General features: G+C 39.0%; 12 protein-coding genes and 1 long non-coding RNA gene across 20 annotated transcripts; 8 read left to right on the forward strand and 5 right to left on the reverse strand.

Annotated features, from left to right (window-relative positions):
• Positions 1-10,300: 10,300 nt before the first annotated feature.
• picalma (phosphatidylinositol binding clathrin assembly protein a) lies at positions 10,301-42,659 on the reverse strand. 5 transcript variants are annotated; one of them, XM_023276500.3, is made up of 21 exons: positions 42,501-42,659; positions 42,093-42,326; positions 27,698-27,840; positions 26,053-26,128; positions 25,868-25,970; positions 24,258-24,351; positions 24,067-24,178; positions 23,664-23,770; positions 23,515-23,556; positions 21,865-21,950; positions 20,183-20,306; positions 19,274-19,407; positions 18,989-19,074; positions 18,583-18,693; positions 17,572-17,670; positions 17,158-17,188; positions 16,974-17,073; positions 15,203-15,262; positions 14,581-14,682; positions 12,406-12,509; positions 10,301-11,673 (listed from the first exon to the last, which is right to left on the reverse strand). In XM_023276500.3, the coding sequence occupies exons 2-20, from the start codon at positions 42,220-42,222 to the stop codon at positions 12,417-12,419; spliced, it is 1,833 nt and encodes a 610-aa protein (XP_023132268.2). In that variant the 5' UTR covers positions 42,223-42,326; positions 42,501-42,659; the 3' UTR covers positions 10,301-11,673; positions 12,406-12,416. The 5 variants fall into 5 exon arrangements, with proteins under 5 accessions (XP_023132268.2, XP_023132271.2, XP_023132265.2 ...); XM_023276503.3 differs by having other exon boundaries at positions 17,572-17,691; XM_023276497.3 differs by having other exon boundaries at positions 17,572-17,700.
• An 11,187-nt stretch (positions 42,660-53,846) lies between these two features.
• Positions 53,847-65,584, forward strand: zpld1a (zona pellucida-like domain containing 1a). The gene is made up of 12 exons (XM_023276513.3): positions 53,847-53,958; positions 54,065-54,191; positions 54,751-54,864; positions 55,324-55,544; positions 55,918-56,099; positions 57,669-57,741; positions 57,960-58,057; positions 61,477-61,557; positions 61,665-61,836; positions 63,554-63,656; positions 63,998-64,027; positions 64,504-65,584. Exons 3-12 carry the CDS (start codon positions 54,759-54,761, stop codon positions 64,677-64,679), a joined length of 1,242 nt encoding a protein of 413 aa, XP_023132281.2. The 5' UTR covers positions 53,847-53,958; positions 54,065-54,191; positions 54,751-54,758; the 3' UTR covers positions 64,680-65,584.
• Positions 65,585-66,545: 961 nt separating this feature from the next.
• On the forward strand, positions 66,546-81,590 carry gusb (glucuronidase, beta). Its single transcript, XM_023276504.3, has 12 exons — positions 66,546-66,917; positions 68,130-68,315; positions 68,474-68,655; positions 71,147-71,289; positions 71,471-71,658; positions 72,259-72,411; positions 72,618-72,796; positions 75,674-75,820; positions 76,729-76,813; positions 77,783-77,959; positions 78,273-78,408; positions 78,891-81,590. Exons 1-12 carry the CDS (start codon positions 66,561-66,563, stop codon positions 79,040-79,042), a joined length of 2,085 nt encoding a protein of 694 aa, XP_023132272.2. The 5' UTR covers positions 66,546-66,560; the 3' UTR covers positions 79,043-81,590.
• A 3,072-nt stretch (positions 81,591-84,662) lies between these two features.
• On the reverse strand, positions 84,663-97,267 carry vkorc1l1 (vitamin K epoxide reductase complex, subunit 1-like 1). Its single transcript, XM_023276506.3, has 3 exons — positions 97,002-97,267; positions 91,657-91,766; positions 84,663-89,342 (listed from the first exon to the last, which is right to left on the reverse strand). Exons 1-3 carry the CDS (start codon positions 97,223-97,225, stop codon positions 89,116-89,118), a joined length of 561 nt encoding a protein of 186 aa, XP_023132274.1. The 5' UTR covers positions 97,226-97,267; the 3' UTR covers positions 84,663-89,115.
• A 4,157-nt stretch (positions 97,268-101,424) lies between these two features.
• LOC129350529 (uncharacterized) lies at positions 101,425-103,549 on the reverse strand. Its single transcript, XR_008603967.1, has 2 exons — positions 102,889-103,549; positions 101,425-102,163 (listed from the first exon to the last, which is right to left on the reverse strand). It is a non-coding gene; the product is annotated as an uncharacterized LOC129350529 (long non-coding RNA).
• Positions 103,550-106,518: 2,969 nt separating this feature from the next.
• znhit3 (zinc finger, HIT-type containing 3) lies at positions 106,519-108,720 on the forward strand. Its single transcript, XM_023276511.3, has 5 exons — positions 106,519-106,706; positions 107,380-107,411; positions 107,531-107,596; positions 108,134-108,211; positions 108,292-108,720. Exons 1-5 carry the CDS (start codon positions 106,639-106,641, stop codon positions 108,492-108,494), a joined length of 447 nt encoding a protein of 148 aa, XP_023132279.1. The 5' UTR covers positions 106,519-106,638; the 3' UTR covers positions 108,495-108,720.
• On the reverse strand, positions 108,704-122,352 carry LOC111572721 (unconventional myosin-XIX). Its single transcript, XM_023276507.3, has 24 exons — positions 122,087-122,352; positions 119,922-120,069; positions 118,856-119,004; positions 118,014-118,127; positions 116,857-116,989; positions 116,703-116,772; positions 116,482-116,584; positions 116,297-116,393; positions 116,102-116,178; positions 115,879-115,969; positions 115,496-115,661; positions 115,195-115,268; positions 114,987-115,108; positions 114,659-114,772; positions 113,740-113,916; positions 113,515-113,652; positions 113,314-113,421; positions 113,147-113,217; positions 112,975-113,048; positions 111,481-111,620; positions 111,188-111,317; positions 110,761-110,846; positions 110,356-110,679; positions 108,704-110,263 (listed from the first exon to the last, which is right to left on the reverse strand). Exons 1-24 carry the CDS (start codon positions 122,144-122,146, stop codon positions 110,150-110,152), a joined length of 2,880 nt encoding a protein of 959 aa, XP_023132275.2. The 5' UTR covers positions 122,147-122,352; the 3' UTR covers positions 108,704-110,149.
• A 404-nt stretch (positions 122,353-122,756) lies between these two features.
• Positions 122,757-126,933, forward strand: LOC111572715 (phosphatidylinositol-glycan biosynthesis class W protein-like). Of its 2 annotated transcripts, none has more exons than XM_023276494.3 (2): positions 122,757-122,848; positions 125,232-126,933. In XM_023276494.3, exon 2 carries the CDS (start codon positions 125,235-125,237, stop codon positions 126,732-126,734), a length of 1,500 nt encoding a protein of 499 aa, XP_023132262.2. In that variant the 5' UTR covers positions 122,757-122,848; positions 125,232-125,234; the 3' UTR covers positions 126,735-126,933. The 2 variants fall into 2 exon arrangements, with proteins under 2 accessions (XP_023132262.2, XP_023132261.2); XM_023276493.3 differs by having other exon boundaries at positions 122,839-122,934.
• A 5,369-nt stretch (positions 126,934-132,302) lies between these two features.
• LOC111572714 (phosphatidylinositol-glycan biosynthesis class W protein-like) lies at positions 132,303-135,814 on the forward strand. Of its 2 annotated transcripts, none has more exons than XM_023276491.3 (2): positions 132,303-132,433; positions 134,131-135,814. In XM_023276491.3, exons 1-2 carry the CDS (start codon positions 132,338-132,340, stop codon positions 135,631-135,633), a joined length of 1,599 nt encoding a protein of 532 aa, XP_023132259.2. In that variant the 5' UTR covers positions 132,303-132,337; the 3' UTR covers positions 135,634-135,814. The 2 variants fall into 2 exon arrangements, with proteins under 2 accessions (XP_023132259.2, XP_035806976.2); XM_035951083.2 differs by having other exon boundaries at positions 132,382-132,520.
• Positions 135,815-136,482: 668 nt separating this feature from the next.
• Positions 136,483-146,489, forward strand: ggnbp2 (gametogenetin binding protein 2). Its single transcript, XM_023276489.3, has 14 exons — positions 136,483-136,611; positions 137,470-137,596; positions 137,891-137,971; positions 139,311-139,564; positions 139,729-139,827; positions 142,342-142,455; positions 142,555-142,764; positions 142,908-143,082; positions 143,169-143,357; positions 143,487-143,619; positions 143,767-143,892; positions 144,384-144,532; positions 144,628-144,840; positions 145,722-146,489. Exons 2-14 carry the CDS (start codon positions 137,504-137,506, stop codon positions 145,923-145,925), a joined length of 2,040 nt encoding a protein of 679 aa, XP_023132257.1. The 5' UTR covers positions 136,483-136,611; positions 137,470-137,503; the 3' UTR covers positions 145,926-146,489.
• Positions 146,490-146,774: 285 nt separating this feature from the next.
• On the forward strand, positions 146,775-171,125 carry dhrs11a (dehydrogenase/reductase 11a). Its single transcript, XM_023276505.3, has 7 exons — positions 146,775-147,128; positions 165,033-165,242; positions 166,203-166,297; positions 167,632-167,761; positions 169,831-169,923; positions 170,020-170,085; positions 170,182-171,125. The coding sequence occupies exons 1-7, from the start codon at positions 146,997-146,999 to the stop codon at positions 170,221-170,223; spliced, it is 768 nt and encodes a 255-aa protein (XP_023132273.1). The 5' UTR covers positions 146,775-146,996; the 3' UTR covers positions 170,224-171,125.
• Positions 171,126-171,196: 71 nt separating this feature from the next.
• On the reverse strand, positions 171,197-182,215 carry si:ch211-283g2.1 (sodium- and chloride-dependent GABA transporter ine). Its single transcript, XM_023276467.3, has 13 exons — positions 182,026-182,215; positions 181,443-181,577; positions 181,135-181,342; positions 178,849-178,981; positions 178,605-178,739; positions 177,446-177,549; positions 177,213-177,337; positions 174,279-174,391; positions 174,026-174,166; positions 173,832-173,931; positions 173,527-173,627; positions 173,204-173,371; positions 171,197-172,048 (listed from the first exon to the last, which is right to left on the reverse strand). The coding sequence occupies exons 1-13, from the start codon at positions 182,198-182,200 to the stop codon at positions 171,896-171,898; spliced, it is 1,791 nt and encodes a 596-aa protein (XP_023132235.3). The 5' UTR covers positions 182,201-182,215; the 3' UTR covers positions 171,197-171,895.
• Positions 182,216-196,682: 14,467 nt separating this feature from the next.
• LOC111572708 (flotillin-2a) lies at positions 196,683-220,614 on the forward strand. 2 transcript variants are annotated; one of them, XM_023276481.3, is made up of 11 exons: positions 196,683-196,884; positions 200,138-200,219; positions 203,188-203,278; positions 207,832-207,955; positions 209,143-209,261; positions 209,399-209,512; positions 209,642-209,761; positions 210,174-210,388; positions 211,157-211,340; positions 212,275-212,424; positions 217,199-220,614. In XM_023276481.3, the coding sequence occupies exons 1-11, from the start codon at positions 196,836-196,838 to the stop codon at positions 217,247-217,249; spliced, it is 1,299 nt and encodes a 432-aa protein (XP_023132249.1). In that variant the 5' UTR covers positions 196,683-196,835; the 3' UTR covers positions 217,250-220,614. The 2 variants fall into 2 exon arrangements, with proteins under 2 accessions (XP_023132249.1, XP_023132247.1); XM_023276479.3 differs by lacking the exon at positions 203,188-203,278 and adding an exon at positions 203,799-203,889 and having other exon boundaries at positions 196,684-196,884.
• Positions 220,615-221,675: the final 1,061 nt, after the last annotated feature.

Consider the following 221,675-nt stretch of genomic DNA (forward strand, 5'->3'; position numbering starts at 1 on the left):
CAGAAGTATAACGAGAAGAATAACTTAACTTTTGCATGACACGTAGTGCATCAGTGCATCCTGTACATCTCTGCCCTCCTCCTCTACACCTTGTGCCACTGCAGGCTCATGTGCTGCTGCTTCAGGTAAATCCCATGAAGTCTCATCAGAGAGTCATCTGAAACACATACACAGCATACATATTTTAATACCTAATAGCGATAAACTACAGCCATTACTGGGTCGTTCACAGGACTGATACACGATAGCTAGCGAACTAGCATTAGCTTACCCTCATATGTCGTCTAGTTCATATCCTCTTGTCTTCAGCTTGATACTGCTGTATCGCCTCCCAAACTCTCCTGTGTGTCTCCTGAGTGTTTCGACTCGCCGCTCTCAGCTTTCTCTTCTCTTCTTCTTTTACTTTGAATCTGACAGAAAGCCACAGACCGAGCAGCAGGTGTACCTTCGCCTCCGTTATGTTGCGTTTGTGTCGCACACAAATGACGTTAAGGGACTTTCGGCTTGCCCTGCTATGACGACTCCACCCGCGACGAGGCTATACGGAAAAACAACTAAACCGAGACGAGCCGAGTCAAATACAATAGTGGTGAGCCGTACCGCGCCGAGTAGATGCTTGTGGAATCGCGGCTATAGATATGAATGAGTAGATAGGACACGCCCCTTTGAGCTGCGTGCTACAACGAGGCTAAGCTAGTGGGGGAAAAGCTTCAGTGCATTCCGTTGATGTAGACGGCGTGAAAACGGAAACAAGTATGCTGGCTCACTGTGCTGCATACAATTACACACTGCGTCGTGCGATTGAGACAAGGAAATTTGGAATGACTTTTCATAGGTAAGAATAGTTTTTGGCTCTTTTTTCATTATGAAATCTTGTTGAGAGCTTCCAGTCTATGAGAGCTAACTAGTTAACCACTAGCAAAACGCTAAGGCGAGCTAGCAGCTTGACAACCAAATACCAGACGATTAATAGTAGCTGTAGTATAGTTGTAAAAGCAGTAGTAGTAATACTAAAAGTACAAGCAGCAGTAGTAGTATAAACAGCTGTTAGAGTCATAGAAGTAGTATCAGCATTTGTAATAGTATTACAAGTTGTAGTAGCAGTGCCAGTATCAGCAGCAGTAGTTAATAGTCACATTGCTATTACTACCACCAATACTACCAATAGTAGTTATAAAGGCTAACTCATGTATATCCAGATTACCATCTATGTTCTTCCTCCAAACCCATTTTATGATTGGGATTACAGGCAGTTCTTTAGGACTGCTCTCAAATAATTGAAATGTTACTAAACAAGGTTATACTTATCAAATTAAATAGCTCTGCTCTCCAATATATTGGCGAATTTGGTTCTTTGTACTTAATTTATTAGCATGATTTCTTTTTAATATGTTGTGTACAGACTTAATTACTTGTCTGTCTACTTTTCTTACTCCATGTAGGTTTCCCAGAGACTATGGGTTGAGGAGGAATTGGAAGTTTGTCGGCTTAGACCTGGTGTCATTCCATCAGTGTTAAACTTCCCGGCTCATCCTGGAAGAGTACGTGCCAGAAAGACCACGACCAAGCAGCCTTGAGATCTTAGACAGCATCTCCCTCAGGTGGGTGTCGACGGTGTTCACGGTCAGGTCTGTGGTAATCCTGTCAAAAAATAAAACAGAAAAAAATCTAGATTATAAATCAACATGTAACCAAAGCACTCTGTGTATAACGCCATAGTATATGATGTAGTTCAGAAAATGTCAAAGTATAGTATGCTTTACTCAAGAACAACATAGTATGGCCTGTAGTTCATAGTACAGCATGTTGGCAAGAAAAAACAAAACAAAACATAGATTATTATGTGGTTCAAAAAGCGCAAAATGATAGGATGTTGCCTAAAATTGTCATTTATGATATGTGGTTCAAAAAATGTCATAGTGCAGTATATTGTCAAAATAGTATGTAATTCAAGAAAACATCAGAGTATAATATGTCATCTAAAAAATGCCATAGAATAATAATTTCATTGCACAAGTAAAAGTATTGTAACTTTTAAAACTGTTCGAATTCTTATATGTTGCTAAAAAAAAACAAAAAAAACTAAAACAAAAAAAAGTTACAGTAATATATCAATTAAAAAAGCCTATAGTATAGCGTGTCGACCAACAAATATCATAGTATAGCATGTCGCTCTAAAAACGTCACAGTATAGCCTTTAGTCCACAGCTGTCAGTAGGTGAGGAGCAACACAAAAACAGTCCAAATGCTGGTTTCCAGAGGGTTAGACGAGTATTTATTTGAAAGACTAAGTTTACAACAACACAACATGTGAGGGGGTTAAAAACAAATGGGTGTTAGTGAAATAAAAATAAATAAACAGAACTAAAAGTGAACTTCATGTTGACATTGATGGACATTCCAACCAGGAACAAAGTAAAAGATAATCAATATGAAAAAAAACTCTTCCTGTTCACCTCTTAAAATCCAAAAACACACCGCAGTAGCACCCTAAACTAAAACTACCAATGGGTTCCCTGTTTTCCTTTCTGAACAATTCAAAGGTCCCTCTCTATCTCCCCACACATCCACCAACCACTGGAACACATCTCCAAAGTTCTGCCGGGCCAGCTCAGCTTCCCCTCAGAAGAAGTGCTGCCACCTGCCAGATGAAGGAGCCTTTTGAGAGGCAGCTGGCATCGTGATTGGACTGTACTTTGGTCTGTTCCAATCCAGCTTCAGCTCCAGAGACGGCAGGCGGGACGAGTCAACGGAGGCCTGGTGGACGAAGGCATGCAGCTGAGTACAATCTAGAAAACAACAGAGGAGGAGTGCAGCAGCCCAGAGCCAGAACAAGCAGAGTAGCATCGTATGTCTCTTAGAAAACATCATAGTAGAGCCTTTGGTATGAAAAAACACCATCATATACATCGTATATTGTACAAATAACAAGTCAAAGGAAAGAGACATACATTGTAGAATTGTAGTAATTGTGGGCTGACTGATTATCAGTATTTTATTTTTTACTGATTTACGGTAATAAATACATTTAAAAATGGTGCTACTTTGGCTCTGAACCTTTATCTACCTGTGGTCGCTCTGTCTTCTGGAGTGATTTGATTGGTTATACGTAACGAATAAAACTCCTTTAACTTAACATCTGTAAACAAAACAAAAACGTATCAACAAAGTTTTCTGTTAGAGTTTGTGTTCTTCTAAGTTTAACTCAAGATTTTAAATACTTTCATTTACTGCAAATGAATATCTACTCCAAATGTCTCACTAATAATCATTATCAGCCTTAAAAACCCACAAAATACCCCTCTATACTCAACCACACTTAGTACAGTCCGGTTCCCCCTTCTATAAATCTGCTTGGAATCTTCCACTTCCTGTTTGTCAAAGATGCCTTCTACCTGGACAGGTTTTGTTGGAGCTCATGCAACAAACATTTTGGGTAACTGCACTTTAATATGGATGGATGACACTGAATTAGAGTCTGTTTTAATGAGACTGAGTTAAGATGTGTAGCTCTGTCATTAAATATTAAATTATTTCTCTGAATTCACAGAGAAAAGTCTGAAATATTTGCTAGGTTAGCGTCCCACATGTTCTTTGGCTCAGCTAAAGCTAACTCTCTCCAACTTCTGGATCTCTTGAGTTGCTTGTTGTTAAAATATCTTGCTGTAGGTGCTGAAGCTCAGAAAGTCTGAGATGTTTGTTCAAAATAAGCTCATTCTCAAGTCTTATCTGAACTGTCCTCTTTTGTTTGAACTTTCCCTAAACTTAGGAGTTAATGACAGAGCAGCACATCCAGACTCAGTCTCATTTATGTAGAGATTAAACTTCAGTGTCATTCATTGATGTTAAAGTGCAGTTTTTCAAATGTTTGTTGCACATGCTCCCGACCAAACCAGTCCAGGTGGAAGATGATGTGAAGAGAAAGCTCCAGAGGATGAATATCACACATTTACGTTGGAAATAAATGTCCTTTAATTAGACATTGTCATGCAAAAGTTGGATTTCCCTTTAATGATGTTCAAATCTTTGTTGAGTGCTTTGTTGATGTTGGTTTCTAAATGTTTTTTGACACTCGGCCCCAAAGATTAAAACCTTCTACGGCTCAAAAGCTGCAACAATTCACATATTATCAACTATCTTTCTGACTAAACTAAGATAAAAAGTGAAAAACTGCCTGATTCCTGCATCTTGAATGTAAATCTTTTTGGTTTTTATGACAGTAAACTGAATATATTTGGGTTTGACATTTTATAAACCAAAACAAGAAATGAATTACTGCAGAAAACAATCAACAGCTTAATGGACAAAGAAAATGTGTTTTCTAACATATATGGCTGAATTACTCTAACATTACAAGATACGTACAATTTAAATTCTGTTTTATTTATATAACGCCAATTACAGGTCAAATTGTCTCAGGACGCTTTATTTTTATATTTTTTTGTCATACTTAAAATATGACAAAGTAAGAAATTTAAAGCTCTTGACTAACCCAATTTATTATTTGGTTTTTAAGAGATTAATCGACAATTAAAATAACTTTCTCCACTAAAACTAATAAACATGAGGTCAAATAGAAGGAACAGTTTTAAATACTGCAGTCCCACGACGACAAGAATAAAGTTTCTCAACAAAAAGTAAATCTGCTGGTGGATTCCATTAAAGTCCTAATAAATGATAATAAAGTGTGATACCAAAGGTTTGTGGTGATAAAAATGTCCAAGTAAAGATATGAAGTTGAACATGTGGATGGAGGTTTATAAAAGTTGACCTCCCTTCATTTCTCTAGATTTTATGGATGGTGGTTAAAGACCTGCTCTTCTAGTCGTCGTCCTTCTAGTTGCTGTAAAAAGTCAGTCCATCCTGGCTGACTTCAACACCTCTTCATGACAACTTGTTCTGCCTCAGATCTCGTGGAAACGCCAGAAACTCGGGAAAACCCGTGGAGACTCGAAGAACTCGTGGAGACTCGAAGAACTCGTCAGGCGGGGGAAGGTGTGGTGGGTGGTGGTGGGAGGTGGGGGAGTAGAGGGGGGAGGCCGCCACCCACCTCCCCGCCTACTCTCCGCCCTGACTCCACCCAGACTCCGCCTTGGTTCCACCCATGTGGTCACTTCAGAAACTACGATGTCAAAGGGACGACGAATTTATTTCTTTTTATCTGATCTGTAGCTCAGTGAGTTAAGGATTTGCCTATGGAGCTGCAGGTCGCCGGTTCAAGACCAGACACTTCTTAAATTTTCTCAAAATCCTGACAAAGACAAACAAAGAAAAAGGCCGGTGGTGGGTCTTGAACCTGCAACCTTCCGCTTGGTAGCCCTCTTCTTATCCCCCTGAGCTATTCGCTCAGATACTAATTCTTCTTTTTTTTGCGCATTTATCATCTATTTTTTGTCGTTTTCGAGGTTTTTTTTTAACTTGAGTTTCGACTCGACAGTTTTTCTCAGGAGGTTGGACTTCAGCCTTTGTGCTGGAGGGTTGAACCCTCAGTTCCAAGACTTTCCAAAGCCTCCACACCTCCCAAGTCCTCAGGACCTGAGCTTTCAGACAGTCTGAGGGCTTAAATTTTCTAAGTCCCACAGTAGTTCTCTGTTAGTTTGAACCTTCAGACAGTCCAAGGACTGAAATCTTCGAAGTTCCTGAGTACTTCTCTGTTAGTTTGAACCTTCAGACAGTCTGAGGACTGAAGTTTTAAAAGTTTCTCAGTACTTCTCTGTTAGTTTGAACCTTATGGTTAACAGAAGCCTTAAAACTTGTGACCATGAGTCTTGATTTCACATTTAGACCATCCATCTGAGTTCTTGTCAGACCTTCACCTGTGGGTTTTTTAGAAATCCTCAACAAACTTTGATTGTCTTCACTGAACAGTAAAGTTTGTAGAGATCAGAAGATAACATTAGTGTGATAAATGCCTTCAACTACTAGTAGACTTTATCTGGAAAGCAGTTTTCTGAAATGAGTTCTTAGTAAATCTATCCACAATCAAACCAAGAACATAGAAAGAAAGAGGAAATGTTTGAAGAAACAACTTGATTTTTTCATTTCAGACTAGAAAATGTTTAAAGACCTTTATCTGTTTTTGCTCTTTTTGATCGTTTTATTCTCCTGTTTAATTTGAACTTCTAAAGTCTAACTGGTGTCTTTTCAAATGTTTTCTTTAGTTTGATTCTTCTTAAACATTTAGTTTTGCTCTTTTCTTACCTTTTATTCTTTTCTAATGTTTGATTTGATTTCCAAATGTTTTGTCTTTTTAATGTTTGTTTTTTCAAATGTTTTATCTGCTTGTTCTTTTTTTTCTTTCCCAATATTTAATGTTTCGATTAAATCTTAAGGTTTTTCTTTTTAAATGTTTTACCACCTTTTAATGTTTAATTTTCTTTTTAAATGCTTCATTGTATTTTCTGTTTAATTTCTATTTGAAGTTTTATTGTCTTTAAGATGTAATTTTCTAATTAAACATTTAATTTTTTAATTAAATGTTTTGTCTTTTTAAAGGTTTAATAATCTAATTAAATGTTTTGCATTTTTTAAAATGTTTAATATTCTTCTTGTCTAATTGTATTTTTTAAATGTTTAATTATTGAAAATATTTTATCTGTAATTTTTAATATTTGTATTTTAGCTATTTTGTTTAATTTCATAATGACATATATTGTATCTTGTTGAATGATCTAATTCAATATTTTGTCTGTTTAATATCATTTAATTGTATTTAATGTTTAACTGTATTAAACAGACAAAATATTGATTTAGGTAATTCAACAAGATACAATACATGTAACTATGAAATTAAACAAAATTTCTAAAATACAAATATTAAAAATTACAGATAAAATATTTTCAATAATTAAACATTTAAAAAATACAATTAAACAATAATATTAAACATTTTTAAAAATGCAAAACATTAGATTATTAAACCTTTAAAAAGACAAAATATTTAATTAAAAAATTAAATGTTTAATTAGAAAATTACATCTTACATTTCTTAAATCTTTTTAATAATAAAACTTTTTAAAAGTTTTATTGTATTACATTTTTTCCCTTTGATTTAATTGCTTTTTTAAATGCAATTTATTTCTTTAATCTTCTTTTTCTGTCAAGATTTTAACCCCAACCTTAAAAATGAAATAAACCCTTAAATCACAATGAAAATACTTTTGTTGTCACAATCATGAGTTAGTCAATTATTCAGTTTATAAATTCAACTTTATTTGTTTAGCACCTTTTATAAAGATGACAAAATTAAACAAGGAGAAAAAAAAACTATGCTAAAACTATGATTAAAACTCAAAAACATTTAAAAAAAAAAAAAAAAAAAAAAAAAAGATTTAACATGGTAATAAAATATGTTGTGTCCAGGGGATGGAGGGAGTTTATTGAAGTATTCTTGGGCTCACATGGTAAATCATTTAAAATATAAACTTGATATTCAGTCTAAGGAAACTGCAGACTGACAGAAGAACCAACAATATCTCCTGTTTTCTCCTTTAATGAGTCGACTCTTCTTGTGCTTTCAGACCAAAGAACTACAGACTCTTCACAACCTGCTCAAACTCTTGGTACAGGACCTCACCACACGGGTCAAGAAGGTTTCCGTCTCATTTCTACTCTGAAGATCACCTTCTCCTGCTCAAACTGCTGACAAATGTTTCTGCTGCTCTAAAGTCTGGTCTCCAGAACTTCCTAAAAACTCTCAAAGTCTCTTCTGCTGCAGGTTGCTTTGTAGAACTGTTCCAGAAAACCTCACTAAACCACATGGAGGGGCCTCAAGATAGTCGTCCAAATGAAACCGTACAAAAACCCAACTAGCACAACCCAAATGCTAAAGTCTCCTGCAGCCTACCAGAGAACCTCTGAGAACAGAGAATCAGGACAGGAACTCTTACCTTCTGGACAACCAACATTGGTTCACCAACAAGAACACAGAATGTGTCTGACCAAAAACCTCTGAAGACTCACTACAGCCAAGATAAAGACACAACTCAGCTGCACCAAATCCACTAATCACTGCACACATTAGCACCATGTGCTAACTGTGGCTAAAGAACCACATTTACCAAGACAACTATCCAGTACAAAGCCCTAAAACACACCAAGAAACACATTAAAGCCTGTTTTACTGCTGGAAGCTACAAGCCAATGCCTAAAGAACAAATTAAAGCAATGGAGCCAAACCCAGTTCACTGGTGAAGAGAAACAGAGGAAATGTTTGTCTGCAGCTAAATAAAGCAGGAAGACACTGAGCTGCTCAGGTGTTCCTGATAACACCAAGCTGCTCCTGATAACACCAAGCTGCTCAGGTGTTCCTGATAACACCAAGCAGCCACCTGGACAGCCAATAGGAACACAGCTTACTGGGAGTCCAGAGGGCTGGCTTAGTGAAGGAAATTTAGTTTAAAGTTGAAGCAGAAAGTTAACAAAGAAAGTTGAAAACCACCTTCTGATACCTGAAATCTCTGAGTTTTCACACAAAGAACACCTGAACATGTCAAACTGGTTCCATAGTAGAACCATCATTGTAAAAATGTCATAGTATGGTGTGTTGCTCAAAAAACATTAGGACCCGGCTGTCAGGGACAAACATGTAAGAAACATGAGAACAGAGAGAATCCAACCAGTAGGTCACAGTTTATCATCCCCCAGTCATCTCCTGAAGTCCATATGGTGAGAGACATCAGTATCTGGTTGTTAATTTACCAGAGGATGCTTATAATCATGCTGATGTGGTCCTAGACTCTACAGTATTTTAGTGACTCAATAAATGCCTAAGTTGTTTTTTTAAAAATGCTTTTTAGTTTTTAATAAACATTTAATAGCCTATATGTAATCAATAAATGGCCTTTGCCTATCTTAAGAAAAATTCACTCAGAACTCTGATATGTTAACAGTACTAAATAAATCAATAAATACATGCATACACACAAAAGTAAGTTAATACATTAACTGTGTTAAGATAAGATTTAGATTTTTAAAAAAAGTTGTTTATGTTTTTGCAGAATCCAGTATTGCTCACTGGTTGGTCATTACATTTTGTTAGTTTGATTTCACTGTTTAAAATGATGCCACCTCTTTTCAGACAGAACCTGTGATAATAAAACAATACAAAATTTTTAGTTCCGTGTTAATAAAGCACTTAAAGCTTTAAGTATGGCTAAATGCTTTTTTCAAAATTAAATATAACACTCCTTAGGTGGTAGTGGCCCCAAGTTCAGTGAAGTTGGAAAGATATTCACAGATTCACACTTCCAGCATCAATAACTCGTTAGATATAGGTTGTCAAAACATAAACGGTGCCTCTTTCCCATTGTTGCAAGGCAGACAATGTGCTACAAGCCCAGTTTTATCAAAAGCAGCTGTCTTTCAAGCTACAGGAATAACATTGGTGTCTATGGAGTGAACAGGGTCCGTCTGCAATTTGCAAAACCACTGCAACAGTAAAGAGAGACAAATATTCAATAACTTCACTCTTATACATTGTAGTGTCACTAAAATCACTGCAGCCTTCAACTGGCTCCTGTTGACAAAGTGTTTTAACAGAAATGTAAATGCTGTAATTTGATTCTTTTAATGAACCATGTAACTTGAATGGATGTGATGCTGGTGTGACCACAGTGCACACGTCTGATGTTGCTCACAGTGGTCCAAGGGACGCTCAGGGAGTTTGTGTGTTTGCTCAGACTCAGGAAAAATTACAGGGAACATTGATAGTAACCCTTTACTTTCCTTACTGTGGTGGATTTTATACTGTCTGTGATATGAAAATGTGAAAATAAAAGTAGAAGCCACCAGGAAAGCCCCATCTAAACTATGTTTGTATAAAAACAAACTGCATTCATAATTACCTTTTCCCAGATTATCTTTGTTTGTGACATCACAAATATGTGATTTCCTTATTCCTTTACTGTCACTTCTTTTCAACCAATCATATATTAGATGAGGTGAGACTCATCAACATGGTAACCCAAAAATGGGGGAGAAGCTTCAAACACATTTTGAAAGGGGGTATTTTAACCCAAACTGGGATATTTTCCAAAACTGAATCAAGTAATTTTGGAAAACCCAACCAAACAGTGAGTGAAGTAAGTTTAAGAACAATGGTCCCTCTCAAGGCAGGGACCTCAGTCTCTTGGGTCAATTGTAAATTTCTCTACCTTTCTTTTTTTGTCTTCTCTGCACCTCACCTCTGCTTCTTTCCCACGGCTTTCATTTTTAACTGATCTGACATTAGCAATACATACTTTACACAATCTGTCCTAGAAATACTGTTGCTTATCTGTAAATAAACATGGAGACAACGAAATTTGGAAGCTTGCACTTTATTGGAAAAATTAAACAAACAAAAATATAATCTGCAGGGACAATGCACCAAAAATGCTCAGTTAATGGATTCAGGGCCACTTTAATGTTCAGGTGATCTTTCAAACCTGTACCCACCCATTCCTGTGACTGGCAGAATCGGTTTGTATGTACACAAAGCGCCGATCAACAGCGCTCCATTCTCCTGCACAACTAGGCCTTTCTGCCCCTACAACCCTCTGTTACAGGTCTGACCCAACCATACCCCCAATGCCTCCCCCTCCCCTCCATTGTCCTAAACACAAAGTGCTTGCCTATGGATATATGATCTGAGCATGAACGGGCCCCAGGGTGGAGAAGGGCAGCCAGGAGCTTTGTTATATGTAAGAATAAATGGCATGCCAAAAGCATCAAAAGCATAAATGCAATTCCTTTCTAATGCAATGTTGCCTTGATCACAAAATGTAGTGCATTTATGAATGTGAAAAATGTTACCCTCACCAAATTCATAGAAACCAACCCCCTTTATCTGATGGTGCTATTGAATTATTAAGCTCATACACATCCTCAGTGTGACCTCTGGAGCCACAGATAACTGTACAAGGCATCATGCGAGTACAGAGAATAAAACACGAATTCTCTTTATATTAACTTCTTTCTTAAAAATTATCTCAATCACCCAAAATCTAATTCTACAATCAATCATACTTATGTATAAACCTGAAGACCTTCCACAATGGAGAGGTCAGTGAGTTACTTATATTTCCTTTTGTTTTTTAATGTAATCCTCTTTGTAAGGAATCATAAATAAATACAAACAATACATAAGGAATGTCTACTGCAAACAATACATAAAAAGAAGAAAAAATAAGTGGTATAAACAGCAGTTTGCAACTGGTTTTCCAATCTGAGGCCGTCTCAAGAAGGTAATCATGATTGTTAATCAAAAGAAGTGACTCTCAGCCTCACCTGGAGAGAAAAAAAGAACAAAAAAAAGAGACATTCAAACAGTGTGCATGTGTGACAACAAACCTGCTTTGCTTTTTTTCCCCAGGTACTTAAAGCAGTAATGTTAGACAGCTCTGCCTTTTGGGTGTTTCTCTTTGTCCAGGATACAGTAACGGCTGATCTTTGTCCACATGTTTTTAAATGGCAGCACACACTCTTCTTCTCCTTCTGTGACTTGGACATGACTAGATGGGCACAATGTCCACTGTGGTGCCTCTCTGGGATGGCCAGAGCTGCTCCCAGTCAATGTGATATTATTCAACCAGTCTTATTTGGGCCATTCATTCTCGGAGAGAAATGAGTTCATTAGAAGCAAACAGCCCATTTGCTTGGCTAGCTGACTCCCTCAGGTTACATAAACTGCATCTGGAAATATAAAATAAACAGTGTCAGCTTTTATTTCTTTGCAAACATGGAAAACAGCAGTAGATCCAGTAAAGGAAGACTAATATCCAGACTGCTCATGACTGTCAAACCTATGCATGTAAATACTGCAGCTAAAATGCTCAAACAAGGCAAAACAAAGGTACTGAGTGAAGCTTGCATTGCACATAGGAGCTGAAGTCCTATTCATAAGAGACTAGCGTCACTGGTATTTGTATTTCATTCATTTTGTGAGTGTGTGAGCTTAAGTAATGAGTCTGATCACATCATCACCTCATTTTTTTTGTTTGTTTTCAGTCAAACATTCTGATTTTGTCCGTTTATAGAGTATCCATGTTGTTATAGTTACCTAACTTGCATTGCTAATGGACATAATGGTCAAAATTCATGCCTTTGTGAAACTGCAAGTGCAACTGTCAAGCTCTCACAATTCAGCATGACAGCCGTCTTGAGAAAATAGAATTTCAGTCTCCAGCAGAGCAAAAAACATAAATAAATCAATCATTATTTAACAAGAGACAAGACACTTGTGCAGAAGGTGCAAAGCTGCAGTTTAGAGCGTGGTGGCATCTCACAGGAACTGCTGTGACCGGCACCAAAAATCATCCACTTAACCACCAGTTCCACTGAAACAAGCCAGAATTAAACATGCAGTCTGTTGACACACTTGGAGCCTGAAGTTGCAATTTAGCACACAGAGAAGACGAGCTGTACCTAAAGATGCTCTATAAGAAATTCTGCAGAAAGAGCTGTGCAAAGGGGTCCTTCCCTGGAGCTCTGAGGGGGCTGAGACTGGAGGGGCTAGACGCTGTGGGGGACTGAGTTACAGTGGAGGACAGGAGAGAGGATGGAAACAGAAAAGAGGAGAAATACAGAGGAATAAAAGACTAAGCCCAGAGGGAAAACGAGGCTCCAGGTTGTGATCAGAAAATTAAACTTCTATTATCATTATCTGCATCGCTATTTTTCAGTAATGCACAAAATGATAATATGTCAGAACAGCATGACAGGATTGCATTACCTCATGATAGACAAGGACTGAGAGGTGAAGGAAGATAAAGCAAGACAGCAACGCTCACGCTTCATCTCATCCAAAAATGTTTCTGCACTCTTAAGTTAAATTTGCAGAAAATTTGCTAAATCAAACAAGAATCAATAAGCATTTCCAAAAACATTCTGGCTTGTTTGCGTTTTATTTAAACCAATGATAGTCATCTTGAATTAAGCAAAGTATATGGCTTTGGTTTTCTCTCTCATATTTTGCAAGCAGGAAGGTAAGAATTGTGATTAAATGACTAATTCACGCCAAAAAACGAGTCTTCGTGCATGATCTAAATCCTGAACAAATTTGAAGTTTTCAGTGTGGTAGGTTGCTACTATGGAGGTTGTTGTTGTGTCCTGTAATGAAGGATATTTTGAAAATGGTAACTTGCTGCAGCAAACGGAGAAGAGAAAGTCACATGAAACGCACAGCTAATGGCCGGCTTATCCCTGCAGTCTATTCAGTAAGTCAGACTAGTCCATGGAGACAGACAGCTGGGCTGATGGAAATATATTTTTCAAACCGTGTCAAGTATTAATTCAGCTTTAATTTGAGGATATGTACATCCAAATCAGGTGAATGGAGGAATTACAACCCATTTTAAATGTGTCCTCCACTTTTTTAAGGGACCAAAAGCAACTGGACAAACTACCGTCATCATAAATCAAATTGTCACTTTTAGTATTTGGTTGAAAATCCTTTGCAGTCAATGACAGCCTGAAGTCTGGAACCCATAGACATCACCAGACGCTGGGTTTGGTCCCTGCTGATACTCTGCCAGGCCTCTACTGCTGCTGTCTTCAGTTCCTTCTTGTTTTTGGGGCATTTTCCCATTCCACTTCTTTTCCTTAAAAAACTGTTTGGTTGCTTTTACAGTTTGCTTCGGTTCATTGTCCATCTGCATCATGAAGCGCCGTCCAATGAGTTCTGAAGCATTTGGATGAATATGAGCAGATAATATTGCCCAAAATACTTCAGAATTCATCCTGCTTCTTTTGTCAGCAGTCACATCATCAATAAATACAAGAGAACCAGTGCCATTGGCAGCCATACATGCCCATACATTACACTACCACCACCATGCTTCACTGATGAGGTGGTATGCTTTGGATCTTGAGCAGTTCCTTCCTTTTTCCAGACTCTTCCCTTCCCATCATTCTTGTACAAGATGGTCTTTGCCTCATCTGTCCATAGGATGTTGTTCCAGAACTGCACAGGTTCTTTTAGATGTTTTTTGGCAAACTCTAATCTGGTCTTCCTGTTTTTGAGGCTCACCAATGGTTTACACCTTGTGTTAAACCCTCTGTATTCACTCTGGTGAAGTCTTCTCTAAAATGTTGACTTTTACCTCCTGCAGAGTGTTCTTGATCTGGCCAGTTGTTGTGAAGGGGTTTTTCTTGAGGATTCTTGTGTCATCCACCACACTGGCGTTGCTGAGCTCACCAGATCATTCTTTTTTAAAAATGTACCAAACAGTTGATTTAGCCACACCTAATGTTTTAGCTATCTCTCTGACGGGTTTGTTTTCATTTTTCAGCCTAATCGTGGCTTGCTTTACGATAGTGACAGTTCTTTGGACTTCATACTGAAAGCTGACCTCACCAGACTTTTTATCTGCTCCTTGTAAATGAAATAATGACGGAATAACACACACCTGGCTGTGGAACAGCTGAACAGACAACTGTCCAACTAAAAAGGTGGAGGGCACAGACAAAATGTGTTGTAATTCCTACACCGTTCACCAGATTCACATTAAAGGGAAGAAATTTCAATCAAGTTCTGACAGGTTGCATCACAATGTTTCGATGCAGAAAGAATGGGACAGTGTAGAAGTGGACATCCATTACCTGTGCACCCGGATTGGGCCCAAAGGGGTTAGGTGGCCTCATCACAGGCTGGGTATACATCATAGTGGGCTGTGTCATCATCATGGAGCCCATGTGGGGAGGCTCAAGGGAATGAAAAGAGACAACAGACAATGAATGGATGAATTCTACAGCCTAATCCCCCTTCAAACATAACATTCCGGGTAAGCTGGTTTCTGAATCAGTTTAGTGCTGCCACTTGCTACAGCTTGCTATAAATCAAAAAGAAAATAATGAAAAAACCCTGCAGCAGTGATGTAAGCCAGACTGTACAGTGATGGGCGACTATGAAAACTCATCATCTAAATATGGCCCAGCTCAGACGTCTTTGAAGGGCTTGTATTGTTTTCAGTGGATGCAGGAAAAAAAACTGGGAAAACTTGTGGCTGACGCTAACATATTTACTGGGATTCAAAAGGCACGCCTTTTCTCGATGCTAATTTATTCCTTCTAGCAGTACAGATTGAAGTGCTAACACTCACTTTTAATCAGATAAGAAAATATATACTGTGCACACTGATGGATACATACGGACACGTCACTGCTCACTGTGTGTGTGACGGACAGTGAAATACTGCTAAACATACACTTCTAGCTGACTTACCATTGCATATGCCATCATGCCCGTTGGTGTGGTTGCAGGAAAAGCCATGACAGATGGTGCCTGGGGTGACACACACAAAAAAAGATTGCTTCTCTAGAATCAGGGCACAGCAATACCCACAAGAACAATCTGAGATAGCCTTAGGTGATCACATTTAAGGATAATTTGTTTATATTTAATTACAGCAACTACAATGAGCTTTAAAAGCTAAAAAAAAAAAGGAATGTCATATTGAAGTCTCCAAAGAAAAACTCCATTCAATATCAATTTTGGGAGGATGGAGGCCGGCTCAGACAGTCATCATTTGATTAGTATCATTCCAAAAAGTACCAGACATATTTAAAATTCCGTATATAATATGGAAGTGGAAAAACTGCATCGTTGCCATGAGAGAATGTGTTAAATGTGACCTCGAGAATGTGGTGAAATATTAACAAGAGACTGCATGAAAACCAGACTTCAGGGGCATCTGATGTTATCAGAGCAGGATCCCTTTTTTTAAAATACGGAAATGGCAGGCCAAGGTAAGGGAAAGCAAAAAGGCAAGTGTGTTTAGTCCTGGAGGTAGACTGCCGTTACTGGCAGGTGGGGAGCTCGATGAGGAAAGCGATTAGAAAGACGAAAGTAGGGACTCTGTCTGAGCCCTTCTCGCTCCTCCAACAGCCCCTGCAGTGATAACAAACCCAGATTTGTCCAATGCACAGCCCTCTTGGGCAGGATATGTTTCATTAACTATTCAGTCATTGGCGAGGAAGGCACAAGTGAGTCAGACACGATGCTGGTGCCAAAATTGCCGCTTTCAATTCAGACTGTGCTTCTTTCATTGCACCGAGAACTCTGCTTCAGAACTCCTGCTCTCTGACAATGTTTGGCTTGTTTCAGGAGACAACTCACTCAGCGTTTCTCAGGTCGTCTATAATGCCATGATTACGCTCATTTTTTGAATCATGTTAAGGATTATCCTTTAATGAGTGACTGATGCTGTATGCATCTGCTCGTTAGTGTATCGGCTTCATTCAAGTGGCCAATTCTTTCTTTCTGGCTTCATCAAAGAACACTCATCAGCTTTTGATCATTATCGGGCGTCTTCAAAAACCCATGTGTGCATGCAGCATAATCCCAAGCAGTGAAACTACAGCCGGAGGTTAGACTGGTGGATGATTGTCAGAGGCTCTTTTGAAAAGTCAGACTACAAATTTAATAGAACTCCAAGGAACACAGTGAAACGGAAAGAACACAAGGTCGAGAGAAAAACAGGCTAATCCAATGACAGCTGATATAATGAACTAATCCAAACGAGACCTGCAATAATAAATCCATGAGCCAGTTAATCTTTATAATATATCCGGAGCCCAGAAACTGCTATTCGGGCCAGCCCTAGCAATCAGGTTGTATTCTTGGAAAGAGCTGAGAAAGAGGGAAATGAGTCAAAGCTCCAAAGACATTTGAACTGTTCTCTCAAGAGTTGTTCAATGTGATATCACAACCAAAAACAAGAGGCTGTCACTGTTACAACTCCAGTGAAGGACCAGTGTGTAGTATTTATCAGGATCCGATGAGTGTATCAGATGGACAGCGCATGTTAGATGTTTTTAAGATAAATCCGGAGAGGCCAGACTGAGATGGTTTGGACATGTGCAGAGGAGGGATAGTGAATATATTGGTTTTGAAGTGCCAGGCAGGAGGCCTAGATGAAGACCAAAGAGGAGGTTTATGGATGTAATGAAAGAAGATTGGTTGGGGGATAAAAGCAGACAGGTGCCAGTCCTACCATGGTTGCAGGGTTCCAGGTGGTAGAAGGAGCTGTTTTGGGTTGCCAGTTAGTTCCACCTGTCAGCTTCTTCTCACCAGGCTGACTCCAGTGAAGATCACTACAGAGATGAAATAAAATGTTAGCCACCTTTAGTACGCACTCATTCAGGGACATGAAGCTAAATATTACTTGAGGCCCTTACTTCTTTGCTGTGCCGTTCCCAATTCCCAGATCTAAACATGACAGAAGCAAAAAAGTGAATGTTATGATAAACACCTAAATTATTATGACGGATTATGTGAAAACAGATGCGATTATCCCTTGACTCTTCACGTATGTGTTATTTCTGGCCAATTTGCCTTTCATTACATGTCACAGTGAGGAAGAAAACAGGAACTGTAGGGACAGATAGAAAGGGAATGGCATGCAGTTCTGTCGAGCTGGGGATTCAACTGCTGAAAGATTAGCATTAAAATTGTGGCTTATAAAACAATTCAAATAATATTTCCTTATGCAGATAACTTTTTTCCTACTGTAAATCTTATAATCTGCAATCTTGTAGATTACTGAAAGGGGTGAAATTAAAACAAAGAAACATACAAACAAGAAAACTTACTGCCAACAAGATTGGCAAGTGAGGAGTCCAGGTCAGTGGACACCAGTTTGTGGGGCTGTTGGCCATTTGGAGTCATGCTCTGATTTGGTGAGGATGCCACTGTAGGTTTGAGGATGCCACCTAAAACATCTTAATCAAAAGGGGGCAGAAAAAAGGGAAAGGAAGGGAATGAAAGGGAGAGAGAGGCAGGTGAAAGGTTGAAGGGCCCAGAGTAGGTGAAGACACAATATAACAGACAACAACACGGCAACACACGACAAAACACAAAATGCACACACAGGGACAGAGAGAGGATGTCAAGTGTGAATGAAGCAAAAAGCAGGGATAAAATCTGATCAAGCCAAGTCTGTGTGAGAGCAGTGTGTGTCAGGTCAACTCACCCGGACATGCATATGCCATGCAAAAAGTCAAGGCCCCAGGGAGAGTGGGTGATCCCAGGACAAGGCAAAGAAGAAAATAAAAAAAGTGTTGTGAACTTGTGAGCATCATAGAATCCAATGAGGGTGTACGAACAAATTGCAAATGAGACTGCGTGAGGAAAATACAGCATATAGAAATGTTATTCTTGAGAGAACAAGTAAAATAGTCATTAACTGCAATCATACTTGAGTGCTACCTTTAGAGAGGCTGTTTTTGTAAAATGAAGACTAACCTCTCATTAATCTCAGTTTGTGTAATTTCCCAAACATTCATCTCAGTGGCACACATTGTTAAATGTGTGGAGGTTAAGGATGAAAACAATGTTTATATAAAGCGAGAGGTAAATATCTCTAAAACCTAAAAGTCAACTTAATCTATATACATATATGTTAGTGAGTGTGTGTACACGCACAGACTCTGATGGTGCATGAATGGGCACATTAACTGTCCATATGAGCCACACACTCAAACAAACTTGATGCAATGAATGTGAATGTGCAACCTGTCTCTCAAGGCTTCCACCGACAGCGTACGAGAAATCTGCAGGGTGGCAATTGGAAGACAAGATGCCAGCGTGAGTCCAATGCTTACCTGAAGAATCCAGGTTGTTGGCATTAGCGTTGCTGCCAAATACAGAGTCAAAGTCAACGTTAAGGCCTCGAGGGTTGTGTGGCTGCTGGGGGGTTGGGGAGGCTGTAAACCCTGAGGAGGCAAAAACACAACTCAGTACAAATACAGGTAGCAGTAAGGAGGTAGAGGAATCCACCAAAACACTCGATGGCTTAGTCTTTTCTCCTTCACAGCCAGGGACACATTTACAAACCACTAGGTTCAAAATTGTTGATGTTCCATTGCCTTCTATGTAGCACACACTGGCAGAGTTTTGGCAAAGGCTGATTTATCAGGACACACTTCTGCTTCCCAGAGTCCATTGCCATGCATGCTTCAGAGAGCGTGTACCACATGTGGCAGCAGTCAGGATGACCAGTACTCTCACCTCCCCATGAGTTGGTGATAGAGAGAGGCAGTGGCTGCTGGAAAGCTGGCTGCAGGTCCAGCAGGTCAGTGGCTGCTTTGGAGGTGCTGAAACCAGCAGGAGAAAAAGGGCATAGAGAATAACACAGTCACTCACTGACAAAACACTGTGTTCTTTTCTGTGTTTCAAGGTTGCTATGGGAGGAAAATTACATCTGCAATATTTTGGATTCCTGTGCACAGAAAGACAAAATATTATGTTCTTAAAACTTTGAGATGAGTGACATTGTAAATCCTGTGGCCTCACCTGTTGTTGAAGCTGGGGGTGGAGAAGAGATCGATGGCCGGGGCAGAGCTCATGGTCCCGCCCACAGTGGCGATAGGGGAAGACTCTGTAGACACTGCAGCAGGATTCTTCTGGAGCTCTTTCAGACGCTGCTCCTACAATAAATAAAAGGCTAATATTAGCAACATGTAATCTAACCTCGATCCAGCTAGTCTGTATGACGCTACTCCAAATTCTTTCATGAGGTTTTCGTTGAAGAAATTTCCTTCAATTTGGCAGCTCACAAGAGAGATACAAAGGATGTAGGAAGGGAGAGCAGAAAAGTCAAACTCCTTTGGCATTATCAATGAAAAAGGATCCCAATGAAATAAAAGGCAACTTCAAGGCTGTCAGTTAATATAACTGGTCACTTAAACCTCACAACAAATGTACTTTTTTTTTAGGGTAAAAGAGTAAAAATAGCATTATTTGTTCCCATTTCTACTTTTTGTAACAGCTACAGAGGTCAAATTGTTTTGTTTTTAGATACTTCATTCTGTTTTAATCATTTCGTTTTGTTTTCCCCAACCAGGAGAGCGCCATAGGCAGCCACTGAAATACATTTGTGTTCAGTGGAATGTACAATTTCATTAATAAAAGCTAGCTCTCTCATGAAATATTTGAAAATGCACAAACACCCAGAGGTGAATAATTCAACACAAAGAGTCAGCACTACTACCAGCACAGGGAAACTCCCCTGTACTGGTAGTCTGTTGATGGAGCTTTTTTTCCCTGAAAAAAGCTCCATCAACAGAGTTCCCCAAAGCCAATTCTCCCCACTGTTCCAAGTGCAGCACAAGAAATGTGCTTTAAGAGCTACATAGTGTGTGCTGGATGTTGCTGCTCTGGCCTGAAGCCAAAAGAAATGAAGTCGATTGGGGAAAAACGTACTTTTAGCGCTTTTAGGCGAGCCTGCTCTTCCTCCAGGGCTGCCTGTTTTTCCCTCTCGTCCGCTTTGGTGAAAGATATGCCGGTGTTGGCCAGGGAGGAGACAGCATTGGAGAGGGTGCTAGCCCTAAATCAAAAGGCAGACACAGAAAACGGTAACTAAGAATCATTTCAAGGCGATCAAAAATAGACACACTTTTAGAACTTGGCTGTGGTATATTTGTTGCTTTAACCTCACTGTAGTGACTTGTTTGGGATTATGACATATAAAAGAACAGTTACACTCTGTGGAATAAATTTTTTACCATCTTTTAATGCTGAAAAAACAAAACAATCAACAAATCAATCCAAAGCCTTTTTGACACGAGACATGGAACATTGCTGGCTTCATCAATCCATTAAACTGACAGCATTGTCTGATTGGACAATACATCAAATGATGTGTAATGTATATTAATGCAATTACAGACTAAAGCTCCACTAAAATCTGTCCAAATAAGTAACAGTGCAGTATATTTCTGATTTCTTAAACGGCGAAACTGAAAGCTCAGGACTGTACCTGAGGATGACTATGATGTAACCTGTATGAGATTAACAAAATTACAGTGTGACCAGCTGTTAGATCCTCGTTGGGATATTATAAAATTAAAGCTAATTTATGAAGTTAATGCTCTTTCTCCATGTGTAAATGTGTGCAGCTCAAATAAGCAGAAACAGCTGGAAACTAAACTAGGACTCAGTGTGTGGTAACTCACATGTCTGGTGGAAAGACTAGTATACCTACACAGCATGACTTGTCATCAGATCCTGGCCTGGACTGATTCACCCTCTCTGGGATAATTTATAATGACTGGATGTTAATGAAGCTACCTGAGCTGTTCCATTAGCGCAAATGCACACAACTTTTGCTGTTTTGTGATGCATTTACACTACCACCTAAAAGTTTGGGGTCACTTAGGAATGTGCTCATTTTTGAAAGAAAAGCATTTGTTCAATGAAGATAAAATGAAATGAATCACAAATACAGTCTAGACATTGTTAATGTGGTAAATGACTATTCTAGCTGAAAATTGATGATTCTGAATGGAATATCTCCATAGGGGTACAGAGGAACATTTCCAGCAACCATCACTCCTGTGTTCTAATGCTACATTGTGTTAGCTAATGGTGTTGAAAGGTTAATTGATGATTAGAAAACCCTTGTGCAATTATGTTAGCACATGAATAAAAACGTGAGTTTTCATGGAAAACATGAAATTGCCTTGGTGACCCCAAACTTTTGTATGGTAGTGTATATCCTTCTGCTGTCTGGTGTTGCAGGTATTTAAAAAAAATCTAAGGAAATAGTTCTAAACAGCTAAAAAGGAACAAACTTTGGAAGGAGTGGAGCCTAACAAATGTAAAATTGTAGAGCAAAGTGATGGAGAAAGGTTGAGATTTTAACGCACCGTGTATTAAATGCTTTCTGTGAAGTCTGTGGACAAACATTGGTGCTAAAATGTGGAAAAATGATGGTTTAGTGCAGTCTTGTGCCGTGTCGGATAAGATACGGCACCTAACTTTAGCAGCAGGGTTTTTATGGAAACTTGACCAGGGTGCACTTCTGACATGAAGCGGACACATTAGCCCCAGCTCTAAGGGTGATGGCAGGGAGCCAGATCAGGTAAACAGAGGAGTAGACCCACCTGCTGGCTGCTGTTGAGTCTTTAACTTTCTTTCCCTCTAAAGAGGCCAAATGCTGCTCCAGGGCATCTAGCAGGCTGCTGGGGGCCTAGCATGAATGTCATTGACACGCATTAACACAAGCTTTTATGAGGGGAAAAAAAGCACTGAAGCATGCCAAGTTATTGCCAAGAGTCCACAAAACAGAACTATTCTCAAACACAGAGATAGAGAGAGAAGATTCAGATACTTACACAAACTGTAAACTGAAAACGGAGAGACACAAGGAAGGGAAAAATACAAAAAATAAAGGTGCAGTCGAAATATTAGCAAAAAGATTTTGGAAGAAAGCAGTTTAATTCTGGTTTATCTGCTACAGTTAAAAAAAAAATCAACTCTGTACATAATAAAAATCCGAGCCTCCGAATAAATAGAATTTTGTACATAATGCACCACTTCAGCTGGATACACAAACCCTTGATTCACACCTTTATTTGCTGTATAACGTGCAAGGTCAGGAGTGAGTTAGCTGAAAGGTGTCAGTGCAATAGTGGGCGCATGCAATTTCTGCCTAGCGTGCGCAGCATATGGTGTTAAAACGTCTTAGGCCTAAAACTGCAGGGGATAGCAACCCGTGAAAAGACAGTAATAGCCAAATTTTATGAGTTCATATTAAGCAGGTCACATCATACAATGGCTCACTATAGAGTACCAGCCAAAACTTTGGACACGCCTTCTCATTCAGTGGTGTTTGTTTGTTTTATTATTTTCTACATTGTACATTACTACTGAAGACATCATAACTATGAAAGAACACATATAGAATTAAGCAAATCAGTGTTAAACAAATCAGAATACATATAGTATTTTAGATTCTTCAAATGAGAATCTTTGCTTGGATGACCAGTGTTATTGTGCTGCTACATAAACTGGAATATGTAAATATAACCGCACAATTCACCACCGCTATCGTTGATTGCTTCCAGTATGTAGAAGCTATCAAGAGACAACCTTTAAGAACCTAACGTGGACGTATGTGAGGCAACAAGAAAAATGAGCTGTTAAATTTCTTGTACTTTTAAACAGTCACCAAAGTCTTCGATTTGCATGTCGATCATTTTGCTTTCTCTCTCAAGGTCTTGACATCTTAATCTCCTGACTTTTTTGGACTTTTGCTAGCACCCAATATGGTACGAGCCAACAGAATTTTGTTTGTGGGGCCCAAAGCTTGAAGAATTTGGAAAACACAGCATCAATATTTATCTCCTCCTGGAAATACAATACAAATAAAATTCAATTCACCTCCAATGTTGGAGTTCTCATAATTTTGTATGCATTAAACATACTCTGGTAAGGACTATGGCATTTCACTTTGGGGAAGTCAGCAGATACGTTTACTGGTCACTTAAATAAGAATCTGGGTATCTCTAGAAGCAGGTACGACTCTACATTGATGATTGATTGATGATTCTGTAATAATGTAAGGTCTGAAAGCACACTTGTGATTTGTCTAAATGCATGTTACAGTATACTTATATTGAGCCCCAAAATTTGGCCATTCTCCATTTTTTAGTAAAGGAAAGCCAGCAGAGAGGTGCAGGATGTGAAGTTAATACATGTTATTCAAAGTAACCGTAAAGGTGCCAACTTATGATGATTGAATGTAACCTTACCTGAGACAGATCTGGGATGTCCCCTCGATCAATTCCAACTTGCTGCAGGAAAAGAAAAAATTTAGATGGGAAACGGCAGCAAAAAGGTATATATATAATCCTACACCACTTTACAATGCCTGAATGGCTAAACTGGAGTCCCAACTTACTTCTGCGACTTTGAGGAACTCCGAGATTCTTGTCATTCGTGTAAGGAATTTCTTGTAGATGTCCAGTCCTTCTTTACACTGGACCTTCTTCATGTCAAAGTATTTCTCTGTTAAGAGAATAAAAACAGTATCACAATACCAATGTCTTGACAAACAGTATCTTTATTTCACTTGAATCTGCTTCGTCTGGTACTTTGAAATATTTAAGACTCAGGACAAACATAAGCAAAAGCATATTACATGCAGGCTGGCAGGTTTGTTTTATATTTGCACTGTTAGTTTGCAATACCATCCTGTAATTCCATATAAAATGATATGATGATCTTTGAAGTCCTTTCTGTTTCACACTATACTGAACTGAAAATATAAAGGCTATGTTAAAACAGACGCTTGTTATTATTACCCAAGAGGTTAATAATGCCCTCATTGTAGGCTGCAAACAGTCGGATTGCATCTTTGAACAGAAGCATGAAGGCTGCGTTGATCACACCATTTGTGAGTTCATTGGCGTTGACCTGGAAGACAGGTGGAGGTGTTGATGAGAACATTTCTTTATTCAGATGCCAAACAGTACAGATAGAACTGAGCACTTACATTGAAATCAAGTAACACATCCATCTGATTTTGGATGATAGGGATGGTTTTGAGTAGTTTCTCTGTGTTAATGGTTCTCATCACTCCATCAGATCTGTGGAAGGGAAAGAAAGGGTAGGAGAGAATCTCATTTAATACACTACTGAGCTGGGATAACAACGATCTAAATTCAATGCAGAGTCAATTCAATTATATTTATAAGTGCCAATTCACAACATGCGTCATCTCAAAGCACTTCACACAGTAAAGACTTCAGGAATTATAAACAGAGAAACTCAATAAATCTAAAGTTTCCTTTGGATTCTATTTCAGCAAGCACTTTGCAACCGTAGGAAGGAATAAAAAAAATGACAAGACACATTTTGAATTTAAAATGCTCATATACATTTGTTGGTTTTTTTTTGTTGTTGTTGTTTTTTTTTTTAACCATATCTGGCCTACTATTAGGAAGTGTGGGGTAAAACATATAATACTACATTACATCCAATAAAGATATTACAAAAAAAAACCCAATAAGGGTAGTATGTAATGAGGAATATTTTAGGTTTTGGATTGGTTTTGTTTATTGTACTGTATATTTATTTTCTCTTTTGCTTTTACAATACTGCGGCATGTCTGCAATAAATCATATAAATAAAAATAAAACTAATAAAAAAAGAAAATATTGTGGTTCCTTTAATTCAAATGAAGAAACCTGGGGTTATTATGGTTTTCCTCTATTAGAGATAAAAATAAACTATTCTAAATTGCAGAATGCCACTGCCTTTCCAGTTTTCATGAAGTCTACATCAAGATGCACATTTGTGAATTACACCATTGAGCTACTCTTTTATACATGATTGCCTTCTTATTCTAAAGAGCCAACAGTGTCGAGTGATGTACGCAGTGAGGCCGCAGTCCTATCAACAACATTATCCACCTGTGTGGAACTAATGTTAGGGGAGCTGCTCTGCTTTATGTTGGCAGATGAAACATATGTAAATAATAACAGAAATATTTCCTTAAATCTAGTGTGCAAATGAGCTGAATGTGAAGATCCCTCACAGACAGCCACCCAACACCAGCTGATGGTCTACAGTAATGAGGTCAGCACCTAAATAATCTGCTGTAATGGAACATCTTAGTAAATGCTCCATAGTACATTGTTGTAAATGCATGTTTTTAAAAAGCGGTCAGATAAAAGAGAGTGTTGGGGAAAAACAGATGATCAATTTCTATGCCATATGTCAAAATAAGGTCGAGGGTGTGATTAAATTAGTGAGTTGGTTTTAACATTTAGAGAGAAACCAACTGACTAACAACAAACTGAATCTAGTGTAGAGGTAGTCATTCCTATATGGATCTGAAATAACCCATTACAAAAAAATTCACTCTTATTGCTGAAGTGTTTATCCAACTTTTAACTAAACTGTAAGAATGTATTTTGCAAGAAATAAACTACTGAAGGGATGTTCTTGAATACCATTCAGTCCTGTATGTACCCTCCAATGGATGTCAAACAAGGCCAAGTTTCTGGAACAGGTAATTCAAACTTTATGGCCTAGGTATATAATCAACACTAACATTCTAGTCAATTAGAGTGAAAGCTAAGAAGTGAAAGTAATCCTTACCCTCGTTTCACTTTCGTGAAGTCAAACGCAACTTGTCTGTAGGACACAGCTTTCTCATTCAGGTAGCGGCTATACCTTCTGATGAATGTTGACATATCGTAGCCTATGATACAAAGATAAGGAGTCAATAAATGCCTTGTCACAGATGAATATGGTTGAGAATTTTGTAAGTAGTGAAAATATACCTTGTAGGCCACTTTTGTCCAAAAAGTTGCTGAGGTTGAATAGTGTGTTCCTTGAAGCCAAATACTGTATAAATCTCTGCAAGAAAGACAACATTTCAGGAAGAGTGTATGCTTGCACAAGCACTGTGTACCACAAGCGATTGCTTTGAAGCAGCTAACTATTGTATTGTGTAACAGCGTGACTTGTGTGAATGTAGCATTTAGAGCACTATGTGCTATCTCATAAAGGTGCAGGGAACATTAAACACAATCTGGCTGAACTAGTAACACCAAACAGGTGTACTTTTTATATTTTTATTGAACACGCAGAGTAATCACTACAGGGCAGGCTGGAAAAAGTTAACTCTTCAATTTAGTAAGTGGTGGAATGTGCTTTAGCAGCAACAACTACCATCACATTTCCTGTAGTTGCTGATGAGACTTACACAACAATGAGGAGGAACCTTTGACCAATCCTCTATACAAAAGAACAAAATATCAATATTTCTGAGATGTCTCAATTGAACAGCCCTGTTCAGTCATATCCTCTCAGTTCTGTTAAGGTCAGGACCTTGATGTTCCGAAATTTGGATTTTCCATTCAAAAATATGAATCATCTTCATTTTAAACATTCTGTAGTTGTTTAATTGTGTGCTTTGGGTTACTGTCTTGTTGCATTATCCAGCCTCCCTTAAGCTTCAAGTTCCTGTATAATCTCAATTCAATTTTTAAATCATTTTTCCTCAGTGACTGTGAGGCGTCATGTTCTTAGTAGCAGCCCCCTGATGTCCCCTCAACTATATTTCATAGTAGAGACGAGGTATTGGTGAGCCACGGGTTTTTCATCAAAACACATTGGGCATTTTTTCCGCCCAAAAAATGACATTACACAAAACGTTAACCTGCAGTGTCTAAGGAAGGTCCAGATAGTCTTCTGAATGCTTGAGACTGCCGCAATGTTTGTGATTCTTTTAATTTTTTTAAAACAGTGGTTTCTTTCATGGCTTTTCACCTGAAGACCAGTCTCATTTAGAGTTGTCTTATAGTGTGCACATGAACAGTGATTTTAGCAAGTCAGAGATTTCTGCAAGTGTTTTGCTGTGGCTCTTCGTTTTCAGCTCTTTCAGGTTTGCACATTGTGTTCTAAGTGTACTGCAAGGTGCCCACTCTTGGGAAAGTAGCAACAGTAATGAATTTGCTCCATTTCTAGACAATTTGTCTCACTGTGGATTGGGAAGTCTTTAGAAATGCTTGTGAAGTCTTAAAAATTGTTGTGATTGAGACATGGCTCGCACTGACCAATCATTGCTAAGAAAAGCAGACTTTATAATTGCATTTATTCTGAACTGGAAGCATCTCTGCAACCTACACTTCCAGTTTTATCGACATAATCAGAACAGCTGACTTTAAGCAGCTGTAGGAGAAGATATTCGTACAAACATTCACATACTGAAAATAATGATCCAGTGTGTTCAGTAAAAACACTGTTCAACCGTTTGTGTATTACTAGTTCAGTCAGATTGAATTTGTCTGCAATTGTGATCGAAACCATGTAAATTTCACAAACTTTTTCTAACAGGTTGTTGTACAAGAACTCTTCAAATCATTATCGACATTCCCAACAAATTCAGCAAAGGCAGGGAACTGTCCATATGTAAGTGCTGACCTCGTTACCGTAGACCATCAGATGATGTGTGGTGGTGAGGGACTTGAAGACGACCACCCAGCTGGTGTTGGTGGTCCTTTCAAACAGTGTGTCGGCCAGCTGAGGGATGTTCACATTCATCTCATTTGTGCACTGAATCAAGTCTGAGGGATGAGAAAGAGAGAGAGGCAAGCATGAGGAGAGGGGGGTAGATGAGCCAGTATTGTATGGAGGCAATTAATGCTCATCACCTCAGGGGAAGCACTCCAGTTTGCCGTTGAGTGAAAGCACAGATTTTCCCCATATGGCTTCCTTATTTTCATTCATCTGTTCCTTTTCACAACAACTTACTGACTGCAATCGATAAACTACCAGAGGGCAGTGAAATGCTGGTGAGTCAGAGTTCAGGTAAACAGGCACTTTCAGGACAGACAAACTGTTCTAGAATAGTAAGACATGGCATCTTCATTACTTTAACCCCTGATGAGGTGCTTGCTACAGATTTAACAGATCAAAAAATTTTAAAGGACACAAAGTCCGAATGAATAAAAAAAATTAACAGAGAGTGAAAACAAAAGTTAACATGAGAAAGTAAGATTACTACATATTCACACTGTTACTGACAAATTACATTTACTACCTATGACTTTTAAAGATCGAGCATGCCTCTGATTTGTGAACTGGCAGGGCATACAGTCAGGAGCATAAATAATTGGACAATGACACAATTTTCATTCATTCATTCATTTTTCATTCAGCTCTGTACACCACCATACGGATTTGAAATGATCAAGATGTGCTTTAATTTGAGGGCATTTACAACCAAATCAGGTGGATGGTGGAGGACTTAAAACACATTTTATATGTGCCCTACACTAAAAATAAATACAATGTTCAGCTTCAAATAGGGTACCAACATGTATCAATAATAATTGTATGGTCCTTTAAGTCAATTACAGTATGGCAAATAACTACCGTAACTTTAACAAAACTCCTTTCTAACTGCCTCACTCCACAGAGCCACATCACTGTAAGCCACTAAAACACCTTGTTGAAGTTAATAGCTAACAGTAACTACAGTATTGTGCAGGAGGCAGTGGTGAGGCCAACTGTGGTATGTTTACCTGGGTGATGTATGAATTCACCTCAGTTCCACCACCTCACCTAGCTGAGAGCCACACAAAATACTTTTTTACATACGCAACTGACCACCCATGTGACAACAAAAGGCCTTTCAGGTGGAACTGATCACACTGTTCACACTAACCACCAACTTTTTCACTGGTGCTCTTTAAGTGTGTGTTGTCTAAGGCCAGCCCTCAGGTCTTGCTAATAAAACTGACACGTTGCAATTCTCTGAAATATATCTGACTAAAGCCACTCACAAATGAACAATTCATCATTTCCAGATAAAATTGAGGTAAAAAATGCAATGGGAACAGTCTCACATACAGACAGACAGCCTTATACTGATGTATAAGATCCATCTAAAATGAATTTCTAGTTTCTTTTTTTTCCTGTAAGCATGTGACTTTCAGCTGCAAGTGTTGAGTCTCACATGTTCTGTCCACCAGAGCCTGTACAGCCTGTATGTAAGTATTCAACTAAAAGTTTTTATACTGTTGTGTGAGGCCTGCCTGAAAGGTCCTTTCCTTTAGAGCTGCTCTCGTGTAGGTCGTTTTTTATATCTTTGTTACAACAAATATTTGTTGTCCTTTTGTTTCCTGTACTTGCTAGTGTGGTTGTTTTTTGGGTGGTTTTATGTGTTGGGTAAGCAGGTTTTAAATACTGTAGCTGACAACACACAACCTGTATATTTGTAGAAGGCTCAGAGCTTCAGGATTTCATAAAAGAAACAGAAATATGGTGCTGTGGTGATGAAGGACATTTAAAAATCAGTATCCAAATCTTTATCAATGCTTAACGGAAAAAAATATCCTGAAATACAAAATGATTAGTTAGGCATCATTTATTTTGGCACATCTATTGTTTGAAGTGTGCATGAAGAGCTCGACATAACACTAAAGCTCGGTTTGTTCTGCTGAACAAGGAAAACCTCCACTTGCTTCAGTGACTGTGGTCACAAACGTGGGGCTTGTTTCTTTTATCCTGTCCCACCGCTTACATTTGTCTCTGTTGCTAAATGTTGCTGACTGGGTTGAAGTAAAAAATGACTTGGACACAAGTGGTCATTGTCACAGGATGACATTAATTCCAAACCCACTGATGTAAATGTGTACTGTCACTGAAACAGAGTTGGAATTGTTAAAAGTCTAAGTAAAACACTTTCTGTTTGAGGGCACATTTTCTAAAAAGCATAATTCTGGCAACATGAGCAAAACTTTTGTCAAATACTACATTTGAATTATCTGTGAACAAAATTCCTGAAATGCATTCTGCCAGACAAAACAGTAACATATTCTTTCTGCTCTTCCACATGTTGTGAAATGTCACTTAATGCACCGTAACAGGGAGCTTTAGAACCCACACTCAGTCTGTTGACAGGTGTGGCCTGCACTTATTTTAAAAGGCCAGCCTGCTTCTTTAGTTGTAAATGCTGTTTTCTAGTCCACCTTTTCACAATAAACCTGGATAACAAATTACAAAGATGTCTGAGTGGTGAAGAAGCATTACTTTGGGGCACATCTACACTATAGTGTTGAGTAAAGGAAATTTAACAGTATGCTGTACTGACTATTCAGTCACAAATGTGTTCAGTTAAGGTCACAAAATAACGTTTACAGCTGCGCTTGTTAATACTGGTGAATTTTCTGTCATGTGAGGGTAGAATTCTTTCAGAACTTAAGCTGTGTATTTTGGTATTCACGTCTTTGTTTTATAAATGGTCTACTCCTAAATGATGATTTAATAACAGTCTACTCTTTTTTAAATACCATATATAGATATGTGTGTTAGAGATCCATGAATGTCTTGACTTTACTCTAAGCACAAGCTTTAAATTTTTCAAGCAAAGGAGAGATTAAAAACAAAGCATCTGTTATCAAGATGATTTACTAGACAAGAGGCAAAGAAGAAAAGGAAAAGAGGAAAATGTAAACCATGACAACATGAAACACAGATGATGGCAGCACCTTATGGCAAGAGAGTGATGGTATTGTACAAATTGTAAAGGCCTCTGAGATGAATTTGTGATTAGTGATATTGGGCTATATAACTTAAACTAATTTGACTTGAGATAGGATGATTTTTGGCCAATGTGTAAAGTCCAGAAAACACTCATATCTTAAACAGACGTGTGCATGTGATATAAGTGCAGAAAACGTTATCTATGAGCTGGAAAAGCATGTTTGTCCGAGAGCATTTCTGCTTAGCCTACACAAATGCAGTAGTGATATATTGATGGGGGACTGTTGCTCAACTAACAGAGCAATTTGTCACTGATCACAAGGTTGGTGGTTCAATCCTCCACATGCTGAAGGACAAGACACTGAACCTGGAGTTCTTCCAGTGGCAGACAAGCACCTTGAATGGCAGCTCTGTCAGCACCTGTGTGTGAATGTGTGAATGAGGAACACATTGTGAAGTGCTTTGAGTACCACTAAGGTAGATGCTTGATTCTCCCCACAGACTCACAAGTGCTTTACCTTTGTCAGGTTGTTGTCTGAGACTGAAGGAATCATCCTCCCCTTTGCTTATATGAGTACTGGTATTGCATCTACTGACTGATTAACCAAATACTGTTGAACACTGACAGCTTTTGTTTATCCAATATGTTGGACCGCTGTAGGTCTGCGCAGCTGGCCAGAGGGCAATAGAAAAGGTAGCCTCTGTCATAGCAAAGTGAACAAGAAAAGCGCTCGGAGGGCGCAGTACTCCGCCAAGGGTGCTCCTTCCTTGTATCATTTCCGACAGATAAGTCCCAATAAGTTCGCAGCGGTTGATTTGTAGTAGGATCATAATCATGTGATCGTCAGCAGGCAGCTGACGTAATGTTCACTTGTAGTCATAGTTACAGTGACGCCAAACATGCCATAATGTAGTTCTCCACTGTCTCTAAATCAAACCTGAGTATTTCTTCCACTACTGTCACAAGAGACAGGCCAGAGACTGGGTGTTAAAACTGACTGATCAAAGGAGTGGAGTTATCAGCCACTGTCCCAAATCCAGGCTATCAAAAGTCAACCTATTGAGAAAGCAAATGTTGAGTAACTCCAAGTACATGGGGAGGATTGAGCAAGTGCTCGTTACAGTCCTGTACCACATTTGTGCACATGAAGCAGAAATGCTGCCTTGCAACTATGTTTTTCCGCTTGCCCATACTGTTCTGTGAGCTTGTATCACGTGCACTTGTCTGGTTTTCATGTGGATGGATTTTGAGACTAAACACCATAAACAGAACAATATATGTGGTAGAGCTCAAAATCTAGTTGTAAGATGCAAGGTTTCTCACAATATGTGATGGTTTGTGTCTGTGGAGGATTTCCAAAAAAGGGTAGCATGAAAAGATGGAAGGTTAAACGATTGTGACATGGAGCTGACAGCCTTACACTGACACAGTCATATATTGAGAACATGAGAAAGGAAATGATCAGTAGGCTCTTTTGCAAAGAGGAAATGGGACGTAGTCGCTACTGTGAAATGGATTTACAGTAATCACAAAATAAATGAACAAATCCTGGAAAAACACATTTCTGTTTCAGTTACACTTTAATTCTCCATGCTGTAAGGACTTTGGTTTAGATTGTAGAGTAGGAGATTTTTAATTAATTCAGCTATGGCAACAGATTTTTTATAAAGTGGCATGATGAAGAAAGACACTGCAGGCTAACATGAATCAAAAGCAAAATGAAATGTGATAAAGATATTTTTTTCCAAACTCCAAGTACAGTATCTCACAAAAGTGAGTACACCCCTCATATTTCTGCAAATATTTAATTATATCTTTTCATGGGACAACACTGAAGAAATGACACTTTGATACAATGTAAAGTAGTCTGTGTACAGCTTGTATTATAGTGTAAATTCACTGTCCCCTCAAAATAACAACACACAACCATTAAAGTCTAAACTGCTGGCAACAAAAGTGAGTACACAAAGTAACTGAAGTGAAAATGTCCAAATTGGGCCCAGTTAGCCATTTTCCCTCCCTGGTGTCATGCAACTCGTTAGTGTTACAAGGTCTCGGGTGTAAATGGGGAGCAGGAGTGTTAAATTTGGTGTCATCGCTCTCACACTCTCTCATACTGGTCACTAGAAGTTCAACCTTGTTGGCACCTCATGGCAAATGCTATATCATTTTATAGTTAATCGATTAATCAGGACTATTACTAATGACCACATAATGTAAGGGAAAATGAAAACAACAGCACGTTCAAAAATCAAAAAGAAGGTCTTGTGAATTGCATTTTATTGAGCAAAGTCAATTGTCACTGGAGTCTATCCCAGCTGACTTACGGTGAATACAGGGGACACCCTGGACAGGTCACCAGTCTATCGCAGGGCTACATATAGAGACAATCAATCACACTCACATTCACACCTACAGACAGTTTAGAAATACCAATTAACCTCAGCATGTTTTTGGACTGTAGGAAGAAGCTGGAGAACCCAGAGAAAACCCACGCATTCACATTCAAAATGCAAACTCCATGCAGAAAGATCCCAGGCCCAGACTGGGATGCAAACTGGGGATCTTCTAGCTGTGTGGCGACAGTGCTAAAACCGAGCCACTGTGCAGCCCAATTCTCACATTCCAGTGGCCAAAAGTGGCCACTGGAATGTGAGATGCTTTTGCATGCTTGTAATTAACAGTATAATTACCAGGAAATGCATCACAAGTATCTGAGCCAATCTCACATTTGATCAGTTCAGATCCCCTGTGCTCTGTGTGCTCTGGGAAAGGCTAGGTTATGTAATAATTTCCTGTTGGCCGTTTACCCTTAGCGATCCAAAGCTTTCTGTAGAGAACTAGAGGAACACTTCCTGCTTCAGGAAATGTCTATCCCCTCACAATCCAGTTACTTTGTACATGATGTGAGCTAAGGCACACATGGAAAAGCTGAAAATATACCCACATCACTGAGAGCTAGCGGGAGCACGGATTAAGGTGTGTATGACTTGCTAGTACTTGCAGGGAATTTTTGATGGAGCATTATGTGTCAAGGCAAATTCTGATGAATCAAAAAGTTTGACACAGATTTGCTAAACTGGTATCTTCAAAGAATCAGGCAATAGATATGTGCCTGTTGGCCAAGTCTTCGTCACTGCATGCTGTGAGCTCTGGTGGACTGCAAGAGCAACTGCATCATGGTAGGCTGTTTGAGATGTGTATAGGATCTCATGTAGCCTTTCTGAGTCACAGTGCTGTCACTTTATCCCACTGGAGTCACACACTTCTGAGTAGCATTACATTCAGCATGGGGGGAGGTGCAAAGGTACTGATGTAGCTCCGACTGCCTTCACTGCTGTTGTGAAGCTAAGACATCATAGCACTAGTGAGATCAAAAAAATTAAACATACTTATTGGAAAGCACTTCTTTCTCTACTTCACTAGCTAATGACTTGATGGCATGATGTTCAGTCAGTCACCATATGCAATCTTTTGCACCAAACTACTTATACAAAAAAGCTCAGTTCAGGTTTCAAACTTTGCCTTCTGTTTAAATAATTAGTATACTTAATCTTAATTAAGTATTTTACTTAATCATTAACCTCCCTATGATGTGGTAATAGAAACAGGGTGCATGCCAAACATATTAGTGCAACTCAAAAAATTAGAACATTTAGAAAAAGTTTAATATTTTCCATCAATTATTTAAGGAAGTAAAACAATTAATATATTTTCAACTCACTACACACAAAGTGAAAATTTCAAGCCTTTCTTTGTTTTAAATTGAGTGAGTATGGCTTATAGCTCAAGCAAATCAGGAATCTGAAATTATTTGAACATAAAACCCAGAAAAAAACAACCATAAGTGTATCAGCAGACCAGCAGACCACATCGTTTGCCTCTGCACCCTGTTCCAGGAAGTAGTGCAAAATTCTTGCAGCAGGTGTATAACCTACAACCTCTCATTACTAACTCCTTTCACACATGCAACCTTTGATTAAATTCCAGGACAAAAACTGCTGTGTCTGTTTACTGTGATGTTTCTCTATCAAACTCGAAAAAAAAAATCATCTAATGATCCAAATGAGCAAAGGACCTTTGGCAGGGTCTAGTGTACAGGAAGACATTACTGCTTGTGTGTGAACTAAATACAGCATTGAAAAGGAAGTGGTGTACTTCACTTGTATCCGAGTATAATGTGCATATTCAGCAGTATACTCTGAAACGTCTGTGACTGAATTAAAGCAAAAATACAAACAAATTACCTACTTGCCTGAATTTTTACTTTTATCTAGTTACCTCATACATATAAATGAACCATTCCATTAAGTTACACTGTTTAATTTAAAATCCAGCTTTTAAACTGGGGTATGTGAGGAGGGAGAGACTATTTCTTTAATAGAAAGTCATTCCAGAGAAAATTGTGTTCTGTGGATAGTCTAGAGGAACGCAGACACGTTTCTGGAAAAAGATGTTACTGCTGAATTTTGTAAATGTCTTTTTTTTTTTTTTTTTTTTTTTTTAAAACTAAAACAAATAACCTCATCGTCTGAAATTAATAACTATATAAATAGCCAGATACCAGGGAGAAGCCAGATCATTATCATTTTTGTTTAACCATATTTTTCTACTTTATGTGCCTTTTCATCATTTGGATGAGACAGTTTAAATGAAACTGAAGGAACTAAATGCTCCAGTACATGAGGCTCTGTAAAGTGCCAAAATAATAATTGTGGGGCATTGCGTCAGAGGCTTTATTGACTGTTATTATTTGTATTTAATTCATTGTTTGGGAAACATTGGTATTCCTGTTGTGCATAAAGACTTTGCATCTTTGCACTGACCAAAATAAAGCAGGCACCGTGTGACGGCGCCACCCACTATACTGTACTGTACTATACTATACTATACTATACTATACTATACTATACTACACTACACTATACCATACCATACCATTATGCTGGCTGTCTGTATGATCTGCCTGTTTCTTTAGGCCACTAAAATTCCCCTGTGAAATTCCACCTGACACGAGAGAAAAAATTACAAGGTTCTCCATACAAAATTTTTTTTATCTTTGCTGGGAATAAAAACGTATCAACAGCTCTGAGGGATTCATGTTGAGCATAACTATTACCATCTCAGTTATTTCTCTATAGAAACTGTAAATATTCTGTGTAGCTGCCCAGTTGTTTGCCGTGCAAAAAAAAAAAAAAAAAACACATTTAGGTTGATCACAATGCCTTGTCAGAAGATGCAAATAATTAATGATGTTACCACTGTTGTGCCACCTGCATAAATAGTACCCAAAGGCCCTCACTCCGGAGATAGTGTTAAAAAAGCAACACTGTAAATTTGTTAAGTACGTCATAGCACTGTTCTATTGAAGTTCGTATTAGAATGTAACTGAAGGAGACAGAATGAGACAGAGCAAAGCCCTAGCATGACACAATTTGGATGTCAGGAAGTGGAGCTCGGCTCTGGTGTGCTCTAGCCTGATGATATCCACTCACCTGACCAGGAGGAGAACAAATAATCAATCCTGTGAATAGAGCAGACCAGCTGCCTAATAAGACAGGAAGAAGAAAATGTATAGAATTTTTCTATTGATTGCTTATTGACTTTTTAGTTGGAAACAAAATGGCTCAGATGAAGGCAGTGCAAAGACAAATAACTCAATAAAAGAAAATTTTCTGTCAAAGTCCACAGCATGTGACATCAATACCAATCAACACACGGGTATCTAGAGCTTCTAAATGATGCAGCACAGATAAACGGACATCATAGGGCCCATTCATGTTGACAAACCCTGTGAGAATTTTACACTGATTCACGGTGTCTGTGCTAGTGTCAAAGGTCCACAGCCACTGCTGACTTCATATATTCATTACCTCACAAGAAAGCTCTGAGCAGTCCAGCAGGAGAGGGTAATGAACTTTACATAACAGCAATTACCTTGTACAAAAAAAAATAAAAAATCACTGCCTACTGCTTAAGAGTAACTCTCAGTGGAGGAAATGCCATACATTACAGAGCAGGGGAGCTACAAAGGCCACATATCTAGTAGTCTGTGGTTTCCTACACACTGCTGGGGTCAACATTGTAGTAAACACACTGGTGCAAATTTTGCCGAAAGTCATGCAAATGAAGAAACTGAACCTACACACAGAGGTTGGTTTGCTCACCGATTTGTTCCCTATTTGTTAACCGCAGGAGTCTCTCTCTTATGCGACTGAGTGTATCTAACATGTCAGAGTCACAGAATTTGAACTACAGTTCAGCAAACACAGTTGAGACAGTACATATGTCCATATCTTACCTCAATCCAGCAAGTCATATCAGAGCAATATCTAGCTGGTCAGACAGTCCAAACACAAGTGCCCCCTTCAACTCTCTTTAAATACCTCAAACCTAAGCGTGATTCCTGGTAGTCAGAGGGTTTCCAGATCACTTCCACAAGAGGCTTCAGTTTAGCAAATCAACAGAGTATACACATGACCTGGTTGTAAGGAATCAAGAAGGTCACTGGGACTGTGGACTGCCTATTAGAGAGTGACCGATTATCAGCCTGACTGATTAATGAGGGCAATATGTGGCATTTTTCTGATTACTGGTATCGTCATTTTTATTGACCGATTATTGCTTTGGCTCTGATGCAGCTGGCTCTCTCTCTGTAGTCACTCAGTGATCTCAAGCCAAGTCCCATCCAAAGTGCTATCTGATTGGCTGTTACACGACATGATTAACAGCCAGTCACTGAAAGCCACTCATTACAAAGCAGGACTGATGAGTGCATTTGCAGAGTGCAGCAGTTCTAATGAATTAGCAGAGCAGAGTGTGGAAGGTGAGATGACAGATACTGCTGAAGTTGTAATAAAATACAATCTTCCACAAGCATGCCCAGTTTCTCTGTTACACAGAAAACATCACAATTATTAACAATTTGCTATCAGTGCAGCCGGGATGTATTTCACATACGGTGCTAGGCTAATGTTTCAACAGAGAGGTTTTGACCTGTGGCTAACTATCTGGAGTACTGCAAAATTTTTCTACTGTCACATGAACTTCTACAATCTGCGCCAACTCACAGACACATTCCTCTAGAAGAGACACAACCTACAAAATTAAAAAGAAGCTCAGCCATACCAAACAAATCAGAACATTAGATGCTTTCACAGTAGCGCTTTCACTGTGCTAACAGCTAGCAGCTAAGTTAGGAGGCAGCCACAGATTACCCTGAAATGGTGTCTGAAAAACAATGAGAAGTAATGCTGTAAGATATGGACCTTAGTGGGCAATTAAAAAGTTGGAACACAAAGAGATTAACAAAGCAGACAAGAATAGCAGACATCACTGTAGGAGACAACCTGATCAATCTCAATTAATCATCTTAAAGTAAAGAGGATTTTTGTTGTACATATTCAGTTATAGTAATCATTACTAATGAAGTAACCTAGTTATGAACGACAGGTTCCCTGCCACCAAATCCTGCCAATATATAGCACTCTTTGTATTCCGGTTCCAGCCATTCTTAATTTTCAATAATCAATAGACATCAGGCCCCCCCCCAAAAAAAACATATCTGTCTATCCCTGTTGCATACTCCATCAGCTTAAGGCTGTGGTTATAAGAAAACCCAAATTCTCCAACATCAGACATGGCACCCCTTGCTCAATCCAGGCATAGAGTAGGAGGTAAATGAAAATGGATTCCACACCATGCTATCTGGAATATGCACTGCTGTTTGTTGCTAAGCCAGTTAATTTAACAGAGCCAGCAGAATGATGTAACACATGCAATCCATTCACCAGTTTCTTATAAGTGAAAATCCAACAGGACATTTGTTATTGATCAGCCTATCATTCAAACTACAAATACCTGACATGTGAATATGTCAGTAAAATAATGATATCTGTGGGGTAATGATGACACTGAGAGCCAGCAAGCCGACTGATATTTTCTTTTCAAATTAAACAACAATAACCAATTTGCACACTAAGTGCACTGTACCATCACAATTTGAAAATCAAAGTTCTGCCAGGTTCTAGTGCTTGGTGTGTCTTTCATTTACAAAACTGTGCTAACTAGGCCGAAATCTGAGATAGGCCAACTCATGATAAAAAACAACTCAGTAGAAAATACTGTTTTTGAAAGATAAGCAAAGCATTGTGTTATTAACATAGATAGACTAACTATTAGAGGAAACGTCACTCAGTGCAGTTTATGGCAATTCACATATGGTTCTGTTCTGCTGATTGTGTGTTATCAGCCATAGGTTCGCTTGGCTGTTGCCATTTTGGTACTGACTCCTCTTAACTCTCGACTAAATAAAAATTAACATCAAGGTGAAGCGTGAGCAGAGATGAGGCGAGTCAGGAGTTTGGAGAACTGTTGTAATACACAGGTCCATCTCACATAATTAGAATATGGTGGAAAATGTTAATAATTTTCATCAGACAATGCTAAAAGTGAAAATTGTATACATTCTAGACTCATTGCATATAAACTGAAATATTTCAAGCTTTTATTTGTTTTAACATTTAATGATAACAGCCTACAGCTCAGGAAACTTCCCCAAAATCAACCTCAAAATAATAGAGTATTTCACAGTGAGCCACAGAGATGTCAGTCAAGGACCCCTAGACATTCCCACACAGTTCTAAGAAGAGTTCCATTTAACTCATAACACCGACAAAGAGCTTTAAAATCCTCAGTCTGGTTCAGTACACACAACCACAATCATGGAGAAGACTGCTGACTTGACGGTTGTCCAGAAGACAATCGACACCATTCACAAAGAGGGTAAGATTTAAAAGTACATTGTTGAAAGGACTGGCTGTTCACAGACTGCTGTATCAACACATATTTTTTCCTTTTTTTTAATTTAACCTTTATTTATACAGGTAATCTCATTGAGAAATTAGGTTTCATTTCTCTATGAGAGACCTGTCCTCAAATAACATAACGGAAAGTTAACTGGAAGGAGTAAGTGTGGTGACAGCAGACTTGAGAGGATGGTCAAGAAAAGCAGATTCAAGAATGTGGGGGAGATTCACAAGCAGTGGACTGAGGCTGGAGCCAGAACATCCAGAGTCACCAAGCACAGATGTGTCCGGGAAACAGGCTTCAAGTGTCAAACTTCTATTGTCCAGCCACTCCTGAACACCCAAGTCAGAAGGGTCTTACCTGGGCCAAGTAGAGAAAGAACTGGGGCGTTGCTAAGTGGTTCAAAGTTCTGTTTTTTGATGATAGTAAATTTTTTTTTTTGGAAATCAAGGTTGCAGAGTCTGGAGGAATAATGGAGTGGAACAGGATCAAAGTTTCTTGAAGTCCAGTGTGTAATATTCACAGTCAGTGATGATTCGGGTGCCATGTCATCTGCTGTGTTGGTCCACCTGAATAATCAAGTCCAAAATCAACACAGCCATCTACCAGCAGATTTTGCAGCACTACATTCTTCCATCTGTTGAAGAGCTTTTTGGAGATGCAGATTTTGTTTCCCAACAGGACCTGGCATCTCTCCACACTGTCAAGACCAGTCAGAAATGGTTCACGGACCATGGCATTACAGTGCTAGATTGGCCAACCAACTCACCAGACCTGAACACCATAAAAAATCTGTGGCGTGTTGTCAAGAGGAGAATGGGACGAACCAGACCCAACAATGAAGAAGAGCTGAAGGAAGCTATCATAGCAACCTGGACATCCACTACACCTCAGCAGTTTCACAGGCTGATGGCCTTCATACCACACCACATTGTTGCAGTAATTCAAGCAAAAGGAACTCCGACCAAGCATCGACAGAGCAGACATGGACATACTTGAGTTAGGATATTTCTGCATTAGAAATCCTTTTTTTAACTGATCTTTGCTGATTTTTTTGAACTATTCTAATATTTGAACGAGCTGTTAGAATCACAGTTAAAACAAATAAAGGCTTGAAATATTTCAGTTAGTGTAACCAGTCTAGAACATATTTAATTTTCACTTTGAGCAATGTCTAACGAAAAATATTGAACTTTTTCCCCACCATATTCTAAATATATGAGATGCAAATGTAATATTATAAGATAGAATGTAATATCCTTTATTTTAGGTTATATAACACAGCAGTGAGCTTACTGATATCTTACTTTTATGAAAACGCATGCACAATATTTGAACAATAAAGAATTATCGAATGCAGAGACGATTATTCAACTATATGTTAACGAGTATCCATCCATCCATTATCTATACACCGCTTAATCCTCATTAGGGTTGCAGGGGGCTGGAGTCTATCCCAGCTGACTTAGGGTGAAGGCAGGGGACACCCTAGACAGGTCAATCATACTCACATTCACACCTACGGAAAATCTCGAATCATTAATTAACCTCAGCATGTTTTTGGACTGTGGGAGGAGGCCAGAGTACCTGGAGAAAAGCCACGCATGCACAGGGAGAACATGCAAATTCCATGCAGAAAGATCTCGGGAAGGCCGGGATGCAAACAGAGTACTAACGTGCTTTGGAGACAGCTTCATTAGACCAGCAGAGCAACAGTATTATTATTTTATTTTTTTTTTTTTTTGGCATTTTCAAGTTTCAGTTGTGGAGGCTGCTGCTTGGTTTGTTTTCACTGTGTTTATTTATGTGTGTGTGAAAGAGAGAGCACAAGAGAGAAATAACAAAAAATTGAACATCAATAAGTGACGGACAGTGTTAATATTATGGTGGACCACTACAAATAAATCAATGCATGCTATAAACAGCCTGTGACTACTATTTCACTAGCAGATACCGAACAGTGTGCCAGTCCTCTCTCCCTGCCGCCACTGCTCACTGATTTCTGAACATCTTCTACCTCCATACCCCATGGTGGACTACTATGTTGCTGCACCTGCACATACCGAGCAGAAAAAATGTCCAGGTCCACAAACCAGTACAGTTTCCTGCTTGGGTTAAGCCGTTTAATTTAATGTCCAAATAAAGGCTGTGGCTGCCTAGAATTTGTGGTTAACCATTTCAAAGAAAAATGCTAAAGCCTCAACATTACCCCCGATTAGCATTAACAGGGATACAAGGTGCTAACACGGAGCTAATGTCATAGCAAACTGCTTATCAGGGATGAAAACGGTCCACAGACTGAGATAAAATGGACGACTTCTATAGCAAAGACTCTTCAGTAGTAGATTACCAGAGTATTTACCAAATTAAAGTAACGTTGATGTTGGCGTTACATGTAGTGTATGTGCAGGCCTCATAGCCGCAGACACAGCATCCAAATTCTGACGTAAACTTAAATACAGAGGAAACGAAATAGTGAGAGCTCCACCACTAACCAACAGAGAGGAGAAAGCTACTTACAGTCTAAATGTTTCTTTTTTGGCCCCATTACTTCATGCGTGGTTGCTTTGCACACCGTTTTGGAAATCGCCGAGCCGGTGACACTGTGTTGAGCAGCAGTTATCCTGTCAGTAATGCTCTGTCCAGACATCCTGTACCGGATTCAATAAACTTCACCGTTACAGAAATGTTTCCAAATCCAGCAGATTGTGGGACTTTTGAAGACGCCGTCGGTCCTCCAAAGGTCGGTGCCACCTGACAGCACAGAGACAAGACGGAGGAAAAATGAGAACACGGCACGTTACGTTTGGTTTGTAGACTAGCTAGCTGGTTAGCAGGACGTTTAGCCACCCATACGGTTATTAGTTACAGACGCGGAGTGAAGCAGCAACAAGAAACGTTCAGGTTTAAATGCGGTATGATACTAACCTACTGTTTTAATCAGTCCTCACGTCCACCGTCTCTTCTCTTCCCCTGTAGTCTCTCACATACCGCTGCTGAGCGGACCGAATAAAAATGGAACATACTTCCGGATATATTTTTCAGAATAAAAGCAATATTCAGTAAAACAAGTTGGGCGGTGAAATACCACCAGAATTTCCCATCTCCGGCGTCATTTCCATACATTCTTGTTGGGCTGCCACAGATTACCCCGGGCATGCCTTCCTACTAAATATTTACCACCCATCATTTAAACTGTAGCTTTAGCCACAGACGTGGGCCTGGAGTTGGAGCCTTTACTTTGGAGCCTGGACATGTCAGCTTGTTTTATGTGTGTGCAGCTTGACGAGGATCTCATTCTAGTTGTCTTTGGTTCCCACGATGAATTCCGTCCAGTTTTGAACAGCACCTCCCCCTCCTCGGTGTAAATCATCGTTTAAATGGACAGATGGTTTTAAAGCAAAGTGGCACGTCTATTTCCTGACCTCTCTAACTCTAATTTTTGTACACGAGGCACCAAGTGCTACAAATGACAGTCTCCTGCTGGACTGTTTGTTTGGGCTCACTTCTGTCCTGGCTTACCTTACATGGCTTTTATGTGCCGTTCGCAACCTCTCTCTTACTCTGCAGAAATAGCTTCAGTGCACTTTATGCCGAGTAAGTTTGATGGTTGAATCAGTTACAGTAGACATTACAATCTGAAAGAATTATTAAAAATTAAAAATACTTTACTTTAGTTGTCACACACCTATTATTTAAGACCAAAGGTGCGATTTTGAATTAATATTCCAGTATGGTTATTAGCTTCCATTGTCAGGATTTCCACAACCACTTGGGATTGAATTAACTATTTTAAGAACTTGTTCATCTCATATACAGCAGTACTAAAGCAACCTGAATTATCTTTTAGATCAGGGAATGAAGCACTTCTCACATTCTGATGAACCCTTGAACAAAATGAAATGAATCAGTAGAGTCTGTTATTCATCCCCCACAGGAAGCAGCTACATGAATTGCTCACTATGTGAGGCTCTCTGTACTGACCACTTCGCAAAGGGATCCTGTGACAGAGGCAGCCTTGATCTGGAAGCTGCATTTGACGTGTTTTGCATATCACTTAGAGAACTATTATGGGTTCTGTGGAAAATATGAAGTGAAACACCTGTTCATTTATAAAGCACACACAAGCCTATTTTTTAAGTCTCAAAAGTTGAAATGGAGAAGAGATAAAATAGTCTATTTTTTTGCTGTCCTTTATTATCTGAGGACCTACAGAGGATGTTTCCTTCATGACTTAACTGCAGGGCTAAAACCAGGGCCAGTGTAAAAGCTACTAGAGTACAATGACACTTTCAGTCATTTTTAATATCACTTTTAATATTAGCTAAACTTTCACGCTCTTTTCCCACACTGACTTCTTAGTAATACAAATAGTACAGAGAACTCCATTCAAAATGCAGCTGCATAGGTGTTTCTCAGCTCGAGGAAAGAAAATTTTCAAACCACAAAAAGGGAGCTGAATTCTCACTCCATATATATATATATATATATATATATATATATATATATATATATATATATATATATATATATATATATATATATATATATATATATATATATATATATATATATATATATATATATATATATATATATATATATATATACATATATACACATAATATAAGAAAAGCATTTTTTTTCAGTAAAGATAACATTAAATTAATCAGACATACAGTCTAGACATTGTTAATGTGGTAAATGACCCTTCTAGGTGGAAACGGCCGATTTTTAATAGAATATATATACATAGGGGTACAGAGGAACATTTCCAGCAACCATCACTCCTGTGTTCTAATTTTCTAAATTTGTCCATTTTGATTCTGAGGAATACAGTAGTGTTACAACATTAGTCTTAAAAAAAAAAAGAATAAAAATATTACCAATACTTTGGTGGCTCCTATTTAGTCGAGATCTAGCTATGACACCTCTAACAGCAACAGAACATAACTACATTTGCAACTTTGAGGACATCTAGTGGTCAACATGCAATGCTGGCTCTGCATATGCAGTAAAAGAGACACCTTGAAACCATCCATCCATCCATCCATCCATTATCTATACACCGATTAAACCCCTGTAGGGTAGTGGGGGGCTGGAGTCTATCCCAGCTGACTTAGGGTGAAGACAGGGGACACCCTGGACAGGTCACCAGTCTATCACAGGGCTACATATAGAGACAAACAACCACACTCACATTCACACCTACGTACAATTTAGAATCACCACCCAGAGAAAACCCATGCATGCACAGGGAGAACATGCAAACTCCATGCAGAAAGATCCCAGGCCCAGGCAAGCAAACCGGAGATCTTCTAGCTGTGAGGTGACTGCTTAGCAACCAAACACTATTGTTCATTGTTTTGCCTATGATCAATTTTTTTTTTTTTTAATTTCCTGTCAGCTGAGTTCATTTTGATGGACAAACATTCTTTGGTGGATATGCTCGTGCAGCTGTACATGCTTTTTGTATGATATTAATTGCAGTCCTGGAGTCCGTAATTAATTGCCATTTTCCACTGTACAGAACTAACTTTAAGCTGAAGTATCGTTAACCCTGTATTTAAGTGGGGTATTGTGTGTTTATAAATATAACTACAGTACTAGCACACTATTTATTATGCCTCATATATCTCAGTGTGATTGCAGAAAGAAATGTTTGTCATTTGATGTTTACAAAATTCTTTTTAAAGAACTGATTTTCCAGTTGAAAATATCTCCCCTGCACCCATTCTTGCATTCTATGATGTAAACCATAGTGAATTCAGGCATAAGCAGCTGTAGGGTGGGTGGCTTGCTGATGGACAGAAACCAGTGGCATTCTGCTCTAGAGCACTGACTGATACTGAACATTTCTGTAAACAGACAGAGGAAGAGTGCCTAGCCGGGCCAGGGAGAGATTCTCCACTCACCTATGTGACATTACAACTTCACAGTTCAAAAGGAGCACAACCTGCTTGCCTCTGCAATTAACAACAAATACCCTAATACACTTCCCCTGAGATGCCAGCCTCTGTTCATGCACACTATCTGGACAGTCACTGTAAGTAAGAGGAACGTGGACTATGAGCTGCAGGTAGTCATCAGACTGGTGACCCAGGGATGGCTGAAGTATATGAATAGCATAGGTACACACCAACGCATCCCATGAAAGGGATAATAGACTGCCAGCCTTAAAGAGCCCCCAGATTGTGTGGGGATCTCATCATCATTCCATACGGCATTAGAGGCGACATACTCTGACACCAGGGCATCACCAAGTGTTGTGAAAGGGCATGCATGAGTGTGTGGTGGCCCTTCTAACCTTCTAACATCTGTAAGCTCCGGTATGGAACCCGTATCAAGGCATTGTTACCATTACTACATTACTAGTAACACCTGCATTTATTGGTCTTAACCCTTGTGTTGTCCTGCCAGTCAAATTGGCCCATTTTAAAGTTTGAAAATGTGGAAAATATATATATTTTTATGTCCACATTTTCAACATTTTTGGGAAATTTTTGAACATTTTTTGGTGGAAAAAAAGAAATGTGAAAAAAATGTTTCTTTAAGAACATTCACCAAAAAAATCTACCAAAATCCAGCGAATTTCTCAGGATTTTGGTTGATTTTTTGTGAATGTTCTTAAAGAAAATATTGGAAGTTATACTGATATATGTCATCACTTTAGATATTTTTAGGATTTTTTTGAAGATTTTTTTGCTCGTTTTTTCAAAAATATTTAGAAGAATTTTCTTGCCAAATCTGGGGGATTATTAAAAATAAAACTTTTAGGGAATTATTGGAATTTTCTTCCTGAAGGTTCTGCAAATTTTCAGAAATTTGGGGGATTCTTTGCTGAATTTTTGGATTTTTTTCAGACAAGGAAACATTTTTTTGGTGCCGGTAAATGAAGACAACAGGAGGGTTAAACATGTTGTTTGGTATGTTCTACACTGGAAAGGACACTATTACAGACAATGCTACTGGCACCATGGGGGCATCCATGATTTATAGTGATCTAGTCTGATTTGCCAGCTGTAACCTGCCACTGGCTACACATTTTACACTGCTTTCCTCTTCCCTTCCACTATCGATGATAGAACAACAACCTACCTAGCTCAAAATGTTGTGTTTTGCCAAGGGCTTGGATTCTGCAGAAAGGCATTCCTGTCAGTTTTTGTTTGTTTGTTGTGGGGGGATTAGCTATTTTAGTAACATTGCATCCCTTCCAGTGTGCAAATGTTCCACTAAAACATTATCCTCATTACTATTTTGATGGAAAAATGTTGCTGCATCTTTGACTTGTGGTCAAGTTAAAGAAGTATAAACAAACCAGATCATTTTTTTTCCTATAGGAAAATGATAATGAGGTGAAGCAATGTCATTCTGTGCAGAAGACTGATGAAGCTGGGGCTGTTTCTAATTGTCAGTGCCATATTGTAGGGATTTTTTGTTCCTTCCCACCATCGCTCATAGGGAACCCAAAGGCATCTTTGGATTGTTGGATTTTCTGTTCTCTGTTTATAAATTCTTAATATCTGTACCTGACTATGCTAAGCGATATGAGATGGGACATCATGTTATGAATCTGCACTATATAAATAAAACTGAATAGAAATAGAATTGTCTTATGAACTAAAAGCTACAATTTGGTTTTAAAAATACCTTTTAACAAACATGCAAAATTATCAAAATGCTCCTCTTACCATTGTAAAATATTATAGCTATTATCAAAGGTTATGCATAAATGCAAAAATGTTTTGGTTAGGGAGTTTTAGTGACATAAATGAAGTTATGAGGTGCATAAATGTGAGATTTTCAGAAGACATGTTCAACCGAAAAGCACAGCCTTCAGAGGATTGCTAGCTGAGTCTGTACATGTCCACAAATGCAGCCATTTTAAATTAGTGTAGTGTTAAAACATTTTAAATCCAAAATTGAAATGTTTTGTCCTTTGTCTCAAGAATCAGTGAAATACAGAGACAACTGAGGCTGTGTATTGACATTACAGTTCCATGTTTTTTTTCTTCACAATAACAAGTCCTGTGAATTAGATCATTTCTTTATGACACATAGCATTAGAGCTTTTAACACTCCTGGCAATCAATTTATAACTAAGTATTCAGAAGAAACTGAACTCTGGACTGGAGTACAATTAATCAAATCATCATTCTATTTCAAAATATATATTCCCACTAAGTGCAGAGAATTGTTCTTTTACTGCATTACAGGTCCGTCTCCCTTGGCTAAATTAAACTTGCATGGGTTTTATTTAATGTCAGGCCAAGCCTTTTTTGGTCCCTGCATTTAAACAGTGATTCAATAAGTGAGGGAAATGTATTAATAGCAGATATGTTGAAGATGGTGATAATTAGACACCTGAGCTTACCACTCTTACCAGACACTGGTAATGACAATATCATTAAGACATTCAGTTAGACAATACATTTCAGAAACTGGAAAAAATGAAAACTCCCCCAGACCTTCCCTTCCAGAAAAAAGTAAATTCCTGAATCTTTAACATTACAATGGCAAACAAAATGAAGAATGTTAAATTTGTTTGCAATAAACAAAGGAACTCGGTTAGAAAAGTAGTTTTGTTTGCATGCAGCATTTTGCATTGTTAAAATCCTCTTATGAATCATCATTTTACAACTTTAAATCCTCTCCACATTCTATTCACTGTTCATAAACCCATTCACACTACTGTTGAAATACATTAAAAGCTGTCATACGTCAATAAATTTAAAAAATTAATGTTAGATATCATGTTATGTCATAGTCAGTTTTAGCATATAAAGCACAAGACGGGCTTTACAATCTCCAAATGACTTTTTCCTGTCCTGCAACAGCTATATATTGGTCAGGCAGAGAATACATCCTCCTCTGAAGAATGTATTTGTCATGTATATAATGGCTATGTCACCAGGGAGACAAGCTTATACAGGGATACTCTCTGAGGGACACTGAGAATGATGCAAAGACTTGGTTACTTGTATGCATGCCAAGTGATGATATTTTAGCCCACAAAAGCCAAAAGACTCACCCATTCATTTTGTCAAAGACTGAAAATTATTTGTGTGCCACTCAAACTGCTGAAGCGAGCACAGTGTGACGGCACCCAGACTAGATTGATTTCACTCTTGATAAAGGATCGTCAGATCTTTCTCTGCCAGAGAGATCAACCCGAGTTTTAGGATAATTCTTTTGTGGCCTTTTTCAAGTGGTATATTTTTTCACCAAAACTAAAGTCAATGACATATTTGACCTACTGACATTATCATCTCATATACAGAATATTTGTCGAACACAACGAACTTGTACATCCCAACTGACACCTATCTTACCTGTACGAAGGCTGCTTAAGGCACAGCAATGCAAGACAGACAGCTGCAAGGGTGTGAAATCACATCACAGTCATGTTTATTGACCTCCCACTCTCACTTTCATGAGTGTCATAAGATCTCAGGAGAAAGGAACAGTCAGTTCAATATGTTTGTTGTCTGTGCTAGCTAAATACATGCAAGACATAAACCACAAACACTTACTGCCACTAATGTTAGATGTGGATTCAATTTTAATTCTCCTTGAGGTAGGAAGATAGAGTAGCAGCTATGAAATGCTGCAATATTTAGTAATAATCTAAAAAAAAAAAAAACAGCCTATTTAAAACACAAACAGAAATTGCAGTTGCAGAGTAATCAATCCACTTATTTCCTCAGTGTATAGTACTTTATTATCATAATATGTGTGAAAGTGTTGAGTAGGATAAATGTCTTCAACTGAGAACAAGAACATTAATTTTACAGTTTTAAAACAGCTTAATATAACCTAAACCTTGATTAAATAAACTAATCATGTAAATGATTTAGTGTTAACAAAAAGGTCTAATAGAAACTAATAGCAAAGACTCTTAAATAGTTACACATTTTGAATTCATCTAAAGTTACCACCATCTACATTACACATTATGATGAGCTAGCTTTATTCATTCAGGATATCTTATCATGATCAAAAGGGAACCAAGAACAAATCACATGCAGAGAAAGAAAACTGGATACAATTTGTCTGTTTCAAATAATATTGTGTTAAATAAATAATAATAACAACAACAACAACAACAACAACAATAGTAATAATAATAATATGGTATTGTTGTCATAGTAATGCACAATTCAATGTTCAGTTGAAAAATAAATATAATTTATATATATAGACTAGACAGCAGATGTCCTAATATTGATCCATTAGGAATACTGTTACCAGCCATTTGTCAATATGACAATTTGAACTCTATCTGGAAGATCTTAACCAGCTGTAATGAAAATAATCAAACCCACAAAGACCAATTTGTTCCAAAAAATATAATGATCAATAAAATCAAAAGCGCAATATTACTTTTTGTCAAGTGAAATGAAAATATTGTCTGCAACAGCAGCTCCAGCTTGTTATACTATAATCAGGTCTAACGTTCTGATTGCTGTGGCTGAAGGACATTATTTTGCTCCACAAAAGCAAAAGGCAGAGTTGCCCAGTGACGCTAGGTTTTCAGACGTACAGGTTGGCTTAGATATAGACACACTGTTATTTTGGTATTATGTCTGTTGTCTTTCATATATCAAATACTATAAGTAACATATCTGAATGCACCTCTAGTCAAAATCACGATAATGTTGTTGTCTGTTTAATGCAATTTTGTTTGTATTTAGTCGAAGTCCAACAATAATAAATCCAGTTAAATTGAAAGACAGAATTTCGGAAAAATTTGACTATAATGAAAGGTACATATATCTTGCACTTGTGTCACTCGTAGTTAATTATGTTTGTGCAACAATGTATCGCTTATTCGACACATGATCACGAATACACGTTTTGACTGATGTATTAGGAAAAAAGTTACAAATGACAGGACAGAAGTAATTATGCTAATACAGTTAGTGTAGTAAATATAGAAAAGGAAAAACCTTGATCATTCAGCCTGTAGAATCTGTGTAACTGCAGCTTACAGATATCATGGCTGGCCAAAAACACATCATTTAAATAAGCCCATACAAAGACATGAGGGAAGCCAAACTAGTAAAAAGGAAAAGTCCATGAATTTCCTGACCCTGCCTCTGCTGTGACTATATAGAAATTTCAATATTTTTTTTAGAAAATATGCATTTGAAAGAATAAAACAGTCTCAGCCTGTCGCTAGTGCAGTGTAATAAAGTATACTGAAGAAATGAATAAACACGCGTTCAGAATTGCTCAAAAACTGCATTATCAAAAAAAAATCTGAGCTGCTTCTTTCAAACAAGAGTAAAACATTAACACTGATAAAAACTAGCTTTTAACTTGCTCAGGTTGTAATCAAGTTGTTTAATAACTTCCATACGTTGCTTTGGTCTTTTTTTGCCAAGAAAATGTATATTTTTGCTATGTTCCATAATGACCAGCTGTGATGATGGCCCATGGAAAGGATACAGCGCCGTGAAAAAGCATTTGCAGAAATCTTCTATTTTTGCATATTTGTTACACTTAAATTTACCAGATCATCAAACAAATTTTAACATAAGAAAAAGGTAACCCAAGAAAAGACAAAATGAAGTTTTTAGATGATGATTTCATTTTTTGGAAAAATGCTGTCCAACCCATCTTGCCCTATGTGAAAAAGTAATTGCCCCCTTAGATACCAATCTACCAAATGACCAGATTCATTCAGCAATTGGGTTAAATTTCACCAGTAACACTCATGTATGATTACTGTCAGGCTTGTTGAATCTAAACATCACTAAATACAACCTGTCTGACATTGTGAAGTAGCTAAAGGATCTCAAAAAGCAGCACCATGATGCCACGTTCTGAAGACTCGATGTTAAACAAAGTCGTTGACATTGTTTGTCTAGAAAGGGCTACAAAGCCATTGCTAAGACTTTAGGACTCCAGAGAACCACAATGAGAGACATTATCCACAAATGGAGAAAACACGATGGAACAGTGGTGAACCTACCCAGGAGTAGCCCAGCTACCAACATTTCTCCAAGAGCATCAATATCTAATCCAGGAGGTCACAAAAGAACCCAGACAAACATCAAAAGATCTGCAGACCTCACTGGCCTCAGTTCAGGTCCGTCTACATGATTCCACTATAAGGAAGACACTGAGCATCCATGGGAGAGTTACAAGGTGTAAACCACTACTGACCAAGAAGAAAATAAAGGTTTGTCAGGCTTTTGCAAAAAACGAATATATATCTAGATGAGCTCCAAAACTTTTGGGATAACATTGTGTGTACTGATGAGTCAAAGGTGGAAATTTTTGGAAGACATGGGTCCTGTTACATCTGGTGTAAAGCTAATACTGGATTCCACAAGAAGAACATCATACCAACAGTGAAACATGGTGGTGGTAGTGTAATAGTTTGAGGCTGCTTTGCTCCCACAGGACCTGGATGACTTGTCATAACTGATGGAGCCATGAATACTGCTCTTTATCAGAAAATCCTCCTGGAGAATATTCACCATCAGTTCATGACCTAAAGCTCAACACAAATGTGTTCTGCAGCATGATAAAGACCCAAAGCACACAAGGAAGTCCACCTCTGAGTGGCTCAAAAAGAACATAATTAAGGTTTTGGAGTAGCCAAGTCAAAGTCCGGACTTCAATCCAACTGAGATGCTGTGACAAGATCGTAAAAGGGCAGTTTGTGTCCGAAAACTATCTAATGTGACCAAATTACAGCTGTTCTGCAGAAAAGAGTGGGTCAGAATTCCTCCACGGTGATGAAAAAGTCACAACTTATCACAAACATTTAACTGCAGTTGTTGCTGCCAAGAGTGGACCAACCAGTTACGTACTAGGTTTAGGTGGGGCAATTATTTTTTCACAGGGGTGATCCAGGTTTTCAATAAATAATTAAGCAATCATCATTTAAAAATTGCATTTTGTGTTATGTGGGCTATCTCTGTCTAATATTAAATGAATATAAATATTAATTTGATGATCTGAAACAGTTATGTGTGAGAAATGTGCAACAGTAGAAGATTTCTTTAGGGGTGCAAATAGGGGTGCAAATGTAGGGGTGCAAATACTTTTTCACTCTCAGGATTTGGCCATAAGGAGAAATGAATATGACAATGTCAGTCTGTCTCTTTGTGCAAAGTGATGAAAGGTTCCAAATGGTGTCTGTAGCCTCTATGATTACCATGGTCTTTTGACTAAGATGCTCTTCAACTGATAAGACCACTGGACATCAGGCCTATAGAGTGTCCAAATGTCTTTTGAATAATTGAGGTGCTAGGGCACTCTAGATGGCTATCTTTTGCAGTGAAGCAAAGTGCTATCTCAGTTTTTGGCCAAGATTCTCATAATGACAATTTGTTGGATGAGCAAATCCTTACAAATTGGAAGTTACCATTCCCCAACTCTCAGTGCTCATGAATGTCTTGAGCTGCAGAGAGTCACTGCTGTCGTAGTGTTGGTTTGTGTTAACTTCAACAAGATTTTTTGAACAGAAAGATCCTGTGGACTTTAAGATGTCATATGTTGCTTCAACAGCCTTGGATCAATGGAAATACTATAAAAACATATTAACTGCTTAATCTTTGAAGAAATCATTGGAACACCAAAGATATCCTTAATCAGGGGAGACAAACAAGGTAAGGACTAATTACCTCTGATTAACTGTGCTCGGCTGAATTTAACAAACGTACAAAAAGCAATGGGAAATACTCTACGTTGTTTTTAAGATGATATTGCAGAGAAGTTGCCACGGAGACTAACCTTTACTGAAGCTAGTCTGAGATGTCTTGGTGAAAAATAAATGTGGCTGGATGCTCAAATGATCACGATACAGAAACCAAACAAGTGCTTCTGTCTTTTTCCACTGGCCCTTAATCAAGAGGTTTGCTGGAAACTTCACCTGTAGCCTTCTTTTATCTCATATTCCATATTCATAAGATCCCTGGGTGTCTTCTGTCTGCACAGCCATCACTTGTACTGGATGATCCCCTGAAACTCTATGAACTTTGCTTTCATTTACTTTGGCCTCTTTATGTGGTGGGAGTCCTGTGACCAGGAATCAAAGTTTGGGGATCAGGTGGGAGGCCGGCAGCAGCTCGCAGCCCCACCGAGCAGATTGCCTGCTGCTGTGCTGACTGAGAACTGCTGTACACAAAGCACGAAAAGTGTGGATTCCAGGGGCCAAGGGCCTGTGTGGCAGGTCCTGCACTCCCTGACTGGCCTGTGGAGAAAGGAACGGCTCAGTCAGCAGGCCAGGTCCACAGCAGCGATGAAAAGATAATTTTCTCTCCCCCCCACCCTCATGCGGCGTCAAACCATTTGTGAGCAGTGACAGAGCCAGATTGGGCCGAAAGGATATGAGTGGGAAACTTTAAAACCTGCTCATGTTTCTACAGAGGTGAAAGGATTTGTATAACACATTCAAATTTGATGGACTTTCCCATGTTCACCCCGGACAGCCTTTTTTTGTTGACATGTTCAAATAATGAATCTCTTATGTGTAGGATCCCTTTTTCCCCCCTGCGCCCGACTCCTGTTTCTAGTAGTCAGGTAGGGATGCTGTGCGGACCATTCCATCGTCTGTCCCAGGCTTATGGAGAACCGCTGACTTGCTGGCTTCCAGGTACCAGGGTGAGTGGTTCTGCTTTTCATAGTCCGACAGTCTGCCTTTTTATCTCCAGCTGTCAAGAACAACACAATCTGCTACAAAATTACTGCAACTTAATTAGTAAAATTTTAGTTTCCTCAGACCTGAGTCCCTGTATCTTTGACTGACAATGATCATGTGATGAAAGGTTTTCACAGGTCAGTAAGTAGTACACACAGATATACATAAGGTTTTGTAATTTATAAAAATGTCTGTAGTACATTATCCAGCATCACTTCTTAGAACTTTGACGTGAAAGCTGCAGGTACTCAGAACTTATTTAACGTGATATTTCACTGCTAAATGTATTTGGCGGGGACATGAAAGACATGCCTTTCAAGTCAGCAAGACAATAGAAAACTTTTGCAAAGATCTTTCCCTCTAACATTAACACATCTGTAAAAGAATATCTCGGGTTTTTCTCATAGAAAAATAATTTAACATAACACTTCTGTTTTCCCACCTTTAAAGGATATATTCTCTTAAGTGATAGGTGAAGTTTATAGGTTGAATTTCTTACACTAACTTCTTGTCCTGTTCCAGGTGCTGAAATGGAACATATATTATTGATTCTTTTACTGTTTAGTAAAACCTTTTCAGCTGAAGCTCAGTTCAATGGATACAACTGTGATGCCAACTTTCACAGCCGCTTCCCTGGTAAGGAACTCAAAAGAAAGAGACATAGATTCATACTTTTTGTTTCAAAAGTAATGGACAAAAATTATGTACAAATATGTTTTTGAAGGAAATTTAATTTCAGACTAGCGGCAAATTCCAAATAGGTGATGTTGGCATTTTTGTCCCCCAACAGTTCATAAGGTAATGTGAATAAAACTAAACTTGTTAATTGTCATCTGTAATCCCAGAACTGTATTTCTTTCCTAAAACATACTTTCCCACAAAAATCTCAACTTTTAGCACCTCACAAAAGATCAGATTTAGTTATTTCTCTTTTAATTTTAATTTTTGAAAGTATTTCACCAACATAACAAAATGACTTTGTGACTCGTTTCATGTACCTGTATTTACTCCTGTGTGTGTGTGTGTGTGTGTGTGTGTGTGTGTGTGTGTGTCCGTGTGTGTGTGTGTCTGTGTGTGTGCGTGCTTCTCTTGCAGCGGAGAGGGATATCAGTGTGTATTGTGGGGTTCAGACAATCACCCTCAAGATCAACTTCTGCCCTGTACTCTTCTCTGGCTACACTGACTCAGACCTGGCCCTCAATGGTCGCCATGGAGACGCCCACTGCAGAGGATTCATTAATAACAACACCTTTCCCACCGTTGTAATCTTTAGTATCAGCCTGGCAACGCTGGAGTCCTGTGGTAATTCCCTGGTGGTAAGAATAACAGACTGAATAACAGAACAAAATATTTGTTTTAGAGAGCATCTTTCCGATTGCACACTGTTGATCATGGAGTTGAACTTCTTTGCAGAAAGTATTATTGAAGCTTAAAATTTTACTTTTTTATTTTACTTTAGAGATCGGATAATTTCAGGCTTGTGCTGTGATTCCACACATTACAGACACTTCTTGCTGAAAACAGTTTCTGGAGGACCTGTTCTCCAGTAAAGAGTTGGGGATTAGTGAGGTGCATTATTATGTTCAGTGGAATGGTATCAATCCTGTCGGCTGTGGCCATAGTAAGATAGAGGTCTGTTACCAAGCCAGAAGAGGGAGCGTTACTCACTCTGACGTTGTTTTTCTTCAGGTGTCCATGGCTCAAGGACCCAATGCTTACGGGAACCTGTCCCTGGTACAAATTGGAAACATATCGGGGTATATCGACACACCAGACCCCCCAGCTATCATCAGCTATCTGCCAGGTCTGCTGTACAAGTTCAGCTGCAGTTACCCCCTGGAATACCTGGTCAACAACACACAGCTGGCCTCGTGAGTTGCTCTCACATGATTGCTTCCACTTTTAAACCTGTTTGAAAAAAAAGTGGTGTTATAGAGGACCAGCAAACCATGAATTAAGATGGGTAAAACCAGCTGTTGGTGATGATGGATTTTCAAATCTTATCTGGTCTGCATGATAAGTGAGGCTGAGGAAGTCAGCGAGGAACAGTTTGGCAGCTGAAATACTTGCAATGGAAAAACTGCAATGACTAACTGTAGATTCTTAAACTTATTCTTAGCATCATTATTATTAGACACTGCAATTCACTGCAATAGGCCTGAGACAATTTGTAAAATTTGAAATGTTCTTTTTTAGCTGACATGGCTAAGTGCTAATTCATCTTTAGGGTCATTTCTGAGATTGCAGTTTTTGATAATAGCAAATTATCACAAGAATAGCACTCAGAGAGTGCAGTACTCGGCCAAGACTGATCAGTCGTTGTATGATTTCTTACGGATGAAATCTTTAAAAAAATGTATGGTCCGCAGTGGTCGATTTTTAGTAGGATTAGAATCATGTCATCGTCAGCAGGCAACTGATGTAGCGTTCACTTGTCATAGTTACAGTGACGCCGTGCCGCTATCTCACAGTGATATAGAAATCTTTAACAAATCCGTGGAACCAGACTATAAGCCTCATCACTGCCAAAATATAATCACTTGGTCCTTGTGTCATTTCTGACCTTCCCTGAAAATTTCATCCAAATCCCTTCACCTGTTTTTGAGTAAAGTTGTGAACAGACAGACAAACAGACAAACCAGCGCCGATGGTCACGTAACTCCGTGTTCCTTGGTGGAGTAATTATAATGCCAACTAGGTGAACAACATAATAAAAACACCAAGAATGAAGAATTGATACAGTACCACAGTTTAGTGATGAATTTGTTTTTTTTTCCTAAAACGTACAAAACATTTAGTCTAAGTATAAGCCATGTAGAGACAACATAACTACAAAATGCAGAGTAAAAAATAAACAAAGTTGAATCAGAATGTCACTGACACAGAGTCAAAATGATTCTCAGCCTCACAGAAGTTCTAGGACTATTGTTTTTAGTTTTTTCATGTTTCATACGTCTAACGTTAAGTTATCTTGCTTTTGTTGTTGTTGTCATTGGCATTTTTTGTTTGTTTTTGAAATATCACTGTTTCTGGTGGGGAAATCATTTCTCAGAGCTGATGTGCAGAGCAAGAGTAGCTTCAGAATTACATACATTGCTGATATTTTTGATCGATTTTAAGAGATTCTTAAGTTAAATGGTCCTAGATTGTAAAGGGTTGTCTAAAGGCTATGCACTTTATGGCTAAGAAGACACTGCAGACATTGTGTAAGTCTGTGTATGTTAATCATATACCGTAGCTGTCTGAAATAAAGTGACAAGTTTAAGGTTTGTCCTTCAGTATTAATAATGTGATAAGCAAGCCAAAGAAAATCTCTGCGTACAGAATTACTCTCTGACTAACAAAAGATTGAAGTGTCATCTAAAATACTGGAATCACCTTTCAAAATGTTTTAAGCACTTTGAACTTTTTTTTTTTTTTTTTTTAAATCTTAATTAAAGGTCAGCTGCTGCAATCTCAGTGAAGGAAAGCAATGGTACTTTCATCAGCACACTGAATCTACTGCTTTACAATGTAAGTTCACAACAGTCAAATCTAAAAATCTGTTTCTTTGCTTCACATGGGACCTGGCTCTGATAAACAAGTCTATGCATCGAAACCATGAAAAGCAATCAACTATATAAACTCTGAAACTCTGCACTTTTTACATCTGTAATTATACCAATTTCTGAGAAAGCTGACACATACAAGATGGTACAAGAGCCTTTAATGTCATCATGGTTTGTGTGCAGGACTCATCCTACATTCAGCAGCTGTCCATCCCCATGGCAGGACTGACCTTGAAGACACGAGTTTTTGCAGCTGTAAGAGCCAGCAACCTGGATAAAAGGTATTTACTCAGCATCTAGCCACTCCGTCTGAACTGTAGATTATGTTTGCTTTTTACAAAAGTCTGTTATTGTGTGTGTCATATTGTGTACCATTTCTGTCTGCAACAGAATTTTTGGTACACACCTGTGCAATATTACTTCAATGTCAAATGATTCAAAACCATATCACCTTTTAATATTTCTAACGCTTGTTAAATTAGTAGTAGAACAGTAGGATATTTACTTCTGTGTAAATCAAAAATAGTTTACTGTTTATGGCAGTTTAGATTTTCTACTTTAGATTTATTAAAAATACAGCATGAACCCAATGCATCAAAGGTCAGTACATCTTTTATTACTGAGGTTCAAATATTTTATTTTCTCAATATTTCAACTTTATTTTTGATGACAAATTAAGTCCTCCTAAAAATGGAGGATACCGGTTTTACACAAATATCTGGATTATTCTTCAGACTATGTTTATGAGCTGTACTTTGGTGGAGGGGTGGTGTCGCTCAAATCTTATTTTTAAAATATCCTAAAAGTGTTCAATCAGATTTTTGTCAGGTGACATACCTGGTCTTAGTTGTCACATTCTCTTTTGTAAAAACTCTTGTGTGATTTTGGTGGTGTACTTTGGACAGTTATCTTGCTTGAATAGTCCTCTTCTGCCAAACTACTGCAGACTTGGAGTCATCTTGTCAGCCAGTATTTTGGTATGTTCACAGGCATTCATGATGTCATCTATAATCATCATCTCCCTAAAACCTTTTGCACCCATGCAGCCCCAAGCCAGTACGCTTCCACCTCTGTGCTTCACTATCAGAACTATGCATTCACTGTGGTAGTCCTGGTGAGGGTCAGGCCAAACGTGCTGGACTACAACTGAGCAGAACAAATGTATCTTTGTTAACCGGCTTCTTATCATGTTCTTTAGTAAAGTGTCATGTTGCATTTTTTTTCCCCAGTAGCAAGCAAGGTTTTTTTCTTGGACACCATCCATGGACTGATTATATACACTGTTCTTCACACATCTGAGTTGTCACAGAAAGTCAGACTTCCATTGCAACCAGCTCACTCACGGCAGCGTAATTTAAAGAGGATGGCTGCAGCAGCTCTGATTAGTGGTATTATGGTTCGTTCTGTACCTCCTGATTACTGCTGCGACTGTTTATTATACTGATTTCAAGTTGAAGCACAATGGAAGCACTAAACATCCTGTGTCCTTTACCATCTTTGCACAATCAGCTGTTTCAGTTCCTCTGGTAATTCTTTTCGATGTGAGGCCATGATGCAGACATGTAGATAGACACAGCCCGGCTGGTTCAAAACTAAGAGAGTTCTGGTGCTCACAGGTCATTTACAACCATGTTCATGTCAGCAGACTAATTGGAAATCACAGGTGTACTCAGTTATGTTTCAGTGATCATAGTTTTTCTAACGTGTGTGCCAGTGACTACAGATGTATTCATTTTTATTACACTGATTTTTTCCTTGGGCCCTTTATTTTTAGTATACTATTTCTAAAGTATTTGTTTTGATTGCTCATCAGGACAAAATACTCTACTTGTCAAGTCTTGTAAATGATTTGGAAACATCTGACTTTTAAATGATAATACACAAGACTGCAATCACTTCTGTTGTATACTGTATTTAGTTGTCTCTTTTGATCCCCATTGACTACCATATTTAACTGTTGCCACATCACAATAAAAGAAGAAAATATGTTATTCACCTCCTATGTGAGACTTTTAAGACTTTTTTTCAAAAAAAAATCTCAATTACAAAAACAAATGAATGAAAAAGTTACCAAAAAAATGAGAAAGAGCTTTGAAATCTGCGTGATCTATAAATACTCATGGGACTTTGAAAGGATTAGGATGGTAATTGTGTCATGTTGTTCACTGGAGAAGGACCTTTTTGTTTTGCAGCCAGCAGCTCCTGCTGAGAATACATAGAGAGTAGGGCTGTACCATGGGAATGCCTGGTCTAAGATTAACTCAGCCTTGATTTTGGACTATTTTTTCCCCCATTTACTCATATGAATTCTTCTATTAAAAAAAAAAAAAAACCTTCCAACCATATTCACACACAGCAAACAACATGGCTACTGCTGGTCCTACTTTTCTTTGATTAAAACACATTGTGAATTTAGGGGGATGTAGAACCCCTTGACTCTTCCGTGCCTTTCCATCCCAGATAAACTAATTGTTAGTTACCTTCCAAACCTCGCAAAAAGTCCGCCCATTCAGATATTAACAGCTGTCTGAAGACAGTCAGGGAGATTACAGTTGAGAAACTTTTGCTATTCAGCAGATGAATATGAAAACAAGCTATCGTGTCCAAACTGTTCCTACACACCTCAGCCATTAAAGCCACTGACACCTGAAGTGAAGAACATGGATCATCTGGGGACAATGCAATGTCCGACTGGGAAATTTTGGGTCCTGCCATTTTTTTTTTACCTGTATTACTCACTTGAACATTGTTGCCCACCAAGCACTTTTAGCCTCCTAAGACCCGAGCTTTGGTTGGGCTTGCATTTTAGATTTCTTCGAGTTATTTGGGATAAGGAGTAACCAATAAATATAATAACATATGTACACCAGGTCTCAGAAGGTTAAATATAGAAATGAGTTAGAAGTGTGTTAGAGATATGATGTATATTTAAACAAAACAGCTCTAACCTTACCTGAACCATCATCCACCCCAACCATCACCCTATGACTTTGTGCAGAAATCTCAACATTAAAACCACCTGCATTACATTGTGTCAGTGCCCCTTATACTGCCAACACAGCTCTGACATGGGAACACTGGACCTCTGGGCAGGTTTCCTGGTGATGGCAAAAAGATCATTTGGGTTCTGTGGGTTGCACAGCCAGGCCTCTGTGGATCAGGCTTGTTCTGGCACATCCTGTGGGATGCTCAATTACTTGATCTTCATAGTTTGAATGCTTAGTCAACACCTTGGGCTTTTTGTCATGTTCCTCGAGCTGCTCCTGTGCAGTTTTTGTGATGTGACAGGGTACATTGTCCTGCAGGTGGAGGACCTTGGTTTTGGGGAGTTCTGCCATTAGGGGGAAGATTGGTATGCAACAATGTTTAGGTGGGTCATGTATGTCAAAGTAACATCCACAAAGATGCCAGGACCATGGGTTTCCCAGCAAAATATTGCAATGCAATACAACTGTCAATGTTATTCACCTCACCTGTTGGTGGTTTCAGTGCTGTGGCTAATCGATGTATGTATACGGCATTTGTAATGCTTCCTAATGCTTGAGGTTAGATTTGTGATGTCACATCATGTTTCTATCTACTGAAAGCACCTATAGAAGGAGTGATGAGTAACAGTGCCCTATCAGTCCTCCACATCTACATAAACCATTTGCATTTAAATCCCAGAGCTCTGGATTCAATCATTTTTAATGTTGAATAGATGGAATGTTCTAATGGACTACTGTTACACCACACCATCTGGAAACCCTAATGATGACCTCCGCTATGATCTTTTCTTTAGGTAAGTCCAATTTAAAATCTAATCACTGATTTTTTAAATATTTATTTCTTTCAGTCTCCTGTCTAATAATTCTGTACATTCTGTGCAAATTTACTTCCCTGAGCCAGCTGTGAAAAAGACCCTCAGACCACTGTCTTTGAAAATGGAAAGAGCCAAATGGGCCGCTTTGCCTTTGAAGTATTCCGCTTTGTAAAGCACAAGAACCAGAAGATGTCCACTGTCTTCCTGCACTGTGTCACCAAGCTGTGTCGATCTGATGACTGTCCAATGCTCATGCCAGTGAGACTAAAACACACACATGACACACATGACAAACTTAAAATGTAATAGTCAGTATCTCTTTTAAACACATCCACGGCTTCATTCCACGAGGGAAGGATTTGCTGGACACACTCCATATTTCAGGTGGATTTACTACGTGTACACTATATGCACCGTTCGAAAGTTTGGGGTCACTTAGAAATGTCCTTATTTTTAAAAGAAAAGCATTTTTTTCGATGAAGATAGCATTTACTTAATCAGAAATTCAGTCTAGACATTGTTAATGTGATAAATGACTATTCTAGCTGGAATTAGCTGATTTTTAATGTAATATCTACATAGGGGCACAGAGGAACATTTCCAGCAACCATCACTCCTGTGTTCTAATGCTACATTGTGTTAGTTAATAGTGTTGAAAGACTAATTGATGATTATAAAACCCTTGTGCAATTATGTAAATGCATGAATAAAAGTGTGAGTTTTCATGGAAAACATGAAATTGTGTGGGTGACCCCAAACTTTTGAACGGTAGCGTATATTAACTTGAACTGAGATGAGCTCCACCTCAATGAGCTACGTCTAAATCTTCTCATACACTGAGGACAGCCTTAAGTCTATCTAAAATCTGTGTCAGGTACCCATAGAAACACTAAACAAATTCTGCTTGCTGTAATCACTCCTCCTCTTCATACTGGCCCTTCTAAAAGTATTTTCAGTTTACATGGGTGGGACTAGATTCACAAAATTTTTGTGAAACAAATACAATCCAATTTGTAGCTGAAGCCAATTTGAGACTTCAGCAGTCTCTGTTGATCTAGTCAAGTGGGTACCTCTCAAAACAGTCTTTTTACTATTAAATTACTTCTTTGTATTTCACCACAGCCAAACACTGAAACACTAGTGGGTGTCAATCCAGTAATTTATTTATTTACTTTTTTTTTGCAGTTTATAGAGGGGCAGTATGAGTAGGTGGAATAATACATAAATTAATATTTGCTACATTGTTCATATGTTTAAGTTTAAGATGAACTTATGAGATTCAAGGTCACTCTGTAAGGTTTTTTTTTCTGTTAATGCTTCTGCACTTAAGTAGCGATTGGCATGCAGGACTTTAAGTTGCACTGAAGTATTTTATATTTTATATTTAAAAGACCTAAATAATGTGTATTCCACAAGTGCTATTGATAGATTTCTAATTCCCAAAATCAGAAATTTTAAAATCTATTTAAATATAGATGGAACTTATTATAATAACAATCAATAAAAGGTCAAATTACTGAAGTACTGATTAACTCATACATAGTGTCAGCTTCTATGTATTACCTTGAGGTGCTTAATATCATGCTGAATATTTAAAGTTAGCATATATTCTTACACATTCACACTCCAGGGTGGTGAAAATATGACTGCCTCCAGAGTAAACATTGTGGGGAAATATCATTACTTATTATTACAGTGCAGGCCATTTATATTCATGCTCACATTCCCAAGCAGTGCTTCATTAGCACCTAAGTGATGGTAGCTTATCACTTTATAGAATCTATAAATGCAGTCATGGCAGAGCAAATACATCATATTAAAGGCAATCACACTATGTTACTTTATTTTCAGCCCATACACTCTCTAAGGAGAGCCTGGACTGTTCCCTCATCTGTGTTTTTTTCTGAATACCAGATGATGAGACAGTGGAACACATTAAAGGGGTTTCATTATAACTCTTCATTTTTTTTCATAGATCTGTGGCAGCAGGAAAAAGAGAGATGTCACAGAAGAAAAGGAATCAAATGCTGCATCTGGAAATGCTGTCTTGACTGCTGGGCCTATCATCACTCGGAGTGGTATGGTTTGATCACACTGCTTCTCCTCTGTTATTCCTTCTCCTCAGATGGTGTTTCTCACCAACCAACCAAGAGTGCAGTCTTTTAAACTGAAATACAACACCTCATGCCATAATGCAGCAAAAGAAACCCCTTTCATTATGTTTGCCTGCACATTTTTTCTTCTTTCGACCCTGGTATGTTGATTGATAGTGACATATAAACTGGGCAACACAGATAGTCAAATAGCACCTGGAAGTATACTGTTGACTGTAAATGAACACATTAGACAGTTACATATACTGTAGTTATTATTATGTATTGTTGTTATCCTTAATTGTCCTTTCCTGTTTTTTTCACAGATGAGACATCAACCAACAACTCTCAGCTGGGTAAGCCTCCATTGCTTTTCAATCATAAAAAAAACACAAACTTTCAAATTCAGCGATTTAGTGATTATGTGTTCCAAAAGCCGTACATATTGTTGATTTGTTATGTCCTTGTCTATCTGACTAATGGCAGTGAAAAGAAATTGCTATATGTGCTGTTAAAAGGGAATTCTACTTTCCTCAGATTGTTGATTGTAGATGCTGTTTCATTCTTGCTGTTGTGGTTGGCAGAATCATTTTATGATATTAAATGCAACTGTAACTGAGCTGGAAATATCTCTGCTTCACTTTAAAATTTGTATAATCTTCCTCAGAAATGAAAAAAACATTGCATTAAGAAAAATTCTTGGTGCATCACCAATAGTAATTTCTGTATGGTGGATTTTGTCTTTACCTTGCATGACTTTAGGAGCAGGCACTGAATGGCAATAATACGAACGGTTTTGAACGCTTGTTTCTTTGTGTTTGTGCTGCTTTAGCAAATATGAAAACTCCAGTGTTCCAGATGAACACAGTGACGAGCGCGCTCATCTCAGGCGTGATCATTCTGGGCGTCATGAGCGTTTGCTTCTTTATCTTCTCCGTCACCCTCCTCAAAGGGAAGAGTGCTCCTGTTAGCGTCCTGTCTGGAGTCCGCAATCCAGCGTTCAACTGAGCGCCTGAACCCAGCTCACTGCAGAAACTCCTCCACAGCTCACAATGCTAAGGCGTGAGAGTGAAAAACAGATGCAACGTGATATTTGTGCATGTAGTCATTTTACAGGAGAAAAAAGTATTGATTTAGTTGACTATTACCAGGTCTGTACAATGTGCATTAGTGTAGAAGTAAAGCAGGATTTTTTATATGTTGTTCTGTGCTTTGTGTTTTAACCACATGGAAGGCCAAGCCTCAGCCTGCATGTGATTATTTGCCATGCAGCTTTAACCCACATAGCGGGGACACTCATAACTTAATTCAATACCTCAGCTATACAGCTTTCATTGCAGGGTACAGGATAAATAATGAGTCTTACAGTACATTGTAATAGTGTATGATTTTCTGGCAAAACTCACAGTTGCTGTTTAGAAGCTGAAATATAGGAACACTTCATTAAAACTATAACTTGAGACAATGAAAAAAACTCTAGTGTATAAAATTCAAGGTAATTCCTTTGACTTAGTTATTAAACGAGCTAAATGCTCAGTATTAAGCATAAAGCTTTTAAAGTTTTCTTGAAATAAATTGAAAATGTAAAGGTACATGATATAATATTTGGAATAAATGCTAAATTTATTAATATTGCTAAATATTAGAGAACTAGTCTTATTAATAAACATCTGATAGGTCTATTCTGCCTAAATATGTACTTCACTCACTCTGCAAAGATTTTTTGCAATGTGGTAGAAATAAACTTGTTTGTTCAATTTCATTTGTACAAGTACCTGTTGTAATTGTGTGTAACGTTCCCGAAATGTATTCTTAAAATTCCATTGATGATTCCTGAAATGTTCCAACTGTGTACAATTGTGCATGTTGCAAATATTGCACTTTGATTTGTGATTAAAACTGGTCCATTGTCATATTTCTAAATATACAGAATGAATCTCTTAAACTCAAGAACTTCAGTTACAATAGATAGTGACAAAGAAGTCAAATGTACTTCAATAAAAAAAAAACACGAAACAAACAAAATTAAACACAAATTCAAATTGCTTTCATTAGTTACCTTTACATCCAGTTGTTCAGATTGTATATCCAACTTAATTGCAAGGCACTCTGTGCTTTACTGCAGGGACTTTGAATAAAAATAAAAATAAAATGCCACAAGAGGTGATAACGCTTTCCTCGCCCTTTTAATTACTGGCAGACAGTGGAAACCGAGAGGGAAATAATTCTAAAAATCAGCTGTTTGTACAATGTTATAGAGTCTTTTTACAGGTTAGTCATTTGTTTCTCACATTTGAAAGTACTTCTGTCATCTGCATTTTGAGAGCTGGACAGTCAGCAGACAGATTCTTCATACAAATTTAGTTAAATTGCCCTTGCTTTTATAAAAAACCCTAACCCACTTAATTATACAGTTTGTACTATATATATATATATATATATATATATATATATATATATATATATATATATATATATATATGTTCAGTCATGACAATCAAAATATCTGACAGATCAGGTATTGTGATCTATTTGGTTATTTATAATTTGATATTTATTATTATAAGTTTTCAGTTTATTTATGTAGTTTAAGAGGGGAAGCCCTGCTCAGCTGGTTCATACAAGCTGATAAAGTGGTGATTTACTTATGAATTCATATAAAGTACGTCTGAACCATGAACACAGACCACAGACCGCCTGTAGCATTTAAGAGCACCCTGTCATGACAAAAATGGCTGGAGACTGTATACAAACCATACGTTGGATATATGAGTCCTTTTATTGAACAGAATTTAAATGTAACAGGATGTGTGTCTCTCTGAAAACCATGTACAGACTGACAGCCGGTGGAAACTGGAAAATATTACTCCCTCTTTCTCTACCGCCTTTATGTCAAACTATGTCCGACAGTTGCCGAAAACCACGCGAGAAGCTGTGCGGTCACGTGACCACAGGATAACCCACGTGACTGAACTAGCAACCAGAACCGCGGAGTGCCGTCCCTATCTGGGAGTAGAGGAGCGGCTCAGGTTGTTTATACCTGAAAAACACAGAATGCTCCGACTTTTGTGGCTGTTTGCCGTGCTGGACGCGGTGCTCCTGCTGGACACCGGCATGCTGTTCCCCCGGGAGTCCTCCTCCAGAGAGCTGAAGGAGCTGAGTGGGCTGTGGGTGTTCAGGGCTGACAAGTCCCCAAACAGGAACCAAGGCTTCGAGAGAGCTTGGTACAAAAGTCGCCTGGCAGAGGTGAGCAGGACTGTAGCAAGCAGCAGTTCTGACCAAATACAGCAGGTCATTTTGTTTAAATGTAAATTTAAAAAAAGACCCATAAACATCATGCAGCGAATATATAGGCAGAAAACATGTCATAGTAAATTGTGCCTTAGCATGTATACACATTTAAAGAAACGTACTGCTTATTACACGTTCGTAACAGAATCCTAGTCGCACATAATCATCCCATTATTGGACAGTGGTTCCTAAACCTTTTGGTCTATTATCCCTTAAAATGACACTTATAGATTCTTGTCAAATCGTGTAAGAGGTTTAGATGCATTTAGAGATCATCATATTCAATGTTCCAAAAGAAGACAAACAAAAAAAGAGACACAATAGAAATGTTATCTTATAGAAAATTTGTGCTTGCCAGACCTTTTTACCTCTGATCAAAGACACTTATTGAGTTCCAACTATTGACATCCCGTCAAACTCCTGCACCATTCAAAGGTTACTGGTTGCAAAGGGCAGCACAGTATGTCTGCATAGAATCTCAGTCATTCAGGCCCTGGCAAACCTAAAAGGTTCAGTAGATGACAACTGAACTTCTCTTTTTTGGTTGAAAATGCTTTGCCTTCTGCATGAGTGGTGGTGCAAGGACCAAAAAGAGAAGTTCAATTGCTTTCTACTGACACTCTTAGGATTACCTCCGGAGCAGAATAATTTAGAACAGATCAAGTGAAATACAGCTAATTATACTACTGTTCTAAGGTTTGGGGTCACTTAGAAATGTCCTTATTTTTGAAAGAAAAGCATTTTTTTTTTCAATGAAGACAACATTAAATTAATCATAAATACAGTCTAGACATTGTTAATGTGGTAAATAACTATTCTAGCTGAAAATTGATGATTTTGAATGGAATATCTACATAGAAGTACAGAGGAACATTTCCAGCAACCATCACTCCTGTGTTCTAATGCTACATTGTGTTAGCTGATGGTGTTGAAAGACTAACTGATGATTAGAAAACCCTTGTGCAATTATGTTAGCACATGAATAAAAGTGTGAGTTTTCATGGAAAACATGAAATTGTCTTATCTGGGTGACCCCAAACTTTTGAAGAGTAGTGCATGTTCACAGTTAAGGATTATTATCAGTGTCAGTATTATCAGTAGCAATTCCAAAAGTTGCCCTATAGATATAACAGTACCTTCTTCTCATTGACGTTTTATGTTCCTCAGACTGGTCCAGTGATTGACATGCCAGTTCCAGCCAGCTACAACGACATCACACAGGACAGCACACTGAGAGATTTTATTGGCTGGGTGTGGTATGAGCGAGAGGTGGTGGTGCCTGCCCGCTGGATCACAGATGAGGGAACCAGAGTGGTTCTCCGAGTGGGAAGTGCTCACTATAATTCAGTTGTGGTGAGTATAACATGTATGTTCCCATTTTTCTGACCCATACAATCAGATAAAGGGAGAACAGAGTCGTCGGCATCACATGTTGCTATTCTGAGACTTGCTGCTCATCCTTTTGTATCCATGTCCTGTAATAAAGAGCTCACTGTGTTTAACCTTTGCAGTGGGTAAATGGGGAGAAAGTGACAGAGCATGCAGGTGGCCATCTTCCTTTTGAGGCGGAGATAGGCAGTTTAATGCGGAAGGACCCGACTCGCCCATGCAGGATCACCATCGCTGTCAACAACACACTGACTCTGGAGACTCTTCCTCCAGGAACCATCCAGCACATGAACGACCCCATCAAGTAACGGCATTCTCTTTAGTTTGAATTTCAACACTGAATTATTGGTAAGCTTAGCTTTAGTCAGATGTTTGCAGAGGTAACAGTAGTATGGAGCTGGAACAAACGATAACTTTCATTATTGGGTAATCTGCAAATTAAATATTGAATTGCTTTGTCAAGTAGAAAAGCACTCAGAGAGCAGTACTCCGCCAAGGCTGTTCATTCCACCGTATGGCATTGTCAAAAATGTGTTTTTTTTTTTTGTTTTTTTTTTTAGAAATGCAGCATTTGTTTATTAGTCATTGATGATCAGAAATCACAGCAACATAAAATGTGGACATTTAATATAGGGGTCATTACATATATCATCATTTTTTTCCATCATATATAATGTTCTATAAGTATGTAAAAATTTATAAAAATGTAAGCGGGTCAGGTGGGAAATTTTCTTAAAATCTGTTGATTTCATATGGAATGACCCATAGCTGTACCCACAAACAAAATGACCTTGCGCTGAGCACAGGCGTTATTAATTAATTACATAATTAATTACTTAATTACTCACTCCACCATGTTCCTTGGCAGAGTAATTATCTGTCAAGAAATGGTGAAAAAAAACTCACTATGCTTTCACAAATCAGCATCACACAGAAGCATCACATGTTAGGGACTTGACTCACTGTCAGTTTAACATTTTTGTAAAAGTTTATGTTTCAGACCAATCTTGAATTCAATTAATTTGTCATCAGTCTACACATAGTACTCCACAAAACCACAGTTAAAACATTTTTTGGACTATGCTGTAAATTCATGATAAATAAAAACTGCAATAGCTCCTCTACTTAAGTATTCACGTCCATGCATCTATGGCAGCGATGACAGCCTCAGGCTTTCTTGGAAATTGTTATGGGGTGGTTTGAGAACCCAGGCGCAGGCACAGATATGGCAGACAGGTGGCAACAGAAACAGGTCTTTATTTAGCCCAAACAAAAAACTAAACCAATACAGGAAAGAGAAAACAACTACGAGAAACTAAACCAAATCTATTTCTAGAATAAGCTATATTACAAAACCTACAAAAACCCACTGCGAAACTACAAAACAAAACTGGGATAAACTAAACTATGCAACAAACAAAGTACTTACAAAACCAGTGTGGGACAGGACTGATGGGGCAAGGTAGGCAGACACGGGGAATCTGGAAGTTGGCGGAGAAACAAGACAGGCAGACAGAGAGCTGAAAACAGAGGGGGATCGGCAGTTATCCTGGAATGAGGGTGACAAGAGTCCAGGTGGGGCTATGGCAGACTGGAGACTGGAAACAGGGCAGGTGGAAATCCTGACAAGAACAGAGTCCAGGTGGGGAAAATCCAGGGGGAAAAACTGAGTCCAAGAGTGAGAGAGCAGTGAGTCTTTATGATCCAACAAGGTGTAACTGAATGAGCTGAGCTTTATACTGCAAGAGGTGATTGTGAACAGGTGTCCTGAATGAGCTGATTACTGCAGATGACACTCATTGCAGTAATCAGCAGGTAGCAGAATGCAGGCAGGTGAAACAGGGAGAGCAGGAAGGAGAGAGACAGGGAGAGAGAGAGACATGAGGGAGAGGTGACAGACAGACAGAGGGAGCCAAAGAGAGACAGGTCAAAGCAGAAACAAATCAGGACCCAAGGGAGTAAGGAGGAAAAAGTGGAAGAAGGGGAAAGAAGGGCAGGGGCTGGAGCAGGATCATAACAGAAACGATCCTACCAGCTTGACACAACTTTCTTTTGGGATTTTCTTCCATTGTTCTTCATAGAATCTTTCAGTCTCAGGCAGGTTGGATGGGGAGTGTCAGTGCACAGCCATTTGTTTCAGTTTTTCTGAAGCATCTCCTCTGTTTTCTTGGCTGTATGCTTCAGGTCTCTATCTTGTTAAAATGTAAACTTCAGCCTGAGATCCTGAGAACTCTGGAAATGATTTCCACTTAGGATTGCTCTTTTTCCGCATCCATCCGTCTCTCTATACTGACTGGCCTGCCGATTCCTGTTCCAGACAAACACCTCCACAACTTGATGTTGCCACCACCATGTTTGACTTTAGGGATGGTATTAATGAGGTGATGTTCAGTGCCTGCTTTCTTGGCCAAATAGTAAAATCTTTACTTCATCAGACCACATGATTTTGCTTCGTATGATCTGAGAGAGAATTCATTCAGTCAGTCCTAATATGAGTTTGAAACATAACAAAATGTAGAAATCTTGAAAGGGTCTGAAAACTTTCTGAATGAATTTCACGTGAACTGACACTTTAGCTCTGCTCACGATTAAGCTTTAAATGCATGTGATGCTTCAGCTGCTATCAGCAGTGACACTTCAAATGACATTTCAGCTCCTTTCATCACTTACACCTAAAACTATGTGATATTTGCAAATCCTTTATTTACTTTCACTTGAGGATGCTCTTCAGTTATTTCTGCCACACTGATACATGAGAGTATTTTTATAATGAGGAGACTATAATTGTTCTACAGGTATCCTGATGGGTATTTTGTGCAAAATATCTATTTTGACTTCTTCAACTATGCTGGGATACATCGTCCTGTACTGCTATATACTACTCCTAAGGTGTATGTGGATGACATCACAGTGGTGACTGATTTCTTGGACAACACAGGTAAGAAAAAAAAGGACAGGAATACAATAAATCACTAATTTACTGTCACCAAAGCATCTGTACGTATAAACCAGTGGTGTATATATAGATATCATAGAGTGCGTTAATGATCTATATCACATCTAACTCATAACTTATGATTTCTGTCCATTTATTAGACATTACTGTTTCCTCGTTATAGGCTTTGTTAGATACCAAGTGTCAGTCAAAGGTGCTGCAACAGCCACCCTGAAAGTTACTTTGATGGACAAGGATGGCCATTGTGTGGCCTCCTCCAACGAGGCTTCTGGAGTGCTCAAAGTGGTTGATGTCAAGCTGTGGTGGCCATACTTGATGCACGAGAATCCTGGCTATCTTTACTCAATGGAGGTGAGACAACATGAACCCAACTACATATTTACTTCTGGGAGGATCACGGGGCTACATCCTCCACCTCGTGTTCAAACTTAGGTTTGAATTGTATGTACAGGTGAATAAAAATGTAAGGTTAATGCCACTGTTATTATTGGGTTGTAATTCAAAGTTATTTCAACTTACTTTACCGGGGCCTGGTCTCTTCAACACTCAGCTGACAAATGGAACTTGTTTTTTACTTTTTCTTCCCTAAATTTCAACTACATGCAGTCTGAAGTTGAGGTCCTGGTCTCCACTTTGACAGTGCTCTGAATGTTCAGTGAAGTAATTCTCTGTGAGACTGTACTTTTTGAGCAGTCATCTGCTCCAGGAACGTGTCACATTAAACTTAAATATGTTGATATTCCATGAGCCATGATGAATCAGAGTACTGTTGGTCACTGCTATGAAAAATTGCAGGGTTTTTTTGCTCTGATTTTCCCTCGTCTGCATGACTTGGAGTTTGTTTTGTTGTTCTAGGCAGCTGTAGTTGTTGCGTATCCAGCACAATCTCACAATGTCTGTTGAAAGAGATGCAACGAAAACCCTTTCTACCATTTATGCTTTAACATCTAGGTTCACCTCATGGCAGCTGATGAGAGATCAACATATGAGGATGTATATGCTCTACCAGTGGGAATCCGCACAGTCAAAGTTACCAACACCCAGTTCCTCATCAACAACAAGCCTTTCTATTTCCATGGGGTCAATAAACATGAGGACTCTGATGTGAGTACCACTAGAGGGAAGTAAAAGCTTTACAGAAGACTCAGCCTAATTGAGCTTTGTGACACCATGTCTGATGTAATATTTACTCACATTAAGGACAGTTTCTAATAAATAAACCTGAAATGTGGATGAAAATATGAAGCCAAAAAAAGATCTCATTCAGAAACCTAATCCCCATTTTTTGGTATCATGTCACTCTTTTGTAGATTCGAGGTAAAGGCCTGGACTGGCCTCTAATTGTGAAGGACTTTAACTTAATGAAGTGGTTGGGGGCCAACTCATTCCGTACCAGCCATTACCCCTATGCTGAGGAGATACTGCAGATGTGTGACCGCCATGGCATCGTGGTGATAGATGAGTGTCCGGGGGTGGGCATCAAAGACATGTAAGTGTCACCGCACACATCTCTGTGACCTTTGAGTGTGTTTGAGGGTTCAGGGTTTGTCAAGAGTGTAAACATCTGTAACAATTGTAACTGTGTAGGAATACAAAGGACAGACTTACATTTGAAGTTTTTTTGACAGTGATACTGAAAACCTGACTGAAATTAATGCTATCTAAGGTAGAATATGTTGAAACATCCTGGCTGAGTAGAAGAATGGACTAGCAGAATGCAGGACTGAAACGATTCCTCGAGTTATTCAAGTAATTTGATTACTGAAATTCCTCGAGGCAAAATTCTCTGAATCGAGACTTTATTTAATCCACTACATACTAGACCCCCAGATCATTAACTGGCGGACTGCGGTCCGAGTCTGGACCTGGACCTTTAGTCAATAAATTATAAGGGGATTTTAAATTTGATAGGACTTTCCTGTTTAAACCGGCGCAGCTTCTCTAGTGTTTACGGCATTTAACAGAACAGAGGCTGAACTCAAAGGCAGTTGAACATAGTCAGACTTTCATGTGAGTCAGCTCGACAAAAACTAGAACCTCAGATTTGATTCAATTCAAGCCAATTTTATTTATATAGCGCAAGTTACAGGTCAAATTGTCTCAAGATGCTTTACAGAACCCATATGCCTGAACCCAGGCATAACAGGTATGAAGGTGGTTATCAGCTTTCTTTGTTAACTCAGACTTTCTGCTTCAAACTCGTCCACACAAACAGGAGCCTTTCACACTCATTTGACTAGTTTTCCACACAAAATGAACCGATTGTGTTCAGCTGCTTCAGTCCACAGGTTGTTTTAATGGAGAACAAGCGCTGTGACTGGAAATTATGTAAGACAGGAATGCTGGTAGAAAACTGTTAAACGTGTGTTAATGTATATATTTTACCCATCAATGCAGCTGATTATTGATAACAGACAGCTGCACAATAAAACTATCAAACTCCATATATTTAAACATGCTATTGTATTGAAGTGCATGTAGATCTGACACTGTCTTATAATGAAGGAAATCACTTTAATTTGTGTTCAAATCAAAGAGAAACTAATGTTACTAATGGAATATTCTCTGTAATACCTACTAATAAACTAATCAGTTTTCTAATTCTTGTTCTATCAGCTGCAGTACCAGCAGTTTAAATGGGCCAAACATAAAAACACATTTATGTGATTTCTGCATCACCAACTAAATACATACCGGTATCCGACAATCTGATTACTCAATAAACCGTCAGAATAATCAATGGAATACTCGATTACTAAATAATCGATAGCTGCAGCCCTAGCAGACAGTGAACATTGAGTTAAAGGAGATCTTGATGTTGAAAAAAAGGCAGGTAAATACACCACATTAATAAATACATATTCTCAACAGGTTATTGAACATGTATGTGTAGAATTTGCTGTTAACGGATTTTTTTTAAGTTGAGTTAAGATCAACAAAATACTTTCCACCCAAAGTTAACAGAATTTAATCTAGTAAAGAAATAATAAAGTGGTACTTTAAAAGAAGAGTAAGAAAAGAGGTAAACATTAATATCTGATCATTGTGCATCTGTAGGCCAAATATTTTAAGATGTTTGCTAAAGTTTTATCCAGCAGTGTGGCTCTATGCATGACAGTGTACATGCTAAGCATCAGCATGTTACGATGTGTTCCAATACCCGTACTACAATACTATATAGCATGCCAGAAAAAAGCTTCAGTATGTCTCAATACATAGGAAGCCAGCTGGAGTACGCCAGAAATACCAGGATGTCCTACTACATCTGGTCAGAATTTTTGCAGTGTGCATGCCAGCATGCTCTTCTGGTCAACCTGACCTACAGTACTCTGCAGTTATGTCACATTTTTTGGCAGGGTGTCGCATCAGTATAAACAAGCTTAAGCTGCTGGGAATGCACAGACGGATGATGGCTAAATTTGCACGAGAGACTGCGACGGTCAAAGTTTAAGGCACAGTATTATGATAAAGTAGTGTATCCCAATTGTATGCATACTGCATGAAACAATACACACTTTGTGAGAGCTGCTGTATTGCCTTCTTAAAGTGAAAAGAAAAAGTATGTGATTTGGAATGCAGTCATAGTAGTGCAGTTCTTACCATGTTAACATTCTGACATTAGCATTTTACTCATAATCCTGCTGTACCATAAAAGTAAAGCCTCTCATTATCTGCTGGTTTGACTCTGGGGCCAGTTTTAAAGAGCTGAACAGGTTCACATCTTACAACTGTTTATCTATACGGAACACACACTCCTCAGTTCTCAGGTTGCTGAAGGCTCAGGTTAGCTTCAGCTGAGCTTTTTATTGCATTATAACCTGAACAACATATAACATTTTTATGGGATCATCTATTTTAATCACGGTGCTCATATGCAAGTGTTCCATCTAAACTATTTGACTCGTCACTATTTTGAGGGAACACCAAGCTGCATCCTGGGCTCAGCCTCGCTCATGATGGCTGTGATTGGATTAAAGTAAATACAAACAATGCAGAGCCTCTCTTCCCACTATAGCATAATGATAGTGTGGTGCAGCCAGACCACGATGTACTACAGAATGGGCCGGCAAAGCGACATTAGTATAGACTAAATGAGTTATTACAACAACATTTCAGCTTATTTATGAGCAAATCAAAACGTAAACCAACCCTTTAAGGCAGGAAATCAAAGGATGTAGATAAATTAAATATTTCCTTTTGTGGAGTACTAAAGGACACACTGAATGTTTCTGATAAGCAAAACAGTTGTGAAGGGAGTGTGTCAGTTTTGTCTTGTGAGCTGGTGAGTAACTAGAACTAATGGATGGATTTGGTTTGTTAGTTTGCCAGCTCAGTGTGAGATGTGTCTTGTGCCTCGCTGATGTAGTCGCAGTTTTGGAAACGCCTCTCTGGCCCACCACCTGGATGTCATGGACGAGCTTGTACGTCGGGACAAGAACCATCCCTCTGTGGTCATGTGGTCAGTAGCCAATGAGCCCGCTGCAGAGATGCAACCTGCTGCACTTTATTTCAAGTGAGTACTAGAGATTTTCTTCTTAGATGTGAACCACCGAATACACTACCAGTCAAAAGTTTGGACACACCTTGTCATTTAATGGTTTTTCTTTATTTTCATGACTGTTTATATTGTAGATTCTCACTGAAGGCATCAAAACTATGAATGAACACATTTGGAATTATGTAGGAAACAAAAATGTGTGAAATAAGTAAAAATGCGTTCTGTATTTAGTGTATATCCAGTCTTCAAGTATTTACCACTACACAAACAAGCAAGATTACCCCAAAGAAACTGTAATGTAACAAAAGGCAATTTATTTACAATTTAAAGCAAAATTAAATGAACTGAAAGCGAACTTCTAAACATAAACAAAGCCAATCCAACAGTCATAAAGCACCACACGCTTGGCTGAGGCAGAACCGGCCACTGGCAACGATGCTCAGGGTGACTTGGCTTTTAAACTCCCTGTCGATTGTAGAATGGCTACAGGTGCACCTCGCCACTCCTGCTGGGTGTATCCTGAAAAAAGAGAAACGCCACACAACCTACCTACACACAAGTACTCGGCACCAAGGACTGAAACAGTGACTGCTGATGAGATACTTGCTCAAAAAGTCCTCAATGCAGGAAAACAGTTGGTCTTGTGGCTTCTATGCCTTAATGGGTCAGAGCTGTTTTGGGAGCAAAAAATGCACCCACACAATATTAGGAAGGTGGTTGTAATGCTGTGATGAATCAGTGTAACTGTACTGCACAAGCATCTGCTTAGTCACACCAAAGTTTTAACAGACTGAAGCAAATTCCTTTAAATGACATTACAGTAGTAACAGCCTGTCAGTGATTATCTGTCTGATACTTGGATAACCCATCTCACTCGGCACTGTGCTGACAATCTAGTAACGTACATTTTGTTTTTCTTCCAGGACTTTGATAACGCATACTAAAGCTCTGGACCCTACCAGGCCTGTCACCTTTATCACAGACAGTAACTATGCCAGGGACAAAGGGGTGAGTGTTTGTAGCCTTCACGTCAACATTAACGCTATATTAAAGTGAAAGGTTCCAGGTTGTGTCAGGACACAGTGACATCACTGCTGGGTGTGGTCAGACACAACGGAAAAACACCACTGAACAGACCAGTAACTCTGTATTTAGAATGTTTTTTAAAAAGACACGTTACCAACTCGTACACTGTGCAAGCTACCTATAGGTAATATTTACAGAATCTGCAACTTTATCTTCTCGTAGATGATGATCAAATGTATCATACAGTACAGTATGTCTTATAGCGCTCATTTTGATGTTGCTGACTTGTCTAAATTGTGCATGAGATGAAACAACAAACACATACTGAAGGATAGATGCTGATGATATACTAAGATGTAAAGTTATCTGCATTCAGTTTAAGTATATCTTTGTGCCTGTCAGTGCTGCAAGTCAGATCATGTCACTTGACAGAATGTTCTCATACATTAAGACAGTGGCCTCCAGTGAAGCAGATAGTGCCAGATAAACAGTGTGGAAGTTCAAGTCAAATTGTACAGGTATCTTCAGAGTTTTATCTGTTTGATTTCTGATTCCCTTGTTCACCCGATGTTTAACTAAGTTGTTGACATGCCAGAGATTGTTTTCACATTCTTCCAACATGTTCTTAGTAGCTTAAAGGAAGTGACTCTTCAGCAGCCACAGCTCTGTAAAGACCAGAGGAGGAGTGAACGCCTCTGAATTCACTGTTCCTACACCAGTGACAGCTACTTTACATGCTTTGATATTATTGTATTGATAAAGCTGTAAAAGATGACCTTTGCCTTCAAAAGTGTCATACTTTTATATCGGTGAATAAGTTAGTCCACAAAAAGTTGAAGTTATTGTCGCAGCCGTTATCATGAATAACTGATCAAACCAGTTGAACGACAAGAAAGTCACGGACATGTTGAAGAAACAGCTGCCTCTCTTTGTTGTCTGTCTTGTCTCTAGGCTCCCTATGTGGATGTGATCTGTGTAAACAGCTACTTTTCCTGGTACCATGACCCAGGTCACTTGGAGGTCATCCCTATCCAGCTCAACGCTCAGTTTGAGAACTGGTATGGAAAGTACCAGAAACCCATCATCCAGAGTGAATATGGAGCAGATGCAGTGCCAGGGCTTCACAGTGTGAGGAATCTCTCTGTCACACACACACACACACACACACACGCACGCACGCACGCACGCGCACACACGCACACACACACACTGATTGGTTGACTATGGATCGGCTCCAGTGTCTTCTCTCTTTTATGTGTTGCAATAATTTTGTTAAAGTAACTGTTCAACATTTCTTCAGTTTAACTCCAACATGATCTGTTTCAGTTGCCTCTGTTTGAAGTACATGAGGAAGCTCAGCATAGTGGCGCAGAAACACCACTGCTGACTAGCATTTCACTGGTGAAATTGTAGAGCAATAAGATATTTTTTCACTCCTCAGGATCCACCCATGATGTTTACTGAGGAGTACCAGAATGCAGTCCTTCGGAGCTACCATGACATCTTTGACCAGAAGAGGAAGCAGTATGTCATTGGTGAACTCATCTGGAACTTTGCCGACTTCATGACTGCACAAGGTACTGCAGCAGCGTCCAGTAAGGCTGCCATTGGTCTGTTTTTACTGGCCTCCTGTTGGCGTACTGAGACAATTTTTGCTACTTATTTTCCTTTTAAACAGAAATCTCTTCTGTGTGATGATTATGTTCATAATTATAACTTAGATGAAGATGTAATCAGATTTTAAGAGGAATGTATTCATAAATGCAGATAGTTTCAAAAGGTTTACATAGTTTTTACTGACACTGGACCCAGGGAGATTTAGTTGGTATTTGACATCACTTTAGCATTGAAAAAACAAGAGAGATCACTGACAAATCAGAACAGTGTGGCCACAGCTGTTTTTGCTCACTCCCAACTACTTGTACTCAAATGCTTAACTTCAGTAAGAAGAATATCTTCATACCTCATTAAATCTGTACATCAATATAATTACTGACGAAACGCCTTTTTTCTGTCATGTTAATGACAACGTTCTTAGCCATCTGTCTTGTGTCTGCAGGGATCACTCGTGTGGTGGGCAATAAAAAGGGTATTTTCACCAGGCAAAGACAACCCAAAGCCGGAGCATTCATTCTGAAAGAGAGGTACTGGAGACTGGCAAATGAAACAGGCAGACTTCCTCCTTGGACCAAGTACCCCTGCTCACTCTGACAAGCACCAGTGTTGAGGCACCCAGATGACGAGAGGCTTGATACCATGGAAGCAGTATGCCTTCTGGAAGAAAGGTGGTTAAAATGCTGGCCCTAGAACATTTCAGCGTGTACACATGAGGTCAGACCATCGTGAATCACAGACAGCCACCCTGTTCCTCCAGTGTGAATTTAAAGAACAACTTGCAGGTTGGAACCCCCTATGAATTAATGTGTAGAAAAATGAAAAAATATGTCAATATGTGCGCTAAAATAACATTTAGAGTAGTTTTTATAATTTAGGTCTGCTTCAAAAACACAACTTGGTCATGACATTACAAAAGTGAGCGCAGCTGAGCTACGTTAGGTTTGATAATAAGAAATATGGATCCCAGCAGCAGTTAGTATATTCAGAAATATATATGAGTCCACACTATTAATCCTGTAGTTATGAGCTTGCCAGGCATAGAAGAGACCAGGAGCAGACAAGGATGAGTAGAGATAAAGGACCATCAGTGAAAAATTGTGGTGTGAGGACAGTCAGTGCAGAGCAGGTCGGATATTATGGCGTCTTGGTGAGTCACCAGCATTGGATAACTTTACTAACATTGTTTTACATCGAGTTTGCTTTGATCTATAATGGAAATTAATATGCCATGATCAGGCGGTTATATTTTGTCTGTCTAATATAAACAGACAGTTATATGGTGGTGAGAGAAAGGTGGGAGATAGCTGAAAAATCTGTGTTCAGATTTACAGTTTGTGTTTTCGTTAAGCTGTTTTTCTGATGGATCTGTAACCCCCAGCACCGCAAGCTGCTGCTGACGGTGAAACAGAGGTGGCTGTATGAACTGAAGGAACCTCACCCACTATCACTTCACATGTCCTAACTTAGACGTCCCATACTGAACTCCATCGTATCTCTGGAAACATAATCTCCTGTCTAAACTGAGCGCTGCTTGTGTCCGTGTTTTACATCAGATTCACAGCAGTCAAGTACTGTCTCTTCATCTGCTTTAAAACTGGTCCAGGCATGAGAGCAGCTTCTGAAAAAGAACAAAAAGTGTGGATTTGATGTCCTGACAAGCTGAAGTTTGGGGAACATGCAAAAATACAGTAAAGTACCATGATGAAAAATTGTGACATGAAAACAATTGGGGGGGAAAAGGCAAAGCGATTAATGACAGCTGCTCAGACTGGCTACCACCTACTATCACACAGTGTCCAGAGGCAGAGACTATTCCCTCATGTGACGTAACATGACATGTAGAAAAAAAGGGGTTCTAAACTTTACTGTTTAAAATGACTACTTGGCTCTTTAAGAACTAAAATATTAACACTATAATAACTTTTTCCAGGAGTGTGGAGCATTTTGCGAACACATATGACATTTTTATGCACCAAAAAACTCTAGTGCCTCATCAAAGTTGATCAGCCTGATTGATATGAATAAGCAGATATTATTAGCCTATGTTATATTCTATATAACTTGACCATAATTGCATAAAAAGAATGTCAGTCGGTAGATTGATAACACAGTTATTTTTCTCTAAAATCTGTAATGACATTGGGCTCAGTTGTGGTCAGGCTCCACTAAGGACACACTCGCTGGGCATGGTTTCGCATTTAATTTTGTTTATACATTTTTCTCCTAGATGAGATTAATGCAGGTTTTACAGTTTAACAAAAAAAAGACCCCAGACTCACGTAGATCTAAGATCTAGGCATCCATGGTAACACTGACTAGCATAAACTGACAAAAATGGAAGGCTCATCATATGTTAATTGGTAATAATATTGTGGAGCTGGAAAGTGGTGGTGGTTGCATTTTTTTAATATTAGATGGTTTTCATATTGTTAGGTTATTTGCTAAATTTTCTGGGCAAAATATCTTAAAATTCCTCAGGGAGATATTAGATTTCTGCTGGAGCTGTACAGTTGGTAAGCCAAGTTTTTAATTTAAGTTTTAATTTACCCAGAGTTCATAGCAAACTAGTCCTGATTTAGTCAAGGGCTAAACAATCTTATGCAGTTAAGTTTACATGTTTCTCTAAAGTCTATTAGTTTGATCTAAGCTATAGCCAGTGTGCATCTTTGTGAGACCAGTGCCTGAGTGGACACTAGAATGAACTTAGCGTTTACAGGATATTCTGACACAAATAGGTGAAGTGAAGTTTTGTTGGCATTAAAAGGCAGGTCAGAACCAATAAAATCTTTCTTCACCAGTAATAGCTGCCCTTTGCTCTAGTCTGATATGAATACAACTGGCAGAGAACCACACGACAATACAAAGACACTGTCCCCTCTCATTTATTTTACAAAATTTGTCTGAGGAGAGGATTTATAAAATAAACACCGTGTTTGCAGTCTATGTTGGAAGTTTACAAAAGTGTAACCTGTCATTTCTGTGCATTATGCAACCAATCAGAATGTATGTTTTAGCTTTTAGCAAGACGCGATGTTAATGTGATTTTTAATGCTGAATCAAAAGGTTTTATTTTTTAAACAACCGACAATATGTCATTTCTGATATGTCATTTGCATCAAGGTATTAAAGACAATATACTCAATATGCAAACTGTATTATTTTCACATTATTACCCACATTTTACTCACAGTGCAGTTCTAATGTGTACTTTAGTACTTTGGATCAAACTACTGTGACTGAATGTTTTCAATAACTCCACATACAAATAAATGGCTAAGTGACGTGTTGATTGTGTGAATGGTGGCGTGACCTCAGTCAGACCATACATTATCAGTGACATCACCCTCATCACACGGTTGACCTTTGTGTTAGAGCAGGACAGATATTGACTATTGACGCTCACCTTCTGATTTCTTTGATTATATCATAGCTAGCAGTGTGCTTACTTACAAGGCCTTGTAGACAGAGTTTAACAAATATCTGACTTGTCAGAAAACATGAAAAGCAATCAAAACAGCATTTGTACACACTATTTTCCCCAGTATTTTCAAGACTTCTGGATTCGGTCCAGCTGTACTTGCTGTTTACACAATAGCTGAGTTTCATAACTGGATGTTGATGTGTCATTATGCTCAGGGCTCCTTCAACACTTTCATGCATCATTAAAACATATCAGCACCTATTATGCCCTTATTAAATTTCAGGATTGTCAGCCAGGCATGTCTGATCTGCAGTAGATACACTGTCATCAAGGTTTACACACATGGTTCATAAGACTGTTGGAGAGATATTGCATATTTAGGTTCACCTTGGACAGGTCACCAGCCTATCACAGAGCTAAACGTAGAGAAGGACAAACAGTTCCACTCACATTCACACCTACAGACCATTTAGAAACACCAGTTAACCTCAGCATGTTTATGGACTGAGAGGAAGCCAGAGAACCAGCATTACGTATGTAACTACTAAATGTAATAATGTAAACATACAGAGTGAAAATCTAAGACCTAAAATCTAACCACCAGCCAGCAGATTGGATATAAGCTACTTAGGAAAATTGTTACCAAGACATTTGTACATTGTTCTTTCTTGATATGGATAAAAGACTTCCTTAGAACTTTTTATTTACATTTACCTCACCTTACCCAGCACCCGAGCATTCTAAATTTGTAAAAAATTATTCATTTTACTGTCATAACTTTATGAAGTTAATTTCTAATGGCCAGCAGGGGGCGACTACTCTGATTACATAAAGAAGTCATCTTGTATAGTAGTCAATGACAACAGGACCCCACTTCTCACTTGATTTGTTATCTCAATAAATCACTAGTTTCAAGAGTTCTTGAATCCAGCATGATGTTCATTTTCAAATTTATGGTCCCATTTAGAGTAGGTCACTTAATAAAGTAGAGAATGTTTAGGACAGTGCTTTCTTGTGATTGACAGGGTGTTACCACATCGGTATGTGTCCTTGAGTTCTCTGTCAGATACACCAGGCGCCTGTCATGTCTGGTTTCTACAGACAAAGCTGGTGAGTCAAATTCCAAACTTTAGGCTTCAAACAATAGTCCACCAACCAAAGGGTGACATCACAGTGGCTACGTCCACCTGTTACTACAGTCTATGCATGACATCATCTGAATTTAGACGCAGTCATGATGCGTTATGGGTATTGTATTATCAACTGTTTTCAATTTGTCTCTTGTGGGTACCTCGACTTTATGGACGTATAATACCAAACAAGAAAAGCACTCAGAAAGAGCAGTGTTCTGCCAAGGCTGTCCATTTGCCCCATATGGCATTGTTTTTATTTTTAGAAATGCTTCACTTGTTTATTAGTTATTGATTATCAGAAATCACGGCAACATAGAATGTAGCCATAATACAGGGTTATTCAAAAAGACCGAACCGATTTCATTTCGCATTATTTTAATAAGGAAAAGCAATAGAAAACTCCAGCCAAGTCACAAGTATTCTACTCACAATCAGCTTTTATTTGATGTTTAAGGTCATGGAATGACATCGAATAACAACAGCGATCAACTCAGTTGATTGTGATATGGTGATATGCGTCTGGGAGGAATTCTCTTATCGCATTGATGTTGCCTGTGCTGCAGGTTGTGGCCACATTGAACACATGTAAGATAAGGAAATAAAAGTTGATTTTGAGTAGAATACTTGTGACTTGGCTGAAGTTTTCTATTGCTTTTCCTTATTAAAATATTGCATAATGAAATCAGTTCATTCTTTTTGAATAACCCTGTATAGATGTACCCACAAACAAAATGACCTTGCACTGAGCATAGGTGTGTTATACATGTGTATGTTATGTACAGATACAGAATCACGTGACCTAAATATGTAGTGGGTGGCAGGAATTGATGGGACTCTGAAACACCCCCAAAATTTAATCAAATGTTCCTTTTATCATTTCCAATAAGGATAAGTCCTGATAAGTCCACGGCGGTCGATTTGTTGTAGGATCACAATCGTGTGATCATCAGCAGGCAGCTGACGAAGTGTTCACTTGTTGTCATAGTTACAGTGACGCCGTGCCGCTATCTCGCAATGATACGGAAATCTAATCACTTGATCCTTCTGTCATTTCTGACCTTACCTGCAAATTTCATCGAACTCCCTTTTTAGAGTAATGTTGCTAGCAGACAGACAAACAGACGAACAAACCAATTGCTGATGGTCACATATATACTATATATGGATTTACTCCCTTTACAAATAGTTATTTTATTAAACTGGAACCACATCCAAAACTGAACCTAAACCTTAAAAGATTGGTTAATTTTTCTTCAAACAGAAGGGTCCTTCAATGAACACCCAATTTTTAAGAGAAGTACCTCGAACAAACCTCGAATACAAATAAGGAGGGCAAAATCTGCAACGCCCAACTGTGGAAAAATATAGCCCAAAGTTAATGTGTAGCTAAGATGAGGCTTCACCAGTCTGAGTTAAAGTCAAAATCAATCAAATTCCCTCCTTGTTTCCTAGCAGTGTTCCTGACTGAGCAATAATAGCAGAGAGAGATAGTGCTAAAAAGAATACAACTTTGAACAGAATATCCTTTTTCAACTTGTCTAACATATACTGCTCACACTTCACATAAAAGCATCTGACTTGTTTTGAGATTAAAAAAAACAGTCAGCTTATTACCGATTACAACACTATTTAATTTAAAATAACTTTAAGTGACAGAAGATTTCAGAGGGAATGTTTTAATGGTAGACCATTTCCACATGACAATGACACAATTAAAAATGTTCTCATGTCAACCTTTTCCACAGTTTTCCCTTAAGGTAAGTTGGATTTAAACAGATTATTTTCTCCGCACCCTCCTACCATTCGTGTAACACTTTTCCATGTAAGAAAATACAGCATTTTAAAACATATTTGGCAATACAGAAGCAAACCCAGTAAGTTTTCCTCCACAAAAAAATTTAATAAACATTTTATGCTGACACATGGATTCCTAGCCCTCCAACCCCTCAACTTTTTTTTTTTACTAAAATAACCCAGAATGTTAACAGTCTATACAGCTAAACGACATAATTAATGATGAAAAAAAAGAACATTACAATCTTATCATTTGCACAGAGTGTAGCTAAGAAACTAGACAAGAGAAAGATGATGATTAATAGTGGAGTTTAGGAAGGGAAAAAAGGAACGGCCATTGATTTGATAGGGCATTTTATCTGGCAATTTCTGAATGGATTTTTGCACTGATACTGGACATCAAATCTTTGGGTTTTTTTTACGAATTTGTCAGATTACATGTTAAGGAAGGCAAGCAGAAGTGCCTGTTGCAGTTACCATTCTTCATTTTACAAGGCTATTACTGTTGCTTGTCTTTGGCTCAAGGCCTAGTGATCAAACAGAAGGCACTTTTGTTGGCATTGGTGATGCAACTAACATGGCAGTTATACCTCAGGGCCAAAATGAATATTCATGAGGATGCAGTAGTGATCATTTTCACCTTCTTTTTTTGACGTTAAATCTTCACACAACACGGTGATCCTTTTACCAGCCAAAGATTTCACAAACTTTAGACCTAACATCCAAATTCCTTGCCCATTTATTTAAAGTAACTTCACACTACTAGTGTAATAGATTTGCATATGACAAGAATCGTGAACACAATGATAGGCTACCTACTGTACGCTTGTCAGTTCTATGTCAGTACTCACAGGACTCATACTTGTTGCCAAAAAATAGCAAGTTATGTCAGTTTGACTTCTCTAAAGAAAAATAAAAGACTTGGGCAAGAATCCATAGGAGACTTGACTTATGTAACAGTGCACAGGCTTTTCCAGAAAAAGGACAAAGACAAAACAGTGTGGTTGGTAATCTCATTACGAGCTGAGATGAAAAAGAACCTGACGTAAGCCGGACAAGACAATACTGTGCATAAGGGAGTCGTAAAAGAAGACCTGCTGAGATGGGATGGAAGCAGGTAAATGGTTCTATTGAGGACCACAGTTTTGTAAAGGACGCTACAGGTTCTTGGATGCTTTTGACAATTTTCCAAAGCAAACCAGTGTTTAAATGCAAGGGTCTTTTTCCTGAATAGAGGAATTTTTGGCCGCACGCAAGAGGTTTAAAAAAAAAAAATTCAATTTGTAGTTTTGTTAACTGAGGTTTGATTTTGAGCCTAACAGACATTTTTGCTTAACAAACTGTCAGTAATAACTAGCAAATGCATAGGTGTCTGTCAAGTACGACTGCCTTTGCTGTACATGAATCGATCACACTTACTATTGTGTGTAGTCTCCCCGTGAAGGTAACACCCTGGATGAGTTCTTCTGTTCCAGGCAGCAATTGGTTCCCCACTGTTGTTTATAGCATGGACATCAAGTTGCAAAGACTTGAAATACACATAAACTCACCAATTGCCATTATTAGTCTAACACCCTCAAATCTGTATAAATCTGTCAATCAAGCCAAGTTGCATTTTAGGAAATTAATAAATTCTGATATGTGGCTTTTATTTACCCAATCAGACCCAAGTTGTGATTTACTGGTGGAACACTCTGAAGTTGTTACCCGTCAGAGTGACACTGGAGTCTATATTTAACTAGTGGCTCACATTACTTAAACCCAAAGGGCAAATATTGACACAATGAGCAGTATTTTAGATCTTTACAGTGAAGGATTCACTGATCACTATTACACAAGGTATGCTCTGGAAAATGGCCAACAGTAAACAGCCTGCACACTGATCAGCCACAGCATTCTAACCACTGACAAGGGAAGAGAATTACACTGATCATCTTGTTAAAATGCAATGCTCTGTTGGAAACCTTGGGTTCTGGAATTCATGTGGATGTTATTTTGATAAATACCACAAACCTAAACATGGTTGCAGACCAAGTACACCATGGCAACAGCAGAACACAGAGCCCTGCCATACCATAAAAACATAAAAAAAAGGTCCAGGTCCATGACTCGACTACTCAGAGGTGCTTTGACAGGACGAGGAAACCTACACAATATGAGGCATGTGGTTGTAATGTTGTGGCTGACTGGTGTCTAGATGACATATAGCAAATGGGTCACAATGTGAAAGACCAGAAATTATTTTTAAAAAACAATGATTTCAGAACTGAAAGTTAGAAGCACGTTGCTGAAATCACTTTCCTGACAGTGGCTACCATCACTACTTGAACACTTCTCATCCAATGAAACAGCTGTCAAGGAAAACCTGAATTCTACAAAAGGGACATGGAGACTAGCAGTGATAGAAACTATTAACAAGCTGGTTTATCACCACAGATGAATCACTTCATTACAGCTAATACTGTGACAGATCTTTGACAGTGTGGAAGATTGTCCAATGGCCAACATGATGCTTAAAGCCAGGAGATAGTGTACCATAAATGTGACAAGTAGGATACTTTAATGAGTGGGTTCTGAATGAAAAAGCGACCACAGTCCTACTGTCACTTCTCTACAAGCTGCAGGTCCTTTTATCCCAACAGTGATCTACTTCAGTCAAACCTCGCTACGTTACATCAGCCACTTAGTGTAATAGCAACCTGCTGGAGCAAAAACCCCACCTGGACTCCACATATGGCTTAACACACCGTTTAGTTTTCTTACAGAATCTTAAGCCTTGTTCCATTTGTCATTCAACAAAGCATTTTACATTTTTCACGTTTTGTTCACAACCTGCAAATGAACTGTAACTCAGCTTGGCAAGATCACCGTTACTGTTCAGTTGACATCAAATGTGCACAAAAGCCAGACGAACATGAACCGAAACAGCAAGGTAAGAGACACTTCTGCCACCAGGCCGCTCTACCCTTGAGCAGACAATCACAGTGTAGCAGCCTTTTGCTACTTCATGAGACTATTAGGGAGGGAGAAACACTTCAATGGTATCTTAATTTACAAAATTATGGTCATAAAAATAAAGCCTTGGACCTGTGACAATAAAACAATGAGAAAAAAAGTGGTGTTAACATGACATTACCCACCCACACCCCAAAATAAAGGAAAAAAAAAGTTAATTCACCTTAACACTCCTTTAGGCACATAAGTCTTTATGGATCCCACTTGTGTGGCGGTCAGGAATGCTTTTCACACAATAACAAAAACAAAAGAGTGAGGGTGCCTTCATGCGAACTTGGTGAAAAGAACCTGCAGTTCTCTTTGAAGGACTTGTGTCTGTGGCTTCAGATGAAACAATAACCACTCAGAACAAAGAAATCCACACACGTCTGAACTGCATGCCTGACCAGAATCACAGGACTCCAGATGTCCCGAGAGCATCCACCTAGCTGTGACCTCCATCACTTGTTGTTCCAGATTTACTCCTGTTTTCTTGTTGGTTGTTTTGAAATTTTTCCTTAAAGGTTCATGTCAACACTAAAAATCACAATCTAGCCTGGAATATTGCTCAGCAGCTATTTACAGAATTGCAAAAACAAACAATCTGACTGATCTACACACAATATCTCACACTGCCCCGTCTGTGTTTTTTAGTGGTCCTCTTTAAAAAGAAATGTACTACAAAGTGTAAACATGGAAAAAAAAAACTATCCTATAGAAATGTTAATCGTTTTGTTGCCCCTTCTCACCCTGCTATAAAACCTTATCCGAGAACTGTGAGATAACCTAATGAGTGTTTTTTTTTCTAATTTTGGGACCCTTTATTGGCCTCTGACTTTTAGTGCAGATGCGCTGTGCAGTGATAGGAGCTCTCTAACCATTTCATGTGAACCTCTTCAAATGTCCTGTGTTTTCCTCCACTCTGCGATCCTTTTTGTTCAAATGAGAGTTGTCCTCCATCGTTGTGTTTTGTGGCCTTCTGTCTCTGCTTGCTTGGGTTGTTGTGTTTCCCTCACACACACAACCAACTCCCTTCCTTAAGTGAGTACGTTTATTTAAAAAAAAAAAAAAAGACAAAAGAAATTAAAAGTAAAAAAGAAATTAAAAAAAAAATCACCTTTCACTTACAAATCCTTCCGTGTTTGCAATCAACATTGAGATGTCAGGCCCAACATTTAAGTTAAATTTCTTCATTTTTTTTTAAACACACAGCAGAATAAACATTGTTTGGAAGCAAGGTCTCCTGGTGGCAAGTCAAATGTTCAGAGGTCACATTTCTTTTTTTTTTTTTTGTTTGTCATATTTTTCTCGCCGCTCTCGGCAGCTTAGTCCTGCTTGGCCTGGAGCTGCTGCTTCCAGGCCTCGTTCAAGTAAACCAGTCGCTTGTAGTTGAGAATAAAGAGAATGAAGTTCAGCGCATATGTGGTGACACAGATGATGCAGAAGTCCTTTAGGACAAAGTAGAGGATGTAGCCCAGGTAGAGCGAACCCACCACCGACAAGATGGATGTCGTCATGAGAATTAGGGCGGCCATTGCACTGACAGTCATTCCTATGGCAAGAAACACAAACTAAGGCTTAGGCAAGTAAATTAATTTAAAAAAAAAAAAAAAGAAAGAAGAAGAGACAACTTTGCAACACACAAGCAACCCGATGAGTGGTCTGTTTTCAGCCTCAATCTTCTCTATTTTTATTATCAACATCCTCGTGATGACATTCGGCTGAAGCACTGAGCAGACCGTCATACTATTCTGTCACATGAGGTTCAGTCATACTTCTAAGGCTCAGTCTCCTCACTGTTTGGTTTATTTTTCATCAGGTTTAAAATGAGGCAGCGGCTAAAGAATATTTTCACTGTCGATTATCTTCTCAGTTTGACAATCAATTGTCCAGAAAAGGGTGACGTTATCTAATGTCTTTATTTATCCACAACTTGAAGATATTGACTGAACTGTCATAGAGTAAAGAAACCAGTCAGTATCTTCAAATTTAACAAGCTGGAATCAGAGAAATATTTTTTCTACTCTAATAATTCAAACGGATACTTGTTGCAGATAATTTAACAGTTGACAAAAATGAGTTGTTGCAGCTTTGGTTTGTAGCAATCACTACCAATCAACAAAGGAGGTTTCTTTTGTTGCTACCAAAATTGTTTGTTTCTTGCCATTATTGAGATCTTCCCTCTTTACCCAGTATATATTTAATATGAATCTAGGCTGATTTATAAATGATCTCTGACTAGCAACATACTCATATCTATGTCTCCTAGAACTGGACAGATTATTGGCCTGGCTGATTAACAGCTACATTTTTCCAATTATCTGCATGGTTTTTTTTAAAGGATTCCTGATACAATAAATGCCTGTTGCCTAACTGTCTGTCGTCACTGTGTGGCCTCGACCAGCACTTTCTGACAGGCTACTACTCGTGATGTGTAACCAGTCAACACTGAAAGATAGATGCCAAAACGCCTTAGAATATGCAAAACATAAAGGCATCTAAAAGAAGTTTTGTGGTGAAGTTTGTGTTATTCGACGTGTTGATGCCAAATCTACATTTTTACTCTCATGTATGTAAATTCCAAATATCAGTTATTGGTCTCCTTGATCAACAATAATCTGTAACGGTCCTGAAAACCACCAACGCCTAATGTCTGAACATGCTTGAATCACATGAATAGGTGACTCTGAAGGCATGAATAAAGCGTAAATGTGAAGGCTCACTGTCAGACGCAGATGGATGTTAATGTTCACTTGATTTAAGGTAAAAAATGTTCAATAATACCATTAGTATATTTGATAGAAAGAAATTTCTTCAGCACCTATTCTGATAATTTTCTGAACTAATCAAAAACAGTCGTATTTTTTTCTTTTAACAGGCTCTCCACTAATTTTCCAAAGAATTAACAGTATCGTGCCATATATCTATATTGCAGTGCATAACAATTGTTTTCATAATGCTTAATTACAGTTGAGAAAACCTCAAATAAAAGTGATTACAGACCTTTTAAGTAAGTACCACAGAATGTGCCCCATCCATAGCATTAATTTCATGTTTTGCAACAACAGTTCCAAGCTGTACACTGGCATAGATCAGAGATTAAAGCCCTGCTTATGCAGATTTTGGAGTCGTGCCTACTAACGAATGTTGGCCGCCGTGAGGATAATCAAGGTTCTGAGACCAACTGGCCTCGCATTTAGTATGGAAATCTTGACCCGCTGTAGCAGTTTGAGTTAACTGGGATGCTATTGTGTTGGTCAAATGAGTGGTAAATGCTGTGCCTATAAAGACCTCTTGTTCTGTGCCAGCGCCAGGTGGCCAAGCAAGTCTACAGGCCACTCGGCAGGCAAACATGTCAAACCAGCATGACTGAGTCAGCAGCACCATTCACATACTGAGGGGAGGAGAACTTTCAATGTAAAGGCAGCAGGAAAAAAGCTGTTCAAGTTAAAACAAGTCGCACATGAGGGGAAATATTCATGATCACACTGAAAAGTCAATATTAGATGGTGACAAACACAAAGTAATGGGAGTTAATCCTAAAAGAATGAAGCCACTATCTGTACAATAGTAAGCATTTGCATTCTTATTAGGTTAATATTCTATCTCTGCAGACTGCATTGAAATTAATTTTTTTTAAAACTAAATATATTTTAGTTCAGTAGAATGATCGTCTGACAAATATGAGCTATCACTTTAAGTGCATCTCTTAACATAACATCAGTGTCATGTGACTCAGTCAAATATAGCTGTGACACCACAAGTCAAAGAGTGAGTCAGCACTTGTTGCTCATGCACAGGCTAGGAAAATGTGTGACCTCAATTTGCAATGCTAGCAGATTACGCTATATAAAATGCCATCTTACCTAGTAGGAGCTGAAAGGCATAAAAGACGATCCCATAGACACTGTTGGGTTGGTTCAGTGCACTGTCATTTCCAAAGATTGAGCCCAAGAGTCCAAATCCTCGACCCCACCTAAAACCATAAAAAAGCATCAAAGAAGATAGTTACAACTTTATATAAAGGTCAGTAATATCAAAACTTCATGAGTCAGACCTAAGTATGCAGATAAGATTAGAAAGGCAGAATACAACAATCAGACTCAGGTCATATAACTGGATTTATTTCCTGGAAATTATTTCCTGGGTTTGTTTTCAGGAATAGTGACTAACCAGGTGTGTGAGCTTTTCTTTCTAGCAAAACTCTGTTTCAGTATAGAAAAATTACAACTCACACAATAGCAGTGTAGTGTCCAGTGAACTAAAGATTACATCTTGACTAGATCTGACTTTACTGTTATTGTGCAAGTACACAACCAATAAAATGCAGCTAACATCGAACCAGAAATGCAAAAGAATAGTATTATTTACAGACCGGTACAGGGAAAACTTCTACAACATATGTGATGTTTTTCAGGAAGTACAGTGTTATTGATAGTAGCAGTAACACTTAAATTGTAACTTACAATTATTTTTCATTCCCACTTGCATCTCCATCAATTCTGATTTGCAATAAATTGGTTCCAGGAATTTTTCAATTAATAAAAATAATCTATGCTGACTTTTTACATCTTAATATTTTCTGGTTTCACTTCTCCTCTAAGTGAATAACAGATTGAATATCTTTAAACGTCTTTTTCTGACGCCTGTCATTATGAAATGTTTTGAAAGGCTCATCCTGAGGCACATCAAGGACAGTATTCCCCTAACCTGGACAGCAACCAGTTTGCCTACAGTGGGAAACGATCCACAGATGATGCAGTCTCTGTCTCACCTGGAGCATCCGAACACATACATCAGGATGCCTTCTGTTGATTTCAGCTCCGCCTTCAACACAATAATCCCCCATAAACTGGTACTCAACCTTCACAACCTGGGACTGTCCGCCTCGCTGTGCTCATGGATTTGTGATTTTCCCACAAACAGGCCCCAAAGGGTAATAATCGGGGGCCAGACATCATCCCAACTCATCCGGGTGCACCACAGGGCCGTGTGCTCAGCTTAAGGTTGATAAACCTCTACAAACTGAATGAACCAAATGCCATCAAAGGGAAAAGCATGATGGAACAATAAAGAGCAGCAGACCAGCACTGACATTTCTGTTCCAGAGTTTTAGATTTTACTTTTTGTCCACATACAGAAAAAAACACATCCCACCAAACCAGCAGGACAAAGGAGTCGCAGAGCAGAGGGAGCCTCAACCTGACCCACACTAATCTCTCACCTGGTCTCCTCCAACCCCAATGAAATTACTGTGACCTGCCCACACTTTCATTTAAAACACACATAATTTAACAATATTTACACTAAACATACACAATGCAAATAACTACAGCCTGATGAAGATTCAAGAAAACACACAATAAACTGAAGAAATACTAAACACTGGTCAAATTTATCAAAAAAAATCCCTCTACCCCCCTCCCCTCTCCCTCCTCTGATCCTTCAACTCAGTTTAAGCAGATGATTGGTGACTGCTGGAGGCCTGTAGCCACACCCTCATGCCTGCACTCCATGAAAACACCCCTCTGAAGTGGACCAACACCAAATAACAAAAAAAACCCTTCCTGTATCAGTCTGTGTTGTCCATCTTTATTGTCGATACGCATGTGTTCCTTTTTCACTGTAGTGAGGGGATGCTTCCCAGCTCCCTCATAAGTCCTTTTCACTCTCTTCACACATGACTGCACCCCCACCCACACTTCCACCACCATCGTGAAGTTCACCGATGACACCACCTGTGATGGGTCTCCTATCGGACAACGATAATGATGATGATGACGAGACTCACTACAGAGAGGAAATCCATCACCTGGTCCAGTTGTGTTCAGACAACAATCTGCTCCTAAACACAGGTCGTCGTGGACAAACGGAGCACCCAAAGGACACCACACACTCCACTATTCATTCTTGGGCTGACCTCACCTGGGCCATGAACACCTCCCACCTGGTGAAGAAGGCTCAGCAAAGGCTTTTCTTCTGAGGAAGCTCAGGCAGGCTGGACTCTCCTCTCAGCGACTGGTTAACTTTTACAGAGGCACCATCGAAAGCATTCTGTCTCTGTGTGACTGTGTGGTACCAGCTGCACAGCACGAGACAGGAAGGGCTTGACCTGGGTGGTAAAAACAGCCCAAAGGATTGTGGGAAGTCCTGGACACTGTATATTCTGGTCACCTTCAGAAGAGGGCTAGCATTATTGCCACTGACCCCACCCACCCAGGTCGTAAGCTGTTTGTCCCCCTGTCTTCAGACTCGGACTAACAGACTGAGGAACAGCTTCTTCTCCAGAGCTGTAACCTCCATCACACTCATCCTCCAGCCCCTAACAACCAAACTGAACTGTTCTCACTGTAAAACCTTGCACTCTATTGTTGTGGCTGCTAAAAACCAAATACAGATTTTGTTTTTCACTAATTTCCTTAAACTACATGTTTTGTGTTTGCTTGTTTTATGGCTTGTTTGTTTTCAGTTTTTATCTGTCGTTTTCATATGAGAGTATCAAATTGAATTTCAATGTACAATGACAATACAAACAAGACATTGAAGGAGATCATCTTAGGCTTTAAGAAATACAGATAGAACTCTTTTCACAATTTTTTGACATTTTATTGACCAAACAACTATTTGGATAACTGAAAAAATAATTAGTAAATTAATCAACAATGAAAATAATCATGTACAGCCCCAATTTTCATTATCAACTTATGTCCTGATTATTTTGTTGACAAATGTTTCATCTGCAAAATGTCATAAACTAGTAAAAAACTGTACATCGCAATCTTCCAGTCCTCAGTGTCTGCTTCTGACCACAATCTGAAGAAGACATTGCAGACCAAGTTTGGCAATTTTACTTTAAAAATGTCAAACAACTGATTATAAAAGTAGTTTACAATCAACTGTCCTCAGTCACTTGAGCACCACAATCATGGTGGGATTGAATTTGAGTTTCTGTGGGCCAGCTATTAGTTGTGTCTCCACAGCTTAATACCATTCACCACCATTATTTCCAACCTAGGGGAAGAATTCGGTCTCATGTCTGTGTGCGCCCCGGGAAAAAAAGAAGTTTTAACTCTGCTGTAAAGCAATTTGTCTTCAAAGCAGATTCCAGGCAAATTTCAAAATTTCTTTTTTACCAGCAAACAAAAATATTTCAGCTTCACTCATTGAGGTAAACAGTAAACATATTACAATGTATCATGTAGTCTGGACACCGTACTCCTGTTATACAACACTACAAACGTCTGCGTTACGTTTCCTGCACAATATAACAAGTTGTATGTGCAAACTGGCTTGCTCATGCATTCCTTTCAAATGATTTCAAAAGTAGACTAATTAATCAGTAAGCTGCAGATTTGCAGACAAATTTAAAAAGCCTTAATACAGAGTGATGTATTTGTAGAATAGTTTATCTACTTCTATACACGTACAATGTATCACCATTTATAATGCAGCAGTAATTTTCTTCTGTACTAATGTGTAGTGAATGGATCTTCTCATGTCCACATTAAAGCTCTACAGCAGCAGCAAGGAGATATAATTCTGGTTCAATACCTCAGACCTTTATTTTACATCTGCTCATTTCTTACAATCCACTGTGCTTCAGATTAACTATCCTGAGCATGCTGGACATGATTGAAAGTATGCAACCATTTAAAAAATCTATTTAAAATAGCACATAATTCTTAGCATGCACTATGTTTTAGCAATCTCATTTCCTCCACTGTGGTATTAGAGCTTATTCACCTTGAGTGATATAAATTTTATTTTCCAAGATTACAACATGTCATGCTTTGACTTTGGCAAGCATTCTAACAAGTACTTTATCTTTAACTGCATTTGAGGAAGCATGCACAAAACAGGCAAATCAGCATTACGTTATATCACCAAATTTAGGGTATTCACTTTATCTACATCCACTGATGATATGAGAGACTAGAATGCAGGGAACCACGTTTGTTCAGGCTAAAGCTAGTCTCACTCACTTCTGTAAAACATAATGGCAAACTGCAACTACTTTTCATGTATTGGGCGGAAATGTAAAATAAATAATGTACTTGTAACTGACTGTTTGGAGCTTCCTTCATATGAGAATGGTGAGACTGTCAGACAGAGAATTCACTCAGTCATTAAACACATATGTCAGACGTCAGGTTACATTCCAGCAGAGCTGCAGGGTTTGTTCATCGCTTGCAAAGGCTCTCATTCAGTCAGATTCTCAAGGTGGGGTTAGCTTGATTCATTGTTAGCTGCATAACCACTGTGAAGCTGGTATGGCAACTATGGTACATTTATTTTTATAGAAGGACTGTGACCTTAAGAATGTATTGGGATCTTATTTTGATTGGATGCACCTTTTGAGTAAACCAGCTCCAGCTACTTTCCCCATTACAAATAAATCAGACTAAGTCCAACAGCAGCTTTATCTGTAGAATTTGGGGTCCTTATCTAACTGGGAACAATATTGATGGGTAACAGGGGCAGGAATAGTGTCCAGTCCTCTCTTCTGACCTCTGGACAGCTCTGTGCACTGTCCCTTTAGGTAGCCACGGTTTAACCCCTTGGGCTGACATCTAGCTGGTGACATTAGCACGATAGCTAATGACAGCTGCATGACAGCTAACGTGAGCTATAACCAGTAGGTTAAACAGTTTCCTTCACCCAAATCCATCAATACTAAGTCATCTAACCACAACAATAGTAGTTTAGTTAGAGGGACAAATGGCTTAACCCAGCATTCATACATTGACAACAATAAAGCACAAGCTACCGTCAACTCCTGTGCTAAAGTTGGTGTTACAGATGTGTTAGCCTCACAAACACAGAGAGCAGCCGGTGGGATCAGTCAACATTAGCAACTGATAATTAAACAATGCTGAAGACAGACTGTTGATAGCACACAGGCTAAGAAGTAAGTTAGCTTTAGTGTTGACCCAAGAGGTTCGTTAGCTACCGATTAGCAAAGTTAGCTTCGTCGAGCTAGTTAGCCAATGATGTACTTATTCCCTGACAAGCTAACAGTTAACTTATTTGAGGGAGGTTGTGGAACCAACAAATATCTCGCCGGCTGCCGGCAGTAGTAGTCTGCAGTTAGCTTTAGCAGCCAGACGTTACGGAGCTGACAGTTTAGAGCGCGCAGCCCTTCCCAGACTGCCACAATAGCAGCAGCTTCATTGAGCGCCACTGTCGGCGCTCTTTGCTGAATTCAAATTACCTTGAGCTGAACACTTTTGAACAGCTGATGGAGCTGCTGACATCGCACATAGCCTTATAACTGGGATCCCGTGCCTTTTCCCTCTCGACGTGAAAAGCATATAGAGACAGCAGTATGCCCAGCAGGCAGACGAGGAGCCTCGCTATTCTCTCCCACCGAGGGGTGGACACTCTCAGGACGGGCGCCGCCATCACTCTCTGGCCTAGCTGGAGACACGCATACATACGCAGCCAGTTCGCCTGTGAGGCAGAGCTGCGACGTGGAAAAGCGTCAGGACGTGTTTCACCGCGAGGGGCGGGCCGCCGAGCCCAGGAACAACACTATCCACCCTGAACACCACTCTCTATGCGGAAACACCCAACACAGGCGTGGATTTCTGAGGAGACGTCCCCTAAATATGTGGAATATGAGCATCTTTTATCTCAAACACAAAAATGTGTCATATGTTCTAAAATGTGCAGAAAATTTGAGCAGAAATCTTCCTGAAACATATCTGAGCTGTTAAAGTCCACCGGGTTATAAATAAATGAAAATGAATTTAATTAACAGTGATGTGAACAGGTGCCACATGCACTATTAACCCTCCTGTTGTCCTCATTTACGGGCACCAAAAAAAAAAAAAAATACTGTTTCCTTGTCTGAAAAAATTCAAAAATTCAGCAAAAAATCCCCCAAATTTCTGAAAATTTGCTAAACCTCCAGGAAGTAAAGAATAATAATTCCTTAAAAGTTTCCCTTAAAAAAATTATTTTAAAAAAATCCCCCAAATTTGGCAAGGAATTCTTTTAAATATTTTCAGAAAATAAGTAAAAATCTTCCAAAAAATCCTAAAGATATCTAAAGTGATTACATATATATCAGTAAAACTTCTAATATTTTCTTTAGGAATATTCACATAAAAATCGCTGCAAATTTCGCTGGATTTTGGTTGATTTTTATGTGAATATTCTTAAAGAAACATTTTTAACATTTCTTTTTTTCCACCAAAAAATGTTCAAAAATTCCCAAAAAATGTTGAAAATGTGGACATCAGAAGTTTCACTGTGAAAATATAAATACATTTTTCCACATTTTCAAACTTTAAACCGGGTCAATTTTGACCCAGAGGACAACACAAGGGTTAAAGGGAGCACTGCCCCAAACAAAAGGCACTAAAAAGGATAGAGCAGTATGTCTGTATGTGTGCTGATCAGAAGCAATATTAAATAAGAAAAGCTGATACTGGGGGGGGGGGGGGGGATGAATGACTGAGAGCCTTACTGCATTATTTTGCTTTATGCATTGAATTGTCACATGGTGCCAGAATTTTGTTGTTTTCCTTTGCATAACTAAAGATGCTTCAACCATAAACCGAAGCATTAAAGTAAACAACTGGTGCATAAAAATTAACCAGGATGCAGACAATGAAGTATTTGATGCTAAAATATTTGCAAAGTGGTACCCAAGAACACTCATTTAATGTATTCCCCCAATGTGTAAACAAGTTCTACACCCATACAAGCAAATAAATGAGATTTGTGGTATATATGCTTTCAAACATCATACAGAGTTTTTTTAAATTAATTTTTTAAAGTCTCTTATTCATATAGAATACCTGGTTACAGGGTGGAGCCAAGAGGACCATGGCAAACTGAAGTCTGAGAATCCCACACAAACAATAATGAAACTGGAGTTACATCCAGAACTTTTTTTGCAGAACCATTTGTTTTGAGCTGTTGTTCTCATACAGGTGGATTTTAACAGCACAACCGCCCTGCAGTCAGTGTCTTTCAAAAATGCACAATATGACCAACACCCTGTAAAAAGTTATTTTTTTGTGCAACACTGATGTTTGTTTTTTTAATGCACTTTTTTGTTAGGATTTTTTTTTTCAATCATCTGATTTAATTATACCACATTCACCTCCAGTTACATCTGCTTTGTGACTGTGAATCTGCATGGAAACACTAAGACACTAAACAGTGTCTTTAACTGAACAATAAATGGACTGAACAACAGTCACAATTTAAAATACCTACACCTGGAGGTTGTGGAAAATGAACTGCAAGGATGGAAAAGTAATTTAAATAACCAAATAAATAATTGTTCCATTGATTCAATGTATTTTATTTGAGCAGAGACCAGTGACCCATTGGGCCACACGATACAACCAATAGAGAATCCTCACCCAGTCAACCACATGCAACCAAGTTCTGACCACTGATTTGGTTGCAATGCAAAGATTTCTTATTAGTGGAAAATGTGTAGACAGCATGAAATGCATCTGTTTTATACATAAAGACTCTATTTGTACATGTTTTTGTTAGCTAAGGTCTATATGATTTAGCCTGTGGATTTCAGGTACAAGCTTTTACAGATAGTAAGGATGAAACCTACTTTAAAGATTTCTGGTAATAAAGTGTTGAACAACGTAAGACTGACCCACAACCTGCAGCTAAAAGAAAAGTCTGGATGGACATAATGAGACAGCTCAACTAGGTGAATGTCCAGAGCAGAATACTTTTGTCATATGACTTTTCTCATGTCATTACTCCGCCAAGGAACACGGCAGTTATGTGACGCTCAGCGTTGGTTTGTCTGTCTGTGTGCAACATTACTCAAAAATGGATTAGTGAATTTGGATGAAATTTTCAGAGAAGGTCAGAAATGACACAACGACCAAGTGATTAGATTTTCGCACTGATGCAGCTTATAGTCTGGATCCACAGATTTGTTAAATATTTCTGTATCATTGCGAGATAGCGGCACAGCAACACTGTAACTATGACAACAAGTGAACACTACTTCAGCTGCCTGCTGACGATCACATGATTGCAATCCTACTACAAATCCACCACTGTGAACTTATCAGGATTCATCCGTCAGAAATGATACAAGGAACAATTGGTTAAATTGTGGGGGTGTTTCTGAGTCCCATCAATTCCCGCCGCCTGCTACATAGTTAGGTCACTTGATTTGGTATCCGTACATAACGTACACATGCAAAACACGTGTCTGTGCTCAGCACAAGGTCATTTTGTTTGTGGGTACATCTATATGAAATGGACACATTCTATGTTGCTGTGATTTCTGATCATCAATAACAAATAAACAAATGCTGCATTTCTGACAATGCCATATGGGGGAATGAACAGCCTTGGTGTAGTACTGCGCTCTCTGAGTGCTTTTCTAGTTTCAAATGTAATTATCATATGAGTTCTGTCACCTATTTACAAAACATAACTTTATCAACCATTCCAAATCTTTAAGAAATTAAGGGCTATATAAAAAATATATGGTCCATTCCACAATTGGAGGACATTTTACGTCCCACCTATCAACTTTCAAATAATCCATGTACAAAATACCAAAATATGCAGTTGTTGTGTAAATTTATTTGTCCTGATATCAAAAAAAAACTAGGAGAAAAGAATGTTTGAAAATATTTTTCAAAATCCCAAATAAGTCTGGAGTTCCCCCTAAAATGCCATTTTTCTCTTGTCCCACCAACCTGATGACAAAACTGAATCTCAAATAAGACAGTTAAAATGAAATTTAAATCTCATTTTTTTGGTATTATTTTTTTCATTAATGTCTCTTGTAATTGTGGGCTTTTTTTTAAATGAGCATAATATTTTAAATAATAATCATTATCCATGGAACATGTGTCCCACAACAACCCTGTCAGCATAACCTTTTTAGCTGGTAGAAGAAGAAAGCAGTGAATCACACAATACGCTGGAATTAACATCATCAAACAGTTTTCCAAAAGAATGGGTAGAGCAAAGCTATGTCCTCTGTTTTTTTCATATTTTCATAACATTATCAGCTTTGATTAAATGTCTCACTCAACCTCATGCAACCCTGTTATGCATATTATCAGATGAGAAAATTATTTTTACTTTTTTCTTTACTGTTTTCCATCAGTAAGTTTGTCCTCTTGGTCAGCAGTAACAGCTAAATATGTAGCTTCTACTCCTGAGAAAAAGCTAACATTAGCATGGATTACCAGCCCTGTTACTGTGATTACAGTAGGGTTAGCAAACAACTAATAAAACATAGAATAAAAATGGTACCATTGATGTGCAAGCTGAGCCAATCAAGTCTTTGATAGTTTATTACCTATTATTGATGAATATGTAACAGAAAATTGTAAAAAAGAAGGTTTGTTTTTCAAAAATTTTGAAGCCCAAATGTCCTCCAATTCTGGAATGACCCATTAAACTGCACTCTAAGAAATTTCCCTGTAAATTTACAGTAAAGAGCTGGCAGCTAAAGTTGCCAGCAGCGCACTGTTATTTTACAGTAATCCCACCGTATTCTACAACAGTTTAATACTGTAAAAAATATTACGGTATTATGCTGTTTACAGAGCTATTTCCTGGGGCTTTCAAAATGAAAGCCCCAGGAAATAGCATAGCATAGAAATGACTCAGACAAGAGATGACTTTTCAACATTAAGCTTTTATTAAAGCCAACACTGTATCAAACATAGTTCAAAAACTGACTTATTTAACCCATTAAATTTTAGTAACATACAATCATTTCCTCATGCTGAACAGGTTCTCATTGTGCATGTTCTAGTTCAGGTACACTGAGTTTGGTTTCCATTTTTCCTGAACTGTAACAAAAGATTCCTATATATCACTTAAATTATTTAATACTGCATTGAACACATTCAGCAACTAACAAATTTCAAGAAATTGAAGTCTTGTAAAATACAATCTATAAAAACAACTAATGATTTTTAACAGGTTGTCAACAATCTGTTTAAAAATTGCACATCACATTTCAGGTACCCTGCCTTCAGAATCAGTCTTTCATAACTCTTGATCATGTTCAATAAACACCAAGTCATGGAACAAACCTGGAACTACAAAACTGAGACACCAGGACTGACGTATTTTATACTGAACCAAACACAATACTGAGACTTGTTACCTTAGAATGACAGTATGAACATCTGGTTGCAGACGGGGCTTTTCCTTTGTGAAAGTGAGGTCCTGTGTGGAGAGGTGTTGTGGGTTTACATGAAGTCCCACTCAGAGTCCATCAGTCTTTTTATAAAGGAGGCTACATGAGGATTTACAGTAGATGTCTTTTTCTGGAGCAGCTCCCCGACCTCTTGGACATCTCCTTGCTGGCCTTTGTTCCCCTCTCAGGGTTGATTACCAAGGAAGCGCCTACAATGAAATGACAAAGAAAGAGTATATTAGGTGTGGTAGGCAAACATCCCTTAAACTCAATATGGAACTCTGTCACATTCATCAAAAAAATCCAAACAAACTAACAACAAAAAAACAAAAAACAGGAAACTAAAATTAAGCAAAACAGAGGCTTCCACTTATAACAGCTGTTTAGTTCAGTACACATTTAAATCTAATTTTTGCAGCCGTTTGCATAACAAGCAAGTTTACCTTTCCTAAGTGGAGAGAAAAGCAACATGACAAATCCTACAAACCTTTTTAAAACTTGAAATTACCCAAATGGTGGAATGCAGACAAGTACATGTGGAGATGTGATAACAGATCAGTGGAGCATCACGTTGGATATTTGATGGAAAATTACACAAAAGACAGAGATAGCTAACCTAACCTAGTTGGATCCGGTTGCTTAGAAATTCATTTTCCTGGTCTGGTTTAAAAGAAAGACCCAAAGTTTTGTCCACTCTGCAGCCAAAGGAGAGTATGCTAGCTGCTAGCTAGCTAACAGTGTGGGAAACGTTAGCATTCATGCTAGCTGCTAGCTAACAGTGTGGGGAAACGTTAGCATTCATGCTAGCGACTCGTGGCTAACACCAAGCAGTAACTAACCTGGCTATATTTATGTTACTGTCAAAGAATAAAACATAAATAAAATAGACTGACAGAATTAAAAGTAAGGCTGACTTTTTAATAATCACAGTTACCTTGTTCAGTGAACCGGAGCAGGATGGATCAGCTACAGATGGTCCCTGCAGGTCTGAGCCGGCCCGAAAATCGTTGTCCTCAGTTCTTCCTTTTCTCCACATCTTCCCTCAGTAATGAGTAAAATCACTGATACAGAATATTTTAAACCTATTTCGTCACTTCTTTGTGTTGGCTGTTTGCTAAATGTGGTGATGTGCAGGAAGATTTGCCGAGACCAGTAACAGTCGGACTGCAGCAACAGTCACACTCAAATCAACCCAAACCAGAAAAATACTGTAATCTGCTGTAAGATTGTACGGTAGCTTGCTGTTAATATTTTGTTCTTGAAAAACACGTGAATTTACAGTATTCAGCTGTATTTACAAAGAACGGTATATTACTGTACAAAATATGCTGTATTTTTACAGCAATTTGTTACAGTGTGTATATGAGGTCTAATTTACTTCTACATGACAGTATTGTCTGCATTAGCAAGTAATAAGAGTGAATAACCAATAAAACTGTGCGTGGTGTGTATTAATGGTGATTTAAGCATTAATTTCTATAAATGAATTCACATAGTGCCTGCAAGAGTTACTGTGTGGAATTTAAATCAATATCCACATCCCTACCACATTTTACAAAATAAAAGCCCTTGTGCCTACTTTACCCAATATAATGGAAAAAGTGGCTGGAAATGAGAAAATGAATGTTATCACACACAGGCCATATATATATATATATATATATATATATATATATATATATATATATATATATATATATATATATATATATATATATATATATATATATATATATATATATATATAGAGAGAGAGAGAGAGAGAGAGAGAGAGAGAGAGAGAGAGAGAGAGAGATATGTATATATATATAGATATATATATATATATATATGTACACACACACACGAGCGCACAACTGTATGCAAAGTAGGTAACAAACCATGAACTAGGAGCCAGCCTTAAAGCGAACAGCTCTGGTCACGTGACTGCGTGGATATAAACACAGGGTGACATCATCTGTTTACTCGCTCTGAGCTCCGTCTGAGATACAGTCGCTACCTTCTGTGTCCAAATGGAAACAGATATGGAAAGATTTGTCTCTTTCGAGGAGGCTTATTACGACCAGTACGATTATTACAACTTGATGGAATATTCGTGCCACGCTGGAGGCAAAGGCAGATCCAAGAGGGAGATCGAGCTGAACACAAACCGCCATTGCCCCGCGGGACACGAGAGGAAGATCGCAGAGAAATATCACAACAGCGAGATGAAGCGCAGGAGAACCAAGAGCTCGTCGTGCTGATGTCTCTGCTCGATGTTTACAAGGTGACAGTGTACGTTTGGAGTCTGCTTTCATGTCAACTTCTGTGATTTTACAAAAAACGCCTCCTGCTTGCATATTTCCGTAGAGAAGCAGACCTGCAGCCTCAGCAGGCAGCTCACACCCAGAAATGTGAAGTGAACAACACCTTGCTTTGTGGTTGCAGTCAGAACATTGTGATCTGGGCTTGTACATTCATGCTTTACCTTAACTAGGAGGTCAATCTGATGGGGAGGGACCGGTGGGTGTGTGTATTTCTCATCTAACATGTTTTTCATTCCACCTGTTCTGTTTGCATCACCATAAAAACAAACCAGGCTCTATTTTCCACACAGCTGGAATAACTACTGTGGGTTTTTGCTAACTTAAAACTGGACTAGTCCATATACAGAACATCAATCAGGTTCAAGCTTCTGCAATGTGAGGATTTGCTTCACACATATTTTAAACTGGACATAATTTGGAGTTGAAACTGTTCACTTTTTTGACATTTTATAGACCAAGTTGTACGGGCACTAAATAAACTGCTGACAAATAGATAAAAAAATAATATCACATGTATTTATTGTGCTTCAACTGTATTGTCATTCAAAATACATAACCATGTAACGCAGGGGGAACTTTGATTCTAACAGAAAGCCCACCGAGGGCATGCTTTTAATGACCATTTCATTCCTATTTCCACACAGATTTGGTACCCAAGTTGGATTTCCGATGTTGACCATGGCCAAGTGTCTCTGCCTTTCCTGATCCAGCGAATGGAGCGCTGTGACACCGGGAACTTGCCCAGCACTCTGTCACGAGACAGCCCTCCATTCCAAACTCTACCCAGTAATCAGACCTGCTCCTCTCTGGTTACAGCTGTGCAGGAATAGTTTGTGTTTAGCTATATAGGTCAGTGGTGTGTGCTTGATAAATATATATATAGACTGGGTCACGTATGTGGTCTGTGGGTGGAGAAGATGTTATACTGTATTTTAATTCAATAAAGTGATGTTAATTAAAACCGCTTGGGTGTTTTTTTTATTACTAGTGTTCGTGACGGATAATGAAAACATAGTTTGTGTTTTAATTGTTCCTGTAAAAGAAAGATTTATCCCCAACACTGTGTAAAGTTGTCCTTTGTATCTGTGTCAAATGACTCTCTGAGGGAATGAGGTTCTCTGTTTACTTTCTGTCAGGTGAAGTGTTATGTACACAGAGACACACGGATAAGTTGCAGGCCTTGCTCAACAATATGGCCAACCACCTATTAAGATCATTTTTGTGCAAAATTGCAATTTTTTTGTTAAATTTCCTGGTTATTTTTAGTGTTATGAGAAATTTAATTTGACCACATCAACCTCTAGTCACATCTATGCAAGGCTCCTAGAAGAGTTTGAAGTGAATAGACTGGACAGCAGTGACAACTACAAATGCCTGGAGGTTGGGGAAAGTGAACTACAGTGATGGAAAAGTTACATAAATAAATAATGAATAAATGAAAAGGTTAAGGGTACTTCGATATAAGTGCAGGAGCCAAGCAGTTTCCATGAAAACCACAGTTTGGCAACCCCACTCAGCCAGTGGTGACGTCTGCTACAGGGCTACACATGTAGTCATAGAGACAGTTACATCCAGTAATTACTGTTTTTGTGGCAGAACTTTTTTGCAGAACCATTTCTTGATAGACGCTCTGACACAGATGCATTTTAACAGCACAACAAACCCTATTCAACCACATACAATCAGGTTAATCAGTTTTCCCTTTGTAAATAACAAATATGTTTGTGCATGTGTTTATCAATTAAGGTGTGTATGATTTATGATATAACTATGGATTTAGTTAAAGTTCTTGTACATACTGTTAAAGGCTGTAGAGATAAAGAGTTCTGGACGCAAACGGCTGAACAATCGAACACTGATCCAGAACCTGCAAAAGGAAGAAACAAAAGGCTGGACTCATTGTGTTGTCTTAACTAGGTGGATGCCATACTTACAGTCATCTCATGAGCTTTCTGTTAGAAAGCAGAACTTTAGAGACAGTTTCAGATTTGAATCAATTAAATGTTACATTAAAAAGTTTACTGTATTTGAGCTCTCTTCTACTTCCACATGGCAGTCTTACCTGCATAAGCAAATGATGAAAGTGACTAAAAAAAGTATTGTGGCTATAGTGACTATAAAACATGCCTCTGTCCTGACGAGAGGCTCGCCAATACTTGCTAGTGTTGATTTTGTATTAGTTGTACTTCTCTCTGAACATTAACCAATTGGCCGGCTTTTATTTTGAAAGGAGACTTGTTCAACTGGAATTGCTTCCTTCTTGATCCTCGCACACGCAGTCACCATTAGTTGTCTGTGTAGTCTCTCATTCATGGATCACCATTAGTTAGCAAGTCAACAAGATTTTTCCGTTTTCATTCTTTGTACCCGCCGGGATCATGCAGGTTTGCAACGTGTGCAGCGAACAGACACCAAAATACAGATGTCCAGCCTGCAAAATACGATAGTAAGTCAACCTTAGTCCACTGTTTGCAAGCTAGTTGCAGTTAGCATCCAGTTTGTTTAGCTACGACGTTAGCTCGAAATTGATTTAGACCGGAAAGTCAGTATCTTGAAAAACGATTTTCTGCTGTTCTGGTAAATCACTTTAGAGAAGAGCAAACGTAGCAGTTGTATCCGCCAAGAGACCGAAAGCTGAATTATGCTTTATAGCGATGGTGTGAATACAGCAGATTCACAGAAGTTGAAAATACTACAACACTGCAAGCAAGTAGATTAGTTGTAAATTAAATGTGTTATTTAAAGAAAAAAAAGATTAGGCTCGTATTCATGGCCTGTGTCAATGTTTTAAAGCAATGTTGTTGAATATAAACGTAACACCGAAGAGCACCGGGACCACATGGGACGGCAGCCCGCGAAGGTCAAAACGATATGCGATTTTATTTTTATACCATTGACAGTGGTGAACAAATTAGATGCTACTGATTGTTGACTGAATACTGCATTAAACCGCTGGTTTTTAGCTTAACCTATTAATAAATGGACATATAAATAATCATACTGATCACATGTAAAATGTGTCCTGGTGTCACTGGGTTATCTTGAGTCTGCCCTGCAGAGATTGTTATGATGATCTGCCAGATACATTGGTTTTTCATTACAGTTTTTGACTTTTACAGTTGTTCACTTGGCTGTTACAAGAAGCACAAAGGTAACCGAGTCTGATCTTACTATTTTATCATTATGATATTTATACGAGCTGTGACTAATCTCAGGAAATGTTGTACGCTTCATTATCTAATGATCCATAATGTGTCTTTCTGTCTACAGACACTTGTCTTCCTGTTGAGAAGCCTCCAGCTCTTAACCCTGAAACTAAGGATTCTGTGAGCACTGGTACAGTGGTTTTTGTCTAATAATTCCTGTCATTGTAGTCTTAGAATGTCAGCCAGTAAGGGCACAACTTTGCAAATAAACTACAACATGTGAACAACATGGATAATAAGTGTAATTAAAGCTGCATTAAAGCTCGCCGGTCCTGGTGTGTGGGGCGATTTTCATGCGTTTTCGTGTAGGTTTAGGGTGTCAAAAATGCCGATTTCCTGGCCGATGAAAAAAAATTCCTAGAGTTTCAATAAAAAACATATAATCACATGACTGTGCAATTAAAGTAAATCTACATTTTCTTGAGATCTTGCCCCCTTCTGTTTTAGATGTCAGTGCTTTTTCATTTAGTCATTAGACTTGTAAACAAATGATGCTGCATTTCATTGAACAAAGTTGACAGAATTCTGTTAGTTTAGTTGTTACTTCAAGTCACAGCAATAATTAGTGAGAGTACTGCTTTAAGGCACAAGAAGTAAAATACAAGTTTAACTGGCAACATTTTTTGCTGATTTGTGTAAAAAGCACTTTTTTCCTCTCTCTTTGCAGAGTCGTGGAGTGTTGATGATCTTCTGCATGAAGATGACATCATTGACAAAGTACCTCTGCAGAGGCTCCAGTTGTTAGGTATTAATCTACCATCACCTTTTGTTTGCTGCTTAACTTTAAGGCATTTGTGGGTAATTGAAGTTTTTTTTTCTCCGCAGGTCAGTCAAAAGAGCTCAGAGATCTTCTTTGCAACCCCCATCTGAGACAGTTGTTGCGCTCGATCGACAGCGCAGACAGCAAAGGAGATGCGATGAAGGCTGCCATGCAGGAGCCTCTGTTTGTTGAATTTTCTGATCAGTGTTTAAAAATTGTAGAAAATGAGGAAAAATCATTAACGTACAATGAGGATGGTTATTTGTAAAACTGTACCTGCAGCAGTTTTTGGTGTTTCCATAGAGGGGTTGAAATACCTTTTTGTACATCTATAAAATGTCTTGGGTTAAGCCACATGTCATGAATGTTGTCTCGCTACTGCAATTTTTCTTGTGCCTTGTCATGCTACAGAATATATATCATGTTTAAATAACTGCTGACAGTCAATCGGATACAAATTGCAAGGAAAATCTGTAGTATTTTTTACAGACTTTTATTTAAACAAAACAGTCATTTAAATATTAATATCAAGTTTATAGACATGAATCCCTTATAAAATGAAACAGAACATCTGTTTAAAGTATACAGATTCCAAAGTGTAACTGTTGCAATGCCCTGACATACTAACATGAATCCACAGCAAGAGAAAGCAACAAAGGAATTCTATGTTAGAAATTGACAGTGCTGTCCTGAAGGTAACATGAACAATTAAAAGCTTGGAGAATAAATATGAGTGTTACATGCAATGTTTTTGTTAAATGTGAATATAATAAAACTTGACAGCTATAATGTCAGTTAAAAGACAATCAAGTCTGTTCTCCCACACAAATACTGTTGTGTAAAAAGACTTTGGTATGTAGTACAGTACTGGCATTGCTTTGGATAAAAATCCACACAAAGTTGTTTAGTCAGATAATCTGCAATCATGTGCATAATACAAAATACCCTTTTTTAAACAAAAAGCAGCAATTTGAAAAAACCTGGCTTCATCCTTTCCCCGTTTCACATTCGTGAAGCGTCTGCTTGTTATGTCTTTTTGTCTGCCTCTTGTGTGAGCAGGTGTGAGCGTTTAATGTGCAATACGTGCTTTACATGTGCAATACTTGCCTCAATTTGTCAAGCATAAACCACACTAGTAAATGCTGGATGTTAAAGTCTAAATCATATGAGCAGCTGAATCAAAATGTATTTTTTACACCCAAAATTAGCCTATGAAATCAGACATAATCACCTTAATAAATAGATGTACAACTAACATCACATTCTTGATTTCATGAAAGGCACTTGCCACAAGTCCTAATATACTCAACTATGAGATGTTCCAAAGAGACATGAATGAGATAAAAACCTGGAGTCCTCTATTTATAAGGTGCTAAGATTGTGCCATATATGTTTTTAGTTCAATAGAAAAACAAAGGATTGTTAAAAAATTATAAAAATAATGTTCGTCTTGCCCTGCAATCACATCATTACAACCACAACTCACTGTTTTCTGTATCTGGGACACATGGCACATGTTCCAAAAATGGACCTTCTCTGACTGAAACATAGCAGAGTACAGTCTATCTGCCTATTGGCTGTGGTGACTTGAGTCTCTGGGGCCTACAGGTCAATACTAAGGATATTTGAGTAGAATTATCTTCCTTGACCACCTGTTAAAACATTATTATGCAAGAGTGGAGGCTTTTGCAAATCTATCCACACACACGTGCAGGGCAAGATAAAACTTTGATATTCAGAAAAAGAAATCATTAGTGTTTTAAATCAGTTGCAAAAACATGTGAAGTGGCAGCATAAAATACCTGATTTGTTCCCTCTGTGTCAGATAAAAAATAAAACAGCTGCTCTACTGCAAAAGTACCCGTGTGCCAGATTATCTTTTCACTGTGTCCATGCATTTAGTTTTGTGCAAAGAGGGAACCTTTACAAAGTTTTCTCTAGCAGGATCTCATTGAACCCTCTCACGTCACTCTTTAGGTCTGGGTGTCTGTCAGCATAGAGAAGTGGAGATCGCTGACAGTGCAGCTTTACAGAGCCCTGTGTAGAAAGAATCCAAACACTTAAATAGAAAAAATACCAGCTGACAAAAACGTTATCAGAGATTTTATAGCATGTGGGTGTGCTCTCACCTTGGGTTGGGCCCGTATGGAGGCGAGCTCCTCCGTGTACTGGTTGGTTGTCACTTTGTACTGCCCTCTCCTGGATGGCAGGTTGAGGGAAGCCATCGCAGACATCATCTTCTGGAAGCCTGTGGCTGTCAAAGAGACGGTGATGGATGGGGCAGAGGCCAGAGCCAGGCCCATGGGCCACCCTCTCACTGGGACAGGCTCTGGGATGGTGGAGAGCTGCACCGAGCCCCGTTCCCTGACAACAGGGTTCAATACTGGCACGTCCTCTTCCACAACATCCTTTGCATCATCAAGTTCTGCCTCAGCCAAGGATTTCAACAGTGTCTGCCACAAAAATAAAACAGTTTTTAATAGATTTCCAAGTCCACAGTAAGAATGAGCTAGAAAATGCTTTCAATATCTCACCCTCCACTTCTTCCATTTGTTCTGGATGACTCCAGCTGCTCTGTTCCATCTCCTGACCTTCTTCCTGACCAGCCAGGACCGTACCGCTGCAAGGAGGTCAAAAACAATTCTACAGGTTAAGTCAGTGCACAGCTTGTCCCGTACAAAGACATGTTGATGCAATCCCATTCAAAAGTAGCATCAAAACAACAGCTGTCATGACAGAGCCTGTCACATATACAGCTCAGTTGATTGACTGAGCTGTATATGTGACAGGCTCTGTTTTTGCACGGATCAACAGCGTACAGTACAGTTTTCAGACTCCACCAGCTGGTTCCTGTCGGCCAGACAATCAGGCCAAAGCCAGCAGACTGACACACTGGGAGCCAAGCCACAGAGCTCTGCTGATTCCACTCAGCAGTACCTGGCCAGGGCATTAAGAGGTTACCTGCTTGGATCAGAGTAGCGGACTGCCGGTGGGTGTGGCGTCTGCGGCGTTGGTACCGCAGCCAACAGCACTGAATGGAGAAGGCGCACCGAGATAGGATCTTCTTCCTCTGATCCTCCAGCAAATCTAGCTGTGAGACAAGCAGGCAGGCCAGTAAAGATCCTCGGGTACTTCACAGTAATGAAACATTTACAATACCAAGTAAGGATAACAAGATCAAATGGCAAAAAAGAAGCTCTTGTAGTAATTTTGCAAACGATTTTCATTTTAAATGAAGTGTTAAAGTGCCTAACCATTGCCTGGGTGAGAAAAACTTTAGTCTTTCCGCAGTGCACCAGAGAACTGTGTCTGTCACTGGAAAGGTGGTGTAATGCCACACCGAGGAGCTTCTTCACCTCTTGTTGAAGAGCATCATTGTTGTCAGCCTCCAAATCTAAAACAGAGAAGTAACTGAGCTCAGATTAAGAGAATCACTGGAAACATGAAATACAATGAGGTTAGAAGAGCATAAATAAAGTGATGACAGCAAGGAGAAATTGATCGGGATGAGCAGTGCAGCTTCCACAATCACTGACATAGTCACTGTGAAATCAAAGCATTACTGAGACCTGATAACATACACGTGCAAAAAAAGAAAAAGAGGAAATGTGAAGAGTTAGATGTGGCAGCATTCAGTGTTAGTGAGCAGGTGCTTTGAACTTTAACACACCAAGACAAAGAGTCTACAGACATTAAAGCAGCTCTGTGAGGCTACACCTGAGATAAATGCTGTGAATGTCACCATTCTACCCTAAGAAGAGTCCTGATTCCACAAAGACCATCACTTGTGATCTTTCTTTGGATGGTTTTTGTTTGTTTTATTTTTTTATTGTTGGTCATTTCTGATTATTTTGTGAATTTGTAATCTCCTGTGTCCTAACACCACAGTCTATGTTTGTGCTGTCTTACATTTGTATTATTCTCACTTCATTACACTGACTAAAAGGGGGAAAGTCTTGCACACCTCTTGGTTGCACTCGTTAAATAAACACATTAACAGGAACCTTATCAAAATATTTATTCATATTAACTGTCTGAAAACAATTAAAGGCCAATAATATAAAATAACTGGATTTTATTAAACCGCTCATCTATCAATATAGGTGTCAGTCAGGCTACGTTAACTGGCACTAAACACGAATGAAAGCTGAGGCTGACGTCATTAGTTTTGTATGTATTTGGTAATAACACCAAGTACTGAACAAATGACATGATGGTGCTACTGGAGAAGTCATCAAAGTTCATCTCGAGGGGGAATATGAATGTCTGCATCAGATTTCATGGTAAACCATCCAATAGTGTTTGAGACATTTACTTTACTAAAATCCCAAAAAGGCAACTTGCTCAAGAGGAAAGGTTAGGGTGATGGACAGACAGCCCAACCCTGCCATGGAGCTATGCTAAAAACCAGCTAAACAGTGGGGTTAAGGTGAATATATTGCAAGAATGTCATAATCAAGAATGAGCAAATAAACATGCAAAGCAAGCTCTGACAGTCAGACATGCATGCATTTACCTGGAAAGTTCATAAGAAGGTGCAAATTTTGTTAGAAAGTCCAGTATTTTGACACCAAATTGAAAAGTCCCAAGGAGAGTAGAGAACTGAGGATCACATTTACTAAGAGGACTAATGTAGGTAAAGAGGAATAAACCAGCAGACCTAAAGAGAGGAAATAAAATCACTTTTTGTCCAAAGTTGACATGCCAAAATTCACTACAAGTGGATTCAGCAGCAAGCTTGTACTTACCAACACATTGACTCCTTAATTTGGAATATTTTGCAATTAGTCCATAACGCTTCATGAAGCTTTGGAAAGGAATTCTGTGCAACAAAGACAAGAAGTCAACTGAGACCCAAGCGAAAATAAACACTAAATTAAGATTAAAATTTTGATTTTAAAAAAAAGACAAATGTTTCACCTAATTGGAAATCCAGCAGCACTAATATGAATAGTCTCCACAATCCCACAGGCCTCCAGCTGCATGATAACCTGACAGCACACATTAGGTGACCATTAAATGTATTTTATTTTCATTGTGGTACTGCTGAAAACAGAGAGTAATAAATGTGTGAGTAGAACATCTACCTCCTCCTTTTTGAAGGTCAGTGGTTTGCAGTCGGGGTTGGGTTTGATGCAGCGAGTGTAGTGAGGGGTTGTGGTGTGAAGGATCTTCATAAGGTTCTCCAGTGAGTTCTATAATCAGATCATCACATCATCGGTGCCATGACTAAACTCTGCCAGGAGACAAGCTAATATAACCCCAGTGATAAAGCCTTCAACTCCTACCTTGAACTTGGAGACCACAGTGACTTTACTGAGCCCCCTGTTAGTCGGGTTCTCAGTTTTCTTGTCAGCGAAGATCTCCTGAAGCAGGGGGTTGTCAGACTTCTCAAACAGGTTTATGAGCTCTGCTGGTACCGGGTCCTAAAAATATAAAATCCAGTAGAAGAGGAGTGAATGAATGAACGATTGATGGATGGATGGATGGATGGATGGATAAGTTTTTCCTACCTTGTTTTTCTCCACCATGCCCTCTATCTGGTAGTTCACTCTCCCAGCATAATGTGCCACAGTGAAATGTGGCACCTTACTGAACTTGTCCCAGCTGATGTTGCCGTTATCAGAGAGCTCCTTTTCCAAACGTACCCTGAACATTTTTGCGTCTGAGGCTCGATTGAGACGACTCTCCTAGAGAACATATATGGGAAAAGCACTGTAACATCCATTTGGTAAAAACACACATATTAAACTTTAAATCCATACACATATTAATCAAGGAAATCACTGCAATTCCTTCTACACAAACAAAGGGTTGAGAAAGATGAAGGGAAGTTGCTTCAATTCTTCTTGTCACTGATTGTCCAAGTCTCTAAACTTAATTGCAGGGATGAATACTATTGTTCTAAAATATATTCCTTCATCTAACACGTCTGTTCAAAATCTGCCATGGGTGTTGAACTGAATTGAGATTTAGTGAGTGTGAAGGTTATAGCATAAGATACACATCTTATTTCATCAAAATAGTTAGTGACACTTTGTGCCCTATGGATGAAGGCATTGTCATCCTGGAAGGGACCACTCCCATCATGACAGAAATGTTTCATGATAAGACAAAGGTGGTGACTCAGAACAACACTGTATTGCTTTTCTGTAACTCTTCCCACTAAGGGATCAGGTGGAACCAAACCATGAAAGTAAAATGCCACCCACAGCATAACAGAGCCACCAGATCCTTTCGCTGAATTTAAGGGTTAAGGCTTTTCTTGTAATTTGTCCATAGTTAGCGTTGCCTTGCCTATATGCAAAAAAAATATGCTAATATATTATTTTGAGCTACAAAAGCAAATCATAGTGTTCTGTTAGCTTAAAAAAATAATGCTTGACTAAAATAATTAAAAATAATAATAACAAAAGAAATTGGCCATCATACCTCATTAAGAAGAGAAAACACACTGATCGGGCTTCCCTCTATAAGATCCAAACAGCTCTGGTTGTCTTGATATTTTACAAATGACCACTGCAACCCCTCTGACACATATTCCTCCTGGGAGAAGTAGACATAAAAATACATATTCAAATACAACATTCACAAATTGAGACAAGTTGTTGTGTTTTCAATCATCATCGATTTCATGAAAACTGAGGAAGCCTCCTGAAGGTCTGAGGTCTGGACACGGATATAAAAGGCAGATTTACATCAGAGAAGTTGGAACTCTGCTGAGATCTCTGCATGGAAACTGAAAGCTGGTGGACGCTACCTGCTGAGCTCTGAGATAATGAGCCACAAAGTGCTGCTGGAGTTTCTCGTTGGCGTAGTTGATGCACAGCTGCTCCAGGTTATTGATCTGGAAACACTCGAAGCCGTACACATCCAGGACTCCTGTAAATTACAGAGGAGACGACAGTGTCAGCTTGTACAAAGAAGGTGAAAGTTTATAAGGGCTATAAAGAAAACAATGCTTTTACCTATGAAGTTGCACCACGTGGATTTGTCTGCACATATGCTGTTGTTGATGAATGTAACAATCCACTCAAATAATCTGGTGGAATAAAGTAATAACTTATTATAAAACATAGCCTATAATGAAGATTAACAGACATATCATCCTCACTGTTTACTATAAACAAAAAGACATGATGGTTTCACATTCAAGGGTTTGGTGGAAAGGAATGTGTGACAGGACAAAAACAAGGTCGTGCATGAGCAGCCTTTATAACAAACTGTTATCACAATGGGACAAACTGTTGTGATATTTGAAAATCTTACTGAGCGTAGATGAGCTTGGCCAGGCAGTCTCTCCTCACACTGCACTCTGCCTGTGAACAGGGCTTCAGCACATTTTGCTTTCCTGCCTTTAGAGTTCTCACTCTTAAACATGTCTGAAGTTCCTCAGCAGGGACACACAGCAGCTCAGCAGCCCTCTGCAGGAAGTCTAAAACACAGGCATGACACTTGTTGCATGTTTGTCAATTCATGTTATCAAAGAGCAAAATTATGTAATGGAATTTACTGTTCAACCCAGCATAAAAATATTTATAATGAATTCATTATCACTATTTTTAGTGTTTCTATGTTACTCATAGTATTCTAAATGTAATTCTTTCATAAATTTCTAAGCATTCATTGAGCGGAAGTCATTGGGAGAGTACCTTCGGACTGTTCACTGAGGTGACAAGTCTGTGATTCATCTGTTGAAGAGGAAAAACTCACATTCCCCAACTGCAGAATCCCAGCTAATATCTGTAACGCATTACAACAAACAGACAAATTAAAATTTGTGTGTACACAGGAAAAAATAATGCACATAAATTGCTGACAGTTGTTGATTCTATGTAATGTTACTTTAACTAGGAGGAAAGAGGATTACCTTACCCTAAATATTTGCTGTTGTCTCTCTGCATGGATGCCCAGATGAACCATTGCTTCCACAGTCTCATCAAAACAATCCTCTAGGAAACATTAATTACATGTTAGGAATAAAAATCAAAATGAGCCCAAAAATATATCAAAAAATACACAAATAAATAAGAAAAATGGCCTTAATCCACACAAAAACTGAATACCAACCCTCAACTGTTTTTTCTGAATTTGGCAGCCAAGCAAAACACTGATCCTGTGACATCATCCATTCTTTCCTCTGCTGATCTGTGGCACCTTTCATCATCTGAAAAACAATTGTGCACCATTTAGCTCTGTGTTTATGTCAAAAAAGAAAGGAACATATGAGCTTTAGTGAAGGTCTGTTGACTCACTTGGTAAAAGATATGGAAGTTTCTTTCATTGGCTGGTTGGCAGGTCACCCTGGTCTTCTCCAGCAAATATGTCTGCACAGACGCACCGACTAACAGCTGACACCTTCATGTAAAAACGACATGTTAAGCTGAGAATAAATTCACCAACAGCAAGGACAAGTGAGCTGATACAATGTGGCTCATGCCATCACACGCAATGATAAATGAAGTGCTGCAGGTACCTGTCCAGCTGCAACTGGATGTACTTTCCAAAGCGGCTACTGTTGTTGTTCCGCAGTGTGCAGGCATTGCCTACATGGAAGGTAAACTGCTGGTCAGTGACTGTTTATAGAGGTAATTTGCCATTAACAAAACAACCCTGATTGGATATCTTACCGAAAGCTTCCATTATAGGATTAGAGTCCAGCACCCTCCTCTCTATCCTCTCCACTGTGTCCTGACTCTTCATCACTGAGGAGGAAGCAGCTACTGTGGCGTAGTATTTCATCAGGCAACGAGATGTCCATGTCTGCAAAGAAACCACATTTAGAAAATCATTTTTTAAAAGTCTGTCTTGTAAAGACCTACTTATCTTGAGACCAAATTTAGGCAAAGGTGCTTTCTTGTATATTATCATTTTGCCACCATGTTCTTTGTAAAAGGCTATTTTTTGTGGTGTTTCCCCAGAGATCAACTGACGGTCAGTGTGAAAACATTCTGTAGACACTCACCATTTTGTAATAATCTTCCTTCATGTTAACTTCCTAATTGATTGTTCTCAGTGAATAGAGTTATTGCTTTACCTTGAAATTGTTAGAAAAATGTGGTTTTATCAATTCAGTTCAATTAATTTAGAATGATGTAGCACCGCTTCACAACATGTATCATTTCATCACATCTTATGCATCACATAGTAAGATCACAACCAGAAAATATTATATTTTAAAGCGAAACCCATTGACTCCCTTTGAGCAAGCACTTGGTGATAGTAGGAAGAGAAGATCTACATTTCAAGACCTAATTAAAAAAATACCATCAGTTTACAAGAATATATGTAAAGGAAAAGCAGCCAATTCTCATATTTGACAAAGTGGAGCCAGAAAAAGTTACTGAAAAACAACCACATACCAGAATAGTTGAAAAATAAAACAGTGATGTCAAAGAAAATAAAAGCTAAAACAGAAGTATCTGTTTATACCAAACAAACTACTGTTGCTGCTAAACTTGTAAAAACAAACACGTATCAGTTGCTGTAGGTTGGTAGATTTTGGAGGTATGCAGATCATGACAGGTGTTGGACTGCAAGAAACAACAAATACTATAGTTTTCAGGACATGAATCACACAGACTTAAAATTCTTGAAACAAACCAGCTTACTATGTGCCTAATCAGCTTAGCTCATATTCTGTAAACGTACCACTGTCACCACTTGAACATTTGAATTTGCTGCACTTTAAGTCAGTAAAAATAAACACCTAAAATGACATTCTAAACCTCTATTTGATGTAGCAAGTATTTTTATTCTTTCAGCACAACACTTTGTGCTTGTTTACCTTTCCTGCACCACTTTCTCCGCTGACCACCAAGGACTGGTTTACTGGCTCCAGCTGACCCTGAACATTCCTGTAGGCTTCTTCCGCCACAATAAAGATGTGTGGTTTGAACTCCTGTTGACAAAAATATCCAGACTCATTAAGTGGAGAGTCATTCCTGACTGTAGGCAGTTTCCACAGCCTTAAGCAGGTTACAGACTTTAATGGGTGCAGCACTGTTGAGTGGCACTGTGAAGGTCTGCATCATTGAAGGAAACATCTATGTGAAAATCCCATGCATGCTAAGGATGCACTATGATATCTGCACATCATCAACACAGGCCAACAAAGGCTTACAAATGAACTTTCTGTATCAAAATGAACACTGACTGCAGATAACACCTGTAAAGATATAAGTTTACATTTTTTGCTGGTATTGAAAATGATACACAAATATAACTATAGTATGTTTTACATGTAAGTTTAAAAAGTTTTCTTATTCTGCCAAGTAACTGTGTATATTTGAGACGCATTGTATTTTATGTCTGCATCTGTCAGTGGGCCATCACAATAAAAGCAGGCAAAATAATATATTAATTCCATTTTCACAGAGACCTGATGCTCTCCGCAATTATATAAACAAAATACGTGCATATACTGTATCTATAAGAGCAATCAGACAAAATGATTTGTAAAATATTGACATATCGACTATCAGCAGCTAGAGTTCAACATAGTGCATCCCTAATCCACACCCACTTGTCCCACCATCCACCTTTTCCTAACATAATTAAAAAACCTTCAAAGATAATGATATATAGGTAATGTGAATAACTGAGAGACTGGTGTGATGTTTTAAATACCTGGGGCTGAGAAGCATAGTGATACTCCTTCATCACATCCAGAGAGTAGAGATCTGGAACGGGCTGGAAGGGGTTCAGAGCCACCAAGGTGCAGCCAGCATGGGTGTAAAACACCTTCACACTGTACCTGGCCTGCAGGCATTTCAGCACTGCCAGGAAAGAAACATTAAACATCATTAGGAATTAACAGGGAAAAAAATGTCAGGCCAAAACTGAATATACGGTAACCACCAGAAGAAAGAACAACAAGAGAATACCACAGAATTAGATTCAGATAATACAAAAGTATTCTGTCAGTCATGTCATGTTGATAAAAATTTACAGGTTTCCCATATGTCAAACCAATAAAACCAGTGTTGCAGATAACTTTAACAAGTGTAACTAAAGCCCAAACAGCTAAACTGCAGGTCTGACTCAAAATATTCACTCATTCTTGAATACTATGCATACTTTAGTACCAATCCTGCAGCAATTCCGTGATCTCTACTGTTAATAAACTCTATTGTTATATTATTTCCCTTTGGGCTGAAACTAATAGCATCTTGAAACATGACTTAATAACAAACACCAATCTATACAGTATCAGTATACCTATTCTATTATGTCAAAAAATATTTTCAAGCAATGGAGAATGAACACCTACCTGTGCCATATTTGTAATGTAAATGTATAATCAATACAAGAAAATAAGAGTGGATTTTCTTGGCTCTCTGACGGGCCTGTAGAGTAACTCATGCCCTTGGTTCTGTCCCTTAAGTGAAAATTGCTCAATATCCTTGTGCTTACTGCGGTAGTTTAAAAGAAAAGCAACCATTCATGCAATAATATATTTTATCATCCCTGCAGATTTTATCTTGATGTGGGCAAATAATGCACAACAAGCACTGCAAGTCCAAGGTGACAGAAGTTGGAAAACACAGCGTAACTAACTTAAACTACTCTAAATAACTGAAATTATTCAAATTACACTTGGGTGAAACAGCAGACACAACCAAGCCCCAAGACACATCTTGTTTACATCATCAAGTGCAAGGGGCTGCAGTGACATTACAGTACGATCTGATACCTGTTGTTGGGGTCACCGGGTTGACTTTGGTGAGGTCATCATAAGTGTGGAGCTGGTCTTCATTAATGAGGAAGGCCTGAATTTCTCCCTCCAGTGAATCATTCAGAGACGGGTGAGAGAAGTCGACATTCTGGATTAATCCCTCCACCTGTGGTGATTTGGGAAAATATGAGGTTTCAATTTTATTTTTTTAAATTGGAGAAAAATAAAGCAAGATGTTTAACTAAAGTCAGAAAGATGAGAGAAATGTCTTGTTATTCCCATAACCTATGGCAAATATTTAAAACACAAACACCTTTCTGCAGAAATGAAAACCCAGACATTTGTATCCAAACCACAGACGTCACCATGACATCAAGTCAGACTGCTACAAATCTCAGCAGGTATATTTACAGCATTCAGTAGCTTCATGGAATCTCTCAAACTTTCCTTAACTGTGAAGTACCTCCCTATATTATTTATTGTTACGACATAATACAGACCACTACTTTCATGGACATGGATCTAAAGACCTAAAAAGCCCATATTCATATAAGAATAATTGGTATGTATGTGTTTTTGTTACAACATATAAGTTAAGCGTTAAGTGTAATGCATTCATTTATTCTGTCACAATCACTCCAGCCTGACAAACGGAATTCCTCTTTATCCTGCCAAGATCACATGGCCTGGACCTGCAGTCCGCCTGAGGACTGTCAGCAGTCTGAGGGACTAATTGTGTGCAGGCAGATTTAATCCAGCAGCTGGTAACCTACATCCCATCATTCTGCAAGGCCACTTTAACACCATGTAAACAATCTTAATGTCATTAATTTAATACCTACAGGTCTAATACCCACAGTACACACATTATGACGCATAGCTAGTACATGAAGTCCCTGTTAAAGCAGAGCATTCTGACTTCAGAGAGTAGTAAATATAAACAACACAAGTACAAATATCACATCTATATACAAAGATAGACAACTTGTCACCTGTTTGATTAACCCTCGTCTGTGCCTGCTGTTCTCCTACCAAATTCCATTCAGAAATTTGGCAGTTTAACAGATGTTGCTTTATATGCATATACAGGCAAACTAAGAACTACTCCTACATAAAGCACTGCGTAAATAGTATAATTTTAGGAAGCAGTACAGCATAAATAGAGAAAGTACAATAGTACTGTAAAGGTAAACAATGAATACCACATGAAAAAAGTGATTTTTCAAGCTTTCTGTCACCTATGTATGTAGTCCTCATCTGTGCCTGGAGTTCTCATACAAAATTCCATTAAAAAGATAGCAATTTAACATATATACTATACACTACCGTTCAAAAGTTTGGGGTCATTGTCTTTATTTTTGAAAGAGAAACAGTTTTTTTCCAATGAAGATAACATTAAACTAATCAGAAATACAGTTTAGACATTGTCAATGTGGTAAATGACTCTTCTAGCTGAAAATGGCTGATTTTTAGAGGAATATCTACATAGGGGTACAGAGGAACATTTCCAGCAACCATCAGTCTTGTGTTCTAATGCTACATTGTGCTGGTTAATGGTGTTGAAAGGCTAATTGATGATTAGAAAACCCTTGTGCAATTATGTTAGCACATGAATAAAAGTGTGAATTTTCATGGAAAATGAGAAATTGTCTGAGTGACCCCAAACTTTTGAAAGGTAGCGTGTGTGCATATATGTATATGATATTGATAAATAGATACTGCAGAGCATTGTGTAAATATTATGAGCCACTGACAGTCACAAAACATTACATCGTGTAATTCTCTGATTTAACTGCTACTAAGGGCACATTTAGCAGTGGTACAACACACAACAACACAACAAACCCCAGTGACATCCCGCATGTCTGTTACTGTTACCTGATCTGAAGAAAGAACACAATGTGATTTTTCTATTAACTTTGCAGCATTTACTTCTCTCACTGGAGGGACTATTTTATTCTCGCGCAGAAGCATCGCTTCACGGTGCTGTTATTCGGTAACAGGTACGTATTTCTTAAAATAACGTTTGTATACGAGCCAACCAATCAAAACTGAGAGCAGGTACAGGAAAATAAAGGGTTTACAAGTCAGGATAACTTGTCTTGTGCTTTTAAAACAAAAGAGAAATATCTAAACCACCGGTAAACAAACTGTGGACGGGTCTTCCCCTCGTCCCAACTTACCGTTGCCCCTCCATTTCTGTATCCAGCTCTGACGTTACGGCGGTTGTCCGCAGAACTCATTGATTTCACCGTTACCGCTGAGTTTTCTTAAATGCCAGCAGAAACAGGAACAGCAGTGCCTCAACTATAATTCAAATGTGTCGCTATTCTATTCTGGAGACCTGAAACTCAAAATTTCCACTTGCGTCAGAAATTCCTCAAGGACGACTCTCTGTGCTGCTCACTGTCCGACTGCGTCCCCAACTCCCAAACTGCACGTTTATTCCCGCCCTCTTCCTGATACTTCATGGACCCAGCTGTACTTCTGTAACGCCTCTGTTCACAGTTACACGGGTAAAATTCGCCCTAACATTACGATTGAAAGTCTGTATTATTTTGACAGCTCAGTGAGAAATTACCATTTTTATTGCGTCGCTCATTTTAACTAAACTTATACTTATGGAATTTCCAGAGTATACTTAGTCTTCCTGTCGTTGACGTTATTGCCCATATCAGTTTTTTGTTATATCTGTTGTTTTTGTCAAACCTTTCTTACGTTGTGTCTATAATTTTGCAAATGTTACTGAAGCTCACGCCATTGTGCCAATAGTTTATTAACAAAGTAAGAAGCTTAAGTCTTCGTTATTTTGGAGGTGTCCAAGAATCCGAGTTGTTTTGAATGCGTCATATGACCCAACACGGAAGTAAGCAGAGCAGCTCCAATGTTGTGAAACAGGTCTTCTTAAGAACCTGCATTTCCCACGCCCAACACACAGACCTGTGGTGAGTACTGACAATTAAACTCACAACCCTGCTAACGTTAGCAAACGACTCGCTAAGGTTGAAGAAATCCATTGACTCAGCTCTTGGTGAGTCACAAGAAATACTACTTGAGAAAGAAAATTAAAAAGAAAAGTAAAAATCTATCCTGAGGAGCAGTTAAAAGTTTTATTTACAAGTGCTTTTGTACAGTCAAGCTAGGGCTAACCGTCAACGACCGTTTTAATGGGAAATCAGTAAATCAGGATTGAATAATGGATGTAAACATGGTTAAAATGGGATTGTGAGGAGGAAGAGACCTACAGATCAATCAGACAGACAATAGAGAAAGGGCCGATATGTCAAGTAGGAAGTAGTTCTAGTTAAATGTGGATTGTCCAGATTAACAAAGTTTGTGGAAAGACCTGCTGCAGCTGAAATTTTTAATGTTGTACCACAAATTCCATTGACCTCCACTGTATTAATGGCATATCAGTCAGATCTCAAATAAGCCAATTCGGAATCTCGCCGCGCGCAAGGTATGCTGGTCCGGGTTAAAGGTCGAGTGCAACGCAGATATTGATTACTTTGAGCGTTGTAAAGTCGATGCTTTAAAGGAATTTTGTAAGAAACGAGGATACCGTGTTATCGGGATGCGAAAGAAAGAACTCGTGTCCCTTGCTTGGGCATTGTCATTTCAAAAGGCCCCAATAGTTTTAACAAAACAGCAGGAAAGGGAGGCTGTCAACCTTGATTATAAATCCCTGCTCGAGATCGATGTTGACGGGTGTCACCTGAGAATTCCAGATCCTGTAGAGCTCAGAGAAGGTTGGGAGAATGAGTCGACAGCAGCAAATAAATGGCCACCCTGCATGTTTTTTTTTCTGCAATTTTTGCACTCTGTTTCTTTTTCTTATCTATTCCTGCCTTTATACTTTTTCTTTGGAGCTGCTGTAACGGTGAACTTTCCCCACTGTGGGATCAATAAAGTTTATCCTTATCCTTATGTACATAGATATCAATAATTATCTGATTAGCAAGGACGAGCAAAACTTGCTAACGAGACTTGCTAACGACTACAAAGAAGGTAATAATATATGATCTTATGTCAAACTTACTAATTTAATCCATTCGGCACGACGTTCTGGATCTTTTCTTTCAGTAGGAAATGTGACGAGTACATAAGGCGGGTCACATATACAGCGCGAGGTTCCTTTACTGCACTCGTGAATAGGGCAAAACTCTTCCATCCACTTCTTTAGCCCACGGGTACCATTGTGGCAGTCCCGCACTGAACTATGGGGACCTGGCATATTGCCTTAAAAAGACTTTAAGCAGTGTAAACACTTAATAATCGCTACAAATAGGAGGTCGTTCCACTGCGATAGTATGGCTTCGTCGAGCTTTGTTGCTAACGTAGTGTGGGATGAACTCTGACCCGGAAGCTATTGAGGGATAAACGCGCATGCATACTGATAATTCCGATTTGGCTTATTAAATCCACCTATCTGAACTACCAGATTCCACTGGTGAGAAGCTAAAACGTTTCTAAAACTCATTTTTTCTGTATTTTCTTTACTGATTTTGAAGAACAAAAAGTTTACCTGAAACACTGTAGAATACTTTAGGACACTAGTGCAACTACTCTGTTGTATAGACCTGTAAATATATATACTACAGTGTTAAATCATTTAATAGTTTTATTTATTGTTGCTATCATTGGTTTTTAATTGAAGGTTCAGGGCCCTGTGATAGGCTGGTAACCTCTCCAGGGTGTCGCCTGCTTTCACCCTAAGTCAGCTGGGATAGACTCCAGCGCCCCCATGACCCTAATGAGGATTAAGCAGTGTGTACATGATGGATGGATGGATAGATGATGGTTCAGGGAGCACTGACAGTCCTGTCATACATTTAAAAAAGTCATATTTCTGCTTCGATGCAAATAAATTATCTACAGTAACTTACAGACTCAAGAGTTATTATCTTTTCATTTTTGACTTTTTGTTGATTTTTTTACTTACTTCAGTGATTAGATCAGTTCATACTTGCTCTAATTCCACTAGTATAAACCTTACTGCAAAACAGAAAAAAATGCACTCTTTCATAATCCATGCGTACACCTGAAAAAAAAGTGTCCAAAGTAAAAGTGTATTAGAGGAGCTGAATGTGAGTTGGTGATGCTGTGTGGAGCAGAACTCCGGCAGGGTCTGATTTGGACGTTAGGACACGGAGCTCAGCTCTGATGGGTCTGGATGTAAACTCTGCAATGCTTCACAAAGTTCTTATTCCTCTGAATTTAACGCCTGTTCCCATAATGCTTCAGTGTCAGTCATATTCAGACTCTTTTGTCTCTAAGTACAGTCATGTTTCTCTTTATGAAATAAATAATGAATTGTAATGTTTGCAGGTCATGGCTCAGAGGGAACTGAAGGAAGCGTTTGTCAGCAATCTCAATGGGACCAGCCTGGCGGAGTTGGCACTGGACTCATTTCTCTCACCAGTGTGTCTTGTCAACAGAGGCCTCATTTTGATCCTCTACTATCAGTCCAAAGGGACTCTACCGCTGCCACTTCCACTGTTTTCTCACCTGCTTCTAGATCTCTCTGTGCTTATTCTTCCCCTCATTGTGTCATGCACTCTTCTGAGCAGCATTCTTCTCCAGGTCACCATAAGCCTCATCTTCGTAGCAGCTTCTATGTTTTGCTACATCTACCAAACCAGCAGTTATTCTTCTGCTCAGCACCCACAGAACGCTGTCAGCAGCTTCCTTCAGAGTCATGTTCAGTTTGACCAGGTTCCCTTTGTGACTCTCTTCAGAGTGTTTGTAAATGTGAAAACAGTCATCAGCATTCTCGCCGTAGATTTTCCTGTCTTCCCAAGGCGATATGCTAAGACGGAGACCTATGGGACGGGGATGATGGACTTTGCAGTTGGAGCATATGTCTTTGCAAATGCTCTCGTCTGTCCTGAGGCCCGGAGGAAGAACATCTCAGGATCCAAGATAAATCATATCACAAAGCAGCTAGTGTCTGTGTGGCCTCTGGTTGCTCTTGGTATGGGGAGACTAGTAAGTGTCAAGATGTCCAACTACCACGAGCATGTGACAGAATACGGCGTCCACTGGAATTTCTTCTTCACACTGGCCATCGTCAGAGTTGTGGCTTCTATACTTTTGACTGTTTTACCAGCCACACAGTCGTGGGTCTTCGCCCTGTTGATGAGCGGATTCTATCAGTTTGCTCTGGAGACAACTCAGCTGAAGGCTTTCATTATCCACAACAATGACAGAGAGAGGGACTTTCTGCATGCAAACAAGGAGGGAATATTCTCCATCATGGGCTACGCAGCCATCTACCTGACAGGAGTGCAGATCGGACTCTATGTGACGCAACCAAGATCCCGCCTTAAAGAGTGGCTCAGAGCACTTTTTACCCTCTTATTGGGAAGTTTTGTCCTGTATGCTCTTGTATGCACATGTCAGACCTTCTTGGAGCCAGTGTCTCGTCGTTTAGCCAATTTACCATTCTGCCTCTGGAGTGTTGCTCAGTCTTTGTTTTTTCTGTCCTGCCTTGGTTTAGCTGATATTGTTTTACTTTTTTCCAAGCAAACAGCCGGTTGCCACTTGGTACTCTCATCATGGAATTTGCATAAAACAAAATCAGACTCTGGCAAAATCTCTGACAAAAAGAGAGGAGAAGTAGAAAAACTGTGCCTCATTCAATCTGTCAACAGGAATCAGTTGTTGTTTTTCTTGCTTGGTAACGTCATGACGGGACTGACCAACTCAGTATTGGACACACTCAGCTGCAGCAGTTCATTTTCAGTGTGTGTTTTGCTGTTGTACATGTTCATAAATTGCTTTGGAATATATGTTTTACATCTCTGTGGAATTACAGTCAAATTCTGGTAAAACAAGAAATTTCATTCATGAAACCACAAGTTTCATTTGTGTATTTTGAAGGGAGTTTTTGGGGGAGTGGAGTGAAAATTACAAACACAGGGAACACTTAATGTTGTAAACGTTGATCTGTAATGCCAGCCATACTCTTAAGCATATGTTTATTTATGTAAATAAATACCTGTATTACATAATGGGTGTCTGAACAACTCTTGTTTGTCTTGTTTATAATTAATGCACTCTATTTATATTGGATCAGACTACAATATCAATCAACCAAGAAAACTTTATATATTGTACTTTTCAAATGTAGTTCAGGTACTTACAAATAAGTGACAAAATATTGTAAAACTAGATTTAGAGATGCTATATCGCTGAATATTTAGTAAAAAGCCCTGAATCCATTCATCTGTCATTCAGTTGAAATTAACCCCTCAAGAATAAGAGGATATTGTTAATCAGAAATGAAAGTAGCCAACATTTTAAGTCCTCTGTGTGTCTTTCAAGCAGCAACTCTACTCCACACTGCTTGGCACTTGTGTATTTTGTATGAGCTTATGCAAGAGAGTGCAGTTACAGGGCTTATCATTGTCGGCATCTGCTGGTAGTTTGTGAACTAATTCACTAAGGTAAGAATTCAACGCTTTGGATGTAAGAAGATTTTTCAAATAGAACAAGGATAAAGACAACAAGCTGCAGGAAGGGCAAGAGAAGGTGAAGGAAGAGTTATCTCCTGTTACTACAGTAGGGTCATTTCTTAGGATAAACATGGACAGAACTTTCAGTGTTTTTCTGTCAGCAGCACAGACAGAAACTGTGGTTTATTGTGAACTTTATGGGTGAACTTTTCCCCCTCATCAGCACATGCATCTCTTTTCTATGGCTATTTAAAGGGTCAGTCACCCAGATTGCAAAGTATTAATAACCTATAGGATATGAAAATGTCATTTCAACTGGTAGCTACAGCTGGAAACCCTGGTGTAACTCAGTGGAGTGCAAGCATTTTTGTTGCTGCTCAGTGCCCCGCCCCCAGATGCTCCTTCCCAGCCTCCATTCACAGTGGAGGATGTACACCGGCAACTGAGAGGGTGTAAAGTGGGCAAAGCACCGGGTCCAGACAGCATCCCAGCCAAGGTGCTGAAATTGTGTGCTATGGAGCTGTCACCCATCCTCCACTCCATCTTTTGGGACTCTCTCAGATCAGCACGCATTCCAACAGTCTGGAAAACCTCCACAATTATTCCGGTTCCCAAAAAGCCCCGCCCATCTGAGGCAAACCACTACCGTCCCATCGCATTTACCTCCATCATAATGAAGTGCCTGGAAAGGCTTGTTCTCCATTCCATTCTTCCAACAGTCAGACCTCTGTTGGATCCATATCAATTTGCCTACGGGGCCAGGAGGGGAACGGAGGATGCAGTAGCATGTCTCCTTCATCCCCTTCTACAACACCTGGAATCACCTGGCACCTTTGCATCCATCCTGTTCACTGACTTCAGTTCAGCTTTCAACACAATACAACGACACCAGTTGATCAAAAAACTCCAACTCCTCAACCTGTCCCCTCTTCTCATCCGCTGGATCCATAACTTCCTCAGCAACAGACCACAGGCCGTCAGAGTGGGCTCAGTAATCTCATCCACCTTAATCACCAACACCGGCGCCCCCCAGGGGTGTGTGCTCAGCCCCTTCCTCTACACCCTCCATACATATGACTGCACCAGCACGTCACCCATCACCACATATTTCAAATAATCCGATGACACTGCCATTCTCACACTGCTCACAGATAGTAACTCCATCACTGCCTACCAACAGTCTGTCACCCACTTCACCAGGTGGTGCTCAGAGAACTACCTGGAACTGAATGTGACCAAAAAAAAGGAGCTACTCCTCCACACCCACTCAAGCACCCCAGACCTGGCTCCTACCACCATTCATGGCAAAACAGTCGAACGTGTTCATCACTTCAAATACCTTGGACTCACACTCCACAATAAACTTACCTTTGAACAACACGTTTCCGACATCCATAAAAGCTCCCAACAAAGACTCCACATCCTCTGTAAGCTCCGTGCCTTCTCTGTCGCCCCACACCTCCTGTTACTATTGTACACCAGCATCATACAACCCATCCTTTTATACTGCTCTCCCTGCTACTTCAACATGCTCTCCATCTCCAACAGAAATAGACTCACTAAAATAACACATATAGCATCCAAAATTATGAATCTGCCCACCAAGGACCTCTCCCATCTCAACAATAGAGCTGTGACACGCATGGCTCGGACAGTCAGCAGGGACCCGGACCATCCCCTCTACGCCCACTTCTCCCTACTGCCTCCCCAGGTGGAAACGGGCACGCTTTAGCAAAAGTTTTGTCCCCTCCGCCATTGCTGCTCTTAATCACCGGTAGTGTGTCTCCCACCCATTCCTCACCAGTATGTGTGTTGTCCTATTGTCCTGTGCTCAATTGTCCATGATATGTGTATTTCTTATATACCTGACAGTTCCTGTGACAACAAATATCCCCTTGGGGACAATAAAGGTCTACCTATCTAACTATCTTTACATATGGATAGAGTTGTAAATCATAAATAAGACCAATGCCAAGGTACACATTTTGCTAACCACTATTCTAGCTGACTGCACTCTGTGTGATAATAATGTGGACCATGGACTTAACATAGAAACAACAAGAGACACACTGTGTCACATATTCACTTCACTCTGAAGTAACTTGAAAATCATAAAAGAATTCTGTATACATCCGTTTTGTGAGACAGCTGCATAGGGCAAAGATGAACATGTCCAAAAGTTTCAAACATCATACTGCCAAACCATATCAACATACAACACATAGTATAGGAAGGTTTGAGTAAGAAAACATCATTCCACCAAGTCAGGGCTTTCAATAACGCACAGAAACGTAAGCATTATAAATGTATTCCAAAAACTGGTTACACAGAATGGATAAAATCCTACAATACGAATGCTTAAAACGCCCAAGGACTCCAGGTCAGCTGGGGCCTTTTTGTGTGGAGTTTGTATGTTCTCCCTGCATGGGTTTACTCCAAGTGCTTCTGCTTCCTCCCACAGTTCAAAGACATGCATGGTAGGTTTATTATTGATTACAATAGTGTGAATGTAAGTGTCCATGGTTGTCTTACTTTCTGTTTTGACTCTGTGTATTCCACCTTTTGCTGTGTGTCAGCTGAGTTAGGCTTCAGATGGAAACAAATGAGTTTGATGAATTCACATCCAACAGATTTACCCTGGCTTTTGCTTTTGCAATTATCAGGTTAAACTATATAGGTTTATGGGGGACCTAAGCCCCCAATGTTTTAAAATCTTAACAAAGCTTCCTGTCAGTTTTATATACCCTCAATCAGAAACAGGGCCTATATGTTTAAAATCTAACACCAACGAGAATCTTACATCTGGGAACATGATTTTGACTATTGATTTATGTCTGATTCAAAATTATTCTAGAATCAAAGCATTTACCTTACGGATAATGAATGTTTTAACCTTTATTGTGATGAAGTAGTTTTCTCTAGATGTGTTGCTGTATACTGATTTACACATTGCATCACTGTGCTCATTTGAGTTGCGCTTATCTGAGGAATAGGAGGGTCTCGAACATCGTTCCCACTATGTGAATGGAATGAATAAAAGATGATTTAGTCCAGATCAGCTAGAAGGATGCAACCGCTTACACACACACACCACAACATATCCATATACATACAAACACCACACACACCTCATACACTGTTTTGTCACATCTACATTCCATTTCTAAGTTTTGTTTAATGGGTATCCTAATCACTCAAGCATGCTCTCTCTATCCCCTAATCTGACCCGGAGACAGACAGGCGCTTGGTAAAGATGACATAGGGATGGAAGAACAACTATCTGGCTCACAACGTAAGAACTACAAGATTATATTGCTGTGTCACTGTACAGATGGATCCTGAACTAGCAGTCCTGCCTCCACATTAGAGTGTAACATAAATATGGCACGCCTTCCAAATGGAATAAATGGTATAACTGTCTTTATTTTTGAAAGAAAAGCAGTTTTTTTACAATGAAGATAACTTTAAATTAATCAGAAATACAGGCTAGACATTGTCAATGTGGTAAATGACTCTCTAGCTGGAAACAGCTGATTTTTAGAGGAATATCTACATAGAGATACAGAGGAACATTTCCAGCAACCATCACTACTGTGTTCTAATGCTACATTGTGCTGGTTAATGGTGTTGAAAGGCTAATTGATGATTAGAAAACCCTTGTGCAATTATGTTAGCACATGAATAAGTGTGAATTTTCATGGAAAACGAGAAATTGTCTGAGTGACCCCAAACTTTTGAACGGTAGCGTGTGTGCATATATGTATATGATATTGATAAATAGATACTGCAGAGCATTGTGTAAATATTATGAGCCACTGACAGTCACAAAACATTACATCGTGTAATTCTCTGATTTAACTGCTACTAAGGGCACATTTAGCAGTGGTACAACACACAACAACACAACAAACCCCAGTGACATCCCGCATGTCTGTCACTGTTATCTGAAGAAAGAACACAATGTGATTTTTCTATTAACTTTGCAGCATTTACTTCTCTCACTGGAGGGACTATTTTATTCTCGCGCAAGAAGCATCGCTTCACGGTGCTGTTATTCGGTAACAGGTACGTATTTCTTAAAATAACGTTTGTATGCGAGCCAACCAATCAAAACTGAGAGCAGGTACAGGAAAATAAAGGGTTTACAAGTCAGGATAACTTGTCTTATGCTTTTAAAACAAAAGAGAAATATCTAAACCACCGGTAAACAAACTGTGGACGGGTCTTCCCCTCGTCCCAACTTACCGTTGCCCCTCCATTTCTGTATCCAGCTCTGACGTTACGGCGGTTGTCCGCAGAACTCATTGATTTCACCGTTACCGCTGAGTTTTCTTAAATGCCAGCAGAAACAGGAACAGCAGTGCCTAAACTATAATTCAAATGTGTCGCTATTCTATTCTGGAGACCTGAAACTCAAAATTTCCACTTGCGTCAGAAATTCCTCAAGGACGACTCTCTGTGCTGCTCACTGTCCGACTGCGTCCCCAACTCCCAAACTGCACGTTTATTCCCGCCCTCTTCCTGATACTTCATGGACCCAGCTGTACTTCTGTAACGCCTCTGTTCACAGTTACACGGGTAAAATTCGCCCTGACATTATGATTGAAAGTCTGTGTTATTTTGATAGCTCAGTGAGAAATTACCATTTTTATTGCGTCGTTCATTTCAACTAAACTTATACTTTTAGAATTTCCAGAGTATACTTAGTCTTCCTGTCGTTGACGTTATTGCCCATACAGTATATCAGTTTTTGTTGTATCTGTTGTTTTTGTCAAACCTTTCTTACGTTGTGTCTATAATTGTGCAAATGTTACTGAAGCTCACATCATTGTGCCAATAGTTTATTAACAAAGTAAGAAGCTTAAGTCTTCGTTATGTTGGAGGTGTCCAAGAATCCGAGTTATATTGAATGCGTCACATGACGCAACACGGAAGTAAGCAGAGCAGCTCCCGTGTGCTTGCAGGCATGATAGTTGGATGAGACTCGGGTCTCCAATTAAGTGTAAAGAACAATGTTGTGAAACAGGTCTTCTTGAGAACCTGCATTCCTCACGCCCAACACACAGACCTGTGGTGAGTACTGACAATTAAACTCACAACTAGCCTGCTAACGTTAACAAACGACTCGCTAAGGTTGAAGAAATCCATTGACAGCTCTTGGTGAGTGACAAGAAATACTACTTGAGAAAGAAAATTAAAAATAAAAATAAAAATATATCCTGAGGAGCAGTTAAAAGTTTTATTTACAAGTGCTTTTGTACAGTCAAGCTAGGGCTAACCGTCAACGACCGTTTTAATGGGGAATCAGTAAATCAGGATTGAATAATGGATGTATACATGGTTAAAATGGGATTGTGAAGAGGAAGAGACCTACAGATCAATCAGACAGACAATAGAGAAAGGGCCGATATGTCAAGTAGGAAGTAGTTCTACTTAAATGTGGATTGTCCAGATTAACAAAGTTTGTGGAAAGACCTGCTGCAGCTGAAATTTTGAATGTTGTACCACAAATTCCATTGACCTTCATTGTATTGATGGCGTATCAGTCAGATCTCAAATTAAATCCACCTATCTGAACTTCCAGATTCCACTGGTGAGAAGCTAAAACATTCTAATTTTTTCTGTATTTTCTTTACTGATTTTGAAGAACAAAAAGTTTACCTGAAACACTGTAGAATACTTTAGGACACTAGTGCAACTACTCTGTTGTATAGACCTGTAAATATATATACTACAGTGTTAAATCATTTAATAGTTTTATTTATTGTTGCTATCATTGGTTTTTAATTGAAGGTTCAGGGCCCTGTGATAGACTGGTAACCTGTCCAGGGTGTCGCCTGCTTTCACCCTAAGTCAGCTGGGATAGACTCCAGCCCCCCATGACCCAAATGAGGATTAAGCAGTGTGTAGATGATGGATGGATGGATAGATGATGGTTCAGGGAGCACTGACATTCCTGTCATACGTTAAAAAAACAGTCATATTTCTGCTTTGACGCAAATAAATCATCTACAGTAACTTACAATCAAGACTCAGAATAGTTAATTATGTTTTCATTTTTGACTGACTGTTTGTTGATTTTATTTTTATTTAGTTCAGTAATTAGATCAGTTCATGCTTGCTATAATTCCACTCGTGTAAACCTTACTGCAAAACAGAAAAAATGCACTCTTTCATAATCCATGCGTACACCTCAAAAATAAGTGTCCAGAGGAAACAAGTTTGCTGAAAATCAAAATGTATTTATTCTGAGCTCAACCCAAGGATTTCACTGTAGGAACTGTGAACCTGAGCAGCAGGTCAGCTGTTTGTAGAAAAGCATTTAGGTTATTAAGACTATGTAGAGTCACAGTAACACAAAATGAAGAATAAAATAATGGATAAAGGCAGCATACCATGTCAATAAATTGTTCTCAGCCCCTCTCTCAGTTTGAAATAGTATCTGTAAACTTGCTGTTGGGTGAAGTCACAGCTGTTTGAGTCAAAAGAACAAAACATTCTGCCTAAAAGTGTTTTAGAGGAGCTGTATGTGAGTTGGTGATGCTGTGTGGAGCAGAACTCCGGCAGGGTCTGATTTGGACGTTAGGACACGGAGCTCGGCTCTGATGGGTCTGGATGTAAACTCTGCAATGCTTCACAAAGTTCTTATTCCTCTGAATTTAACGCCTGTTCCCATAATGCTTCAGTGTCAGTCATATTCAGACTTTTTTGTCTCTAAGTACAGTCATGTTTCTCTTTATGAAATAAATAATGAATTGTAATGTTTGCAGGTCATGGCTCAGAGGGAACTGAAGGAAGCGTTTGTCAGCAATCTCAATGGGACCAGCCTGGCGGAGGTGGCACTGGGCTCATTTCTCTCACCAGTGTGTCTTGTCAACAGAGGCCTCATTTTGATCCTCTACTATCAGTCCAAAGGGACTCTACCGCTGCCACTTCCACTGTTTTCTCACCTGCTTCTAGATCTCTCTGTGCTTATTCTTCCCCTCATTGTGTCATGCACTCTTCTGAGCAGCATTCTTCTCCAGGTCACCATAAGCCTCATCTTCGTAGCAGCTTCTATGTTTTGCTACATCTACCGAACCAGCAGTTATTCTTCTGCTCAGCACCCACAGAACGCTGTCAGCAGCTTCCTTCAGAGTCATGTTCAGTTTGACCAGGTTCCCTTTGTGACTCTCTTCAGAGTGTTTGTAAATGTGAAAACAGTCATCAGCATTCTCGCCGTAGATTTTCCTGTCTTCCCAAGGCGATATGCTAAGACGGAGACCTATGGGACGGGGGTGATGGACTTTGGAGTTGGAGCATATGTCTTTGCAAATGCTCTCGTCTGTCCTGAGGCCCGGAGGAAGAACATCTCAGGATCCAAGATAAATCATATCACAAAGCAGCTAGTGTCTGTGTGGCCTCTGGTTGCTCTTGGTATGGGGAGACTAGTAAGTGTCAAGATGTCCAACTACCACGAGCATGTGACAGAATACGGCGTCCACTGGAATTTCTTCTTCACACTGGCCATCGTCAGAGTTGTGGCTTCTATACTTTTGACTGTTTTACCAGCCACACAGTCGTGGGTCTTTGCCCTGTTGATGAGCGGATTCTATCAGTTTGCTCTGGAGACAAGTCAGCTGAAGGCTTTCATTATCCACAACAATGACAGAGAGAGGGACTTTCTGCATGCAAACAAGGAGGGAATATTCTCCATCATGGGCTACGTAGCCATCTACCTGACAGGAGTGCAGATCGGACTCTATGTGACGCAACCAAGATCCCGCCTTAAAGAGTGGCTCAGAGCACTTTTTACCCTCTTATTGGGAAGTTTTGTCCTGTATGCTCTTGTATGCACATGTCAGACCTTCTTGGAGCCAGTGTCTCGTCGTTTAGCCAATTTACCATTCTGCCTCTGGAGTGTTGCTCAGTCTTTGTTTTTTCTGTCCTGCCTTGGTTTAGCTGATATTGTTTTACTTTTTTCCAAACAAACAGCCGGTTGCCACTTGGTACTCTCATCATGGAATTTGCATAAAACAAAATCAGACTCTAACAAAATCTCTGACAAAAAAAGAGGAGAAGTAGAAAAACTGTGCCTCGTTCAAGCTATCAGCAGGAATCAGTTGTTGTTTTTCTTGCTTGGTAACGTCATGACGGGACTGACCAACTCAGTATTGGACACACTCAGCTGCAGCAGTTCATTTTCAGTGTGTGTTTTGCTGTTGTACATGTTCATAAATTGCTTTGGAATATATGTTTTACATCTCTGTGGAATTACAGTCAAATTCTGGTAAAACAAGAAATTTCATTCATGAAACCACAAGTTTCATTTGTGTATTTTGAAGGGAGTTTTTGGGGGAGTGGAGTGAAAATTACAAACACAGGGAACACTTAATGTTATAAATGTTGATCTGTAATGCCAGCCATACTCTTAAGCATATGTTTATTTATGTAAATAAATACCTGTATTTCATATTGGGTGTTTGAACAACTCTTGTTTGTCTTGTTTATAATTAATGCACTCTATTTATATTGGATCAGACTACAATATCAATCAACCAAGAAAACTTTATATATTGTACTTTTCAAATGTAGTTCAGGTACTTACAAATAAGTGACAAAATATTGTAAAACTAGATTTAGATACGCTATATCCCTGAACATTTAGTAAAAAGCCCTGAATCCATTTATCTGTCATTCAGTTGAAATTAACCCCTCAAGAATAAGAGGATATTGTTAATCAGAAATGAAAGTAGCCAACATTTTAAGTCCTCTGTGTGTCTTTCAAGCAGCAACTCTACTCCAAACTGCTTGGCACTTGCGTATTTTGTATGAGCTTATGCAAGAGAGTGCAGTTACAGGGCTTATCATTGTCGGCATCTGCTGGTAGTTTGTGAACTAATTCACTCAGGTAAGAATTCAACGCTTTGGATGTAAGAAGATTTTTCAAATAGAACAAGGATAAAGACAACAAGCTGCAGGAAGGGCAAGAGAAGGTGAAGGAAGAGTTATCTCCTGTTACTACAGTAGGGTAATTTCTTAGGATAAACATGGACAGAACTTTCAGATGGGAATCCTCAGAGTTTTATTTGGGAATGAACGTCTCTCCTCTCAACATAACCCTATGCTGCGCCCCCTAGTGGCCGCGCGCTTTACGACGTCAGCTGACGTGCGAAGGGCAAAGTTCAAATCAGTAATGTAGAGTCCGCCACCGCAGCAGCCTCGCTCACTGTCGCACTTGTTTATTTTTTAAGGGGAACTTTCACAAGAGGGTAAGTGAAAACAATGCCTGGTTTTATTCACATGTACATTTATTATACCGAGGCTGCAGATTCTGGACAGTCTTTCAAACGTTAGTAGTAAAAGCTGACGAAAGTGACACTCGCTAAGTAGCCAGTCATCCAGTTCAACTTTATATTAGCCGTATATTAGCTTGCTAACGTTAGCCTTATAGGACAGCGATGCTAACGAGTAAGTTAGCCAAGTTTCCTGGCATCGACAGGGCGTAGACAAACTGTGTCAACATTACAACACATATATCATTAGTTAAGGTGGTGTCAACTCCAACGTATAGTATTAGCATGAGGATATTAAGCACAGAATACACCGACCGGCTTCCTCAGTTTCTAAAATGGCAAATGAAATTAGCTAGCAGGCTAATGTTAACTAGCTAGTCGCCGGTATTTAGTTTGTCGAGCTCATACAGTCTATGGTCGAGCTACGCGAACAGACGCGAGGGTGAGTGAACCTGTCGTCATAACTTAAATAATTCTGGCGAAAACGCCTGCAAACGGATTTTATGAATTATAACATAATAACCTTTCCCCACGCAAGCCCTTGTTTCTCAGGTTGTTTTGCTAACTTAGCTGGTTAAATTTGGGTCAAGACAAATCTGTCTTTAAGTTCCTCTAACAGTGTTTGTAATCTATTATCAGACGTTGTTAATTTCAGTAAGTGCACTATGTGTTGCACTGCGTTTAAGTGTCAGGTAATTAGTTAAATAGCTTTTGTTCTAGTGACAAGATTGGTGTTGTAGTTAGCCCGCAATGACCTGTAGTAGATTAGCATTAGCTCGGTGTAGCCGGTGCTCGTCACATTTGGTCAGTCGGTCTCTTGTGTGTAACCTGCAGGCGAGCTGCACCACAGCCCCATCTGCAAGAAGTGATGGCACGTCTTGTAGCAGTTTGCAGGGAAGGGGAAGAGGACTACCCCTTCCTCGCAAGACAGATTCCCCTGTACATCGATGACACACTCACGGTTAGTAAGCTGTTCAACGTATGTATGACAACAAGGAGAATGTCAGTGAAGCTCACAGTAGGGATGTGGCTATTGTTGTGATATCAACTTAACATGTAGCAAGGTGTGGATGCACACATTTAAGGACAAAATCCCAACTCTGATTATGTTTATGCATTCCACATGTGCCTAAAATGTGACATAGTACAGTCTCAGGAGCTCATTTATTCCTTGTGACTATCAGTGCAGATTAAATGAGGGTCTGAGAAGTTTAATATTGTGTAATAACGGTTGACTATTTTCTCTTGCTGTCAGATGGTGATGGAATTTTCTGACAGTGTATTGGATGTTGACAGCCATGAAATAAGCACGTCTCATTGGAAACAATTTTCTGAGGTGAGTAATTTTATTTTAAACAATGTCCCTCTTAAAGTGTAAAAAAAAAAAATAAAAAAAATTGGCACATAAGTTTTTATGGATGCAGACGCTGAAAAGTGGCCCACAAGTTGCCTCCATGCCTGCAGATGTTCACCCACAACAATTACCCCAATATTATTTTGCAGAAATGCTGTCACTGCATTCTCTGCTCATTAGCTCACCTCTAAAGAAATACAAAGACGCCAGAGTACTTTTTTTTCCTACAGCTGCATGACAACGGAGTGCGACGCAAGACTAATTTGATTTTGGTTTGCCAATCTTGGCTGGTGATCAGTCATCAGTCAAAGTAGGATTGACTAACACATGACATGTATATTTGATTTTGGTAACCTAACTTTATAACAAGTACTGTTGTTAATATTTACTTTTATCTCTACATTAACAGACAGCGTGGTGCAAGAAAAGGTGCTTTAACTCATTAAACATGAAATTTAATTACATGCTTTTGAAACGCTTGATTGAAAGCAATTTTAGATATGCTTGTCGATGCAGCAGGTGCTTATATTTGAGTTAGCCTTAGCTAACGTAGCTATAGTGAACCTAGGCATACTGTTAAATCAAAAACCAATGGAGGACAGGCCCATCAACTTAATTGCTTGCCCATGTAAATGAATTTTTAGAACGCTATAGTACATTCAGTCATATAGTTAGAAAATTTTACCACTATTGTTTACCAGGAATCCTTCTAATGAAGCTCCAGTCAGTCACATTCTATTTTTCACTGACATATGTCACTCTAGATCTTGCAGCATGCTGTCCATCAATGCCATCTTACACTATGTGCCATTTCTCTGTCTTAGTGGTGCACTGTTGCTCAGGCTAGTTCAAATATAAGCACCTGCTGCATCGAAAATGGCGTATGAAATTTCTTTATAATCACATATTTCAAAAGCACTGCAACAGAAAGAACCAGGATGTTTCATGAAAGCACAGTGTGTACACCACATTTTCAGTGAAGATAGTCGTAAAAATGTTTACTTACTTATGATGAGTCATTACCATTAAACTTACACATGCATAATGATGTGACAGTCTGATCAGCCAAGTGTGGCCAAATAATATTGAGCAAAGTCTTATGTGTCTATGAAATACACGCAGCAGCATATCACTGTAGAGTACGCATATGCCACTGAACCAGGAGTAGCAGACCATCGGCTACTTTTTGATCTTGGCTCACCTGTGAATTTTTGCTCTTGCCATGCTACTGTGTACACAAGCTTAACCATAATGTGTGTAGTTTGTCTGCATGTGACTTGTTAACAAAGTGGTGACAGATGTGTGATTCCCTTGCCCTCAGTATCACTCCAAGTTGAAGCAGCAGGACTTGAATATTGCCCTGATGGTGACATCCAGAGAGGTGTATAGTGCATTATCTCAGTTGGTGCCATGTGTGGGCTGCAGACGAAGTGTAGAGCGCCTCTTCTCACATTTAGTGGAATCTGGGAACCCAGCCCTTGAGCCACTTACAGTGAAGCCCACAGGCATGCTTTCTGTCACCAAGGCCTGTTTGGCAGATGTGAAGAAGCTCTATACCCTCTTCTACGTCCATGGGTAAGATACAGAGAAACGTGTCTCTATTTGTTTTTACTGGAAAATGCATTTTTCTATGAATCGACACTTTATTAGATAGATAATACTGGTGTATTTATAACAGTTCTTCAACACTACACTGGATTTTTGCATATTTTAATTGTGAATTTATTATTGATTTACAGGTCAAAGTTGAATGACATGATTGATGCAATTCCAAAAAGTAAAAAGAACAAACGCTGCCAGTTACACTCCTTAGACACACACAAACCTAAGCCTTTGGGGTGAGTAGTATTCATGTTTTCATGTATTTATTCATCAGACTATATCAGTTGTTTACATCAGCATTTAGTTTGTATGAAAGTTGTGGTTCGAGACAAGCTTTGAGAAGTAGAATAGTATGTTTTTCCTGTAAGCAGGACCAGTGTGTTAAAGTTGTCCTATATCTACCATGAAGTGGAGGTTTTAAGAATTAAACTGAAAGACATATAGAAGACAATAGCTTGGACATCTGTTTGACCATTTGCGCCCACCCTGGAGGTTTTAGAGGAGCTTTGGGAAGCTTATTTTATACATTGTTGGCCTTGTGAACAGCAGCACATGCCTAAAATGATGTCATTACCTGCTTTGTGGTGTGCTTTGGTGTCTTTTTTCAAGCTGCCTCAGCTTGACTCAGCTGGCACTTACGCAAAATGGGTGAGCTATAAGTATGAGTCTGTGAGCAAATCTTCCTCTATGGTCCATTAATGTAGGAGCAGAGGGATTCACACATGGCACATATGTTTTTGTTCCTTTCCACTGCAAGCAAGTGCTTGGCTTGAAGGGAATACAAAAGAAACTTTGGATTTGTTAAATTCTCAGTTTAAAATTTGCCCGATCTTCACTTTACTGTGTATAGTGCTATGAGATGACATATGTTGTAAATTGGCATTAAGCATAACAACAGCTTTCTAGGCAAGGCAATGTATTATAGTTTTATATGTGGGCAGTTACATACATAAACATGAACTTAAATTTGCAAAGTTGGTTAGCAGACACCAATATAGGGTTTTAAATGCCTTTTGGGGAGTTGTCTGATTGTGCTTATTAAAGCTTGGTATTGAGTACAGCTTTGGCCATAATTATGGTTCTGACAAGAAATCATGTCCTGTGGAGAATATAACATTTTGTAGAACTCGGATACACTTATAACCCGTTTAGCATTTTTTAAAAGATTAAACAAGCCTTTTAATGTAGAATAGCTGCATATTTAGTAGGCCTGAAATGATTCCTCAAGCTATTAGAGTAATTCGATTACTAAAATTCCTCTAGGCAAAATTCTTTGAATCGTGGCTTCGTTTAATCCACTCCATACTGGACCCCAGATCACTAACTGGTGGTCCAAGTCCAGACCCAGACTTCATCCCATACAGATCCTAAACTATAATCAGTAAATTATAAGAGGATTTTAAATTCGACGAGACGCTTCAGTTTTAACCGGTGCAGCTTTTCTAGTGTTTACGATATTTATCAGATCAGAGAACTGAACTACGAAGGCAATTCAACATAGTCAGTTTTTCTTTGTGTGAGTCAGCTCGACAAAAACTAAAACCTCACTCAGAGTTAACAGGTATGAAGATGGTTATCAAGTTTCTTTGTTAACTCAGACTTTCCACTTCAAACTCATCCACACAAACAGCGTTTAACGTATCCTTTCTGGACAAAATGGGCAGATCGCCAACAGGATGTTTTAATCAAGAACAATGAGGAATATTAAAATTTATGATGGTAAAAAGTGCTACGACTGGAAATATTGCAAGACAGGAATGCTGGTTAAACGTGCATAATATATTTATTTCACCGATCAATGCAGCTCATTATTGATAACAGACAGCTGCACAATAAAACTATCAAACTCCATGTAGTTAAACATGATATTGTACTAAAGTGCATTTAGGTCTGCCTCATAGTGAGGGAAATCACTTTAATTTGTGGCCAAATCAAAGTGAAACTAATGTTATTTGGGCCTTTTTTGTTATGTCTTTTTTTTTATGTGGACATTGCCTTTTTTGAATTGGACTATGAATATCGTCCTGCAGTTAAGACATTGATTTATCAAACCTATACACCAGTTGCTTTTTTTTGTTTATATTAAACAGGACAAACATGCTTAGACTAATGGTGTGTGTCAATGCTCATCTTGCATTTATGTAAATATTAAAGAGCTTTCAGTTAATGGCTGTTTAGTTTGGATTTAACTATGTGGAAAAAAACAGAGTTATGTCAGTCCGTCTAAGGCTGATAATTATACTGTGATTTGAACTGGGGTATTACCACATATCCATCTCCTGGCATACACAATAATTTGATACTTCTTTCTCACAGAAATCATTACACAGTGCTTGGGAACATACGGTACACAGAAGCATTTGCCAGAGTGTGATTACTGGGAATAGACAGCCTCAGTCAGACAAAGTGGTGTTTAGACATAACTGTGGGTCATTTAGCCACTTAAGAGCCCAATATTTCCCTTTATGCTGATAGAGACGTAAACAGTACGGAAAGAAGAGTGAATGCTGAAATTAGCTTCTCCATGTGGCCAGAAAAACAACTCCTAACGAATGAAATGTTTTTGTGTCAGCAGTGTGTTGAAATACCAGCTGTTTTAAAACAGTTTCAACATGTCAGTTTTAAAAGAATGTCAGTGTTGCACATTTAGCTTATTTCTGCTGTTGCAATGTGGCCATAGTCTTTTTACAGGTTTAAGAGGTGATAATTGTGCTTTGTGACTGCATCAGTATGATAACTGTATGTTACAGGGGAAGCTGGATGGATGTGTGGGAGCTGATGTCTCAGGAGTGCAGGGATGAGGTGGTCCTCATTGATAGCGCAGGTCTCCTTGAGACACTGGAGACATACTTGCGTAAACACAGGTAATCTCATACTGTCATAGCACAAATTTCTGGATTTCCACTTGGTTTTCTTTGTTCAGCTTTGTGTTACGAGGTTAAATGGAAACTTTCTGTTACCAGGTTTTGCACAGACTGTAAAAATAAAGTGCTGAGGGCATATAACATCCTGGTTGGGGAGGTGGACTGCAGTAAAGAGAAGGGGTACTGTGCTGCCCTGTATGAGGGACTTTGCTGTTGCCCCCACGAACGCCACATCCATGTGTGCTGTGAAACAGATTTCATCGCTCACCTCCTTGGCAGGGCAGAGCCTGAGTTTGCAGGAGGCTATGAGTAAGTCAAATTTAAACTGTGATTACAACCACAAACATTTGCCATTTATGAATTTAGTACAATAATTTATTGCCATTGTATGTTCTTTTTTATTGTGTTCAGTTCAGTTCATGATTGCTTTCTCCATTTGTTTCTTTTTAAAGGCGCAGAGAGAGACATGCAAAGACCATTGACATTGCACAAGAGGAAGTCCTGACCTGTCTGGGTATTCACCTCTACGAGCGGCTGCACAGGATCTGGCAGAAACTACGAGCAGAGGAGCAAACCTGGCAGATTTTGTTCCATATGGGAATTGATGCACTACGCAAAAGTTTTGAGGTTTATACAGCTACATACAACACATTTATCAGATGATTAATGCATTGTAGCTTTGTGATAATGTATTTATCACCCTGCCCCTCTAGATGGCAGTGGAGAAGATGCAAGGGATCAGTCGACTGGAGCAGTTTGTCGAAGAGCTGTCTGAGGAGGAGAGAGCCAAAGAGCTGAAGCAGGAGAAAAAGAGGCAAAAGCGAAAAAATCGGCGCAAAAACAAGTGTGGCTTTGAAATGTCAGAACAGGAGGCAGAGGACAAGGAGAAAACTCTGGACGAGGTAATCCACTGCTAATGATGAGAGTCTGGGGCATGAGACTGCCCTTGTGCTTTAATTAGGATTTGTGCATTATTCTGCAGCTAGGTATGTTTGCCTGAATGTCACTCTGGTCATTCTGGTGTGTTGCAGAGTTCTCTTGAGTCTGTGGAGGGCAGTTGCAAGGCGTGTGGCAGCCATGATGAGGAGGAGGAAGTCGGCTGTGAAGCGAGTGTCGCCACCAATGGGAGCCCATCCTGCAGTTGTCCAGACAGCAGCAAACAAGGTAAAAAAGCACAAAGACTTCACTACAAGCTGTTAGACTTGTCTATTCATTAAGGTAATGCATTACTAAGACAAGTCCTTCCAGTACTTTGATGTAAACACAAATACGGAGCTGACAGGTAATCACATTTCTCATTTGTTTCTCCAGATTTGTCCCCCCACAGCAACGGTAGCGACTACGGCTACTCCTCAAGTATAGAGGGCAGCGAGATGGGATCACGAGAAGGCTCTGATGTCGCCTGCTCTGAGGGAATCTGCAACCATGACGAAGCAGGTCAGGTTTGAGCAGCCCTGAAACAACTTACAGCATTAATAACTTCAGCTTATTTTTAAACACTATACCTGCAAACTACCGGTAGTCACTTTTCAGTGGCAGCCACCATTTTTAGGGGGAGTTAGGTGTCTGAAGAGGCTTATAACTGACTCATAATTATGTCAGTTGAATTTTACTTGGGGAATAAATAAATATGCATTAGAAAAAATAAAAAACTAATTTTTGAAATTGGTTATATATTGTGGTTAAAATAGTCAAAATTCAATAAAATATGTATTTATGTTGTTTTCTCATTACATTCTAATCTCAAAACATTCCAAACGCTTCATTTCTGCATGAAAAGGGGAACATCCCTCTAACCGCCTACCCTGATTTGGATAAGCATCTTGTCACCTTTTCTACTTACTGTAGCATTCGTAGTTCTGAAATATACAATGTAGTGTCTTACTCTATTTTCCCCTAACTGTCTGCTTTTTTTTTACCCTCTGAAGGTGATGACCCAAATGTCCATCACTGTGCTGAAGACAAGGAGGAGGATGGAACAGACAGTTGCGTGGACTGCTGGCCACACTCTGAGGACAACACTCAATGCAAGAGTAAAAAGAAGAAAAGGAAGGGCAAGACTTTCTGCCACGATCAGGTGACAAAAAAAAATGGAGAACTGACGTAGTGTGTGTGTGCAGAATATTCAACAATGTTGAATATTCACAAGCTAACATGCGTGCATTTCTGCAGGTACAAAAAGGTGAAGGTTGTATGTCGGATGGGAACACAACAGGCCGTAGTCCACCATCAACGCACACATGCCGAACCAAAGAAATCTTTTCCTCCCTATGTGGCGATAAATTTGCCAACATTGCACTACGGTTACCATGGACAGTACATCAGAAGAACCTCAGCCTTGATGTGAGGCCTCCAGAGACAAACATTAGTCTTGTGGAACTCCTGGTAAGTCAGAACTGAGTTTAAAGATAGACCTTTCTTTCGTCGGATTGTCTGCCCTCTCACAGTAGGACAGGAAAAGTAGTAACTAATAACATTTCCCCTTTGAGTCCAAATTCACATCCCACCGTATCGGTTAAATTTATCTCTAAATATTTATTGCACTGAGGTGTTGCACATATCAAATAAACCAATATGTTAGTATCTATGCAGTGCAAACATTGCATAGATACTAACATAATGCTAAGTTGATATTGGATCACAAGTGGAACCAGAACTTTGTAAGTAGGTTGTTAAATATTTGTACATACTGAAGTAATGTTATGAGGGCAGATTAAACTTCTAAAAAACATTTATACTAATTTCATTAGGTCATGGAGTTCAGATGATACTGGTTGTTACTCTCTGCGACAGAGCAGTTGAAACGATTCCGCTTTCTACAGCATAGGTCTAACATTACATCCCACTCTGTGTTAAACACAAAATTATGCATTCAAAAGTTGCGATCCAAGGATGAGTGCAGTTCACCAGTGTGCAAGAGGGTAGTGGTGATTGTCAACTCTTCAGGGCCTGAGTCAAAGTGGCTTTTTTATGGGCCCCTTGTCTAGTAGGCTACTGTGAACACCTCAGTAAATAAATTAAGGACATTTATTTCCATTGACACAAAAACAACAAGATAGAACTTCTATGAGAAGCCCTGAAGTTTAAAAGTAAAGGTTGTGAAGCTTCCCCAAAAGGTTTTTACTGATTTGAAAAAGAAACAAGACCATGTATTCTTTGAACTACACCTTATTTTACCGTTTCTTAAAAATAATAAATACAGCCGTTACATTCCTTACAAGCTCCTCCATGTAACCTCTTCCACTTCGGTTGTGTTCCTATCACAGGATGATTCAGAAGTGACTTCTGATGAAGAGAATTGTCTGACACAGGATGAAATCCAGGCGTTTTTAGAGAGAAACCAGTCCTTCTACAACAACCGCCACCAGTACCGACAGCTCCTGAAAGAGAAATTCACCAACTACTGCCGTGCCACTAAGCGGAGTAAGCCAGTCTGTGGGAAGTGGTTCGCAACAACCAGTGTCAATTAACTACACTAGTGACATCTTCTCCTGGGACAAACACTCATGACCACTGCTGCAACATTGTTAAGAGAAGATGCATCTCTGGAGTACCTTTGGTGTCTTGTTCAGTCATTTCTCCTTTGAAGTAAATGTGATTATTACTTTCTCTTTGTCATTTCTCTCTCTTTTGCACTTGTACAACACACTTTCCCATCTCATTTCTTGGCGACTTTCTTCTCTGTAGTTGTTCTCTTTGACCAAGCCTAGCTATTTGTTGTTGGTCTTCTGTAGGGTTTTTGGGTAAGAGCACAGTGGAATCAATAATCAAGCTTTGCAAGCTGTGACATTAGGCATACATTTTAGGAGTCTTATGTTTGTTTTTTGTTTATTTTTTAATTTTTGGTTTCTATTTTGTTTCTCTTTGGTGACACTTCAGTGTAGTAAAAAAGGTTGTACGATTAAATGTGTACAGAAATTCTAAATATAAAGATTTTACAGAGAATAAACATCCATTTGTAATAAGGATTTGGGTGTGATGTTAAGAGCGCAATGTGCAAAATTTACTAAATAAAGAATATTTATTAATATGCATTATGCATTTGTGTTATTTATTGACATTATGAGTGTCAAGTGGCAAATTACTTTGTCAATCAAACGCTACCAACACGGGACAAAGGAAGTAAGCCCGAGATAAAAACATTATTCAAATCCCTGATGCAAAAAATTTTGAAAACATCTAAGCAGCCAACAGTTTCAGTGTTATTCCTGGTCCTTTCCAGTAGGTGGCGCTTTGTAACCACAGATAGAGCCCTCCAGACCATGGGGCTCAAAAAGAAAGTGGGAGGTGATGTGAACCAAACATTTACACTCTCCAGGACTCTTCATATTTCGGCCAGAGGAGCGCATGGATCCGGGTTTACGCGCACTGGCTGCTGCTGTCCTGGATGCTGAACAGACTCATCCACAAGACTGGAGCTGCTGCATCCCACATTTTGAAATAGATCGTTCAGAAAAGCTGCGACTGAGAGAGAGCTTCAACTGAGCAGACAGAGGTTCAGCACGCGGGAGCGGTTGTTTCGTGTAAATAGTGCGGTGGAGATGGAGCGGTGGAAAGGCAGAGTGGCCCTGGTGACCGGAGCCTCGGTGGGAATTGGAGCGGCTGTAGCCCGGGCACTGGTCCAGCATGGCATGAGGGTTGTCGGCTGTGCCAGGAATGTCGACAAAATAGAGGTGGGCCATTTCATTAAAACCGCGTCAATTAGTGCTGTGAAATAAGTCGGTGAGAGGAGAAGCTAGCTGTGTTAGAGCGACAACAAACTAGCTAACTAACGTCCACCGCTAGCTAACATTAGCTTTACAGTTGGAGCTAGAAACCTTTAGCCTCAGTGTTACAGCGAGTCAGGGATCATCAATGAGGGAGAAACAGCCGTTGTGGCTTTGTTTGTTGGAATTAACAAGTCAGGTGTGATGTTACTGAGGTCATTATGCTCATTTAAGAAAATAAATGCCTCTTTGCTGCTCACGGCTTCATTACATTTTTGCTAATATTAATGTAAAACTAACAGTAGAGACAAGCGCTAAAGCCTAACTAGCTCGTGTAGCTATGGTATTACAGAGATATTCCTGTTGGACTTCCTCACAAAGTACTTGATGTCACACACCAGCATCCATTAAACCAGTCAATACTGATGCTCCTTTACCAGCATCCCTCTGCATATCTTACCACACCCCTGATCTATAATATTCTAAATTATTAATCCAGGTTGGACATTTCACTTTCTCTTGGTTGATCTTCTTCTTTGAGGTTAGAGGTCAGCTTACCTAATGGTATTTAAGTAAGGGAGGTACTTGCAACCTAACCATAGTGTGGGAAAGTAACCAGTGCGAATAAAGAGTGTAAAAGCATCTCTCCTGATCACAGGTTTCAGCCTCGACTGTATCTCCATCAGCAGGATTAACAACAACAAAAAAAGATCCCGATTTTTAAAAAGTGACCCAAATTTCTACCTTTATATAACCATGAATGTTTTTTCTAAAAGTCAATTTACAACAAGGTTTTCCTTGGAAAAAAGATTTAGATCTGGGCTTATGAAAAAGATATGTCTCAATTGAACAAGTTGTCCATTGATTTATTTTTCCATGAAGACTTTTTACAGAAATAGGCATTACTGATTTAGTTTCAGACAAATGCATTCAGATACAGATATAGCGTTTGACGGATCTTTGTTTTATCTTTATCACAGGGAGCTTAAATCACTTCCACTATGGCAGTAAAAGACTAGTCTTACTATTATTTAAATCCCGCTCTCATCATCAGCGTGAAAGTAATTAGTGCCAGTGGTGATTATGCTTGAACTGAATTTGTCATGCTGAACATGTGAACTTTTGACTTACCAGTAAACTAGAAAATTAAATAATTATTATAGTGAATATGTGAGGCAAAAATAATTTTAAGATCAGTTCAGCTTTCGTGACACGCATTCCGGCAGAGATAGTTGGAGGAATCAGCTGGAGGGCAGACACCTCTTCCAGGCATGTTTTACTGGCCCTGCCCCACTAACTCTAGCCTCACCATAAGCCAAACGCACTGCACCTTGCTTATCTTGTCAGCCAATAATTAAGCCTGAGTCTCTTCGTCCCACAGACTCCAGCACTGTGCAGCAGAACGCCTACGTATTTTAGACAGCTAATGTGTTGTTAACTCTGTTATGTTTGCATATTATAGGTGTTGTACTGTAGGATGTCACCTTAATATGCCAAGGTGTGTATTCTAAATATTTAATGTAGGTAGCCATTATTCATAAATTCTCGTGCTTTTATGTAAGTCTATGTTAGATCATGTAATCAAGATTAAGCAAAATGCCTTCTTTTTTTTTTTTTTTTTTTTTTACCAAGTTCACAGAGTGCTTGACAGAAGAGATACACATTGTTCATTTGACCATACTCTGTTAATAAAGCAGCTGCCTTCCACTTCAACCTACAATTCTCAACAACAGGTCATCCATGCAGTATCATGTGACATTACACATGATGACCTGCGATATCCCATTGTCAAGCAAGAGACACAAGCATGTGACCTGATGTTGTTGATTAGTTCTTCACCCAACATCATTTATCCTTTTTCACCCACTGGTCCAGCAGTGTGTCGCACAACACTGTGGCTGTTACACCATCTGTCACTATTTGCAATAATGTAGTTTGGCAAACCTTGGCAAGGCTGTTGTAACAACATCCGTTTCAGGAACATTGATGATAGTGGTGATGTAGAAGTAGGCCTTCATGATATGAGGAAAATCTACATACACTACCTGCCAAAAGTTTGGGGTCATCCAGACAATTTCATGTTTTCCATGAAAACTCACACTTTTATTCATGTGCTAACATAACTGCACAAGGGTTTTCTAATCATCAATTAGCCTTTCAACACGATTAGCTAACACAATGTAGCATTACAACACAAGACTGATGGTTTCTGGAAATGTTCCTCTGTACCCCTATGTAGATATTCCATTCAAAATCAGCAGTTTTTAACTAGAACAGTCATTTACCACATCAACAATGCCTAGACTCTATTTCTGATTCATTTAATGTTATCTTCATTGAAAAAAAATGCTTTTCTTTAAAAAATGAGGACATTTCTAAGTGACCCCACACTTTTGAACGATAGTGTAAATACCCAACCAGTTAAACAGAATATGAATTTAAAGATCCCCTCCACTGAAAATCAAGTTTGCTACTTGTTAACATGTCCATATGGGGTTTCTTATGTAACCTAAATTATCAATAATAACCATGGTTGAGCTTTCCATTGACAAACTGCAGTGTATTGATAACAGCCGTAAATACACGATTCAGACCTCCAGAGTCTCTCAGAGGGCGTGCAGTACTCCACTGAGGCTGCTCAGTTGTATGATTTCTGACGGATGAAATCTTTTTAAAAATTTGTGGTCCTCAGCGGTTGATTTGTAGTAGGATCGCAATCATGTGATTGTGAGCAGGTGGCTGGTGTAGCGTTCATTTGTTGTCATAGTTACAGTGACGCCATGCCGCTATCTCTCAATGATACGGAAATCTTTAATAAGTCCGTGGATCCAAACTAAAAGCCGCATCACTGCCAAAATGGAATCAGTTGGCCTTTGTGTCATTTCTGACCTTCCCTGAAATTTCATCCAAATCCATTTGTCCGTTTTTGAGTGATGTTGCTAACAGACAAACCAACGCCGATCATCACATAACTCCGCTGCAAAGTAACAAACGTGAGGAGCCAATCATGTCAACTTGTAGGATGGAGCTTTCTGCGTCATTATTGTTAAGAATAAGTTTCTGGTTCTAACATGTCTGGCTGAATTACTCCAATATTACAACTTGTCATTGTGTAGTGTTGAGTAGCTTTACAATGTTTGAGCAGAAGCATAGGTGAGCTGGAGTGCTCAACCAGCAATGAGTGGTGGTGTCATTTTAATACACAGAGATGAATTTTTAGGAATTTAATCAATGTCTAGAGAGGGACTCCATTTCTTTCCTTTTTCCTCACTCTTCTCTGTCCAGCCACTGTGACAGCACTCTGTAAAAGGAATGATTGCAAGCAGATTTTTTTATTATTTTTTTTTTTTTTGGTTATTTTAAGTTAGGTTAGTTAGTTTTATGACATGCAGGCATTTCCCCCACCTTGACCACACACACACCCATACCCTAGGCAACATGCAGTGAACAAGAATTGTGCAACAGATAGCCTCCCTCCATTCATACTCTGGTCACACACCTCCTCCTGTCAATAGTTAACTGCAGCAGCTGGTTTGAGCCCGTGTTTGTGACTTCTGCAAGACTAAAACAAGGTCACAACATTTTAAATCTATATGGTACTTTAGATATAGACATCAGTCAGTGCTGAGGAGCTGACTACATTTCAGGTTATTTATTATGGGTCACAATACACAGAGTCAAAACTTACTCAGATTCAACTAAGTGAGAAGTAATTGGTTGTGCAGAGTGAATAGTTTCTGTCTCTCATTCCATGTTGGATTTCATCATTTGTACAAGACCTTAGAGAGATGTCTGTGTGAGTTGAGGGACAAAGCCAGTATTGTACCCTCCCTGCTATGTAAACTGGGTTCTTGCTGTTGTTGTGCCAAACCTGGCATGCTGCTAGTTGGGAATGCAAGTGTCGATGCATCACCAGGCAATTGTTCTTGACTTCCCTTCTGTTTTTATATCATTTTACTGGGGGGGAAGCTCTTTTAGTCATTCTTTTCCACCAGCAATATTCTCCCACACAGTAGACCTGATTGAAACAATGAGGAAACGCATTGAAACATTATAGGCTTCTGTTTTCTGTGTAAACAAAACTCTGAGAAAGTGGAGTGGAGAGTTCTGGCAGCAGTATTGTTTTGTTGTCTGCGAGACTATAGAGTAGGCAGTAGGAGAGCGGTGAGCTGGAGGGAGACGTGTGGTCACCATGGGCTCTGTGCAGGAATGGAGACACCAGGGCCGCATCCAAGTAGCAGAAACACAGCTTCTCATTAACTCCAGTGAAGCCCTTTCAGACCAGTGGATGAAGGCTTTATTTCGCTGGAAGAAAAAAACCTGTGCACAGTGCGCACAACGTGTTCTTTGAAGTTGCAAAGTGTTTAAAAGTGGCCTTGGTGCAGTCCAAAAGTGTGCCAATGAGAGCCACAGTATGTATGCACATTTTCATTAAGTCGGGCACTGCAGCGTCTGAGTTCAGCGGTGAGGAGGGACATAATCAAACAAAAGGAGCAAAAAACAAATGTGTTCTGCCTTATCAGATGAGCTCATATGTGCAGCAGCAGAAGAAGAGGACAGCTATTCACTGATTGAAGAGGCCTTTTTTCTTAGAACTCTCACCCACATAGCACATATGTGTATGTTTTATCTGCTTGCCTTGCACATTGTGAAGCACTGATAGAAACACAGTTACGGGAGTATGAACTCTGTTGCTGATCATACATGAGATTTAACACTAATATTCAGTTGTTTTCTTTCACCCACATGTGGCAGTGAAACTTCATAATAATCCTGTAATCCATACCTTAAGTTTTCATATTGAAGCGATTTTTAATTTTTATTCACTAAATTTGATGCACAAATAAACTGAGCTGTAATTAAATATGGAAATAGATTTACAGGTTTATTCTTGGTTGCTATTAGGAGTGTCCTTTAAGGCTGTGTGTATACCTTTTTAATCTAAGCCAGTTACATTTTTAAGTTTTTGCATTATATACAGGTAGAGCTACAACGAATAATCAGTTGATTGATTAGTGTTCAACTGTTATGTGATTTATCTTCAACAAATAATAATCAATTGAGTAGTTTCTTTAAGAAAACAAAGTCAATGCTACTTATTTCCCGCTTCTTAAAACTGAACATTCACTCTTTTATGGCCATGTTTCCATATCGTGTTCTTAGGTGCGTTCAAAAGTTTTTGACTTTTTGGGAAAAACATATGTAGTGAATATTTAACGCTCATAACTTATCAACTGTTTCCACTTCCAGCTGACATAAAAGAATAACTACAGCTTTCCTGACTGAAAACGTCTCACCAATTTTCTCACATAGATGGACAAAATCTGTTTCTTCTTGTTTGTGTTTTTCAGTGGTTGGCAAGCAACAGTTTTTTTTTTCTCTGACTTAATGTAACGTGGCCTATATTGCCACTTTATGACAATACTATGCAGTTTATTTGCACCAAAGCAGCTCTTTGGAAACAAGCCAAATTCACATTATCTTTTTAAAAATTTGTTGTGACATTTTAAAAAAAATCTCTTCAGATTTGCTTGTCAGTTATATGAAAACATGGCTTATGGCAGTAAACTGAATATCTTTGGGATGTGGACAAAATAGGACATTTAAGGACATTAACTTGAGCATCATTTTATACACCCAAACAACTAATTGATTAATTGAGAAAACACTTGACAGGTTAATTAACAATGAAAGTAATGGTTAGTTGCAGCCCTATCAGCTGGTCTCTGATGGTTTACTGCAGAGGGGATTAGTGAGGGTGCTGCAGTTGCTCGGGGGGAGGAGAGGCAGGGGTGGGGACAGGGTGGGGTCTGAATGCGGTTTTTATATAACATATCTCTTCACAGTAGGATGCAGTGTTTTACACTGATGTGTATTTAAAATGTTCCCTTTTTGTTACGTAGGAGAATTCTTTGTTCTTGGAGCCAGGAGTCAGAAAGAGCGTCACCGTCTGGATGAGAAATACATCTATTTATATTAAGTCCATTTGTAACTGGCATGCCTGAGGTGCTTTTGAAGCTTTGAAAATAGAGGCATATGTCAAAATTCAAAGCTTTGGCTGTTGCAATTTTGGATCAGAGAATTTTAGAAAACATAATTTGTGTCTCAGCAGATTTGTGGACCGCCTGTGTTAGCAGGAGATTGGGAAGAGATTGCACATGAAGTAGGCCCAAAGAAGATAATCTGTGTGAAATTATTGAGCTCAGCAATAAAGATAAACAATGTTGGATCAAAATACTGAGAAAAAGAGGAGTGTAAGTGACAGGCAGATATGTGAAATTATGTTCTATTCTTGGAGTGTCATCACTGATATAAGTTTGACTACATTGGTTACATTCTATATGCTTCTGGTCCTGGCCTGTTTTAATAGTGTGTCAATGCAAACCAACACATTTTATTCCAGTTGACCATTATGCAGCTCTGTACAAAACAGTCGTTTCTACGTTTCTGCAGACTTTTTGTCCATTGCTTCTTTAACTAGCCTGAGCATCTTTTATTTGTTTGAGTAAATCATGAATTCAGTCCTAAAGCTCTTGGCAGGTGAGCCAGAAGGTTGATTTCAGACCTTGGCTGACCTGCTTCGACTTAATGCTGATTCTAAAAGAGGTAAAAGGTGCTCGGTCATGCTTCTAAAGCTGAGGTGGCACAGTAAAGGCCTGTCAGGGTCAGTCTGTCTTCACATCTGAAGCTTTCTCAGCCACCTCCTGTAGGCTTTGTCTGGACAGTCTGTCCTGTTGTTTCATAGTGAATGGATTTCACTCCAGAAAGGATTTGAAGTGGGTCAGGTCAGACAGCTTTACTCCCTTTGTCTCGTCCCCTCTGCCTCACTTTAGATTTCTATCTCTTTTATTCTTTGTCCTGATTCTTCTTTGTATGTTTTTTTTCTTGGTCTTCAAATCTTATCGTTTCAGGAATGCTGATGTGTGAATAATGAATAGTTAGATGGGTGCTCAAGCCTTTTTCCAAGTTCCCTGTAGCACTTGGCTATAAATAGTCCAATATTTTTTAACATTGTGTCACTTGTCATCAGCTGTATGAAAAATTTCTGCTCTGCTGTCTTCACCGCCACAGTATTTCCCATGTCAATTTTCTCCTGAGCTCATCGAGTTACTTCACAGCCTTTTCGGCTCGCAAGCTTTTGTCTTACTCATGCAGAAAGCTTTTCCACTGACTGCACGCTTTCCACTTGAGCTGTGAGCTGACAAAGGCATATACAGTGCATATGGAAAGTTTTCAGACTCTTCAGGATCTCCACATTTTGTTATATTCTAAGCTCCTCTTGAACCCTGTTGTTAAGGGACTAGTATTTCCAGGGCACCTCACCTCTAGTAATTTGTAATAAGTGTGGAGGTTATCTGTGATCTAAATCCCTGCAAATCTGCTCTGTCTGTAATTTGTAAAGTGAAAATTCTACCACAAATTATCTTCTATTTTCGCCAAACAAAGAGGTCCTGTGATAATAATAGTATGTGCAAGTTGGCGTTTTGGTCTTTCTTTTTTGTAAGGTGGTTTGTTTTCTCTTTACCTTTCTTTGATATTTTTAATAAAACGTTTACATGATGGAAACACATTCACAGAAAGCATAAACTCGAATATATCAGAAAATCTAAATCTCTGAAGGATAATAAGATGGATGACATTGCAGCATCCAGTCAAGGATATTTTGCTGTCTTTCAGCAGGCTCAACAGTTATTATGTGACAACCTGTTAATATATCGGGGGATAATGTCAGCAGGTTTGAGTAAATGCAGACTTTGCTTTTCCTGTGATGCAGGAAACACAGATATGGGATTTAGTACCTGGTTAGATCTTGGTCTTGCAATGTCTTGCAAGCTCGGCACACCTTTGTTTTAGAATTTTCTTCCATTCCTTAACCAGATTGTATGAAGAGCATCATTGCACAGCCATTTTTAGGTCCCTCTAGAGATGCTTTATTGTGTCCAGATCTTGATTCTGGCTCTGCCACTCCCAGGATTTTTAAAGTTTTCCCCCTAAATGTTCTTGGTGGTTTGTGTTGTGTTGTTGTTTTGAAATGTAAACCTTCCTTTCATCCTGACATCCGGAAAATTCTGGAGAGGGTTTTGTCTCAGTGGATGAGTAGAGCTTGCCTGACAGAACACCATTAACTCTCACATATCACGATCTATCAGTTTAGAGTCCATTATGCCACAAATGAGATTAGGATCTAGTTTACAATGGCAAATGAGCTTCTCTGCGAGAAGGAATGGCTGGATACTATTAAATGCCAAAGAGAAATCAATAGATAAGGGTCTGATATGAGTCATGAGGACAGCATCCTCCACACTTCCACCAGGCCTGTAAGGAAAATGTAAAGGATCAAGTTGTTACTTGACATGCATTAAGACCTCATTCTTGACATGATTCTCAAATGACTTCATAACTAAAGACTTGCAAAGCTACAGACCTGAAATCATTTAACACTTTAGGGGTGTTACATCCTCACAGAATGATGCTGCTGTCACCATGCTTGACTGTAGAGATTGTATTACTAAGGTGATGTTCAGCACATGGTTTTCTCCACACACCGTTAGTGCTGGTGTGTTGATGGTTGTCCTTTAGGAAGGTTCTTCCATATCAACAAAGGATCTCACTCACAGTGACCATTCTTGGTTACCTGTCTGACTAAGACCTGCATTCCCATAGTGCTCAGTCTTTTTTGGCAGCCAGATCTAAAAAAAATAAAAATAATAATGTTTTTGGTGGTTCAAATCTTCTTTTGTTTGAGAATTATGGAGGCTGACAACCTCTTTGGTGGTTTCAGTGCTGCAGAAATGTTCTTGTGTCATTCCCAAGATTTGTGCCTTCACACAATCCTGCCTCACAAATGTACAGACAAACTTATAAAAATAGATGTGTGCGTTTTATAATTATGTCCACTGAATGCCATGAAGCACAGATGGACTCTTGTCAAGTTGCAGAAGCATCTGAAGGACCATTGATAGAAGTAGGATGCTCCAGAGTTCAACTGACAATCTCAAAAGAAAAGGCCTGAATACTTATGTAAACTAAATATTTCAGTCTATTATTTTTAATAGATTAACAAAACGTTCTAAAAAAAATCTCTTTGCTTTGTCACTCTGGAGTTTGATGCATACATGATTGTGTAGCATAATAAGTGGAAAAGTTAAAAGTGTCTGAAAACTTTCTGTATTCAATGTACCGTACAAATAATCCTTCAAGTTTCAATTGATTCAGTCCCCAAGAGAAGCAATATTTGTACCAAAACAATGAAGAACAGCATTTCCTCATATATCAGTTCTGAAGCAGATAAGAAATCAGTCTGTTTCATCTTTGTAGTGGTCCCAAGTGTACAACCTCTACTGAACTCAGTCGAACTTGAAATTAGTTTTAAAACTGCTCTTACTTTTTCTGTATCGACAGGCTTTTGTGAAGTGCGTGCAAGGAATATGCGCATGAGAAGATTATGCATAGCACAGAAATAGCCAGTAAAATAGTACTTTTTTTTTTTTTTAAGGTTCTGTCAGACCTATATTGCCGCGGTGCTTTTTTACTGTATTACTGTAATACAACCAGTATTCCTGCTTAGGCCGCCAGACCCTGCGCTTGTGAGAGGGGCTTGTGGTCAAAAACACTCCCCGGTCTGGGCCTCAGTTGGACGACCCTACGTCCCCTGTGTGCCCTGTGTGGAACTTTTACATTGCAAACATTTTGTAACATGTTCTTAGTGTTCTTTAGGTTCAGGAACTTCTTTAGCATTTATTTATTGCATCATATTGATGTTGCAAAATGAGTGTGTTATGCATGTGTACATTGTGTACGGATACTGCCCGCTACCTAAATATGTCGGGGACGGCAGGAATTGACGGGACTGGAAGCACCCCTACAATTAAATAAAGTGTTCCTTGTATCATTTCAGACGGATAAGTGCGCGGCGGTCGATTTGTAGTAGGATTGCAATCATGTGATCGTCAGCAGGCAGCTGACGTAGTGTTCACTAGTTGTCATAGTTACACTGATGCCATGCCGCTATTATAAAATGATACAGAAATCTTTAACAAATCTATGGATCCAGACTATAAGTCGCATCACTGCCAAATTCTAATCAGTTGGTCCTTGTGAAATTTCTGACTTTCCCTGAAAATTCCATCCAGATCGGTTAGTCCGTTTGTGAGTAATATTGGAATACTAAAATAAAAGGAATACTGCTGTGAAAAAGCACTTTAATTGATTAAAGTGTTTGCATACCAAATGTGATTGCATTTTTGTTCATATAGCAGTACTTTTGAAATAAAAGTACAGAATACACTACTTTTTAATTAATTATCCACATAACAGTGCGATCAATCGCGATTAAAACAAAAACATTTATAAGTTGCATTTCTTCTCACAGTTGTGTATAAATTATTGAATGTTCTTATCTCGAGTGATTTTAATTGCTTGTTATTGTGGCTCACCTGTGTCTTGTCTAGTTAACAGTCTGATTGACCTAGACAGCTCAGTGAGCCCTATGAGCTGTTCTCCCTGCACCACCACTGTGCTGTCCTCTCTGCTTATCAGTTTTCAAGGTGTAAGCATTACTGGCATTGACATTCCCTCCGCGGGCCTCCTGCTATGATAGGTGGAGCGCTTCCTATCCTGTCCTGTCCTGTCCTGTCCTGTCCTGTCGAAGACTTGCTGTAGAAAGTGCGAGACTGTGTATGCATTTGCATGAGGAGATCTGATGTAAAAGGGAGGAAAATGTCGTGAATGTGTTAGTGCGGTTGCAGCGGCAGGTCGGCACTTGTAAACTGAATGTATATTTGTAGCAGAGAGAGAATAATGAGAAAGAACGCACTGAGGTGAAAAGGAGTTTTATGTATCTGTAACAAAAACACTGAAGTTCGGGGGGGTTGGCAAGATGCAAATTGGATTGTTTTTGCTTCAGAAACCAATTTGGTACGGGGTATTTGTCTATATTGGAAACATTTTATGGCTCCTCAGAGCTCACACATTCAACAGACAGATCAGGCTGGCCCACTTTGAACGGTTTTAATTTTGGACTGCGTCGGAACAACACTGTCTCCATGAGACTCTTGTCCTCTTGTGTTTGTTGTCTTCTCTGGACTTTTGTTGTCTTCTCTGGGCTCAAGCCCTCGTAAATCTAGCGTACATAATGATGTGGCTCATGGCTGATATCGGGGCAGTGTTGAGAGCCGAGTTGTCATAACGATTGCTTCAATCAGGTGGGCAAACAGCCCATCACGAGATGCAGGAGGAAGGTGGTGCATGCTGGTTCACTAGAAAGAGCCCCTCAGCGTGTTTCAACTACAAACAAGGGAACTGGAGAGCATGTTTTTAATCATATGATGCCCGTGTGAATACATGAATAAAGGCTGCGGTTTGTAGTTGTCCAGTATTGAAGCAATGCTGACAGAAGTTCCACCTTTGCACTGTTTTCTCTTGTTTGGAATAAAGTTCATCATTTGCGTTGAAATGGGGTTTTTATCACTTTGTTTGGGAAAGTAAAATCCAACCACACAGGTTACACCAGTCTGTTACACAACACCTGGCTGCCTGCTCTGTTTTGAGCATGCCAGGGTCATAAAAGCCTTTTCATTTGAGCCAGATTCACATACCAAACATTAGTTGTCATTTAATGCAATGTTTTCTTTCATTTACTCTTCACCCAGCACTGTAGTATGTTTGAATTGAAAGTTATCTCTGCTCACTGTGATATTTCAAAACTACATGGCTCCTTAAATTGCCCCATGGCCAGTCATTACTGGGAACTCCCCAGTCTTTTAGTGAATGTAGTTACTAACAAAGGGTGTAATTATTTCTCTTATCTCCTTGTCTTGATTAGACTGTTCTAAAGGAAGCACTAGAAAACCAGCCGGTTCAACCTTTAGACCTTTTAGTGGCATGTTTTACTGTGAACAAGAGATAATCACCCAACCATCCCTTCTACTCTGCTGCAATCCTATTATACAGCCAGGTGTCACCTTTGACACCTTTGAACGACTGCAGCCGCCTAAACTTGAGACTATTTTTACGTCATTAAATGGCAGTAGAGCTGGATAATGAGTGATAGGGCTTAGCGGAATTAGCTGTCTCAACTGGATGTGTGTATGAAGGATGAACTTCACACATTTTTTAAGGTGTGGCTACAAGTGAGATTTTACGACGTATCCAAACACTGTTTTGGCTCTCTGCTTTGTGGGTAAAGTGAGAAGAAATTTTTAGTGATGGGGTGTTTTTTTTGCCTTGAAGCTGTGCTCGTACAGTTTTGCTACTGTTCTGCTGCCTTCGTATAAACTAAAGCATACTGAAACCTGAATATGCTTTGATCAGCTTTTATTGAGTCTGCTTCAGGATGTGTTTTCTGTTTCTCTCGCTCTCCTTCTGTTTTACTCTTGGCTGCCAGCCCTCCCTCCCTCCCTTCATCTCGTCCTCCCTCCTTCTGCACACTTTTTGTGATCACTGGACAGCAGTCTCAGTAATGAGGATGAAAATGCATTATGACAGGCAAGATTGTTTTGTGTGTCACAGGTACTTGGGACAGGAAGGATGAAGAGGGGGAGGCTTTACTGGCTAAACTATGGTTGCATTACATCTTTTGATCTTTTTAGCCACCTACCAGTCTCAGTTCTTAGAATAAGAGGAGGCACCGCACCCTATAACACAATCCCCCTTTTGTATGGGAGAACTCCTGAGTCAATGTGACACAAATCTAATTTCTCAGCTCTCTCTGCTCATGGCCGCTGCCTTGTGCTATTGATCGGGCTCACCACTTAAAGCTTGTCTGCCTTCAGCGCTTCGGCATCTTTATTTTTATCTCTTTTCCCTTCTCTAGTGAGTTGTTTTGCTGGTCCATTTACAACAGATCCACGTGAGTGGGTGAATGATTGATAAACATGGCGCGGGACAGTAATGTCCCTTGCATTGTAAGCGTTATATAACAGCCCCCTGCAAGGGTTACAGGCCATCAATGTGACTGTGGGCATGAAGACATGTATCTGGGAGTGCTGCAAAGGTCTTTGTACACCCATTACTGTAACCTGTAAAGACTTTATGATCTGTTTTAACATTATTTGTCTTTTGAATTCCAAGAATTTTTATCTTTAAACATTGCTCTTATCTAGACTGTCGAGGTAAATGCAAACATTCATTTATTTGAGCTTGTATGTGCAATCTTCCATCCCCACCCAGGAACAAAACAATATGAAAGTGGCTGATAATACAGGTGATATAAAAATAACTTTGTTCTTGGGCCGAACAATTTGGGACAGACAGATATTGCGATTTGATTCAGGATGTAATTAAGTCAAGCTTTAGTTTAGCTGTGTAAGATATTTAAAACATTCGACTGAGCAGAACCACATGATATACCATCAAAAATACAACTGTCACACATGGAGGGCAGCAAACGTTTGTAAAACTATTGACATAACAGTTGAAACCTGGGTGTCTAAATTGCAGTCTTTATGACTTGCTAATTGCAGCACTGTAAATCATGATTTTGATTTAAAATCAATTAATTGCTCATCCCTAGTTTGTTCATGTAAAACATTTTTTAAAATGTCAATATTGTCCAAAGACAAAGCAAACAAGATGCAGAAATCCAGCTAGGACTCCATGCAGCTCAGAGCTTGAATGCTGCATTTAAAGACAATAGGGATTTATTGGATCCATTGGCTTTATATTAGGGGTGGGCTGATGCTCTGATGCTGATTATTAGTAATCAAAGAGACTGAGCCAGTTAGCTAGTGTTAGCCACAGGCCTGAAAGCAAGCCTGTTAGCTATAGCCTTATAGGTAAGTGAACTACTTATCAGTAAGAACGATAAGTTGTTGACTCTCACTGCATGGGTTTGATGTGGCCATGTCTCTGGTCACCACTAGGACACCCTGCCATCAAACCAGCATATTCATTCTCTAATTCAGCTTTCTAAAACTGAAGATTTGTCTTTCCCATTCTGTGACAGTAAATATGTTTGGTTTAAGGACAAAGCAAGACATGTGATGACGTCATCTCGGGGTTTAAGAAGCTCTGGTCAACATTTTCCAGCATTTTCTGAAATTTTCTGGACCATAAAACTGAGTGATTAATCGAGAACATCCATCCATTATCTGTACACCGCTTAATACTCATTAGAGTCTATCCCAGCTGACTTAGGGTGAAGGCAGGGGACACCCTGGACAGGTCACCAGTCTATCACAGGGCTACATGTACAGACCAACAATCACACTCGCATTCACATCTACGGACAGGTTAGAGTTACCAATTAACCTCAGCATGTTTTTGGACTGTGGGAGGAAGCACAGGGAGAACATGCAAACTCCATGCAGAAAGATCCCAGGAATGCCTGCACGTGAACCAGGGATCTTCTAGCTGCAAGGTGAAAAGTGCTAGTCACAGAGCCACTGTGCAGCCCTAATCAAGAATATGTTCATATTCAAAAAATGTAGCGACTGTGGAAAATAATCTGTAGTTGCCGCCCTATACAACATCACTTCTGTCTGTCTGAGATATGTTTTGTGGATGTTTTTAAATTAATTCCGATGCCAAATGTCCACTTTTATTTTGGATTGTGATGAATGAATCATGCATTTGCCAACTCAGCTGCTGTCATATTTCCAGGCCAGGTTGCTTATCTGTGGGCCAGCGTGCTGTAGAGCTGTGGCTGTAGGTGTGGCCTGTATGAGGGCTGGTACTGACCACAGCAGTGTGGCCAATGCCAGAACACACCCACATACACAAACACACAGAGATTCACAGCCTGAGACTTCCTGTAGTTGGACCGAGATCACAGCCGGTTTGCTCTGCTGCTCCCACTTCAGCCTCGGTAATGCGACTAATTCCTCCTCTCGAACAAAAGACTGGCCCGGCTTCCCCTTTACATTAACCTCCTTTCTGAATAAAGAAGAGGCTCTCCACCATGCTGTCAGCCTGAGAGCCGGTCCCTACAGGGATTCAGGCTAGTGGGAAGTAAATAGTGTTGGTCGAAAGGCTGTTCAAATACCGGAGAGGCACTATTGCAGCTGGACAGACCAGTGACCACAGCTTCACGTCTTAGCTAATGGACAGAAGCTAGTGGCTCACCTGTCTACAACACAAGCAAAGAGTTTGGTGTCGTCTTTGCAGAGGAGACAAGTGTTTTCAGTGTTTTAGCATTTTCACAGCTTTGTTCGGGTAATGCCTCCTCTCTCTGGATAATCCCAGTTAAACAGCTTAGAGGAAGAGCAGTAAAATCTGCTCACTCCAAGTGTGAGATAGGGTGCAGTCACTCTATTGTGTGTTTTGTTGGGGAAAAAAAACCCAAAATGATCCTTCAATCCTATTTCATCCTGATTATAAAAAGAAGGCTTCACAAGTATACTGAGTTTCCTTTGGGAGCGGCTGCAGTAGATGTCATGTTTGTGCTGTAGTTCTTGTGTCCACGTGTCAAACATTTAACAGAAAACCTGACAACATTGTCACATTTACCCACCCTGTTACACAAGCTGCTGCTTTTATTATTTATGATCTTCCTGCTGGCTGTTATAAATGTTCAGGTATCCGTGAAACATCCGACCATACTTCCTCTTCTTTGTCATTAATTGATTGTATCACAAAAAGTGCTGTTAACATTGTGAACCATAAATACAGGCCTCCTATCTTTACAGCATGATTCACTCCGCCTGTAAAGCAAGGGTCAAAATGAGATGAACTAAACAGAGGTGTAATTATGTCTTTATTGGCTGATACTGTGTTTTGGACAAATGATGACTAAGGGTGAATTGCAATTCTTTCAAAATTCTATTTCTCTCAGGTTGTGATTTCCTTCATTACTCACTGTGCTTTTTGGGAAGAAGAGTATAGTTGTGATTTTAAAATATTCATGGCCACGCCCTCAACATGTTGCTGCGATCTGTTGTTGCTGCTCTCGTGTAGAAATTGGTCTGTCTGTGCTTTGGTTTCTTCATGCATGGTTGGACAACAGTACAAACAGATTGATCTGGAAATAAACCTTTTGTTTCCTTAATGTGCGATTAAGACCAAAAACTAATATTTGTTATTTATATTTTAGATAATGATTGAAAGGTGGTTGCTCAACTGGCTCAACTAATTAACTCAACAAAACTCAGCTCTTATTTACAACTAGTGATTGTGATAATTAGTTTAAAAAAGAAAAAGAAAAAACATGTCTACCTGTCTGTGTTAAGGAGGAAAATAAGCTACCAAGCAGATTACAAACTAGAAAATCAGTTAGTAGTCACAAATAACTAAATAGCTACCACTTATAATTATTGCTAATGATAATTAGATAAATACTTAGCTTATAGTAATAAATAAACCCTTACATCAGATAAAAGTAATAAAAAAATGCATATTGTCAGATAAAAGTAATTCAGAAAAAGTAAAATTAGCTGTTAGTAATGAAGAAAGAGCTAAAAGCAATTAATAAAAAAGTGAAAAAAGTAGCGGACATGAAAAATAAATAGCTAAAAGTAATTAATAAACAGTTAAATTAGGTTAAAGTCATGAAATAATAAATAGATAAAAGAAATAGTTTTCTTAAAGTTTTAAACAGTTAAATGAGGTTACGCTACTGAAACATATATCGCTAGGTAATTTAAAGTAATGAGTAAAGAGTAGGAATATTTCAAAGTAAAGACAAATAAATAGATGGCTAGTAGTAGTAAATAAAGATTTAAATGAAGTTAAAGCAGTCAAAAATAAATATCTAGCTAAAAGTATTAAATGAACTGCATTATTTAGCTAAATGTAATTAAAGAACAGTTAAATTCACTTGAAGTAATAATGGAACAAACACAATAATTAAACAGTTAAATGATTAACATAGTTTAAGTGACATGTAAGCAGCTGAAATGGCTAAAAATATTAAATAATTCAAAACTGGAGAAATTGGCAAGAGTAATGAACGAGCAGTTAAGACTGGTATGTAAAAATAATAAATACATATTTAAAATAGGTAGTTATAAGTAACAGATAAATGACTAAATACCTAATAAAAAAGAAGAAGAAGAATTGCTAAAACTAATGAATAAAATGTTGGACCTAAATTGTGCAATGTCTGCCACTTCAAATTTAGGCGTATATCACGACTTTGGGCGTCCATCAGAAACAAGAAAGCTGGGAACTGGTGGTTTAGATCACTGAAAAAAATCAGCCAGGCTCCATGTCCCTCTGCTGGAAACATTCAATAGTCAATTTTTGCTTTCATGCGTCTACGTGGTCAATTTGCTAAACATTTAATCCTTTTGGCAGCACAGACGCTCACACTGACACTGTTACAGCGCTGTGCATCATCTCTATGCTCCACCAGCCCCGCTCTCATCACCCATGCTGCCTCCTCTCTGACGGCACCCAGAGCGAGACATCAGGTGACTGGTGCAGCTGTGCCTGGCAGGGGGATCTGTGTCAGTTTGTATCAGACCCCACAGTGGTGGAAGCCAGCTGACCTGGTTGGAGTGCAGCCGGCTCGACCTGCAGCTCAGCTGTATCCATCAGAGGCATCACATCCCTGCGGAGCTTCACATATAGGCTCAGGACGTTTGAAAGAATGTAAAATTCCATTTAATTATTATTATTTTTTTGTTATCAGGGAAAATAATGTCAGAGTCACTGGAGTGGTTTTGGCCACACTGGTGCTGGCAGGTTGCACTTGGCCATCTACTGATGTGGGGTTGATTTTATGGCTGCAGGTTCTCACTGCCTGAGTGGGTAGGGTGTTTTTCATTTGACTCCATCTTAATTATGGTAATGAAAGTTAATCATTTCTAGCTCTTATCCAAAACCGTCTCAGTCCTAAAGATCAACGCATGGGCATTTATGGTGTTTAAATGTCTGTTTATGTCCTCTGTCAGTTTTGCATCATTTAAATTGGACGTAATTTGTGTTTTTCAGAAACTGGCAGCAGAATGTCAGAGTGCAGGCTACAGTGGTACCCTTATCCCATATAAGTGTGACCTGTCCAACGAGGAGGAGATCTTGTCCATGTTCTCAGCCATCAAGACGCTGCACAAGGGCGTGGACGTCTGCATCAACAATGCTGGCCTGGCCCACAATGAACCTCTGCTCAGCGGAAAGACAGAAGGCTGGAGGAACATGATCGATGTGAGTGGATCACAGATGCACAGATATAAATGCTAAAGCTGACACAATCTGGAGAGATGCTTGGTGTTTATTTATAAAAGGGAATGCTAGTGATACCTCCCTTATGTTGTATTGATTTTATGATTACTCTGCTCAAACAGAACAGCAGAAGGGAGGAACTGAGATGGTTGCCTAGTGTGAGTGGTAGTCTTGTGTTTGTAGAGCTTTTGTTATTCAAGGAATCAGAGTTAAAGCAGAAACATGGCTCTGCACACACACACACCTACACACACACACACACCTACACACACACACACACACACACACACACACACACACACACACACACACACACACACACACACCCACACACACACTGCTTCCCTCCCCTCACAGAGGCTGCTTCATTGGCTCTGAGGAGAAGCTCTGGCACAGCCAAGGCCTGCTAATGAAAGCCAGCACTATTTCTCTTGTTGGGACTTTACATTCTGATTCATTGAGCTCTTGACCACTGAAGACCCCCTGCTCCAAAGTCTCTGTCTCCAGGGTCCAGCATTTGTAACGCTCGCCCATCTGTTGTCATGGCAGCCCACATGAATGTGTACAGCAGAGTATTTTTAGCCAGTGTTTAATCTGTACGCTGACCTTGTTTGGTCACCTCCCCCTATCTTGCTACCATGCTGGCGTTAACCTGCTGTCTATCAATGTCACTACAGGAGCAGCTTAGAGGCCGCAAGCTGGACAGGAGCAGCAGGTTCAGATGGTTTAACACATTGACCTGGTGAACATCAGTCAGCTGAAATGACACTATTTCATCATAGGCGTTCCTAAACGTGACTTAGCATTAAAACACAAGCTGGTTCTACACAAATATATAAACTCACCCATTAGTTTTTTTCCACAACTTGACTTTGGCTGCTTTTTTCAAACTTATAACTGATAAATAGTTATAGAAGGTTGCTGTCTTTGCCTCCTCTCCAGGTGAATGTCTTAGCCTTGTCTATCTGCACCCGTGAGGCTTACAAATCCATGAAGGAGAGGAATGTGGACGATGGCCACATCATCAATATTAACAGGTACGTTATAAAGGCAACTTACAGCATCTAGGTATCGTTAGTACTTAGATTCACAAATCTAAGTATCATCTTTGTTCAAGGTGACTTTAATCCTGCAGGCTTTACATAAAGCCATTTGTGAACCCCACCTAGCTCCTGCTGGATGTGGAACAATGCAAAGAACAGATGATAAACTAAAAACAGTTTTATGTGTAGACTTATTTCTGTGCTTTTTATTAATCAGTGTATAGCTTATTAAATACATAATGCTGAATATTGGGCCACTATATCATCTGAAGTGAGAACTTAAAATATAATAGACAATTTAAATGTGAAAAGTATATTATTATTTGCTTAAAAGTCAGAGATCACTCTGCACACAAGAGAGCAGCGGGGGTGTCTAGAGTCTGGGAGGAAAGTGGAGTACCCAGTGAAAACCCATGCATGTACAGGGAGAACATGCAAACTCCATGCAGAAAGATCCCAGTCCGGGACGTGAACCAGGGATCTTCTAGCTGTGAGGCGACACTGCTAACCACCAAGTAGCCCTGTTATGGATACAGTTTAATTTATTCTTTGCCTCTCAGATGCACTGTATTCAGGAGAAGAACCTTATGTTAAGTCTTGTTAAAAGGCAGAGATTTGAGTATTAACAGGAATGTAGCACAACATGAAAGTAAAAGCAGTGCTACTTTTATTTAAATGTGAAAGTTGTCCCTAAAATCATAACCATCATCATTATCATTTTGGCCATGTTTTTACATTTTCTGAATATGTTTCTAAAGCCTAGGAAAGAAGGACAAAGGTAGCATATGATAGATAAACATTGTCAACATGGATTGTTGACGTTTGATTATGCCCTGGATCAAATGTATGCCTACAAATGTACTAATTGTCTTGTCTTGATTTGCGTGTTATATCTTGGCTTTAGAAGACTGTGTGTACATTTAGCTCCTGTCTGGAAGATGCTATGGTTAGATGATGGTGGTTAACATGCTTGAGTGTTTGTTTTTTTTGTCTGAAAAAAAAAATTTCCATGAGTGATGGAGTTAAAGTAAATGAGCAGACATTAATGTAATATATTCATTCATTCATTTGATATAAATGTCAGCTATTACTTGTGTTAGCCTGTTTAAGCCCAAGTATGATATTAAACAATACAAATAAACTTGTTTTATCAGAAATATGCTTAAATAATAAGCAGATTGAGGCGTTCAAAACAACAAAGAGGTAAATTCGAGAAGGTAAGAATTAGTCATTTATCGAACTAATTTGGACTTGGATCAAGGTTGAACTTAAAAAAAAAAAAAGCCAGCTCACTTATCTCAAACATGTTTCTCTCCTGTGTGTTACAGTATGGGAGGACACCGAATGGTGCCAAGTGCTGATGAGCATTTCTACTGTGCCACTAAATACGCTGTGACTGCTCTGACTGAAGGGATACGACAGGAGCTTCGAGAAGCAAACACCCACATCAGAGCCACAGTGAGTGAGCTGTCACCATCATAGTGGGAACGTCCTTCTTTGGTTTGTGCTGTTGGTCGCAAATGAGATCACATGAAGTCCATCAGTGAACGGAACATTTCCTGAAATAAAACAGCCAGAGTCAATTAAAAGCCAGGTTTTGATAATGGCCAGGGGTATAGTTGACACAAACAAACAGTCTGGGGACAAAACAATAGGCAGTATCGGGGGGCAAAAAAATGGGGACACTTTCCAGCAGCCTTCAGTCTGTACAGAAAGTTACAGAAACATGCTTCCCCCTCCATCCCTACCCTCTGAATCTTGTTTTCCAGTTTGTACATCCTTAATTCTTTTCCTTGACTTCTCTCCTCATGTCCTTGTCCCTGGAGATGTTGGCAAAGGAGGCAAGGCAACAGCCATTTAACAGATTAATACATCCACACCTTGGCACTGATATATTAGAGCAACGTCAAATAAACATAACGTGTAGCTCAGCTGTAACACCTGAACATTGTTTTGTATAGCCAACAACTGTATTTTACAATCTCTATCAGATGAGCAGAACAATATTCACGATAAAATCTAATTTATATTTACTTAAAATTCAACTCACAATGAAGCACAATGTGACAAGATTTAATGAATGCCATGTATTTTTATTTTTATTTAACGTGTGTGGTGAAGTATAAAAGAGCCATGGCACACAAAAAGAGTTCTATGCAAACAAGAAAAGCACTCAGAGAGCGCAGTACTACACCAAGGCTGCTCAGTTGTATAATTTCCAACGGATGAAATCTTTAATAAAAAATGACCTTGCACTGAGTGCAGATGTTTATTATGCACATGCACGTTATGTACGGATACCAAATCACGTGACCTAAATATGTAGCAGGCAGCAGGAATTGATAGGACTCAGAAACACCCCCACAATTTAATAAATTGTTCCTTGTATGATTTTGGACGGATAAGTCCCGATAAGTCCGCAGCGGTGGATTTGTAGTAGGATCGCAATCATGTGATCGTCAGCAGGCAGCTGATGTAGTGTTCAGTTGTTGTCATAGTTACAGTGATGCCGTGCCACTGTCTCGCAGTGTTACAGTAATGTTCTACAAATCCGTGGATCCAGAGTATAAGCCGCATCACTGCCAAGATCTAATCAATTGGTCCTGTGTCCTGAAAATTTCATCCAAATCCATTAGTCCAATTTTGAGTAATATTGCGAACAGACAGACAAAAAGATGGACAAACTTACATCGATCGTCACATAATTCCACCACATTCCTTGGTGGTGTAATAAAGAGTGACATATATAATGATTGACTGATATATACTATGTACACAATGTTGTCGGTCATGCTCCTTGCATACTTTGTATATTCCAGCTAAGAGCCAGGCTTCTTTCATGAGGCGGATGCAAAAAGAATACAATGAGGTTCCACAAGTGCATCCTCACTCAGAGCTTTCTCAATCCTCTCTCCTCCTTTTGTCCACTGTAATGTTGGGACTTTCATTCTGAAACAGTTGCATCCCATAGACTGTAGCATCCTGAAGGGGCGCGTTGGGGAAGGTCAGCAAAGCTTTTGGATGTTAGCTGAAATGTTCAGCATGTTCTGTCATACTGAGTTGTTCTATCTTGCTGTGTTTTATTCATGTTGTTGTTAGATTAGCAAAGCTGTGACACCATGACTGCAGTGGGTTGATCAGGATCCTCGTGGTAGCAGACACAGGTGTACATAAAGTTAAAGACTTGTGCTGAGAAACCTGAATTTATCCACTGGTCTCTCAAAAGTCATGAATAGTGTGTTGGAGTAATTTTAATGAAGCAACCAGGAGCAGATTAAAACAGGCCTCATTAGTAAACTGTGATGAATTTTACTCACTATAAAAAAGGATTCATTATAATGTTCCGTCCAAAAACGGCCTGTCACCCTCTGCAGTTAATCTAAATATATGCCCCGGTCAGTATTTGAGGAAATATGTTTGCAGCCCATACAGGAAAAAGCCCAGAGGAAAGTGTTTTATATATGCACATCTCATTGTGTGTAAACACTAGTAGCAGTAAATTTCTCGTGCATTGTCCTACCCTGCAGTGTATATCTCCTGGAATCGTGGAGACTGAGTTCGCCTTCCGGCACCACAACAGTGATCCAGAGAAAGCAGCTGCAGTGTACGAGAGCATCAAAGTAAGACTATGCATTTGATTGAGTCTGTAAATGTGTTTCACACTGAAAATACTCATGTGCTCCTGCATCAGTTAAACCTCTTTCTCCATCTTTCAGTGTTTGAAAGCAGAAGACATAGCCAGTGCAGTCACATTTGTCCTCAGTGCCCCTCCTCACGTCCAGGTATGTCTCTCTTTCTGTCTCTCTGTTGTGTTAAAGTGCATCAACAATTTAATAGTGGTTGATTTCTGTATTGATCTGCCTTTTTCTTGTCGTCAGATTGGAGATGTGCAGATGAGGCCAGTAGAGCAGGTGTCATAGCAGTGAAAGGTGAAGCTTGCAGGAGGAGCAGACAGACAGCAGCCATGGTGACTCCTTGGCGACCTCTGCTGGGCAAAGGGGGTGGGGGGTAAAACAAATCAACTACAGCTGTGTTGGGTCTGCTGGACGTAGCCAAGGAGGGCTGGAGCCTTAAGGAGGCTGTGTGAGGAAATGAAGGGCGTGGACTTTGTAAACCACTACAAACATACTACTGAACGCAGCGAGCTGGCATTTTGTGAATCTTTGGGCTCGGTTCTGTGCTGAGCCGACTCCAAACTACAGTAGGATCAAATAAAGAGAGAGCTGCTGCTGTGCTGTGGTCATCTGCACAGCCGTCACTTCAGAGGGAAGAGTATGCCATTGATTGCACATGTTTTTTTTTTTCTGTTTTGTTTTTGTAGTTCATATGACATATCTTTTTGAAATTAAATTGAAAGAGTAATTGCCGTTTATAAGAATGACAACTTTTTTTGTTTTAATTTTTTAAATAAAGATTTTAGCTTTTGATTATAGATAGATGCGGTCTCATATTAACTAACTCTAAACAATACCAACCGTAAGTAACCATTAGCAGTCTGTCCATCCTGCCACCTTTACTCACTATGATTTCACAAGCATATTCAGCTAGCCTTGTTTGGATCTATAAACCCCATATGAGGGGTCAGGGAAAGTACAGACATCCCTTGTCTGTGAAGCACATGGGTTTCCACAACCCACCTTCTTGCCTGTGTAATTTCCGTTGTTCTGCACTTTGGATTCATTCGTGAGGAGTTACAAGAAGGAAACGCTGGCAACTTATGTAGGGGATCAAACTAACTCGACATGCACATGTATACCCTAAAGACATGTACCCTTCTGTTGGAAATTTCATATTAAATGAGTAAATAAAAACTTGCCCAGAAGTAAGTTGTGTTTGTGTTATGTGTAACAGCATATTTTGGTCAGCTTGTCCTGGCAGAAAGAAGACACTGTGGACTTTGCAGCTTTTTATTACGCCTTGACATTACATACAGTTTGCATGACCCATGATCTGTTAACAATTAGCTTTTTCCATATTTGTCGGCAGTGCTCTGTTGCGTTTGACCTAATAAATGAGTCAGCAACAATAAATTGACAGTTTTTTATGTTTTTAAGAGGAGTGGTTAAATACAAAAGTACAGCTGTGAACTGTAAATCTTTAACAGTGGCATTGCTTTGATATTTTCATATTAAATGTAAGTCTGCTACCTGATGTTTAAACAGACACGACCAAAAGATGGCACTCTTTGCAAAGTAAAGTCCATAAAGGAGAGCAGTGAAACGCTTGTGAAATCCACTCCTGCCAGACAGTGAAGATAACACAGCAACAACCGATTTTATAACTGTCTTCCAATATGTCTTATTCTACTAGACATGAGCAAAAAAAAAAAAGGTAGCAGAAGTTCAAAAATCTTACCAATTAAATTCACAGATTCACAAAAACGGCCATCTTATTTTATCTGAATGGCACATATGCAGCAACACTTTCACAATCGGGTAAATAATTTGTGTAACATGCTTCTGTTTAATCTTCTGACCAGAAGTTTATGTAAGATTAAAGTCTGATTGCAAGCTTAACTTTTGATTAACTTTAGCATAGTAATGACCTGCCATTGTTGTTGGCGAGGCAAGCATTGTGCAAAACACTGAGGTGTCAGAACTTTGTCTGACTTAGAGGTTTTTCAGGTAGCTCGGTGTTGCTGCTGATGACAGCGATCCCTGGATGGCCGTCTGGTCCTCCCCTCTCATAATATGGCATCTTTGATTTTCCATTCAGTGCGAATGGTGTGATGGACAACTTCAGTTTCTGTAGGAGAAATGTACCGACAATTTTTACGCAAACCCTGATTGTACAGTACTGAAATATTACTTGAAAATCAAATGATTCAAAACTATCACCTCAAATGATCAGAGTTAAGTTGAGCTTTAAGTTGAGCAGTACGATATTTGCTCCTATGTAAAATTAAAACTGCCCACTAAGAGTCATCGTGTCAGCTAGTATTATGGTATATTCACCAACATTTATGGTGCATCTATAAATGTGACCTCATAGAACACTTTTTGCAATCATTAATCCATCCATTATCTACAAACCGCCTAATCCTCATTAGGATTGATGTCAGGGCCAGACTGGGACGTAAACCAGGACTCTTCTATCTGTGAGGCAACAAAGCTCACCACTAAGCCACTTATCATTACATTCTCACCTCCATGTTTCACTCTCGGGACTATGCGTTCACTATGGTAATCCTACTCAAGTTCATGCCAAACATGCTGGAACTCATCTGAGCTAAACAAATTTATCTTGGTCTCATCTGACCAGCTGTTATGTTCCTAACAGAAAGCAGGGGGTGATTTTCTGGGATGCTGTTCACAGAGGCTGACATTATGCAATATTCTTCCCACTGTCTGAGCTGTCACACAAGCTCCTGTGCCAAATCTGAAACACTTGCCTGTGTTTTATTTATTTATTTATTGTGGGGTGGGGGTTGGGGGATCTGTCTGCATGGAGTTTGCATATTCTTCCTGTGCAAACGTGGTTTTTCTCCAAGTACTCCGGCTTCCTCCCACATTCCAAAAACATGCTGAGGTTAAATTTTAGATCCTAGATTCTAAATTGCCCATATGTATGAATATGAGTGTGATTTTGTATTTGTCTGTATATGTAGCCCTGTGATAGACCACTGACCTGTCCAGGGTGTCCCCTGCCTTCACCCTAAGTCATAGACTCCAGCCCCCCTAGGTCCCTAATGAGGATTAAGCGGGTTATAGATAATGGATGGATTAATGGATGGATTTGTTTTTGGGTTGTGCATACTTGTCAACATAGAAATGACATAAATATAGAGACCTGATACAGTTTTCAGTAATTTCACATTTAGCTAATATTGCACAGGAGTGTACACACTTGTTGTATATTGTATATAAACATGCACATGTGCAAAAGGTAAATACACATTACCTGCAGTAATGTACCAGGTAGCAGCCACAGTGTGTGAATGGCACCCAAAGGAATCCAGATGATGGAGGCCAAGGCAATGCACCAGCCGACTCCCTGAGCCCAGGAAGGGAAGACATATTGCTCGTAGCGGGCTGGTTTGAACTGGATTATGGAGAAAATCAGGATGACCTGCCACAAGAGAAAAAAAATATTAAATTCAGTCAAGACACCTTTGGACGGATCTCAATTTTTTGTCAGGTTAAAAAATTAAAATGTGAATCGTCATGAAATTTAAAGGTTATCAAAATATTCATTGATTAAACAAAAAAACCCATTTGACTTGCAGTGATCAGCACAGGAGCAACTACTAGCCAGCACACTCTGAAGAAGATGTTGGGTCTTGAGCCATTCATCTCTTTAACGTTGGCTGAAAGTCGAGTCACACCTGAATGTGAAAAGGTACTTTAGATCAACCCTTACTTGTCAATGAACAGCTGCTCGCATTTTATTTGGATTTTGACACACTTTTGCAACATTGTGGCAATTAGAATGAAACTGCACATAACTATAAATGTTTTACGATGTTCTGCAGTACAGTGCGTCATCATCAAATTAAGTGGGTCATGGCCTAGATGTGTTTTTCTCTCACCATAACTCCAACAGATGGCAATGACCTCAAAGAATGCAAGGAACATGATGGACACAATGGCAGTGTAATGATCCATCAGCTGGAAGACATAGATTCCCACCTGGATAGAAACACACTCTTTAGGATGGCAGCTGAGGATGTTACAGTTTCGTTCTAAACGGGTAAAAGTTTCTACAGTGTGTTACAGTCTGTACCTGCATGACACAAGGGATTCCTAAAAGGCAAGCCACCCCACAAATTGCAAGAACAAAGAACTCCTTCCGCCTGAAAATGTTCATCAGATCTCGATGGAATGCATCCATGAGGCTGGTCACCATCACTTCAACCATTGCAAACTGGTAAAAAATGAAGAGAGAAGCTAAGAATTCCTGAATTATACAGAAGCACAGTGCAAATATTAAGAGTTTCCCCCACAGTGGATTGTCACTGAAGTTCCCAGTCCACTACCTCACTGTCCAGTCCAAGGCAAAGCAGCATGAAGAAGAACATCACAGCCCAGAGCTGAGCAACTGGCATGTTGGCAAAGGCTTGTGGGTAAACAATATAAACCAGTCCTGGACCTAAATACACAAACGTGCAAGTTATGAGCATGACATGCCTGAACAAGCAATGCAAGGCTCTTCTCAAGCACACTGAGACATGACTGCACATGTGTAAAGGTCAAAATCAGAACGTATCTTTGAAATGTGAGTTGTTAGATCTTTAGTCTCTCATGGTGTAGGACTAGACATGTTAAAGTAGTAATGGGAAAAAGTATGCTTGAAAGACTGCAACATTTTAAGTTTCACACTGTATTACAATTGTAAACATATATTATATTTTTGCACTGCAGGTATGTGAAGCCCTTTTTGTGGAGATACAAAATTTAACATAAGTGTTAGTCTAGTTTACTCAACTTGAAAAGAGACACACATCTACAAAATGGTAGCGATGATGCATTAAATCCAAACACCATTTTTTCCCCCAATTTGCTCCTTAATTGCAAAAACATGCCTTTGCAGATGAAGACAATGTGATGGAGTATTTTTTAACCAGTTAACAATCCTTTATCTACCTAGATGGCTAAAATGCTTTAGCTACTGTTTTAAGGCTTTTACAGTGTATAAACACAGCAGTATGCAGGGAACTATCTGGATAATTAACATTGCACTCACTGTTCAGAGGTGGTATAAGTAGAAGAATCACCTATTACAAACCCCTGTGTAGAAATCAACGGGAGTGTTCCTGAACATCAAAGTTGGCGGTTGTATAGTACATCCTTGACCTCCCCTGAAAAAGTCAACCGTCAGCTTTGTAACAGCTCGCATTGACTCAAATGCCGTGTTTAACTTTTAGGGACTAATGCTTTTTAAAGCTTATTTTGGGGAAAAATCACTGAACCTTTTTGTTTGTTTGTTTTGTTTTTACCAGAATTGGCCGGTGATTCTGTACATACAGTCACTATGTACTAGTGACAATTGACATCGCAGTTATGGTCGTCTCCACATTCTTAGGATCTTGCCTGGTTAACCCAAAATAACGGCCTAAACCCTCTGAGTTGTGAGTCACTGCTCCAAGCGAAGGAGTTTAAGTATCTTGGGATCTTGATCACAAGTGATGGGAAAATGAACCATGATATGGACAGCAATAATGTAGCAAAAATGTTGCACTGGACCATAGTGGTGAGGACGGAGCTGAGCTGGAAGGCAAACCTTTGGATTTACCAGTTGCATCTGCGTTCCAACCCTCACCTCTGGGTAACTCTGGGTAGTGACTGAAGGAATGAGATCTGAACACAAGCTGTCAAAATGAGTTTCCTCTGTAGGGTGCTTGGGCTGAGCTTTAGAGACAGGGTGAGGAGATTGGAAAACCAGAGGGAACTCGGAGTAAAGTCACCTTTGTGTTTAAAGGAATTGGTCGAGGTTGCTCAGCATCTGATTAGAACACCTGCATGTTTTTCAGGCAGCTGGAAGGAGACCCCAGAGAAGAGCACTCATTGAAGACACTACATATCTCATCTGGCCTGCGATGATGAAATACTCCAGGAGGGACTAGAAAGTGTTGCTGAAGAGAGGAACATCTGGAGTGAGCTGCTGATCCTTCTGCCACTATGACTCGACCTCGGGTAAGGCTCTAACTTCCCTGGGTTGTTACCAAAATGTCTGCCGAGTGGCAACATTTGCCAGTAAATACTTTCCTTTAGTTTACTGCATTAGCTTAGCTACCTAGAAGCTAGCTTTAGCTGAAGGAGCTGGTGCTGGGGATCTTTAGCGTGAGGGTGTATGATTGATCAGGATACCGATAAATTATTGCTGTCATTTTTAACTATTTATGCAACAATGTCACTTAAGGATTTATTAAATGTCTGACTTGTTTGTTGTCCATTTACTATAATTGTTGTACTCTTCATGCTGGGTTAAGCAGTTAATGGCGATTGTTCCTTTCTATGTGCATTAGCTGCATAACCTGCACTTCAGTAAGTCAGTATTATCTCTGTAATAGCCAGAGATAGATTTGTCAGCTGTGGTATGTCTGGAATAATTTCATGTTTACTACATTGTACATTAGGCCTACATTCATACATTCATGTCTGCTGTTTTATCTTTTACTGTGAGTTGAGTGCTGACTCTCAGACTATGCATTTTCACAGGATTGAGCTTTAAAAACTCTGTACAACACGCATGCAATAGACATGATGTTATGAGGTGAAGCCTAGTGACCCAGAAAACGCCATTTCTTTCTCACAATGTCTCTGAATTCCCCATTTACTTTTGCCCTGAATGGTTTATGATGTTGCATTTGGCAACATTTTATTCCCAAGCCCTGGGTAGACATCATTCTCTCTGTGTGCAAAATACACAGTATGGTTCTGGTGGAAAAAGACTACCATTACCACCATAAAGCATTTTTGTGATGCTTCAAATCTGAAAATGGACATGATCCCCAACTGGACAAGTATGCCAAGTTTCATGTGTCCATGAAAAAGTGAACATCATTTTCTCATATCATCTGGACTAAGAGGTAATCAGGGTTGGTGAATCAGTGGACAGGAGGGTGATTTCAGACAGAGCCAATGTAATTATTAGGCTTTCCTTTGATATTTATAGCTTGAGTTTTGCATTTCTCATATCACCATGCCTTTATGTTACTATCATGACTCATATTTTATTGCTTACTATCTTGATTCCACTTACACATAGTCAGAATTATTGAATAAATTCATAAAATGATCTGAAACATGTATCACAGCCAGAGGCAATGTCTTTCTAGAATACTGATTTATAAACTTACAAATCCTCGCACAGGTCAAATGACCTATTTTCTTTTATCACAATTAAAATAACTTAAAACATCAATAACATGGTAATTACCCTGTTTTTATTACTTGTTTTGTTTACTTACCATCCACAGCCAGTTGGCGGATAGGAATGCCCTGCAGATAAGACATGTATCCGAAGGCAGAGAAAATGACGAAGCCTGCCAGGATGCTTGTGAGGGAGTTGATGATGGATATGGTCAGTGTGTCCCTGGGGGCGAAAAGATCTGTTTTAGATCACTTTCTCACTACTTAGAGATCAGTATTGTCAGCACAGACGGAAACAAGAAATGCAAAACAAGATCTTTGAGATGATTACTTCAGAATGTTGTTATTGAAGGAGTTGTAGCTGGACATTGCCAGGAGGGAGCCAAAACCAATCCCGATGGAGTTAAAGATTTGAGCGGCAGCATTGACCCACACCTGCAACACCGAGGAGCTCATCAGTATCATCAGTACAGATGCAACATCAGAAATACACTGTAAAAACTATTTAGTATTATTTTACAGATTTTCTCTCTTATTGTTAAATTACAGATAATATCTAGTAAAATTACAATTGAGAGTATTAATGTACATGTCAACCATAAAAAAATAGGCAAAAACTGTGAAGAATAAAGATATTAATAATAAAAGTATTTTAAAGAAAAATAATGCATAATCATTAATTAAAATGCTACATCATCTTGAAAGTTATTTTACAGATTTTCCCTGTTTAGTTAAATTACCCATAATATCTAGCAAAATCACAGTAAAGAGTATTCATTTACATGTCAGCCATTAAAAAACAGGTCAAAACAGTGCATAATGACAATATTTTCTGGTATCTTAAAGAAAAATAATGCATAATCATTAATTAAAATGCTTCATCATCTTAAATGTTATTTTACAGATTTTCTCTGTGTTGGTAAATTACATATAATATTTAGTAAAATCACAAAGAAAGGTATTAATTTAATTTTTAATAGTCAGTCCTAAAAAAACAGCCCAAAACTGTACATAATAAGCATATTTACCATTAATTGATGGAAAAATTGCAAATACAATGCATATTAAAGACAAAAAATGATGCATCTTTTTTAAAATGTAATTTTACAGATTTTCTCTGTAAGATTACACTTAATCTAAGAGTCCATATTGGCTTTTTAAAAAGGCATAAAACGGTAAATAATGTCTACATCAAAAGTCTGTATTTTTACAAATAATAATGAATTGTTTTAGAATTCATCACCATAACAGTACACCGTTTTTCTGCATTTAAATCAGCAAAAACTACTTTATTGTAATTTCATATTTTATGATATTTTACACAATTTCTTCTTTTTTTAAATAATTTTTACAGTTTTTAAATGTTTTAGTACTCCACCGATTTTTAAACATATTTTTTCAGGCACCTTTACTGCAAAGTTTCCACAGCTTTTTGCATTTTTAAATTTATTTTTACTTTTACTGCCCTCATCGTATCGCTTCTTTCTTACGTCCACTGAGCGCAGCTTGTCCCATTCCGGCACGATGAAGTAGGTTATCCCATCTGTTGCTCCAGGAAGCTGCACGTTGTTGATCAGCAGTGCAATCAGAATAACATACGGGAACAGGGCAGTGAAGTATACCACCTACACACACAAACACACACACACACACACGTGAAATGAAAAGTATTTATTGTCTGTCAATCCTTCCACTTCCATGTCTTTGCCTCAGTTTTTCTCTCTTTTCACTCACCTTGCCTGTTGATTTCACCCCCTTAAAGATGCAAAGGTAAATGAGGATCCAAGCCAGGATGAGGATCAGGAAAAGCTGCCATCGTAGCGTTCCTGCTTCATGCACTCCATCAGTCTGCTCCAGCATCTTATATCTTCAAATATGGTATAAAAAAAAAAGATGCTCTGAGATTTGACATTATTACAGATATCATACTTCAAAGACGAGCTCACTACAGCCATCAACAAACAGATCAGTTTCCTGTTGTAATAAATGAATCATTACAATCGCATGGCAGGAAATCATTACTAAGTGGTATTCCACACTGTTTAGGCCTTTTATTATTTCTAATTTATTGACCATTCACCCAAACAATTCCTATTTTGGTCTCTGTTCAGTATTTATCTACCACAGTATGCCCATTCAGATCTGGTGCCCGGTAATCTCTCCACCACAACATGATACTGTAACTTCACACTGGAGATTCTGAATATGGATTTGATTTTATGCATGTAAATATTTGCCGAAAGACAGATGGGGGAGAAATTAAAGGAAAAACCAACATAAAATCTCTTAGTAAGTTGTCGGGTCACCACGTGCTTGTAAGAACACCATTCGTTGACTCCCAGGAGGATAGACGTGCTTCATTACAGGATAAAGATGATCATTCATAACATCTTTGTATTGTTTTGCAGTGTCTCTTCCCTCTAAGCAGACAAGTGGACCCAAATATGTTAACAAAATGCCTCCACAGCACAACAAAGTCACCAGATCCCCTCACTGTAGAGGTGAAGGGTTCAGGCTTTTCACTCAGGTCCTTATCATCTACATGGATTGCTATGAAACTCTGTATGGACAGTCAGTGTCCCCAGATAATGAGTACAAATGGCGTCAATATGAATGCTGATTAAATGATAGTACTACTTATACATAATACTTACATAGCGCTTTTCAAAACACTCACAGATTTCTCCTCCAGTGTCACCATGATAATGATATTCACCTTTTACAGAAATGTCCTTTCTAATACATGTTGCCAGAAACCTTAATTCCAAGACTAGACTCACTTTGTAACTGAATTTTTATATATTAACCCTCATGTTGTCCTGTGGGTCAAAATTGACCCATTTTAAAGTTTGAAAATGTGGAAAAAAATATATTTTTACAGTGAAACTTCTGATGTCCACATTTTCAACATTTTTGTGAAATCTTTAAGCATTTTTTGGTGGAAAAAAAGAAATGTTAAAAATGTTTCTTAAGAACATTCACAAAAAATAATCAACCAAAATACAGGGAATTTCACTGGATTTTGGTTCATTCAAAATATTTGATGTTTTACTGATATAATCACTTTAGATATTTTTAGGATTTTTTTGGAAGATTTTTACTAATTTTTTGAAAATATTTACAAGAATTTTTTGCCAAATTTGGGGGATTTAAAAAAAAAACTTTTAAGGGAAATTTTTAAGGAATTATTGGAATTTTCTTCCTGAAGGTTTTACAAATTTTCAGAAACTTGGGGAATTTTTTTTGCAGAATTTTTGGATTTTTTCCAGACAAGGAAGCAATATTTTTTGGTGCCTGTAAATGTGGAAAAAAGTGTTTGGTGTCTTTACAGCACAGCAGAGCTGCATCCTCTGGTTGATCTGGTCACCATTAATGTTTTTACAGCAAAAAGATTTTGCATTTTCAGGTATGAGTTTTTCTACTTTAAGTCAGGTATGAGCAGGAACCTGAATGTGCCTGTTGCCTGGTAGCAGCCAGACAAATGAGCCGTCCTCCCTGAATTCTGTTTACCATTTGGTTTTGGCATTTGCCACAACATAATTCAATATTTTTTAACAAACTGCTTGAATAACACATTCTATGCAAGCCACGGAGTACTTTAACTCACCGAGTTCCTACATTACTCCACTGGTTACACAAGTTAATAAGTAACTGTGTAAATGTGAAGCTTCACTGTACTGTCTGAACACTCAGCATTCCACTACAAAAAAGGCAGATAATTGTAAGAACTGAAAACCCAATACTATCAGCACCAAAGTCAAATAAACCACCATGTGTTTTTATAGCAATTGTAAAGCAATATCTATAAATCAGCATTTAAAAGTTAAAGTTAAAACTGACTTTCCTACACTTCATTGAGGTCCTTTATCTGTTAACCTGTTATCACTGACCCTCCATTGCCCTGATATCCCTCACGTGCCTCTGATAGGTTGTGTTTTCAGTTGCATTTTATGTCCTGACTTAATTTCGGTTTAAAGTTATTAGAAGCAGCGCTGGTTTGTCCCACACAGTGAAACATACTTGAAGAACTCCTGGCTAGCTGTGGAGGAGAAGTTGCTGCCGTTGATGGCGTGAGCGGTGCAGTTTGGTGTGTTCCAGGTGTTGTTGCAGTTTTGCCATGGCAGTGGTGCCTGGAAGGAGCTGAATAGATAATAGAGGGCCCAGGTGATGACCACATTGTAGTAGATGCACATGATGAAGGAGATGGCCACTGATGCTATGCCCACTCCTGAGATCAGACAAAAATAATGTCAGGCTTTTTCTTGCTTCACTGTCTGACAAATGCTTTCTACAAATGTTTGCTTTTACTGAATGGTCAAATTTAGTACCTTTCAGTAGCGGACACACACTAGCCAGAGCATGGACAGGTCCTCTCCTTGTGTACTGCCCAATAGCCAGCTCCATGTAGAGCAGAGGGATGCCCAACACAAACAGCATTAACAGGTACGGCACCAGAAAGGCACCTGGCAGAAAGTTATAGTGGGTCAACAGTCATATTGCTGACAAATGAGGTTACGACTGTGCTAGTTTAATGGCCTCCTGTAATCCTAAACTCTTGTACAACATTTTAATAACCTCTTAAATTCCTCCCTTATATTGTTCATGTGTTTATCCTTAAATAAAAATGTTCACCTTTTATTACTGTAAGCTAAAGATCCTGTTAATGCTATGCAGAGCTGAGAGTGCAGTGTGAGTCTGTAGCACATGGAATACATTTGAAGGAATTTGATAACGATTCAAACATTTTTCAACACAACCAGTGTCACTGCAGAGCAACAGATTAACACTCACAAACATATTTTGTTAACCTTTGCACCCAGTGTGGAGGCCTGTGTATATGCAGTGTTAGATTAGAGGGTGGTCTAGTTTCATAAGTCTGCCTGAGCCTAAAGTGTCAGCTTGGTTTCTCACCTCCTCCACTCCTGTAGCACAGATAAGGGAACCTCCAAACGTTGCCGAGACCCACAGCACAGCCGATGCCGGCCAGCGTGAACTCTATCTGCCTGCTCCATGTTGGTCTGCTGGGCGGCTCATCCATGGCAGCTCCCTGCGTCACCATCGCTGTCCGTCCAGACCCAAACTCCATGGACAGTTTGACTAGCATCTAAATGACTCTGGGTGATATAACCTTCCTTTTTATTATCCTTAATGATTAGCTTAGTAGAAACAGCATGCAGCAGCCCCATGGCTCACAAGGAAGGAAAACTTGTTATAGTTAATAGGTGCCATAAAACCACATCTGATTTGTTATTTTCAATTACTTGTAAAATGCACAAAGATGAAAGGTTACCAGATAGTAATTTATAACACGTTTTTATTGAACGTGTGGCCAACTACTCAGCACACTTCTGGTCATCTTGGATGTAAAAAACTTGATGATTTATTTTCAGTATCTTGATGTGCATGCCCTCAGAATCTCATCATGACTAAACAACCTCTACACAATTATTCTTTATGATCCACAGAGATACAGCAAGTAATATCTCATTAGATAATTAACTGTGAAGAAAAAACATAAGGAAAACACAGAGCAGCTTTCTACAGTGATTTTATCAGTTAGGCTCAGTGGCGTCATTAGGCATCATTCTTAAGCCCCTCTAAATAGGTTTATGTTCATTTATTTAAAAAAAAAAAAAAAACTTATTTATTTATTTATTTATTTTTTTTTTACAAAAAGTGCCAATAAATTCAATATAATGTGGCCAGAATATGAGTTTAAATAAATAATCACATAACCAGTCATTATTAACTTAAATATGATCATAAATCTTAGTTTCCCTTCACTTCATAGTGGAAGGCAGAGAGTCCGAGTCAGTGCGTCGTTATCCAATCCATTCCACCTGTTCATATAGAGCACGCCCACATCACTGAAATCCAGTCCACGTTTTCCCTGTAACCTCGGTTGCACTCGGTACCTCGGTACCTGCAGCATGTGTTTACCGGGAGCGGAGCACACAGAACCGACTAGAGCAGCATTAGGAGAAGAACGTGAACTAGAATGGATATACGAATTTTTTTCAGGAGAGTAAGTATTATGACTGCTGATAGTAACAATAAGTTAGCTCCAGCCCCCCAGCTAACAGCAGAAAGTCCCATGTAATTAATGAACCAAATGCTCCCTGTTTAACAAATAAAAACCTGGCTGGACACTCTGTAGGACAGACAGCCCTGTACAGGAGGCAGCATGAGATGCTGTGTCTCTGTGCACGTCTTAGCTTTGTTGTTTGCGGTCAAAAGTTACATTTCAGCTCTAAAAGAACGCTGCTACTTAGCTAGCTAGTTAGTCTGAAATGCACTGTGAAGGTTCTGGTTGTTTATAGAATTAGGTGTGCACTCTTTTTTTTTTTTGTTTTTTTTTTACCATATACTGTCTTTGGGGTGACTTCCATCTGGAGCATCAGCTCCAGCATCAGATGCACACAGTGAAACAGGAGCTGAGCTCATTCACGTATGATTATGTGAATAATAATAATAATAATGACAATAAGAATGGTGATGATGATGATGATGATGATGATGATAATGATAATAATAATAATTCACTAATAATAATCACTCCACCACCCCTATTGACCTGTAGGAGTCAGGGCAGAGGAGCAGAGAGAGTGAGAGGGGAGAAAGCTCTACTGGAAAGGTGAGTCACAGGATAGAGCCATTTGTGATGCAGACAGTCTTTGAATTTTATGGGGTGACTTCCTTCTGGACTTCCTTCGTCTTGCTGTCATGTCAACTGAAAAAGAGGCACTTTAGCACCTAAATCACAACAGAGTGATAGACACTTTTGCCACCCTTAAAAACAGACGACATTCTTTGATGCTTCCACCATCCAAGTAACTGCCAATTGTAGCCATGTTATTTTAAAATGGTGTACTTTGTGAGAACACAGTGCTCTTTTTTTTGCATACAGTTTTGGATAATACATGTGGGCTCTTAATGAATAAGAAGCATTGGTTAAATGCGACACTGTAACTATGTGGATTTTTTCTTTTTATGTTGTTGTTAATGCTGTAAACATACAGTACTTCCTGTGTTTGTTGTTGTACTGTATTAAAAATGTAATGGTGGCCCAAAACATTTACACAGTAAAGTATCTCTGAATAAATCTAAATCTGTCCAAAAAGTGGAAAAGCAATTTCTCAGTTTTTGTTAGCTGTTTGTGAAATGAAACGTTTGCTCACAACCTGTGCATCTCCTAGGGGCTAAGCCCCCCTGTCCTTAAAACCCAGTGACGCCCCTGGTTAGGCTTGTTTGTTTATTGTCTAAAACTTGCATATGCTATTCAATTTTTGTTTCTGTTGTTTTGAAGGAGAACTATGTTTCTCACTTTTACATATCAGAAGAAACACTTACTCTATTTGAGAAATGGGGAAATACACATTCTTAGCTAAAGGCCCTAAAAATAGCAATCTCCATGGTTGCGTTTACTAAAATCAGAATTTCCAAAAGCTGAACTGTCTTTATTTTGTTAACTACTGGACTTTATTATTTATTTATGTTTTGCCTTTTTATGACTTAAAACATACACGTATTTGTGAATTTATTTGTCGAGGAACAGATGAGACCTGACAGTTGAAAATAGAAATTTAAAATGTAAGGAGTTTGTATTGTTTTGTTGTACTGTTTTTATCTCTTCAAATTAAAACTCTCTAAGTGACTCCATGCTGACTGTTTACTCTGTTCTTCTTTTCTAGCTAGTAGCTACATTGTGATATTTAGTCCCATTTAGAGCACTGCTGTGCCCCGTTTAATAATCTTGACAAGCCTGTTTCTGGATCAGGGTCAATGTTCCCTGTAATTTTTCCTGAGTCTGAGCAAACACACAAACTCCCTGAGCGTCCCTTGGACCACTGTGAGCAACATCAGACGTGTACACTGTGGTCACACCAGCATCACATCCATTCAAGTTACATGGTTCATTAAAAGAATCAAATTACAGCATTTACATTTCTGTTAAAACACTTTGTCAACAGGAGCCAGTTGAAGGCTGCAGTGATTTTAGTGACACTACAATGTATAAGAGTGAAGTTATTGAATATTTGTCTCTCTTTACTGTTGCAGCAGTTTTGCAAATTGCAGACGGACCCTGTTCACTCCATAGACACCAATGTTATTCCTGTAGCTTGAAAGACAGCTACTTTTGATAAAACTGGGCTTGTAGCACATTGTCTGCCTTGCAACAATGGGAAAGAGGCACCGTTTATGTTTTGACAACCTATATCTAACGAGTTATTGATGCTGGAAGTCTGAATCTGTGAATATCTTTCCAACTTTACTGAACTTGGGGCCACTACCACCTAAGGAGTGATATATTTAATTTTGATAAAAGCATTTAGCCATACTTAAAGCTTTAAGTGCTTTATTAACACGGAACTAAAAATTTTGTATTGTTTTATTATCACAGGTTCTGTCTGAAAAGAGGTGGCATCATTTTAAACAGTGAAATCAAACTAACAAAATGTAATGACCAACCAGTGAGCAATACTGGATTCTGCAAAAACATAAACAACTTTTTTAAAAATCTAAATCTTATCTTAACACAGTTAATGTATTAACTTATTTTTGTGTGTATGCATGTATTTATTGATTTATTTAGTACTGTTAACATATCAGAGTTCTGAGTGAATTTTTCTTAAGATAGGCAAAGGCCATTTATTGATTACATATAGGCTATTAAAATGTTTATTAAAAACTAAAAAGCATTTAAAAAAACAACTTAGGCATTTATTGAGTCACTAAAATACTGTAGAGTACAGACCACATCAACATGATTATAAGCATCCTCTGGTAAATGAACAACCAGATACTGATGTCTCTCACCATATGGACTTCAGGAGATGACTGGGGGATGATAAACTGTGACCTACTGGTTGGGTTCTCTCTGTTCTCATGTTTCTTACATGTTTGTCCCCTGACAACCGGGTCCTAATGTTTTTTGAGCAACACACCATACTATGATGTTTTTACAATGATGGTTCTACTATGGAACCAGTTTGACATGTTCAGGTGTTCTTTATGTGAAAACTCAGAGATTTCAGGTATCAGAAGGTGGTTTTCAACTTTCTTTATTAACTTTCTGCTTCAACTTTAAATTAAATTTCCTTCACTAACCCAGCCCTCTGGACTTCCAGGAAGCTGTGTTCCTATTGGCTGTCCAGGTGGCTGTGTTCCTATTGGCTGTCCAGGTGGCTGCTTGGTGTTATCAGGAATACCTGAGCAGCTCAGTGTCTTCCTGCTTTATTTAGCTGCAGACAAACATTTCCTCTGCTTCTCTTCACCAGTGAACCGGGTTTGGCTTCGTTGCTTTAGTTTGTTCTTTAGGCGTTGACTTGCAGCTTCCAGCAGTAAAATTGTCTTTAATGTGTTTCTTGGTGTGTTTTAGGGCTTTGTACTGGATAGTTGTCTTGGTAAATGTGGTTCTTTAGCCACAGTTAGCACATGGTGCTAATGTGTGCAGTGATTAGTGGATTTGGTGCAGCTGTGTTGTGTCTTTATCTTGGCTGTAGTGAGTCTTCAGAGGTTTTTGGTCAGACACATTCTGTGTTCTTGTTTGAGAACCAACGTTGGTTGTCCAGCAGGTAAGAGTTCCTGTCCTGATTCTCTGTTCTCAGAGGTTCTCTGGTAGGCTGCAGGAGACTTTAGCGTTTGGGTTGTGCTAATTTGGTTTTTGTATGGTTTCATTTGGACGACTATCTTGAGGCCCCTCCATGTGGTTTAGTGAGGTTTTCTGGAACAGTTCTACAAAGCAACCTGAAGCAGAAGAGACTTTGAGAGTTTTTAGGAAGTTCTGGAGACCAGACTTTAGAGCAGCAGAAACATTTGTCAGCAGTTTGAGCAGGAGAAGGTGAGCTTCAGAGTAGAAATGAGACAGAAACCTTCTTGACCCGTGTGGTGAGGTCCTGTACCAAGAGTTTGAGCAGGTTGTGAAGAGTCTGTAGTTCTTTGGTCTGAAAGCACAAGAAGAGTCGACTCATTAAAGGAGAAAATGGGAGATATTGTTGGTTCTTCTGTCGCTCTGCAGTTTCCTTAGACTGAATATCAAGTTTATATATTAAATGATTTCCCATGTGAGCCCAAGAAGACTTCAATAAACTCCCTCCATCCCCTGGACACACATATTTTATTACCATATTAAATCTTTTTTTTTTTTTAATGTTTTTGACTTTTAATCATAGTTTTAGCATAGTTTTTTCTCTTTGCTTGTTTAGTTTTGTCATCTGTGTAAAAGGTGCTAAACAAATAAAGTTGAATTGATAAACTGAATAACTGACTAACTCATGATTGTGACAACAGAAGTATTTTAATTGTGATTTAAGGGTTTATTTCATTTTTAAGGTTGGGGTTAAAATCTTGACAGAAAAAAGATTAAAGAAATAAACTACATAACAAAAAGCAATTAAATCAAAGGACAAAAAATTAATACAATAAAACTTTTAAAAAGTTTTACTGTTAAAAAGATTTGAGAAATTTAAGATGTAATTTTCTAATTAAACATCAAATTTTTTAATTAAATGTTTTGTCTTTTTAAAGGTTTAATAATCTAATTAAATGTTTTGCATTTTTTTAAATGTTTAATATTATTCTTGTTTATTTTTTAGATGTTTAATTGTAGAAAATATTTTATCTGTAATTTTTAATATTTGTATTTTAAAAATTTTTTTTAATTTCATAATGACATGTATTGTATCTTGTTGAATTATCTCATTCAATATTTTGTCTGTTTAATAGAGTAAAGTATTAAATACAATTAAATTCTATTAAACAGACAAAATATTGGATGAGATAATTCAACAAGATACAATACATGTCACTATGAAATTAAACAAAATTTTTAAAATACAAATATTCAAAATTACAGATAAAATATTTTCCACAATTAAACATCTAAAAAATACAATTAAACAAGAAGGATATTAAACATTTTTAAAAATGCAAAACATTTAATTAGATTATTAAACCTTTAAAAAGACAAAACATAGGCGCCCATATAGCTCGACAAGTTAAGCGGGTGACCCATGTACAGGGGCTGGTCCCCGACGCAGCGGCCTGGGTTCGATTCCCGCTCGTGGCCCTTTGCTGCAAGTCTTCCCCCGACTCTTCTCCCCCGTTTCCTGTCTGTCTCTCACTACGCCTATCCAATAAGAAGCTGAAAGAGGCCAAAAAAGACAAAACATTTAATTAAAAAATTAAATGTTTAATTAGAAAATTACATCTTAAAGACAATAAAACTTCAAATAGGAATTACACAGAAAATACAATGAAGCATTTAAAAAGAAAATTAAACATTAAAAGGTGGTAAAACATTTAAAAAGAAAAACCTTAAAGATTTAATTGAAACATTAAATATTGGGAAAGAAAAAGAAACTCAAGCCAATAAAACATTTGAAAAAACAATTAAACATTAAAAAGAAAAAACATTTGGAAATCAAATCAGACATTAGAAATAAATAAAAGGTGAGAAAAGAACAAAACTAAACGTTTAAGAAGAATCAAACTAAAGACGAAACATTTCAAAAGACACCAGTTAGACTTTAGAAGATCAAATTAAACAGAAGAGAAAATAAAACGATCAAAAAGAGCAAAAACAGATAAAGGTCTGAAAGCGTTTTCTAGTCTGAAATGAAAACATCAAGTTGTTTCTTCAAACATTTCCTCTTTCTATGTTCTTGGTTTGATTGTGGATAGATTTACTAAGAACTCATTTCAGAAAACTGCTTTCCAGATAAAGTCTACTAGTAGTTGAAGGCATTTATCAAACTAATGTTATCTTCTGATCTCCACAAACTTTACTGTTCAGTGAAGAGAATCAAAGTTTGTTCAGGAATTCTAAAAAACCCACAGGTGAAGGTCTGAGAAGAACTCAGATGGATGGTCTAAATGTGAAATCAAGACTCATGGTCACAAGTTTTAAGGCTTCTGTTAACCATAAGGTTCAAACTAACAGAGAAGTACTGAGAAACTTTTAAAACTTCAGTCCTCAGACTGTCTGAAGGTTCAAACTAACAGAGAAGTACTCAGGAACTTAGAAGATTTCAGTCCTTGGACTGTCTAGAAGTTCAATCTAACAGAGAACTACTGTGGGACTTAGAAAATTTCAGCCCTCAGACTGTGTGAAAGCTCAGGTCCTGAGGACTCAGGAGGTCTGCAGGCTTTGAAAGTCTTGGAACTGAGGCTTCAACCTCCAGCACAAAGGCTGAAGTCCAACCTCCTGAGAAAAACGGTCGAGTCGAGACTCAAGTTAAAAAAAACTCGAAAATGGCAAAAAAAAAATAGATGATAAATGCGCAAAAAAAAGAAGAATTAGTATCTGAGTGAGTAGCTGAGGGGATAAGAAGAGAGACTACCAAGTGGAAGGTAGTAGGTTCAAGACCCACCACTGACATTTTTCTTTGTTTGTCTTTGTCAGGATTTTGATAAAATTTAAGAAGGGTCTGGTCTTGAACCAGTGACCTGCAGCTCCATAGGCAAATCCTTAACTCACTGAGCTACAGATCAGACGAAAAGAAGTAATTTTGTCGTCCCTTTGGCATCGTAGTTCCTGAAATGACCACATGGGTGGAGCCAAGGCGGAGTCTGGGTGGAGTCAGGGCGGAGAGTAGGCGGGGAGGTGGGTGGAGGCCTCCCCCCTCTACAGACCTGACCGTGAACACCGTCGACACCCACCTCAGGGAGACGCTGCCTAAGATCTCAAGGCTGCTTGGCTGTGGTCTTTCTGGCACGTACTCTTCCAAGATGAGCCGGGAAGTTTAACACTGATGGAATGACACCAGGTCTAAGCCGACAAACTTCCAATTCCTCCTCAACCCATAGTCTCTGGGAAACCTACATGGAGTAAGAAAAGTAGACAGAGAAGTAATTAAGTCTGTACACAACACATTAAAAAGAAATCATGCTAATAAACTAAGTACAAAGAACCGAATTCGCCAATATACTGGAGACCAGAGCTATTTAATTTGATGTATTGAATTTGAAGTATAACCTTGTTTAGTAACATTTCAGTTATTTGAGAGCAGTCCTAAAGAACTGCCTGTAATCCCAATCATAAAATGGGTTTGGTAGTATTGGTGGTAGTAATAGCAATGTGACTACTACTAGTAGTAGTGGTAGTACAGTAACTACTGCTGCTGATACTGGCACTGCTACTACAACTTGTAATACTATTACAAATGCTGATACTACTTCTACGACTCTAACAGCTGTTTATACTACTACTGCTGCTTGTACATTTAGTATTACTACTACTGCTTGTACAACTATACTACAGCTACTATTAATCGTCTGGTATTTGGTTGTCAAGCTGCTAGCTCGCCTTAGCGTTTTGCTAGTGGCTAACTAGTTAGCTCTCATAGACTGGAAGCTATCAACAAGATTTCATAATGAAAAAAGAGCCAAAAACTATTCTTACCTATGAAAAGTCATTCCAAGTTTCCTTGTCTCAATCGTACGATGCAGTGTGTAACTATGCAGCACAGTGAGATGGCATACTTGTTTCCGTTTTCACACCGTGTACATCAACAGAATGCACTGAAACTTTGCCCCCACTAGCTTAGCCTCGCTGTAGCACGCAGCTCAAAGGGGCGTGTCCTATCTACTCATTCATATCTATGAGAACAACGGTGGCTGCACATAAGGACGCCTGAAGTTGATTAGCTGCATAAATACCATTATATACAGTCTATGGTAAATACGTATGTGAATCGCATCATTGGCTGCAGCAGCCAGTCACCGGTCACTCACTGACTCACACTGAAAAATAGCACAGAAGGAATTGTTACGTGTTTATTTTATTTACAATTTAGGTTGGATTTTTTTTTTTTGTGCGCAGCACAGATTTTCTGTGCGCGGAGAGCGTGTCAGCAGTGCGCAATTGCGCACGCGCGCAGCTTAGAGGGAACAGTGATCAGGGTGATCCAGTCCAGTGTTGCTTTGAAAAGTCTCCACAAAATAAACAAGAAAAGCACTCAGAGAGCGCTGTACTCCACCAAGACTGCTCAGTCGTTGTATGATTTCCGATGGATAAGTCCCGATAAGTCCACAGTAGTCAATTTGTAGTAGGATCGCAATCATGTGATCATCAGCAGGGAGCCCACGTGTGTACATGTTGTCATAGTTACAGTGACATCATGCTACTATCTCACAATGATACAGAAAATTTTAACAAATCCGTGGATCCAGACTGTAAGCCACATCACTGCCAAAATCTAATCACTTTGTCCTTGTGTCATTTCTGACCTTCCCTGAAAATTTCATCCAAATCCGTTGGTCCATTTTTGAGTAATGTTGCTAACAGACAGACAGACAAACAGACAAGCATACACCGATCTCCACATAACTCCGCTGCATTCCTTGGCAGAGTAATTACATGATCCTGGACAGCAAAACATGGGATTATCAAATCCAGATCCTTCTGATCCAGATTCAATTCTGTGATCATCTGGGCCCAGGAATATTTTTACTATTATACTATTCTACTATTTTACTATTTTTAAATGTTATTTAACCCCAAAGTTGAATGTTTGCCAAAGGAAAAGCGAGTTTACTTTATTTAGACATGCTAGCCTGGCTCATCAACTAAAAATCAGCCCCAAAACATCACATTCCCACCAACACGTCTGACTGGAGGGATGGTGGGATTGACTTGTTTTCATTTTTTTTTTCGCAAATGAAATTTGTAGCACTTTTTTTCATCTCATCTGACCACTAAACTGATGGGCAGCCCCTGTCTTCTTTGTTCAGGTGAGCTTTTTCAAAGACGAGGGGAGGTTTTGGTAGAAACTTGCATTTTCCCAAAAAATGTGCAACAATTTCAGTTGTACAAAAAAAGATTTAAAGTAAAAATGTACAAAAAAAACAAACAAAAATGGAAATAATAGACACTGGGGTTGGTATCAGGCAAGGAGAATGGCCTCCTAGTAGCTTCATGCTTAATTCTTCTGAAACCTTTTGCAGTTAATTTGCATTTTTCTTCTCCTTGCATTTGCTGGGGCTCTGTTTAAAATTTGCCAAAAAATATAAATGTTTTTTTTTTTTGACCCATTTTGAAATAACAAAGCAGCCTAATAATTATTCACATTTTCATTTACTGTATGATGTTACAGGCTGCACAGTGGCTTGGTGGTTAGTGCTGTTGCCTCACAGCTTGAAGATCTTCAGTTCGTGTACCAATCTGGGTCTGGGATCTTTCTGTGTGGAGTTTGCATGTTCTCCCTGTGCATGCGTGGGTTTCTCCGGGTTCTCCAGCTTCATCCCATAATCCGAAAACATCCATCCATCCATTATACACTATACACCTCTTAATCCTCACTAGGGCCGCGGGGGCCTGGAGTCTATCCCAGCTGACTGAGGGTGAAGGCAGGGGACACCCTAGACAGGTCACCAGTCTATCACAGGACGACACATAGAGACAAACAATCACACTCACATTCACACCTATGGACAATTTAGTCACCAACTAACCTGAGCATGTTTTTGGACTGTGTAGCTCTTGAAACCCATGAATGCACATGCAAACTTCATGCAGAAAGATCCCAGGAAGGTTAGGATGCAAACCAGAGATCTTCCACCTGTAAAGCCAAAGTATTAAACACCAAGCAACTGTGCAGCCCTTGTCATGCTGAGGTTAATTGATTATTCTACACTGTAGGTGTGAATGTGATTGTGATTGGTTGTCTGTATATGTAACACTGTGATAGACTGGTGACCTGTCCAGGTGTTCCCTGCCTTCACCATAAGTCAGCTGGGATAGACTCCAGCCCCCCCGCAACCCTAATGAGGATTAAGCAGTGTGTAGGTAATGGATAGATAGATGGTGTTACTTTAGGATCACACCCTCCCTCATTAGTCAGGTCAAGCACCATTATTTACACTGATCAGCCACAACATTACAACCACCTGCCTAATATTGGTTCCCCTTGAGTTGCCAAAACAGATCCGAACCTTTGGGGCATGAACGCAGGACCTCTGGGTGCTCTACAGTGTGTGGCACTGAGACTTGGGCAGCAGATTCTTTGAATGCTGTGGGTTGTAGAGTGGGGTCTGTAGGAATCTGATGTGTTCCGTCGCAACCTGTGGATGCTAATTTGAATGTTGGGAATTTGGAGGCTGAGTCAACTGCATGAGCTCTTAGTCATCTTCCTCGAGCCGTTCCTGAGCAGTTTTTGAGATGTGTTGGAGTGAACGTGTTCAGCCTGCAACAATATTTAAGTAAGTGGTGCGTGTCAAAGTAACATCCACATGAATGACATGACTCATGGTTTCCCAGCAGAACATTACATTCTAACAAGATGATCAGTGTTATTCATTTCACCTGTCAGTGGTTTTAATGTTGTTGCTGATAGATCGTCTTGCATATTTCACACAGAGACTGACCCAAAATGCTGTCCTATAGAGAAATAAATTCAATGTTACAAATTTACTGAACTAATTAAGGTTGAGAGCCTATAATATTGTCCTCATACACACATAACCTGTATATTGTTAAATCCATTAAGCATTCAAGCTTGTTTGGCTTGGAGTTGGAAACTGTGTGTAGAAATAATACTAGGGTCAGAACCAGTCACTTACCTAGTAATTGTGCAGGCAGTATAATTTGAAGCATCCTCTAAGGAGGTAGTTTAAAAGGAAAACCTACCAAGAAAAAAAAGCCTGTTGAAGAGGGATGCAGGGATGTATGTCACGAGTTCACAAACACGCTTTGGTCTGTGTGCCACAGCCAGTTCTGCTGGAGGTAACAATGTGGTGCAACAGGAAATCAGAGGGACAGAGGGGATGTAAATGAAAGCAGTCGAGCTGAGTGGGGAACTAGACAGACGCCTCACCTGGGAAGAAGTGTGCAGGTGGACGTGCTGTAATATTCGTCCTGTGAGGGTGAGTAAACATAAAGCAAGCTTGCAACAGCACAAACCTCAAACTGTTTAATATCAACAGCAGCGTGTCAGTCAACCAGCAGCTGCATGCCTGCCCCAATCAGCCAAGTCTGAAATCTAAAACTGCCTTCTGATCAGATGTCCTCAAGCTTAGAGGACCATCATCACCAGCTCACTGGGGTCTGGAAAGCACACAGGCTACCTTGGAAAAGTAGGTTTTAATGTTATTTTCTTCAGGAATGTTTGTGAACGCAGCTTGAAGGTATTGCGACAACTTTGCCACAGCCGTGGTGAAGGATATCCACATGCTGCTTATTTAGGACCAGTGTGGGATGTGGCCCATTTCAGGTCCCAGTGTTTCCCTGCCCTGCCACATCTTGTTCATTTGTGTTGCAGCAGCAGCACCCACACGTCCATCTGTCAGCCATATGGAAAACACAACATGACGATGGCATGGTTGGAGTCAAACAAAAACACTAAAACTTTCCACCAATAAAGACCACCATAAACTCAATCAAGCTTGTAAAACTTCGAAAAGATCATATTTTCTAAGGTGAGGATTTCATATCAGCAGTGTAGAATTACGAAGCACAAAACTGGAGGAATTCTCATGTGCTAAGGGGCATTGTTTGGGTGGAAAAAGATATTTGGCAGTTTGTTCACCAATCAGCAAACACCAGGACTCATCTGACTGATTAAAGCCAGTCTTTCGACTCTGCCAAAGTGTAAATGTGAGCCAGTCTTATGATTTTTATGTAGATCTGCAGCCTCATCACAGAATTTTCCACCTACTTCATTATACATACAGAGGCAACTGCTGAGGTACAATTGGTAGCATTTTATCTAGTTTTGTTCAGGTTTATGACTGAAAATTCACTCACTGAATACAGAGAAGATTTTAACACGACACTGGGTGAGCATAGCAAGCATAAAATGTTACAGCACAATTGTATCATAGGAGACATGTAGATTTCAGGGGGCCTGCAGTGGATTAGTCCTCCTCAGTATTTAGAACACTTGCATTTGTTTCCCTCCTCATGGATGCAACAATGCCTCTGACAGGGTTTTCTTGTCAGTATATCAGACTCAGATTTGGGTAGGATGTTCTGAATGAACACAAAGTGTTGTCATGAGCAGATTTTTTGCTGATACACATATAAACTGCTCAAGTCCAGAGGTTTAAAAATTAATTGAAACAAATTTATCGTCTCTTCATCCCTGAAGTGAATAGATGCCACATGCGTGTATAAAGATGTTACTCCCCCTCCCAAAAAACACCCTGACTACGTTATATTTCAATTTTTAGTCACCTCACGCTTCAAGTTTGTGTTTTCCTTTGCATAGACAAGTTGAATTTATTTCAAATGAAATTTATTTATTTAGCACATTTAAAAATGTAAGAGCTGAACCAAAGTTCTGTACAATTTAAAAATAGCAATCCAGTAAAATCTGGATGAAAACATAATAAATAAAAAAAATAAAAGCACTTAGAGAGTGCAGTACTCCGCCAAGGGTGCTCAGTTGTATGATTTCTGATGGATGAAATCTTGAAAAAATTTGGGGTCCGCAGCGGTTGATTTGTAGTAGGATCGCAATCATGTGATCGTCAGCAGGGAGCTCAAGTAGTGTTCACTTGTTGTCATAGTTACAGTGATGCTGTGCTGCTATCTCACAGTGATACAGAAATCTTTAACAAATCCATGGATCCAGACTATAAGCTGCATCACTGCCAAAATGTAATCACTTGGTCCTTGTGTCATTTCTGACCTTCCCTGAGAATTTCATCCAAATCTGTTAGTCTGTTTTTGAGTAATGTTGCTAACAGACAGACAGACAGACAGACAAATATAAGCAGATCATCACATAACTCTGCCGCATTCCTTGGCAGACTAACAATGTTAAAAAAAAAAAAAAACACAATAAGAGGTGAAGTCAGAGTATTGAAGATAAGAACAGTGTCTTTAGCAGCAATCTGAGTAATTCTCAGTTGAAAACTACTTCAGAGATAAAGAGCAGCCACCAAGAAGGCTTGATCGCCTCTATTTTTGTCTAGATGACAGGACAGGATCTGGGTAATTAACATAGAAATCTAAATTTAATAAAAGACATTTCCACTGTAAACTGATGCAAAAAAGTGAAAACTGGCACTCAAAGATTGACTAAAAGGCAGAAAATAAAATGTTTGATGTTAAAAAATTTCCAGAGGGACGAACCTCACACAACCTCCCTTGAATGTGCCCCCTAATGTTCAAATAAAATTTATGTCAATTCTAATAAAACCTCCAGCTGCATCAGTCCCTACTGTAATGCCTGTCACAGATGTGGGTTGGAGTGTGTTTGTAAATGATGCTGAACGACTAGAGATCATGTGATAAGGTCAGTCAAGCCAAAGGGAAAATTACAGAGACTCTTGTTTAGGTTACTTGCGTGGGAGGATATTTAAACAACCACGCCTATTTGATTATTATGGTATGGTAATCCTGTGCTGTGGACGAGGGGCAGTATGAGGGAGGGGTAGCTGGTCAGCACAGTCAAGTGACAGTAATGAAGGCTGTAAGTACAGCAATTAAACATTCAAAGTAAAACTAAAACGCTCGTTCAACACCTCCAACCCGGTCTGTGTTTCAGCGACACACTTTTATTTTGAAAATCATAAGCGGCAAGTGCTACGTCTCATGACCGTGACGCTGACGCACCGATCATTTCAACTCTCCATTTTGAAAAAAAGTGAAATCCTCGGTAGGGGCGTGAAGAAAATAGTCCAGACTTGGTGCAAGAGGGAAGAAAATTGAGTTTTTAAACTAAATTAGCATTGTATGCTTCGAGTGGGTGTGGATACACGCGTTTTCTGTCGGTAAAATGGGAAACTGCCACACCGTTGGACCAAACGAGGCCCTTGTGGTTTCAGGTAATGTAAACGCTGTTTGGACGTTGTGTCTTAGCTGCTCGACGAAGTACTAGTAGAACAAACTGGCAAATAATTTACTAAAAACACTCATCTACCATTTATTCTCCAAATAATTATTTACTGTAGGTGTTAAACAGAAGCTAACATTACGTGGAATATTACAACAAACCACCATTTGATGTAGTTGAGCAGTCGACAGACCCACCCTGAGAGCCGAGAGGAGGCGGATTCACATAGTTTATTTTCCCAAATATTGACAAATGTGTATGTATGTATATGGAAAGATATGTCGTTTTTGCAACACCTACACGACTCATAAGATCTGCTTCTTCTTATCAGCTTGTATGCGTTTCTTCGGAAAGATGTTAATTAAAATAAATCCACCTGTTTTCTCAGTTTGTCTTTCAGAAAGCTGTCAAATCATCGCTCTAATGATTTATCAAATGCTTTCTCTAGATTTGAACCGATTGCGATTAGCACTATTTTTGGTCCCTGTCTGATTATATTTTGGTTTATACGTATACTTTAAACTGATTTTACTTGGGTATTTTATTAAGATTAAAACAGCTGTTATATTACTATTATACTAGAAGACTATGTTGAGGATTTGGACGGAGAGCAGCTGGACTAAAAGGTTTATTTAACTGTATTTTTTACCCTGGACTGATGGTGCGGTATGGTGGCTCTGCTGCAGGAGTACTGCTACATTAATTCAATTAGAAGGGAAGGGCTCATAGACTGTCCTGGTCTGCTGTGAACACAGTGTTTGCCACTATCAGCTGATGTTTGTCATACCCTTTACACAGAACACACTCCAGATATTTTTTAATCTTCAGGGGCCTCCTGAAAGAAGTCTCAGAAAGTTAAACACAGATTTTTTATTTTATTCTATTTGAAATTCTTAGATTTAGCAAAACATATCTGTGATCATAAAGCTCAATCTAAACATATGCACTGTTGCTATGTTGTGAGTTGATATTATAACCAAAGCTTTTCTATTGGTGGGATATGGATCCTTATTTGACCCCAGGCCCTGCATTTAGAGACCATTTGCATTTTTTTCTTTGAAAATCTTTCAGTCTCTCAAAACTGGTTTGGCGGTGTTGTGCAGCACACTTCCGTAGCTGGATCTGTACGCACTGTTTCCTGTCTAATCCACTTGTGATGAGAAGAGAAAAAAAAAAGAGAAACGGCCTTTGGGATTTTCCATTGTTAACAATCTTTATGTCAGTCATCAGTTGTGTTGGGGAGTGTAGATTTAGAGAAGAAGTGACTGTGCGTGACCAGCACATCTTGAACTCCACACCAGGCAATTCACAGTGTGAAAATAAATTACTTTATATGTTTTTGGATGGTTAGGGTGCCATATCAGAAGTTTTTGGGCCTACTGTGAGCGGTAAACGTGAAGTAATGCCACCCTGTGTTATGAGACAAAGTACACATTACTCTATATCAAAAAACTAAAGTTTATCATAGGATTGTTTTTTTTAGCTTGTGTAAATTCTTGTTCATTCACAGGCAGTCCCTCCCCTCTTCTCCGTGAAGTAAATGCATTGAGGAATTTCAGTTATGCTGATGGTAAACTAGCAGGGCAAAAATGGTGTAGCCCTTCGCTCTACTGGCAGTGCCATGTGGCAGGAGACAGGTGGATTTTATAGTAAAAGCCTGTCCAGCCCAAATTTCTTTAATAAAACAACACTTCTAATATGCAGAATATTATGTGAACAGGTCCTTTTAAGTATTTTCTTCATTTGCATTCTGCTAAATTGGTCTCTAGTTCATCGTTTGAATGCAAGGAACACAAGTGAAAGTTAGGTGACTCACAAATATCAGCATGAATATACTGAAACACTACAGATTTAGATTTTGTCTTGATTGAATTGTTTAAGATAAGGAAATGTGATATTGTGGCTTCAACGCTTTCTACAAGACAGACATGCTTACTTGGTCAAGTTATGAAAACAAGTTAAAAGTATTGCTCAGTTTTGCAAGTACCCTATGTGTTGTTTTGTTTTCCACCCTGTAGTGCTCCTGTTTACTGTGGAATATTGTTCAATCAGACAGGAAACTGTGTTGTGTTTGTATTTTGTGAAGAGTTGGACATGTAAGGGGTTACCTTGTCAAAAAGTGACATTTCTGCTACTCAAGAGAGTCTTTGGTAATAGTCCTTGTTGATGGAGATGTTGGACACATGTTACTGAGTGTGTGTGACATCTGGGTCAATATGTCCTGATGCATGGTTGGTGTGGAGTATGTGTTAGTAAAGATAGTCCAGCTCCTCCCACTCGTCTGTCTGTCTGTCAGTTAGCATGTGACAGCTGGGAATGCAACACTAAACACTCGAGATTAAACTATCACACTGAGCCTAGTGAATGGGGATGGTGTATGTTGCCCAAGTTAACTTACTTTTAACTGGAAAGATTCCACATTTATTGCAGAACTCTTGTTTTTCGAAATTGGACATTTTCTGCTGTAGTGAATATTCCTACTGGAAAATTGAGAAGTATCTCTTGCAAGACATGTTTATTTCAGATCTTAATTCGCTCTATGAACAGTTTATGTTGTGTGAGTGGGATAGATGGATTGCAATTAACCACATGAACTTCCGCAGTCAGTTTAAGCACATTTCTACATTTAACAGTAAATTTGAACTGATGAAGGACATCAGAATCTGACAGGCTCAATGAGGCTAAAGCATTTATATTTAGAACACGAGTGTTACACATGCTTTATTTTGAAAACAAAAACTGTCTTAAGAGCCATAATATCAAATCATCAACGAGAGTGAAAATGGCCCCAGAAAACAGAGCAGAGATACAGCATTTACTACTGCTGCTGAGAACAAACACTGTGAGGGCTGTGGTTGGAAAATGGAGTGAAGCGGGGGTTTTGCACATGATCATCCTCCTTTGAAACCAGTTGCAAAACATGAAAACTGGGCCACTGGTGAATCTTTTTCGGAACATCTATGTTGTTTTATGTTTAAACTGAAATCTGCATCTACACATACACGTATGAGTTGCATGTTTGCATGTGCTCTATGAATTCAAGTGTTTCTAGTCATCATGTGTGGATGTGTTAACTGCTGATTGTGTTCCACCAAGAAAGTGGTTAGTTTAGACTGTTAGCCAGTAATACACAGGGTCTAAATCAGCCCAAATGGGTTGCCATATTGAGCTAGCCTGTTACATGTGCACTCTTTCTACAGTAACTATAGCCATGTGACATCTGTTACATCTGTCTTGCTCCAAAGGTGGCTGCTGTGGCTCAGATCAGAAGACATATGTCGTAGGAGGCTGGGCTTGGGCCTGGTGGCTCATCTCTGACATCCAGAGGTAAGACATATCTGCTCTGGCTTCAGCCCCAGAAAATGCTTGAATGTACTCTCAAACTCAGTCAGAAAGCTTTTAAGAACAGGGTATTTGCAGGGTCCAAATAAAAGGATTTCCACAGGTTTGAAATATCCGTTTTAAGTCCTCTGTTGACCATGTAGCATTGCAGTTACAAATTCTGTTGCCCTGCAGGGTCTTTTACTGCACAGTAAAGAGTTAGCTTAGTTTTAATATTAATATAATATTATGCTTTACCACACAAGACTTTGTTATCCATATCATTAATATGGACAACTTGTTGTTAAATTCGGTATTTTCTAATGCCACCAAAATTTTGTGAAACAAAATATTTCAAAATCTACCAACTAGTTTGTCATTAAATATGTTCAGCACATTGTTACTCATAAGTCCATGTTGTACACTTTGGGCTTTTCTTTGGCAGAAACATCAGGCACTCCTCAAATATTAGTGTGTCAACCCAACACACACAGAGAAGGTACTAAGTCTCATAATTTATTAAACAGATATAATTAAAGGATGGTGCTGCTGATACTCTGTTTTCTTTATTGTCGACAAATCCAAAGTCATCAGTGAATTGATCCTCCTAATAAGTGTAGTGTAGCTAAAATCTGGTATCTCTATATAACTTTCTGTCATAGAGCCTAATTGCTGTCCTGAAACTACAAAAATACATCAGTAAGCCACATCTGTGTATTGGGTTATATGTGCCTAATGAACATGGGAACTGTAATTTATTTTAGTTTTTTAAATCCAGTGTACACTCTTCTGGTGCCTTAAATACACCATTGTCCGGAAAATGTGCATTAATCCACAGTTGGAAAAGGTTTCTAACAAATATACTATTTTATTTTGTTTGAATGATATTTGCTAAAAACTACAATGCCCTGCTGTTGTAGAAAAATGTTAATCCTTTAAAAAAAATATATCTATACAGTCCTGTCTTTCTAATGACTTACAATTTCAAAAGACACAAAGGTCTACAGAGGCAGAAGATGGAAAGTAGTGGGAGATAGACCTGTTTATTTAGGAAGTTTGTTAGCAATAACAAAAATAATAATGGTAACCAGATCACACTTAAACATTCTTAGTAATAAAAAAATAAATCAACTTTCATTTAGAAAACTTCATCTTGAGTTAGTGGATGTTTTAGGTTTGGTCTGAGTAGGTACCTTGAAAAAGTAATTTTTTGATCATACAGATATTGATTCAAATTGTGTGTACACTGAAAAAGTTTAACTTTTTATTATTAAGACAAAAGGAATGGCTGATAGACATCAATATTCAAAACTAATGTCTAACAATTGTGTAAACATAGCAGCTCAGCACTGTTAGCTTCTTTTGAACCAGTTTCGTATTAACGCTGGAAAGATAAACAAACGGTATATAATGGCAAGGAGAGGGACAGGTGCAAACACAATATTTGTAAAACTACAGTTGACTGTGAACCTTGTAGTGCACTGAACATCTGTTGCAAACCACAGAAACACAATTATTGAATAGAAAACAAACGTGAAAATAACCAAGTCTTAAGTTTGTGTAGTTGAATCCAGTCCTGATTAATACCTACCACGTTTCAGTGACACTTTTTTTTTTAAATATCTGAATGATTACAATATGCAAATGGACAAAATAAGTTAAAGGAAATTATCTAAACTCTTTAAAAAATAAACAAACAAAAAAAGTCTAATTCTTGCCATTTAAAGGCCTCTGGGCCTCAAAAGCTGAGTTTTTTTTTTTTTTTTTAAAGAAACGTCTCGCTGCTACAAAACAACTGTGAAATGTAGCATATGGTAATCCTCTGAAGACACTGTCATTTTATTCCTTTTTTCTGGAGCTCTTGGTATTAAGTAATTTATTTGTTTGCCTGCTTCTTTATTTCTACTTTGCTAACTTGCTTTGCTTTGTCTGGTATTGATCTCACCCCATCTCACCCCTGGTGTGTCTCCTACATCTTACCCATTTCACATTAAGTGCTGCTCTTTGGCTTTAGTTGCTAGGAAACGTAAGTAGACCTGGATAACAAAATGTAAAGTTTAGGCATGTCAGGATTTATCTCCATTTAGAGACAAGCTGCCTCAGAATCCCTTCTCATCTATATTTATTCAGAATTTTGGCTATGAGCAGTTTGATCAACATTTCAGATGCTTCCTTGGACAATCAGAACAAGAGAGGTGCTCCTGCATCTCTCCAGAGTAGCGGTCATGTCTGCTAAAAGCCCTGTGTGCATAAGCCAGTTGCTGGATAGCATTATAAGAACGGTGGGAGGGAGTGTAGCTTCCCGCTTGTGATGCAGTAATCATGGTAATGTCCAGACCTGTGACTCATTGATCCAGTTGAAAAAGGAGGTGGGAGCTGTGTGTTGCTGCAGTCTGCCTCCCATGTCGTTGACTCTGAAGCTGACTCCAATAGGGAATCTAAGTCAGTGTTTATTATAAAAGACCAGCTCTGTCTGTTTTATCAGCTCAGAAACATGATCTCATATAAACAGCCCTGTACTGAAGCAGAGGATATGACTGTTTGCAAAGGACATTTCTGTGTAATCTCCACGCTTTTTACTCTTGGAGAGCCACCGGGATCAAGAATCCCGTCAACACTAACTATTTTATCTGTGGAAGTTGCTCTCTCTCTCTCTCTGTCTCTCTGTCTCCCTCTCTCTCTCTCTCTCTCTCTCTCTCTCTCTCTCTCTCTCTCTCTCTCTCTCTCTCTCTCTCTCTCTCTCTCTCTCTCTCTCTCTCTCTCTCTCTCTCTCTCTCTCTCTCTTTCTTTCTCTCTCTCTGTCCCTCCCTCTCTCTTTCTCTCTCAGCAGAATAGGAGGTTAGGTTGTGTCGTTTGCCCCCTCCCTCTTCCCTCTTCCCTCTTCCTCTTGACCTTGGTTACTGACATTCCTAACAGCTGTTGTCCAACTTACTGTTTTGCCTCTGCTATTCCCGCTGCCTGCCTGCCTGCGTAGAATGTCTCTGGAGGTTATGACCATCCTCTGTCGCTGTGAGAATATCGAAACCTCGGAGGGTGTTCCCCTGGATGTGACAGGGGTGGCTCAGGTAATGCATTTAAAAAGAAAAAAAAAGCAGTGGTGCTCGAAGCCAAAGGACAACAAAGGAAAAGGGTTCAACTAACAAGCTAACATTGTCTTTGTGTGTTCTCCTCTTCATGTCTTTTTTCTTCTGCAGTCGAAGGAAGACAATCAGCTGTCACTAACTACTGCTATGGCTTTGCCATAAAGCTGAGCTCTGAGTCACCTTTGGCAACGGGGTCACTAAATGAATGCTGTATAAATTTCTAAAAAAGAGGATTCCAAGGAGTCCAGTGCAGGGGACAAATTCAGATATTTTAATAAAGTTTCATTTTGAAATAAACAAGGCAAACGTGACTTTTCAGTCAGTCAGACATTTGAATTGTGGATAGCATCTCATTGTGCTCCGTTGTTTGTGATCTGGAGTCCTTGGGTGAATGGTTTCACTTTGTCTAGTTTTTCTTTTCTCGTGTTCTGTTCCTTCCCCTCATTTGCTTTCCCTGCGAACATGTCAATTTTTATTTTATATTTTTCCACATTCTTCACAGGATAACGCTTGAGATTATGACCCTGCAGCCCAAGTGTGAGGATGTAGAGACAGCGGAGGGTGTAGCTATTACTGTCACTGGGGTGGCTCAGGTAAATCACCACACTTTCCTGGGAATGCCAGTTCAGACTCCTCTAACCCTCCCTCCTCCCCCTTCTTTTCTCTGGCATCAGCCCATAATCACAGCAGAGGTGGTATTTCATGCAGAGGGCTCAAGCTCATATGTATAACTGTATTTTTTGTTAAGATGTTGGGATCGACATTCTCACAGATGTTGGGTCAAATTGCTGTTTGCATGATTTACCCTCATATCTGGGCAGAATGCACCTGGCTGAACGTATCTTACCAAGATGCAGTCAGACTGACAGTTGCAGTTGTGTTTACAAAAAGGAGCCTCCTTATTCATTACAGTGAGACCTCAAAATTGGCACAATTTAGTTGGTGCTCTGTGACAGATAATGCTTCAAATTAGACTTCCTGATTTGTGTTTTGTTGTGTCACTGATAGGTGCAGCAGCGTACCAACACCAATATTGGCCCTTGCATTGTGTTCACACAGTTTTATTGTCAGTCTGTCAATGATCTTGGTTGGAGCATGACAAGAAAAGGGGTCTGTCAAAAACCTGGTATGCATTTCACTGTCTGTCTCAGTGTATTATGTTTTTATTGTGTCTGTTAGTTGATCCTTTGATCCAGTTTTAGGGCTGTCACCTTATTTTTTTTAATCTGTTTAAACTAATGCAAAATGATTTGAGGGAAATATGTAATTGTTATTTTCTGATGATGAGATTTTGTGATTTAGTTTGCCAAACAGTTTTTGCTTCAATTTAATCTTTACAGTGATATAGATTTAAACATGTGATTGGAACATGAGATATTGTCAATAGTGTGACTGTTGCACAAGGAGGATTTATGAAATTATAAAATTGTTGACACAACAGCTGAAACCCTGAGTCTGACATGCTATATCATGTGTATCCTAAATTGCAGCCTTTGCAGTTTGCTAATTACATTGTTTAAAATCACAATTTAGATTTTTATTTTTAAATTGCTCAGCCCTCGTTCAAATGTTTGAAAACAAATATTTGAATTGTAATCACCTGTTCAAATTCGAAGTGTGCAGTTGCAGAGTGCTTCAGACAGTGGTTTATGTTGTGATACAGCAGGACACCAGAGAACAATCCAGTAATCATGACATCAAAGCATCTGAACAAGCAGGTTCCTCTTCATAGATGGCAAATCTGGCATGAATTTGGCTGCTAACTTTGTGAAGAGACTTCCATGCTTGACATTCCTCTGCTTTCTTTACCCATACTTCCTGTTTGTCTCCACTGTCTGTCTAAGAAAGCCAAAAATGATACTTGATGATAAAAAGAACATGATTTACAAAGGTGGCAGCCCTGTCTTGATCAATGCGAAAATTAACTTTGCTTTTTAGGTTAAAAACCTTGAGGTGCTAAAGAGAAAATCCACCATCAAGAACCGAATAGATAGATAGATAGATAGATAGATAGATAGATAGATAGATAGATATAGATACACACACACACACATATATATATATATATATATATATATATATATATATATATATATATATATATATATACATATATATATATACATATATATACATATATATATATACACACACATACACACACACATACATAAATATATATATGTATGTGTGTGTATACCATTTTTGTGGTGGATTTTCTCTTCAAGAATTTATTTCGTAATTTTACCACTGTTTTCTGCATTCCCATTTCAGATTATTCATTTCCTGTTTTTTGTCTGCATGTCAGTATTTCTTTTTGAGTTTGAGAGTTGGTGCCTCATTATCAGTTCTCTATTCTAGCCACAGTCATGCCGATGTTCCTTTCTGTGTTTTCCTACATGTATGCTGACAATGAGCCCACTGTTTGGAGCTGAACAACGCCTCACTCTCACACGGTTTACTTCACAGAAAGGCTCATCATGGCCACAGTTTGATTGGTCCAACCTAAGCCAAAGCCATTGTGGAGTGCGTGTCCCATGGCAACAGGAGTTGTGTGTCCTTCTAAATGAAAGAAAGATATATGTTTAGACTTGGAGGGAGGAACCAGCAGAATTAATTTAAAGGGAAAGATAGCAGAACTTTAATCGTGGATGTTCACTTCACTTTTCCAATCAGATATAAATCCATTTCCATCACATTTTGCCTCCAGACTTTCAATAGGACCGTATTTGTTTTCTTTGACAGCCTAATGGCCAGTTGGCAGTAAATACACATCAAGTAAAGGATCCAACAAATCCATCATGTTTAAAAAAATATTATTTGTGCTTTGAGTAATGTTGTGTCACTTTGTATCTTTAGGGAGTTGTGGTTTAAAGGAGTCAGGAGAAAAGGTGGTGTCACGAGGTGGATGGGAGGGTGGGGTAGAGATCAGGAGCTGAAGCCAAGAGATTACCATTAAACACAAGTCCTTACTCCAATCCAGACCATGGCACGACTCCCCCTGCTGTCTGTTTAAGCTAGCCTGTATGTGTTTGTGTGGCTGGCTTGTGACCTTTTCTGTTTTCAGACAAGTGTTTCCTTGGAATGACGACTATTTTTCCCAACTTTGTGTTATCCTCGTTCCTGGTATGAGTGCATGTTGCAAACCCAAACCATGTGCAGACCTCTCGCCTAAGGACCCAGCTCACTCTTATTGTTTCTTACAGCTCCAGTGGACTACAATATTGCATAAACCTTTCTTACTACATTTATAATTTCTTGACTGTCCAAGTGGGCCCTGTTACTATGAATGACTGCCATTGTGTGAATCTTGTACGCCTCAGGTCATTGCCACTGATGTTTGTTGTGGTTTTCTTTTAATATAAAGTGTCTTATTTTTTTCCCCTTATTTTCTTCAAGGTAAAATGATCCTGGTCATTGTTTTTGGCCTGATAACAATCATTTAGTGTAGAGAGAGATTGAATTTAATTTTGTGTAACCGTTACTTGAATGCAGAACTGAACAGGTAATATGTTCTTGTATCAATTTCTGTGCATCAGGAAACTTTAGAAGAGCATTTCTATTTACAAATACATATGTGCCATACATTGTTGTCATCATAAACCCAAAAGGAACAAATGTAAAGTTAATAAGTATATTTCTGCATCTACTGATGCTCACCAGAGTAAATGCTGATTAGTCACAGTGGTTTGACATTAGAAGACCACTGATTTCATGCAAGGATGACAGATTGACAATGTGATTATTTTACAGGCTTGATACTGTGGTGATTTATAAGGGGTAGTACAAATAAAGCGTAAAAAAATGTATTAGTCCTAAAATTCTTTTTCTGCAATGCAAACATAAGATGAATTAAAAATAAATTATAATTTTAATATTGGCATCATTGGGCAAAAATGCTGCCTATGTACTTTGGGTTTATGAGAAATACAAATTCAGCAGGCTTCCCAAATAAGTATAATGAAATAATCAGGCCATAAAGAGTTTGCACCATGTCATTAATGGCTCCCCATTTGATAAGGCAAGGGTGTATGCAAGATTGAGATAACAGTGATCAGCAATGAGCAGATTCCCCCTTTCCTGCACAGTGCATGCTGTGCAGCCAACTGCTGCTTTAATAATGTGTCAGTGATCCTTTTTCATGTATATCTAGGACCTTTAGCAGTTCATCACAGTGCTAGTTTTTGCTAGAGATGCATGACCATACGCTTGATCCCTTTGAAACAAAAATTTTTATGAAAACAAACCGGGGTTTATGCATCCATGTCAGTAATACATTGCAAACTTACACTGCAATGTTCTGTTTTCCATTTTAAATTTTACGCTTCTTTTGAACTTTGAAGTGTTTTCTACGCAAATGCTGAAAAATTGAACAGTAAAGAATGACATGTGGTAACTAGTCCAATAAAAATGTTTCTTTAATGCTACCACAAAATCTAATATGTGTTCATGTGTGTGCCTGTATTTGTATTTGTGCTTGTGTTGTGTTTGTGAATGTGTGTTCAGCTGATGATCTGTATCCATGTTGACACTAGGTGAAGGTGATGACAGAAAATGAACTGCTGGGTTATGCCTGCGAACAGTTCCTGGGGAAATCAGTTATGGAGATCAAGAGTGTCATCCTGCAGACTCTAGAGGGTCACCTACGTGCCATCCTTGGTGGGTAGCTTCTTAAAACTGTATTGTCACAGTTTGTTATTTTGTTGTTTTGGTGCTTTTTGTTGTTGATCAAGGATAACAAAAGTAGGATATACAGTATACAACAGATGTGAGTACACCCCTTTGCAGTGTCAAATACTTGTCATACTCCAGAGGTATTTTTTCTTATGCTGCTCTTTGCTGGAAGAGTCAATATTTTTTGTATATCCACAGGCATGTATGGTGCCATCTATAAATGTCATCTCCCGACACATTTTGCCACAACATCACTCTCCTACCTTTGTGCTTCACTCTCAGGACTATCCATTCCCTGTGGTAGCTCTGACCAGGTTCATGCCAAACAAGCTGGACCCCATCTGAGTTAAACAAATTTACCTTGGTCTCATCAGACCAATTAATATGCTCAGAATATATATCAGGACTATTTTCATGTTCTTTAGCAAAGTTACAGTTTTGTTAGGAACATCAAACAAGGACATCTTCTTGGAGGTCTTAACTGTCACAGTAACTCCATTGATTCCCATTGATAATCCTAAGTCTGAAGCTCTTATCTGTTTTTCTGAACTATATTATTCAAGAAGTACACTGTGGTATCATTTTAGGGAGACAACTACTGTAATGGCACTATGGCTTGTTCTATACCTTCAGATTACTGCTACCGCGTTTCCTCTTATTTTTAAGTTGATCACTGATGTTTGTATCCTTTTCTGTCATGTGAAGTCTTACAATTTTTTTAGTTCTTCTGGAAATTATTTTTCTTGAAAATGCATGATGCAGACAGATACAGCCTGAAGATCCAAAACTGAGAAAATTCTGGTGCTGAAAGATTGTTTTATAAACATGTTCATACAGATGAGTTGATTGGATTTAATAATTTTTCTCAATTAAGTTTCAATGTTTAAGTTTTTGTTTTTGATTGTTCATAAGATTGTTCATAATCCTCTACTGTTCAACTATGCAATGCAATTATTGAGAGGCGATACAATTTTGAATCAGTTATTGATATCCCACAAGGATGCACTCACTTCTGTTGTATACTGTATCAATGTGACTGTGTCAATGATAATTTCAGTATTTTGATCTCTTGGCCATCTTTGTCAATGTATTCAGTTTTAGATATTTTGTATAGATGTATGATAATATTAGTAGTGAATTAGAAGGCACTAACCACTCTTTCCATCTTTCAGGTACCCTTACTGTTGAGCAGATTTACCAAGACAGAGACAAATTTGCCACCCTGGTGCGTGAGGTGGCAGCACCCGATGTCGGTCGCATGGGCATCGAGATCCTCAGCTTCACCATTAAGGTATGAGAAAGAGAATATCTAGTTGGTTTTATTCTGCATTTGTTTTTGAATAGTTGTTTCCTGTTGGCAGTTCTAATTTGACAAATTTAATTGTTCACTATACTTGTACCTCAGTGTGTGCATTTTCCTCCTGACAGGATGTATATGATAAAGTAGAGTACCTGAGCTCATTGGGCAAAACTCAGACAGCTGCAGTACAGAGGGATGCAGACATCGGAGTAGCAGAGGCAGAGAGAGATGCTGGCATCAGGGTAAGAAGGGCACAAACAAGAGCAGTGAAAAGCATCCATTGTCTAATTGCTAATAGCAACATCACATTAGCAAACCAACAAACTACTCCCAGTCCATCTCACTGTCATTATGTTTTGTATCTCTTACAGGAAGCTGAGTGTAAGAAAGAAATGATGGATGTCAAGTTTGTTGCAGACACAAAAATGGCCGACTCCAAACGAGAGCTGGAAATGCAGAAAGCGTCCTTTAACCAGGAAGTGAACACGAAGGTATTCAGTTTATTAAATTGCACTAAGTATATTGTCAACAAGCATCAAAGTTGTGCACTACCAGTCAAAAGTTTGGACACACCTTCTCATTTAATGGTTTTTCCTTATTTTCATGACTATTTACATTGTAGATTTTCACTGAACTCCTCAAGAGAATGCCAAGAGTGTGCAAAGCAGTAATCAAAGCAAAGGGTGGCTATTTTGAAGAAGCTGAAATGTAAAACATGTTTTGACTTATTTCACACTTTTTTGTTAACTACATAATTCCATATGTGTTCATTCATAGTCTTGATGCCTTCTGTGAGAATATACAATCTAAATAGTCATGGAAATAAAGAAAAAACATTAAATGAGAAGGTGTGTCCAAACTTTTGACTGGTAGTGTACATTAACAAATGTCCTGCGTCTTTAGAAAGCAGAGGCTCAGCTGGCGTATGAGCTGCAAGCTGCCAAAGAGCAGCAGAAGATCCGTCTGGAGGAAATTGAAATTGAAGTTGTACAGAGGAAGAAGCAGATCACAATTGAAGAGAAGGAGATCAACCGGACTGAAAAGGAGCTCATTGCCACTGTGAAGAGACCTGCTGAAGCTGAAGCCTACAAGATGCAGCAGCTGGCTGAAGGACAGAAGTGAGTGCATCCCGTACAGATCCTCTTACAAACCACAGAAAAACACTCATGACAGGGAAAAATGCTAATGAGATCATCACAGTTGTTTCCTTTGAATATATAATTTTCAGGAATCTGTGGTCACTGTTCCTAGAGCAGTACTACTGTTAACTTTATTTAAAATTGATACCGATTATTTAACTAAATTCTTGAAACAGGAGCAGCTATGCAGCGAAAAACATTACTGAATGTACTGGATATAATGTGGTATGGCTTCTGCCATAATCAAAAGTTTTTTGAAATCCTGTTGGGATTGAATATCACACCATCATTTAAATAAGTCCCATAAAACTTCAGCATCAAGAAAATGGCAGCCAGTTTGTCAGTTACCTACCCTCACTTGTCCTGGAAACCAATAAAATCTATTTAACATTTGAAGTCGAAAATCTATAAAAACACGGATTTTTGTCCCATGTGGACAGAAGAGTAACTGCACTACCGACATTGTAAACACATAATTCAAAATTTATAACTCTCTAAAAAAGCCTTTTTTTTCTAAATATACCTACATTTTTAGCTTTAATGGTTTCTAGCTGCTAGAGTGTTTACATCAGTGCACTGTGAACACAGCAGTAAAATGGGATTTTGCTCTATTATTAGTTGTTGATGTGTTTACTTTTCACCTGTAGTTTAGTTTCATCTTAATAAATAATACATTTGGATACTTTACAAATGTACATTTCACATATTGCACATCAATATGTGACTGACTCTGTAACTCTCTCCCAGGATAAAGAAAGTGCTGACAGCACAGGCAGAGGCTGAGAAGATCCGCTGTATCGGTGAGGCAGAAGCTTCTTCCATTGAAGCAGTGGGGAAGGCAGAGGCTGAAAAGATGAGGATGAAAGCTGAAGCTTACCAGCAGTACGGCGAGGCTGCCAAGACCGCTCTGGTCCTGGAGGCTCTGCCCAAGGTCTGTGGAATACATTTATTTACCGGCAGATTTAAAAGAAGTCAGCAACATTGGTGGCATTTGGTTTAATAGTTGTATATGTTTTTTCACCACACAAGTTTTTGGCACCAAGTCATTCTGTTACCCTTTTTCTACCAAGACAGTTTGAGAGCCAATTCCTTAGCATGAACCAGTTCTTCACATTTTAACAGCCAAAGAAGTGGCTCTTGGTAAGAAAAAATGGTTCCAAAGTGGTAAGAACCACTTTGCTGGTCAAGAATCAAGATTCACTAATGACAGGGTTGGGGGTGGGGTTATCATGACCAACAAGATCAACTTGTGGCTGTCATTTAAAAAAAAAAAACAGAGCTTGTGTAGCATCTAGTCTGCCTAGTCTAAAGAAGAAAAAGAAAATTCAGGTCTTTGTTATGGACATGATATGGAAGCAGCAGTGTGTGGAGAGTTGATAAAGCTATTTTTCATTTCAGGGTGCAAGTGTCTTCTCCAAACAGCTTTTCCATGTATATGCTAACTGTTGGCATTTTTAAACCGTAAAACTTAATTTTTTTAAGTTTGTAAAGGTTTTGTATTCTCAAACAAACAACAATCAACAAACTAGTCTCCACCAGCAGAGGAGATCGTTTTAAAAATTAGCCACAGAAGAACAGAGTGCAGCTGTCACGTTCTATGTAAACAAGAAGCCTGGCACCTGGCAGGTTTACATGGTGATCATTAAAAATGAACTAACACTCCTGTGTTACAGATGCTGCAGATACTAAGTTTCTCACATGTATCTTAACACGGTGTTTGCTAAAGCATTAGTGTCTCACTGATCAGAGCTGCAGAGACATGACTTTAGTAAAAATATGTTTGTGACATCACTGTCACTTCTTAGCTATTGATTTGTGGAGTGTGAGGAATAACAACAAACATATTGTCACTGTGTTTTTTTCAGATTGCTGGCAAAGTGGCTGCACCCCTAGCCAAGACCAATGAGATTGTCATCCTGAGTGGAGAAGGCAGCCGTGTGACTGGAGAGGTGAACCGTCTATTAGCAGAACTCCCCGTCTCTGTCAATGCCCTCACTGGGGTGGATCTGACTAAGGTGAGAATGACACTGTTCTCCTCAAGAGTTCATATATTTATTTCAATGGACTTCTCTTGTTGTGAGAGACTGAGCTTCAATGCACAAGAACTCACAGGTGAAAACAAAAGCAGGGTTTTTAATTTCACCTGAAAATGACTAAATCCATAAAAGAGGTCAAAAGAACATAACTAAGGCTATAAGCAACAAAATAACAGAGCAAACCAACTACATTGATCAAACAAATTCATAACAGACCAGAAAAACACTGAACAAAATGGGCTATATACAGTTGCGTATGAAGTTGTTTTTTTTTTTTAAGTTAAAATTGTATAGTAGTTTGTTGTATTGCAAATTTATTCAGCCCCCCTGACATTTTTGACATTCTGGCAAAATGAGCAACATTACAACTGCAGCTGATTACTAAATCATATAAGAGGTGAACAGTTAGTTTATTGAAATACAGTCACAAAAAAAATTATTAGACTACCCTTGATTTCTACAATATCTTGTTCATTGTAATGTCTGGTACCACTATAGGTATATAACCTGAAGAATACAATGAACACAGCAAAAAATTGCAGCTGATTACATAATACTTTATGTCCTATTTGGCATGTACAGTACAATGCCATAGCTATTTATTTAAGAACTAAAATGATTTTGGTTATTATCAAGAAAACCATGGAAAATGGCTAGAGATCAGCTCTTAAATTTAACTGTTGTGGCTATTTTTGTTGTTGTCATTGTATTTGTCCAAACAAATGTACCTTTAGTTGTACCAGACATTAAAATGAACAAGAAATTGAAGAAAACAAGGGTAGTCTAATCATTTTTTCCATTACTGTATAATACCAAAGCAAAAATCAAGATGTAATTCATAATCCATCCAAAATGTCAACTTTTTTACAAAAAGCAGGTTGCAAAATTATTCAACCCCCTATAAACAATGCTAGGTAAATACAGATAATTGCAGTACAACTCAAATGCCATACACCTGTATGTATACATTTTGAGGTGAATTCAACGGTGACACATACTAAACATTGAGTAATACTCATGTCTATAAAATGGGTACGTTTGCGTCAGTACTCCCCATACGCCTCTTGCAAGCAACATGGTTAAGACCAGAGAGATGTCACTGTAGTTTAGAGAGTAGATAGCTGCTTTGCACAAGAAAGGAAATGGGTACAAGAAGATATCCAAGCTCTTGAATGTTCCCAGAGACACTGTTGGAAGCATCATTCGTAAGTTCAAAGCCACCGGTACTGTGGCTACACTACATGGTTGTGGTCAAAAAAAGGAGCTGTTGACAAGCACATCAAGATTCCTGCGGAGACAGATGGATAAGAACCCTCGGCTTACTGTCAAGGACCTGCAGGAGGATTTGGCTGAAAGAGGAACTGATGTTTCTGTGGACACAGTACGCCACACACTCCATGCTGAAGCCACACCACAAGAAAAATTGTCTCCAGTATGCTAAAACCAACTTATCAAACCCACTGAAGTTCTGGGAGGCTGTTCTATGGACTGATGAGACAAAACTAGAGCTCTTTGGTCCTATGGATCAGAGGTATGTCTGGTACAGGAAGGACGAGGCATACGAGGAGAAGAACACCCTGCCTACTGTGAAGCATGGTGGTGGAGCTGTGATGCTGTGGGGGTGTTTTTCTTCTAATGGAACTGGGAATCTCCAACATATTGAAGGCACCATGGATTCAGGCAAGTACCAGGATATTATGGCCAAGAATGTCACTCAGTCCATGAAAAAGTTGAAGCTTGGGCGTAATTGGATGTTCCAGCAAGACAATGACCCCAAACACACATCACAATCAACAAAGGTTTGGTTAGAAAAAAAAGCCTGGAAGGTTCTTGAGTGGCCATCACAAGCTCCAGACTTAAACCCAATCGAGAATCTGTGGTAGGATCTGAAGAACGCTGTTGCAGCACGTAGACCTAAGAACATTGCTGAGCTGGAGACCATTGCCCATGATGAATGGGCTGAAATTCCCAAGGAGCGCTGCCCGAAGCTTGTTAGAGACTAAACCTCCCGTCTACAGCAGGTCATTGCAGCAAAAGGGTGCAGCACAAAGGACTAAAGATACAGCCTCATGGGGGTTGAATAATTGTGCAACCTGCTTTTTGTAAAAAAGTTGAAATTTTGGATGGATTCTGAGTTAAATCTTGGTTTTTGTTTTGGTATTTTTTTTCAATAATCTAGCTGTTCACCTCATAAATGATTTATTCATCGCCTGCAGTTGTAATGTTGCTCATTTTGCCAGAATGTCAAAAATGTCAAGGAGGTTGAATAATTTTGCGTGCAACTGTATATACTGGCTGATCAGACCATCCTTCCATTATCTATACACTGCTTAATCCTCATTAGGGTTGCAGGGGGCTGGAGTCTGTCCCAGCTGACTCAGGGTGAAGGCAGGGGACACCCTGGACAGGTCACCAGTTTATCACAGAGCTACATATACAGACAAACAGTCACACTCACATTCACACCTATGGACAATTTAGAGTTACCAGTTAACTTCATCATGTTTTTGGACTGTTGGAGGAAGCTGGAGTACCTGGAGAAATCCCACGCATGCACAGGGAGAACATGCAAACTCCACGCAGAAAGATCTCAGCAAGGCGGGGACGTGAGTTGGGGATCTTCTAGCTGCAAGGCGAAAGTGCTAACCACCAAGCTACTGTGCAGCCCCTTAGCCGACCAGTTACATACAATAAGTTCTACACCTAAACTACAACATAAAACACAAAGCTATACTATTTTTCTGCTTAATCAAAAGAATATTAACAAACAAACCCAAAATATATTCAATTACCCAACACAAATTAAATGAATAACATAATATTTAAATCAAATAAACGTGGTCCCTCTTTGAAGTGGCAGCACTTGGTGTGGTCTCATTGGCAGCTCTGGCATAAAAGCCTGATGCTCCTCTGATGCCAGCTTTTCCCTGAAGCCAGCCAGACGACCACAGGCAGATACCCCAACGAAGAAAAGATTGGTAGAACTTAAAATAAACCATGCCGAATATACAAAAGTTAACTAAATGCTATAAACAGAACTTAAAGACTTCATCAAAGGCTATGACTGCTGGAAGATTTGGGTGTTTGGATTTTTTGAACAGATAGTGGGATACAAGCAACTTCATAATACTGTTGGTTATCCATATAATTACTAGAAATTAGATTTTCAGAGGAATGAAGCATTATTATCACAACTGACCACAGGGCACTTATCTGAGCACAAACTCCCGCCGACGCTCAGCAGCTCTCCATCTTGCCAAGCTGCGACCTCTCTGCTGTCAGTTGATTATTCTCTTCTTCAGGGACTTTCTAACATCATCGCACATGAATGTTATGCAGTTTAATAGCAGCCTGGAAGTCAAATGGACATTTAACCACCCACATATGAACAACGGATGATAGTTATTAGTGAAAACTGAACATCTTATTGTATAAATAGGCCAGTGTTTGATAACATGGTCACCAAGACAACTTTATAAGGTGGTTACATTTCAAGCTTTTAGTGTATTCAGCCGTCATTAAGTAGCAAAAAATGCCGGTGTTGTTGGTTTAAGAGTACGAAGGTGTAATGTAAGATTATTTTTTAGCATGTTTGGATAAGCTTAAAGGTTTAGAGGTGGTAATTGATCCTTGTAAAATGTGCGTTCTTGGTGCAGTTGCAACCCAAATGTAGTCATCCAGTTACTGAGTAATTCTTGATGACAGTTGGCTTTAGAGAAACAAAACACTTTGCAGAGATCTGATCTTAAAGGGATGCTCTGGGCTTTTTGATGTGGTGTTGTTTAGGCTACTTATCACTGACATTTTAGTACCAAATGTCTGTGTACACACTTTGAGAGATTCAGACAAAAGTCTTTTGTCAGCTGTTTTGGATTGGCTGGAAACTAAAGGGAACATTGTTTGAGGCTGTGGAATAACCTGCCTTAGGAAGTCAGGACACTGAGTGAACTGCTTCTTCTTAAAGCATGTTTTTATCTGAGAGGCTTTCCTGATTTTAATTTGTAGAAGCAGACAGGACTGTTGGCAGAGAAGCTAAACTATATGTACTACTTTGATCAGGACTAGCAGAAAAATGTATTTTAGCCATCTAAAATTTGGTCCACTTGGAAAAAAAAGTCAATATTCGTTTAAGTAGAATATTATCACCAATTTGCCTTGCTGTCAGGCAGCCAAAGCAAAGGTTTGTGTATGAATATGAAATTCTATGGGTGAAAAAATGTAGTGCCTTAGGAAAGGACTGTCTGGCTGCACATTAAAGCAGTGAGACTATTCTAAATGTAGTGCACACTTTAACAGATATTGGCCACCGTTTAGGTAACTACAACACATTCTGTTGCTCGCTGGTTCCACACCAGCACATTGCTTAGCTTATAGATCATTTAGTATATGCATCGATCTCATACAATGTTGACTCCCCTCTTGTGGAGTTAAACAATGAGAACAAATGCAGACAAAAAAAAAAAAAATAGATCATTTAGTATCTCATGCAACCCTTCTTCAAAGCAGTCAAACTATCCCTTTAAACCATTCATTCATTCCTTTACATCAGCATTCATGCTCAACAGCAGCCACCTGCATCCCTTATTCAAACTTGTTCTTCTAGTCTGAGATTTTATTTGTAGGTTAACAATTGCCAAGATGAAGGATGATAATATCTAGCTGTAGTTCCTGTGCATGTGTGTGTGTGTGTGTGTGTGTGTGTGTACTCTTTATTACACTCTGTTGAAACCATCTTGTCCTCTGATTCTCACAGATCCCTCTGCTCCAGAAGATGACCAACCCACAGTCCCAGACAGCCATATGATGAATCAGGCCTGAGACTCGTAACTCTGAATCTTTTGCTGTGTATCTGCCTCAAGCATGAAAACAGTTCAATCCCTTATGCAACTGCCTTTGACCAGAAACACTTGACACCAACCAAGAGCTTTTTTATATTTTTAAGAGGTTTTTAATTTTCTAAAAGAAAAAAATAAAACAGGGGCCTTACTCCAGAAGGACCAGACTCTATGTATCCTATGTTGTTTTTAGTTTTTGTTGTAGAAACATTTAACTTTATCATACTGCACTAGTTAGCCAGAATTATATGCTGCAATCTTAGTCAGTCCTACAGGTCATCCAAAGTAGAGCTGGGTGTTTCTGAGACAAAAGTCAGAGTTGTAGGTGAGGGAATGAATCGAGAAATATTAAGGACAAATCCCTACATAGCTGTCTAAATTTCTGCCTGGAATTTGGAGTGCGCTGCTTTCCTGTCAGGTGTTTTGGCACTTAATCACCTTTGGACGTGGAGCAGTGTGCCAGCTCCCGCCTCTTCATTACACCCTCATTTGTTTAATACTAAGAGCAGTGTTAATGAAGTAGATAGATTGCAACTTTTATGTTCACTTTGCTTTTAAAGTAAGATTTCTAACTGTTAGATTAACAAACCGCACTTATGGCTCACCTGATCTTTACTCACTGTGATTATAGAATTGACAGTATATCACAATATCAGTGACATTTGAATCACTTGCATGATAAACTTTACCTCGCAGTAGATTCTCACGTAGCCTGTCTTATTGTTCTGATGTGCAGTGCCTGTTCACCACTCAAGTGCCCAAACCTTAGGACAGTGGTTTGGCTTTAGGTTGGATTAATGTCCGAGTATATCACTGTTATAGATGGATGCTGTTTAAATATCGTTCTCCGTTCTCATAACATCTGCTCATACTAACAGTAGTGTTTGCGCTTCACTTTTGTCGCGTTTGGATACATAAACAGATATATAATTGCTAAACTATTGCATAACTGACGCAAAGCCATACTTAGAAGTGATTAGCCTTAAAAGAGACTTTGGATGCCTTCCAGACTTACTGAACATTTCTGTATTACCTCAAGTAGAACATGGAAGACATTCAGGGTCGGAGGTTTCATTTGATTTGTTACTCCCCTCTCTCCTTCCTCCACCTGGATGAACTATCAGCCCTACTCCTGTTCACATGTGGTAACATGTTTCCTAGACGTTGTTTGAAATACTGCAGATTGTGTACATATTTTTTTACTTTATTGGGCAACTCCACACTAAAGCCTGGCGGCTCTGACCACTGTGGGTGGAAGGTTGACCACACCCAGGCTGTGATGACAAAGCAGGATTTTAGAGTGGCACTCTGTCAGAAGTTGGAAAACAAGCAGGTGATCAGGCTGTAAACACTGCACATGGTGCTTGTGCTCAGGTGGCCTTCAGTTTGGTAAAAGTAACGTGAGATGGGCGTGAGCAGTCGGACATTTCTGTCTGAGTTTTTCTGCTGCAACATGTGAATCAAAGGAAGCTGTCAGAGGCACTCATTTCTGCATGCAGTCTGTTACAATGTCAGTTTGAATATGTTCCAAAATTCACGTGTAGTGGAAACGGCTTTAATAGAGTTAAATTTCACACAAACATAATCACCACCTGTTATGTTCGCCCTTTTTATGCGTCATGAAATGGCAGTTATGCATAAATGACTAAGTTTAGAGCATCTTCAAACTTTAACCAAATATTTGTTTTGTTTTCTGTCAGAACAGTCATTTGTCATTATAAACAGGTTGTGTTCAGTCATAGTTCAGTGCGAGTTCGTGACTTGTGGTGTGCACTTGCAGGTTTCAACCTCTAGATGGCAGAACCTTAGCAGGATTTCAAGTTCTACAATCTGAATGAGCCTTTTGTTGCTACATGTTTTTATATCATCCAATGTGTTGTTTTGCTGCGTCACCCGCCTAGCTTACGGTGCACAGTTGGCCTGTCCAGTTTAGTTTTTTTTATTATTGATGTTACACTTCTGTTATTGTGAATAATCATTAACCACTTTTCACAATCTGTGACCATAAATGTTTTTGCTTTATTGTGCCTGTGATCATTATGAAGTTATTATCTAGTCACGCAGTTTTCTTTCTTTCCTGTCAAATAAACATGAGGCTTGTATGGTCTGTGCAGATTTCATCCTGTTTTTGTCCATAATGTGAATGTTAAAGTTCCATCCAACCTCTAATGTGTTTCTTGTGTTTGTACCTATCTTACCGTAAATACAAGAAAATGATTAGACTGTTGATATGCTCTTTCATTCAGAATGGCCAGTGATTTTTACAAGTTAGCATTTGCAACTAATAGCAGGAATTTCAAACCTGATCACCTTTTCAGACTTTACCCATCAGTGGGGTCTCTGGTGGGGCTTCTAATGAGTGAGTGAAGGATCAAATGGCACTAATTTCAGAAATTTAAACCTGGTTGATCCCTGGGAAAAATTCTCAAATTCTCTCAAAACCACACACCCAAATTATTTAAGGAGAAACGAGACGGCTGCAGAATTGTTTTCATTTTCTATTTACATTACCTAAGTTTAAATGTCAATGAGGTGTTACATGCAAGTTGCAAATCATATTATCAATTAACATCCACTGAAGATTATTAAGTAGAAAACTGCAAAGCTGAGTTCACAAAATGTGCAAACTGCTAAATTTACTGAACAAACTTGTTATACTTTGTAATACTCCTTTGATTTAGAGAAGTAGATTTGTGCACACAGTGCCTTTGTTACATAATGAGATCATTCTTGCTTCACTGTGCAGATTGTCGACTGTATTAATCACACGCGGAAGTACTGATGAGATGTTCTATTAGAAATGAGTTTATAGGAAAGAGAACGACTTTTAGATTGTGAACTTGATAAATATATCAGCTGTAAATGTTCCTCTTTCTACTCTTTCTGTTTTATGTACTTTATGACATTCTGTCCTACAAAATGTGTAAGGGAACACACATATATAAATGTAAATGTAGCATTATAGGATGCATTTTGCAGCTATACCTTCTGAATCTGATCTTAAAAATGAGATTTTATTCATTATTTTGGCCATTGTATTTGTGCCAAAGAATTAGCATCGTCTAATCAGATTAGTTCTTGTTACTCAAGTAGCATTTGAGAGGAGACTGACCAAACATCACAGACCTACGCCTTAACTCTTGTCTTCATCTGAAACATTGATTGTCTGTCAGAAATAATCTGTAATCTCTATTAAAAATGATATTGTGGATTTATCTTGTGGCTTCTCATGTAACACTGGCCTTTGGAGAGCTGATCCAGCATGGCATTTTGAGCATGTCTTCATGTTATTCTGTGTCGTGTGCCACCCTCTAATAAATGTTAAACCACTGTCGCCTTCGCTGTCTGTCTGTTAAATTGGGAAGGATCCGTGTGGTGTCTCTCACTGAGAGTTTGGAAAGACTCATTGCTTCACAATCCTCCACAAGCAACGTGTAGTTTCCACTTTAAAGTTTAAGTGGGAAAACATTGCAAGTAAAACAGGGACATGAATTCATTTGAAGTCCAAATTAAACACAACAATAAACATCTGAGGTGTGTCTGATTATTTGTCAGATTAATGATTACAGGAGGATCAGCGCCAGCAGCATTTCTATAATGCGTCTGTATCCTGTGGTTTAGTGTGCGGCTGTCCCTGTTGGCAGCTGGACAGAGCTGCAGACTCCCAGAACGTGACACCAGAGCTGGACAGCTTTGGGCCAGCTGAGAGCAGATGTGGCTCCTGGCTGGCGACTTCCACGAAGCTGGACACACTCATCATCAGAGGACAGATCACAGTGGTGGAAACATTCTGGGAATCTCACGCATTCGTCTAAACATCCAACACGATATTTTAGCTATTTCATAGAGATTTTTACTAGGTCTGGCTTCATTTGTTTTTAAGTCAGTTTCAGTTCATTGATTAAACTTCAGCTCTGAGTATCATGTGTTTCATATTTAGCAGTTTTTATCAAAAAAATAATCCCTACAAGCCATAAAAAGGCTAAAATTGTAACTGCAGCTTCCTCTAAAATGAGCAGATCTCCAACTACTCCTTCTCACTCACTGCAGCTCAGCACACCAGCTCACCTGTGACTCAAATACTGTAAAACTATTCTACAGTACATAGAGCCAAGTTGGAGTAACTCAGTCCAACATGTCCGGACCAGAAACTGATTTTGCAGAAGAATAATGATGGAGAGAGCTCTACTCTGCAAGTTGACGGGATTGGTTCCTTATGTTTGTTGTCGGTGAATCCCTGGAAGTCTGGATCTGAGTACACTGCAGTTTGGAAATGCTTAGTCATGAAGTGGGCTGCTTATTTTGCTCATAATGTGTCTTCTAGTAAATATCCATTCATCCATTATCTATGCAACACTTACTCCTCATTAGGGTAGTGGGGGGCTGGAGTCTATC

Source organism: Amphiprion ocellaris, chromosome 14, assembly GCF_022539595.1.
Source record: "Amphiprion ocellaris isolate individual 3 ecotype Okinawa chromosome 14, ASM2253959v1, whole genome shotgun sequence".
Classification (NCBI taxonomy): Eukaryota; Metazoa; Chordata; class Actinopteri; family Pomacentridae; genus Amphiprion; species Amphiprion ocellaris.

Bases quoted from the DNA above. Each gene is read 5' to 3' on its own strand.
- picalma (XM_023276497.3), bottom strand. From the start codon at position 42,222: ATGTCTGGACAGAGCATTACTGACAGGATAACTGCTGCTCAACACAGT. The intron at 25,971-26,052 runs GTATATTTTCAC...TTTGTATCATAG, and splicing joins GGACAAAAGTGGCCTACAAG to GCTACGATATGTCAACATTC. The intron at 17,074-17,157 runs GTAAGGGCCTCA...TCATCTCTGTAG, and splicing joins GGGAACGGCACAGCAAAGAA to TGATCTTCACTGGAGTCAGC.
- zpld1a (XM_023276513.3), top strand. From the start codon at position 54,759: ATGGAACATATATTATTGATTCTTTTACTGTTTAGTAAAACCTTTTCA. The intron at 54,865-55,323 runs GTAAGGAACTCA...CTTCTCTTGCAG, and splicing joins CTTTCACAGCCGCTTCCCTG to CGGAGAGGGATATCAGTGTG. The intron at 57,742-57,959 runs GTAAGTTCACAA...GTTTGTGTGCAG, and splicing joins TGAATCTACTGCTTTACAAT to GACTCATCCTACATTCAGCA.
- gusb (XM_023276504.3), top strand. From the start codon at position 66,561: ATGTCAAACTATGTCCGACAGTTGCCGAAAACCACGCGAGAAGCTGTG. The intron at 68,656-71,146 runs GTAACGGCATTC...ATTGTTCTACAG, and splicing joins CACATGAACGACCCCATCAA to GTATCCTGATGGGTATTTTG. The intron at 71,659-72,258 runs GTGAGACAACAT...TTTAACATCTAG, and splicing joins GCTATCTTTACTCAATGGAG to GTTCACCTCATGGCAGCTGA.
- vkorc1l1 (XM_023276506.3), bottom strand. From the start codon at position 97,225: ATGTATGCGTGTCTCCAGCTAGGCCAGAGAGTGATGGCGGCGCCCGTC. The intron at 91,767-97,001 runs GTAATTTGAATT...TTATGGTTTTAG, and splicing joins TCAAAAGTGTTCAGCTCAAG to GTGGGGTCGAGGATTTGGAC. The intron at 89,343-91,656 runs GTAAGATGGCAT...TTCTTGCCATAG, and splicing joins TGCCTTTCAGCTCCTACTAG to GAATGACTGTCAGTGCAATG.
- znhit3 (XM_023276511.3), top strand. From the start codon at position 106,639: ATGCAGGTTTGCAACGTGTGCAGCGAACAGACACCAAAATACAGATGT. The intron at 107,412-107,530 runs GTAACCGAGTCT...TTCTGTCTACAG, and splicing joins CTGTTACAAGAAGCACAAAG to ACACTTGTCTTCCTGTTGAG. The intron at 108,212-108,291 runs GTATTAATCTAC...TTTTCTCCGCAG, and splicing joins GCAGAGGCTCCAGTTGTTAG to GTCAGTCAAAAGAGCTCAGA.
- LOC111572721 (XM_023276507.3), bottom strand. From the start codon at position 122,146: ATGAGTTCTGCGGACAACCGCCGTAACGTCAGAGCTGGATACAGAAAT. The intron at 116,585-116,702 runs GTACCTGCAGCA...TTTTACATGAAG, and splicing joins ATCCAGTTGCAGCTGGACAG to GTGTCAGCTGTTAGTCGGTG. The intron at 111,621-112,974 runs GTAAGTACAAGC...TCTCTGTTTTAG, and splicing joins ATTAAGGAGTCAATGTGTTG to ATTTGGAGGCTGACAACAAT.
- LOC111572715 (XM_023276494.3), top strand. From the start codon at position 125,235: ATGGCTCAGAGGGAACTGAAGGAAGCGTTTGTCAGCAATCTCAATGGG.
- LOC111572714 (XM_023276491.3), top strand. From the start codon at position 132,338: ATGAGACTCGGGTCTCCAATTAAGTGTAAAGAACAATGTTGTGAAACA. The intron at 132,434-134,130 runs GTGAGTACTGAC...TAATGTTTGCAG, and splicing joins GCCCAACACACAGACCTGTG to GTCATGGCTCAGAGGGAACT.
- ggnbp2 (XM_023276489.3), top strand. From the start codon at position 137,504: ATGGCACGTCTTGTAGCAGTTTGCAGGGAAGGGGAAGAGGACTACCCC. The intron at 139,828-142,341 runs GTGAGTAGTATT...TGTATGTTACAG, and splicing joins CACAAACCTAAGCCTTTGGG to GGGAAGCTGGATGGATGTGT. The intron at 143,620-143,766 runs GTAAAAAAGCAC...TTGTTTCTCCAG, and splicing joins TCCAGACAGCAGCAAACAAG to ATTTGTCCCCCCACAGCAAC.
- dhrs11a (XM_023276505.3), top strand. From the start codon at position 146,997: ATGGAGCGGTGGAAAGGCAGAGTGGCCCTGGTGACCGGAGCCTCGGTG. The intron at 165,243-166,202 runs GTGAGTGGATCA...CCTCCTCTCCAG, and splicing joins GCTGGAGGAACATGATCGAT to GTGAATGTCTTAGCCTTGTC. The intron at 167,762-169,830 runs GTGAGTGAGCTG...CCTACCCTGCAG, and splicing joins ACACCCACATCAGAGCCACA to TGTATATCTCCTGGAATCGT.
- si:ch211-283g2.1 (XM_023276467.3), bottom strand. From the start codon at position 182,200: ATGGAGTTTGGGTCTGGACGGACAGCGATGGTGACGCAGGGAGCTGCC. The intron at 181,578-182,025 runs GTGAGAAACCAA...ACTTTCTGCCAG, and splicing joins GTGCTACAGGAGTGGAGGAG to GTGCCTTTCTGGTGCCGTAC. The intron at 173,372-173,526 runs GCAAGTCAAATG...CTCTTGTGGCAG, and splicing joins TTGCTCCTGTGCTGATCACT to GTCATCCTGATTTTCTCCAT.
- LOC111572708 (XM_023276481.3), top strand. From the start codon at position 196,836: ATGGGAAACTGCCACACCGTTGGACCAAACGAGGCCCTTGTGGTTTCA. The intron at 207,956-209,142 runs GTGGGTAGCTTC...TCCATCTTTCAG, and splicing joins TCACCTACGTGCCATCCTTG to GTACCCTTACTGTTGAGCAG. The intron at 211,341-212,274 runs GTCTGTGGAATA...TGTTTTTTTCAG, and splicing joins TCCTGGAGGCTCTGCCCAAG to ATTGCTGGCAAAGTGGCTGC.